Raw genomic sequence first — 288358 nt, 5'->3', positions numbered from 1 at the left:
AAGAAGGTAGCTTTTGGAGGTTCATACCTTGGATTTGTTAGAGCGGGGTTTTGTAGAGCAGGTGCCTATTATAATGGAACTAGATTCATAGGTACTTTGATAGGGTATGTTGGTATTGTTGTGATGGGTTGGGCTAGAAGCATCAATCCTCCTCTATTAGGATTGGCTTGCTTAGTAAAAGTTATTGTTTCTGTGAAGACCTTTTCCAATGTATTGATATTTGTTGTAGTAAGCCTCCTTAGAAAGATAGCACTAAGAGGGTCCATAGCATTTAGGTAAATCTGAATAGCCACTTCAACTGGTATAGTATATGGTGTTTCCAATTTGTGATACGCCATATGAAAGAGATGATTGAAGTGCAAAACTATCTTAGCTGGATCCCTTTTGATTGATATGAATTGTTGATGTATCACTGTTGGGTTGATAAAAGTTTTAAATTGTTCTAAGAATTTTTTTCAAAGGTATCCCAATCTCCAATACATCTAGGTGGCAAATTGATGTACCAATTTTAGGCAACTCCCCCCAAAGAGTAGGGGAATAAATGAAGGACCACATCCTCGTTGGCAATCTATTTTTGGTTACAAATTTCTTTGAATACTTTAATGTGATCTTCAATAGTTCAAATTTCTCTGTAAATAAACCTTGGGTAAAACTTCTTGGGATTTTTAGGGAGGTCATGGAGTGCACCTCTCAAATTGATTGGTGAGTCTACAACGTTTGCAAAAAAGGCCATTGGAGGGTTTGGAAAACCTAAGGGTGGTGGTTGCAAAGGTGGAACTATTAGAATATTTGGTGGTCCACCAGGTGGTTGGAGAAGAGGAAAAGTTGAATAAGATGACAATATGTTGAATGGAAGTGGTTGAATTTGAGATTTTCCTTTATCACTACGTGGTTTGTGAAAGTGGATAAGCTCAAGAAACTTGTGTGCATTTGGTGAAGGTCTTAATGCTTGCTAAAATGGGGATTCTAGATTAAAACCCTCCAGTTTGCATCAACTTTGGAAAAAATGCACCTCTACAAAAGTACACTTTCTCACAAAATGAGGCACACCATAGAATTTAGTGTAGCAGTGCACCAACTCACCAACACACCTGTGTAGTAGCACACCTACGTAGTAGGGCACTTGAATTTTTAAAAAACTCAACAAAAAAAAAATTGAACTTGCAAAAAGCATAGAATTTTGAAACTTTAGTAGATTTTTCTTCTATTCTGAAAATCAAAATATGGCCCTCCTTCTAATGCCACTTCTATTGAGCTGTCATTATGCATGATGATAAACGGCAGGAATTCTTTCAAACTCCTCTCTTGAAAAGTTGATCTTGTGAATCAACTCCAAGGTTTTGGGTGATCTTATGACCTATTGGAATCATTTTAGTTAAAGATAAAAAAAAAATTTCATGAGGAGGCCTTTGCTAATTCAAATGATTTTAGATTAGATGTATAATTTGTTCGTTGCTTCGAAATAAAATACACAAAAAAAAAAAAAAACTATGTTTTTAAATTTTTTTATCTTTTCCAATGAGTGTAATCTAATGATGCAACTAATATGAATTCCTAATTTAACAAGGGGTTAATAAAGAAAACAACAAGAACTTTTTAAAAAAATAACATGTAAGTAAAATCCTAATGGACATAAGCTAAAGAAAACAATGCATTTGCAAGTTAAACTTTGAAGAAATCGATAGGTAATCAATGAAAATAGGAGCAGTGCTTCGTTGATTCCACTGAGGCAATCGTCGATGGGAAACTTTAATAATCGTATGGTCTTTCACTCTTCATCAAATTGCAAGGCCACGAAAAGTGCGCTCATGTGAGATAAAGAGTTATGCAGGTACAATTTTGTGATTTCTTCTCGAGCTAGATACATTATTGAAATTCATAAAATCATAGTAAACATTAGAATTAAAAGATCACACAACCAAGAATAAAGTAATAAAATTTTGACTCAATCACAATTCCATGAACATAAATTCACAAAAATATGACACATTTAGGCAAGAATCACTACACTCCAAATGCGAACACCAAAAGCATAATTTTATTGCAAAATAATGGTGGCCCCCGATTACATATTAAAATGGAGTATTTATAAGAAATCATCTACTCGATTTGTGTGTAGAGTGAGAGATATCTTCATGCAATAATATGCTTTTAAATTAATAAAAAAAAACCAATTATGTACAAACTAACAATCTAACTAGTGCTTAGTAGGACTACATCCATTTTTAATATTTATTAATTGGATGCATGAGCCTTTACATGTCATAAAACAAAGAAATTGAGAGAAGATAAGAAGAAGAGAGCTTTTAGTTGAAGTAGAAGTGTTTGGAAGCATAAAAAATAGAAGTTGATGGACTTCACTAGGCATTTGTCGAAGTTAAACTGCTATCAGAATGTGTTTCTGATGCATGGAAAGCTCCATTTTTGGAACTAGCAATTAACTATCAGTGCACATTTGGAAAAATGCACCTGCTCACCTCAAAAGGTCCAAAATCACAAAATTTCACTAAGTGTCAAAACTGAAATTTCAACTTCTAGGTTTTATTGCCTTTCATACTAGAGCTATGTCTAGATGTTTGCCCTTGAATTTCTCAATAATCTCAGTAATATTAGTTGCATATGGTAGATCTAAAGCATCATACTTATCTTTGACCTTTTTTCTATAGTTGTCTACTTCAATATAGGTATCAAAAAAATCCTCAAGTTTTGTATCCAACTCTAGCAAGGCTTCTTCTATTCTGAAGGCCTGTCAGATGTCATCATCACTAGAAGCTTCTTCAAAAATATTCTTGAACTTCTCTACCACTACCTCTATGGGAATTAATTTCTCCCGCTCATCATCCTCAAAAATATCCAAACACACATCACTATAATGTTTCTTTGCCTCCAAAATTTTCTCTTGGACTTGGTCCTTGAGCTGATGGATCTCCACATATAATGTTTCCATTACTTTATTACTATCTACTATTTTCTCAATCCAATCATCAATTAAATCTAACTCCTTTGCTATATACACATCTCCAAAAATCCTATACCTCTGCCCTTTTATAGCTTGTAATACCTGTAAATCTTTACTCCAAGCATGTACTTCATCCATAATACTAAAATCTTGCTTCACAATTGCTACCATCTTGTCTACATTTTCCTGCATAGCATGTAGTAGCTTAATATTTCCTTAGATGATTAGGATGCCTTTTTCCCCAAAACTTTCCCACCACTAATGACAGGCATTCAAAAATGGATCCAACTGTACTCTTCCCCCATCTCTTTTATTAAGTGTAGCATTTAGAGTCTCCTCAAGGTGTTCTGGATCCAAGGGCCCAACAACTTTGGCTAAATATCCTTTTAGGACTTCATTTTTCCTGCGAAGTGTTCTAAGTTCTGCCCCTTCTTGCTCTAAGGTTTTGAAGACCTATTTTATCCCTATTGTGACCATCAAACTGGTGGTATCCAATGTGGGCTTCCTAAACATAACCTCTCTGATCTGATAGTCTTGTGGGCCTAGATCTTCTGCATTTGCATCAAGAGGAGGGATAGCCACTTGTGCGAATAAATCTTGATTTTAGTCACTATTGATAAAAGCCAATGTTGTTGCTTCTCTTTAAGGGGACTTAGGTTTGGTAAGAACTTCCACCAAATCAATCATGTCCTCTTCATTGGTGGTGAACTGTGGCTTTTTACTTCTTATCATTTCCTTTCATAACCACCTTGGGACTCATTCCACTGATAGCCCACCTCTTGAGGATGAAGGAGTTTTTTCTGCCACCACTTTCCCCTTATCACTCCTCTCTAAGGTTCTTTCCCTCTATGAAGGATCTCCTTCTGCGGTTTCCATCTTAGTGGAGCCCATAGTTTGTACCTTAGTGTCTTGAGAGGTATGTTGAGGATATTCACCCATACGTCTCTCTTGACCCCATGCTGAGGATATCCACTTTGCCTACTATCTTTCCTAGAGGAGTCCTCTCTATGAGGTGAGAAGATTGGATGATTTCAGTAGCCTCTTTTAGGTGTTCTCTTTACCATCTCTTTGCTGCCTCATAGGTTAGCCTAATGAATTGATAAGCCCTCTGAAGATGGAATACCCTCTCAATTTTGTTGGGTTGTAGATCAAGAATGATCTCTCCAATCACACTCTTAACCACCCTTTCCTCTAGAACAAAGTGTTATGTAAGTGTCTTTATGAGCTTTGAGGCTTGCACTACGATCAGGTGTGAAGCTACGTTTACCAACCCTAATTGGATTAATGTAAAAATCATTGCAGACCTCTTAGTGGGTTTGTTTCATATCTTTAAGAACTCCCCCAAATCTATGTGTCCCAAATCTATGTCCTTAATCTCTACATAATCATCTTGGAACCTCAATTTTGATGGAACCAATGGGTTTTGGTGCCATTTTCTTGCCTGATGAAGATGTAATTATATCTACACATGAAGGATAGCCATTAGTTTGTAATTAGAGAAAAATGAATTCATTAACTCCTAAAACTAATACAAAGAAAATCCAAAAATAATTGACGCTCTAAAATACCCTAAAAACCCCCTAGTTTGAATTAAATTCTTTAAGATATGGTGCACACCTGCGTACCTTATGGGGTGTGCTGGTGCGCACCTCTCTTTTTAAATTATCTTATTTAAATGTATTGGTGTGCACTTTCACACCATGTTAGGTGTGCAAATGCACACAAAACTTTGGGCATTTTCTCTTTTTGTATTTTATGTTTTTTGAGATATGGGTGTGCACTAGCACACCAAGGTAGGTGCGCCAGTGTGCACCCATGCCTTGTTTTACATTCTTGGGGGGCTTCAAGTTTTAGATCTAATATTTTACATTCTTGGAGGTGTGGAGTAGTGCACCAAATTAGTTGCACTACTATGCACCCCCCCCCCCCCCTTTGGGGTTTGTGTTTTGTTAGCACAGGTCTAAGTAAATGGAGTCACACCTAGATAGGTGTGTAGCTGCGATCAGAATCTTAAAGTAGAGCTCATGTTTTTAGTAGCTATGGCATGAGAGCTAGAAAATGTGGAGGAGGAAAGAAGATAAGGTGAGAAAGGAGGAGGGGGTGTGGGCTTATATAGCTAAACCCCACCTTTGGTGGTGCGCTGGTGCGCACCTGCATTGCTCCACATTAGCACATCACCAAAGGGTGGTGTGTCTTCTTATTCATGGTGCACTTAGTGCACTAGATTAGGTGCAACCCTTTTTAGATTTTTCACTTCTAATCTAATTTCCTCTGATAATTTGATTTTTGTTGATAAGGTTTCTTCACAAGGATTTGGGATGTGAGCTTATGGGTAGGTAAGACCTCAAAATGACTCAAACCCTAGACTAGAGCCCCAAATAAGAAAACAAAAACAAAGTAAGGGGGTCATCATTTCCACGAGGAAATGGGGCGTGCATTGTGGAACCACAACCCTAAATAGTTTTAATTTTCATAAACCCTAGTTTGACACAATGGCATCAAGTTCAAAAAATGTTGAAGGGAAGGAAGTTTAAATGTTCAATTAGTTAATAATAAAGTTAAGTAGCTCATGTTTAAGCCATTCATGACATCGAATATAAATAAGACCCTTCTAACACATTGTCAATGATCTCGCCAAATGTGATAATGGTATAAGATGTGAGGAAATGTTACAATTGCATGATAGGCAACATTGGTGACTTGGAAATAAGAGGTTCATACAATATGTTGTGTGAAAATGGTGTTTTGAAAGAATAATTCAAGATTATTGAGAAAAAAGGTTTAACATAAGCCCTAGATTTTCCAAATCTATTTAAGACAGAGTGGATACAAATAGTATTGAGCCAAATTCATGATGGTTCCTTATGGATGGAGGGTGCACCTATTAACATAACCAAGAGAATAATTCATAGGTTTACTCACTATACAATCCTAGATCATCCTAAGACATGAAGAAGTGACCCAAAGAAATGATTGAGAAGAACACTATAGCAGTCTAGAATAAAAGAGGTATGACTATAGATACAATCATAGATCCTCTTATTAACTTATTTGTAAGGGTAATAGCACATATATTCTATCAATCTAGTAGATTAAATAGTGTACCCTATATAGCTATGGATGTTGGTTACAAGATTGTCAAGAAAGATCATACATATGATCTAGCAAAACTACAATTGCAACAACTGATGGAGAACCTTACAAAAACTAGGAAGACCAAGAGTGCACAATGCAAATTTGGTTCTATATTGATATGCATATTCTTCTATGCACAAAAAATATTCCCCTCATTTGGTACTGTAGGATGGAAGAATAATAGATCAATTTTAGTGCAAATTGGTGAGTACATTGAGCAACTAGGAGAAAATTTTGAATCCTTAATGACTAGTTACTTTGAAGATTTCAAGAAGTCAATGAAGGAGAGACTAAGAATACCAATTTCTTTAGTTGAAAAGGATTATAATGATGTATTTTTTCTTGTTGATGCCAACTACACATCTGTACAAGCTGCCACACCAAGGGTAAGATGGTTGAGACCCTTAGGATATGAGCTAAATGTAGATGAAGCCTCAATCGCTATAACAACTCTACTAGTAGAGGAAGTAGAAAAAATTGTGAAATTTTTTGGAAACTATGAGATGGTAAAGTCGAAGATTACCATGGAATTAAAAACTACATCAGCTATTAAGAAGAAGGACAAGCTGGTAAAGATGTTAAAAGAAAAATTTGGAGAGGATGCCAAGGAGGAAGAAGAAGATGAGGATGAAGAGAAAGAAGAAACTCAAGCTCAAGAACCTCTAGCATTGACACAGGGCATGGGGGAAGATAAATAATAGGATGAGACTAAAGGTGTTGAGGGAGAAGAAGCTGAGGAAGCACCTTCTTCTGTAGAGCAAAAGAAAAGGAAGTCAAGGACTATTGGAAAGGACAAAGAAACTTGTCAAATGAAGTCAACCAAAACCCACTGCATCTACAACTAGAGCCAACACACATGCTACAAAACAAAAGGTTAAGGAAAAGAAAAAGCAAATAGAATAAGGAGGTTAGGAGCAAAAAAGATAGAGAAGGAACTATTTGGCACAACCAAATTTTGATGAAGAGAAGAAAAAACCAAATGACAACAATCGATTCATGGTAAGTCACAATCTTCTCTTAGATCTTGAGAACTTATGTGAAAATGTAAAGAACAATGCAGATTTATCAGATTTTAGTGATGTTGATTTTGATAAATTGGGTAAAGTATAGAAAAACCAAGTGGAAGAGGCATTATATGCCATGATGTCAAAGTTTAAGACAACACCACTAGTATTTACCAACTTAGTACCTAAAAGTCTATCTGACATAGTTGAGCAAAAATGGCATTATTGTTTGCATTTGGAAAGTCAAATTAGGGAGACAACACTAGCCCAAGTAATGCCTAAATTGACTAAGGGACAAATTTCTAAGGCTATAAAGAAATATGTAGTTAGGTTCACACCTAAATATAGAGCCTTTAGCATTATCCAAAATAATATTGAGGATGTTGTTAAGAAATCCAAAAAAATATGGAAACTCATTTATGAGTTAACCACAGTGAAGAAAGGAGAAAATGACCCTTCAAAGCTTAAAGATGATGATAAGGAAGATGATGAAAAATACAACACAATTGGAGGAGAGACAAAAGTGAAAGAAGATGACAAGGTAATGGTTGAACCTGAGTAGCGAGAAGAACAGAGTGTGCATGACACACAATTGTTGAGTGTTAGTCCTCCTGATGATACAACCAAGACTACTAAAACAATAACTATCAAGGATGTCTCTGATCCATTAGCTCAAAAAATCAATGCTCTTACTATAGAAGATTTGAAGAAAATACTAGATCAATCTACATTGCAAGCCAAACTTAGTGGCAATCCTATTTTGGTTAGTGTAGAAAAACTACAGGGGGCAGTAATTGATATTTCAAGGGAAAAGGTGAATCCACAAGAACCACCTTCTATCATCCCTTCAATTACTCATGTACAAACTTTGGTCCAAATACCAGAAACTACATCTACCAAGGTTGATACAATTGTTAAAGTTGATACAATTGAGAAGAAAATAACAAAAGAGAAAGACACCATTGTTGAACAAAAGGAAATAGGTCAACTAGACTCATTTGCACCTGCAACACAAGGACAAGGTGCAAGCCAAGTCATAGTAGTAGACTGGGGCAAGCCTGAAGAGAGTGAGCTAACACTAAAGGTGAAAGAACAAGTTGTTATCCAAGCACTGGTAGCTTTACCAACATCTGGCACTCCTTCTACACAAACTCTTCAGAAGCTAAGCACAGATGCCACTCTATTGTAGATCTCAGTACCAAGGCCAAGCTCATCAAAAGTTGAAAAGGTAATTTACTATAGAGATATCACTCTTGATAAAGAAATTATTATTCCAAAATAGGATTATGATACTATGACACTAGAACAAATAGGCATACTGCAACAAGCCTTAGAAAGGAACAAGCATCAAGAAATGCTTAGGAGAGAACATAGGTAGAAGCAAGCACTTCAAGATATTAAGGACCCTAGATGCATCTAGTCTACCAAATCTTGAAGAGACCAAGACACTAATAGAACAACTAACAGACATAGTGGATAAGGTCAGTAATGAAGACCTTGATACAAATGCTAAAATTTTAGAGGTCAGAAAAGAAATTCTAGAATAAATTGAATAAGGAAATATTTGGGGACATAGCACTTACAGAAGTTGCATTGACAACTAAGGTTGAGGATGTGAAGAAGGTAGTTTAGAATATACTCTCATTGTACACAAAACTTTTCAATCCAACACTCTTCACCCAAGAGACCAAAAGTCACATTCTGAGTTTGGAGAGCCAAATATCTACATCAAGTGCAAGATTACCTACAAATCCAACTCAAAGTGAGAAGCATTTTAGGACATTGCTTCAATCATAGAGTTAGTTAGCTATTTTAACAATAGATGAGGCTAACATAAGAGCCAAATTAACAAGCATATAAGAAACCCTCACCCCACACATGGAGACATTGCACAAGGAGCTAGGCTATGTTAAAACTCTACTGAAGAAAGACCCCAATCTTTCTACTCTAGATGGTCTAGTACACCTTGCTGCCAAGCTTTCAATCCAAATTAAGTCATTAGATGTTGCATGTGATAACTGGGATGCAACCCTAAAGATAATAATGGATGTCCATAAATCTTTTCTGGACAAACATACAATAAGTGTATATCCCATTTGACATAAATGTCAAAAAGGGGAAGAATAAGAAATGGGGGAGAATACAATAAGAAGGAGAAAAATAATATAGGGGAGTATAAGAAAAGAGGAAAAATAAGAAAGAGGGAGCATGAGCATAGTAGTAGAGATATATCAAAGGGATAGATATCAACTAAGGTAGAGCATGAAAGAAAACAACACATTGAAGTCAAAGTGTATTAGTAAAGACACATTTACTTAGAAAGGAGCATAGAATTTTGGATACCAAATAGACATGTTAACTGAAGGGGAGTTATGAAATTTTGAGGTATATAAGTTATTACAAATTTTGAAATTTTGAAGTTTTTTATATAAGCCGAGTCATGGATATGTTATGCTCGAGAGATTAAGGATAATACTATATATTCAAGTATTTTTGACACTCATGTCAAAGGGGGAGATTTTTTATCTTAGATTGGTTTTGACGAGTGTCAACACACTTAAGCCATTTACTTAGTTCATGCCAAACTAGTAATATATGCCAAGCACAACATGTAAATATTAGACCATGTCAAGTTACAATGATTGCCAAGTCAGTCATGTACCGAGTAGATAGACCATGCCGAGTGATTCAGGAACTAAGTAAACAGTGGATGCTAAGCAATACAGGTGTTAAGTCACAGTATAAAGAATAATACATGTCGAGCATCAGAGACTTCATATGCTGAGTGACACAATTTTGACATATTTGTTTGTAATGGCACAAAAAACTATGTAAACCATTTTTGAGCTGACTTAAGATTGTATATTGATATTTTGGAGATAAGGACAAATCTCTATTTAGATTTCATATGCAATTACATGAAGCCAATCAGAAAATGGGAAGAATTAAGTGGCAAAATGGATGAATCTCAGCTATAGATTCATACCTAACCCTAAGCTATCAAAGTCTTCTTAAGGAGGATGAAGCCCTAAACTCTTTATGGTGAAGGGATGAATGAATGAATGTGTAAGGAATTGAAGGAGTGAAGAAGATAGTTCACATGCAAAGCATTCATGGCGACTTATAAGTGAAAGTGAATTACAGAATCAGTTAGAGAAGAATATAGGATAGAGTAAAGGATACAACATTGATACATCTAATCGAGAAGGATCAAGAAGACATTTTTTAGAGGTGATCTATTATCAAGCAAGCAAGTGGCAACTATAGGATCTATGTTGAGACATTTTAATAGGTGATTTCAGTCAAATCTCTTAACATAGTAGTCCTAACAGACTGTATAAAATCCTTTTATAGGGTGCTTAGTTGTAATTTTAAGTCCTCTAACAAGGCACACTTCTAATAGGGTGTTGAAATCCTCTAGAAAGGTGAGACCTAATAGTCTTTGTAAGCCTTTAACAGGGCAAACCTTTCACAGGGTAAATCATGTTTCATGGTCAAAACATTGTAACCTTCATTGGATACACTTTATTGCTACAGTAGTGGAGATTTGTGGGTGTCATTCACACTCAAGTTTTACCTTCTCTCTTGGATGGTTTATGGGTAATAATATCTAGTGTCATGTGTTTGAATGCTTACATGTTTACTTGATTTAGATGTATATGCTTTACATGTTATTTTAGTTTACTCATTGAATGCATGAGATGGATGTGTGGTGAAAGTTTTATGGGTCCAAGGTTAAACTACTGATTTACACCCCCCCCCCCCCCCCCCACAAGAAGTTTATCTTTCGTATTTTAATTCCAAAAAGGTAAACCAAAATTCAATGGAAAGTATTACAACTATAATAAGCATGGACATAGAGAAAATGAATGCACAAAGAAACCTAAGTTTGAAGGAAGGTGTCACAATTGCAACAAACAAGGACACAAATATTCATATTGCAAGACCAAAAAATGGAACCCAACATAAAAAATTGTCAAAGCCATATTTGGTTGGGATTACAACACATGGTGTAGATGTCACTATTTTGGTGAGTTTAGGCACATTGGAGAAAACTACATAAAACATCACACGAGGATGAAAGACACTACAAAGAGATGTTTTATATGTACATAACTTGGACATTTAGCCAAGAATTGCATGAATCAAGGTAACGTTGAAGATGAAAAGAAGGCAAAGGCTAATAATATTAGAAGTCATATGAAACAATAGTGGGTAAGGAAATCTATTGAGGATTCAAATCAAAGTAATGAAAGTGTTGACACCCAAGTCAATGAGTTGGGTGACTCAATCATTTCAAACTAGTTCTTTATGGAGATTACTAGAACTATGATTCAGAAGGAGACATTTCAAAATAGTTCTAGTTAGCAATAATAAGATCCATATCAGCATTCGAGATGTACAAGGATCATTGAGTTGAGATGATAGTTGAAGATCTTACTAAGAAAGGTTGGGTCATAAGACCTTATCGAGAAAGGTGGGTTTGCATAACATTACCAAGTTTTGAATAATTCTAAGTTGGTGACTCTACCAAGTGAAGAGTTCTTACTGAGTTGAAGGTGTCTCCCAAGAAATCTAGACTTAGCCAAGTGGAGGACAACCTATCACCAAGTGAACATTAGTATGATGCATTAATGGCAACTTGAAGAATAAATTTTGTTAAAAGAGGGAAATTGAAGGTTATTTCTCATCGCGAATTTCCAGAGTTAAGAGCTAAGAGTATTCCAGAGCCCTTGAGCAATTCAAAGCTATTGGTGTTGAAGTTTTCCTTCATGTTTGAAGCATTACCAAGAAAGAATGGAATCTTCAAGAAGCAAAATAAATAAAGGTTTGGAAATGTTGATTAAAGGAGTTGATTGCAAGGCACCAGATTTCAAGTTGAGTCCAGCCATTATAGAAGAACTTGATCTTGTTGGAGTGTAATCACAAATTCCTCCAAAATTATTATTAATCCATGAAATTCTATTATTTTATCACTATTATATTCAAGAGCTAGGAACCCTAGAAATGAACCACACATTTAATGAATTATGTGTGGATGAGAGCTTAAAACTCAAGCACAAGCATTTGGAGACCAAAGGGTTAACACATATCCTACATATGCTAAGGGATTTTCAAGGAAAATGGATTAGGTTCATCCTAAGCCAAGTCCACAAAATGTATTTGTGGTTAGATCACCCTATTCATATTACAAAGAATATGATATACAAGATAACATCATTTCCAATGTTGAATAAGGCAAAGACTACAAAAACCCTAGGTCAGGTTAAATTGATGAAGAAAACTCTTGCCAAATGGGATGGAAAAGGTAGGAAACTAAATGGAGTTACAAACATGGAGATAAAGTTCAATATCTATGTGATTACTCATAAGATATACAACTCAACTAGATTGAACAATATTCCTTATGAAGTTGTTCTAGCATATAAGGTGGTGAGGAAAAGCTTATCCTTCGACCTTGTTGAGCTATAATTGAACCAATTCAATAAGAACATGGAGAGAATATGAGTCTCAAAGAACAATCCATGTAAGTTTTGTTTCTTGTTGGCTTGTCCATTATTTTATATTCAAAAGTTATTTCCTTCAAAAGGAACTGTGATGTAGAAGAAAGATACACCAATGTTATATTAGATTAATGAATTTATACCAAAAATGGGTGATAACTTTGAGAGTATAATGGATGCCTATTTTGATTCATTTAAAGAGAAAATGCAAAGTAGATTTAAAATCCCTAAGAAATTAGTGGAAGACTATGAGCAAGATATTTTTTTTTTGGTTGACTGTGATAAAGTCCATATCCAAACAATCAGATCAAGAGTGACATGGATTAAGCCCCTGGGATATGAAGTAAACATAGATGATAAAAGAGACATAATTGAAGCTCTCTTGAATGATCCTATTGACACAAATGCACCTTATTTTGGAACTTATGAGGAAGCCAAAGCTAGAATTTCTCTTGAAATTAAGCTTCCTCAAGCAGTTAAAGATGAAGAAAGAAGGTGGAAAAGATACTTAAGTTAACTAAAGGAAAAGGAGATGACCTTGATGAAGAAGGAGAGGAAGAGAAATGTAGATGAAGAAGAATCTAAAGAAGAGGAACCTCCCAAGAAGAAAAGGAAGGTCATAATAACCACACCTACAAAATCCTCCCCTATTGTATTCACTAGAAGAACCAAGTCAAGAAAGAAACTAAAACTTGGAGATGATGAAGACAAAGCAAAACATATTATATTTAAGAGGTATTCCCCTGCCTTCAAAGACTACAAAGTGGAATAGGTATGGGAGATCTTAAATTACTTAAGTATGAAACAATAAGAAAAGAAGAGTATTAAAAAATTGAGGAAGCCCTAGTGGCTAAATGGAAAAATGGAAAAACTCCCCAGAGGAACTATCAAAGCAAGTTCTTGATATTCTATTTAAGTCAACATCACATCATTGGGAGAATGCATTAAATGTTTCCAAGGACATCAAAGAGAAAACCTTCAAATAGCTTATGTCAAGGATCATTGATAAGGAAGTAAAGAAATCATTAAAGGAGAATGAAACAAAGCTAACCCCTAGATTCAATGAATTTATGATCCTATCTAAGGATATTAAGTTAGTTGTGAAGTCAAACACCATAGCATGGAAGAATATATATGGGTTGCATAAGCCTAGTGATCAAGTTGTGCAAATTGATGATAATGATGATGAAGAAGATAATGAAGATATAGATAATGAGGAAGTAGAAAATAATGAAGAATATGATGTTGAAGATGAAGAGGATCAAGAAACTACAAGAGGTGATCTTCCTAAGATACAAAGTATTGAAGACTTATATCTAGAGAAGATAGCAATAGAGGTAATCACCTCTCTTCCTAACTCTCTAAGAAAAGTCTTAGTGTGATCTAGCTCAAAGAAGGTTGCTACCAAGTTAGTTAAGGTAAAAACTACTTCACCAAGCACTCAACTAACCATTGGAGCAATATTATAGAGTTCATTTATGAGTGAAGTTTCCATCACTTCATCTACCAAGCAACAAGCTCATATTTCTCCAACATCAAGCCTAACTGAGTCACAACAAGGTATTGCAATCATTCCTTCTATTAGTGTTATTTCTTGCATATTTATTAATATTCCTACCATTTCTACTACTATTTCTACTATTGTTACTACCATGGAAAGTGTAATGATAGTTGAGGTTAAGCCTCAACCGAGCATTGATGTATTGAGTAAAGGAAAGGAAATTGCTCCTTCCATTTAGAAAGCAAAGGGTAAAGAGGCAGAAGCCTCAAATGAAGAGATTGATTTGGAGGAAGACATTGTGATACCAGATTCAAATCTTTCTAATCTAACTCTTGATCAGATGGATACCCTTGGTGAGCTTTGGAAAAAGAGAGCCAAACAACATAAGCTCAGAGAAGAGAAGAAGAAGAAAAACTAGGTACTTGAAGACAACAAAATCATATTTGTTGATACTCTAAATATTGAGGTTGATGAGAAACAACCTATTTTGGATCAATTAGTTGAAGTTATTCACAAGTATAATGAGAACATCAATGGGAAAGATAAAATTCTACAAAGGGTAGAAAGAAAATTTGAGAATAAAGTTTTGGAGAAGGTAGCACAAAAGATAACCATTGACCAAGTAGAATTGTCTATTGTTCTTGCTACATTTGAAGTATTTGTAAATAATTTTGTTGCTTTGTTTGTAAAGTTAGGTATCATATCTAATTTTACAAAGGAAATAAAGGATAAGCTAGCCAAGATAGATACTGATATGAAGGCAAGTGCACATCAATTGTCACTTGACCCTAGCTGCAGTTCTGCACATTTTATAAAGATCAAATATCTGACAAACCTTTAGGCTGAATTGTTAAGGGAAGAAGCCAAGATAAGAGCCAAACTAGAAGAGATACAAGGCATGATCTTTCCCAACATGGATGCAATACAAAAACACATAGCACTTGCAAAAACATTGATCCATGATAATAATTTCTCCATAGTTGATAATGCGATGGAACTTTTAGCAGAAGTGAAGATAGCCTTACATGCCTCAAAAGTTTTGGAAGAGAATTGGGAAAATAAAATGTCCATAATTTTGAAGGTACATAGTGATTTCTTGTCACATTTTGGTATTACATTATAGTTATGCATTTTTTTTGGCATTTGTGTCAAAAAGGGGGGAATATAGAATGTATATCATATGTAAGGGAGAATTGTATATACAAAGGGAAAATAGATGTATAGTATGAAAGATGTATATATAAAGTAGAAAATATGTTTACAAAAACAATTTAAAAAAATAAAAAATAGAATCAGAGGTTACTGAGCAGCAATAATAGTAGATTATAGTCAAAACTAAGTTGAAGACCCATATTGTTGATAGAGGGAGTTTTGACTTGTATTTTGAGTATTCAATTTTTTTGGCATTATGTGTTTTTGTCACTAATACAAAAGGGCAAGATTTTTGACCTTATGGTCAAATAATTTGTCTATTAGTGACTGAACACTTAGTTAGTTGGTGACACTACTACCGAGCTCTAGAGTTGCAACCAAGCTTATCATACTGTTAGTAGTGTAATCCAAGTGTTTCAATTGCTCCTAATTCAATCAAACATATTATAGTTCATGCCAAGCTTCATAGTGTCTATTGAGTATTTGAGATAGATTTCAATGTTTTCTAAGCATTACAATGTCTACCAAGCTACAATGGCAAAGTGTAGTGTTACTCAAGCATAGAAAAGTCTATCGAGCCTTTCAACATAAGTGATGAAGAATGTAGTATTGACTGAGCTTTGTAGTGTCAATTGAGTCTATTGATTTCTTTAGTGTTCATTGAGTCATCTAGTGTTGATTGAGTTCTTGTTACCCCAAGTGATCATTATGGATCGACCATCTACATCAACTGAGTGCCAGAGTTTGCCAAGTGTTGATAATGTTGCCGAGTGTTAGAACATAACATAGTGGTCTTCAGAACCCAAGTTACAACAAGTGAGCCAATTTTGTGAAGATTTTTTAAATTAGGTATTGTAGCCAAATCTATAAGGTAATTAAGTGGAATGGTATATATGTAATGTATTGTACCATATCCAAATGTAATAAATAAGAACAAGTAGAACAAGCACATGAGTGCAAATTAAAGAAGGCTACAATCAATATAAGGAAAAGAAGAGACTTATCTATCAAAAACAAGGTGATCATTTTTATTCAAATAAATCTCATTCAAAAAACTCAATTACAGATCAGAGATCAACCACTAATTCATCCTAAAAGGTGCATCAGTCAAATGCTTTAACAAGGTGGACTTAACAATCTCATTTCAATTCTCCTAAAAGAGTGCATACTTCATTGTATGTTGTAAATCCTTTCAAAAAGTGGACCTAATCATCCTTATTTCTCGTAATAAGGTAGATCATCAGAAGTGATCAATTGTGAGCTTTAACAGGCTAACTTTATACTATAGTAATAAAGCTTGTGGGTATCATCCCTACCCTAGTTTTACTTTTTATTTGGAAGGCTTTTGGGTTACCAAATATTGTGTCAAGTCTTTTGAATATTTTATTGCTTTCAATCTTTCATGCACACAATTAGATCAGATTACATGGTGAATGTTTAATTGGTGAATTAAAGTATAAGTTTTATTGGTTCTCAATTCACCCCACCCTCTTAGTCACCTAGTCTATATTACATTTTCAACACTTTGATTAGTGTAAAATAATGTTGGAGATTGATTGCCCAAACTAGTACATTTGTGTTATTAATGGTTTATTTTGAGGAAGAGAAAAGAATCATATAGAATTCTCAGACCACCATGTTCATCACAACAAAACAAAAAAAGTCAATGGAATAAATTTTGACAAAATATCAAAATGTGTTTGAGTTACCAGTAGGAGTACCATCACACTGCCAAGTTAGACATTATATTGATTTGATTCTAGGGACACCACTACCTAATGAGCCATTGTATAGGAGATTTGTGTTAGAAAATGATGAGATCAAAAGGAAAATACAAGAACTGATTCAAAAGGGGCATATTTTCCCAAGTGCATCTCCTTGCAGTAGCCCAATTATACTTGGAAAGAAAAAGGATGGAACATGTAGACTTTGTATTAACTATAGAAAATTGAAAAATATCATTGTAAAAAATGAATATCCAATCCCCTAGATAGATAATTTGTTGGACCAAATTAGAGGGGAAAATTTCTTCACTAAAATTGATTTAAAACCTGGGTACCATCAAGTATTAATTGATCCAACAGATGTATGGAAGACTACTTTTAAATCTAAGGAGGGATTATTTCAATGGTTGGTAATTCCTTTTGGCCCCACAAATTTTCTAGCAAGATTTATGAGGATGATGAATGATGTACTAAGCCCATTCACTAGTTCTTTTGTAGCGTTGTATCTAGATGACATTCTTATTTTTAGTAAAACTTGGGAAGAACATCTTCAACATTTGGAACAAGTATTTTCTGCCTTCCAAGACCATGGACTCTATGCTAAAAACAAAAAAATGCTCTTTTAGTACATAAAGTATTAAATATTTGGGCTATGTTGTTGATAGTGAGGGTGTTCATGTCAATTCTAAAAAGATGCAATTGGTCAAGGACTGGCCTTCTCCAAGGAATCTCACTAAGTTGTGTAGCTTCTTGGGGTTGGCTAACTTTTATCACAGAGTTGTGCTTGGGTTTTCATATTTGTCTTGGCCTCTAAATTAGTTACTACAAGGAGGAATGCAAGATCAAATGGATAGGTTCTCATCAACAAGTATTTGAGGAGTTAAAATAAAGGTTATTTTCTACACTAGTTTTATCTCTTCTTGATTTACAATAGTCATTTGAAATATAAACTAATGCATTAGAATATGCACTAGGAGTAGTCCTCAAGAAACATGGACATCCAATTGCCTACCATAGTGAATTCTTTGATATAGTACAGAGGTATCCCACCTACAATAAGGAATTATATGCCATTGCTTAGGCTTACAAACAATGGAAGCATTACATTCTAGGAAAGGAAACTATTATCCATACAGATCACAAACCCCTTTAATTTTTTCAAACATAAGGAAAATTGTAGAATGATAGACATCAAAGGTGGTTAGCCTATCTTCAATAATTTTATCTCAACATTCACCATAAGAAGGGAAGCACCAATAAGGTAGTAGATTTCTTGAGCATGCCCCCAATTATAGGAGTAAGTATGCTAGTAGAATCATGTGGACATGAAATAGAAAATTGGACTCACTTGTATGAAAATGATGATGAATTTTATGATGTATATACTCAACTTGTAGAAAGTAAACATGTGAATGATTTTTATTTGCAAGATGGAATGTTTTGCCACATTGGTCAAATTTTTATATCTGGGGCAAAACACAAGAAATTAATATGGGAAGCTCACTACAACAAAGTTGCAGGACATTTTGGAATAGGTAAAACTACTGTTATACTTCAAAGATATTTTTATTGGCCAAAAATGAAAATTGATGTGATTGCATACATTCAAGCATGTACAAAATGCATCGTTGCAAATCCTGCAAATCATAAGTATGGTTTATATCTACCACTTCCCATTCCAGAGAAGCCTTGGCATTTAATTTCTATGGATTTCATGTTTGGCCTTCCTACCACTAGACACAGGCATGATTGTATATATATTGTTGTAGATAGATTTTCAAAAATGACAATCTTGGTAGCTTGTAGAAAGGCAATATCTACAGAAGACATTGCAAAGCTTTTCTTTAAGCATGTTTGGATTTATTTTGGGCTACCAAGTAGTATTATTTTAGACATGGATAGTCATTTTGTACGTATATTTTGGTCTTCATTATGTGAAATGATGGACAGATAACTAATAAAGTTCACTACATTCCATCCTCAAACAAATGGTCAAGTGAGATTGTCAATCACATAATCATTTAAATATTATGTATCTATCACTCAAAACATCCTCGTACATGGGGTGAAAGTATTCCCTATATACAAAATAGCTACAATAGGGCATTTCATAGCTCAATTGGTCATAGCACCTTTGAAGTTTGTCTTAGATATCAGCCATTGGCACCAATAAATGTTTCTATTCCAGCTATGTAGCCTAATTTGACCCCATGATTGGATAAAGAGAAGGAAAAAGCAATGAAGTTTATTGATAGAATTGACCATTTACAAAAACAAGTTCATGAGATTTTGGAGCATACCACTAAGAAGTACAAACAAAGGCATGACCAGCATTGAACTCCTCATAATTTTTAGATTGGGGATAAGGTATGGTTGCATTTTTAGAATAAGAGATTGCAAGGACCTCACAGAAAGCTTTGTACCTTCATTATGGTCCATACAAGATTATCAAACAAGCTTGTGTAAATGCATTTGAACTTAATTTGCCACCATTCTTGGGTATTCACCCAGTTTTCAATTGTTGAACTGATGAAGCTTTATTTTCCTATATTACTAGACATTGCGAGTGTTGCTAAGGAGATCAACCATACAAAATTAAACCCAAAAGTGGCTAATCCACTCCAAATTGATCAAGTTGTGGAGAAGAATATAAAGAACTTGAAGAACTATACTATTTACTTGTATCATATGGTGAAAGTAGGACAGTTTGCTCATCAGGGGAAGTGGCCTACACATGAACAAATTTAGATTCATTTTCCACACCTACTATAGAGCATGGATGCAAAGGGGTCCATTGCCTCTCAAGGGGGGAGGAATGATTATAACATGGTCCACGATGATATAGAGGAGGCCGAAAAAAGAGGAAATGGAAAAATAACAAAATATATTTTTCTAGTATTTTCTATACTTTATTATTTTGCATTTTTGAGGCCTTCAAAGCATTTCTAAGCCCTGAAAGCTTCCAAGAGTTATGTCTATTGAAATTTGGAGATAGAAAATTTGATTACCTTTCAAACAATGTAAGCAACATACATTTTTTAGCTATCTACTAAAAGTTATGACTTCTACGAGTAGACATAAAACTTGGAATAGTTTTTAAATAATTTTCATATTTTTAATATTTTATTATGTAATAAACAGTATGTGAATTATTCTTTTCTTTTCGAAGGGATGTTGGTGGCCCTTCAGATTCATCAAACATTGTATAAACTTGAGTTTTGAATGAAATGAACTACTTTTGGCTTGCATAATCTAGTGTACTAAAATTGTTCTATTTGCATTAGAATTAACAATATCGCATGTATTACACCAAGTATTGTAATCTAGAATCATAACTCAGATCAACTTATCCAAAATTACACACAAACTATCAACTTCTAGTCTTCATAAATTATCACTTAATGATCTTCATATTATTCCTTCTAGACCAAAGCATCTCTAACATGTTTTTAACCTCTATCTTGATCCATTTAAGCCAATTCCATCCCTATGAGGAGATAGAATCAAAACACCAGTATGTACTTTCCAAAAATGTTGTCTAAAAGTTTCCTTCACTAAGATCTTCATGACTCTATCTAATATTCATATTTCCATTTGTACTCTTATTTTAGAATCTACACATATTATAGAACATAACCTCAAGTGTGCATAAGTTGATCTTCAATCCATGAATTGTGCCAAAAGCTTCTTCCTCGGTAACTCTACCAATCTTCACATAATAATTAGTATGTTGACATCAATAAAAGAAAATATTCATTAATGCAACATACAACCACTAATCCATGTCTCTAGAAATGCTAATATACTCTCCCATATGAATATCATCAAAATTCATGCTAATGAAAACATAATGTATATACTTGTACATATAGATACATGCCTATTGTATATATAGATACATGCCTAGAGCCAATTGGAGAATTTTCTTCTTTGAACTTCTTGTTTCAAATTCACTCTATTTCATGTAATTTTGTTTAGTTTTGATAAATATATGGTAAAAACAATGTGAATTCCTTGTAAGAATATTTCTCTAAAAGTTACACTACAAAAACATGTATGGTATGCATACGTACAATCTATAATGGCCTTACACATGATTGACAAAGTTGACATGTTATTTTAGCTTTTAGATGAAATTAGTTTTATGATATTTTATTAGTTTTTGTGCATGTTATGGAACTTTTTGTATTTTATATCCTCAACCCCAACTAGGGTTTTAAATAAGAAAAATAATTATGTAGGTCTACAAATTTTCCACTCATGGAAATTGATGAAATTTGGTGGAAATATCTATGTTGATTCTACCCTTTATTTTTCAAAATGGGAATTTTTTTGTTTGTACAAGTTATACTCAGTTGAGTGCTTCAATTTTCAAGGTGAAAATAATAAATTCTTGGTGAATGGAGGGTTTGATGAAAGTATTCAAGTATTGTGAGTTGTAGGATGTTAATACTAGTTGAAATTTTTATAAATAAAGAGGGAGATGGTTTGGAAAACCACTATGAACATGAGATTGGTAAAGTTATAATGAATGCACATCTATTAGGTTAAAAGGGAAATACACCTAGATTTTGAGACTAGGTGAAACTGTATACCAAAATTAGGGCACACTTGTCTAAGACATTCTATCCAATGGATCCAATCGATTAAGAACCCTAAGTGACTACTTAGAGATTCCTATCTATGACATGCAAGAGCTATGAGATGGTGGGTCTCAAATGAATGTAGGTTAAGGAAACCCTTGCAAGGTGCACCATAAAACATAATATTCAAAGAGTAGAGGCAAGAATGCTAATATCCAAGAAACAATGAAGTACAATGAAATTTCAAGCTATCCTAAATGAAATGCAAGAGCTAACAAAGAGAGTTACAAGATCCTCCAAGTTATGTGAGCTAAGCTATACATAAAGGAAAACTAAGCTAAATGCAAGAAAAAGAATGAAGATGCAAGATGAGAAAAAAATGAGTGCTCCAAGTTCTCCAAAATCACCAAGACAATGTACAACATAACAATGGCATGAGAGTTTAAGCTTATGAGAGAGTGATGAGAGAGCCTCCTTTTAAAGAGAAATGGATGGTAGAGATCAAGTAGCAAAATCAAGCGTGGAGAATGAGCCTTGAGTGATCCATGTACACAAGAATCTTACCTAAGCAAGAATAATGGATATTTTTAAGAGGGAAAATATGTTTGGAGGAGAATAAATATTCTACCTACCTTGGCAAGTGTGCACCTCGTATGGGACAACAATGTTTTTTTCTTTTATTTTAAAAATAAGAATAATGCTTTTCATGTGAACACTTAGGATACGTGGGATTTTTGGAATTTTATTTAATTAAAAGTGGGCAACTAATTTCAATTAAATTAGGATAAGGTGGCAAAACCATAGGTTATAATCAAATAAGTAGCAAAGTGATGATTTGATGAAGAATAAGCGATGGATAATTTAAGAAAAAATGCTAGAAAGGGGCCTCATAATCTAGATGACCATTTTTGAGTTGTTATAGAAAATACTTCAATTTTATTTTGACCCTTATGTGTTTGGTTAAAAATTAGTCCTTCCCCTACAAAATTTTGGTATTAGAGCATGTGGATGATGTTGCATGGTTGTGGTCAAAGTGGTTAATTTTTAGTGCACATGATTCAATGAAGAATTTAAAGAATATAGAGAACATGTAAAAGAGAATAAGAAAACATTATTAAAGGAGAAGGTTGGAGTATAGTGGGCATGATCATATGAGAAGAAAGAAGAGAAGTATGAATAGTTAGCGAGGGAGGAGAATGATAATCTTGATTAAGTGGTAAAAGAGGTAGAAGAAGACACTATCCCTACCTACATTAGTGATGAATCTTTTTGTAGGTGGTTTTCCACATGAATGATATTTCTACTAAATGACTCCATTTTTTGACTCCAGAGACAAAATAATTCCTATATAAAGAGTTTGATAGATGGGCATCCTGGGAAAATTGGAAATTGACATCAACCAAAAATAGTTTCCTTTATGTAGGCATCAATAGTGATTTATTTTATTAAGGGTTACTTTGTGTTAATGAATTCAAGGACTAAATATTTTTCATTCTCATATTACCAAAGAGAATGATACAATTGTTAGACATCAAATTTATTAGAACAAATAAACCCCTGATAAAATAAATCAATAATGATGCCAACATAAAGGAAAAATGTCTTTGTTGATGTTTATTTCTAGTTCACCCAAGATTCTCTTGCATTAGACTCTTTAGATAGGAAACATTAAATGGCTATGAGTCATGAAATGGAGCCATGTAGTAGAGATACCTTTCTATGTGAAAACCACCTATGAAAAAATCATCACTAATATATATGGGGATTTTCTTCTACATATTCTAGCATTTAGTCACAATTTTCATCATCTTCCTTCATAGTGTCTTTATGCTTCTCTTCTTTATCCTTGCATAATACTTCCTAGTGTAGCCCAAACTTCTCCTAAAAGGGATTTTTGTTCTTGTTATCTACATGATCTCTACATTAGTTCCCTTCTTAATAAAATTGTTAGCCATTTTAGCCCCCGTCCCTTTGTTTGTTCCAATGTTGCCAATCTCATGAAACACCCAGGGTGATATTAATGTCTTACGTTATAATGCATTAGTCATAATTTCCATACCAGCATAAAAGGGAAATGTAAGACTTTGATTATGTGTTCTTTTCTTTTATATCCCTAAGTCTTTAATATTTTCAAAATTGTACACCAATTTCTTATGAGATTTTAAGTTGCAAAGGTGCGAAAGATTACAGTCACACCATTGCACATGGTTGAGGTTAACCCAGGGGTAAGGTGGTGAAGCAACAAGAGCTTGTTGCCATAGCTTCATAGGGTTAAGATATGAGTTAAATATTTAGGTTGTGAGATTGTGATGGCATCAAACAACTAACCTTAAAGGGTTATCATAACATCACAAGTAAAAATGCATAAAGATATAAAAGGTTGCAAGGCTACGATAGATGAGAAAGCAATCAAGTTGATGGTCATATTAACATTGCACAGCTAAGCCAAGATCAATGATTTTGAGTTGTAAAATAGTGAAACCATCTAGAAGTTAAAGGAAATGACCATTGAACCATTGCAAGGGTTTGAAGCTATAACGACATCTTAAGATGTGAATGGTGATCATGATAGTTAAGGTTTATGCAATCACAACTTCATTAGGGTTAAGGATAACCTAGGATTATGGTTGTGAAATTGTAAAATGTTTTATTTGAATCTTTATAGGTTTAATGTTCTGGTTAAATTTCATTGGTGCAAGACTGTGAACAAACAAAAGTGTTAAGATTAAAGCAGCCAGTACATCTTTGCAAGGTTTCATCCGCGGTTAAGTTCTTAAGTTGTGAAACTATAAATCAATGATGGAAGTCATGGAGAGAAACATCGCAACATCACAAGTAAAATATATGTTAAATCCCCAATAGTTGCAAAGATCCAGAGCAATCAGTTAAATGGTCATCACAAGGTTGCAACAATGGTGGACTGAAGTAATAGACAATTGTGAAGCAGTGATAAAACATAAAAGGAAGAGGTCATGGTTTTGCAATGCCATGTAGTTAATGAAGAAATAGATTTGTGAAGCTATGAACAAGAGCAGGCACAAGATTGATAGGTCAATGGGAAAAAGGCAAGTGATCTAGTGGAACATTTCAAGGATATAGGGTTGCATGGCAGAATTAACTATTAAATGATGACACGGTTGACCTGGAATGGTTGCAAACATGAGATCAAGAAGCTCTTTGATGATGTGCATGACCTTTTGATTTTTTGCAACCACCTATTGGTGTTTTCCATGCCTATTAAATGTAGTTCTCATCCTTCCTCCACTATGGCTATCCATCTACTAGCCATATAAGTTATGGCTGCCATTTCTATCTCTTCAAAGTTAGATTTGTACACAAAGATCAAATTTTCTAGTGTTGGGATGTGTGCATTTGATTAGATTTCCCTTTTGATTCTTAATTATTGCTCTCCTCTGTAATTAAACTACACCTAGTTGGGGTTTGAACTCAATGTAGCATCAGAGTTATGCCTGAACTCTATAAAAGGTGGTTGTAAATATTTGTAAAGGGCTCTTCTTTGTTTGTATTTTGTAGTAGCATTATGCTTTGTATTTTCTTTCCTTATATTAATGAAATAGCTTGTTTCTTACCTCTTCTTTCTATTCATGAGTATGTGCATGTATATTGCCTCTCTTTCAATGTCTCTTTTTTTCTTCCTTAGATTTATATGTTGTGTTTTATCTAATGATAAGGGTTGTATTGTGAAGATTTATTCCTTTTAATTTTCTTATTAGTTTATGACCTTTATGTGATCCTCTGGGAATAGAATATAGTTAGGACTTGTATATTTGGGCTTTTCATTAATGTATTGTGCATATAAGGGCAGAGTTGTAACCATTTCAATTAGGTGCATCACCCCCTTTTCCCTTTTAGCGATTTACTTTCATGCATTCTCCTCTCCCTTTTCTTTGAAAAGAGTAGTTAGGTGAATCATGATTGTAAGGAAGCTAACCTTCTCTGGAGACTTAGTCTCACAGTTCAAGTCCCATAGCTTGGAGATTCTTTCCATGTTTCACAAGGTTTCCTTTAGGTCAAACTTCAGGTGAGGGTGCAATATTTTGTGACAAATTTTTTTGGCATGCCCGATGGGATTAATAATAGAACATTCAAATTAGCTTTTATAGCTTCCACTAGTCATAGCATAATTTTTGGCATGTCCAATGGGATAGCTTTAGATTCATAAGTCTATTGGTTAGCCAGCTTGAAGACCCATTAACTGAGAAATTGGTCAGTGTCATTAGCCTTTGGAGGCATTCATCTAACATTATGGCGACTCTATGCATCTACCAGTTTCAACATACCAAGTATAGGTATTTTTCTAATTTTTTATGTTTCTTCAAGATTTCTATGAAGATGATTGCTTAAATGCTTTATCATGGACCCCCTTCATAGAGATGCCTCCCACTTTCCCCCATTTCATGAAAAGGCTATTCCTCATCTCTCCCATCCCCTACAATAACCATAGTCTAGTTGTGATCAGCCTGTCTAGTCTCCCATAAAATCTTATAATGATCGCAAAGTCAAGTTTAAGGTGCTTTACAATCGTATACTTAGTTTGTGCCTTGAAATTTCTAAATTGGGAAGGATTTTTGATAAATTTCATAATCCTTATGAGCTTACAAGCTATGGGGATTTTTCTTATGTTATGATCCTCATTATTTCTTGGCTAGAGGTGATGTGTACCAACATAGAGATGTGAGAAAATGATCCTCATGTTTGTAGCATGGTACAAGAGACCTATGATATTTTTAATGAGGCTCGAGAGGCTTTTCTCTAGTTGTGGCAGGAGAAAGGACTAAAATAGAAGAAGTTTGAGGAGGGGGTAAGGCCCAAACTTTCTCAAATGTAAGCAATTGAAGTGAAAGAACCTCCAATGAAGAAGTTTACTAGCCTTAGACAAAGTAGCCCTCCCCAAATTTCTATTTCATGTTGTCTTAAACCTCAAACCTTAGTTCAAACACCTCCACATGTCAATGATGGTGAGCCCCAAAATTATAATTGTCCCTTCTTTGTTGTCCATGAATAAGTGGATATATATTTGCTCACATCAAAGACATCAAATTAGAAACCACTAATTGAGGAGCATGTATCTTAATAGGAGAAGAGGGTCGAATCAAATCTCAACTCAAATCCCTTTAAGCTTCAATATCATTCAAATAGTTTGGGGTCCAAGTTTGTGAAGTTTTCTAAGTTTTTAACTATGTGGAAAATTCATACCTAGATACAAATTGTGTGAAATTTTCCTATGTTGATATCCTTATGACTTCTTGGCTTATGGAGTGGCATGATGACAAGGAGATGTAGGAGATTGACCCTTGTGTTTGCACCATGGTCTCTAGGGCATTTGATATTCTCAATGAGGCCAAATAGGTCCTCTTTAAGTTGTAGCAAGAGAATGAATTAAGATGGGGGCAATCTAAGGAGAAATTTGCATGAAGATTGGCTATTGTAGAAGAAGAGACAAGGCTCAAGTTTGCTCAAGTGCAAGCAACTAAAGTACAAGAGCCTCCAAGGAGAAAATTTTCTTGCTTTAGACATAACAATCCTCCTATTATACAAAAAAACACACAAGAGCCAAGCACCTACTCACAAGAAATATTTCCAAATCCATATGAAGAAGAGCCACCCAAACACAAGTTTGCTAGCTTTAGAAGGAGTGGGTCTCCCCACATTTCTATTCCTTGCTACAATGATCAAGAGCCTATAGCTCTTTAGCTTGATGTTGATTTTCTACCAAGGGTGGAGAAGAAAGAGACAAATGAGGATGGATTCGTTCTTATTCTTAAAGAGAAAAAATTAGCTTTTGAGCCTAGGGTGGAACTTGAGGGCCTGTTGTAAAAGGAAGAAAAGCTAGACTACATGTTGCCATAGGAGGTCTCCCATGATATAATAGAAGAAGAGGCCTTTACTTTGTCACCCCAAGTTCAAGAGGTATCAATTTTTGCTCATGAACCATCACACACTCTAGAGGGAGAAACCTTGTTGCAGAAGCTAGAAGAACCATGAAGGTAGTTAGAGGTCCAAAAACAAGAGCATGAAGCAATTCTTGCAAGGGAGTTGGCTGCATAAAAGGAATGATATGAGAAGGAAATATGAGAAAGGATATTAAACATGATGAGTGCTACATCAGAGGCAAAGAAGACATAACCATCCCTTCCTCCCACATCACAATAGCATGTATAGGTGTAGGAAGGGTGCTCCCTTGTTTGCAAGGATTCACATGTGCTAGTGGAGAACATACTACCAGTCATACTGTCAGAGCTAACCCTTACTAGCCAAGAGGACGCATAGCACAACCAAGAGGTCAAGGATGATTCCTTTAACCTTATACCATTAAGAGGATGCCCTATTAGGCACCTAGCTTTATAAAAAATCAACAAGTTGCCCTCAGTCATGTTTACCTCAAAGCATGAGGAAGATTTTCACTAGAAGGAGTAAGTTGATCTTGCTAGAGACCATGGTGTCCTAGTGTTGGAAGCTTCATTTTTTTTAGCATTGGGATGGTGCTTCAAGTTGCACCAGAATGCTTATCATGTTTTGTGCTATTTTTAGTTGTCCACATGCATGAAAGAAGAAATTAGCTAGTGAGGAAGGGCAACTACTTCAACAAGCCAGTCAATGGGTTTGTTTGACCTTCCATCTTTATTAAATTTTATAACTAGTAGATTAGGTCTTTTCTTCTTTTCAAGAAGTGCACAAGATAGGCTATTTCTCTGTGAAATAGTAGGTTCTAAATTTTGATAGTTGTAGAGGTTGCAATTTTCTTCTAGTTGCAATTTTTTCCCCATTTTTGAATAGGGCTCATTTTTTGTGACTCTATAGCCCAATAGATTGTTTAAGACTACTAATCCTATGCTTAGCAGGTAAGCATCCCCTCTGAGTCACCATAGATTTTAGCCATTTTAGCGAACCCCCCGCCCCCCACCCCCCCCCCCCCCCCCACCCCCACCCCATTTTTTCTAATGTTCTTAGTCTCTAATATTAAAGCATCCCTAAGTATTTAATATTTTCATATTGTACACTAATTTCTTATGATATTTCAAGTTGTGAAGGTGTGAAAGCTTGCAGTCACACCATCGCACATGGTTGAGGTTAACCCAAGGTTAAGGTGGTGAAGTAGAAAAAGCTTGTTGTCATAGCTTCATAGGTTTAAGATATGAGTTAAAGATCTAGGTTGTGAGGTTGCGATGGAATGAACTAACTAACCTTAGATAGTTATCACAACATCACAGGTAAAAAGGCATGAAAGATATAAAAGGTTGCAAGGTTGCGATAGATGAGAAAGAAGTCAAGTTGACAGTCATCATAATATCACACAGTAAAGCTAGGAGCAATAATTTTGAGTTGCAAAACTATAAAATAATCTAGAAGCTAAAGGAAATTACCATCACGCCATTGTAAGGGTTTGAAGCTACTACAACATCTTAAGTTGTGAAGGTGCAAATGGTGATCATGGAAGTTGAGGTTTATGCAATCATAACTTTGCTTCGGTTAAGGCTAACCTGGGACCAAGGTCGTGGAGTTGAAATATGATTTTTTTGCATCTTTGTAGGGTTAATTTTGTGGTTAAATTGTATGGCTATGGGACTATGAACAAAGGGAAGTGTTAAGGTTAAAGTGGCTAGTGTAGCTTTGCAAGATTTTATGCACGGTTAAGTTTTGAATTTATGAAGCTATGAAACAATGATGAGATTCATGGAGAGTAGCATTACAAGTAAAATAAATTTCAAATCCAAAACAATTGGGAAAATATGAAGCAGTCAATTTAATGGTCATCATAAGGTCACAGCGGTTAGTAGACTGAAGTAATAGATAATTGCAAAGTAGTGATAAAGCATATAAGGAAGGTCACAATTTTGTAAGGCCATGCAGTTAATAAAGAAATAGAGTTGTGAAGATATGAACAAGAGTAGGTGTAGGCTTGATAGGTCAATGAGAAAATGGAAAGTGATCTAGCGAAACATTTCAAGGATATAGGGCCATGTGGTAGGATTATTTGTTAAATAATAACACAGCTGACCTGACACGGTCACAAACACAAAATAAAGTAGATCTTTGATGGTGTGTAGGCCATTTGATTTCCTACAACCACCTTTTGGTGTTCTCCATGCCTGATAAATGTAGTTCTCATCCTTCCACCACCATGGTTATCCATCTACCAACAAGAGCAATTATGGTCGCCATTTTTGTCTCTTCATAGCTAGATTTGCATGCAAAGATCAAATTTTCTAGCACTGGAATGTGCATCTAATCAAATTTCCCTTCTGATTCTTACTTATTGCTCTCCTCTACAATCCAACTCCACTCTAATGGGGTTTGAACTCAATGTAGTGTCAAAGTTATGCTTGAACTCTATAAAAGGTAGTTGTAAATATTTGTAAAGGGTTCTTCTTTGTTTATATTTTGTAGTAGTATTATGCTCTACACTTTCTTGCCTTTTATTAATGAAATAGCTTATTTCTTACCTCTTCTTCTCATTGATGAGTCTGTGCATGTATCTTACCTCTCTTTGAATGTCTCTTTCTTGCTTCCTTAGATTTATATGTTGTGTTTAATCTGCTGATAGGGGATGTATTGTGAAGATTTCTTCCTTTCAATGTTATTATTAGTTTTTGACCTTCATGTGAATCTTTGGAAGTAGGATAGAGTTAGGATCTATGTATTTGGGATTTTAATTGATGTATTGTGCATATAAGGGCAGATTTGTAACCATTTCAATTAGGTGCATCACCCCCTTTTCCCTTTCAACGATTTACTTTCACGTATTATCTTCTCCCTTTTCCTTCAAAAGAGTAGTTAGGTAGAGTAGTTAAGTGCATCTTGATTGTAACAGAGTTAGCATTCTCTAGAGACTCAATCTCATAGTTTAAGTCCCACAACTTGGAGATAGTTTCCATGTTTCACAAGGTTTCCTTTAGGTCAAACTTTATGCAAGGGTGCAAACTTTTGTGACAACAAGAATATTTTACACTACAAACCAACCAATTACACCAACATCCTACAAAATCCTCCATATTATCTAATACCAAAAATGATGTAGGGGAAGGACTATGTTGAACCAGACACACAAGGATCTAAATCAAATTAAATTAGCTTCACCCAATCTAACAATCTAGGTGCATTTTCCTTTTAGCCTAATAGATGCATATTTATTCCAGTTTGACGAATCTAATTTGCATGTTGGTTTTCAAAAGCATCTCCCACTTCATTTATTAAATTTTCAACCATTCATAATATCCTAAAACTAAAAAAACTATAATATTTTCATCAAACCCTCCATTAACCAAGGGTTTATGCTTGTCACACTACAAATCGAAGCACTCAACCAGGTATAAAGTTTCTAAATAAATAAACCAAAAATTATTATTTAGAGGAAGTATGGCCATAATAAAAATAAAAATTTCCACCAACTTTCAACAGTTTTCATGAGTGAATTTTTTATAGGCCTACATAATTATTTTTCTTACGAGAAACCCTACACAGGGTTCAACATAGAATATACAAACATGTTATGACAAGCATAAAAATAAATAAAATATCATGAAAATAGTTACATTTGAAAGATAAAATACCATATCAACTTTATCAATCATGTTTAGGACCACAACAAACCTTACTTATCTATATCACACATGTTTTCAGAATGTAACTTTTAGAAAACAAAAACTTACAAGGAAGCCAATGGTATTTTGAACATCTCTTCCTTAAAACTAAACAAAATCATATGAAACCAATTCCATTTGAAACTAGAAAAATAGAAGAAATTTTTCCAATTGGTTCAAGGTTGGTACCTATTTTTACAAGTCAATAAATTAGGTTTATTTCATTTCTAATAGGAAAAACTCAAAAAAAAATCCTTTCATGATGCAAGAAATATTTTCTAGCATCCTAAACTACTTTATCTTTCCTTATAATAAATAAAAAACCTTCTTCATAAATTTTCAAAATTTCTATTTCATCTAACTAATTACAACTAATTGTATCCAAAAGATGAACTTTTTAGATGATAAGTTTTACAACTTTTGAAAGACAATTTTTAAGTTTTTTGTAATTTTAACAACTTGTTAAACTTAAGGTACAACGTAAGGACCAAATAGGAAAAAATGTTCCAAAAATAATTTATTTACCAAAAAATTTGAAACCAAGGTTATAAAAAAATTCCAACTCTTCACAACACAAAATTTGACTAGAAATTCAAATTGGGTTTCGGTGAGAAATTTTAAATTTTGAACTCCTACACTTTATAACCTATCTAAATTTATTAAAATAGACCTTAGATATAATACAAGCATACCTACATACATATATGTCTTTATTCATGTGTATGTGTCTGTATCTATGTGTGTATTTATTCATGTGTAAGCTTAGTGTTTTACTCAACTTCTCTTCTACACATCAATTCATCTTTCTTCTTCACTTTATACAATGATCAAACCATTCATTATCTTGCCAAATACTAACCGATCAAGTGCCCATTTTAATTCTATCATACTTAGTCCTCTTTTCTCAACAACTTTACTAGTTCATCCTGTTATCTCTTCTTTTGAAATCCTCTTCATCACTCAACTGATATGACACTCTACACTATTAGTAGATGTTTTACCAGTAAGGTTTGACATCAATGACAATATAACAATTGTTCCAATTTTAGTTTCCAAAAATCTCCCTCTTTGGCATGATGGTAACACTTTTAGCCATATAATGGCAAAACTGGTCTTTGGATTTTGACTATCAACTCCCTCTGTGTTCTATATCAAATCTTCATTAATATCATTATTTTCATTCTGATTCTTATCCATGTAATCTTAGATGTGCTCTCTCTTTTCTTCTTTAAACTTCTTCCTCTATGATACCAATTGTGATTCTTCATTGTAATACCAATTGTAATGACTCCCCCTTTAAAATACATCTTCACCTTTTTTAATTTTTTATTGGATGGTAAGTTGACCCTGTTGGCCTGGTTTTCATGTGTTAAATTTTTTTGAATATTTTAGTGAAAATCTAGTTTTCCTTCAAAATTACAGTTGTGCTCTTTTGAATCTTTCTTTTCCTTATATTAATCCCTAATTTTGTATTGTTGTTCCATTATTTGGTTTTTTCCTAAAGTCCTTAAGCTAGGTTTACATGGTATGCCTTTTAAAGAAATGCATGAATTTTTTTTGAAAATCATTTAAAACCCCCTTTTTTATTTTCCTAAGTGCCTTTTAAATTTGTCTCAATGCCTTACTTTACCCTAGGTCCTTTTTGAAATCATAACCTGAGTTTTCATTATAAACATTTTCCCTTACTAAGCTTACATTTGATGTGTGAAGATTAACCAAGTCATGATAGCCCTTGAACTTCCAATAGGTCAAGGGTTGTCACTTTGTTGCCTTAAAAAGTTGTAGGGTTTTTATCCTTGGTGACATAGTGACAAGGTGAAATCTATCCATGAGACCTAGTAAATGGCAAGGTTTTCAAAACAAGATCATTGCCATAGAGCATATTCAAGATCAACAAACTTCGCTTTGTCGCCAAAGAAAGTTGCTTGTTTTTTATCCTTGGCGATATAGCGACATGAAGACACTTGGAATATGGTGGAATTAGCCCTTGCAGGAAGTTGCCATAGGTTCTAGTCATCAAAGGGTTTCTAGTTGTTAGATTTTTATTCTCCATGGAGATATACTTTATGAAGACAAGGTGTTTTGTCAGAACCATCAGATCTTTTCAAGATCGATGGATGTAACTTTGTTGCCAAGGAAAGTTGCATACTATTTATTCCTGGCAACATAGCAACAACCAAACATGTGTCTAATGGGCCCATCTCAATTGTAATATGTATATTTTATTCAGGACCATTAGATTAAAGGTTAATCAATAGATGTCACTTTATCACCAACAAGAGTTCAAGGTCTTTACCATTGACGACATAGCAAGAGATTGACATGTAGCATGGTGGCCCATTTTCAAAGTATTTTTGAAGTATTATCCTTGACCATCAAATACTAAATAGATCAAGGGCTATCATTATGTCGCTATGGGAAACTACTCGACCTTTATCTATAGTGACATAGTGATAGCTCAACATGTGTGTGGTTACATGCATGAATAATACGCAAGTTGCCAGTGAGGTGGAGAAAGGTACATATGTCAGGTTTTAATTGGGCTGACTATTAGGTCAGAAGTTTGAAGTTGAGTTAGATTGCATTTTATTTCCTAATCATCAGATTTTATAAATTGGTGGCCCATTTCAAACTCAAAAGGGAATGCCACTTTGTTTCTTCTCCACAATTATTTGTGGGAATTGAAAGCTTCTTGTGTGAACTAATATAGGAAGTGTAGTGAAGAAGGTTGAGAATTTTATTTTTCAAATAAAATTTTCTAAAATCCTAGAGCCTTGTATCTATCAAAAGCCTATTATTTCACCTTGTTGAGTTGAGAACTTTTCTGTGTCAATAATCCATTGCAACATTCAAAGAAGAAGTGAAAAGGTCAAGTAAGTACCTCCCTCTGCATATAAATAAGAATTATAGTATTTTATTCATTTTTGTTCATTAATCCTCCAAAGATGTGTTTTTGTGGGAAGGTTGAGTATGCCAGTAGAAATATTCATGATGATTTTTTAGAACAATCAAATGAATCTACCAATGAGGCTACCTAGATAAAGAAATTAGTTCTTGTAAGCCCTAGGCTATGAGTTGCAACAATTGGAATTTGATTTAGGATGTTGTGACTTCTAAAATTATTATTATAATTATTCAAAAAATAGTTTTTAGAGATATTTATTTCCCCCCCATGGAAATATTTAGAATTTTGACCTAGGTAAGTTAGTAGTTCTCGGAGTCTTCATGGATTCAAACCTCCTCACTGTTGTATCCTAAAATTATGATCCAATAGCTAGGATGGAGAGGGGGATAAATAGGGAATGCTTGGTGAAAATTACTACTGAAGAAATTCAAGGAGTCTTTGGAATGGATCCTACAACAAATTATCATGAGGTTATTGATTTTTAGGGATTGGAAAAAGAATATTTGTCCTGCAAGGATCAAATTAGGAAGGGAGCACTAGCAGAACATTTGGCTACAATTGGAAACCTAATCTTTCTCACAACTTCAACCAAAGAGCCTTTTAAGAATTTTTTTTCCAATTCTAGAGCTATATATATATATGAGACTTTGTGTAAGATTTTTGGTGAAGATGAACAAGAATTTATGCCAATAAAGTTCATGTATATGATGGTGCAAATTTCTTCCTTTGGAGTTGATATTATTTTTTATTTTGCATCTTTTCTAGTCAAAGAAATTTATGTATGTTTGATTGGAAATGTAAAAGGGAAAATTGAGAAGACCTTTGGTTTTTACTCTTTGTTAATGCACATTTTTTTGTATAAGGGGGTCATATTTTTTGAGAAAGAAATGGTGTTAACAAGAGAGCATGATGGAGAATCTTTTCTAGTCCAATTGTGGAGTGAAAATATGACTTGGGATGTAGAGAAGGCCAATTTTGTAAGATTTGATAGATATTTTGCATCTAGACTGATGAGCATGTTATTGAAAGATAATGCTAGGATACCCAAGGCATTGTTAGATTTCATTGGGCCTCTGGACAACCCCAATAATTTGAAAGTTTCCCACAATTGGGTAGATATTATACCATATCCAGTGTCAACAATATTTAGAGTATATAGATTCCAAGGAACTCCACATGTGCATCCCTACCAAGTACCTCTTGAGGTAGGAATAACTGAGATATTGTGGCAACTAGGTGGTTTGGAAGAAACAAAACTAACTGGTAGGTCAAGAGGCTCTATTTTCCCATCATGCACAATAGCTCATCAATTTATAATCACAAAGGGTGGTTGACTATTTTTGTACAATATTTTAGACCCATACAAAATGGTAGTCTCCCATGCTAGATATAATTATAGTGAAGGATTTTTTGAAATATTCAGACAAAGGGCCAGGACTAGTGCTTGCAAGTGCCAATTCTATTTCCTTAAGGATGTAATGAGGACTAAATTTCCTCTCCAAGAACAAGAAATCAAGAAAGAAAAGTGGAGAGTCTATTCTAGGGTTTTAGAATTCATTAATTATTTTGAGAAGGATTATAGTCCATTAAAAGATGCAAAGACATCAATAGACATAGTGAACAAATTGATGATCACCTTCTTAGAGATCATGGATGTAATGAATGAAAGGAAGGCTCTTCTTATTAATACTTATCCTAAAAAAGAAAGGTAGGTAATGAAGAAGTTTTCTTTTACTCCTGTAGTAGGATCAAAACAATTGGTCATCCAAAGGAGGTCTAGTTATAGCATAATCAAGAGTAAAGAGCATGCAACTGATAAAGGAAATCAATTCATTGGATCAACTAGTGTTGCTTTGATAAAGGAATTGGGAGAAAGGCTTGAAGAGCCAAGGCCTAAAAAGTAGAAGATAAAGAGAATTAGATATCACAACAAAAAGATTGCACACCTTCTTTTTTAGAAATAGGGATTACTAAGGGCGGGGTGAATCAGTAATCTACAAACTTTAGTTGCCAACTAGATATTATTTCTTACTTTAAACCATGCATAAAAAAGTAATAAAGTAGTGTTGAATAGTAATAGTAACAATGTACAAAGATAACTCATAACACCATATTTTGTTAACTAGGGAAACCCTGGCCAAGGGAAAAATCTGGTGGGGACGATACCCAATAGATAATATATTGATATATAAGTTCTTTGATAGATGATGGATCCTGTTAGGAGTCAATGAGAAAATTTAGTATAAGGAGACCCTATTAGGAGACTTTGAATCCCTATTAGGAGATTCCAACCTTGTTAGGAGTTGTGCCAAACTTGTTAGGAGTTGTGCTACAGAGAATGCAAGATGAGCCCACTACCCAAATATGCAATTCTAATTATAAGAAGAGCTCACTGCCCAAACAAGTAATTAGACTTTTGGAATACAAGTACTATATCTTCTTCCTCAATTGATCTTTAATATTTAGCTCAATCTTAGATCACAAAATAGACTATACAAAACTTTTCATATATCACTTTCACAGTAAGTTTGCATATCACAATATTCGCACAACTTACCTCCTTCATTGCAAAATGTCATTTGCATAAATACCATGCTTTTACACAAATTGCTACCGGGTTAGCTAAGACCACAATCCACTTTTCCAACTTAGAGTAAACATCTAGGATGTTGGCCCTAATTGGATAAGAAATTATTTTTAAAACAAAATAATCCTTTCCTTCAATTCTGTTGTCCTATTTTCCTTTAAACATGAGTATCTTTGTTTTGTATATTCCATACTAAGTTTTGAGGTTATAAACATCATCATCAACATGTACACTATCTCTATCTAACTTTGCTAGTCATAATATGATGTCATCAACAAGTTATAAACAAAACAATATACTGTTGTATACCAATTCTATACTTAGACAATTTTCTAATTACCAAAAGCTAAGTCTTTTTATTTTTGAGGTTTCCTATAAGCATGTACAACTTGTGTTTCCATAAATGACAATAATTACATATCTCCATTAGCCAATTATCAATGATCTCCCCCTTTGGCATTGATGGAAACAAAATAGGGAAAATTGGCTAAGTAACAAAAACTACATAAACAATATAATAGCATTGCATCTATTACATTTGTCCATCTCTACATATGCTCCCCCTTACAATATACTTTACAATATTTATCTTCCTTAGATGTACTTATTCCCTTAACAATTTTCATGTGTACTTTATCTCCCTTTGACATCAATGACAAAGGTCAAAATGTCAAAGACTATAAAAAACTATCAAAAGTGTTGTCCTTCCTTAAGCTGATACGATCTTTATGGAACCATCAAAGTTTGCCTTAATATTATCTATACCCTTGGTTCATGTCTCCTTGGTGGATTCAATTAAGGTGAGAATTGCACATAAATCATATGATGCAATCTCAACTACATTAAGATCTGAATACAAAAAGTTAGAATATGTGTCCTTGGCCTTGACACATTCCTCCAACTATTTCTCAACAAAAGATACTTTCTAAGCAATAGATTTTTTGAAATCTGATATCCTCCTCAAAATCTATTCCTTCTAAAGTTCCAATTTCCTAATGTCATTGTGAATACTAGCCACTTGTCCTTTAAAAATCATTAATCTTACAAGATGAATGTTGGATATGGCTAGATAAAGCCTCTAGCTCACTCATCTTTCCTTCTATGTGACTGTCAATGTTCTTAGTTAGTTTGTATGATAAAGTACACTTAATGTACAATATTTTCCCATCTTGTTGACACTTTCAAAGTTCCTTGATACAAGTATCAAGACTTATCAAATAATTCTTAATGTTTTGGCAAATGATGCTAAACAAGTTAGCATCATGTGAGATCTATGCCTTTGCTTTTGCAACATTCAACAAGTTAGTAAATTATTCATCAAATGATTTCAGCAGTATTTGTGCCCTCTATTTAGGATTTGATTCTATTTTTTGTACTACCAAAGTACTATGTAATTTGTCACTAACCTCCATCAAGGTTTTCTATAGGCTCTTTACTATTATATTCTTCTAAATAAGCTTTGATAGGGATGAGATCAAATCCATTTGATCATCATCATCATTTGCTAAGCTAGAAAGTGAAAGTAGAGTAGATGAACTAAAAGGTTTAGTGTTATCCTCCCTTTTCTTTTTGGCTACTTCTTTTATTCTTCTATCTTCTTCTTCTGTCTCTTCCAATCTCTTCTTCTTGTCTTCCTCTATTTTCTTTCTTCTTTCTTCTTCTTCTTCCTTTCTTTTCTTTTCATCCTCAAGCAATTTCTGCTTGGCCTCTTCTAATTTCTTCTTCTCTTCTTCAAGTAACCTCTTTTCTTCTTCAATTTGTGTTAGTTTGTCTTCAATATCCTCAGTATTAGGTTCATTCATTTCAGAACCTTCAAATGGATTAGTATCATCAATTTTAATGGTAGCATTGGTTTGATTTATCTGCATAGTATCACCACTTACTGACACTTTCGAGGTTCTAGGTGTTGGAGGAGATATTGCCTTAGATTCTGTCAACATCTAACTTATTGCTGCTATAGTCTCACTTCTTAATTTATGTTTCTCACCTACCATAAATAGAAATGGTCTTACTTTATTTCTCAAGTAAGGTGTAAGATTAACCAATAATCTTTTAATATCTTCTTCATCATCAGTCTTGAAAATAGTTCTTAGCATAGACTTCTGAAGTTCTGGATCTTCTTCTCTTGTTGGTACCTTCTTCTGAAAATTCCCTTAATATCTTTCAATTTTAGATTATTTTCTATTATGTATCTCACAATGGAGATATCAGTCTAATTTTTCTCAAAACTATTATACAAATCATAAATTTTGTTCATCTTAAAAAAGTTACCTTCAATAGCAATAACTGAGTTAATATTTTCTATCTTCGACTTCTAGAGTTTCTAAGCTTTCCCTGCTAATTGCTTTGATGTCACCTTCTCTGCTTGCTTAACCTCTTAGTTGTCTTCCTCTTCATCGCTAGTCTCAACAATTGTCAACAATGTCTTTTGCCTTTTGCCTGGTCTAATGACTTGTTCCTTTACCCTTTTTGTCTTAGTGGTTATAGCTTCCATCAATCTCTCAGATTTTCTCTTCGGCTCACTTGGCTATACATCTGACACTGTTGCGTATGGAATGCTTTGCTCCAAAGATATCTCTACAACAGATATTGAAAAAGGTTGTATATTTAGTATGCCTTATTTCATAGTTTTCCTGACTGCCTCAAACTCATTCTCAAAAATATCGGCCTTTGACAAGGTTTTCTTCATAATAGACTCTATCTTCTTATGTGATGACTTCTCCAAGGTTGGTTCATGAGCTAACTAGGTAATCTCATCATAAGTTCCAAATCTGTATTCTACTTTATATTTCTCTAATTTTAACAATAAATCAATATAACTAACTATTGTATCATCATCCAACTCATGACCCAAGGGATCAAGAAATTTTTCTTCAAGTTCTACTACCTATAAATAAGTATAATCTATATCAACCATAATGCAAATTTCTTCTTTAAATCTATCTATAGTTGCAGGTGCAATTCTAAATCTCCATCTCATTTCATTCTAAAATGTTTTCAATATCAAGTTTCCACTATCCAATATCTTATTTGTAGGATGCCTTCTACATACTTATATGATCTTCTCCATTGTACATCTATTACTGCTCATTATCTTGGTGACTAATAAATATGGAAATCTTTTAAGCACATGAAAGAATATGTAATTGATCAATGATTGAAATATAAACACACCATTCTTAGTCCTTTTGATCTTTTCTAGGTTCTTTAAGAGTTGCATTCTCATAATTTCACTAAGATTCACTAGTTTCTTCTCTACACATATTTTATATGTTGCATAGATGAATTCAGATGATAGTTGATCAATCTTTGAGCTCGCACATATAGAATAGGTAATGATTCTACTCAGGAATCTTACATCATCTTGGTTAATGGTGTTGATCACCATGACCTTTCCATTATACACTACTTTAGTATAACTCTCAACCTTCTTTTTGACCATTTTCTCACCTATAGGTACATTTCCTTGTTTACTAAGACCAGTTATCTCATGAATTAGGTTAACAAAAATATTAATTACATTATCTTGTATCCATAGTTTCCCATCATGTATCCTACTTAATATGATCTATGTCCACTCATCTGTGTCCAATTCATAGTAGAAATGATATTTGAACAAGTCTAGTTCCTTTAAATATTAAAATCAAAACTTCATAGTCATGTCATGATTAAAACCTAATTCTGTATCCTTGTTCATGTATTCACTACCAATAGACTCAAATTTACTATTAAGATAACTTCCTACATCTTCAAGATATACTATGTTGTTCAAAGTGATGGATAACACTCAGTTAGGGTTTTCTTTAGTAGGTTTTATGGAAACAACCTTCAACTTAGGTTTATCCTCATTCTCAACATGGTGCACTACTGACATATCCATGATTCTATCAAATATGAACTTTTACCAAATAAATTTGTGGAAAAATGATAAAATACCTCTTTCTAAAAATAGGGTTTTCTTTGAAATTGCCTTGACAAGTTGCTTCAGAGTGCTCTTCACTTTGGATGTATATGCAATGAAGTGAAAATTAATTATGTACTCCATTTATTCCATCAACATGAACTTGCATTAATTATGTACTTTGCAAACATGAAAAAGCTATCAATTACATTCTGTAATCAAATTACTACTCAAGATCATTTATTCAATCTCCAGATGCCACCTAAGGTTTGCCATAGCTATTTTCCATCATGACAAAAATCTACTAAACTTCTCTATACAAAATCCTTTGCAAAAACATACTTTTCATCTTCTGCTATAAAATTAACCTTTTTGGTAATACTAGTATCTCTAAATTCTTTCATAACTTGTTTAGATAAGCTCCAAATTACAAGTAAGCTTAGGTACCATCTAAACTTAACTAGATACACCTTTTCCCAACTTCTCTACTTCTAATTCAATTTTTGGATAAAGTTCTCAAATTTTGATGCTGTGAACAATCTTAATTCAACTTAGTTGAATCAAACTCAATAACTTACTTTAATCTTCCTGTCTCATCATCATCTAGCTTATCTTTTGAGATATCTAATCCTTTTATAAATGCCTCATTAAGCTCTTCTCAAAGTTCACTAACAATGTTTCTTTGTTCCTCATTGTCTCTATTAGTTCTCGAGTTCCTTTCATGGTTCCTTCTATCATTTCTAACTTTCTTTCCATCATTCCTTTTGTTCCCAAAGTTTCTTCCATTGTTCCTTCTATCTCCAAAATTTATATCCATTCTACAATACATTTGTTGTATGTCTAAATTTGTTGCACAACTAACATATTGGTGCTCTACTTCTAAGATTATGTTGATCATCAGGTGCATGACAATTCTAAGCAATACATGTTCTAAGTTGTTACACTTATAACACATGATCTATCTTTTGTCTTCATAAGATCTTCCTTCTCTCAATGTCCTTTCAATAGATCTGCTTCTATCTATAAGGTTAGTATTTCTAGACATTCTACTATTCCTTCTATCATTATCATACTTAGGTTTTCTACAATCAATTTCTTTATGACCCATACCATGACAATTATGACAATAAAAATCCTTAACATGATTAAATGACTTATTAGTAAAATCTCTTTTCATATGTCCTATTTCATTACATAAAAAACACTAACCTCTAAATTCATAACTAGTTTCCTTAGGAGATTCCACTTTCTTTGGTTCATCTAAAATTTCAACTTTCTTATCTTGTCCAACTTCTTTAAGTTTATTAGAAGATTGACTAAATTCAATCTTATCATTAGACTTACCTCTTTCTTTCAGATTTGATCTAATCTCAGGTTTCTTTGTAGACATGTTAATTAGATAACCAAGATCAATCTTATCATAAGTAGGTCTTTGTATTGACATTGAATCATCAAGTTTTTCTCTACTAGAATAAAGTTTCTCAAGCTACTGCTTGCACTAAGTTAATTCACCTTTCACAATAGTATTGTATTTATGAAGTTCTTCATGATCTTCTTTTAATGTTTCAAACTCAGACGTCTTCTTTTCCAGACTTGCTCTTAGATTTGCATTCTCAAACTTCAAATCAGTTTCAACTTTTCTAGTATCATTCCTCAAAGTCAACTTCAAATTCATAATCTTCAATTAATGCTTCAAGATCTTGTACTCTATTTTTAGCTTTGAATAATCATCATCACTAATTCCAAATTTAGTAGACTCAGGCTTGGATTTGAGATGTTCAATCTTTTCCTTCAATTGTCCAATGTATTCTTTGGAGTCTTCATATATGTCCTTCAGCTTATCTCTTTCTTTAGTAAGGAGATCAATTTGTTCAAGAGCCTCTTCAAGGTTCTTCATCAACCATTTCATATCCATAGGGATCATGCTCAAGCTGTTAAGCCTTTTTAAAGTAACTGCACTCTGATACCAATTGTTAGAAATAGGGATTACTTGGGGGGGTGAATCAGTAACCTACAAACTTTAGTTTCCAACTAGATATTATTTCTTACTTTAAACCATGCATAACAAAATAATAAAGTAATTCTAAATAGTAATAGTAACAATGCACAAAGATAACTCATCACACTATATTTTGTTAACTAGGGAAACCCTAGCCAAGGAAAAACTCTGGTGGGGATGATACTCACTAGGTAATATACTGATATATAAGTTCCTTGTTAGAGGATGGACCCTATTAGTCTATTCAATGAGAAAATTTAGTATAAGGAGTCCCTGTTAGGAGATTCCAACCCTGTTAGGAGTTGTAGTATAGAGAATGCAAGATGAGCCCACTACCCAAACATGCACTTCTAATTACAAGAACAACTCACTTCCCAAACAAGCAATTAGACTTTTTGAATATAAATACTATATCTTCTTCCTTGATTGATCTTCGATCTTCAACTCAATATTGGATCACAAAATAGCTTATACAAAACTTCACATTATCACTTTCATAGTAAGTTTACATATCACAATATTCACACAACTTACCTCCTTCATTGCAAAATATCCTTTGCATAAATACCATGCCTTTACATAATTTTTTGCTAGGACAACTAAGACCATAATCCACTTTTCCAACTTAGAGTAAACATCTAGGATGTCGGCCCTAATTGGATAAGAAATTATTTTGTAAACAAAATAATATTTTCCTTCAATTATGTTGTCATGTTTTGCTTCAAACATGAGTATCTCTATTTTGTAGAGTTCATACTAACTTCCAAGGTTATACACACCATCAAAAACATGTATACTATCTCCATCTAACTTCACTATTCATAATATGTTGTCATCAACAAGTTATAAAAAAAACTATATACTACTATATATCAAATTCTATACTTAGACAATTTTTTTATTACCAAAAGCTAAATCTTTTTATTTTCAAGGTTTCCTATTAGCATGCATAATGTGTATTTCCATAAATGACAACAATTACATATCTCTATTAGCCAATTTTCAACATTCTCAATCTCCCTTGCATATAGGAGAGGAACAACTTACTAGAGAGAAAATTGAACAATTAGGATCCCAAGGGGGAGTGTTTATTACTACTACAAAATTAGAGGAGGAAATGCCTAGGAACTTCCCATGCCTAGCCTTGAACTAACTGTTGTTGATTATAAATGGAAGGAATTAGATCCTATAGTAGAACAAGCTATTCGTGAATTTATATTAGATGATAATTTTATCAAATCAAGAGCTTTCTACCAATTTGCTTGGAGAACTAATATTGACAATTTTGAAGAAAGATGTAACAAGATGAAGGCTGAGCATCCAAAAAAGGAGGATACAGTTATACAAGATGAAATAAAGGATGAAATGATGCAATAATTTAAAAGTTTGACTCTAGAAGAAGGAAGAATATTGATTACATCATTTGGAGTTCTACTTTTTCCAAATTGGGATATTGCAAATGCCATGGTTTTTAACACTATCACCAAGAAGCTAAATACTAAGGAAAAAGTGAAAAGGGGACTTAGAGGTGATAATTTTAGTGAAGATCATGCTTCTTTAGTAATTTGGTCTCTAAAAAGAGGACCCAAAGCCAATTTTTCTCAATCTGATGATACTAGATTAGTTGGAAATTTGATTGTTAAGAGGGTAGAAGATACTCCAAATGATGAGGCCACATAATTTAATGTTGAAATAACTACCCTCACATTAGCCACTGCTAGGAAAGAGAAAAGACAAAACTTAGAATTAAAAGAAAAATATGAACAAGTTCTAAATGCTTACAACAAGGAAGTACAAAAGAGGATTGAGCTTGAAAATAAGATGATGAGGTATAAAGGAAAATCTAGCAAACCCATGATTACTTATCCTCCTCGTCCTCCAATTGCACCCTTCAACATAGTTCCTCTAATAGAAATGCCAAGCACCCCATAGGGATTCAAAGCATATAGAACTAAAGAACTTGAATAAGAAATGAATAAAACATGGTCATTACATGTGGAGCTGGGTGTTCAGTATGAAAATACATTAAGAGACTCCATTATGTATTTAGTAAACAGGATAGGTTGGATTGCTTTATATGATAAGTTGTAAAAACTAATGGATATATGGAACTCTTTAAAAAGTAATGAGGACACCTTGAAGCCAATTGTGAAAAAGTGGAATAGCAGGGATAGTGATATTACAATTTTATGTTGTTCAGTTATCAGTCTCTCTTGTGAACAAGTAGAGAAAACTTTTGATGTGACATGGCTTATCTAATTTTGATAATGATATAATTATGTTGTAGAGGAGGATTATTAATTGTTTTTGAAAATATCTTAGTGAAATCTTTTATCTTTTCCCTCATGCACTTAAGGTTATAGATAAATTGAAAGATAAATAAGAATGAGCCAAGGAGCTCTATGAGTTTTTGTGCATTAGGTTGAATAAAGTCATAAACAAAAAAGGCCACATATGGTTTGCCAAAAAAACTAAAGAAGTTGTTCAAGTTTAGATATTATTTGATTCTTTCAAAAAGGAGTTTGATGAAATTAGGAAATTGGGAGAGGATGTTTTGAAGAAGCAATGAGAGATATTAAATTTTAATTGGCCAGATGACTCACTTTTCAACAAATGGATGGTAGATCTTGCCCAATCAAATCAATTAACAACTAAAGAAACTAATGAAAGTGGTGTAGACCTAGATGAGTTACAAATAGTAGATGCACTAGAAGAAAGAAAAGAAGATCAATCGATTGAAGAAATAGAGGCAGTTAGTCAAACTGATATTTTGGTAGTAGAAAAACCAACTATAATTTTTGGTATGCCATTTCATGATGATTTGGAGGGAGATCAAAAATTTGTATTTAAACTTCTAGATATTAGAACTGGACACCTCATATGCAAACCAACTAGCCCCATAGTTAGAAGAACAACAAATGCATTCAGGCCAATCATCGCATGAAGCCTCTCAGTAACAAATGGTCCCACAACAAGAAGATTCATGATGTAGATATTCTATTGCAATAAAGTAAGAGAGCACATTTTTGTCTTATTATGACAACAACCTTTATTTATAAAATATATTGTCTTAAGGACAACAATCCTTCTTCTCTAGGCCCAAGGCTTGTTGCATCTCATACTATATAAATTAGATCCCAAGGCTGGAGAAGAGGTCCAAAATTTGTGTAATTTTTAGTCTATGCTAGTCTTGCATTCAATTGGATAATTTTTAGTGTAAACTTTGTGATGTATTTTTCTTTGCAAATCTAAGAATACATTGACATTGAAAGATCATGTTGTCTTGTCTTGAGTTATAATGAGTTTACATCAGTATTGTGTGGCTTCCAAAGGAAATTAATACAAAGGGAAAGTTATGCCATATCTGTTTACTCTAAATTCTATCTCCATTGTTGTGTACTAGTTATCTTGAGATTGTATAAGCAAGGTTTATGCAATTTAATACAACTAGGATAGGTTGTGTATCAATTTATTTTTTCTTTTAATTCAAGGAATTAAGTAAATGCTCCATTAAATTGATAGGATTTCTAGCTACATAGGAAGGATATTCATAAGAATGGGGTTTAGGGTTAAATGCTATTATAATTAATTAAGTCAAAATTACTGGGTAGACTCTAAATGCCAATGGATAGGGCACTGGTCATTTATTTAGTTGCATGTTGAAGAAGTCATGAAGTTATATGAAGCATAAATATAAATCAAATCAATCTTTACTTTATTGTATGAAGACTTAAATTGATGGTCAACACTTATTTGCTATAATCCCTTGTATGTCATTGTTAGCTATTACTATCAAGGATTATTTTTGAAGTATAGAATAATTGTGACTATTTTCTACTAAAAGGGGATAGAAGTAGAATAGAAAACAATGTTAATGGTCATATGTTTAAATCAAGAACCATAAATGAATTATATGTCCATATATCCCTTAGGTACACCCACCTTGGTTTTGCAAAAACTAAAGAGTAGAGAATCCCTGTGATTTTGTTGAAGTTGGGTCTAGATCTAAAGTTTTATTTGTTGAATATAGGAGGTTGCTAACTTGTAGATCAATTTTTATCTTTAGAATCCTGTATCAAGTGTTTTGTTGCTTGGTAGTTTTGAAACACCAACAGAACCATTTCTACCTCTTTGACAAAAAGACATCACCCACTATACACATCATGTACACATCTCTCTCTTTGTCACTTTAGGTACTAAATGTTATTTTTGAATTATCACTCCCTCTTTCATCTTAGTAATTTGTATCAACACATAGAAACTTGTAGTTCTATCAACTCATACTATTGTCCTTCTTTTCTCATCTTTAGGAAGCTCCTAAAGTGTGACCTCCTACATCAATCTATAATATAATTTAATCATAAAAATTGATGCAATGTGGCATCTCTTCTTAATTTTATTCAGATAGGGGAGTGACCCCTAATTTACCTCTTAGATACATAAATGCATCCCTAGATAACACCTTAGTGGATATATCAGCTATCTTCTCCTTTATGTTCATGTATTCTAGTTCACTTCTTTGTCTTGCACTAATTTTCTTAAGTAATGATACTTAATTGAAATATTATTGGTTTTTGTGTGCATCACATGATTCTTGGATATGTTTATAGCACTTTTTTTATCACAATATATCACCATAGGTTCAATAATGTCTTCCTCCATTCCTTCATATAATTTCTTGATCCACAAAATAATTGAACAATTAACTATTGCTACAACATATTCACCTTCTGGTATGGATTGTGAGATATAGTTTTTCTTCTTGCTTGTCTATGAAATAAATCTCTTGCATAGGAAGAAAGTGCCTCCACTTGTACTCTTTCTCTCATCAATGTTTCCAACCCAGTTAACATCAATGTAAACTTTCAAATCAAACTTATCATTCTTCTTATATCATAATCCATAGTCTTATGTACCTTTTAGATACTTCAATATCCTTTTCACAACCATCACGTGATTCTCCTTAGGATTAGAAGAAAATATTGCAACAACTCCAAGAACTAATGCAGTGTCAGGTCTGCTATGAACAACATATTGTAATTTGCAAACCATTGACCTATACAATGTTTGATTTACTTCAGTAGAATCATCATTATTTATAATTATATGTCCAGTAGACATAGGTGTTCCAACTAGTCTTGAATCTTCTATTCTAAAGTTCTTACATATCTCCTTGATATACCTTGATTGTGTAATGCATATACCTCCTTTCATTTGATAAACTTGCAAACCAACAAAGAATTTTATCTCTAGATTGTGCAAGAACCCTGATGATTGAAAAGAATGTTGCTCTCAAATACTAGAAGGAAGCTATCAGCACTACAATACATACCTTAAACAATGTATAGTTGAAGAAAGATTCAAACAAAACACCTTATCAACTATGGTATGGCTACAAACCTAATGCAATTTATTGTAAAGTATTTGGCAGCAAATGTTATATATTGATAGAATCTAGAAAAGGAAATTTTGATGTAAAAGGTGATGAAGGCATATTTCTAGGATACTCCTATAGAAGTAAAGCATATAGATGTTTGAATTTGTCTACTCACAAATCATAGAAAGTGCACATGTCAAAATTGATGAATTTGCAGACAAGAGTGAAGAAGAAAGTAACAAGGAGCCTGAAGATTATAGAAGATTTGTTTACTACAAACTTGATACCCTAAAAAATTTATCTAAAAGAAAAGAAGCTTCATCTCCCAAGTCCCCAGAAACACCAATAGATATCGAGTTGTAGATAGTGCAACCTGAGCCACAAGGACCCAAGTGACAATTAGAGGCTATTGAGCTAGTTCAAACTGAGCCTGATAGACCTAAGTCATAGAAAGAAGGACTCAAGCTTGAAACTAAAATTCAAAAAGAAGATGGTGGAAATCATTCAAAGACCAAAGAGCCTGTGTTAGCAAGATATGTTAGAATACATCATGCACTTGAGCATACCATTGGAGACAAATTAGATGGAGCAATGACAAGAGGAAAATTAAAAGATAAATATTTACTTGCTGAATTTGAACCTAAAAGTGTTAAGGATGCTCTAGAAAATGAAAGCTAGATTGAAGCAATGAATGAAGAAATAGAACAGATAGAAAAGAACAAAACTTGGACTCTTGTTCCTAGACCCAAAGATAAAAATGTAATTGGTACAAAGTGGGTATTTAGAAATAAGCTGAATGAAAATGGAAAAGTTTCAAGAAATAAAGAAAGATTATTGTGCAAAGGTTATTCTCAAGAAGAAGGTATTGAATATGGTGAGACTTTTGCTCTTGTGGCAAGACTAGAAGGTGTTAGAACCTTACTAGCATATGCCACACATAGAGAATTTAAATTATATCAAATGGATGTAAAATCTGCATTGTTGAATGGAATTCTTGATGAAGAAGTCTACATTAAACAACTAGAAGGTTTTGAAGATCCTAGTAAAAGAGATATGGTTTTCAAATTACACAAAGCATTATATGGTTTTAAGCAAGCTCCCAGAGCTTGGTATGAAAGACTTCATAATTACTTGATACAGATTCATTTTCAAAGGACTAATGATAACAGTAGTATGCATATCAAGGAGGGACCAGACAAGAAGATTTTGTTGGCAAAAATATTTGTTGATGATACTCTATTCATAGGAAATGATGACTTGTGAAAAGCATTTTTAGAAGACATAAGTAAAGAATTTGAGATGTCCATGTTTGGTGAGATAAAATTCTTTGTTGGATTGTAGATACAGCAAAATAAAAATGGTATCTACATCACCCAATTTAAGTATATCAAGGAAATACAAAAGAAATTTGGAATGGAAGATTCAAGACCGGTTGGAACCCCTATGTCTACTAGACATAAGCTCTCCAAAAATAATGATTCCAAAGAAGTAGATAAGACTGCTTATAGATCAATGATTGGAAAATTGTGGTATGTAGTGCACACAAGGCCTAATATTGCTCTAACAGTTGGAATAGTGGTAAGATTCTCAACAAATCCCAAGGAAAATCACATGATGGAAATCAAAAGAATAATTAGATATCTAAAAGGTACTAAAGACTATGGTTTATGGTATAAACTTGGAGGCAATTTGGACTTGAAAATATTTACTAATATTGATTGGGCACGAAGTCTTGATGACATAAAAAGCACTAGTGGTGGAGCCTTCTTTCTTGGTAAAAGACTAGTATCTTGGACAAGCAAGAAGCAAAATTGTACATCTCAATCTACAGTAGAGGCATAATATGTAGCAGCAACAGTCAATTGTTGTAACATTATTTGGTTCAAACAACAGTTGGAAGGAATGAAGGTAGAGGTCAAAGATCTAGTTGTCATATATTGTGATAACACCAATGCAATCAATATATCAAAGAATCTAGTAATGCATTCTAAAACAAAACATATTACTATAAAATATCACTTCTTAAGAGAGTTAGTGCAAGATAAAGAAGTCATATTAGAATATATGAATACAAAGGAATAGATTGCAAACATATTCACCAAGTCATTACCTAAGGATGCATTTCTATATCTAAGAGGTAAGTTAGGGGTCATTCCCCTATCTAAAATTCACTAAATGAAGTTTAGTCAATATATCAACCATAACCTGTTGAAGATCAATCAGTTGGTGCAAAATTAGAAAGGGCATATTGTAGATGAATCAGTACTTAAGGTACATCGATATTTATAGAATAATTGTCTTTGGCATGTGTTGTCAAAGAGGGAGAAGTTTACTGTCATATCTTTGAGAAATTTTTGGCACTAGAATAAAGTAAGGAACCAGAGAGGGAGAAGTTTTCAAAAGAAGAAGTTTTTTGAAAGAGGGAGAATGTTCTGAATGAACTTGGTAGCAGTTGTTGTAGATAGAATCTAGTGAAAGGATGAGATCATACTGACAGAGAGAGTTCTCAAGTCTAAATCTAGAATTTCATTGTGCTATAACATATTGTGTTGCTATCAATGCCAAATAGAGAGATTGTTGGATACAATTGATTAATTGTGTGTTGTCCTTGATGTTACACAAATGTCATATCATTATTAGTCAATATATGCCAAGCTCACTTGGGTAGTAAAAATAGTTCTCAATGTCTACTGAGAATTTCTATGTTTTCCTAGTTCAGAAGGTAGTATCTACTAAGTTCACTTGGGCATCAAAGGAAAAGTTGCAGAAAGCGAGTGTTAACTAAGCTCACTCAGTTAATGAAGGAAAGTTTGAGGGAACTAGTGCTAACCGAGCTCACTCAATTGCCAAAGGATTTTTGAAAGTTTGTAGTGTTAATAAAACATCTATTGGTTAACAAAGGAAATCATTTTTGAGTTAGTTTCTACTGAGCTAGGTTGACCAACGAAGAATTTTCTTATTTTGTTGTATTAAGCTTAATTTTTTTATCTATTGATTCCAACTGACTAAGGTGATGAATATTGATTATTCTAAGTTGTATTTGAGCTGACTTGAAAAAGTGGAAGAAATAAGTATAAGGTCAAGTTGTGATTTCAAAGTGTGTAATTCATGATGATGTGATTGAAGAGCTAGTGATGAGAAGAGGTAGCATTTGAAGGGTAAGCATAATATCCTTGTGGAGCAGCAAAGATATATTTGATTAGGAAGGATGAAATACAAGCTAGAATAGAGATATGTGATCAGCAAATTAGTTGCATTCAAATTAGGTCATCTCATTGTTACTCTCTAACCATTGTAGCAATGATCTAAATCTCTTAACAGATTCGGCTTAATAGCTATTTGCAAATCCTCTAACAAGGTGGCAGTTCTATTGAATTGTCTGAAGACCTCCAACAAGGCCACTCGATTAAATCCTTTAATAGGTTCACACCTAATAGTATGTTTTTAAACCTTTAATAGGGTTGGCTTCTAACAAGGCTCACTTCAGAAGAGTAAAAAACAATAACTAGTTACAATTGGTGGCTTTTCCCAAATTGAGTTTCCACATTAAATTATGATGTCATATGTGTTCATGCTATTTTCTGTTATGTGTTTGCAACTTAGTTAAAGTAATGTTAATCATAGACAACATCTAAAGATTTATATGTTAGGCATTTACCGAGCCAATTCAGTTATTACTAAGTTATAACATTTTGTGTATGTTTACCAAGCTTCAACAGTATTCAGTTTTCTAGTTTGCATTTTTGTATTGAAATCTAAGGGATCTGAGATTTATTTTAGTAGTAACTAATTCACCCCTCCCATCTTAGGTACTCCTCTTATATTTCCAAAATTCTTAGTCCTTTTGATGCCTTAACTTGGTTGTTTTTTAGGGATTTCTCATTACTTTATTGCTAAAACAAACAAAAAAGAATGTTTGTCAAAGAAAAAAAGGGCTACTAACATGTTTGCAGGGCTGCCCATGCAAAAACAAACAAATAAGATTTTATGTATTTGATTTCATTTTTGAGTGCGACATGATACTACTTGTTTCATTTCATTAGGAACATAAAAAGTTTCTATTGGGGTTCATTGGTTGTAGGAGAGTATGATCTTCACCTTATAGGTGAATCAGAAATCCTAACCCTTCATTAGATCTTGAAAGTGAGTGGGATACTCCACTTTTTAGTGGTTTTAATTGATCTTTTTGGCATGTCTGGGGGAAGCACTAAGGAATAGGAGAGTATGCTCTTCACATTCTAAGGTGAATAAGAAATCTTGACCTATTTGGTGTGTATCCATTTTGTTTCAATCTCTTAGTGAGATATCACCTTTAGAGGGCCTACTATTGGTGGAAAGATACCTATAGGACCTAAAGTGGGAATGAGAAAATACCCAACTAACTTGACCCACTATAATTATAAAAAGGCCAAAGCCTTGGGGGGAATAACACTTGTCTTCATCTAGGAAGAGTACTTGTGGGATTGGGACCATTAGAAAATCACTAGGTGAAAGTGTTTAAGGTATTCTCAAGGCTGCAAGGTCCATTACTTATCACAAGACAAGGTGTCTTGATATTAAGTGCATGAGGGATATTGTGAACGAGACCCTTTCCAAACACTTTCGGATTTAGAAGCTACCTTTATTATCCACTCAACATCTTGGTGCAAGAATCGATCCTAGTGGACTACATGAATCACCCTAAGATTTTTGCAGTCATCATTTGTGTATGTTTGGTTGTGTTAATAACACTTCCATGACAAAGCCAACATCTATTGTGGGAAACCACTTTGTGTGAGGTAGGGGGCATCACGTGTGGGCGAAGTTGTTGAGTAATTAACTGTAACCTCTAGGTAGATCTTGCTTAATGTGTTCTATAATGTGCTAGACCCGTGGGAATTATTTGAACATACACATGATGGTCGCATTCATAGGGTTGTTATTTCACTAGTACAAAAATAACAATATGTGACTAAAAAAACTACAACAACTTGTATATATGTGACTAAACTTAGTCACATGATTAATAGTAGTTAATATCCAATCATTTATAACACTACTAAATTTACTACTAAGAAATTTTAGTCATTTATTTTATCACTAATTTCAATCATTGATTTAGCGGTATATTTGGTAATATATTTACTAGTATATATAGTAGTATATTTAGTAATTGATTTAGTATATCTTTAATAATGTGGCTAGTCACATATTTAGTATTTTATTTAATCACATATTTAGTTGTATATTTGATAGTTGATTTATTGACATATTTAGTATATTTAGTCACATGTTTAGTGGTATATTTAGTAGCATATGTAGTTGTATATTTGATCAAATATTTAGTAGCATATTTAATAGTGTATTTGGTTATAATAGGGCACAATGGAATATAACCACCATCCATCTGCTTGTAAAGCATGTGCTCTTCCATTGAGCTAGCACCCTTTAAAGAATGATCATACGATGTGTAAGTTTCTACATTGTCTTGGTTCTTATCTTTTGAGTTAATCCCAACTATTTATTTAGTGATTTATACCTAGTCTAAAGTTGATCTAGTTCCTTAGATGTATAAAGAAGGGAAACACCCACCTGAAGAAATGCTTGAAATAAGTAATCATCACTTTATTAAAAAGATGTTATATGTCCTAAGTGGCCATGTTTGTATACCTTAATTGGGAAAATGTTCACCTAGAAAAGTACCCTCTTCTACTACTTCCTTTGTGGCTTTTAAAGCATTTGTAACTCTGGCCTTATTCTCCCAAACTTCTATCTCATTGGCTCCACAAATATACAACAAAAAAACCCAGGTATGATAAGTAACATTAATTTCTTGTTATTCTTGTATTAAAAAATGTGGTTGAACATAAAATTTTAAAAAAATGAATTGACTAAAAACCTCTTAAGGGCTAGAAATTTTGAAAAGTCAAGGTTAAAACCTTAAGAAAAAATAAATTATTTTAAAAAAAAGTTAATTCAAAACCTTAAGAACAACAACCCTCCTAATAATTTTTCAAACCTCTCATGATATATTTCTTTGTCATAATGTGATGTGCTTGTTGTACTACTAGTCTAAATCTGCTTGTCATGATGATTAATAGGTTAATAAAAGAAATGGATGAATTGACCATGGATGAAGCATCTAAAACCTAAGGAAAGCCATACATCTCCAAGACACAACCTAGAAATACTCTCTGGTCATTCAAGACAACAAAGGAACCTCTTGTCCCTATCCATAGAGCACAAAATTGATAGGACATTCCAAAATAGATATTTGGAAGAAAGGGATGTGATATTTTGTGTTTACAGGTTGAAAGTTCTTGGAACATTCTACACTATGGCTAAATACTAGAATGAATTAGCATTTTTAGTCAACTGCACTGCACTTTCATTTATTTTTAATAAATACAAGGACTAAAAATATCTTTGACTCAAAAATAATTGTTAGATATGACATCAAAAAATATAAATTAAAAGATATTATTTATGAAATAAATAAATAAAATCGATAAACACAAATTTACCATATCCTAGAACATCATTTGTTGTACTTGCAACTTGCTTCACAAGACTTGCACCAACATTTTTAAAATTTGTAACTGAACTCAATACATTTTTATAGTATTGTCATCATTTGTAATCTTTAGAGCTCTATAGCTTTGTTCAATAACCACAGTCTAGACCTTCATAAGTCAACAAAATACATAAGAAATACAACACAATACTTCCAATATAACCCTGCTAAACAAAAACACTAGCATTAAATCGCTATAAATTTCAATCATAGATTACCTTAGGTCCTATTATCACTTGCATGGAATCTAAAATTTGTTCCACTTGTTGCAACATTGTAGATTGAGATTCAACCTCGTGTACTTTGGAAGAGACATGTGCAATGCAACAATGTTCACTATAATTGTATTTAAAAAGTTAGCACACAATTTTTGCATAATCTCCCTAAAAGTTAAAAATATAAAAAGGAAAAGAAAATCAAATTTAATATTAAAAATACTTTTCCAATGATGCAAGACTAGAAATTGATTAAGTGCAATCATCAACAATGTAAGTTAATAGAATAAAGATACCATACTTAAGGAAAAAAATTTGTGTGCGAGATACTTATGAAGTATGGTTTAAGAATTCAAACCTTAAATGCACCAACTTCTTCTATCAAAGAATTCATATGAAATGAAAGATTAAACTCTTGAGTCATACAATAGTTCATAATTGGAAATTATCCATCTGGGGACACCTATATATTAAGTGGTATAATAAGAAACACATTGTGAAATAAATATTTGAGATGGAACTAAGCTTTGCAGCTGATTTTTCTAGCACTAGTATTACCATCAAAATAATGACAAAACCTGGCATTACTCTCTCACTAGTGTTAATGTTCTATCCAAATCAAAGTTGTCTAGCCAAATTGATTCATGGAAATTATAGTCATCTAACACTACCATTCCTGCCCCAGTTGAGCTGCCATAATTTGATATACATCCTTAATTTAGTAAACTAATTGTTCTTAAACAAGAATAAATAATGCATACATCATACAACTGCAACTAGAACTTTAGCACCCTTACACAATAAAGTATAAATTAATTTCCTCTAAATATTTTTAGATAGGCATGCCTACAAAAGGTTAAAATGAGATTTAAGCTACTATATTATTGGACTTCAATATCAATTCAAATAAGAAGTTATGTCAAGTTTATCCATTAAACTAAAAATCCAAAATGTTTAAAAAAGAAAGAAACACTATTGAATATCAATTCAAATAAGAAGCTATGATAAGTTTAGCCATTAAATTAAAAATCCAAAAATTTTGAAAAATAAAGAAACACTTATAACCTAAATTTCCAGTTTGGGCATGGGCACAAGTGTAGGTACAAGAACTAGATACATGGGTATGGGCAAATTTTTTCCTCATGGGTACATGGGTTTCAAGGTGTTGTCTATTATTTGACAAAATATATAGTATTTTAAATCTAAATACATTTATAGTATCATGATGGATATTAGATGTTTAAAATTGTACATTTGAAAAATATATAAGATAATTAAACAAAATAGGTTTACTATGAAAGAAAAATATAGATAAAAGAAAATTACCCTATGAGAGGATGGGGTGATAAATGATGATGATTGGGTATGGCTTTGAGGGTGGTTTGGAAAACTTACTAGATGCATTAATAATGATTCATAGTAATCAAGAACTCAAAAACTTCAAACGATGAAAAAGGGAGATTTAATCTAATAAGACAGAAACCTACTTTCTCAGTACCCAACATCAAGTGCAATCCTTTCTCTTTGAATGTCACCAAGAAAAAATATATAAACGAATTCATTGAAAATCTTGCTTTTCCTACTTGTATATCAATAGGTGACAATAGTGACCCAAATGTAGCATATTACATACCTTGTTATAAAACTCTATAGTTTGCCAACTCTCTTAAACATGAGTAGTAGGAAGGCTGAATCCTAAAAATAACAACACACAAGCATCAAAATATTGTTGGATTCCACAACTCGAAGTTCATTCAAAGATCCATGTTTTGATATAGCTTTGATCAATACAATACAAGTTAGAAACTTGAAGGTATAGATTTTATCACATATGCCTAGATGAAATTAATAATTTTATTATTAGTCAATAGAATGTATAGCAATCACATACTCAAAAAATAGCTTTATTATTGTTTGAATAGCTCCAAACTGTACTAATTCCACTTGCTCTACTTCACTACTAGTCCTTAGTAGGGTTATGTGCCTGTTACAACTAATGCAAATATGTTGAAAAAGAATAAATCTTTAAATGATGTTTTCCCAAAGGAGGCTAGAATTGGCCATATGTCATGGGAAGAACAGTTTCACTAGAAGATATATCCAAAAGCTTCAACAAATCACCTACAACATTGGACAAAAATAAAAAAATTGTCAATAAAGAGATTTTACGAAGTATAAAGAGAAAGTCACCATTTATTATTCATAAGGTGTAGTGCCTACCCTTGTTCACATCTTTTCTGGACATTGTTGTTGTTATTATCAAACTATGTTGGACTAGTTTTATGTTGATGGATTAATAGTATTGTTTTGAGACTATCAGACATTATGTTATGGATTTAGTGGTTATATGATGAGATCATTTAGACTTTACATTTCATGTATGCATGATGATCATTACATTGCTTTCAGTTATTGTTGATGATTAGTTAGATGGTTTATTATCTCATGTGCTTTATTATGGATACTTACCCCATACTTGCATGTGTATAGTGTGTGTGTTTGTTCATATTGTATGGCATTTCTGATATGGTTAAGGAAGGGAGTCGTAGTCACCTGCTTAGTCAAGATCTACACGATGCACCACTTCTTGCCATTTCCTGTTTAGCTTAGCATTATATATATTGTATGTACATGCATGGTTTTTCTGTAGGTTGCAGGTACCAGGTATCAACTTTCCTGAATTGCCAAGATGAGCGTACCCTATTATACTATCTCAATGATAAGAGAAGGGAGATATATTCTCAAGTCCAAATCCCAAACCCTTAAACCATTTGTCCTAGTGAGGTAGGACAAGCATTTGGATACTTTACCCACCGAATGTGTCGGATGACATATTTCGTGATTTTTAGCCCTTTAGACTGATTTTGTGTGAATTGCTCTATGATGGGTTTTTATATTTTATCTTGGAGGTCTATAGTGAATTTTCTATTAATTAAGTCTTAATAAATGGATTTAATTAATAAATTAATTATTTGAGAAGATTAATATAAAATATCATGGTCTTTGATATTTTGATTATAAATAATTAAATGTGAATTAATTGAGGAAAAAGGATTAAATAAAAAAAAAATTAGAAATTAAAATTAATAATAATTATAAATAATAAGAAAAGTAATAAATAGCCAATAGTGGCATGTTGTGATGGTTAAGTTGTTGCGTTGTTATCCTTGCCATCAAGGTTCAAATCTCATGGGGATAAGGTCCCCCGTTTGTGGCCTCACTGGTTCATAGCTCCAGGTCAAAGCATTTACCCCTCTGAAAAAAAAAAAAAAAAGAAAAAAAAAAGTAATAAATAAATAATAATAATAAAAGTTATAAAAATTAAAATAAAAGTTATAAAAATTTTAATAGAAATTATATAAAAAGTAAAATTGGAGTTATAAGCTTGCCTAGGAGTTAACGCACCTTTCTATTTCTCTTATGTCAACAACACGGAGGTTAGTGCATCAATTAAGCACATGGTGTCTACAACCTTATGATTCATCTAGAAGGTTGGAAAAGACACATGCTTAGTTGGTGACACCTTCTAGCTATTTCTAGAAGCATTCTAGGTGTTTCCTGAGAACTCTTGAATATATTCAAGCATTCCTAGAAGCTTAGACATAGCATGGAGAGCATTTGGAGCATTGGAGGACTAGGGAACTCTGAAGAAGGGAGGAGCTTTCCCTGTGGATTTTCTGAGGAAGAGTGAATTAGCATCAAAATCCGGGTAGATTCTTGTGATTTTACTTATGCTATTTCCACATTTTGTATTCCTTGTCTTCTTCGTGTCTTCCATATGTCTTTTGAGGATTTTCCTATTTAAATTGTATGCATTCTCAATATGGGTAGTTAAAATTTATTTGAGAATCTTTTATGCATAAATCAGAAAAGAACACGGGGCTAGGGTTTAAATTCATAGCCAAATCCATTAGATTAATATTTGGATAAATTTTGAGATTTAAGTTTATAGGAAAAATCTGAAAATTAGAATTTTTAAATAAACTGTTTATCTTTTCGAATTTGCATACACACACACACACACACACATATATATATGTATACATGTTTATGTGATGTGATATTGATTAACTCTGCATGTATATATATATATATATATATATATATATATATATATATATATATATATATATATATATATATATATATATATATTTATTTATTTATTTATTTATTTAATTGGAAAAATCGAATATGGAATCGCAGTCGATAATGTTTATTAAAGATCTGAATTTCGTTTGCATCTGTGAAATACGATTTTGAATATGTGAAAAAAATAATAAAAATTTACATATTGGGTGGGGCGAAATTGCACCCCCTTGTACCCATGCCTTTGAAATGGTTGTTGGGTACCTACTACATAGTGTACCCACGACAGTGCCATCAAGGCAACAGTCGCAGGGTACTTGGGTAAGCAGGGTACCCGTGGCGGATGTCACATTTTTGACAGTCGTTGATACAACGGCGGGTGCTTTTATGATTTGACTTTGTTTTTTAAAAAGAAAGAACGTAAGCTATGAAATTCGATTTATATTTCATTTTTTATATAAAATGTTATATTAGTATATATTTATATATGTATGTATGTATGTATGTATATATATATATATATATATATATATATATATATATATATATATATACATATATGTAAGTATGTAAGTATGTTATTAATGAATTTAAATTATTATATATTTGATAAATGATTTATAATAAAGGTTCATCTTTTATAAGGGTGAATTATTTTATAATATTGTAAGTTAACTATTAAGATTTAATCAATTGATTTAATAATATATATAATGAAATATAATTGGTTGTTGGTGGGGGTCATTTTCAAACAAATATTATAATTGGGAGATGGATTTTGGATTTATAAAGGAAAACTTTTATCCATCCAAAACAACACATGTGCTAGGAAAACGTACAAAATGTTCCTCCATTCATTCCCCAAACTTGGAAACATAAACTGAGACCTCTACATTTAAATTCAAGTATGTAAATTTAGCAAAACCAAAACATGTGTTTGCATTGTGTATTCTTTATGCTATTGTTTTGGGTTTTGGGTTGACTAGTGTTGACAAGTTATAGGACGTCTACCAGAGGCTTGGGGGTGATGTGATTGCGATGTCATGATGATGTTTTAATCTCGATCTTTATAAACCCAACCATGGTTATGTGATGGAATGCTCTATGTAATGTTTGCAAATTACTGATTGTTATAGTTGAGATTCTTATGTATGAGACACTTGACTTAACCATTTTTGGTTATCAATTAGTTATCCTTGGTTATTTTCTAGTCGCCATGATGGGACTGAAATGTGGATTTATTCTTGATGATGTCATGTTGTGACATGTTTTGACTCAACCATTTTGGAATCTTCGATCAGTATGATTGAGATATATTTTGGTTATTGAGAACCAATGGATACTTTTGATTATCAGTGATACTTCAGTTGCCAATAGAGAGTTGTTGTGATTATGATTTTCTATGGATGCTTGCTCATGGAGATTTGATGCTTTTATGCATATTTGATGATTTTATGGATTATCTTTTGTGATTTTGAGATTTATGATTCCATGAGCTTAGGGTAGGATATCTACATGTAGTGTCGGGAAGTGGCTTGCAATGGGGGTCGGGGCCCTAAGAGGCTACGAGGGTAACTCATTATAAGTTGGATTAATAAGTGAAAACATTCACACCTAATACTAACTGAATGAATCTAAAAAGATAAGTGTTTTGGTTCTCGCCCATGCCTTGAGTGCTTGTATAGACTAGGATGGGAGTAGAGAGAACGCATGGTTGTGACCTTGCACTCCATAGTATGCCTCATCAGTATGAGAGGATACTAGTAGCCGCATGAGATCAGTATGGACCCATGGAGTTTAGCTAACTGCCAGGGTAATTTGTACGTGATAAATGTGATGACACTTTTCCGCTTGCATAGTAGGTTCCTACATGTCTTTGTGTGCCTCTGGGATTAGATGTCAGTTTTGTGATTGGAACCTTTGAGTTAGTGTAATTTTAAGATTCCTGGACTTATAGAGTTTTATGCTATGTGATTTTGGATAGCCTGTTTGGGACTTGAGATTATCTCCTCAGCACGGTGGGAGTGGACCACTTAGGTACTACGCGGTCGAGTGGTAGTGTTTTTCCTCTCTTATCATTTGAGATTCATTGAGACATCGTGGTTGTTGCGTCCTTCATGATGGTGGATATGTATCCTTTCATTGATGATTAGAATATGTTAGATGATGTTATCTTATGCTTTTATTTGCATGTTAGATTACTTTCTGCATATGATATAGTATATGTTAGGAGTGACATTCCTACTATGTTAATACCAATGATCTCTTCGATGATTTTGGAATGTTACGCACAGAGGGATGGCTAGGGCCCATGATGGTCTAATGATGCTATTAACGGTTGGGAGGAACCGTGCACTTAGTTTATTATGTTTGATTTTTATGATGGATGTATATGTCTTCTATGATGATGTATCATGTGTATCATGTGATTATCTTTACTTTGATGTATCATGGATTAGAATAGGATGATGTATCTTATTTCACATATGTATATTCTTTTAGGCTTTTCATACCCTGTGACATGTACAGTGGATGATTGAGCATTTTGAAATGTAATGTATGAACATTGGACTTATCAATATTATTTCATGTGGTTGTTATATTTGATGGAATTCAATAATGTTAGTTGATTTAGATGTAATTCAACGTTAAGGGATCTTTAAAGAATGTAACCAGTTGTGTATGTTATGATTACTTTTAGATGGACATTGCTATTGCTTCCGTTATGGTGCATAAGTTATATGTGGTATTTTTTTTCATATTTAAAAAAAAAAAAAAATGCTACCAAACTTAGTGAAATTCTAGGTTAATTCTTTAGATCCCTTGGTGGGGCATTACATAAGGGAATTCCTATATTTATTTATAAATAATACTATCCACATTTACAAATGAACTAAGCCTACCCCTATAGATAGAAGGTGATGATTGAAGGATCTCAGCACATCAACCATGTATTTTTCAAATCAGTCAACATATCAATTGGCTTTCCAAAAAACACACCCCTACATGATTTGTTCAATAGGGTGGGTTAGATCTCTTACACCCTTGAGAATAAATTTGAGCCTTTTATCATAACATTTACCCTTGATTGTACCATGCAAGTTAAATAATGATTTGTTTATTTCCTTCCACTGTAAGATGTGTAAGGATGAAAGAGGCCCACAACTTAATGTCTTTAATCTAGATTCTAACTCAACTAGTTCTTCCAAATTGTTTGTGTCAATTTCCTCATGATGCACCAACACTATTTAACTAAGTTGTCCATTGAACAAAGGCTGACCAATGAATAATTTTTTAGTTTTTACTTAGTTTTTTGGATTATACATCAATAAAACTCACCCATCAATAAGAAATATTGTAACAGGTATTGTTATTGATAAGACCTGACATTTTTCACTACTATTTGATTTCCTTTGGTGGGTAATTAGGGTTTTTTCTTTTATTACATGCATGAATTCTATTTGCATTGCATATTTCTAGTGTGAATATTAGTTTGTAATAGTGTATAACTTAAGAATGCGTGGGCCTCTCAAATAGTTTAGCTATGGTAAAGACTTAAGCTTTTGATTCTTAATGCTAGTTGGCCTAAAGGGGCCTTAGGCCAAATAAATTTTGATTTTATGATCTTTATAGATTCCTTACATTGCTGAGGAAATGCTCTCTATTATGGTATCCTAATTCATTTTGGTTCTCTTAGGACTTGATTGTTGAAAAAAGATTGATACAAGTATGATAAATGTGTTTCAATCATTTTTTTGTCACTAGTGTCGAACTTTCTATTTGCTAGTAAGATAACTACTTATATGATTTAAGTAATATCACTTATTTGAATGATTAAGATGATTTGATCAAATGATGTAACAATAGCACCTAGAGGAAATGTTGAGTTATGATATGAAAAGTAGTACAAGAATCAGCTAAGACAGTGATATCATAGTGCATTGATACTCTACTTAAGGTTGCAAAGGTTGGTTACATTAAGCAAGTTTAGAAGAACGAGTTAAAAAAAGTTTGTTTGCCAAGCTTGACTGAGTGGAACATAGGTGCCAAGCATAGTTAGTACAAGCCAAGCAAAAAATCAGTTGGATCTAAGTAAAAGTCTATTCTAGTGTATGCCAAGTAAAATAGTTGATGCCGAGTAAAGTTTAGTTGATTCCAGCCACCAGTAAACTTTAGTTCATGTCAAGTAATTTTATAGAGGATGTTGAGCAATGTAGTATGTGATGAGTATCATAAGCAAACTAATGCTGAGTGTCAACATTATTAGAAAGATCATGAATTCAATGGATCTGAGCCAACAAGTTTGTTTTCTTGGATTATATGAACCATGTGGAAGATAAGTTTGATGAGCTAGTGGCACATAATTCATGGTAAACCATTTTGAGGTAAATTCAAAGAGGATTGAAGGATAAGTTTCTAGAAATGAAATAAGGGGTAGATTCATTGAATCCTACCTAATCTGTCCTAACCCTAAATTGGATGATGAAGAATGAATGATAAAATATCTTAATTATCTATTTATAGGGATGACTAGTCAAAAGCAAAGGTTGTCATGTGTGAGAGAACCTAAGGAAGACAAGGAGTCTATGGTATTGCTTCATTCAGTGACCTAAGTGAAGAGTATGCATTGAAAAGTTAACCAAGAAGGCTTAAGGGTATGGATGCTTCAAGGGGGAACAAGCTATCAAAGCTAAAGTGTGTAAAAGCCAAGAAGAATAGAGGATTGAAACAAAGATTTATAATTTGCAAATGGAATTGTCAGTTGTTATCAGATCAAGCCTTACTGTTACTCTCTACTAATTGTATTGGTCTATGATAAATCCTTTGGATTAAGGTTCACCTGACAATCATTTGTAAATCCTTTAACTGGGTAACATTCCAAGTGAATGGTCTAAAGTCCTTTAGCAAGGCTCACTCCTAATAGGGTAATTAAAATCCGTTAATTGGGTCACATTTAACAGTGTGTATTATAACCTTTAATAGGGTTCGCCTTTCATTGGGCATCACTTCAGAAGAGTGAGAAAGAGTAGCATGTTACTAGTGGCTTTTCCCAAATTGGGTTTCCATGTAAATCATTGTGTCAAGTGTGTTATTGAATCTGTTATGTTTCATGTTTACATTTTTGCAAATTGATTTGACAATAACCTACGAGTTTTAAGTGATTGCATAATCTTATGGATGCATGCATGATGATAAATGTTTTATGAGTTCACTAAGTTGTGAAAAGTTTTATTTGTACATTTGGACCTTGTGTAACTACTTCACCCCCCCTCTTAGTTATTCTAAAGAATTCCAGCATGTTGGAATTCCTTTAGATTAACTAAGAGAAGGGGGCAGGGGGGGTGGTGGTGAGGTGAATTAGTTAATCAAGGTCTAGATGTCCAAAATAAAACTTTAATAATTCAATGAACCCATAAAAATTTCTTAACCATGCATGCATTCATTGTGTGTTAAACTGAAATGATATGTTACTATAACATTAACATGCAAAAATGTAAAACATAAAACATAACACATCCATCAGCACATTTGACACAATGATTTAACGTGGAAACCCAATTTGGGAAAAACCACCAGTAACATGCTACTCCTTTCTCACTCTTCTAAAGTGATACCTTGTTAAAGGCCAATCCTATTAAAGGTTACAACACACACTGTTAAATGTGACCTGGTTAAGGGATTTCAATCACCTTGTTAAAAGTGAGCTTTGTTAAAGTACTTTGGGTCGTTCACTTGGAATGCTACCTTGAAAATCACTTAGAATCTACTAACTTGATCGGCACCTATTAGTTTGCTTGACATCCACTAGAAATTATTTTCACTTAGCTCTAATTGACTTTTTGCTCAGCTTGCACTAACTTTACTCAGCACCTTCTATCAACTTGGTCAAGCTTAGCAAATGAACTTTATCCAACCTTTTTCTTCCGAACTTTCTAAGTGTATCCAAACATTTTCTAACCCCAAGTAGATCATCAATACATTATGTTATCACTATCCTAACTAATTCTTTCACTTCAATACATAATCATAACTCAACCTTTCCTCTAGGTACTTTTGTTACATCTTGTTGATCAAATCCTCTTCATCAATCAACTAAATGATAGTGCTTGAAACATATAAGCAATTATCTTAAAAATATATAGTAGGCTTGACATCAGTGACAAAATAATGATTGAAAACACTTCTTCAACAATAAAACTCTATCTACTGAAATGATCTTTTCAATCATATATCAACAATCTCCCTCTTTGGCATTGATGGCAAACCAAATTGATCAACCAATCAAATAAATGATGAACTAACAAGGTTAAAATAGTAAGGCAATACCAAAAAAAAAGCTTTCAAATAAAACTTCTCCCTCTATCAAAAACTCCCTCTTAGGTTACAAAATCTCACTTATCTAATTGTCTTTTATCATCGATCAGCAGAATATCAGAATATCTCCCTCTTTTATTTTTTTGCTTTCTCCCTCTTTCTTGCTTCTAGTCTTCTAATCTTCTGGTGATGTATCTTTACTTCATTATTCTTCTTTTACACTACACTTTCTCCCAAATGTACTTTCTTCCTTTGACTTGATTTTCTACTTTGATCATCTTCATCTTCATCAAAAAACACTTGATTAGTTTCTTGTACTTTCTCCCTCTTTGACAACAATGCCAAAGATGTGTATACAACACTTGGCATCTTTGACATATGTAGATATGATTTTTTTAAGGCTCTTCAATTTTCTCCCTCTGTCACCTTGCTTATGACTAATTTGATATTCTAGCTCTGTAATTACTTTAGGCAGTTTCCTAAAGTAAGATCCACTGCATCAATGTGTATCAAATGAGTATCAGCTTGTTTAATTCAGGATACTCCCTCTATCTTTTGCATTGCCTTTGATAGGGGTATCACCCCTAATTTACCTCTTAGATACTCATAAGCATCCTTAGGTAATGCTTTGGTGAAGATATCGGCAATTTGCTCCTTTGTGTTGATATATTCTATCTTTACCTCTTTGTCTTGAACCAACTCCCTTACATAATGATACTTTATTGCAATGTGCTTTTTCTTTGTATGCATAATAGGATTCTTTGATATATTTATAACACTTTTATTATCACAATAAAGTGTCTCTGGTTCATTGATTTCTTCCTTCATTCCTTTTAGCAATTGTTTGATCCATACGATGTTTGTGCAATTGATAGCAACAGCAACATACTCTACTTCAGCAATAGATTGAGAAGTACAACTCTGCTTCTTGCTTGTCCATGTAACAAGTCTTCTACCTAAGAAAAATGCTCCTCCACTAGTGCTCTTCTTGTCATCAATATTTCTAGCCCAATCAACATTACTTTAGGCTTTCAACTCAAACTTTTCCATTCTTCTTATAGTATAAACCATACTCTTTATTCCTTTCAATTATCTCATTATCCTTTTCACTCCCATTAGGTGATTCTCTCTAGGGTTAGCAGAGAATCTAATAACTATCCCCATAGCTAATGCAATATTAGGTCTATTATGTACTACATATTGCAACTTTCCAATCATGGGTCTATATAATGTTTGATTGACCTTAGTTGATTCATCATTCTTTGATAGTTTGAGTGTTATTGCCATAGGTGTACTTACTAGTTTTAAGCCCTCAAGTCTAAAATTCTTCAATATCTCCTTGATATATTTTGATTGAGTGATATATACACCATACTTCATTTGATGTATTTGTAGTCTCACAAAGAATTTGATCTCACCAAACATTGACATCTCAAACTCTTAATTCATTTGATTTGCAAAATCTTTACATAAAGCATCTTGTCCTCTAAATATAATGTCATCAACAAATATTTCAGACAATAGTATACCTTTTTCTTTGCCTATTTTCATGTACAATTTGTTGTTATCATCTGTTCTTTCAAATCAAATCTTAAAAAGATAAGTACGAAGTCTCTCATACCATGCTCTTGGTGCTTGTTTCAATCCATACAGGGATTTGTGCAATTTGCATACCATGTTCTTGTTGTTTTTGTCCACAAAACCTTCTAGCTATTCTATGTAGACCTCTTCTTCTAATATTCCATTCAGGAATGCAAATTTGACATCCATCTGATAAACTTTAAAACCTTTGTATATGGCATAAGCAAGCAAAATTCTTACTCCTTCCATTCTTGCAACAGGGGAAAATGTTTCACCATAGTCGATCCCTTCTTCTTGTGCATATCCTTTACAAACTAGTCTTGCTTTGTTTCTTGTCACTTCACCATTTTCATCTAACTTGTTCCTTCACCATTTTCATCTAACTTGTTCCTGAATACCCATTTTGTGCTAATCACATTCTTGTCCTCTGGTCTAGGAACTAGGCTCCAAGTCTTGTTCTTTTCTACCTATTGGATTTCTTCTTCCATAGCCTTGTATCAATCATCATCTTCCAATGCATCTTCTACTATTTTAGGTTCCTTCATACTTAGCAAACATGATTCACCTCTCAACCTATTTCTTGTCATTAGCCTTACATCCTTGTCTTCAATGATTTGATCTACAAGATGGTGTCTTTTGATATATTTGGATAGTCTAGGCTCAATTCTTGTGGCTACATTTTGTCTCTCAACTTTAGTATCACTATGTGCATCTCTATCAGGTATCTCATCATCTCTTTCATGTGTGCTAATCTCAGAGTCAAATTGTGCATTCTCCTCATTTTGCAACTTGGCATCTAACTGCAACTTGACATTCACAAGATATGACTCGATAGTTGTTGAAACTTGTTGTTAACTTGTTGCATGATTTGTGACATCTTATTCAATAGGTATTCCTTCATAATAGTATACAAATGTCTTATAATCCGTTGGTTCTTTTGTAAGTTCAACTTCATATGCTTCTATAAACTCATCAAAATTCACATTTTCATTTTCCACAATTTTGTTAGTGTTAGTAATTAAACACTTATAAGCTTTACTTCTTGTGGAGTAACCAAGGAATATACCTTCTTCACTCTTTGCATCGAACTTTCCACTCCTAACATCTTTGAGAATATAGCATTTGCTTCCAAATACCTTAAAATATTTCACATTAGGTGGATGACCATACCATGGTTTAAAAGGTGTTGAGTGAGTACCTTTCTTTACTTGCACATAGTTCAAAGTATATATTGTAGTACTTATATCTTCTCTCTAGTATTTTAGGGCAATATTTTTCTCCATCATTAGTGCTCTTGCACAATCCATTATTGGCTTGTTTCTTTTTTCAGCAATTCCATTTTGTGGAGGGGTCCTTGGTGTTGATGTCTATCTCTTGATTCCTTTGTCATTGCAGAACATCTCAAATTCATGTGAAGTGAATTCTCCTCCTTTGTGTGATCTCAAACACTTCAAGCTCTTACCTGTTCCCTTCTCAACTCTTGCCAAGTACCATTTAAACATTTGAAAAGTATTTGATTTTTGTTTTAGAAACATGAGTGTCATCACTCTAGAGTAATCATCAACAAGTAGCATTATATACCCATCTCCTTTGTAGCTTTGTACTTCAATAGGTCCACACAAATTAGTATGAACAATTTCAAGCATTTTCTTAGAGGTGTAAGCTTTACTTTTAAAGCTTGACTTTGTCATCTTGCCTAGCTAACATTGTTTGCACATTATATTTTCTTGTTTCTTCAATTTAGGTAAACCTCTAACTCTTTTCATGTTATTTATACTAATCATATTATCAAAGTTAACATGACATAATCTCTTGTGCCAAATCCATACATCATCAAATTTTGCAATAAGACAAGTAGCATCTTCTATATCCAAATAGAACAAATTACTCCTAGTTTGATCACCTTCTCCCATTAGATTTCCATTTGTATCATATATCTTAGCTGACTTATTTTCAAACTCAACTTTGCACCCCAAATTGTTTAATTGTGACACACTTAACAAGTTATAATTCAATCCTTCAACATAATAAGCATTGTCACATGAAATCTTGTCAGTAAGCTTGATAGACCCTTTTCCTTTTATTAAACATGGTGCATCATTACCCAATCTTACACTATTTCCATCATAATAAGTTAAGGTAATGAACTTACTATTGTCTCCAATCATGTGATGTGAGCATCCACTGTCAATGATCCATTTGTCATTTTTGTTCACACAAGTCATAAGTGTAGTAGCTTCATCCTCATCTGATTCATCCTTCATTGCAACATATAGCACTTCATCATCATTTTCATCAGAGTTGTTTTCATCAGCAATGTAGCATGACTTCTTGCCTTTATCTCTGTAGTCTCTTCCATCGTCTTCTCTTCTATTTTTGTGCTTGTTCCCTTCTCTAAAGTTCTTCTTCTACGTACATCTTGCTGCAATATGACCAACTTCATTGCAATTAAAACAAATGATAGGTAGCTTACCTTTGAATTTACCTTTTCCTCTATGAAATCTTCTTGTCAGCAATGCCTCCAATTGTTCAATGTCTACCTCATATGTACTATTGTCACTAGGTGCATACTTTATCTTTCTTTTCTTCTTCTTTGGCTTTACCTCCTCAAAATCTTTTAGTAACAATTTTTCTTTGAAAGTTGATTCAATACTCTTTGGATGGTAGTTGTCAAAATTGGATAACTCAAATGAAGTGAGTCTTCCCGCTAGACCTTCAAAGGTTAGATCATTTCTTGTTATACATCTTAACTCTTGAATTATAGACACTCTAATGGCATACACAGGAAACAATGTTCTCAAAACTTTACTTAGCACAGTATCATCATCTATTTTACCAGTTGCATGTTTTATTGCACTAACAACTTCTTTTATTCTAGCAACATATTGAGAAATGTTTTCACCTTCTTCCATTCTCATGTCATCAAACTTACCTCTGAGGCTTTCTAACTTGGTTCTTTGAACATTTTTTCTCCTTCATAGATGGTGTTTAGGGCATCCCACATCTACTTTTCATTTTTAAGGCCTTTGATATCATCAAACTCAGCATAGCTCAGAGCAGAGGCAATCTTCAACATCACCTGATTGTGCTCTTTCTTTTTCTTCAAATCTTCAATAGGTAGGGCTCTTGCTAGATCAACATGTTCTGCTATAATGCAAGTTTGTGCATAATCTCCAAGTCCTCTAAGGTGTAGCTTCATCAAACTTTTCCATGTAGAAAAGTTATCTATGTTTAGCTTGGGTACGTCTCTCTTTGACATCTTGATCTTTATGCTTATAGTATCTTAAAACTAATCCTCTTAAGCAACTGTGCTTTGATACCATTTGTTGGAATTCTTTTAGATTAACTGAGATGGGGGGGGTGAATCAATTAATCAAGGTGTAAATGTCCAAAATAAAACTTTTACAATTTAGTGAACCCATAAATCTTTCATAACCATACATGCATTCATTGTGTGTTAAACTAAACTGACATGTCACTGGAACATTAACATACAAAAATGTAAAACATAAAACATAAAACATCCATTAGCACATTTGACACAATGATTTAACATGGAAACCCAATTTGAGAAAAACCACCAGTAACATGCTACTCCTTTCTCACTCTTCTGAAGTGATGCCATGTTAAAGGTTACGACACACACTATTAAATGTAACTTGATTAAGGGATTTCAATCACCCTGTTAAAATTAAGCCTTGTTAAAGGACTTTATGTCATTCACTTGGAATGCCACCCTGTTAAAGGATTTTCCAATGACTGTTAAGTGAACCTTTCTCCAAAGGATTTACCCTAATTTGATACAATTGTTAGAGAGTAATAGTAGAGTTTGATCTGATACAACTTACAACCTTACTTGCATATTACATATCACTATTCAATCCTCCACTCTACTTGGCTTCCAATCACTATAGTTCTGATAGCTTGTTCACCCTTTAAGGATTCATCCTTCTCTAGCCTTCTTGCTTAGCTCATCGTTGCAGACTTCTCTTCTTGGGTCACTTGATTAAGCAAACCCTTCTTCCTTCTCCTTGTCAAATTTTCACATCCAAAATCTTTCTGACCTCTAACTCTATTTTCTTCATGATTAGACATCCCTAGATATAGGGAATTAGAACTCTTTTTCCTACTCATTATCCATCTCAAAATTTAGGGGTTTTGATGGATTAGGTAGGATACAATGTATCCACCTTATATCTTGTCTTCTCTAGAAATTTCTCTTTGAATCCATTTAAATTTTCCTTCAAAATGGTTTACATAAGATTTTGTGCCTCTAGATCATCAATCTTATCTTCCTCCTGATTCAAAAGTTCTAATAAAACAATCTTGTCAGCTTTTATTTGGTGAATCTTCAATCTTTTTCATAAAGTAGCAGCTCGGTATTATCAATTTACTAATTCTTGGCACATACTATGTTACTCAGCATTTACTATAAAATCACTCAGCATCAATAGGATTTTATTGGTGCTCGGCACATAATAAAAATCACTCAGCATCTACTAACTTGCTCAACACCTACTAGTTTTCTCGGCATCCACTAGAAATTGCTTTCACTTGGCTCCAATTGACTTTTTTCTTGGCTTGCACTAACTTTACTTGACACCTTCTATCAACTTGGTCAAGCTTAGGAAATTAACTTTGTCCAACCCTTTTCTTATAAACTCTCTAAGTGTAGCCAAACATTTTGTAACCCCAAGTAGATCATCGATACATTATGTTATCACTAGCTTAATTGATTCTTTCACTTCAATACATAATCATAACTCAACCTTTCCTCTAGGTACTATTGTTACATTTTTTTGGGTCAAATCCTCTTCATCAATCAACTAAGTGACAGTGCTTGAAACATATAAGAAATTATCTTACCAACATAGAGTAGGTTTGACATCAGTGATAAAATAATGATTGAGAACACTTCTTTAATAATAAAACTCTTTCTACCCAAATGATCTTTTCAATCATATATCAACACAACAATTGGTATCATAGTCATCTGCTTAAGAGGACTAGTTTGAAGGTACTAGAAGCACAAAGATCAAGACATCAAAAAGAGAGGTACTAAATCCTAGTAGAGATAAATTTTATGCAAGAAAAAGTCTGATGAAGCTACACCTTGGAGGACTTGGAGATCATGCACAATCTACCATTACTATTGAGCATGTTGATCCTGTTGGAGCCCTAACTGCTGAAGATCTGAAAAAGAAGAAAGAACACAATCAGTCAATGTTGGAGATTGCCTCTACCCTAAGCTATGTTGAGTTCAATGATATCAAAAGTCTTGACAGTGCAAAGAAAATGTGGGATACTTTATACACTATCTATGAAGGTGACAAGAATGTTCTAAGAGCCAAATATGAGAGTCTTAGAGGTAAGTTTGATGATATGAGAATGCAAGAAGGTGAAAACATTGCTCAAGCATAAAATATGTTTTTAATGCAATAATAGGAGCTACTGGTACAATAAATGATGATACAATACTAAGAAAAGTTTTAAGAACACTGCTACCTATATATGCTATTAGAGTTTCTAAAATACAAGAATTAATATGTATACCAGGGAATACTCTAAGTCTTGAAGGTCTGGAAGGTAGACTCATTTCTTTTGAGCTATCTAAATTTGATAATTACAAACCTAAAAATATTGAATTTTCTTTCAAAGCTAAGTTGTGATTGAAAGAACCTGATGTGAAGAAGAAAAAGATAAAATATGTGTCCAATCATAGTGAGACAGATGAGAAGGATGTAGATCAACTTAAAGCACTGTTGGCAAGGAGATTTCATAGAGGCAAAGGAAAGTTTAAAGGTAACCTACCTATCATTTGTTTCAATTGTAATGAGGTTGGTCATATTGTTGGTAGATGTACAAAGAAGAAGAACTATAGAGGTGGTCACAAGTACAAAAGTAGAAGAGATGAAGACAACAAAGATTACAAAGAAAAAGGAAAGAAGTCTTGCTACATTGCTAAAGAGGAAATAAGAAATGAATATGATGAACATGATGATGAAGTGGTGTATGTTGCAATGAAGGAAGAATCTGATGAAGATGAGGCAACTACACTTGTGTCTTGTGTGAACAAGAATGACAGATGGATCATTAATAGTGGATGTTCACATCACATGAATGGAGTGTTAGAAATGCTTTAGAATAACTGAGAGGGGGGGTGAATCAGTTATTCAAGGTCTAAATTTCCAATTCAAACTTTTTCATCAAGTAAAGTGTGCCCATCAAACTATTTATTCATCCAAGCTTAGAATTTTCTAATTTAGTTTGTTATTGTAAATCAACATGTAAGCATAACACATGAAAGATCAACACATAACACAATGATTTACGCGGAAACCCAATTTGAAAAAAACCACTAGTAACATGCTACTCAATTCTCACTCTTCTGAAGTGATGTCTTGTGAAAGGCCTGCCCTATTAAAGGCTACAACACATTGTTAAATGTGACCTGGTTAAAGGATTTAACCACCCTATTAGAAGTGGGCTTGGTTAAAGGACTTTAGAACCTTCACTTGGAATGTCACCTTGTTAAAGGATTTACAAATGGTTGTTAAACCAACCTAAGTCCATAGGATTTTTACCCTAACTAATACAATTGCTAGAGAGTAACAATAAGGGGTTTTGACCTAATTACAGCATACAACTTATCTTGCAAATTTCAGATCACTCTTCAACTCATAACATTGTCTTGATTTTAGTCTCTGCAGTTCTGATAGCTTTTCCTCCTTTCAAGCTTTGTCTCCTTGAGTCTCCATGCTCAATGTACTAATGCAATCCTCTCTTTTGAACCACTAATCGAAGTAGAGTCTATACGATGTTCTTCCTTCTCTTAGATACCTTCTCATTGACACCCTTCAATCACTTCACAATTTAGCACATCAGCAACTCTTACTTCTTGGCCTGTGACTCCTTAAATAGAAGTCTACATTTTCTTTTCCCACTCGATTCTTCTCTCCTTTAATTTTAGTTTGAATGGATTAGGTAAGATTCATTGAATCCAACCCATATTTTGCTTCTTCTAGAAATATCATGAAGAATCCTCTTAAATTCACTCAAAAATGGTTTACATAGAATTCTGTGTCACTAGCTCATCATCCTTGTCCTCCAACTCATTCACAAAATTCAAGATAACAACCTTGTCAGCTCAAATTTGGTGAATCTTTGATTTTTCAATAATGCAGTAGCTCGGCACTATTGAAATCCTGATGCTCGGCACATACTGTGTTACTCGACACCAACTACATTTTACTGATGCTCGGCACCTACTGTGAATTTAATCAGCATCCACTAAGATTTTTTAATGCTTGACACTTGTTACTTTACTCGGCACCTGAACACACTCGAATCTTTTTGTATCACTCATCACATACTAGATTTTGCATTTGCTCAGCACTAACTCAAAATTTGCTTGACTTGAAATAGCTTGCTTGGCATTCACTATTGAACTTAGTTAAGCTTTGCAATCAACCTGATTCCAACTTATTCCTCCAAGGTTTCTAAGTGTGACCAACCTTTGTATTTTCAAGTATGTTATCAATACATCATTTAACCATTGTCTTAGTTGATCCTTGCACTTCATTAAAAAATCATAACTCAACCTCTCCCTTAGGTGCTCCCATTACATATTGTTGATTAAATCCTCTTCATCAATCAACTAAGTGACAGTACTTGGATCTTATAAGAAATTTTCATTCCAGCAAATAGCAGGTTTGACATCAATGACAAAACAATGATTAAAAACATTCTTTATCAACAATCTCTCTCTTTTAATCAATCTTCTTTTCACAATGATCTTTTCAATTATATTTCCAACATGGAGATAAAAGTAAGTTCATTACCTTGAATTGTTATGATGGAAATAGTGTAAGATTTGGTAATGATGCACCATGTTTGATAGAAGGAAAAGGTTCCATAAAATTCACAAAAAAGATTTTATGTGACAATGCTTACTATGTGGAAGGACTTAACTATAATTTTTTGATTGTGTCAAAACTGAATAATTCAGGATGTAAGGTTGAGTTTGAAAACAAGATTTCTAAGATATATGATATTGATGGAAAATTAATTGAAAAGGGTGATCGAACTAGGAGTAATCTATTCTATCTTGATATAGAGGATGCTACTTGTTTAGTTGTAGAATTTGATGATGTGCGGCTATGGCACAAGAGGTTATGTCATGTTAATTTTGATAAATTGGTTAATATCAATAACATGTTAATTAATAACTCATACCTCTAAAGAAATACTAGAGATCATTCATACTGACTTGTACGGACCAATCAAAGTGCAAAGCTACAAAGGAGATAAGTGCATTATGCTGCTTATTGATGATTATTCTAGAATGATGACAGTTATGTTTCTGAAATAGAAATCTAATGCTTCCCAAATGTTTAAGTGGTACTTAGAAAGAGTTGAGAAGGAAACAAGTAAAAGTCTAAAATGTTTGAGATCTGACAGAGGAGGAGAATTTACATCAAATGAGTTTGAGATGTTCTGCAATGATAAAGGAATCAAAAGACAAACATCTGCTCCTAGAACCCCTCCAGAAAATGGAATTGATGAAAGGAGGAATATGTCTATAATGGACTATGCTAGGACACTCATGATGGAGAAAAATGTTGCGTTGAAATACTAGAGAGAATCTATAAGTACAACTATCTATACCTTGAACCGTGTACAAGTCAAGAAAGGTACTCATTCGACACCTTTTAATTTATGTTATGAATACTCACCCAATGTAAAATATTTTAAGGTATTTGGAAGAAAATGCGATATTCTCAAAGATTTAAGGAATGGAAAACTATATGCAAAAAGTGAAGAAGGTATATTCCTAGGTTATTCCACAAGAAGTAAAACTTATAAGTGTTTAAATACTAACACTAACAAAGTTGTGAAAAGTGAAAATGTGAAATTTGATGAATATATAGAAGTATATGAGGATGAACCTATGAAGGAACCATAAGAATACAAATCATTTGTATACTTTTATGAAGGTATGCCTATTGAAGAAGATATTGCAAATCAAGTTGCAAACCAATAGCAAGTTTCATTGACTGCCAAGTCACATACTATGAATGTCAAGTTGCATTCAAGAATCGAGCTACATTTAGGTGCCAAGTTATAGAATGAAGTTGAAGCACATTCTGATTATGAGATTAATGTACATGCAAGAGATGTTGAACTACTTGATAGAGATGTACATAGTGACACAAAAGTTGAAAGACCAAATGAAGAAACTAGAGCTAAACCAAGATTGTCTAAATATGTCAAGAGACATCATTCTACTACACAAATCATTGGAGATAAAGATGCTAGACCAATGACTAGCAAGAAAGTGAGAAATCATACATGTTTGCTAAGCATGAAAGAACCCAAAACAATGAAAGATGCCTTAGAAGATGTGGACTAGAGTAAAGCCATGGAAGAAGAGATTGAAAAAATTGAGAAAAACATGACATGGACTTTAGTTCCTAGACCAAAAGATAAAAATGTGAGTGGTACCAAGTGGGTATTCAGAAACAAGCTAGATGAAAATGGTGAATTCACAAGGAACAAGGAAAGATTAATCTACAAAGAATATGCACAAGAAGAAGGAATTGACTATGAAGAAACATTTGCCCCTATTGCTAGATTGAAAGGAGTAAGAACTCAGCTTGCTTATTCTGCATACAAAGGTTTCAAAGTTTATCAAATGAATGTTAAATCTGCATTTCTGAATGGTATATTAGAGGAAGAAGTTTATATAGAACATCAAGAAGGATTTGTTGATGTTAACAATAAAAACATGGTATATAGATTACATGAAGCTTTATATGGTTTGAAGCAAGCATGAAAAACATGGTATAAGAGACTTTATAACTATCTTGTGAAGATTGGATTTGAAAGGACTGATGATCAAACAATTTATACTTGAAGAAAAAGAAAGGAAAAAGTATTTTGTTATCTGAAATTTTTGTTGATGATATCATATTTGGAGGTCAAGATACTTTATATAAATCTTTTGCAAATGAAATGAAGCAAGAATTTGAGATGTCTATGTTTGGAGAGATCAAGTTCTTTGTGGGTTTGAAAGTACACCAAATGAAATATGGTATATACATCACTTAGTCAAATTATGTCAAGGAGATACTAAAAACTTTTGGATTGGAGGATTCTAAGCCAATAAGTACACCTATGGTGATAGGACATAAATTGTCAAAGAATGATGATTCAGCTGAGGTGGATCAAATATTATACAGGTCTATGATTGACAAATTATAATATGTAGTGAGTAGAAGTAAGGAGTTGGGTCGCAATTCCATGGAAGTCCATGGATTGAGATTGTACTCTTTTAAAAACAGGTACCTGTTTTTAAAAAATGGGTACCTATTTTAGGCTCAGGCACTCGATCCAAAATTTTAAAAATGGGCACCCATTTTTTATTTTCAAAAAATAGGTACCCATTTTTGAAAATATAAAAAAATTATATTTTTTAGAAATGGGTACCCATTTTTTACTTTTAAAAAATGAGCACGCATTTTTAAAAATTTGAAATTTTGTTTTTTGGGGGGATTTTGTATGCCAATTTGACTTTTTCAAATCAGGTACACATTTTTTGAATTTAAATAATGGGTACTCATTTCTTACAACATTGGGCAAGATTTTTTTCTCTTACCTCAGATTTTGGTTCAGGATAGGCTTGGTGCAACCAAGCCTATGCCTTGACCTCTCAAGATTTGGCTAAGGCATTGAACTGAAAAATTCATGCCTAGCCATAATTTTTAGAGGGTCTTCCTAATCAAATTTTTTTATGAAACAAAAATCCATTAGAGCTTTCACTATCCTAATTTCAGACATTTAAATTTTATAGTGCTATGATTTTATTTATTATTTTTGCATTATTTTTTAATGAAAGGTGGTACCTAAATGTAAAATAGTGAAGTTCACTAAAATTTTAATAACTTTCTTATTTTATCATTTTTCTTAAATTAATTTATATGTCATCAATCTATATACAATTATTTTGAAGTTAAAAAAAGAAATTTTAAAAAAAGTGAAATTTTGATCAAATTATGGTGTTCGTACATGAGAGGTTTTGAAATTTACCTTTATAGCCAATTAATAATTAATAATAAAAATATTATTCTATAAAAACTTAAGAAAAAATATTGTCATCAATCTTAGGTGTATTAGGTAACTCCCTTTAAAAGGATTTATGAAAATTCATTTATTTGTGTCAAATTATGGTGTCCGTACACGAGTGTGGTATGGTCCTGAAACAGGCATTTTAAAAAGGTGATTTTTAAAGATCCATACCAAAAAAAAAATCTATCATATGGGTATACAAATAAATTACATATTTAAAAACTAGATTCTAAACACAAAAAAAAAAAAAAAAAATTGAATTTTTTTCATATTCAATCTCTAAATGCTTCAAATTTTGACATCAATTGACAAGAAATTTCAAAAATACGAAAAACACTTCCACTTTTTGCCCAAAAGTGAGACCCAACTTCCTACACTTACCCTAGTACACAACAAACCTGATATCACATTATCTGTAAGGATAGTTGCAAGATTCTCTACTAATCCCAGGGAGAATCATTTGATGGTTGTAAAAGAGAATAATGAGATATTAGAAAGGAACAGAGAAATATGGTATATACTACAAGATAAATGAGAAATTTGAATTAAGAACCTATACTGATACTGATTGGGTTGGAAATATTGATGACAGAAAGAGCACCAGTGGAGGAGCATTTTTCTTAGGCAAGAGGTTGGTTACATGGACTAGAAAGAAATGAAATTGCATTTCACAATCTACTGTCGAAGTTGAATATGTTGTTGCTGCTATAAATTATACAAACATTTTATGGATTAAACAACTACTAAAAGGTATGAAGGAAGAGATCACTGAACCAGTGATACTTTATTGTGATAATACAAGTGCTATAAATATATTAAAGAATCTCGTGATGCACACAAAGACTAAGCACATTGCAATCAAGTATCATTGCTTGAGAGAATTAGTTTAAGATAAAGAGGTGAAGATGGAATATGTTAACACAAAAGAGAAAATTGATGATACCTTTATAAAAGCATTACCCAAGGATGCTCATGAGTATCTAAGAGGTAAACTAGGGGTGATACGCCTATCAAAGGCTATCTAAGAAACAAGAAGAGTACCCTACATCAAACAAGTTGATTGACATATGTTACACATTGATGCAGTGGATCTTACTTTAGCAGCTAGCTAAAGTAATCAAAGTGCTAAAACTACAAATCAGTCATAAGCAAAGTGATAAAGGGAGAAACTAAAGAAGTTCATATCTACATACTAAGATGACAAGTCTTTATCATTGTTGTCAAAGAGGGAGATAGTAATTGATCAAGTGATATATACATGATAAGGGAGATAATAACTTATGAAAAGAGATATTGAAGATAGACATTGAGCAAAGAGGGAGAAATTCTGACTGTTGAGTGAGAAAGTGTATCTTCTGATTACATCTAGCTAGTAAGAGGAAGATAATGTAGAGGGGGATATAAGAAGTAATTTAGAGGGAGTCATAAGGATGATTTGATTGTCTATTGATTTGAACATAAAATAATTTTGTAACCTATTCAAAAGATAAAAGTTGCTAATAGAGGGAGAGATTTCAATACAAGAAATTATTTTCTATTTGGTATTTTGTTGGTCTTACTATTTAAACCTAGTCAGTTTGGTTTTCCATTAATGTTAAAGAGGGAGATTGTTGAAAATAGATTGATACAAGTATGATAAATGTGTTTTAATCATTGTTTTGTCATTGATTTCAAACCTACTATTTGCTAGTAAGACAACTGCTTATATGATTTAAGTACTATCACTTATTTGATTGATGAAGAGGATTTGATTAAATGATATAACAATAGCACCTAGAGGAAAGGTTGAGTTATGATATGAAAAAGATTACAAGAATCATCTAAGACAATGATATCATAGTGCATTGATAATCTACTTAAGGTTGCAAAGGTTGGTTACACTATGCAAGTTCATTAGAACAAGTTAAACAAAGTTTGTTTTCCAAGCTTGACCAAGTGGATAGTAGGTGCCAATCAAAGTCAGTGCAAGCTGAGCAAAAAATTAGTTGGAGTCAAGTAAAAGTCTATTCTAGTGTATGCCAAGTAAAATAGTGATGCCAAGTAAAGTTTAGTTGATTATGAGCACCAGTAAACATTAGTTCATGCTGAGTGATTTTATAGAGGATGCCAAGCAATGTAGTATGTGTCAAGTATCAGAAGCAAGCTAATTCTAAGTGTTAGCATTATTAGAAAGATTGTGAATTCAATGGATCTAAGCTGACAAGTTTATTTTCTTGGATTGTGTGAACCATGTGGAACATAAGTTTGATGAGCTGGTGGCACAGAATTCATGGTAAACCATTTTGAGGTGAATTCAAAAAGGATTGAAGGATAAGATTCTAGAAATGAAATGGAATAAGGGGTAGATTCATTAAATCCTACATAATCTATTCTAACCCTAAATTGGATGATGGAGAATGAACGAAAAATATCTTTATTCTATATTTATAGGGATGGTTGGTTAGAAGCAAATGCTATCATGTGTGAGAACCTAAGGAAGACAAGGAGTCTAGGGTATTACTTCATTCAGTGACCTAAGTGAAGAGTTTACATTGGCAACTCAAGCAAGAAGGCTTACGAGTATGGATGATTGAAGGGTAAACAAGCTATTAGAGTTGAAGTGTGTGAAAGCCAAGCAGAATGGAGGACTGAAATAGAGATTTATAATCTGTAAATGGAGTTGTAAGTTGTTATTAGATCAAGCCTTATTGTTACTCTTTAATAATTGAACTAGTGTAGGGTAAATCCTTTGGATTAAGGTTGACCTAATAGTCATTTGTAAATCCTTTAATTGGGTGACATTCCAAATGAATGGTCTATAGTCCTCTAACAAGGCTCGCTCCTAACAAGGTGATTTAAATCATTTAACTGGGTCAGATTTAGCAATGTGCATTATAACCTTTAATAGGGTTAGCCTTTCACAGGGCATCACTTTGGAAGAGTGAGAAAGAGTAGCATGTTACTAGTGATTTTTCCCAAATTGGGTTTCCACATATATCATTGTGTCAAGTGTGTTATTGAATCTGTTATGTTTCATGTTTACGTTTCTACAAATTAATTTAATAGTAACCTAAAAATTTTAAGTGATTGCATAATCTTATGGATGCATGCATGATGAAAGACAGAAGTGTAACTGATAAAATATGATAGTTGATTGGTCAGTGGTTCTCTAGAGCTCACAATTTACATGGCAATGGTTTATTTCTATTAAAACTGAATATATTTCATGAAGAAAGAAAAAAAGACTCTAGAAGTTCTTTTTTAAGTCATAAAGGAGGTTTATTACTCTCTTCAGAGAAAATAATATTCTTTAAATAACATTTCTAGAGTAAAGACAAAAAAATGGAAGATAATTTAGCTCCCATTGTGCAGTTATTCTCCAGTTCTTGATCTGATGGATTCTTCTCTATAAATATCAAGTATAGTATTGAATCTCCTAATGTATAACAAGATATATCAAATTTGGGATTGATTTTCTAATTATTTTTTATAAAATCACTTTTTAAATCTAAGAATTTTGTGGATGGTTGCCTTTGTAAGATGCCATTTTTTTCTAGGTAGCACATGAGAAGAAGTCATCACTTGTTTTTTTGATAGACTGAAAACCTTGGGGAATCACCACCATTATCTATATATGATGTTCCTTTTAAAGTTGTAGAGATTTCCATTTCTTATGTGCCAACCATGTATTTGGAGCCATCTTGGAGGCTTTTTTTTGTAGAAAGGCCTAGTACAATACAACATTGTCTATTTTACCTCTCAGTCGAGATGATTTTTTGTTCATTTGAGGCAACCTTGAAGGTTTTATGTTCTATAGTTGAGAATAATTTCCTTTTTATCCAATTCAAATGAAATTGATGTAAAAAACTATAATGTGTAAATTTTTATTTGAAGTCACACATTTTAGTCTTATAATTGTTTGCACTTCTACTTTCATGCTTGTCCCATCAAACTAGAAAAGCCTTCCAAATGATTTAAACATATGAATAAATTTGGGGAGTAACTCCCGCCATCAACCATTTTTATCAACTCAAGGGATAACCAAAGGAGTCACTCTCACTTTTACTCTTCGGGTATCCCTCTATAATATTTGTTCTTCTAGAAATATTGGCTTATGTTGAGTGCAATAAGGTTTTCTCACAAAGGTTTCAGTGATTATGAGGTCCATCTTAGACTGGGATTAAAGGTGACCTAGTTCTGATTCTTTCAATTTGTTTATCTTTTATTGATGATATAGTTTTTCTGTTGACCTCATTGTGTAAATATTTTATCTTTTCACATGCTCTTACACTGTTTGTTAAATGTAGGAGGTATTCACTATTAAAATTCATAAAGTTTACTAATTCCATAATTAAAAGTGTCAACAACTTATATGTGTAATAAATTGATGTAGGGAGGGGATGAAGAACTAGGGCTAATGGCACACCCAGCTAATCAAACCACCATGCGAGAGTCAACACAGCAAAACCATAGCACAAATAACAACAACCAAAGGAGGAAGAAGAGAAAACACTTATTGATTCATCAAATAAATAGCATACATGCCCAATTGTAAGGCCTTCTGGGTTACGGCCAAATACAAATACATTCAAATCCACGATCCAATTTCAAATTCAGATTTCCAGACACATATGCTTCCAACTTTTACATCTTCTAAATTCTACCCTAAAACTGAATCCTAGACCTCCTTAAATACTTGTGTGGCCACAAGTTGGCCTATCACAAAATTAAACCTTACATTCAATACATGCATAGCCATAAGTAAGCTCACGTCAAATATTAACTACCAATATCAAAATTAAATACGTGCAAGGTCAGCCCAAACTAGAACCAAACATAGACAACTCAGTCAAAGGAAGACCAAGACAAATACTGGTACTCGACACCAACAATAACACTCAACACCAATAGATTCACTTGGCACATGAAGGAACACTTGGTCAACACTAGATTGCTGCAGTAACTTGGTATCCACTAGAGCTATAGTAACTCAGCATCCACTAGAGCTATAGTAACTCTGCATCCATTAGAGCTACAATAACTCAACATCCACTAGAGCTATAGTAACTCAACATCCATTAGAGCTATAGTAAGTCGACATCTACTAGAGCTACAGTAACTTGACATCCACTAGAGCTATAGTAACTCAACATCCATTAGAGCTATAATAACTCGACATCCACTAAACATCACGCTAGCAATAGAAGATTAGAAACCACTGACACTCAGCTCCAACATGCAGAATGAACAAAGATGAGGAGGATAACAAGGCAACCCAAGATGCTCCTACATTAGACAAACTAGGTTAAAAGAAATGATTCTCCTGAACCATTGGGATGTCACAATCTAATTTGAATCTAATTTAGATTGAGAAATCCATAAAGTATCTTCAATAGGTCTGTTCTTCCACTTCACCAAATATTTATAGTAATCTTTTCCTCTTGTTCTCTTGCCAACTCTCTAATCCAATATCTATTCAACTTCTTCAATCTACTTCTTAGGATAATCTTTTGATACAACAACTTCATCATTTGACTCATGATACTTATAGAAATCAACAATATTGAATATAGGAGATATATCCATGTCATCAGGTAACTCAACTTCATAAGCATTACCACTATCAAATTTCTTCAAGATTTGACAAGGTCCAAACTTCTTCATCTTCATCTTACTATATATTCCAACAGTAAATCATCCTTTCTTTAAATGAACCATCACCTCATCACCAACTTCAAAATCATGATGCCTTCTAGACTTATCAACATTCTCCTTATACTTTTGATTACTTTATTCCAACCTCAACTTCACTTCCTTATGCAAAGATTCCATAAAATCAGCAAATTCTTTCCCTGCAACACTTCTTTTTTCTTCACTAGCAACATCTATCAAATTTGACATACCTCTAGATTGCATTTCAATAACAATCTCAAAAGGTGTTTTCCCTGAACTCCTATTCATAGATATGCAAACTCAACTTGTGCCAACACTACTTCCCAATTACTTAGCTTATCTCCAACTAAACATCTCAACAAATTACCCAAGCTTCTATTCACAACCTCTACCTATCCATCTATTTGTGGATGGAATGTGGAACTAAACTTCAACTTAGTACCCATCTTCTTCCACAAAGTCCTCCAAAAATAACCAACAAACTTATTGTCTCTATCAAAAATAATACTTCTTGGTAATCCATGCAATCTTACAATCTCTTTAAAGAAAAGTTCAACAACATACTCAACATTTGATGTCTTCTTACATGGTATGAAATGAGCCATCTTAGAAAATCTATCAACCACAACAAATATAAAATCACACCCCTTTATTGTCTTAGGTAATCCAAGAACAAAATCCACACTAATGTCACTCCAAGGTTTCTCAAGAACAATAATAGGTGTATACAAACTAGTATTTTGACTTAGTCCTTTTGCAACTTGACAAACTCCACAACTCTTCACAAATTTCTAAATATCCTTATACATTTGTGGCCAATAATACTTATCCTTCAAAAAACTCAATGTCTTATCAATTTCAAAATGTCCATCCAATCCACCACTATGCTTTTCTTTAGTCAAATTCAACCTCATAGAACTTCTAGGAATACATAACTGAAGACCTTTGAACAACATACTTTCTTGAATAAAATACTCAATGTACTTACTTATGTGATCTATTAGATTTGGTGCTCTACACTCTCTCCACGCCTTATAAAAATAAAGATCAATATCATATAGCTCTTTCATTTCATCAAAACCAAAAACTTTAACCTTCATCTCAGTCAACAAAGAACATCTTCTATTCAATGCATCAACAACTCTGTTAATGACTCCACTTTTATGCTTAATCACAAATATAAAACTTTTCAAATACTCAACCCAATTCATATGTCTCTGATTCAATTTATGTTGACTTCCCAAGTATTGTAAAGTTTTATTATTAGTATGCAATGCAAACTCCTTAGGAATCAAATAATGTCTCCACTTCTTCAATGCTTGAACAATAGCATAAAACTCTTGATCATGCATAAAATAATTCCTTTTAGAATCAACTAATTTTTCACTAAAGAAAGCAATAGGTTTATCTTCTTGACTTATTACAACTTCTATTGCACTACCACTTGCATCACTTTCAACTTGGAACACCTTATTGAAATTAGGAAAAGCCAATATAGGTAACTCAACAACCTTTTGTTTCAATGTCTCAAAATTATTATCAGCTCCATGTATCCACTTGAAATCCTTTTTATCTCTTCTCATTGTCTCAATCATAGCATTACAAACAACACTGAAATTCTTTATAAACTTCCTGTAAAAACTAGCTAAATCATGAAATAATCTTACCTCACCCACATTCTCAGGTATAGGCCATTCCAAAATTGATTTACCTTCTTAGGATCCATTTTCAAATCATTAAGTAAAATAAAAAATCCCAAATACACAATCTCCTCTTGCATAAAAGAACACTTCTTCAAATTAATCATCAACTTCTCCTCTTTCATTCTCTACAATACTTGATTAACATGCTCAAGATAGTCCTACTGAATATTAGAATGTCATCTAAATAAACAATCACAAACTTATCCAAAAATCTTTTTAGAACTTCATTCATTAACCTCATGAAAGTACTAGGTTCATTAGTCAAACAGAAAAGCATAACCAACCATTCATACAAACCACTTTTTGTCTTGAAAATAATCTTCCATTCATCACCTTCTCTAATTCTAAAATGATGATAACCAATCTTCAAATTAATCTTTGTAAAAATACTTTACTCCACTCAAAAAATCCATTATGTCATCCATCCTTGGCATAGGAAACTTATATTTGACTATGATCTTGTTAATAGCTCTTGAATTAGTACACATTCTCCACTCTCCATTCTTTTTAGCTACTAATACAATAGGTACAAAACATGGACTCAAGCTTTCTCTAATCAAACTTTTCTGCAATAACTCATGTACTTGTCTACTAAGTTCTTCATTATCTATAGGTGTCAATCTATATGGTGCATTGTTCAGAAAACTAGCTCCAGGAATCAAATCCATACAATGACTTATACTTCTCATTGGAGGTAAACCATCAAGTATATCTTCTGTAACAATATCCTTGTATTCATTTAGAAAATTTTCAATTTCAATTGGTACTCAACTTCTATCAATTTTTTTTGCTCAATCGCCACTATTTTCTGTCACTCGGCTACTACTGGTACAACTCTGTCTCCCTAGAATTATAGAAAAACAAACTTGATTCTTTTTCATTTCTTTTTCAAATTGTTTCCCATTAACCATGCAAATTTTTATAGCAGTACAATTAACCTCACGTGAACTTTCAATCAAAGGTAGCAATATTTGTTTCTTCCCATTCACCCAAAGAGTATATTGATTCAATCTTTCATCATATATAACATATCTATCATATTGCCAAGGTCTACCCAATAGAATATGACACCAATCCATAGGTATAATATCACACAAAACTTCATCAAAGTAATGTCCAATCTTAAACTTCACAAGCATTGCTTACTTACCAATATATTATGCTCATCTTTGATCCATGAAACATGATAGGGTTTAAGATGCTTCAACCTCTACAATTGCAACTTTGTAACCAGCTCTTCTAATGCCAAATTTGTAGAACTTCTACTATCAATGATTATTTCACAATATTTTCCATCCATCTTACATCTTTTCTTGAAAATACTTCTCCTTAAAATAGGTTTTTCATCACTTCCCTTATTACACAAGGTTCTTCTCACCATCAGATTTTCTCCAGCCTCAGGTCCACTTGGTGAACCCTTATTATCTAAGGATCTACATTCAAAAGATCTATGTCCCTCTTTACCACAATTGAAAGAATTACTATGAAACCCACCTCTAGAATAAGAATTACCTCTTCCTCAATAAGAATTAGTACCTCCTCAATAAGAATTACCACCTTTCCATTCAATCTTGCCTTTGTCATCATTCTTCCATTCAAATTTTCCCTTATCTTGTATAGAATTATTAGATCTGCCACCTTCATAAGATCTACCTCTGCCTCTCTGGAATCTACCACCTCTACCTCTTTGTCTTTGTTCATGCCTCTTTATCAAGATCTCCTCAGCCTTACCAAAGAGATCTTGGTATGCTTCTTCCACACTTTCCAATTTCACAAAACTTATTTCATCTTGAATTCCAGATCTCAATCCATTTATGTACATTGCAATTTTTTCAACATCATCATCCACATGTTCAGATCCGATGTCCAACCTGTAGAATTTCTTAGTATACTCCTTCAAACTTATGTCTCTCTGCCTCAAATTTTGCATCTTTCTCAGCAAGCTAACTTGGTGATCAATAGGAAGGAATTTGTTCTTCACTTTGTTTACCATCTTTGGCCAAGTCTTGATCTTTTCCTTTCCTATCCTTTTTATCCTTTTCACTGCCATCAAGTGATTTTCTCTTGGGTTAGCAGAGAATCTAGCAACTATTCCCATAGCTAATGCAACATCAGGTATGTTGTGTACTACATATTGCAATTTTTCAATCATGGATCTGTACAATGTTTGATTGACCTCAGCTGGTTCATCATTCTTTGATAGCTTGAGTGTTGTTACCATAGGTGTACTTATTGGTTTTGAGTCCTCAAGTCCAAATGTCTTCAAAATATCCTTGACATATTTTAATTGAGTAATATATAAACCATACTTCATTTGATATACTTGTAGTCCCACAAAGAATTTGATCTCACCAAACATTGACATCTCAAACTCTTGCTTCATTTGATTTGCAAAATCTTTACGCAAAGCATCTTGTCCTCCAAATATAATGTCATCAACAAAAATTTTAGATAATAGTATACCTTTTTCTTCAGTTGTCTTCATGTACATATTGCTATTATAATTTGTTCTTTCAAATCCAATTTTAACAAAATAAGTATGAAGTCTCTCATATCATGCTCATGGTGCTTATTTCAATCCATACAGGGCTTTATGTAGTTTGCATACCATGTTTTTATTGTTTTTATCCACAAATCCTTCTGGTTGTTCTATGTAGACCTCTTCTTCTAATATTCCATTCTAAAATGTAGATTTGACATCCATCTGATAAACTTTGAAACCTTTGTAAGCATCACAAGCTAGCAAAATTCTTACTCCTTCCATTCTTGCAATAGGGGAAAATGTTTCACCATAGTCAATTCCTTCTTCTTGTGTATACCCTTTGCAAACTAGTCTTGCTTTGTTTCTTGTTACTTCACCATCTCATCTAGCTTGTTCCTGAATACCCATTTTGTACCAATCACATTCTTGTCCTCTGGTCTAGGAACTAGGCTCCAAGTCTTGTTCTTTTCTATCTATTGAATTTCTTCTTCCATAGCCTTGTACCAATCATCATCTTCCAATGCATCTTTTACTATCTTAGGTTCCTTCATGATCAACAAAGATGATTCACCTCTCAATCTATTTCTTGTCATTGGCCTTGCATCTTTGTCTCTAATGATTTGATTTATAGGATGGTGTCTTTTAACATATTTGGATAGTCTAGGCTCAGTTCTTGTGGCTGCATTCTGTCTCTCAGATTCAATATCACTATGTGCATCTTTGTCAGGTATTTTAGCATCTCTTTCATGTGTGCTAATCTCAGAGTTAGATTGTGCATTCTCCTCATTCTACAGCTTAGCATCTGAATGCAACTTGGCATTCATAGGGTGTGACTCGGTAGTTGTTGAAACTTGTTGTTGATTTGCTGCATGATTTGTGACATCTTCTTCAATAGGCATTCCTTCATATTAGTATGCAAATGTCTTGTAATCTTCTTGTTCTTTTGTAGGTTCAGCTTCATGTGCTTCTATAAACTCATCAAAATTCACATTTGCACTTTCTACAATTTTGTTAGTGTTAGTAATTAAACACTTGTAAGCTTTACTTCTTATGGAGTAACCAAGGAATATACCTTCTTTGCTCTTTGCATCAAACTTTCCACTCCTAACATCTTTGAGAATATAGCATTTGCTTTCAAATATCTTAAAATATTTCACATTAAGAGAATGACCATACCATAGTTCAAAAGGTGTTGAGTGAGTGCCTTTCTTTACTTGCACATAGTTTAGAGTGTATACTGTAGTACTTATAGCTTCTCTCCAGTATTTTTGGGCAACATTTTTCTCCATCATTAGTGTTCTGGCATAGTCCATTATAGATCTATTTCTTCTTTTAACAATTCCATTTTGTGGGGGAGTCCTTGGTCCTGATGTCTATCTTTTAATTCCTCTATCATTGCAGAACACTTCAAATTCATGTGAAGTGAATTCACCTCCTCTATCTGATCTCAAGCATTTCATGCTCTTACCTGTTTCTTTCTCAACTCTTTCCAAGTACCATTTAAACATTTGAAAAGCATCTGATTTCTATTTTAAAAACATGACAGTCATCATTCTAGAGTAATCATCAGCAAGCAACATTATATACCTATCTCCTTTGTAGCTTTGCACTTTAATAGGTCCACACAAGTCAGTATGAACAATTTCAAGTGTTTCCTTAGAGGTATAAGCTTTACTTTTAAAGCTTGACTCTGTCATCTTGCCTAGCTGACATTGTTTGCAAATTATGTTTTTTTGGTTTCTTCAACTTAGGCAAACCTCTAACTCTTTTTATGTTACTTATACTAATTAGATTATCAAAGTTAACATATGACATAATCTCTTGCGCCAAAGCCATACATCATCAACTTGCTCGACACCTCTTAGTTTTATCGGCATCCACTAGAAAATGCTTTCACTCAGCTACAACTAACTTTTTGCTCGACTTGCACTAACTTTACTTGACATCTTCTATCAACTTGGTCAAGCTTAGCAAATGAATTTTGTTCAACCTTTTTCATTTGAACTTTCTAAGTGTAGCCAAACATTTTGTAACCCCAAGTAGATCATCAATACATTATGTTATCATTGTCTTAACTGATTCTTGCACTTCAATACATAATCATAACTCAACCTTTCCTCTAGGTACTTTTGTTACATCTTGTTGATCAAATCCTCTTCATCAATCAACTAATTAATAGTGCTTGAAACATATAAGCAATTGTCTTACCAACATATAGCAAGTTTGACCTCAATGACAAAACAATGATTGCAAACACTTCTTACAACAATGTTCTAACTCAAATGATCTTTTCAATCATATATCAACAACCCTTGAGGACACAAATATTCCCTACAATGATGAAATCTTGGAAACCATTTTAAACACTATACCAGGGGACTTACAAACCCTTCACATGGAAACTGACCAAGTGAAAGGTTTAAAGCACTAGATTGATAGTGAAGGCTAGGCTGCAAACTCCATTTAAAATAGCTATGAGGTACAAAATAGAATAGTAGGACAAATTTCATTGTCGACGTGATTAGAAGTTTCATGGACATGCCTGCACTTTTTCAATTCTTCATACTCAAGATGACAATATTTATGAAGAAAGCAATCATCCTCTACATTCAAATACTTAGAATAAGCCCCACAGAGCTTCATTATCACTTACAAATCTACATAGATAGATGATGTATTTTCTTCATAGGGAACAATATTTGAATATAATTAACTAAAATCTACTAGAATCTTAATTTCATCACAAAATCTTAATAGAAAAAGAGACCATAAGGACTAGACAATAAAATGATTTTAAAATTTTGATTAGAAGAAGCACGACATTAAATCGTAGCTTTAGCTTATACAATGAACTAACATTAAAAATTTGATGCCAAAAATTGTTTTGGTTGGATGCTAGGTGATGCCTAGGCATAAAACAAAAAGGAAAAATTGTTTAGTCTAATACATTGACAAAGTGATAATGAAGCCTTCAAGTGAAAAGTTTGATGACCCACCCATTTAGGATAGTATAAGATAAAGCTTTGGTTTAAAGAAAACTCCCACAAGATTTCTCCAATGATTGGTTCTCTTGGTATGGTGTTGTTTCTATTAAAATATGTGTACATTCATTTATATATGTTGTAAATAAATAGTTGAGTTAGGATAGGTTCTAATTAATATTATAGTTTAATTAAGCTTAAGATATTAATATTATTAAAAAAATAGACTAGTGTTAGTGTTCAACTAGGGTTAAACTTGTTTTTAATGTTAGGTTTGACATTTGGAAATGATTAAGGTAAGGGTTATGGTTTGGATTTACTATAGTGTTATATTAGGAGTTAATGATGTGGTGATTCAAGTAATTAGGGTTGTTGGTTGGTTAGAATTTCTAGCAATACTAAGTGACAACTATTTACATGTTAAGAAATATATTACTATTTATATGTTAAAAAAAATGGATGCTTAATAATATTTTTCAAAATGATAAAAATCATTAATAATAGATTGCAGACAACTTTTATTTAAAAATATACTATGTTGGAAACAATACATGCAAAAGATGGAAAACTCTATTGGAATATTATGATTTTCATGTATCAACTATACTTGTGTACCTATTCTTGGTGCAAGAGATAATTGATAAATTATCATCCTACCCCTAGAAGATCCATTAGGTTTACTGGCATTGGTTTTTTACTTTTTTATGGCTTCACTTTGAACCTCAACCGCATCTTTAGCTATCTTCAAGCCCTTCATCAAATCCTCAAAGTTTTTGGTACATGCCCCATCTTTTCCCTATAAGGATCTACCCATAGAAATACCTCCACACATGTTGCTAACCTACATCTTAGCCTATCCATAACACTCGTTGGGTCCTCTAAGCTTCATCCTATTCAAAACTTTCCAGCCAAACACCCTAGCACTATCACAATTAAACAAGCCTACATTTTTTGTCTATACAAGAAGCTTCACCCTAGCACCTTCCATTACCTATATGCCACTGACCTCCTTCCTAGAAAACACATCATCCTCCAAAACACTTTTCGTTGCCTTTGACATCCTTGCAACAACATGAATAGATCCCTTAATTGTCTGTAAGCCTCCATTGTCTATATCGTCTTTATTTTTTATTATCTTATAAATTTATCATAATATTAATATTTTTTTACTCTATAGTGGTATAAGGTTGATTAAGGACATCACCAAAAAATGTTACACTATAAAAATAAGAATGATTAATGACATGATCAATGAAAGAAACAATCTAAGAGATTAGACTATTCTTTATATACTAGCAAGTAATATTAATTTCTTGGACTATAGGTAAGACATCAACTATTTGATACAGGCCATCACAAAGATGCAACATCAAATGAATAAAATAAGTATAGGTAACAGTAAGATTAGTATCTAACCTTTGTAGAGCTATACATAAGTATAATAAGATGGATGTAAAATTGGAAGAATGTATTGTTGGAAATATTCTTAACAATGCCAAGTTACTGAGAGGGGAGGGGTGAATCAATAACTTCTAAAGCTTCTAAAACTTTAATTCAATTAACACTTAATCCAATATGAATATTTTGATCTAACTACATGCATGAGAAACTGAAACATGAAAGCATTCATAACACTTTGACACAAAGATTTGGTGACCCAGAGACCTTCCAAATAGAAAGTAAAACTAGGGTGGGGATGATACCCACAAGCTCTAGTACTGGAGTATAAAGTTGGCCTGTTAAGGCTTACATTGATCACTTCTGATGATCTGCCCTATTAGGAGCAATAGGATTGATAGATCCACCTTGTGAAAGGATTTACAAACATACAATGAAGTATGCACTCAGTAAAGAGATTTGCAAAAGACTATTAGGTCTACCTTGTTAAAGAATTTGATTGATCCACCTATTAGGATGCAGCAATAGTTAATCTTTGATCTGCAACTTGGTTTGCTGAATGAGATTCCTTTAAGTGTAACAATCGCCTTTTTTTGATCAATGAATCTTTGTTGCTCCTTATACTGTTGTAGCCTTTGTAATTCGCACTTTCTGCTCTTCTCTGATGATCACATTGATTTCATGCATATATTCACACATACATTCACATTCTGCTCATTCACACACTCACTGGATGTGATACAATACATTACATATATACCAATCTAATTATACAAATTACAAAGTCAGCCACAATACAAGTTTACACAAATATTACAAAGTTGGCTCAAATGTAGACACTCAGGTTCTAAAGACTAACTTGGTGAGGTTTTGATACTTGGCATCCATTGTCATTACTCGGCATCATCATGCACTCAATAGACATAGAAGCTTGGTCCATACTGATCACTTCCAAGTAGTCTTGAACTCGGTCTACACTGGTGACTTGGTAGATACTGTGAAACTCATCATATAAATTGAATCACTTGTTTACCTCTATATAGCTCAGTAAACACTATTACCCAAAGCTCAGCATAAACTGATTCATTTAGTTAACACGGAGTGGCTCGGTTAACACTGGACTCACATCACATTAATTGTGAACTCGATAACCATTGCACAACTTGGATTACATTGGTAAACTCGGCATACACTGAGATGCTTGGTTTACATTGCTAATCTTCACATTCACTGTAACTACTCAGTAAACATTGGAATTTGTCCAAAGGACTCAGTAGCAACTGTAGAACTTGAAAACAACTAAAATGCTTGGTAAACACTATTAACTGTACAATAAGTTGGGTAGATACTTACAAAATGAATAAGTGTATGTCACTAATAACAAACTTGACTGATACGTCAACATGTATGACCCGTTTAGAAGCATTAAACAAAAATTCATAAAGTACATTAACTATGACAGGAAATAAGTTAAGCTAATTAATCTTAAAACTGAGGACCTCTAACTCATAATATTTCCAAAAATACAAAGTTAATTCATGAAGAAAAAATCACCAAACATAAAAAAAATGTTTGGTCATCAAGGTTTAAGGATTATAATACTAAAATAATTACAATATGGCAACACTCTAGCATTCTTAATAGACTTTATTCAAGACTAGTTATCGATCTGTCGATTGGCTAAATGAGTCAACTATCTCAAAATTTCTTGAGCATGGATATGGAATACAACTCAAGTCCTCTAAATACCATGTAAATTTATCCATGCACTTTGCATTGAAGGATTAGTTAATCATTTTTTGTTTTAATCAACATTTCATGAAGCAAGTTAAGTAGGTCATGGGAAAGAAAAAACAAAGATATTCAATACTCAGTAACATCATTTTAGTCCATGGGATAATTATATAGATGTTGATGTTACATCCAATACAAATGTATGAAGTGAAAGGTTGCAATCTATTTTTAATATATTAACTAAATTGAAATTAGGAATATAAAGTAAGTAGGTGAATTAATAACTAAGATATTGATTAGATTCTAACAAAGCCAATGCAATTTCAAGCTACATTCTTTTATTTGACTTAAACTTTCTTTTCAATAATGTCAAGCAATTGCTTATTTGTCTCTTGATCTTTGGCAATTTGAAACATAAAGATGCCAAATAGTTTATTCTCCATCTTCTATCTCTTTATTATCTTGATTTAAATAATTAGTTTCTTTAAAATCCCTTGAGGTCCCTTTACTGATATAATGGAACCGAGGAGACCCTTAGTGTTTAGAGAAAGGTTAATGTATTGATTGGCTTCCTTGTCACTTCACTTTCTACCAAATTCTTAGAGAATAGGCTCATTTCATCTTCCTTGTTAGAAGGTATTCATTTGGTCTCCTTTATCAGTATTTATAAGACCCAATCCATAGAAAATTGTAAAGCTCTTACAACGAATATAAGGGTCGCATGCTCTCAAGTAGCCTTTGATGAATCCATATTGGGTCACCATCTCAATACTATCTTACTCAATACACACTTTTTGATTGTGAGAGTTGTATACAAGATCCTAGGTAAAGAAATTGCCATTAACTTTGATTGGTACAAAGTTCATAGTGATATCTCTTCCATTTTTGTAGCTATGTGTTGCTTGATTTCTCACCTTGTGCAAAAGGTTTTTCAAAATAGAGTATATGGGGAACCTAGAGAAGGTTTTTAAAAATATTTTCAATGACATGTATATTTGTCAGCCCTACCATTATGATATTCCCCTTCATAATAGGAAGCTTGTTCCTATATATCCTTTAGTATCCTCTTTTGATTCTAATAGACTTATTGATTGGTTCCTAGTCACAAAAAGGAGTTTAAATTATTTGATGTATTACATTCATATTCACTCTACCAATAACAACAATTGGATGGATCAGTACTTAGTAGAAGACAAGGTGGAAGCTTGGGAAAGAAACTTGGTGTTATATGCAAACTTGCTAGACCTACTCAACTTTTTCTTGATGGAAGCTCCTAAAGAGAATAAACTACAATCTCCTCTTATTATACATGATGAATAAAAGATATGGTCTTTTATATGGATCTTTCTTCATGTATTCGTAATATATTTTTATATAGATTTGGACTTAAGAATAGCTTTTGATCCCACCCTTTTAAAACATTTGACCAGATTTTGCCTTAGAGGTTATGTGACATTAGCATAAACATAATTTACTAATCAATTGTAATCCACTAAGGAAGGATGTCTAAAGAGATCATGTGGCTTTCATCATGTGGTTTTCCTTAGGACTTGTAGAAAATCTTGCAACTATCCCAACTACTAATGCAATATCAAGTCTACTATGAACAACATATTGCAATTTTCCAATCAGTGATCTGTATAATGTCTGGTTCACATCAGTAGAATCATCATTCTTAGATAATTTGTGTACAGTGACCACAAGTGTACTAATTGGTCTTGAATCTTCTATTCCAAAAAAAATTAGTATCTCCTTGATATATTTGGATTGAGTAATGAAGATACCTTACTTCATTTGATATACTTGTAAGCCAACAAAGGTTTTTATCTCACTAAACATTGACATTTCAAATTCCTTCTTCATTTCATGAGAAAATGATTTTCATAATGCTTCCTTGCCTCCAAATATGATATCATCAACAAAAAAATTAAATAACAATATCTCATTGTTTTTGTGATTCTTCAAGTACATGTTGTTGTTATCATTAGTTCTTGCAAATCCAGTATTTACCAAATAGTTATGTAGTCTTTCATACCATGCTCTAGGGGCTTGTTTCAAACCATATGAAGCCTTGTGAAACTTGTGCACCATATTCTTCTTACTAAGATCCACAAATCCTTCAGGTTTCTCTATGTATACTTCTTCTTCAAGTATCCCATTCAGAAATGCAGATTTCAAATCCATTTGATATACCTTAAATCCTTTATAAGAAAAATATGCAAGCAATATTATAACTCCTTCTAGTCTTTCTACAAGGGAAAATGTTTCCCTGTAATCAACACCTTCTTCTTGTGCATATCCTTTGCATACCAATCTAGCCTTGTTCCTTGTGACCTCACTATTTTCATTCAACTTGTTCCTGAATACCCACTTTGTTCTAATAACTTTTTTGTCTTTAGGTCTAGGTACTAGTGTCCATGTTTTATTCTTTTTTATCATCTCAATATCTTCATTCATTGCTTGTATCCATTCCTCATTATCCAAAGTATCTTTCACAAATTTGGGCTCAAACTAAAAAAGTAAGCATGTATGAGTTATGAGTTTTTTTCTTTTCATAACACCAAATTCTTTATCTCCAATGATTTTCTCAAGTGCATGATTTGTTCTCACATATTTTTCTAGTACAGGCTCTTTTCTTCTTTGTTCTTCAATTGTTTCATCCTTAAAAATGATTTCGAGCTCATTATCTCTCTCTAGTTCAAGTTCTGGTTCATGTTTGAAATGCTTGGCATTGTCTTCCTAATGTTCAACTTCCTCTGTTTATGACTCGACATCATTTTTTTATTGCTCGACACCCACAGTTTGCTACTTAGAAATTGGTTGTTGCAACTTGGTATTCTGAATTTGTTGTAGATTTGCTTGTTCAATAGTTCAAGTGGGGTACTAGGATCACTATCAATCACATATATGAATGAACTACAATCTTTAGGTTCTATCTTGCATTCAACTTCATTCATTTATATATACTCATCAATTTTTACATTTGCACTTTCTACAACTTTGCTAGTGTTAGGGTTCAAACACTTATAGGCTTTGCTCTTAGTGGAATAACCTAGGAATACACCTTCATCACTTTTATTATCAGATTTTTCATTTATATTATCTTTAAGTATGTAAAATTTGCTTCCAAAAAAATTAAAATATTTTACATTAGGAGCATATTCATACCATAATTCAAAAGGTGTAACATTTGTACCTTTCTTGACTTGCACTCTACTTAGGGTATAAACAATTGTACTTACAACTTCTCTCCAGTATTTATGTGTCACATTTTTCTCCGTCATCAATGTTCTGCCACAATCCATGATTGATATTGTAACACCCCACTAGGGAACCTAAAAGAAATTAACCTAAAGTTTCACTAAGTTTTCCAAACAGTTTTTTTAATAGATAACAACAACAAGAGATAAAATGGTGGAATGATGTAGTGCAAGGTACGAGAATTCCCAAAGGAGATGTCCTAACCCCCAACAAATAACCATATAGTGGAAACACAACACAAGATACACAATATCATACCAAATTTAACTCTTTATTTATAAAATAATTGTTTATATGTATATGCCTGGCTGTAAGGCCTTTCAAGTTACAACCAAATACAACAACAAATATAAAAACTATTATGCAAGATCCCTCAAGATCCAACTCAATCCTAGCTAGCCCAGATTTGTAACATAACAAAAATCTAGTAGAAACCTCCAAGATTTGCAACTCCGCCACAATCCTGTTGTAAATTGCCCCACATTAGGCACTCTATTCATAGACTCAAGAAAACTCACCCTTTAGCTACTCTCCAGAGTCACTCTTATGAATGAATGAGTCACTCCATGAATGATTGCCTAAAGACTCCACAAGACCCCTTACTCATACCCAACTAAGCCACAAGTCATCCTAACAATTACAAAATTAAATAAACCCCTTGCATTAATTACATATTTAAGCCACAAGTCAACTCAAAACAAACATTAAATTTAAAACATTAACCCTTGCATTAACCTTCAGTTAACACACAATAACCACATGAGATTACTTTGGACAAGCCCCAAGTTTACAACACTAATTAAATGCACATAGGATAGATAACCAAGACCACAAATAGGTCCACACAAACTCCCAGATCAGTCTATTTCATGATCACACACTACATACATTAAATGTACCAAGAACTCCAGTTAGCACCAACATACTATCGAGTCTCAACAAACTCCCAAGAATTTTTGAGCACCTAGTACATGTCAAGCAACCAACACATGTTGAGCAACAATATCTGTCGAGCTCCTTTAGCAACTGAGTCCCCTTCAATGACTGAGCTACTTGGCCAACACTATAGTTATTGAGCACCACTCCAAAGCAACTACCAAGCCTCCTCCCAAGAACTTCAAAGTAGTCACCTAGCAAACCCAAGATGCTCTTGCATCAAACTTCCTAGGTAAATAGAAAATTATGTCTCACACTCTGATGCCCAAAGAAAAAACAACAACCATCTTCATGTTCACCAAAGGCTTCCACTCCAACAAAGACAAGAAAACCAATCTACACATCATCCACATATGCATCATTCTATCAAACACTATAATCTCAACCATCCAATCGACATGCTCACTTCTAGGAACAAACTGAATATAATGCTTCATCAGTAAATTAGCAACTAGTGAATCCACACCAGCGATAACAAACTCCACATCAGTAGCCATATGTAACCCCTCAACAATATATGCAAAACTCTTAACACCAACAATCTTATTTTTCACAATAAGATGCTCTACATCGTACAACTCACCAACAACAACAACTGGATCATCCACAACCAAGCGCTCTACAATTTTCATGTTAGACTCAACCAATTGATCATGAAATCCAATCTCCATGCCAATATCAACAAGGTTAGGAATATCCTCAACAACAACATCTAGTTTCTCTGCAGCATTTGTATCAAACTCCACAATCTGATCAACAAAATTGACCTCTTCCACCTTGACCTTGTTATGTTATCTTTTCTCTCGAACAAGTCTTCTAACTGGCCAGAAAACTCTCTTCCAAATTGGTAGACTCTAATTCCATAAACATCTATAGAGTTCCCTCCTCACCCCATTGTTAACTCAATTAGCCAAGCCAGCTTCAAACTAAGTAGACAGCTCCTTAGCTCGATCAACCAAACTAGCTTCAAACCAAGCAGACATCTTAGAAAACCTCCTCTCTACCACAATACAAATATTTGCAGCCATCCTAAGGTCCAATCCTCTCTGAGCCATCTCCTAAGATCTTTGTAAACCCTCTACAAAAAATCCTTCCCATGCTCCTTGTGATACACCCAAATTTTTTGTAATTCAAATCACAACCAACCACCTCATACAAATAATTAGGAACCAAATCACAAGTCCAGGAACACAAATTTGCAATACACAAACTCTCGATGATCATGCCTCAACAAGATCAATATTCCATCTCTACATTCATCGATCCATCTACAAGCCCTCTATAATTGCAAGTCAGAATCATGATCTGCCACCTCACAATCAAGAGATCTAGGACTCTAGAAAGAACAATCCACCACCAGATCAAGATATTAGATCAACTTCTCTTAACCCAAGTCCTAATGCAAACTGCCTCAACTTTGGGGATTGGTTCACATAGTTAAGAACAACCTTCGCTCTGATAAGATCAACCATATCAAACCTTCACTTTAATAATCTCTACTCAGATCAAGCCTCCACTCTGATAATCTTCAAAAAACTAGATCAATCCTTGCTTTGATACTACCTGACATAGTGCAGGGAAGGAGAATCCCCAAAGGAGATGTCCTAGCCCCCATCAAATAACCACACAGTGGAAACACAGCACAAGATAGACAATCTGATACCAAATCCAACTCTTTATTTATAAAACAACTATTTACATGTAATATGCCCAGATGTAAGGCCTTTTGAGTTACAACCAAATACAACAAAAATTACAAAAACAATTCTACAAGATCCCTCAAGATCCAACTCAATCCTAGCTAGCCCAGATCTATAACATAAAAAACATCTAGTAGAAACCTCGAAGATCTCAACTTGTGCTAGCAAGCCACCAAGAAACCTCCTTGTTTCTAAATCGTAGTCACTAGCTCTTCACCAAATTTGTAAATCTACCAAAATCTTGTTGTAAACTACCTCACATTCAGTGCTCTATCCATAGACTCAAGAAAAGTCACCCTTCAACTACTCTCCAGACTCACTCCTTTGAATGAATGAATCACTCCACGAATTACTGCCTAAAGACTCCACAAGACCCCTTACTTATACCCAACTAAGACACAAGTCAGCCTAGCAATTACAAAATTAAATAAACCCCTTGCATTAAATGCATATTTAAGCCATGAGTTGGCTCAGAACAAACATTAAATATGAAACATTAACCCTCAGTTAACATGTGATAACCACACAAAATTACTTTGGACAAGCCCCAAGTTTACAACACTGATTAAATGCACATATGAGAGATAACCAAGACCACAAATAGGTCCACAAAAACTCCTAGATCAATCCATTTCATGATCACATGCTACATACATTAAATGTACTAAGAACTCTAGTTGGCACCAACATACTGCTAAGTGTTAGCAAACTCCCAAGCATTGTCGAGCACCTAGTACATGTCAAGCAACCAACACATGTCAAGCAACAGTATCTGCCAAGCTCCTTTAGTGATTGAGTCCCCTTCAATGACTGAGCTACTTGGCCAACACTAAACTCAATAGCGACCAAGCACCACTTCAAAGCAACTACCAAGCCTCTTCCTAAGAACTCCAAAGTAGTCACCAAGCAAACCCAAACCCAAGATGCTCTTGCATCATGGAAGCAATAGCTCACATAAATACAACCATCATAAATAAATTATATCTCTTAAGGGTCTCATGACGTTGAATCACATATATAAGTTATATTAAATACTAAATCCAATATATAACAAATCCACTATCAAAGAATAACTACAAGTGCAAATCCACTTAAATAATATACAATTATATAAGATGCCACTTGGAAATAACCATACAAGTCACAAGGTATAAAAAGATCAAAGAATATATACATCATGAATATAATACATCATCTCATAAGATCTCTGATAATCAAGTACAATGTAATAAAGTATAACCATCCAATAGAAATATAAGATCAGATAGAAAGGATCAACTACATAAGCACCTCCAGTAACGATATCCAGTAGTTAGATCTCAATAGTATAAGAAAAATGAACTACCACTCGACCTCGTGGAACCTAAATAGTCCACTCCCACCGTGTCAAGGAGATAACCTCAAGTCCCATACGAAAAATCAATCTACAAGTCATAACCAACATCTAGGTCAAGGAAACACCTGCAAGCAAACTATCTCAAAGGGTACCAAGACACAAGTATCAACTAATCCCAGAGGCAAAAAAGACATGTAGGAAATCTACTATGCAAGTGGGCAAGTATCATCACATGAGCCAACTCTAAGGTTACCCTGGTAGCCACTCTAGTGTCTGCCCCCCTAGTGTCTCTATGCGGCACCAATATCCTTTTGTATAGATAAGACATACTAACGAACCAAGGTTGCAACCAAGCATCTTCTCTACTTCCATCCTAGCTTATACTAGCACTCAAGGCATGGGAAAGGAAAAACAATGATCTTATTAGTTTATTTGTACTCTCATTTAATGCAATGTTATCACTTATTAAAACAACTTACAATGGGTTACCCAGGCAACCACTCTGGGATCCATCCTCCATTGCAAACCACTTCCCAATGTACACATAGATTACCTAGCCTAGGCTCATAAAAGTGCAAAAACATAGAATCATAGTTTCAACCTCAACCCTTTAGAAGTCATTGAAAAGCACCCATAGATAAAATGCAGTATTCACCTTAGTCCTTTACAAGCAACTAGAAAGCACCTAAAGGCCAATCTTGATATCACCTTAGTCCTATACAAGCATCTGGAAAGCACCAAAAGGTAAAACACAATAATCACCTCAGTCCTATACAAGTAATTGGAAAGCACTAGAAGATAACTGATCGAAAGGTCAAAGTTACAAAACTGGAAAACATTAACAACATCCAAACAAACTCATCATAGAAAATATGTGACACATCACCATGGTCGGGTATAAAGGATCATATACATAATATCATCATAGAACAAACCCCAAGCCTCTGGTAAACATCCTGATTTGGTCAAAGTAGTAAGTCAACCCAAACCCAACCTCAGTAGACCACACATCACATAAAGTACAAAAAAATTTAACTTTCATAACTCATCAGGGTTTGAAAACACAAAAGTTCCATTTTCACTTATAGGTTTTCAAGTTTTCATTTTCATTTTCAAGACACAAGGTTTGATATACAATCAGAGTTTTAGTTTTCATTCTTCCAAAGTATCAATTTTACTAAGGTTTTTGAATTATCAAAAGATGTAATAAAAATCCCCTAGTATTAAAAGTCATATTCATTTTAATTGACTTGTCTAAGCATAATCCAAGCTTTATTAAAAAACATCAATTTTCCAATTGAATTATAATGATCAATATGACACTCTCTCTCTCTCTCTCTCTCTCTCTCTCTCTCTCTCTCTCTCTCTCTCTCACACACACACACACACACACACACACACACACACACACACAAATGATAAAACTAATTCCATTTATGCAAATCTTCAATTAAACATTAATTAAAATCTAATACTAATTATTAAATTAATAATTATTATTATTATCAATTAGTAATAAATAATATTCAGTTATTTATTAATAATAACAATTATTGTCTCTTCGGAGACATCCGATAAAATTGGAACGATACAGAGAAGATTAGCATGGCCCTTGCGCAAGGATGACACGCATAAATCGAGAAATGGTCCAAATTTTTGCCAATAGTGGCATATTGTGATGGTTAAGTTGTTGTGTTGTTATCCTTGTCATCAAGGTTCAAATCTCATGGGGATGAGGTCCCCCGTTTGTGGCCTCACTGGTTCATAGCTCCAGGTCAAAGCATTTACCCCTCTAAAAAATAATAATAATAATAACAATTATTAAATAATTTAATAAATGATAATTAGTATTAAATATTATAAAAAACCTATTTAAAATTCAATATTTTTAAAAATACTAAATACAAAAAACTAAATTAACAAAACTTACCATATTTTTTAGAGCCCGTGGGCTGTTCTGCTCCCTCACCCCCTAATAATTTTTTATTTTATTTTTATAAATATTTTTCAAAAACATAAAACATTGCCCCCTCCCCCCTCCAATCGTACGCACTTTCACATTTTTTTTTCAATGAGTAATATGCAATAAAAATTATCATAGTAAATGTTTTACTGTGGTAATTTTTATTACCATATTTTTTATATAAAATTTCTTATACATATATAATAGGAAAAGCATGATTAACCAATCAAATTTCACATCTCAAAATTTGACTTCTTTCCAAACCCTACCTGCAACAAAACACCAATCTCTAAGTTTACAAAATGAGGTTTTCTAATTTCTATTAATTTACAAAGGTTTTAAAAAATGAAGAACAATCACATTCATACACAAGGGTTTCAACCTGAATATAATCTAAAATAATTTCAATCAGACATAGAGAAGACATACATTATTTAAGAACGAATCTACTCTGTAAAACCCACAAGATCCTACCTAGATCTAATGCTAAAACAAGGAACACACAGAGCTTGCAAGAGATTCTCTTTTTCCTTCGAAACCCTCTTCTTGGAAAATGGCTCCTCCAAATCTCAATATGGGGAAATGAACTCTAATTTTCTAATAAAGAGTTTTTCCCCAAATTAGGGTTTTGATTGTGCAATCACGTAAAACCCCTTTTCCTTTATTACTTTATTATATTTTTATTTTCATATGCAACCTTTTGCAATTTAATTAAAATATCTTTAATAAATCAATTTCTTTCACTCTTTTGTTAATTCACGAGACATTTTTAATAATATATTTATTAATTCAACTAATAATATTATTTAGAGTTTATTATTAAAATGAAACTCCTAAATAAATTATTATTAAATAAAATAAATATAAATATGCCAAAATTAGAACCTTAATTAAATCTTTAAATTTAATCCTTTTATTTAATTAATTTCTCAATTAATTAAATATAATTAAATGTTGATTATTCTTTATAATTTTTTTATTAAATTAAATCATTAAATTATCTTTAATTTGATTTAATTATAACTAAAAATCATAACAAACCCATAAGACTAAATACGATAACTCAACTAAAGAAAAAGAACATAATCAAACTCCAGCACCAAAATCATGAATTCGCGTCACTTGATGAATTTAGACGGGTAAACAACTTAGATACTTGTCCTACTTTCTAGGAAAATTAACTTAGGTTATGATTTGGACTCAAGAATTATCTCCCCACTTTTACCATTGAGATATTGTGATAGGGCATGCTCATCCTGGCAATTCAGGAAAGTCAATGCTTGGTACTTGCAATCTACATAAAATGCATGCATGAACATACACATATAATCTAAACTAAACAATTAATGGTGAGAAGTGATGCATCATGTAGATCTTGACTAGCAGGTATTTACGACTCCCTCCCTCAATTACATCAGGAACATTAATCATAAAGTAAAACAAACAAGTACACCATACACATGCAAGTATGGGGTAAGTAACTATAGAGTTGCATATAAATCACACATCTAACTATCATCATGAGATAACTGAAATCACTATATGAACACACACATATCATCATAGAAATAATCCTGACCACATGAAATAACTAAGTAACTCATCACATAAATTAACTGAGTATGAAATACATCTAATCAAATCTAGTAACCAAGTACCGCTAATCATAAATTATAATCATAAATTTGGCCTAAAAAAATCCGATAATACAACAAAAAAGTCAACTAGGAGTAAACATTATAGATGTGTTTCTCCTTTCAGCTATTCCATTTTGAGGAGGGGTCCTAGGTGCTAACATCTATCTTTTGATTCCTTTGTCATTAAAGAATATGTTAAATTCATTGGAAATGAATTCACCACCTTTGTCATATCTCAAGCACTTTAGACTCTTTCTTCTCTCCTTTTCAACTCTGGTTGAATACCACTTAAATAACTGAAAAGTGTCAATTTTTTCTTTAAGAAACATCATAGTCATCATTCTAGAGTAGTCATCAATAAATAGAATAAAATATTTGTCTCCACAATAGCTTTGAATACCAATAGGTCCACATAAGTCGGTATGAACCAATTCCAAAATATCATTTGATGAATATGCATTGCTCTTGAAACTAGACTTTGTCATTTTTCCCAATTGACATTATTCAATTGCTTGCCACCTTGTCCATCCATTGTCCTTTATCTTTTGCATCTTCACATTCTTCCAAATGATACCGAACTCTTCTATCTTTCTCCTAATTGTGATCTTTAATTCTTCAACCCTGTCTTGGTTTGAAGTAATGATCAACATTGTACCAATATATGGTGGCTTCTTTATCTAAGGTACCTTGGCTCCATATGAACCAAACATTTTCATCTTCACCCAAGGTTTTCCTTGCCTTGGTAACACAAATACAATTCTCTGACTATACACCATACCATTTGCCAAAAATAATGCCTTCATCAACAACCTTACTGTTTTCACAACATCCTTCCACTAATCACCTCTTGCTTGAGTCTAATCTTGCTTACCAATAACCATAAAATTTTTAGCCTCTCCAAGGGCTATGTCCTTATTTTCTTCATAAATTAAGGTCTTCTCTACCTCTTTCACTGATTGAGTCATCAAATGCTCTTCCTCTTTAATATTTTCATCAGCATTTTTAGTCATATTGCTCATTGCTTGCCCCATTTTCCCTTAATGTTATAGGGAATTTACTGCCCCATTATGTTCCAACTCTACTTGTGTTCCTTCTTCACTCTTGATGTCCTCTATTTCAGACATTAGTTCTCCCCTTGGCTTTATGATTTGGTCTAATCTATTGACCATTTCTTTTCCATCTACCTAATCCTCTATCTTCATAGGTTCCTCCACAATATGCTTAACCTCTTCATTGTCAAATATTTGCTTCTCTTCTTCCTTTGCTTGATATTTTAGCAAAACCTCTAGTCTTCTTTCTCTTTCTTCATTCCTTGCTAGTGCCTCCTTCAAACTTCTAATTTCCTCTAACATTCTTTCCTCCTCTTCTCTCTGTTTTCTCTTTCTCTTTTCATCTCCCCTTTATTATTAATGTTTACAAACTATCTTTTCTCTTGCTCTAATCAAAATCTTGTCCGCAACAACTTCAACAACCAACACAACAATGCTCTCCAATATGGTGTAATCCTTCAATGATACCAAATATGATGTAAGGATGGTGTTGATGACTATGCCTTCACTTACTAATTCTGATTACTAAGCTTCTTCCCAAGCCTACCAAGTATATCATATGCTATCCCTTGGGATTCTCCAAGGTTAGAGACCAGGTGATTGGCCTATTTCTTGTGTCACTCTCACCTATTCAAAATGTCTCTACCTAACCCTTCACAATACTAAACAACTTACTCTCACAGTACCTAACATCTCCACCACCTTACACCCTCCAAGATCTTTATCAACACCATATACCTATAAACTTCCAAAATACTTAACTCATTGCCAACAAAGTGGCTTCAATATTCATAAGGTTTTAGACACCTTGGTGGGCTTCAAAACACCAATATAAACTCTCACAATGAGACTCTCCCTTGTAGCCTACCTTGGAATGTAGGATAATAAATCAAAATCTTTAAAACATCTAATAATACTAAAGGCAGAATCAGATATTCATTATTGAACTCTCTCAAACTCCAAAATTTAAGGTGTTAACTTGCTCATTAAAGCATATAACTCGAAGGCCCTAGTTTATGCTATTAGGCTTAACACACTTACTCAAGCTATGAACCCACTCAAATTTCAAATAATAATAAAAAAAAGAACTTTTTTATAGTTTTACCTTATCAAAAATTGTCCAACTGCTGATTTTCAAGCTCCTAGTCTTTGAGGAGATCATTAAAATTTCAAACCCGTGCTTGGTGAGGGTTTCATTGTTGAATAGCATGACTAGCTTCCAAACTCCAATCCACCACCTTTTCTTCGCTTCCAAATGGTTCTACAAAATCCTTAGAGTATATACTAACTTTCCAATACATATGCAACACTAATCACATCTGCCGCTATCACAATTTTTCCAAGAGTGTTGATTCACTGTGATTAATTACATGCAACAACACAAATTATTGATTCCCAGTCTTCTCCAAAATAAAGGGATGGTGTTAATTTATAATATGGTGAATTTAAATACCAATGGAACCTTTAAATCCTCCTCAACTTATTATATTGATTACTTGTAGCCACTGTAACCATTTAACCCAAAAATACATACTTGTTGCTCTAACTGTGAATACAGGGAACTATACCCATAACCAGCGGTGTTAGATATTAGTGTGTGTGTGTCTGTGTGTGCGCGTGTGCACGTGTTGCATTAATATTGATCCTCACTATCATTACCATTCAAAGGAAGTTTAATAGTCATCATAACCATGAGATATCAGAGACGAACATAAGGGTGTAATCAAATACCCGAATATGTAGATTTTATTGTCGAAGCAACAAATAGTGAATTCTTGTCACTAACACAATGATACCAAACAAATGTTCAGTCATCAACAAAAGTACTATGCTCATCACCATAAATAGGAAGCTTTAAATCATCACAACCATAAATTCAAGGAGAAGATAGAAGGACTATAATTTAAATGCCAATATAACAACAATATTAAACCAAAATATTGATTTCTATTTCACAACCATATACAAAACACTTCATTCCTCTTCTCCACACATTCTCCTCTATCTTCTACATGAAGATGTAATGTATAATAACCAAAAATAGGACCTTTCACCTCCTTTAAGAGGTTGTTCAGGGTGGATGACTGTTCACCTTCTAAAACTTGTCATTTTTGCATAAATTATTGATTGTAACTTTTGACAAATTTACACTTGTTTTTGCATATTTTGGATTTTATGCTCTAATAAATTTCCTAGGCACCCTAAATAGGTCCAACATCCTATCGTGACATTTTAACACTACATTTCCATTTATGGCATTTTCTCACTTTTAACTCAAATTTACCCATATTGCCTAAAACATAAAATTGGTCAACATGACTTTAATTGCATACTTTATAATATGAAATGAAATGTCTATTACCCTAATCTAACATGACTCAACAATATACTAACTAGGACTCAAAATTTCATGGGAGATGATCAGGGTGCCCTGCACCATTACCTTTCAAACTTTTCTCTACAAGCATCAATGCTCTGATATCAATTGCAAGAATATTTAGAATAATTGTGGGCGGGGAAGGGAGTGGGAAGGCGGGTTATGGTGGGGTTGGGATGGATCAGTTATCCAAGGTTTGGATGTACTAATTGAACACATAATTGCTTAAATAATTTTAGATCTTATCATTCCATAGCTTAGTCTCTATAGTTAACTTTCAGTAACATCAATTAGTTATCCACTATCTTAAATATAATAGACTTGCAGAATGTAAACATTAATCAATAAAACACCATAAATAACATCCACACAAGTTTGAAACTAGAATTTAATGTGGAAACCTAGTTTGGAAAAAACTATCTTTAATATGTCACGAATTTCTCACTCTTATGAAGTGAGCTCTGTTAGGAGCCAACCCTATTAAAGGTTACAAAACACATTGTTAAATGTGACCTTGTTAAAGGATTTAGTCATCCTGTTAGGAGTGGCCTTGTTAGAGGACTTTAGAACATTCCATTAAAATGTCACCCTATTAAAGGATTTACACATGACTATTAGGTAAACCTTGATTAAAGGATTTCAAATAATGTTTAAAATGATTAAAAAGTAACAACAGGTTTTGATCTATCAAGTACAACTCACTTTGCATATATAGATCTTAGTTTGGCTCACATGCAATGATTCATTGACTGGCCCTCATTGTCATCTCAGTCTTTGATTCACTTGGCAACCCTAAACAAGAAATCACTCTCCTTCTCTTCTCAACTCTTCTAAGCCTTTTGCTCAAGTTTGCTAGTCAATAACATCAACAACTTCTCCAACCTTTGACCTTGATTCCACACACATAGAGAGTAAGTTGGGCCCTTGTACCTCCTTAAATAGGTAATTCTAATTTTTTGCCACTTAAACATCACCATAGATCTTAGGGTTTATGATTAGATCCACCACATACAATGAATCTGATCACCATCTTGTTTATCCTCTTCTTTTTTAGAAACTTATCTTGGAATCCATTCCTTAGGTCATTTACCTAATCCTCTCTTGAAATTAAATGATCCAACTCATTGATCCTTATCTTCAACATGCTTTCCATATCCCAAGAAACCAACTTAGTTAGCTGGAAGTTACAATTTCTCATAAACTGTTAAAAAGTTGTTCCTCAACCAACACTAGGTTATGATACTTGGTCATTACTGGGTTACTCAATCATTACAAAATTTTGTGCTTGACACATAAACTGTCACTTGCTCATTACTGATGCTCGATCAACACTAATTCTACTAAGCTTTTTCTCATGCTCAGTTGACACTAACATCACTCGACATAGACTTCAAGTTCGTTAATCTTTTGCTTTGTTGCTCGGTCAAGCCTTTTCCTTTGATCTGTCTTTGATCACATCCTAAAGGATTTAGCATTATTATCTTCTCTACTTGCAATGTGATTTAAACAATCACTTTATCTTGTCAAAGTCAAACTAATCAAGTGTCTATTTATAATGTCCTCTTCATAACTCAACCTTTCCTCTAAATACTTTTGTTATGAACAACTTCTCAAATCCTCTTCATCAATAAAATAGATATGACACTCAGATCAGATAGCAAATTGTTTCACCAATAGATTTGACATCAATGACAACATAACAATTGTCCCAATAGTATATGTGTGTGTGTGTGTGTGTGTGTGTATGTATATATCTGTATATATGTATATATGTATTTATAAATACATATATATATATATATATATATATATATATATATATATATATATGTATATATATATATATAAATACATATATATATATATAAATACATATATATATATATATATATATATAAATACATATATATATATATATACATATATATATATATATACATATATATATATATATACACACAAATATATACATATATAAATACATATATACATATATATATATATATATACATATATACATATTTATATATAAATACATATATATATATACACACATATGTATATACACATACATATATACATATACATATACATATACATATACATACACATATACATAACATATGTATATGTATATGTATATGTGTGTGTGTGTGTGTGTGTATATAACTGTAATAAAATATTAGATTTATATATTGTAAATATTATATCAAGTAAAAAATATTATATATGTTTGTAAGGATTGACACAATCCAAAAAACTAGAATGCATTGATAGAATAATTAATTAAATATTTTGGTATAGAAACACAAGCTTAAAACATATCGAAAGAAAATATAGAAATTGTAAGTAGTGCTTAGCTAGTCTCACATCACTATGACTTAAAAATATAATATAACTCCCAAGACATTTGTATGTTTCTTGATTAAACAGAAAGTGAGAAACTCTAAATATGATCATGCTTTCAACCCAATATAACAAAATGCCATTTGGCTGGACAACCCACACATGAAAAGTAGTGCAACTATATGGTCTTTTTCTTTCATAACGTATGTATAGGTTCTGCGGGGAGTGATTTTCCTAGATTTACCATTATTTTGTCAGAATAAGACAAGGTCCATTGAGGGGCCTTGGGCTCTATTTTTGTGGAGTGGGGCTTCCCATGATAATTTTTTTTGAGGGGCTAAAGGTTTATTCAAAATCTTTTCCTACAAAGGAGCTCTAAAATTTTAAGAGCTAAATTTCTTAAGCTAAAACAAATTTAAAATTTAATCTAGGTCCCATGGAGGGGGGCTTCCTAAAAATATAGAGCAGTCACCGCTGAGATTTTGTAGGAATGTTCAAAGTTGAATGGTCTCATGAATCATAAAATGTACTACCACTTAAAATTTTGAATTCCGAAACTTAAAGAAGTTTGGAGAATTTAAAATTTAAAATATCAAATAAAAAAATTAAAAACTTTCATTTCTTTTCAAATTTTCTTTTATTTGTTGACATGTGGCACAAAGTTTTCTTAAGCTGGTGGGGCTATTTCCAACCCCACCCCATTTTCACTCACTAAAGTTAAGAGGACTAAAAATAAAAAACTTTAAATTTTAGAAATCAGTTTTTTTAACTATAAAAACTAACGAGTGTCACGTGGTGGCTTAATACTTGCCTTTAGTAATATTAGTTTTAAATTGGTATATAAATTTAGTTGTAATTTTATTTTATATTTATCATAAAATATATTAATGTTTACTTTTATAACTATTAATAACTATATTTAATATTTAAGTGTAATTCATTTTTTTCAATGATGTACTTGTGGACAAATGATTCAAATTAAGAAGCATTAATTGGTGTAAGCAACACATTATTTCACATAAGATTCACACATTATAATACATATGAAAAAAGTGGAATAATAATTTTATAGTTGTTAGGATTAAACCAAGGACAGAAACAACAATTACATGCAAATATAAACAATATTAGAAAATAATAGATCACACAGAAAAGAATACAAGACACCAATATTTAACGTGGTTCACCCAATCCTTGGGCTATGTCCACCAAACAATAAGTCCAATATTATTATGATCTAGTGATTACAACTTGATTACAATCCGTAATCCCTTATAGCTCAATACCGCTACAAGAACCAATTTTTGCATCACAACAACAAAACAATCCCTAACCCTAAGCCCTTTTATACAAGTATTTTTATGATGCTTTAGGGTTACAACATGTTAGCCATATGTTGGCCATACGTTGGCCACAACCCCAAAGAATTTATGAAGTATGTATAGTACTTCCCTAATCAGTCAACACAAACTAACAATCTCCCACTTGGAGACTGATCAGACTCCACACTAGACAACAATCTCCCACTTGGAGACTGATCCTATAGCAATACTGCTACCACATGGGGCTCCCATTGAATCAAACCACCCTAGACTCTGATGATCTTTTATTCATCTTCAATCTAGAAGACCAACTGAAGCTGAAGATGAATTCAACTTCTCCCTTGTCACTACCTTTGTAAACATATCTGTTGGATTGTTATCTGTATGGATCTTATCCAGCTTTAATTGTCCATCATCAAAAATTGACCAAATGAAATGGTACCACAACTAAATGTGTTTTGTTTTTGAATGCAGAGTATAATTCTTGGCAAGATGAATAACACTCTAGCTATCTATAAACAAATAATTATCGCTACGAGGGTGTCCCAATTCTTCCAAGAAGAATTAAAGCCATATCATCTCCTTGGCTACCTCTGTAGCAATAATACACTCTACTTCTATAGTGGATAAAACATTAACCTTTTGTAACTTAGAAACCCAACTCATGGCTATCCCACCAACAGTAAATACATAACCTGTAGTACTCCGCCTATTATCAATATCCCCTACCAAATCTGAGTCAACATAGCCTTGTAAATTAGTAGTAGAGCCCCCAAAGTGTAAACACTTATTGGATGTTCCTCTCAAATATCTGAGAATCTATTTGACTGCATTTCAATCCTCAATTCTTGGATGACTTATATACCTGCTAATGACTCCCATTGCATGTGCAATATCTGGCCTTGTACATACCATAGCATACATCAAGCTTCCTACAACTAAAGCATAGGGTACCATGGACATCTTATCCTCCTTTTCTTGTGTCTTAGGACACATCTCCTTAGTCAATTTCAAATGACCAGGTAAAGGTGTGCCTCCATAGAGAAACGTTGCAACACCTTCTCAACATAATCAACCTGAGATAATGTCAATTTTCTATTCTTCCTATCTCTACAAATCTTCATACCAAGCTGAAATTAAATTCCTACTCAGCCTTGAAACATGTTTTACCTCATGTAGTAGCCAATGATTCCCATTCTGCAACTTAATCTTAACTTTTCCCTTTCCAACAATCTAACTGGGTTCATTGTCCCCCAAATAAACAAGCCCAAAATCCCCTTGGACATAATCAACGAAATAACCTATATGAGGTGTAGCATGAAATGAAGCACCATAATCTAAAAGGTTCATGAATCATCAACACTTTCTAAAGACAGAAGCAAAGCATCCTCTTCAGATTTGTTACTTATTGCATTTGCCTCCTTGTCTCCATCTGGTTTATCTCCTTCATTTTTCTTTCAAGTCCAACAATCTTTCTTTTTATGCCCTGGTTTCCCATAGTACCAACAGTCGTTCAGTTCTCTCGATTGAAACCTCCTCCCTTTTGAATTTCCTCTTGATTTCACATGATTTCCAAAATTATTTCCTCTTTCAGTCATTCTACCTTTGGTTTGTGCATTCAAAGCACTTCTTGATGTAGATCCACTTGAGGATTTCCTATGAGTTTGCTCACTCAAAATAACACCGATCATATCATCATATTTTAGGGTACTAGATCCAAGAACATAATTACTTACAACCATTACCAAACGATTCCAGCTTTCAGGCAAAGAACACAAAATCAAGAGAGCCCTAATTTCTTCATCAAAATTGATACCCATAGAAGATAACTGACTAGTAATAGTATTAAATTCATTTAAATGATCTGCAATAGATCCACCTTCTACCATTTTCATATTAAAGAAATGCTTCTTGAGAAATACCTTGTTTAAAGTGAAGGGCTTTCATACAGTTTCGCTAGGGTTTGCATCAATTCTTCTGTCATCTTCACTTTTGTAATATTAAATGCCACTGATGGTACTAGGCATAATTGAATGCTTCCAAGTGCCTTTTTGTCTAAAAGATCCCAGTCATCATTTGACATAGATCCCTGATTCTTGGTTTTGCCTTCCAATGACTTCCATAAATCACTCTGATAAAGATAGTCTTCCATTTGCATCTTCCATAACTAAAAGTTCTGCCCATTAAACCTGTCAATCCTCAGCTTACCCTCGTCTACCATCACTCTCACTCAATCATGAGACTTTCCTGTAAAGGATAACTGAAAAACAACCTCGCTCTAATACCACCTGTTAGGATTAAACCAAGGACAAAAATAACAATTACATGCAAATATAAACAATATCAGAAAATAAAAGATCACACAGAAAAGAACACAAGACACCAATATTTAACATGGTTCACCTAATCCCTGGGCTACATCCACCAAACAACAAGTCCAATATTATTACGATCCAATGATTACAACCTAATTACAATATGTAATGCCTTGTAGCTCAATACCGTTGCAAGAATCAATTTTCGCATCACAATAATGAAACAATCCTTAACCCTAAGCCCTTTTATACAAGTATTTTTATGCCATTTTAGGGTTACAACATGTCGGCCATATGTTGGCTATATGTCGGCCACAACCCCAAATTATTTATGAAGTATGTATAATACTTCCTTGATCAGTCACCACAAACTAACAATAGTTTTACAATATTATATTTTTCAATTGTCGTTGTTGTACATGGACTTCTAATAATACTAGTTGTGTTATAATATTTAATTTAAATTTTTTTATAATAGAATATTAATATTTAAATAATGAAAATTGGAATAACTATTTAATAATAATTTTGATAAGAAATAACTATAATATATTTATCAATTAAAACTTTTAACACATATATAGTATTACAATTTTAAATTTAAAAAATTAATTAAGAAAATTTTAATTACTAATTAATAAAAATTGAAGGAAATAACATCTTATCTAAGGTTTGTAATAAATAATTGCAGTAAATAATATATAGTTTTAAAAATGTATTTCTTTATAATTCAAAAAAACAATTACAATAATTCTAGAAAAATAAGAAACATCAAATTATTTATTAAACTATTAAAATATATAATTTTCTATCCTTATAATATATATTTTTCTATGCTAGAATGTTAGAATAGAAATTTAACACACTTTTAATAAATAGATAAAAAATGCAAATTAGGAATAAGATAAATTAAAAATCACATCTCACAATCAACAAATCCTCATACAAGTACTAATAACATAGAACAATTGAAAATATTAATTTCATGTCTATAAAATACTTAATATAAATATAATTAAAAAATAAGAAAAAATATAATTAAAAATTAATATGTATATAACTAATCTATTTTAATTTTTCAGTGAGTCTGGATTTCATTTTTTTCCTTCGATCCAAAAGTACCAATTTCATTTGGTTGTCATAAAAAAATATTTTGTGATAAATTGTACAGATAATTTGCCTGAAATGGCATGTTCTTTCAAACGGCGTCCTCAAATTGCTTTTACAACTGAAAATTCATCATTTTCATTTATATAAAATTTTGTTCGGGGTTTTTTTCCGTAAATAAACAATTTTCTTGATGATTACAGTCATTCTCAAAGTCAATGTGGACTAAGTTTTAGAATATCTGGCCATGGCCATCGCATCTTTCACTCCTGTGTTACCTGCTCATACTCCCCGCTTCGTATTCTTAAGTTCAATATCGCAATTTCATATGCATTTGGCTACACCAACTATAAAAAGAAGTAAGTTATGCTCAAATTTATTTTCATTTGAAATTGGAGTTTCTTATTCTTTTAAATTTTTTTTTATATAGATGAATTTCATGTTCCAAGCGGTTTGAAAGTAAATGCGTATCTATTAGTGCCATTTACATGCATTGAATTAACATTTCGCGTTTCGGTCTGGTTGTTCTGTGGGGAATGAATATGATTCGGAGGTTTAAAACCGTGACCAACAATTGTTGTTTCCTGGTAACATCCTCTCTCTGTCGAACACATTCTTGGGTATTGCTTTCTGTATCCATTTGTTAGCATGACCTTTTTTGTTGTTGTTTAATTTTCTTATAATTTCTCAGTTGACGTGTGTCATACATTAAGGTAATTGCTGAAGTATATAAAAAAATTGTTAACTGATAGACAAATATTATAATGCAGAGGTTCGAGTTCTAATAAACGAATCCAAAAGAGTGAGGTGTATTTCTGTGATTGGACATCTGTCATTTCGTGCTCTGGCAAAGCCACAGCAGGTGAAGGGCCGGTTGCCTCAGTCACCTGAAGATGTGGGGCATAGATATGGCGACAAAATTGGCATTTCAAATCAGGCTATAAAAAAAATGAACCTGGGTGTAGCTTTATTACCCTTTAACATGACCACCTGAAATGCTGGGATGGAGAGACTTAATATCCTTATAGTGATGCTTCCTCGGGATGATTATACAGACTGAGAATCTTGCTTAATGATACAATATCCAATAATGTGTCAATCGAAGGCCCTAGATTAGAATCTTTGCTGGTCCATGCGTCCCAACAAGTCAGTAGCAACGGAAAAAAAATAGATTTAATTTTCTATATTACATAAGTTGTGAAAAATGTACAAAGGTATTGCGACCCAGCAGCACCCATAGAATAATCACCTGCAAATCAGTCCTAAAGTATTGCATGTATGACTAAGAGTTTCATGCTTAGCACAAGCAGTAAAAATGAATTTTTGGAAGCAAAACAATTGCTCATTGATCATCAACCTCTCCTGTATTTGCAAGCTCAAACCAAATTGCAGCATGGGTACTACAAGTCAATAATGTTCATGTAACAATTCCAGTTGATTATCAAGTACAAACAGGGCGTGGCCACTAATATGGTGAATATGTTGTCTGCCACATCTCTTCTTTCAGTGGTTAGCACACTTTCTGAGTTGGAACCCTTCATCAGAAAGGAGTTCGTGGAGGATTATGGGAAAAATAAAGATTTTGGAGAGATTTACAAGAAGGCCTTGAGGGGTAAGGTTGCTGATTTTGAGCCAAAACTGGATTATGTTTTCCAAGATGGATTGCTTTACAAAATGAACATGTTATGTGTTTTAAAAGAATGAAGGTTGTTCTTACATAAGGTTCATACTTCAAGAGATGCAGGTCATTTTATCATTGCAAAGACATTGGGCAACCTTCGAAGATGTGTTGGCCATTTATGCAAGCACACATCTCAAAGCTCATTGGTATGCATATTATGTACCATAAGCTGAACAATTGGAAGTTGAATTTGTACCAGTCATTATTGTGTTGTGGAGTCTGATCAGTCTCCAAGTGGGAGATTGTTGTGATGTGGAGCCTAATCAGACTCGGAGGTTAATTTTTCCCCACTTTATTTGGTGTGGTTTCCCACCAGATACTAAGGGGGTTTGGGGGCAGCGCCCCTTGTGGGGTCCTGGGGTAGAGCGACCAACTCTATTATTGTAAAAGGCGTCAGCTGCTAATTTTCTATTGGACAATTTATTCTAGCTCTAATTTTGTAACTGGCAAAAATCTTGTATAAAATGGCTTAGGGTTAGGGATTTTACGATGTATGCTAAGATTGTAGCTTCTTACGGCGGTATTGAGCTGTAAGGGATTACAGATTGTAATTAGGTTGTAATCATTGGATAAAAAGAATATTGGACTCTCTGCTTGGTGGATGTAGCCTAGGGATTGGGTGAACCACGTTAAACCTTTGTGTCTTGTGTTCTTTTTTGTGCGATTTATTATTTTTTGATATTGGTTATATTTGCATGTAATTGTTATTACTGTCTTACCAATCCTAACATATTGGTACCTTCTTAGCCTTTGGAGAATGTCTGTATGGATTTTGTGGAAGGTCTCCTAATCACCCGAAGAAGGCACGGTTATATTTTTATAGCAATAAATCTTTTTAACCAAATATGTGTGCACATTCCTTGCAAGAAAATGCTTTAGGGCAAAGTTGCAAGCTGAATTATCACGTGTGGGGTCATTTAATGTTCTTTATTTGGAAGGGTGGTTACCTTATTGAAGTATTTGATTGCTTTTCATCCCTAAACCTATGGGAAAGCCAAGGTAGTGAATCAAACTCTTTCATAGCTCATGTGGGGTTATAATCAAAAGCATGTTATGTCATGAGATAATAATTTGACATTAATACGACTTTTAAATTATAGGGGATTCCACATCATAGCTACAAGATGTGCAGGGACTCATAGACTCCACAAGTCTTGAGGTGAGCAAGGGAATGGACTGACTTGGGTACTTGGCAAGTTTTTCTAGGCTTGTTGGACTTGACAAATCCTATTGGGAAGACTTAGCCAAGTCAAATGTGAAAATTGGATAAAAAGAATAAAAAACGAAAATACTCAAATATAAAAGCATGAAAGCGATTTTTTAAATATCAGATCTGAGGCTGGTAAAAAAACAAAATTATGAAAATTGCATGCATCGTGAAGATTTGTGTAGTTCAAAGGTGTTGCCCATCAACTATAGTAGGGGAGCACTACCCCTCGAACCCCGCAAGGGATGCTTTCTCTACATCCTTGAGAGGGGCTTATATCTTAAATCCACTAGAGGTTGCCACCCTCAAATTGTTACTCCAGAAAAAACAAAAAATACAAAAATAATTTATATTTTAAAATTTTGGCTTACTGAGTCAACCCCTATTCTAAGTAATGCTTCTATGACACATTTCAGATTTTGGAGTAAATCAGCATGAGTGCATTTCATCTTGATTTGCCTTCATTAATGGGAATGTACTCAATAGTGAATACTGAGAATCTCATTTAAACCTTAAATGCTTGATGAAGAATTTTTGTTGTTTCTTCTTATGGATGATCTTTCTTTGCACATCCAAGATAAGCTGGAAAAAAATATTGTATTTGAGAAAGAGAGAAGCATGCAGAGAGGAGTGTGAGACTTGGTTGATTGGTTTCAATAGGAAGCTACTGAGTAAGGCTAAGTGGCATTTGACAGAGGATTTAGGAAAGAAATTTCTTCATTCGATGAGTTCCTGGGATTTTGCTTTCTTAGGAAGTGTGATCCATAAATCAGATGTTGTAACTTTAAGTCAAGAAGATGTTGAAGACTTGATGTTGCTTTCTTATGCCAGCTTGATACTCAACCAAGTATTCTGTACTGATATAGACAGTCTTGGGGTGAATTGCAGTATATTAAGGAAGTCAGATTGTAAAAGAAATTTGGAGAAATAAGAGTATTTTGTAGTTGGTAAGGAAACTGCTGGTTTGTGCAATGAGAGCTCTAATGTCCACAAAACCCCAGGTCACAATTTTTTATTGAAAATTTGAAACAAAGTAGGCTGGAGATACCTTTCACTTTGATTGAGACTCACAGTCAATATATAATTCACAGTTGTAAGTATTATTGCTTCCTTTTGCATGGAATAATAACACCTGATATAATTTATGGTATCCAGTCAAGAAAGGAAGGTCTGTTATGGCTTATAGAGATAGATCTCTATACTTGAAGTCTGCTAAATTACTAGTGATCTGATGTATTCCTCTCAACCATCCCATGAATGCATAGATACAGTCTTCTCGGCAAGATATGACTGAATCTTTGTTATTAATCTGTGGATGTATGCTTGTTACTGAATGAGTTGTTAATACGGATCTGTCATATAAAGGAATTGATAATTCTTTGGTTATAGCGATTGTATGATCACCCTTCCTGAATGCTGTCCTTGTAATCATGCTGTCTGCGATAATCTCATGCTGTTCCTGATCATGCTACTGTGTATTCATGCACTCATAGCCACATTAGAGTGGTGAATATGTTATCCAAACATGCAAGATTGAAGGCTCTTATGAGCTCTTACGATTTGATTTGAATGTTCAAAAGTATAAATCTTCTACCTCCTGAATGAATCCTTACATCCTTCTGTTGAAATTCATAGGATGGTTATCTTCAATAATTATTCATATGGACTGTGTCCTCCTAGAATTCATGTCTATTCTCCTTAATGGAATCCTACTTAGTGATGAATTACTTAACTAAATAGAATTCTATTAATTCATTTATTTCCTCCATTCATTAACATTATATTAATCATTAAATCCTTGGTTGATTGAATTGCTCTTTTCCTTGGTCGATAGCTGCCTTGGAATAAGTTATTCCTTATGCTCCCTATGTTAATCTGTGGGGGGGGGGACGGTGTGGGGGCAGTGTATTTCATTCTACAATTTAGTGGCCTAGTTGTTTTGCAGGACATGACATATGTATGGGTGTTTAATAAGTTTGCTGCTTATTTTGGGTCATCTTAATCACTCCTTAGGTTCGATATTTGCAGAATTTTGTGAAGTCTTATGAGTAAGACAGTTTTCTGATGCTTGTCTAGGTGTTTCATGTTGGGGGCATTACAGTCCTGAAGAAATAATTGAATGATCATGGGGACCTATTTGTAATCTACCTTCCGCTATGCTACTCTGATATTATTGAATTTGTAAATGTTTTCTCCCTTATTTCAATTGTGAATCATGATCGGTAGCTGGACTTCACAAGGTTCAACTCAAGGAAAACTCCACATCTTCCAGAAAAAGATCAAGGCCATCTCATAATGGCGCCAATCTCCAAAACCAATGTTTGCATGTAGCATGACCTACATTCGAGACCTCAAATGTAATATATTCATATCTTTTGGTTTAATCTTATTCTCATGTTCTAGATCAATACAAAATATAAAACCAGACACAGCATACACTCGAAAACACAAAGTATACACAAGGGTGCAGGAAGACATGGGGCATACATGAAGTAGACACATGAAATTATCTAGACACAAAGCATACACATAAATATGTGTACGCACATCTCACTTGACCTAGAAAAGGCAAGAACGTCCAATCAAGACTAGATCCATCTCTTAGAGTATCTCATTCATCTCTTAGCTCACTAGAGGCAAGAACATCCAACTGAGAGTAGAAGATTTCTTGGAGTAACCAATTAATCACTTGGCCCACAAGATATAGGAACATCCAACTAGAACTAGATTCATCTCTTGGAGTAATCAATTCATCACTTAGCTCACAAGAGGTAGGAATGCCCAACTAGGACTAGATCCATCTCTTGGAGTAATCAATACATCACTTGGCCCACAAGATGCAGGAATGTCCAACCAAGACCAGATCCATTCCTGAGGGTAATCAATTCATCACTTGGTCTAGAGGTGGGAATGTCCAACCAAGACCAGATCTATCCCTTGGGGTTATAATTCGTCATTTGGCCCGCAAGAGGCAGGAATATCCAACCAAGACTAGATCCATCCCTTGGGGTAATCAATTCATCATTTGGTCCATAAGAGGCATGGACTTCCAACTAGGACCGGATTTATCTCTTGGGTTAAGAAGAGCTAAGATAGGGTACCCTAGAGACCACCTACCCTAGGCCCGAGTGTGGATATATCATCCCTTTTGGTCTTATGTGGCCCGTGTCATCCATATGAGGCAGAGTATGTAGTGAGTCATCCTATAACTGTTCCTCTCAATCTTTTCACTTATTTCCTACTTCCCATAAGTGAACATTCTTAATGAATTCACTTACCACAATAGAGAGCATGAGGAGCATTCACAATAGGGTACATTGGAGGTCCATCCTTTCTAAGCCCAAATGCAGTACCCTTTGTACCCCTTTGGCCCCATGGGACTCCCTGCTCCTTACCCTAAGGTGGCATACCTAGAAGATGTCCCCATCACTGTTACCCTACTTGTAATTCTGCATGTCCTCTACCATGGTAGACCCTAAGAATCAATCAGTACGCGTAAAGAATTTAATATTAATCTCTTCCATAAATCTGTTGTACATCACCTTAGATCTCATATAATATTATCTCTTAATCTGGTGTATATTTATATACTTGATTGCTTGATACAACTTGTAACAACACGCCTCCATTTTTCCCTTTGAAATACTTTTTGCAATAAGATTCAACAACAACATTGAAATATCCTGAACTAAGGATATTGTTTGAAACCTGATTTGGGTTTTCAATTTTTGCCATGTTTTAGATATCTTGAAAAGATTTTGGTATGCTAGATCCTAAATCTATGGTTACTCCTATGGAAACAAATCTGAAAAAATTACATGAGGATGGAACTGTTTTAGATTTGGTTGTTCTTACTATGTATAGGCATCTAGTTGGTTCCTTAATGTATTTAGTTAACATAAGACCTAATATATGTTATGCAGAAAATACATTGAGACAATTTATGTGTGAACCAAGGCAGATTCATCTTGTGGCAGCCAAACATATTTTGAGGTATGTTTGTGGTACAGTAGGATATGGCTTAAAATATTCTTCAGATGTTGAGCTGAATTTACAAGGGTTCTCTAATTCAAATTGGGCATGGTGTGTGCCTTATAGGAAGAGTACTTCAGGATATTGTTTCAGCTTGGGTTCAATGATGAATCCATGATGCAGCATGAAAAGATCTTGTGTTACCTAGAGTTTTGCTGAAGTAGAATATGTTGCAGCTTGTGCGACTGCAAGAGAAGCTATGTTGCTTCAAAAATTACTTGTTTGTTTATTTGGACAACTTTCTAAACCTACTATGATTATGTGTGATAATCAAAGCTGAGTGAAACTTCCAGTTAATCCAATTCTTCATCATAGGACAAGACATATGGAAATTAAATATCATTATTTGAGGGGTATGGTTCAAATAAAAGCCATTGAGCTTAAGTACATTTCTCAGAGGGCAGATTGCGGAAATTCTCAGCAGATTGCAGAAATTCTCACCAATCCACTTATGAGAGTGAAGTTTTATTACTTTTGGGATAAGCTTGGTATTGTGGAGAATGATGCTCTTGCTGAGAGAGTCTCATCTCCAATGATTCATTTCTTGTTAATGAGTTCTCTGCGAGAGAAGTTTGAGTTGAAATCCCTTGTTAATGAGTTCTTTTCTACAAGAGAAGTTTGAGGGGAAATCCCTTGTTCCAGCCTCTATGAGTAGGTATGGTGGATCCACCCTTTGCTAGTAGGCATGGTGCAAATGCATTCTTCCCTAGGAGAAGTCTGAGGTGTAAGCCCTCATTCCACCCTCGATGAGTAGGCATGGTGGAGGTCATGTGTGTGATTTCATGACCTGTCTTTATTATTCTGATCGACCCTCTAGGAATAGCTATGGTGAATATTGTTATGATGAGATAACAATTGTTTATTGATATGATGAGATATTGTTGACAATACTTTTTGTTGCAGCTGCTTGTTTTTTCCATGAGCTGGTTCACCGAAGATCTCTTTTTTGCAAAGAAGTGTTGAAGTTGTAGCTTCAAAATAGGTCTTCGATCCTGATAGTGTTCTTCTGTGTATTTCTAGTCTTCATATTTCTATGGTCGTGGATACTCCAAGATACTCCATCTCTTCTAAAATGTTATTGGTTTAATTAGCGCTGTTCTTCTATCTATCGTTGCTCTTCTTCACTTTGTATTCGAGCCATGTTCTCATATGCATTGATAGTTTTGTCTTTATGTTCCACGTGTGTTGCTGACTGGAAGTCATACTACACATCACCTATCCTAGTACTTACCATTGCTTATCGAAATATATTGGGTGAACGAAGCATCGTTGGTTCCTGACGATATGGAAAACAACACTTGTATCATTTCACCTCCCTCTCAATGGCTCCTGGAATTCTGGCACGGGATTATCCTTTGTGATTGTGTGCTCCTCCTTTTATGGGTATTATTCAAGAGTTATTGTGGAAAATTAAGTGTGTGGTGTGTGCAGAATATTTCTGGTTTATACACAACATTCTTCAGATATATGTGTTGTTAAGACTTTTCTACAGCAAGCCTTGTGAATCTACAACAGTTCATCATTATTATCAATGCGTTCAGAGAGATCGAGTGTGTTCAGATTTACTAGTGTTTAGTAAAAGTGTTCGTTGATGTTTATTCAGAGTATATCGTCTGTGCTTATTTAGCCTAAGATTTGCATTTTCAGTATACTATTGTTGTGTGCATCGTAACTCTCTGTCACAACCATAATTTACATTCTATGTGATGGAATTATTGTCATTGATGTCAAAGGTGCGAAGAACTGTCATTGATGGTTATACAGATATTGAAGATACTATGATGATGATACAACAGTTACTTCACTGTGCATTTGTAACATGAAATGAAACATCAGATATATCATATATGAAAAGATGCATGAAAAGAAATGGAGGAGATTAATATTTCTTATAGTGTGTAAACAAGAAATATATAGTGAAGTGATTATAACATTAGTACAAAGAACATCGAGATAATAAAGAGACATACATTAATCTGAATATATATAAACACATAAATATAGTGTGGTTGTTAAAGAATGAAGAGAGACATATACTAGCTGTGATTGCAACACCTACAGGTCTAGAAGTTAAACACGTACAGGTTGGAGAAGATATCAAATATTTTAGTATCCACTGTAAGTCATAGGAATTGTGCAGTGGAATATTATGCACAATAAACATTGAGATTTCTGCAGTGATACTAGAGCAACATAATGGCAAACAGTTGATATCAAATAAATTTGATGCAGATAATCTATGGATTACAATAAAAGAAAATATACAATAACCTATGTATCGTATTCAAATATTGAATCAAATAGGAAAAAGATGACGAGCCAACGATGAATATTTGATAAGAGTTCAAACAGAAAAATCAAATATTAGAAGATGTTTGGCAACACAAAGATTATGCATACGACAGCCCAGGTTTTTATAATCATTTTCTAGAAATGCCATCGGTAGCCTTCATATATCACAAGCAAATCAACGACATGGTAATCCTTTAAAATCAGGGATATATGGAACAACACATGGTCAAGAGATTCATTGCTGTATCACCCATAGAGGCATCATCAGTTTTGAAAGATGAACCAAACTTAGCGATATAATTTTCAAGCAGAGGAGCCACGCTAGAATTTACTTTGTTAAAGAAATGAAGGGCATGATAGTGTTTGTGTCTAACAAAGAGACCTGCTTTAAGTTTCTACACGTCGAGACCAACCACGATGACCAAGCAGCCGAAAAAATCAGAATATGCTGTGGCATAAATGTTTGAATGACAAAGTCAACGTACCGTGAAACATGCAATCTGTATTAAAGACAATGTCAAAATCCTCCATGTCATCCAAGAGACAAATGAGAAATCGTCCAAGATAAGAGAGAAAGAAATATGGGAGCAATGATTTATCAATAAAGTGTAGCACAAACATGGTTGCAGCCGTAAACTGAAAGCATATTGGCAACGAAAGTAGACAGATAGTTCACCAAGGAGATATGAGATGCAAAAACAATAGTCTCCAGCAATAATGATTATTAAAATGCAGAAGTAAGAGTCACTACATAAGTTGATGCCAAGAAACTACAAGGCCGATAATATTAAAATGTTAATAAAGGAGCTGGCAACATTTATGAAGAGTGCAATTAAAATAACAATATGAAATGATAATTAGAAGATTATCTACGAAGAGTCATCGGATATAAAAGAAGGGACATGACCATTAGATGAAAATACTTGTGAATCCTATATAAAAGATTAAAAGAAATTGATAAAAAATGTAAGCAAGTAGTGACAGGGCAGATAAGTGAAACACTAGAGTAAATGTGCGGAGGAGAAGAAGAATTTAGAGAATTGTATAGTGAACAATATGAAAGAAAAACGAATAAGAAGTCAGCACTTGAGAGAAGGAAATTGTAATATCCCTTTCCGGATGTTTTACTGAAAACCCTTGATATAAATGTGCAGATTTAAAACCGAACAGAAACCAACATTTGACATAAATTCCATAACTTAAATTGATTTGTAACCAGCAGATTTGCATACAATAAAACTCAAAAAAGTTTGTTTATTTCCTCCAATATTCAGAAGTACATATATAAACCAGGAGTTAACAAAAATAATCGCCAAATACATTACTGAATTATATAACAGCAATACAATAACATGCAACAATCCAAATAATCCAATCTTATAAACAGAAATAATAATCAGATTGGTAAATGCAGATTAAACATGTAAGAAGGCTAGGTTTGCATCCAACCTCCAAAAGCTTCTTCAAGGGTTTGCGTCCTCGAAGAGATAACCAGTCACTATTTCCAGCTCCTAGAATAATATTTGTTTTAAATATTATAGTCTTCATAACTCCCTATGTGGAGCCTATTGTACTTTTATCACTTTTCCCAATGTGATGCACACCTTTTTAGGCAATGTGGGATAAAACATCTTTTTTGTCCTTTAGTCACTTAAGTGAACATAATACCCTTTTAAAAAATAGAGTGACAAGTTAAATGAACTTTTTAAAGTCACTTAGTCAGTAAACCATATTATCATCAGGCATCAAAATAACTGACCAAATGAACTCGGATAAGCACGTGCAATAGCTCTTTGGAAAGCTCTCTACACTTCCAAACCAACATTGAGATACTAAGAATTTTGAGCTTTGTTTACTTACTAAAAATGGTAAGCATTCGGACAACCTACCAAAATTGCTCTGATGGGTTTGAAACTAGAAATGTCTAGGCCAAATCTCAAATTGAACCCCGTAAAGAACTTTTTCGCCCTTGAAACCTAGGTGAAGTGAGCCAACAACAAAGAATTATAATGTCCCAGAAAAAGGGGACATTACAAAGCCTCCCTTCTCAAAGATTGCTTGCCCTCAAGCAGTCCGCTCATACTTGCAGATGCCAGAAACCAATGCCAGGATTTCATACTCGCCTCGAGAAAGAGGTTCTACTCTTTAGCTGATGTACCCTGGCATGCATCTTTTCAAACTTGGAATAATGAAATAGTACAATAGGGATCAATGTGCCAAATAACTAAATGCCACAATTCCAAGTCTCACCAAAAAGGGACACCAACTGCCATGTGCCGCTGCCCTGTGTGCCAGTTCCCTCAGTCAGAATGAATGCCTCACTCCATGAGTAACCCTAAGAGCCTCTACTGTCCAGTGAAGATGGGAGCTCAACAATATACCAATATCCACCCCAAGATGATAGCAACCAAACTCTCCACGTAGCTCCTCGATAAAAGGCAATACATAGGGATGCTCCACCTGGATCTCAAGTGAGAACTCATGCGTTGTCTGAGATACCACTGACCAGCTCCTGTAATATTTGTACCATTGTACCATTGTACCACTCCTGTGATATTTGTACCGATGACAATGACAGATCCGACCAATCTGACACCACCATATCATCCTAGTGAAAATGGAGTAATCCTAATCTCTGGAACTTTGATGTGTCAGAAAGCTAAAACACACCGATCATAATCCTGTGACTGTGTAACAACACAACATAATCCACTAGATGTAAGATACTATTAACACGTGGATCCCTGATCACCCAATCAACATGATCCTGGGTAAAAGAAAGAGTGGGCTGAAACACACCGATCATAATCCTGTGACAGTGTAACAACACAACATAATCCACTAGATGTAAGATACTATTAACACCTGGATCCCTGATCACCCAATCAACATGATCCTGGGTAAAAGAAAGAGTGGTTGGTGAATTACCAACATCATGAATGCTAACACTGTTTTCAATATACTGCTGAACAAAAAATGTAGACATCTCATATGGAACGTAGAGTAATGTATGTTCTCCCCACTCATCAGCAAATGATTCGTTGATCCCTGAAGGCCAAATAGGATCAGCAAATATACTACTAAAATACACAAGCAAATCATTGATAGTTGGAATATACCAATAAGAAAAATCACCAATCAACAAGTAGGCCGTGGTCATCTCATAAGAATTGGGTGATAAATCTCTGGCTAAGCTGAAAAATCCCTCAGAGCATGCTAAGGATAAATCTAAACTTCCTACTTCACCATAAGTACCTTCGCTTATGTCAAAGTCTTCATAAAAGGAAGGTTCACTATTAATTGGAATCTCTGAATTATCCTCACTTGTTGTATCACTAACCATATGCTCATGTGAAAATGTATAGCTGCTGTCATAAAAATCTGAATTTTCAGACTCATCAACTTGCTGATCCATAGAATTTTTCTCATCATAGAAAGTCTCAGATGGGGAACACGTGATTGAATTACATTATTTGCCTTCACATCTACCCACTTTATGAATTCCTTCAATGATTTGCGTGATTTCTTGAGCCCTTGAACCACGGTTATCTTCTTCATACGTGGCTGCCCCACTCATTTGATTTTTAGCGTTGTGGATGGAGTAATGTGTTAAGCTCAATTGAAGGCATAGCTCATCTATCTCCCTCTCCTTGTCCTTTCCAAATTTTATTACTAGATCCCTATCCATTAATAGTTGCAAGTAATCATATTTTATCATTTTCAAAGTTTCAAAAATAGTATGTAAAAGAGGACTTGTGACACCACATTCATTCCCATGTCTCTTTTCTATCACAATCTTTTGCATGAGATCCTCAATCAATTTGGAAGAATCATCCATCCTCGTCAACACTTGGACAAGCTTGTCCTCTTTGATCAAAAACATATCCAATAAGTCAAGGAGTGATAATGGTTTTTGGCCATCTCCTTCGAACACAAGCGGGCTGTTCTCCATAGAATCTTCTGATTTTCATCACCTAGGGAGACAACATTTTCAGATATGTCCTCTAACTCAATGTGTGCTAGATCATCTATCCTGCCAACATTGCGGTCCATTTGCTCCTCAAAATCTGACATAATTTCCAGCCTGGTATCACCGTAAAATTTATCCAAATTAATTTCCATGTTACCAAATAAGATGCTGGCGTTTTTCATGTCTAAATAAGATGAGGAGTTGCCAACGTTGGTGGTTTGATCAACTCTTTTATATGAGCCATCAACATGCTCATCAGAAGGATTAGTGTAAACAGCTCCATAAGACACTCCTGTCTCCCAGTTACCTATTAGTATACTTGAGCCATTATTAGTATTTTGCATATTATCATGCGAAGGTTGCTCTTCCTTTTTAGTACTGCTATCAGGTTGATTAATGTCATTCTTATGCAATTTTTTATAACTGTCCTTTTCAAGGAGATCTTAAACCAAATCATAGCATTTGTTTCTTATCATATCCATCTTGTTTTGCAGCTCTAGCTGAAAGTCCACATAAACAATGAAAGAAAATTCTTTTTGAAGCTTTGACGGGAATTTTTTATAATCATCGTATAGTCTCCTTACTTCAGTTTTAATATCAAGTTGGAAGTCCATTTGATTTAGTGCCCCCATTGTTTTGGTTTTTGTTGCCACAGGAATGCCATTTTGATACAACTTCTGCTTTGAAAGGTAATGCATTTGAAAATATTAGGACAACACCCAATTAGCATGCCTCTATCAACAAGTTTTAGACCACCAAGTTGACTCCAACGCCACAACCAATATCATAGACATGAACTCGACTTCTCAAGATGTAGATTCAACATCTTCATCTCTGCAATGGACTTCAAAGCTGTCACTTGAGGATATATACCATCCAAGGTAATCAATCACATGTTGATTGCATAAGCAAGTGATGGCACTTTAACTAGATCTTCTTAACGACATGATAAAATTTACTTTTCAAAAGGAAGCCTTTATTTTTGTGTTCCTCTAAGAGGATCTAAACCAAATTTTGTCACTTCCTCTATTTTCTCATCCAAATAAACAACATCCTGCATAGTTAACTGGTGGTACTCAACTACTTCACGTAAAATCGATTCTCGTGGGCATAATTGGCATTTTCTTGTGCAAGACGTGACTTCTCTGCTAGCGGTGTCTCCAGCTGAAGCCGTACTTGCTGAAATGTTCTCTGCTTGTTTTGATAATAAATATTGACTAAAGCTGACATGAATTTCGTCAAACAGTTGGGAGATAATTAGTATTTAAAAAATTATATACTATTGTCTAGCTCTCTGCTTTTCATGAAACTTAATACCAAGAACATGTCAAATAAGAAAAATGCCAATACATTCAAACTAATTGGTATTGAAAGTTGAACACAGGCTCACCACACAATTTAATCATACCATAAAATTGATGGATTTAACACTACAGTCTGCAGTTGGGATTTAAACATATGCTATCATTAAAAAATCACGACATTCCAGAATGAGGAGAGAATGGCAGACCCAGTTTTGATGAGTGTCCTAAGATATTTTAGAATCCGTAGCAACTAGTGAAAAATCTACCAAACATACCAGTCTCACCCCCAACTATCAAACTGCTGCTGAAAACCCAAATACTAATGAAAAACCTGACTCTACTTTGGTGAGGATGATGCCTTGTCCAAGGAGATAACATTTGTGTGAAACAACCCGTGAATGGGTGTAGGAAATGCGACTTAGTCTACAATGACCCCCCTTGACTCCAACAACCCTTACCTTCCTTGTTGGGTATGTGCAATGAACTAGGTTTTACGGGTGAAGGCCTGCTCGTGTCTTCTACCTTAGCCAGTGCCATTGTCTCCCATATACCGTCCGTCTATGACCAGCAGGTAGCTCTACTCCCTATATGAAAATATTACTGAGAAGATGGTGATGCCCAAAAGATTATGAAACAGTGGCTAACGGCTCAGCACGTGAGGGAAATGCCCAGGTCTGTCATGGTAGGAGATTACTCAAAATGCTGGATAAGATTTCTATATGCTGCCTTCTTAAATTCTTCGATCTGGCACTACCTTGTTTTGCTGAAAGAAATCACTATTCTCAGCATAACCCGTAGTTTGTCTAAGATATTGGTTTAGGTGAAGGCCGCTATAGAAGTTCACGCACAATGAAGTTGGAACAGTCATTCCCGTTTCAACATACCATCATGGCTTGCCAAATAGACCCGACTCCTGCTGCCGCACTCCTTTCTACTTGCTACATGGCATTATTGTTTTTTGCAAACTGCTTTTTGATATTCTTGTGCCTGTAGGAGCTGCCACTTGCAACTACCTTCATTTCAACATGAGCCGCTTAAGCATTGATCTCTGTTTTTAACGTTGCCTTCTTCTAGACACCCGCAGGAACATTAGAAGAGTATGACTTGCAGTCTCCTCTGTATTACGGCTAGGACTTGTATTTTGCTCTATACGGCAGTCCAAACTTCCACTCCTTGTACCTGCTATTCCTTCCTCACGTGTAAATAAAAATATAAGCTTCATTGCCAACTAGAACAATACGGGATTCACTATTCAGATATTCTTTTTCCTTGCAAAGTCGATATCCAGAGCAACTGGGGGCTACGTCCCACTATTCAATGCCTAGGGATTTCGTCCTATGGCAATCCAGTCACAAGGTAACCTTCAGAGTTTTATATTATCATATATTTGTGTGTGTTTTCCTTCTGCAATTTAATTGCTGATATAATTTCATAGGTTGGCAGGATGCATGGCTCTGATACCACTGTAATATCCCTTTTCGGATATTTTACTAAAAACCCTTGATATAAACGTTCAGATTTAAAGCCGAATAGGAACCAATATTTGACATAAATTCTAGAACTTAAATTGATTTGTAACCAGTAAATTTGCATACAATAAAACTCAAAAAAGTTTGTTTATTTCCTCCAATATTTAGAAGTACATATATAAACTAGGAGTTAACAAAAATAACCGCCAAATATGTTACTGTATTATATAACAGTAATACAATAACATGCAACAATCCAAATAATCCAATCTTATAAACAGAAATAATATTCAGATTGGCAAATGCAGATTAAATCTGTAAGAAGGCTAGGTTTGCATCCAACCTCCAAAAGCTTCTTCAAGGGTTTGCGTCCTTGAAGAGATAACCAGTCACTGTTTCTAGCTCCCAGAATAATATTTGTTTTAAATATTATAATCTTCCTAACTCCCCATGCGGAGTTTGTTATACCTTTATCACTTTTCCCAATGTGATGCACACCTTTTTAGGCAATGTGGGATAAAACACCTTTTTTGTCCTTTAGTCACTTAAGTGAATATAATACCTTTTTAAAATAAAGTGACAAATTAAATGAACTTTTTAAAGTCACTTAGTCAGTAAACCATATAATCATTAGGCATCAAAATAACTGACCAAATGAACTCGGATAAGCACGTGCAATAGCTTGTTGGAAAGCTATTGGCGAGACGCTTCCAAACCAACATTGAGATACCAAGAATTCTGAGCTCTGTTTATTTACTAAAAATAGTAAGCATTCAAACAACCTGCCAAAACTGCTCTAATGGGTCCGAAACTAGAAATGTCTAGGCCAAATCTCGAACTAAACTCCGTAAAGAACTTTTTCGCCCCCGAAACCTAGGCAAAGTGAGCCGACAACAAAGAATTATAATGTCCCAGAAAAAGGGGACATTACAAAAATAGAAATGAACAAATATGAGCGGTGAAACATAAGGAAGAATAGAAGTTTAGAAGAAGTATTGTAGAGAGTGAATAATAAGAAGAAAAGAAGTTAGTGATTGAAGAATGAAAAGGAACAATTGAAGAATATTAAAGAAGTAAAAGGAAGTGATTGAAAATATATTCAGATTGTAAATCTGATTATGTATATGGAGAAGAGTGAGTTATGGTGATGTAAGAAGAGGAAACAAAATAAAAAGAAGAAATTTAAAAATATATATTCAGAATATGTAAGGAAGTGATGCAGCAGCATCCAGTGGTGTAAGGGCAATCCTGTATCACCCAAAAATATGCTTAGTGTTAGTTTTTGTTTAATGTGTTTTTTATTTTTGGATACTTATTTGGGTCAAATAGAGATTCCAACTCTCATAGTTCCACTATTGGTTTTTTGGTTAAGTATTTTGAACACCTTGGGATATGTGCCAATGAAAAAATAGGTTATTTTGTAATTGAGCCATAATTATGATGAGTTAGAGGGTGTAAGTTGGAGGGATGATTATACTTGTAATTTAAAGCACTCCAGAAAAAAATTAGGTCAAAAGGCTTTACGGTTTGAAAGTTATTGTAGTTTTAAGTTGCCTGGAGACCCCTTAAGAGTGCTTCAAAGTCAGATTTGAGGCACTAAATGGCCTCGTACAGGCCCAAAAAATGGGGGACAAGCGAAGTTGGTCCATAGCGCTATAGAGCGCTTGGAGAGCTTTCCGAAAGTGTAAACGGTTCGTCAATCAGAGTCCCAGATCAAAAGTTATGCCTCTCAGAAGTTGGACTACCATTTTTGAATTCTTCTAATTTTGCACCAACTTCTGACGTGTTTTCTAGAACCGGTTAAGTATTTTGAACACCTTGGGATATGTGCCAATGAAAAAATAGGTTATTTTGTAATTGAGCCATAATTATGATGAGTTAGAGGGTGTAAGTTGGAGGGATGATTATACTTGTAATTTAAAGCACTCTAGAAAAAATTTAGGTCAAAAGGCTTTACGGTTTGAAAGTTATTGTAGTTTTAAGTTGCCTGGAGACCCCTTAAGAGTGCTTCAAAGTCAGATTTGAGGCACTAAATGGCCTCGTACAGGCCCAAAAAATAGGGGACGAGCGAAGTTGGTCCATAGGGCTATAGAGCGCTTGGAGAGCTTTCCGAAAGTGTAAACGGTTCGTCAATCGGAGTCCCAGATCAAAAGTTATGCCTCTCGGAAGTTGGACTACCATTTTTGAATTCTTCTAATTTTGCACCAACTTCTGACGTGTTTTCTAGAACCTTCTGTTTTGGCGGTGGATGCCAAATGGAATATTCTAAAATGTATTCGCAACCCTAAACTTAATTTGGGTTACTTAAGGTCATTTCTGGCATTGTAAATGTAGTTTTTGGTAGAGTTTGGAAGAAGTACTGTGAGAAGGGTTTTCTCCAGAATCTGATAACATTGTAAGCCCATAAGGCATGTTGTGGAGTCTATTTTTGTTGTATTGAATGTAATAGCCTATCACTTCTGATAGTAATATTCCCCTTTTCCTGTTGTGTTCATTTTGTCTTGGGTTGTGCCCTCATCAAGTGGTATTAAAGCGTCCCTTCATCAAGTGGTATCAGAGCGTCCCTTCATCAAGTGATATCAGAGTTAGGTTTTCTTGAGTGTGTAGATAGAGCGCTGACTATGAGGCAGTTTGCACCAGGATTGTGTGGTTGTGGGTTTTGATATAGCGAGAAGATGCCTCTATGAAGGGAGCATGGTGCAAGGGCCGGAGTTGTTCCTCCTAAGTTTAGAGCCCTCTAGAGACAAGTTCAGGCATTGCAAGAGGAGATCCGTAGGGGGATGAATATTGCCGTAGGCGACGAAAGTGAGGAGGAAAATGAAGAAGGAAATATTGTGCAGGAAGGGGAAGGAGATGGAGAAGTCCTAAACCAGGTGGCGGAGAAGCTTTTTAGGGCCATTGCCAAGTTGGGAAAAAGACCTAAAATTGATGTCGGCATGTTTTTGGGAAATCTAAACCCAGATGAGTTGATTGATTGGATTAATGAGCTAGAGGAATATTTTGAGTATGAGAATATCGGGGATCCTGATAGGGTTAAGTTTGCGAAGGTCAAAATGAAAGGCCATGCCAAAATTTGGTGGCAAGAGGTTTAGTTGGAAAGAAATAGAGGAGGAAAGGAGAAAATCACAAGATGGGATTGCATGGTAGACAAACTAAAGAAGCAATTCATTCCTGTTGATTACAAGCTTGATTTGTTCAAGAAGATGCAAGGGTTAAAGCAAGTGGGAAACTCTGTCCAGGAATACACAAAGGAGTTTTATTGAGTCCTTATTAGGGCAAGGCATGCGGAAGAAAACAAGGAGAAGGTTGTCCGTTACCTTGATGGGTTAAGACCTAGCATTCAGGAGGAGTTAAGTCTGGTTAGAATGACTAGCATTGAAGAGGCATACCAGTTTTCGTTGCGAGTTGAGGAGAAGTTAAATAGAAAGTTTGATGGAAGGCACAGAGGGCACAGTCAAGGAGGAAGGGGCAGTGGTAGGTCTTTTGGAGGCCGAACTGAGAACCAGAAGAAAAATGAAGATGTGGGTACCAATTGAAACCAGAGGAACGAGGGTTTCGACCATTCTCGTGATCAAAACTTTAGAGATCAGAGAGGAAGAGGTAGAGGACGTGGACAAGGTTAAGGAAGAGGAGGCTTCCATGGTACCTGTTTTTATTGCAATGAAGAAGGTCATCATGTCTACGAATGCCCTCAATGCCAAGGAAGGGTAGATAGGAGAGCTAATGGTCAAGCAAGGGTTGCTCATGTGGATGATGATGCACAGTCTGCAAAAAGAGGAGAGGTTCTTGTTAATGAAAGGGTCTTACTGAGCGGTAAGACTGAACTTGGACAAAGGAGGAGTTTGTTTTGTACTAGGTGCAAGTGTGCGGGTAAATGTTTGTGATGTGATTGTTGATGGTGGGAGCACTAACAACTTGGTGTTAGAAGAAATGGTCTCAAAGCTTAAGCTCAAGAGAGAGAAACATCCCCATCCCTATCGGATTGCTTGGGTGCAGGACGATCATAAGGTCTTGGTTAGTGAGCAATGTTTGGTAAAGTTCAAGATTGGGAGTTACCATAATGAGGCTCTTTGTGACATCATGCCAATGGATGTCTGCCATTTATTGTTGGGAAGGCCATGGCAGTTTGATAGGCATTCTATACATGATTGTCATGCAAATACATACTCCCTAACAAAAGATGGAGTTCGCCACAAATTGAAGCCCTTGATAAGGGAGGGTGAAAAGGTATGCAGTAGTGCTAGGGTATGTCTTGTTGATGGAAGAAAATTTATGGATGGCATGAAACATCAGCATATGTGTTATGCTTTAATTCCTAGAAAGGATAAGGAAAGTAGTAGTGAAGTTTTACTTGAAGTTTCAGATCTATTAAGTGAGAATGGAGATGTCATCTCTGATAATGTTCCAGAAGGGTTGCTGCCAATAAGGCAAATCATTCATTAAATAGATTTAGTCCTTGGAGCTAGTTTGCCAAACAAAGCTGCTAATAGGATGACTCCTATTGAGACTGAGGAGCTAAATATACAAATTCAAGAGCTGTTGAAGAAAGGTCTAATTTGAGAGCTTGAGTCCATGTGCAGTACTTGCAGTGCTGGCACCAAAGAAGGATGGAGAGTGGAGAATGTGTACAGACTCTCTGGCTATAAATAAAATAACCATCAAGTATTGGTTTCCTTTGCCAAGGATGGATATCTTATGGATTCCTTGAGTGGAGCTTAGTACTTCACAAAGATAGATCTCAAGAGTGGTTATCACCAGATATGGATACGAGAGGGAGATGAGTGGAAGACTGCATTGAAGACAAGGAGGGTCTATATGAGTGGTTAGTCATGCCCTTTGGATTGACCAACGCGCCAAGCACCTTTATGTGGCTTTTGAATGAGGTACTAAAGAAATTTTTGGGAAAATTTGTTATTGTCTATTTGGATGATATTTTGATTTTCAGTAAGTCTTTGGATGAACATTTATTGCACATTTGTAGTGTCCTTGAAAGGTTGAGGGAAGAGAAATTGTTGATTAATTTGAAGAAATGTAGCTTTGTCAAAAGGGTGTTAGTCTATTTGGGGTTTGTTGTATTAGCCGAAGGTCTCAAAATGGACCCAGAGAAGGTGAAGGTCATCTTGGAATGGCCTACTCCAAGGTCTGCCACTGAGGCGAGGTCATTCCATGGTCTGGCTAGTTTTTACAAAAAGTTCATTAGGAATTTTAGTAGTATATGTGCACCCCTGACTGAAACAATGAGGGGGATAGAAAAGAGTACAAGTGGACTACAGGAGCTGCAAGGAGTTTTGAATTGCTGAAGAAGAAGGTGACAAAGCAACCTGTGTTGGCACTTCTGGATTTTAACAAAGTGTTCGAGGTGGATTACGATGCTAGTGGTAGTGCTATTGGCGCTGTGTTGAGCCAAGAAGGTAAACCTATTGCTTATTTTAGTGAAAAATTGAATGATGCAAAGAAGTATTTTGTTTATGATCAGGATTTCTATGCAATAGTTCAGGCCTTAAAGAAATGGAGGTATTATTTGTCGCCAAAAGAATTTGTCTTGTATACTGATCATCAGGCATTGCAATACCTAAATAGCCAAGGTAAATTGAATCAGAGACATTTGAAATGGGTAGAGTTCATGCAAGGCTATACATTTGTATTGAAACATAGAAGCAGAAGGTCTAATAGCGTTGCAGATGCATCAAGTAGGAGACAATTATTGCTGAAAAAAATGTAGGTTGAAGTGGTTGAGTTTGATGAACTCAAAAATCTGTACCCTGAGGACCCTGATTTTGCAGAGGCTTGGAAGGCTTGTAAAGAACCTGCTACTCTAGGTAGGACCAGGTGGCTAGATTACATGATTCAGGATGTTATGTTGTTCAAGGGCAGTCAATTGTGTATTCCAAGGAGTTCCATGAGGGAGAACTTGATCAAGTAGAAGCACAGTGGAGGGATGGTAGGACACTTTGGTCGAGATAAGACCATTGCCATTATTAGTGAACATTATTTTTGGCCTCAATTGTCACAGGATGTGAAGAAGTTTGTGCAGAGTTGTCGAGTATGTCAAACAACCAAAGGATTTAGTCAAAATACTGGACTCTATTAGCCATTGCTTGTTCCAACGAAGCCTTGGGAGGACATAAGTATGGATTTTGTTCTTGGATTGCTGAGGACACAAAGGGGTAATGACTCAATATTTGTGGTGGTTGATAGGTTCTCTAAGATGGCACATTTCATTCCATGCCACAAGACTCATGATTCAATGCATATTGTAGGTTTGTTTTTCAAAGAGGTGGTGAGGCTACATGGTCTCCCAAAAAGTATTGTTTCTGACAAAGATACTAAATTTGTTGGGTATTTCTAGAGGGCTTTGTGGAAGAAGTTGAAGATAGAATTGAAGTTTAGTTTTGCACATCATCCGTAGACTGATGGACAAACATAAGTAGTGAATATCAGTCTGGGCAATTTGTTGAGGTGCTTTGTAGGAGATAAGCCCAAGGGATGGGATTTGATTCTACCACAAACAAAATTTGCTTACAATAATTCTGTGAATAGTACTGGTAGATCACCATTCCAAATTGTGTATGGGAGTAGTCCAAGGACTACATCAGAGCTGAGGAAAATGGAGCAAGGAGAGAGGACAAGTGCTGAGGTGTAAGACTTTGCTGAATATGTCAAGAACATACACGAGGAGGTACATGCACATATTGCCAAGACGAACCTACAGTATAAGGCTAGAGAAAATCAAAAGAGGAGACATAAGGAGTTCGAAGTTGCGGATCTAGTTATGGTATGCTTGAGGAAGGAATGAATTGCAGTGGGTACCTACAACAAGCTAAGGATGAAGAAATTTGGTCCCTGCAAAATATTGAACAAACATGATTGAGGAAATGCATGAGGTGGAGTTGCCAAATGGGATTCACATTTCTCCTATTTTCAATATTGCAGACTTAATAGAATATCATGATGATGGTGCAGAGGAATTGATGTTGGAGCCATGTCTAATTCCTACTTTTGAGAAGGAAGAGATTGAAGAAATTTTTTATAGTCGTGTGGGCCGTAGTACCAGAAATAGGTAGTATGAAGAATACCTGGTGAAGTGGAAAGGACGATCAGTGGAGGATTCAACTTGGATATCCGCAACGGAGGTTGCCCATTTTGGTTTCCTCTACCAACTATAAAGTGATAGGGTCACTTTTCAATTTACCCTAGGTGTCTGATGCAGGAGCATCTAGTGGTGTAAGGGCAATCCTGTATCACCCAGAAATATGCTTAGTGTTAGTTTTTGTTTAATGTGTTTTTATTTTTGGATACCCATTTGGGTCAAATAGAGATTCCAACTCTCATAGTTCCACTTTTGGTTTTCTAGGTTAGTGTTTTTGAGCACCTTGAGATATGTGCCAATGCAAAAAATAGGTTATTTTGTAATTGAGCCATAATTATGATGAGTTAGAGGGTGTAAGTTGGAGGGATGATTATACTTGTAATTTAAAGCACCCCAGAAAAAGAGTCAGGTCAAAAGGCTTTACGTTTGAAAGTTTATTGCAGTTTTAAGTTGCCTGGAGACCCCCTAAGAGTGCTTCAAAGTCAGATTTGAGACACTAAACGGCCTCATACGGGCCCAAAAAATGGGGGACGAGTGAAGGTTGTCCATAGGGCTATAGAGCGCCTGGAGAGCTTTCCAAATATGTAAACGTTTCGTCAATCGAAGTCTTGGATCAAAAGTTATGCCTTCCGAAATTTGGACTACCATTTTGGATTCTTCTAATTTTGCACCGACTTTTTGACGTGTTTTCTAGAACCTTCTGTTTTGGCGGTGGATGCCAAATGGCATATTTTAAAAATTATTCCTAACTCTAAACCTAATTCGGGTTACTTAAGGTCATTTCTGGCATTGTAAACGTAGTTTTTGGTGGAGTTTGGGAGAAGGTATTGTGAGAAGGGTTTTCTCCAGAATCTGATAACATTGTAAGCCCATAGGGCATATTGTGGAGTCTATTTTTGTTGTACTGAATGTAATAGCATATTACTTCTGATAGTAATATTCCCCTTTTCTTGTTGTGTTCATTTTCTTTTGGGTTGTGCCCTCATCAAGTGGTATTAGAGCGTCCCTTCATTAAGTGGTCTCGAAGCGTCCCTTCATTAGGAAAAGTAATTGACTGATTTAAGGAAGAAGAGAAATAATAGGAGATATAAGGGTGTGGAAATTAAAGAATTTATACAAAGTTAAATATCAAGTTGAAGAGTAGAAATTAAAGTATCCATCATTAGTTGGAGTAAGCAACATTGACAAGGTGGAAGAATAGTTTGTGTGCAATGGGTTGGTGCTCACGAAGACAATTAGTGGGAGTTGGAGCTTCTAGTAGGTCGTAGCCTGTGAAGTGTAGGAGTTGGAGCTTCTAGTGAGTTGGTGCTCATGAACATAGAGGTTGAAGCCTGTAGTAGGTTGGAGCCTCTAGTAGGTTGAAGCCTACAATACATTGTAAAAGAACAAAGTTTATATAAAAGCATTTGTTGACATGGTTTTCTCCCACATTGGGTTTCCACATAAAACATTGTGTTATTGTGTTCATGTGCATAATTGTTCATTTCGGAACTTGAAGTAAATTGTTTGGATTAAAATTTAAATTGGCCAAAGTTGTTAATATACTGATTCACCCCCTCCCCCCGCTCAGTATATTTGTGTGCTCTTCACTATGGTTATATAGGAGAGATTTTATATTGTGTATAATCTGCATGCTTTGAAAGCTGTATGTTTGAGTATATGGTTGAGAGCTGAATGTTAGCATGACATTCTACATCAAGAGATTTTAAGTTATCTAAAGATTGTAATTTCTCATTAAGAGCTAAGTAAAGATAAGTGATTTTTGTGGGCTGGGTTTTTCATCCTCAGGAGGAGGGTTTTCCCAGCATACAGTTTTTTTGTCTTGTGTTAACTTGTTTTTTGCATATCAGATTATTAAATTGTTATATTTCTGGTTCAAATTTAACAACTTTTTGCAAGCCCATTAAACACTATCAAATCTCCTTCAACACCTTTCAACTTATGAGCTTCCAGTTTGGAGCTCCTTTTTTGCAAGCCCATTAATTGCTAACATCAAATTTTCTTGAACATTTAGTCTATGGCAACACACAAAAATTGCTAAATTCAAACTTTTTCCATCTCGTTGTTGTACAATTTAGATCCCAAAAAGAAAGAACCCCCTTTAACAAACTGCCGTGAAGAATCTCTGTTAAATATGATTAAATTTCTTTCAGATTTGATCTATCTATGTCTTTTCTATTTTCAGAATATGATTCTTACAATCACTGTACTTTCTTGCAGATTATAATCAGAATATTGAACTTGATAAATATGAAGGTGATGCCAACTCAATATTGAGAAATACTGATCATAAATTCACATCTGAATTTTTTCCTTAATGGTAATTGATTTACAAGAGCAGGGCAATTATTGATTTCAATATCTCCTTTTGTGGATCAGATCTATATTGAGTATTCATGGAAGAGACACATCCCATGAAAGGACATGTCTGTTCATGAGATGTCTCATGAAAGTGCCTTTTCATATCAAATTAGACACCTGATCTCTAATTGGGATTTATTACTTAACAAACACAAATGTTTATTAAGTTCAATATGATTTGATCTTTCACAAATAAATAAATATCCAATGTGAAAATGATCACTGATAATAATGCTTGATCAGGACCACATAAGAAATGTGAAATAACAATAACCTACAAGTAATAATCTCTAAATGTAGATCGATAAAATACTTGGGACATATGGTGTTTGAATCAATTATATGAATGATAATTGATTTCCATAAATAATGATATAAACAATAAATATGTACATGTATATATATCAGTATACTTCGTAGATACTGATATATATACATGTACATATATGCAACACTAAATCAATCATCATTCTATATCTGACCAAAGCTACCGCTTTCAACACTTCCTCTTAGCTAAGGAAGATAAAACTAACCAAGTGTATAGTGATATCACCTTACTCGTGATATTAGAATATATGGTATGCTTCTTAAGAAGATCAAGTCACATGACATTCTTAATAACACAACTTCATTATGGTATGTGCACTGACATCAAGTCTTATGATGTCTACCATAATAAATCATGGCATATCCATGGATACACTTATCCACCATGATTATCTCATAAGGATTGTAATGATCTTCAACTCATATTAAATCTCATGATATCTATCAGAATGTCCAAGAGATATTAAAGCTAGATTTGATACAAATGATGTCTAATGGAGCTGTTAACTCACCACATTAATTGCGAATATGATCATTATGCCCCTAAAGGTAGTGTTTGGCTTAACTCTTCGCTCTTCACTTGTGTGATGAGGGAAATCTGAGAGCAATGATCAAATTTGAAAACCATAAAGATCAGATTTGTGATGATTTCAGTTCTTCATCTAGTAATGGGGCCATTTCCTCCTAAGTGTGAATTGTTGCTTTCTCTGAGCTTATGTTAATGGTTGTAAGAACTAGTATGCAAGATCGCCTGCCTAGTTTGGAGAGCAAGTTAAAGGATTATAGTGATACATCTTTTAGGTTTTACGATCTTCACGATCTGCATAGGAGGTCGAATTCGCAACCCATACATCCCATCACACACAAGCTTAAGGAGAACGGGTTAGTAGAAGTTGCTGGATTTCCAATGGCCGTCTAGGAACTTGAATTAGTGCAAGAATGCATAACCAGATAGGATCCAAAGACGAAGCAGATGACTTTGCCTTGCTCACATTCGATAGAGGTCTAATGAAGAGTGCTTTTGGAATCCCGGATAGGGATGAATATTGTGACATTGACTTTGGATCGTCCGCCTCGATGTTCAATGAGAAAAAGACCCTGAGACAAGTAGACATTATGAGCACTTGGTTCCAACCACCAAGGAGCAAGAAGAGTAAGGTTCCTAAGACTCTGTATGGAACTAGCCCAAAGAGAGAAATTGTGGATATTCTGGCCCTATTGTTGAGTTTAAAATGATAAGAGGAAGACCTTAATTTTGCTATACACCATTTCTTTTTGGTGCAAGCAGCTTGTGCAGATAGCTAATACATTGATTGGGCCCAAGTTATTTGTGATGAATTCACTAGTTGGATGGGCTCAGGTGCAACATTCAAGCAATTCTACATGTTCTCATATCTTATTTATGCTTTGGAAACACACCACTTGTGGCCAGGCCTGTCAAGCATAGAATATTTCAATGAGACTAGTAAGGTCTGTGATTTCCATCCTTGTCTACAACTTGAGAGGAGCTATGAGGACTTTGTGAAGGTGAACGATGCCTTTACCATGAGATTAAGCAGAGAACTCGAAGGATGTCCAGAGACGAGATTCTCCCCAGAGGCCAATTCTGTGGTCACTCAATTTGGGTTTTGTTTTATTCAATTCCTGACCTCCTACATCATAATTGGCGGATTCGATGGCTTCTTGTGGAGATTGCCAAGGTACCCAAAAGATAAAATTGTGTTAATTGAATTGTGTAGACAAATTTTAGAAGTAAATACATTGTGCACAATTGTTAAGAAAGCGGGAATCCCATTCCCGGTTGTTATAGGATTATACTCATGTGCATCTAGGTCAGATGCAAAGAACTTGACTAAGGTCTTTGAAGGCAAATATAAATTGAAGGACTATGAAGTAATAAGGCCTTAGCTTGTCCAGTGTGCTATGTTAAAGATGATCTACAACTAGGCTCAATTTACAAGCATGTGCCTAACATTGAGGACTAATAGGCTGACTGTTACATTGAAGTTCAGACAAGGGAGAAGTTTTGGTCAAGGCTCATTGTTGAGCAAGTTAAATTATACAAGGTGAATATCAATGTGGAGGATATAGAGGATGATGGATCATATATGAGATCCTCTACATATGAAAAAGAGATTAAAGACACACCTATTATGTCTACTCCACCAGAGGGCCCTACAGTTGATAGAATGGAGATTCTGATAGATAGCATAATCAAAAGGACTGACAAGTGGGTAGAGTGGACGCGAACTAGAAGGAAAAGCACTGGAATTGGTGGTTCTTTTGCAGGCGTATCTTCTGGAGGAGCTTAAGCATCATCTGCGGCCACTTCCATTACTATTGCAACCACGTGTACATCAATGAGTCCATCTCAATTAGTAGGTGGAGAAGGTGACCAGACTCCAAAAGACAAAAATGTACAAGCAACTCCTACTTGTGGAGGAGGCTCTCTGTCGGACACTAGAAATATTGGAAATACAAAGGCAGAGAAGGAGAAAGAAAAAGAGGTGGCAAAAGAGCAATCAGTTGCAAAGGACTTATCTACAATTCAGTTGATCAATTTGGACGAAGATAGCAATCAACTAGAGGAGAACCAGCCAGGCGACGGTCCTGATGGCGATGAACAAGCTCAAGGAACTCCACAACTACAACAAGGAGATGCGGTTCAAGGAAATGCTCCTGCCCATTCGGTTACTAAGACAGTAACTAATTTATTTTCTAGTAGGAAGAATGAGACGCCTTCGATAGCTAGGAAATTGTTTGATCCTTCTGCACTACAATTTGCACTCAATGTCCTCACAACCGAGTCTTGGTTGGAGAATAGTATTGAGAGGAAGAGGAGAACAGTAGTTGACAGTGCACCCCCAAAGAACCTGATAGCCCAGGCTATGCAACAACCAACATTATGCTCGAAAGCAAAGAAGCCAAAGACATCAATAGCTCTCGCTATTGATGTCAATATAGGATATATGGTCATGGAGATTGCTGAGCTGTAGAAGGATGAGCGAATTGAAGATCTAAGCCCAGGCGATTTCCAATTGAAGATACACGGCATGGGCCCTCCAATGCATGACACCATGGTAAATGTGTGGAAATACAACAATGTTAAGATTGAGGATAGGCTAGAGGAGCTGAAATTGGCTAGCGCCACATTGAATGCCTTAAATAAGGAATTAATTGTTTACATCAGAGCAATGCTCAGGCCCCTTGTAGTTATTGTGACAGGCAGTGCCACCCTGAGCTCATTTAATCCCACAACAGAGTAGAAAAAAAATTAAGTTATGAATTTGCAACAGGAAAGACATTTTGGGCAAATAGGTCATGCGTGGATAGAAGAGTTAAAGTTCCAAGGCTCTTGCCTAATTGAGAACCTTGGAAATTTGATATTAGATGCGGCTAAATTGAGAGACGGTGGCTACTCACCAAGTCTCTATGCAGTCATAGCCAGAGAAGCCGACAGAGGAATTTACATTACTCTAGGAGGTGATCGATATGAAGATTGATGTTGCCACCAGTGATGGAATTCTCAAAACTGGCAAAGAATCATTGCTTCTTTGGTAGCAATCAATAGAATTTAAGGAGAGCTTTGACAGTTTTAACAAGAATTGAAGAATGTATATGAGCTTGTGAAGAAGATCATAGAGAAGATCTACGTATACTTGAAGCATCTGCACATAGAATCTGAAGTGGCTCCAAATGGGCAGTTGGTGGACATCCAACACATGAAGACAAAGTTCCTAGCATTCATAGAGGAAGCTACCAGTCCCACCAATTTCCAAGATTGAAAGATCCTGGAGCTGACAACAATCGATGGCACCTTGAAGAAGGTATCAAACAAGCTTCAATCCAAGATCGCCATGGTGGAAGAATTAACAGAGGATCACGACTATTGGGTAGTTAGAGCTGACAATGTTTATATCCCAGGTGTCAAAGAAGTTAGAATGGTGCTCGATGCAATGTAAGGGCACAAGGCCAAGACGAAAATGCCTAAGAAGAAGAATCGACCATATCAAAAGCGTTACATTCTTCTGTTGATGATTCTTCTGCTAGTTTTGACAAGTGTCACTCTCTCTCTCTCTCTCTCTATTGCTCTCTCTGTTGTAGCCATTTTTGGCATTCTCCTCGGATATATTTTATAATAGATGACTATCATTCTGATCCTAATTTGGCTATGCCTCCTCACTTGCTCTTTGATGTAATGATGTATGTAACGGTTAGACTCTAAAGGGGGCCTATAAATGTAATTTTGAAAGATGAATACAGGATCAACAAGTTTTGTATTGAATTCACCCGTGTAGCTGAGACTACTGAGTTTACTTTGAATGTGTGTCATTCATTAGATTAGATTTGCATGGAAATGAAAGACAATTGAATGTGAAGCTATTAATGTCACATTGATTTGAGTGTTAGTGTTGTGTTAGCAATATAATAATCTTAGTGTTCTTCACTTTTTGTTCTGTTTCATTTCCTTTGTTCCATGGCATTTGATAGTTTAGTTTGCATGTTCATCTGTGTGATTGGAAATGGGATGTGTTAAATGGTAAACTGATCGAGTTAGAGTGATCTGAGTGTTGCTGTGGCTTGGCGGGGTAATCTGAGAGTTATCATCCTTGACTATGTCCGTGTTTCTAGTTGCTGATTGTATCCCTTTAGAATAGCCCTACATTTGCGTGCTTTATGACTTGAATATAAGTTAGTTGGAAAATTGCTGTTGGGTGATTTGGTCTGGTCAGAAAGCCACTTGGGCCCATAAATGTTAATTTCTCATTGGCTTCCCTTGCTTTCAGTAGTTGTAAGCTTTGCATGTAGTAGTAGTATAGAGTAGAGGTTAGCATAGTAAGAGCTGAAAGTGGCTTATGGTGTTGGTAAACTTTCTAATTCAGTCAATCAGCTTGGGTTGCTTGTGGCTATGAGCAATCTGGTAATTTCCTCTCTTGCTCTTTGGTTAAGAGCATACCCCTGTTCAGATTAAGATCTACTAAAAACAGTATTCATTGCATATCTTTGCATATAAGGGAGCTGTACCTTTCGATTCAGAGGGCAGTGATATCACCATACACCGACCCCTCTGTTGATTACAGCTTGATCCTCCACCACATTGGGCACTAAAGAATTTAGGTATAAACCAAATCCAAGGAGGGACAAACTGTAAACTAAAAATATACACCATAGTTACACTGCCATGGGTGATGGGGGGATGGCAGAACAAGTTTCCAGGACAGGGGGATGGAGGGTCCTTAATTTAGGGATGGTGGTGGGGGATAGGAGGGTTGTATATACTATAGATATGATACTTAAAATGCTAGTTATGAAAAATGTATTGCAATATAAGATATAAAAATGTAAAAGAGTAAATACTTGAACATTACATTGAATTAGAATATCGAACATTGAACATAAAAAATCAAATCAGCAAATAGTCAATACTAGGACTTCCCCCCATCCTCAACGGAGGTGGCAGATATATATATATATATATATATATATCTATATATATGCTATATATATCTATGTATATATCTATGTATATATCTATATATATCTATATATATATCTATGTATATATATGTATGTATACATATATATGTACATATATATGTACATATATGTACATATATATATATATATATATATATATGTACATATATATATATCTATATAGAAAATTGCAAATTGATATTTCATGTATCATACAATAATAATATTAAATTTCATGTTGACCTACTGTTCTATAAGACAAATTGTTTGAAAGTCTAAACAAATAATAAAGTATATTTAATTGACCGACTGTCCATTCTAATCAACATTCAAAGTCGATGGAAATCATATTATCATTTTGTTTGTTATTTGTTAAGTGGAGGTGATGTGGAGAGTCACGACCCGATGGGATGTGACTCCATGTTGGAATCAGGGTGACTCCTCATCACCTATATGTAGCAGGTCAACCTGCATTTTATTACCATCAGCAAACACCAAAATACAAATGTCTTCTAGAGTGGATAAAGCACAGAAGTAACTGAAATTCTTTGCACTGTTTATTATTATATGCCCTGCATAAAGTTCTTAACAATTTCAGATTGAATTAGATTAAAATAATTACTTCAGTATAAAAGAAGAGCAGAGCATTTATTGATTTCAATATCTCCTTTTGTGGATCGGATCTGCATTAAGTATTCATGGAAGAGACACATCCTATGAAGCGACATTGTTTGTGGAGACAAGTCCATTCATGAGATGTCTCATGAATGTGCCTTTTCATATCAAATTAGACACCCAATCTCTAATTTGGAATTATTACTTAACAAACACAAATGCTTATTAAGTTCGATCTGATTTGATCTTGCACGAATAAATAAATATCCTATCTGAAAATGATCACCGCTAATAATGCTCGATTGAGATTTTATAAGACACGTGAAATAACAATAATCTGCAAGTTATAATCTCTAAACACAGATCACTAATATACTTGGGACATATGGTGTTTCAATTGGTTATATGAATGGTAATTGATTTCCATAAATAATGAATATACACAATAAATATGTAAGTGTATATGTATCAGTATATACAAAGTATACTGATACACACACACAGGTATATTTATGCAACATGAAATCAATCATCATTCTATATCTGACCGAAGTACCACTTTCAATAATCTCCTTGCAGATATTAAGTGCATACTTGTCCCAATTCCTTCAAGAGGTCCCATCAAATTTGAGTTGTAAGAATCCCTCCAGAGGTTTGGTTGGATCACACAACTCTGTGTATGATTACCAATCATCCCATTATTGGGGATTTATTAAATGTGATCTTTATGTTTGTTAGATTTTATTTTTAATTTGTATCCCATATTTTTAAAAATGATTATTCAGATCAAATTATAGTTATATTTACCATATTGACAATCCTGTAGCTTTATTTTGTAAATTTAAAAAAGAAAAGAAAAAGCGCAGATTCTTTTTTTTTCCAAATGATATGATTTTTCTCCTAATCTTCAGTGAACAAAGTTGTTCCAATTTTTTCTTAACAAGTCTGAATATGAACACAAACCTTTAGACTTGCGTACTAGTTTTAAAATTTTCTGAGATTTTGTAGCTCTAAAGTTAAGTAAATCTTGCTTCACTAAACAGAGCGTATTTTCAAGTTTCTGTAGCATTCTTTTTGAGGGACTCCATAGTTCATCACATGACAATTGTTATAGGTAGCAAGAACTTTGTTCTACTAAAAATAGTTGCAGTCTGCAGCCCTGCAGCCCAAAGGTTTGATGCTCATATGTATATTTTAAATTTCAGGACTTGAGTTTTGACTTGCAGATCTCAAAATTTTCAACTTGTTTATTAACAGAATCTTTGAGGTTCCCATTGAGGATTGAAGCAAGAGAACCAACAAAAACAGAAAGCGCTAAAGTTCGCAATAGAAGGCTGCAGAAGAAGGTATAGGATTGACTTCATAATCATTTTTTAAATGATGTTTGAACACTGTTCTTTGAATTTTCCAAGCAAAGATGTGAGGCATTGGTCAAAGTTGTTATGTCAAAATACTGGAATACATTGAAATCATAATCTTTACCTAAAAGACTCACTATTTCAGAATTGTATTTTAAATTATTAAAGTCACATACATGGAAACAATTCCCAATTCCTAGTACAGTTTTTGCTTTTGTAATTCAGAATTTTTTTATGCTGATGTTAAGTTATAATGAAAAAACAGCAGTCTAAGGCTGTAAAACTGTCTTTATCCAACCCATAATATTAAAAAGCCTTAAAAGTGAAATATGAGCCATATTTTCTCCTTTCTCTTGGTTGTATGTACCCAGATACCCATTTTAGGAAAGTTCACTGTTTCTCTAACCTGAATTGACCCTATTTTGAAATTATGATGAAGGATTCAGCGAATAATTGACGAGTTTTTTAAAGCCACAAGTTGCTCGCCAAGTTCCTATCAAGAGAAAATCTTGGAAAGCATATGAAAAAACATGGATGCATCAAAAGAAGGCCCAGATGTGTCAAATACTTATCTAAAACCCCCTGCACCCCCTCTATCATTTGTTTTTCTCACATCTAACAACTTGAGCAACTTACCATTGCTGTCTCTCAAATCAATTGGAATCTCCATTTTCAGACCCCCACCAATTATTGTTATGGTAAATTGATGTTGTATTAGACAAAGGAGATGAAATCTCCTTATATAGATTTACAAAGATATGTTTCTGAAGGAACAATCATGAACTAAAGATGAAAATAGAAAATACCTCATAAACTAAAGACTAACCAAGATGACCATTAAAGAAACATTATAATATTCTGATACCCTCCTTTAATTGTCCCCGTCTAACTACCATGTAGAAGACATTATGTTGTTTGGTTGCAAATTCTTCAAAACATTCTACTGCCACTGAGGCCGTCCTTGGATTTGCAAAATGTTAATGATCAACTAGCCGTCCAATCTGATGTTGGGTAAAAAGTTGTCCCCCCTTGTAGTGAAAGAGACATCAACTACAATGATTTTCAGGAAAAGTCGACAAGCCCTCCAAATGTTTGCAAAAGAGCATGGCATCCTGAAACAAACTTCAAAAAGTCATGACTTGATAGGAAAAATCAAAAAAATCAAACATAATTTTCGAGGTAAAAAATCAATCAAAATCAAACAACAGAATCCAAGACATGGATCGTAGACTACAATGCTACGTTTGTGAGGAAGAACAGTAAAACCCGATAGATATTTTTTTGAGGAAAACAATAAAACCCAACAGATAATTTTTTGAGGAAAAATTTATTAAAACCTAATACATAATTTTTGAGATAAAAAATATTATAACCCAACGGATAATTTTTAAGAAAAAAATTAGTAGAACTCATAATTTTGAAAGAGGAAAAATCTGAAAACCAAATAGAATTTTTTGAAGGGAAAAAATTATGAAAACCCATTAGAGAAACCTTCATGCGGCAAAACATGAGGCTTCACATGGTAAAACAACACATGCAATTAACATGCAAGAACATTAACAAACAGGCAAGTACATGTAATTATTGGAAAACAAAGACTGTTCCTCAAACTAGGAAATCGCATAGTTTAATACCTCCAAAAAAAATTATATTAGAAAATTGAAATAAATAATTCTAGAAGAATTTCCAAATCAGAAAGAGGCTTGCGTTTTTCTTAAAACAAATCACCAAATTTTATGAAATCCCACCGACCCACTTTGATACCATGTTATGGTAAATCAATGTTGTATTAAATAGAGGAGATGTAAGCTTTTTACATAGATTTACACAGACAATGCTTCTAAAAGAAAGAATCGTGAACTAAAGATAAAAATAGAAACTACGTAATAAACTAAAGAGAAACTGAGATGACTATTTTAGAAACGTTATAATTTTCAAATAGTTGTTGGGATCTCTTGTTATATAAGATGTTTGGATACAATGAGGGGGGTCTGAGAGTGGAGGTAAAAACTGAGAACTTAAATGTCTAATTTTACCACTATCATAATATCATTGATCGATAATGAAATATCATATTGTGAGTATGAAAGATTCAAATGTAATTATTAGAAATTTAGATCCCGAAGTTTTCACTAGACTAGGAAAGAGGAAGATGTAAAATGTTATAATATGCAATTAATGAGTTGTGATGAATCTTGGTGAGGTCCAAAGGCAATCATCATAAATTCACAATAGTTGTTAGCTAACTATAATATCAAGTACCTGTTGATGTGAGACTTATGACTATTTCGACATGTAAAATCGAATACTTAGTATTCCAAATGAAACACCAAATCTCTAACTCTCTCTTGAACAAGGAAGCTCATTTGCTAAGCAATATATATGAATTGTGTGGTCAAATGGGACAACCCCAAGTTTCCTTCTAGTTGTGGGCTTTCACTCAGTTATAATGATGTGATATGTTGGTATCACAAAGGGACTTACATTGCTCAATTAATGGAACTTTGCAAATACGAATGATTTAACAATTGGAGCTCTTAAACTACTTCTAACAAACATATTACAAAGGGTTAAAGGGCTTCGAGAATCTAATCTAACTCTAGGAATGCAAGAGATCATTAAAGATGAGGTGAAACCCTAATCAATACTTGCTTCGTCAAATCTACTACACAAAGGAGGGGGCTTGCTTCTTAGGATGTAGGAATGATTTTCATATTGGTGGCACTCATTCAAATACCCAATGATGGTGCACTCCAAATGAACAACTCCAGTTGAAATTAGACGCATGGAATAAGGCTCAGGCTAACCTTACACTAATACTTGCAATCAACTAGTATCAAAAGGTATGGACACTAGTTTCTCCATAAATTTATCATTCAACAATATCTTCCATTTATCTATTTCTCTTTCTACTTAAAATGAAATTCTACTTTACATGAGGAAATGTAGAAACCATGTAGTACTCCAAAATAATACAAATAACCCACCATGAAAACCAACATTTGATCTGCAATTACTTTTGTAGCATTATAACAACAATTTCAACAAGTCTGCTCCTACTCTATTCTAAAACTAATCTAATGAGTTACAAATGAAAAGGCCCGACCTTTTCTAGTTGTTCAAATACAATGAATGACCAAGATTAATTCAAGATCAAGGGCCAAGCTTACGCCAACAAAGCCCTAATCCAACTTGCAACCACAAGCATTAAATTCTTGACCAATTACAATGAAGCACCACCTTGTGGGTCAATGAGAAAATTACATTAATTTTGCAGACCAATCAGAAAATAGGTTAGGTAATGACATTATGTGGACTCTACACATGGTATGATCTGATTGAATGAGCTTGGACACGTGCTTCTGGATCCATCTGATTGGTTGAAGATGAGTAGGCACCATCTCAATATGCTTATCTCATAACTTGCTTACATCCTTGGTGATGAAAAAATATATCTATTGATATGAAATATTATCAAGTCTTGAATTGATTGTGATGGCCCATATTCCCAGATTGTTTCATCTTCACAAACTTTCTTCACCGTCTTGGAAATCTTCTTATTGCCATGATTTTGAACTTGTAAAAGTGATATCGGTACTTCATGTGCTTAGACCTTGAACTCGGGGTTCTGAAAGAAATTCAAGTCTGAAGATAGCTTGCTTCACTTGTAGCTTTGATCATCTTCTTGCATAACCTGTTCTTTGATCTCCATTTTGAACTTACATCTTCACCTTGTCCTTAATCTCGAACAACCTTCTTGTTTGTCCTCTTTGATGTAAGGCTAGGCATTTGTGTATTCCTGTTTGATGTGTTTGAGTTCGATCTTGCTACCATCTGTTGTTCTCCAGGCATCTCCTTCTTTCATAATCAGCCTGCAAAACAAAAGAGATAATTGCATCAAGTCTGTAAAATGATGATCATGGACAATATTAGAGTATTGTCAAGATGATCTCAGCATGATGCACAGATGAAATAAACTTTACTTATAAACCTTCTTAACAGAAATGAAGCATAATTCTCATTTTTTCAGACCTGATTGGATTCTGATTTTTTATCTTTTCTTTGGATTTTCTTTTACCACTTTTAGATCTGATTTTAATGTGATAGAAGCTTCATTACAATCTGCAATAACAATATTTATGAAGGGAAACAACTTGCAGGGCGGATTTGACTAGAGACAAAGGGCGGAAGTTAGGGCTGTTATGGATACAAGTGCCTAAAGGTAGTGCGGATTATGCACTATCCTTGGGCAGCCCTGTCCAAGGGTAGTGTGGATTCTGCACTATCTTTTGACAAGCTTTGAGCATCCTTAGACATTTTCACTTCTTCCCTTCTATCTCTACTTTGGTATACTTTTACCTGCTTCATTTTAATCTTCTCCTTGATAAAAATAAGGTGGCTCCAGTGTTGATTTCACTCTGAATTCTGAGATTTGATCATGCACCTACCCGACCAGAGGTCTGATCTTATGTTCTTAAGGAAACTTTGATCTTTTACCCCCTTTGAATCATACTTACTTTGGGTGGAGAAACCTGGTTGGAACCTTGGAATGCTTATATCTCAATGAGAGCATCCTCATGGGATCAATAACTTTCAAAATTGGGAGTGCAGAATTTTGATGTTCTTTGGACATACCTGTCCATGAGGAGTGTGGATTCTGCACTCTTCTTGGATAGCCCTGTCCAATTGTAGTGTGGATTCCACACTACCTTAGGACAATTTTCCAAAAGGTTGTTAACTTCTCTCTTCCACTTGCTCTTCTAAATTTGTCTTCCAACTTGCTCCATTGATCCCTTTGTTCATCCTTCATGCTTCAAACTTGATTTCTTTCACTTGGAAAATACATATTTAATCTTTTCAGTTCTGTTTTGTAACAAATTCAAATCCAATGCTACTTTGTCGATTGCTCATCTTCATCTCCATGAGACTTCCTCAATTTGCATCAATCAGATTTCTATTCTCTCTCAACAATCAAGTTCTGGGCTTCGAGTGAGACTCTCCACTTCCATATCAGGTTTTGACTAGTACTACAAAACATGGCCAAGTGTGGAAGCCTTGCTAACTTCACTCTTCTATTGTCTTGACTCCTAATTTGGCATGACCTATCCTCACAGTTGCTCAAACTCATCTCACTTAGCACTGAGGCTCCAAGATTGTGACTAAACCAAGACTACCCAAGACAACTACTCTATTGCCAACGCTAAAGAGGGGGTCCCCATTTGCAACAACAGTACCCACACGTGGATGCAATTTTGTGATCAATTTGCATTAAATCAATCAAATATAATAGAAAACATTTTGTAGTCATTTATGAACTCATTGGATACATCTTGTCATTGAATTTTGCAAAAAAATAAAAGAACAGTTTTTCTAATAAAATCTGAGCAATTTTTTAGGTTACTGAGTTTTTGTGAATTTTTAGCAAGTTTTTCTATTATGATATTGAAGGGAAATTATAGATATGAGCTCAATTCCACTAATTTTCTCTCTCACATGGTTCATTTTTGTGATATGCCATTTTTTTTCAATCATGTTCTTCACCCAACTAAGTTTCCCAATATCCTCAAGGCAAATGCCAATGTCATGGGCAACACATGGGTGCTAAGACAAGCCAGGGCATCTTAACTCTAGCACATGAACTAAGACATACAATTGCATTATCTATCAGTACTTGGAAATGCTCTCTACCCCCAACTCCATAATCTAATCTGACAAGTTGCAGAAGGTCTCAAGCCTCTTAACATTTTAAACTTTACTGGGGGCATTGTTTGGCTTCATGAACACTAGCTATCCTCTTGAAACCATAAGTTTATTGAGGTATGGTTTTTCCCATCTGTCCATTTATTGAATAAAATGCTATAGACCTTTCTGCACATTTATTTTTGTTTTTCTACTGGCATATTTGTGTTCTTGATTGTAACTTGTAATAATCAGTAAAGCTTGGGTTCACTGAAATAGAAATGGGGGCTTCTTTCAATTCAACCCGTCTCACGAATAAAAGCTTGCTCATCATTTTACACCAGGGGAGGAGAGCTCATGAAATGAGATAGAACATTGAATCTGCTGGTGAACGATTGCTCAACAACTATCAATGGAAGGGGGTTGATAGTGGTGGATTGGGCACATATGACTTGACTTTTGCCTTTCCACACAGATCAATGCCTGCTTAACTAATAACAGTAAGGTGCCTCAAACTCTTTACTTACCATGGCTAATCTAGGGACTGGTTACTCCCCCAAAAGGACTCCTAACATTAAATGAAATACTGTAATCTGAAAAATCGGCACATGCCATCCTTGCCTTATGCTTCAATGTCTTATTCCATGCAGCACCATTTAGGAGCAAACTTATTGGAACTATGACTGCCCGTGCTGCCTGATCCTTATACCCGTGGTCCAACAGAAGAAATTGAGACCTCTATAACTCCCTTTGATTGTATAGGACTGCCAATAATAGGCTACCAATGCTTCTGTAATTTGTTTCTTTTCTTTTTTCTGATCATAAGGTGCAAGCCAAACTTTTGCCTTAATCTTGACTTCTTGAACTACTTGTGTAAATCACACAAAATCTGCGGAAGTGACTCATGCAAGGTGATATAGGAGGCAATTTATATGCCCTCTTATATACATCCCACAGTAGTTGCAGTTTACCATTTCTTAGCTCTGTACCTTCTATCTCTTGTTTCTAATCAAGGTCCATGGGCTTGTTACCACCTTTCCTACTTGTGGGTGCCATTTTCTTTGCAAAATAATGGAAATCAACCCTAGAAAAATAAAATAAAATAAAACAAGTCTAGCAACCTAGCAGTAGTTTAAACCATTACCTAATCACTAAACCCTGACAGTAAAACAAAAAAAAAAAAAAAAAGCAGCCTAGAAAAAAACATTTAGAATGATGGCACAAAAATGATAAAAAACACTGGAGACATGTTACAACTTACAATAAGATAACTTTGGCTTGCCATCGAATACGAGCTGATTTGTTGTTCCTAAATGTCTGTAAACTTGTTTAACATTACTCCAACACCTCTGCTAAAAAGGAGTTGAAAAGGATGAGTTTTGTTTCAGGTGGAATGCACTTATGGAACCATGGGAAAATTTTTAGTCACATACTCATGTCATCGATTTTTTTTTCTATGTTTTCAAGGAGTATTTAGGGAGTTGTGGGTGAGTTTTAATGAAAACCTCTACATCGAGTGATTAATTGAGTTACTTGCGAGACATTTTGATTTTGCATTACACACAAATAATGTCTTTTTAAAGCTATTTTTTCAGGCATGAGCTTGAGTGGCTTCAATGACAATGTTTCATTTTTTTGGACTATAAGACAGAGATCCCAGAATTGCCGCAAGATTTGGCGAGCCGAATCAAGCTGGGCACTTTTTGCTGACTCAGCTTGGCATCTTGCCAATTTTTGCCCAAAAATCGCCTAACTCAGAGATTCATCATAAATTGCCATAAATTGTCAGGAATCAGGCCCATAAATCGGCTAGGTAACAATTCATACAGACAAAGCATCAAGACCTATTTGTGGGATAATGGGTTGGTTGTTTTCTATTTTGCTAGTTGTTTAGAAATTAATTCTAACAATTTTACCAAAGCTATGGCCACCCATCAATCTCTTTTAGAATCTCAGCAACATCAATTCACTCACACTGTTATGGCTTCTATCTTAATTGATGACTTCAAACAGAAAGCTTCCCACAATTTTCAGCAATGGAAGTTGAATGAATGTAGGAAAGACATCAAACTTTTCCAATTGAATTCACTACAGTTAGCCAATAACATACAGGATGAGAAAGAAATTAAGTTTTGTTATTTCTTGAGCAATCTGCCTCTAGCTAGAATGAAACTAAGAAATACTGGCTGATTAAATAAACTCCCTTTGCTCTGGATTTTTGCTGTTTGGTCAGTTTTTGGCTTTCACCTCTCACCTTTAACGTCAACACTGTTAATCTAAGCTTGTCTATGGGATTTATGCTGCTTCTTTCAGGAGGAATTCTGCACTTTGCTTAGTAAACTGTACTCCTCTGAGGAGGGTCTGGAGAACCTGTCTAGTTTTGCAAATTGCATAAGTCCTTCCTATTTGGTTATCCAGAGTTTCCTGGATATGGTGTCCAACGAGTCTTCTTAAGAATAGTAGACATGTCTAATAAGTTTTTTTCCCTTTACTAAAACATTTTCCTTTCAAATAAACAATGTTAAGCCAGCAAGTGTTTATTTAAAAGATAAGCACAACAATTAATACTCCAAATGACTCCCGCAAAAAGCTCAAGTAACTTAAGGAAAACTTTTAAATAGCAGTGGCATCAAATAATAACATGACGTTCGAAATTTATCATTTCATGCACACATTAATCAACCATCATTGAAGGAAGAAGCAAGTAGGAGGAGAAGCTTTCAGGAATGATGATGTCATCAACAGAAAAATGATTATATTACTACAATGTCACCATTTGTACAAGTCCCCCATTTTCGATAGAGTAACAGTAAGATGCAGAAAGAGCTTTTAAGTTTTCATCTCTGTAAATAATCCATGTCATATGATCCTATGTTTTCTATTCAATTTACATTTTATGTATGTGATGGATATATCATTTATGTTCCTTGGTTATGTATGTTAGTTTCTATTTGATGATGTTATAGTGTGTTTAAGTTATATCCAATAAAGGGTGCATGAAATAAGTTTTAAATCATAAAAATCTCTAAATTTCAAGGGTTTTTTCATTTTGCCGATTCTTAGCCAAGCATAGTCAAGTCAGCCTTGCCGAGTCCGAGCCGATTCCGAGTTTGGAAACTATGCTAGTATAACATATGCTTTTTCCACATTGGAAACTCATCACAACTATGAATGTGCTCTTTTTCCCAACAAGACAATGCTTCCTAACTTGTACTATTAAATCCAATTATTGTTACTTTCTCAAAGGGCACGCAGCCAAGCCCTTGTAACTTTTAGACCAGCAGTTTCCTCAGTTTGTGAATATGTATCCTATACTGTTTCTCTCAATCTTGCTTTAGAAGCCTTCATGGATTCAAGATTATCTTTAGATAGGTGCTGTGAGGTTGTTTAGAGATCAGGGTTTCATGGTTAGCATGAGCAGATGAATACAATCTTGGCCCTTGGGGTTGCATCTGTTACTTTTCTGAAAAGCACTACATAACATGATAAAAATCTAAAAATCTGAAAATTGAACAGAAATCGAATATAACAGAACTCTAATAATGAGAAAGGAAAGCAAAAATCTAAAAAGGGCAAAAAAATTAATTTCTATCATTGCAGGAATACCAGCCACGTGTGTAACAAGTTTTATGGATTTTGAATGCGAGGATAATGTGGGAAATGGTAGTTCTCTTCATGGGAACCACTATTATAAATTATAATAACTATATGAACTATAGTTATTTATTCTACATCATTCAAAACTATATTCAAATGGATAGATAGAAATGAATTAAAAAATAAATAGACAGCTGGGACAGCTGAGAAGGGTACATGAAAGGAATTAAGAATGGAATATATGGGAACAAATATATTTCTTTGTAATAGTTTTAGTTTATGTATAATATTCTCTTTTGCAAATAGACATTCAGAAATAGAATTAATCAGTTAGTAATAGAGCCTAATGATCATCTCCCCACCATAGCTGAAAATTTCTGTTTGTCTTAAAATTTTCAACTACCCATATTTTGACATATACCTTAAGAAGATCTGGTCGGTGACTTCTACTATAACCTTTGATGCATCATACTCACATCAAGAAGTCGTGGCCATTCTGTATTTTCAGCAAGAGATTAAACTCTCTTTTGCATTCCGTTCCGTCCATGGGATCTTGCATTTGATGTTATCTCTGCTTTGACTAGATTGTGTTTTGATGTGTTAACAATTTCATTTGCCCCGTTCAGGATGATATTAAATGGAACAACGTGTAAGGATATACCTTTCTTCAAATTGAAAGGGAATTCTCCTTTGTAACAAAATTGAATCCTAAAATTCTAGAAACCATTTTTTCTCTGATATTCAATACAAAAAAACTGAAAACAAATACCCATCTTTTGTTGTTGGAAATGGTTACAAGGTTGATCAGAACTTCTATGAAAAATGAGAATTTTATGCCCTTTCTTTTAAAGAAAAAACTTTACAAATGCTCGAACTTCTTATACCCATGCATAGACTAAAAATTGTGAGTACAACACAAAGATTGAACTGGATTAAACAGGTACACATAATGACTTCAACAACCTAGTTCATAACCACATAGGATTAAAAGCCACTCCTTTTTATCTGAGACTGTACAAAAGTCATAGGAATTTCCCATAAACCTGTTTGTCCTCTTCATATTTCGATGTTTTGTCCGCTTTTCCTTATGGTGCACACAAAGGGCATTACTAGCACTTCCATTTATTTTTTATTTTTTGATATTTCGAGTACTTGGGCAATCACCTTTATAGTGAACACCAGGCCATTGTATCCAGTTTCTTGACATTTGAACTTTCAGGCTTACCTTGACCTGGGAACACTCTTTCTGATTACTTGTCCATTTACAACCTTTAAAATCACCCTTTGTTCATGCTGGAACAACTGCCAAATGGCTGAAGATAATTTAGAATGAAAGACTATTGAAGTTCCCACAATAAAAGTGCTTGGCAAATCTCCACTCAGTGCATTTGCGAACTGACACTTTTTGCATCTGCTGAATGCCAATCAAAATCATGAGCATTTGGATTGTCGAAGTGCCTTTAGCATTTGATCCTTTTAGCCATATGTGCTAAATGATATCTAGACATGCTCCTCCTCATGGAATCCCACTTCTTGACTTTTGCCCTTATTTAGGAATTGTCCACCTACAGCTGAGTGCACTCTATTTAGCATTTTGGACCCTTCAAAAATCTTTGAAAAGTTTGTCATGGGTTGCACTGAAGTATCAGACAATGCACCTAAACATTTGGCAAATTTGAACTTGCTCTATCTAGGCATACTTCCTACATCGAAGTGGACAGTTTAATGTTTTTTGCCTTTTGGGCAAACCTTACTATGGATTGCCTCTTCAGTCACCTGGCCATGTAAGTTGAAAAATGATTTTGTCCATCTGTACTTATGGATAGCTCTAAAACATAGTGTCCCTTTTCAAAACCTTAGTCCATTTTGACTCTCACATCCAAGCTCTGAAACAAACTCAATAAGGAATTACAAGTTTTTTGGCTCAAAATACGACTCTACACAAAAAAATTCATAGAGTACAACATGATGTTAGTGTTGTTGTTTGGAATAGCCATCTTCTACTACTGCAACTGAGATCTCTATCCTTTTTAAATTCATAAATATTAGGTTTAAAGTCGCCTTGAAGATCTCACCTCTGCTTTAAGCAACCATGTCATTAAAAGTAGTTTTCACAATTTTTCCCTTTGGTATTTTTGGTGTACAGGAGCTCCACCCACCTCTTGTTCAACACCATAAATTTTTGGGACATCACTGAAGTTAAAGTGCTTTGCAAAGTGACGAATTTTGTGGCTCTTAATTGCACAAGATCCTTTCCCTTTTTGTGTTCTTTCATCAGTTAAACACCCAAGGGTGGTTGAAGATGCATTTGGTTATGTTTCTTGTCTCATCAACCACAATCCTCACCCTTCCAAGTTCACTCGTATTTTCAAGTAAAAGATCATGCGATGGGAAGCATAAAAACACGAAAAAATGGCATGCTAATTTTCACCAAGAAGTTTCCTCTTTGTTCCCTATGTTGACATATTGTTGGTTACAACTTGAATCGCATTCACCATATCCACTTTCATGATCACCTTGTCCAACATATTGTATAGAGTCAACATTTTATTCTTTGTGGAAAGTATCAGTCATGACTATCCAATCATTCACTTGACGATCCTAGAAAGTGGATTAAGGCGTCTCTAGAACCTAATATTTATTTGCCCATCAAACAATATGAAGCCCCTATTCATTATAATATCTTTTGTTGTTGCACTATTATCTCAATTTACTTAATTGCTTTGGTGTAGGAGCACCTAGGCTAACTCCTAGTCCTAGATCCTCATTTTGGTTTTTGGTTGTACTGACCTTAGCCAAGTCAGTTGGGTGTGTTTTGACCTTAGAAGGTCATGTGGTGTTTACTCCTAGATGGATTTGACTAGGCTCAATCCATTCTAGTTGTTTTGCTTACCTTGTGTTTAGGTTGCTAGGAAGCAAGATTGGGGTTATGGGTCTTATACCCTAGAAGCTTGAAAAAAGTATTGATTTGAGTTTAAGTTGTCTCCTATGGTGTTTTTATATCTTTTTGCATAGGTTGGAGGTCGTACATTGTCATTTGATACAAAGTTGGGAAAGATGTCAAAAAGATGTAAATTGTTGCAAAAGTTGTCAATTAGGTGAAATTGGTCAAAATCATGTAAGTTGATACTTTGAAGGCTTAATCATGCCTAGACATCATAAAGGGACCATAATAGGCCTATTTGGAAGTTTCCAAAGGTTGGATGCAAAAGTTACTAGGAGTTGCAAAAAGTTGTCAGCAATTTTGAAAAATTGCTTGACAACATTCTGACAAGAAAGTTGCTTATCGTGGAGATGGAGTTGATGGTTAGTATAACTGTCTGAAACCTCTGAGAGAACTTATAAAACCATGAAGGAGACCTATTCCAAGGGTTAGAGGTTATAATAAGTGAATTTTGAAAAGCTAAAGGCACGAACTGGTGTTCAGTTTTGGCAATTTTTCATGTTTTTGATTGCTTGAGTACCATGATGGATTGAAAAACTTCTGTTCTCATTTGATCCTTGTAGTTCATGTCCTTACAATGCTTTTTGTTTCAGATTGCAAGTTGATAGGAGTTCATTTGGTTGTAGTTCAAAAATCTTGTGTAAATAGACAGCCTGCTGTTTTTATTTTGACAATTTTGGGAAAAATGGCTCCCCTATGAATCCTCACCGTGGAATCATCATGGCTTTGAGGGACATGGAAGTGGAGTCTTTGTATAGTGTATATAGCAAAGAAGAGGCCTGGACAAACTGGGTTGCCATTTTTCAAGTGATGCCCTAGGCAAGCTTTCATTGAATGGCTAGGTGATCACAATGCTTGCAAGAGGATTTTGATGGATTGAATGTATTAGACAGTTCAATCTGAGAGTTGTAGAAGGAGGAGGGATGTGTGAGGAAGCTATATGTGGAAGGAGAAGTTTTCAAGATAATTTTTGTTAGGGATTTCATTAGGCCCTAGGAAATGCTGATACAAAATGCTCGAAACCCTTGCTTTTAGGCTTAAAAGTAGCAAAGTGAATTCAGATAGGTTGAGGACTTGAGACCCACAAAATCCTGAAGTATTCCCAAAAGGGTATCCATATCTGAGATTAGTTTGCCACCTTGTTAAGGGAAACTCGGAGTTGTAGCCCAAAAACTAACTTTAGAGGTCTAATTCAACTAGGCCTAATTAGGACAGTTTTGCTAAATTTGAAGGAATTGATAAGGAGAACCATGGATTTTGAAGCTAGAAATTTGGTAGAAGTTTAAAATCCCTCACTTCATGTTGAAGGTAGAATGACTAAGTTTGATGAAATTGAGAGTTTGAAGGACAAGGAAAGATGTCTTTAGGAAGGGAGCAAGTTGTAAAAACATTGGTGTAACTAGACAAGGAAGATAGGAGGATAGGATAGCTATCTTCTTGAGGTTAGGGTGACAAAAGGGAAAGCCTAGTAGGCTAGAAGAGAAGCCTAGGTGAGCCCTTAAAGAAGAAAGGGCTAGAAGCAATCTAGCTTACATTATGCTTCCTCCAACAAGGGCTCATTCAAATCTTATGGACTAGATGTATTGAACCTTTTCTAGAAATGGCTGATGAATTGGTTAGAGACTTCCAATATGGTTTTTTCACAACATGGAATGGTATGTTATAATACAAAAAAAGGTGCTTTCCACCTTGACCTCATGATGCTCCTCTTGGTTTCATGTAGTAACTTTAAGTGAAGGTTGCATTCTAGGAATCTAATGAGGAACAAAGAAACCCTATGACTGTGATTGCACCCAACAAAAACAATTTCTACTCAATGACCTCCATAATTGTGTGTGAAGACAAGAGTCCATTATTGTAGTCTTTGAGTTAGGATGAGAATTTGTTACGACTCCAATTGCCTCGGCAGTCCCCTAATTTTCTAATTATTTCTACTATAAACAAGGACAATCTTCATCTCTCATATAATCTCCACTTCTATTGAATTACATAGCAACACATCTTGCCTAGGGGTTTGTGGGAGATAATATTTGACGCAATGATGCTCCTAATTGTAACAAACGGATTTTCATATCTAAAACAAGGACGGTTTAAACTAAAAACTCCCATCATTCACAAAACAAATAACTGAATCCTTTTCACATGACATTAATTGCTTTTATCAATTAATAGGAAGTACTGTGATCATATTCAATTGAAATAACTAAATCAACGATTAACTATTCACAATTGTATTCATGATCAGCTGATATAAATAGGTTAACGATTAACTAGAATAACTGTATTCATGATCAATTGATTTACGAAACATACAAGTAAATGCTACCAAGAAAAGAAGGAATGGAACATACAAGTATCATTGGAAGATCTTTAGTTGGTTGTGCAAGCCTCGGCTTTGGCGAGAGGAGAAGCATTGACATAGGCTTAACCTCCCAACCTTGGACCATACTTATCCCCACACATTCTATTAATTTAGAAAGGCCCTCCCTATCTTGGGATCGAGCTTGGGATGTTCTTTGGTCTAGCCACCTAAGCAACCTGGTGTTTTGAATGTCCGTTCAGTTATGAAACAGACATGCTTACATAATTGGCACTACTGACATCAAGTGATCATTAGATGGCAAACATGCCTATAAACTACCTGGGCCAAGAATTTTCCGATGGGTTCAACGACCTGATCACCACCACTCGACTTGTCAACAGGATTCAATTCAGGGATGAGCATGAGCTATTAAGTATATTTCATTTAAGTTATTCATGTCTAATTCTCTTTTGTTTTCTTGTGGATTTATTCCACCTCTTCACCATCTTGGCTGCACAGCCGGTGATTACTAGGTGTACTAAAGAATATGAGCTTTCTGCCCTTTTACACCTCTTCACCCTTTTCTTGGCTACAATGCCGGTGGATCCTAGGTGTATAAAAAGATTATGAGCATCCCGCCCTTGATTTATTTCACCAAGATTTGTGACATCAACAATATTCATACAAGTTCTTATTGTATTTAGAAACTCTCTTGGGTATGGATTACTATTCAACTAAATAAAAGAAATTAAGAAGTTCTTTATAATTCTTCAAGGTTCATTCAGCAAGTTAAAGTAACATGAATATAGACACAAGAGAAGGTTCTGATATTAGCTGACTGCTATAGAATTGCATTAAAAATTGGGAAAGATAAACTCAAGACCTGTTAAGTATTTGATATTGTACTGAAGGATTTGAACTTTGTCTGGTCCTCTCTTGTTGCATTGAGATGTTACTTGTAGAACATTTGATCATAGATCTTTAGCCGGAATTATTGGACGACAAGGAGCAAAAGTTCAAACCGATTGATAAGGCTTGATATGGGTGTGTGGTGGTAAAGAAGTTTGAGAACTTGGCATCCGATTGGAAGTCTGCTCTCCTTAAGATATTGCAGACGTATCTATTGTAGAAAACTTAATCCTCAATGTCTGGGTGTATTCGGCAGGACTGCTGCTTATAGTGGACGATAGATCGGTAAAAGAAGGGGATTTTCGGCTCTTGGAAATGGGTGCAAGCGGGTGTTAAAGGTGGCAGAGACAATATAATATGTGGCCGAGTGAGGAATGAATGATTCCCGACCACTCTCACGGCTTTCAAATAAAGAACCAAGCGGTGACTTCTTGGCTTCCACTGTTTTTAAAGATTGTGTCAATTCAAATTTCCAAGTGATAATTCGATTATGAAAAGAGAGGGAAAGAAAAATTAAAATAAAAAGTTGAAAAGAGGAGTTGGAAAGATTATAATTTTCATTTGTTATTATATTATATACTTATATACGTTCATGTAAGTATATCAATGGGGTGACATCATTAAATTATGTTATTATAATTTATTGGTGCCATTTCATTTTTATATTTATATGTACGTAAGTATTTATTATAATAATACAATGAAGATCAATTAAAAATCTCTTGAGGTATGTTTTACATTTTAAATTAGATTATTTTATGTTTTCTTAGATTATTTTCTTAATAGCTCATGTGGTCCCAAAAATGTATCTTGTGATCAAGTCGTTGCATCCTTTTCAAAGAAGTTTAAGGTCATACGTGCTGACCCTGATGACTGAACTAAGCGAACATCCCATTCCGATGATCCTGTTTAGCAATGCTTCCCCCCTCTTCATCTTCTCCTGCAATCACCCATAAAAACACTTATACCATAATAATAATTCATAAAAACATAATAATCATTATTTTAAATCACGCAACTGCTAGTTATCTAATAACAGTTAATGGTTAATGACCATCTTCATTAACATGTAATACAACGTATATAAATAACTACCTATTTCACATGATCATGAAAGAATAATTCGTTAAATCCAACGGTTATGAACAAGTTAAAAATTAGGTCAAAATTTTGGGATGTAACACTAATATAATCTCAAACCATGACAATTTCACATCATCATCTCTGCCTTGGAACCTGGTGTACCATATTTTCAGGCAGGGTCCTCAATGTAGCTCCTAGTATGGTTTCTTTTTATTGCTATCTTTGTCTACAAAGCTGGAAACCATGGCTAAACAAAACAATAAAATTGTAAAGATTAGCTCTACCAGAAAGAAAGGGGGAAAAAAACTGAAAGAAAAAATGTAATATTGAAATTTGAAACCTTAGAGGTGCTTGGACAAAAGAAAAATGAAAAAAACAACAGCTTAAATAGATAAACAAAACAAAGGGTTACCTACGTTACTAATCTGGTCAATAAATCCGTTGAATTGGTTGATGATCACTCCAAATAAGGTTAAATCAACTAAAAAATTAAATCAATGAAGTCAATAGTGCACAAGCACAACAAATGAATGCTAGAAAAGTGTGAAAAAGGAAAATTTGAGTGTTTTTTACCACAGATCAGAACTGTTCACCTGTTGTTTAGTTTCTACAGAGGAATCACAAATTTTTGACTAATATGGGGTGAGTGAACCGGCAAGATCTTTTCCGAACCTCAGCAGTGTTATTTTGTGTCACTTGTCTGATGTATATGCCTTGCTATTGTTGAAGTCCCAAATTTTGAACTATGAATCTTCCCATGGTTAAGATTGTAAACTATTTATTATAGTTTTGGGTGATTTACAGATAAGATTGTACTAGAACTAAATTGTGTGGCATGGAAAAATAAAAAGTTATAGTTACTACAATAGTTCTCCAATGCTTTCCTTGAGAAGTAGCTAGCTTTTTTAGCAATCTTGGGATCTTTTAGTCTGTTTGTGTCTTGCATGCATTTTTCCTTTTGTTAGATTGATTTTTTTAGTTGCAACTGAGGTAATACAAGCCTTAAAAGCCAAAAGGTGCAAGGTATTATTGATATGGACATTAAGGAAATGTAATATAAACAGTACCAACTGGATTGTCATTAAGCACCTGCGGAATCTGTAATTTAACGAAGCCTCTTTATGATGGCTTTTCATCATTATTAAAATTGTTTTGAACATTTTTCCATACACCTTGGAATTCACATTGCCCCTGTTTTTTTCATTTTGAACAGTTGAACTTGATGCAGATATTTATTTCTTGCTGATTGGTCTTCAATCATGTCTAGATCAGATAGTATCTTTTGAAGGCTGGTAGTGTTCTCTACCTGTTAGCTATGTTTTTTGGAGGCAAATGGCAATAGTTTTTTATTTTCCTTGCAATCTTGAAAATTGTCATTTTGTTTGTAGTACAATGGAACATCGGAGAAGCCAAGGCTTTCTATTTTTTGTTCCGGGAAGCATTTGTATGCTGAATTGGTTGATGATAGAAAAAGGAAGATACTTGCTTTTGCATCAACCCTTCAGGAATCTATACGTGGATATCCACCATGCGATTCAATAGTAAGTGTTCTTGCCCATGAGGTAGATTTAAGTATGTAAACTGTTTTCTTTTCCATAACACATTTCTAGAGTGTTCTGTGGATGGATGTCTGTTCATAAACGCACAAAGTTTCAATTTTATAATGTATTGAAGAATTTTAGCGCCTTTAGTTGCATATCAAGAAACTACACTTATGCTATTGAATTCTGAAAAAATTCCATCTTAGCCCCCTTATTGTGTCTCAAGACGCTGAGGTGGCAAAGGGGGAGTGCAATGGAGATGCATACCTTGGGATATGGAACACTTTTTGAGTTGCGTGTGTTGGTGTATAGGCTGTCAGTTGCAGGTCAATGAAAAAGGCACATAAATATCTTTTCTTTTGTGAGAGGCTGCACATAAAAATAGCACAAGGATTGAAGATTTAACTTCCATGAAGAAATGCCAGATAGAGGATATTCACCTATTCTTTGCCAGGACCAAACAACAATTACTTAAATACATAATTATAAACATTTTTCTATACGGTTGGCATGATAAGATAAGATAAGATAAGATAATAATATTAATGTCTAACAAAAAACCACAAGGGTTTATGGGACTGAGCATACAAACAAAAGAGTCGGTCAAAGTAGGAGCACCAAATTGATGAGGGCACAATCCAAGACAAAAAATGAACACAATAGGAAAGGGGGAATATTATTAGCAGAAATGATATGCTATTACATTCAGTATAACAAAAATAGACTCCATGACGTGCCCTATGAGCTTACAATGTTATTAGATTCTGGAGAAAACCCTTCTCACAGTACCCTCTCCCAAACTCCAACAAAAACTGCCTTTACAATGCCAGAAGTGACCTTAAGTAACCCGAATTAGGTTTAGGGTTAGGAATACATTTTAGAATATGCCATTTAGCATCAACCGCTAAAATAGAAGGTTCTAGAAAACACGCTAGAAGTCGGTGTAAAATTAAAAGAATCTAGAAATGGTAGTCCAACTTTCGGGGGCATAACTTTTGATCTGGGACTCCGATTGACGAACTGCTTACATTTCCGGAAAACTCTCCAAGCACTCTATAGCCCTATGGACAACCTTCGCTCGTCCCCCATTTTTCGGGCCCGTACGAGGCTATTTAGTGCCTCAAATCTGACTTTGAAGTGCTCTTAGGGGGTCTCCAAGCAACTTAAAACTGCAATAACTTTCAAACCACAAAGCCTTTTGGCCTGATTCTTTTTTCTAGAGTTCTTTAAATTACAATTATAATTATCCCTCCAACTTACACCCTATAACTTATCATAATTATGATTCAATTACAAAATAACCTATTTTCTGCATTGGCACGTGTCCCAAGGTGCTAAAAAACTCTAACCTAGAAAACCAATTGTGGAACTATTAGAGTTGGAATCTCTATTTGACCCAAATAGGTATCCAAAAATGAAAACACTTTAAACAGAAACTAACACTAAGCATATTTTTGGGTGATACAGGTTTGCCCTTACACTATTGGATGCTCCTGCATTAGACACCCATGGTAGATTGAAAAGTGACCTTGTCACTTTATATCTGGTAGAGGAAAACCTAAATGGGAAACTTCCGTTGCGGATGTTCAAGTTGAGTCTTATATTGGTCATCCTTTCCACTTAACCAGGTACTCTTCATACTGCCTGTTTCTAGTACTCCGGCCCACACGACTATCCAAAATTTCTTCAATCTCTTCTTTTGCAGTAGGAATTGGACATGGCTCCAGCATCAACTCCTCATATGCACCATCATCATGATATTCTGTTAAGTCTGCAATATTGAAAATAGGAGAAATGTGAATCCCATCCGGCAACTCCACCTCATATGCATTCCCTGAATCATGTTTCTTTAAAATTTTGCAGAGGCCATATTTCTTCATCTTCAGCTTGTTGTAGGTACCCACTGGAAATCGTTCCTTCCTCAAGTATACCATAACCTGATCTCCAACTTAGAACTCCTTATGTCTCCTCTTTTGATTTGCCCTAGCCTTATACTTTAGGTACATCTTGGTAATATGTGTTTGCACCTCCTCAGGTAGGTTCTTGACTTGTTTAGCAAAGTCTTCTGCCTCAACACTTGTCCTCTCTCCTTGCTCCATCTTCTTCAACTTTGGTGCAGTCCTTGGACTACTCCCATACACAATTTGGAATGATTATCTACTAGTACTTCTATTTACAAAATTGTTGTAAGAAAACTTTACTTGTGGTAGAATCAAATCCCATCCCTTGGGCTTATCTCCTACTAAACACCTCAGCAAATTGCCCAGACTGCTATTCACTACTTCTGTTTGTCCATCAGTCTGCAGATGATGTGCAGAACTAGACTTCAATTCTGTATTCAACTTCTTCCACAAAGTACTCCAAAAATACCCATAAAATTTAGTATCTCTATCAGAAACAATACTTTTTGGGAGACCATGTAGCCTCATGACCTTTTTGAAAAACAAATCTGCAATATGCACTGCATCATGAGTCTTGTGGTATGGAATGAAATGTGCCATCTTGGAGAACCTATCAACCACCATAAATACTGAGTCATTACCCCTTTGTGTCCTTGGCAATCCAAGAACAAAATCCATACTTATGTCCTCCCAAGGCTTTGTTGGAACAAGCAATGGCTGATAGAGTCCAGCATTCTGACTAAATCCCTTGGCTATTTGACATACTTGACAACTCTGCACAAACTTCTTCACATCCTGTAACAATTGAGGCTAAAAATAATGCTCTCTAATAATGGCAATGGTCTTATCTTGACCAAAGTGTCCTGCCATCCCTCCACTATGCTTCTCCTTGATCAAGTTCTTCCTCATGGAACTCCTTGGAATACACAATTGACTTCCCTTGAACAACATACCATCCTGAATCATGTAATCTAGCTTCTTGGTCCTGTCTAGAGTAATAGGTTCTTTACAAGCCTCTGCAAAGTCAGGATCCTTAGGGTACAAATTCTTGAGTTCATCAAACCCAACCACTTCAACCTGCATTACTGTCAGCAACAACTGTCTCCTATTTAATGCATCTACAACCCTATTAGACCTTCCACTTCTATGTTTCAATACAAATGTATAGTTTTGCATGAACTCTACCCATTTCAAATGTCTTTGATTCAATTTACCTTGGCTATTTAGGTACTGCAATGCTTGGTGACCAATATACAAAACAAATTCTTTTGGCAACAAATAATGCCTATTTCTTTAAGGCCTAAACTATTGCATAGAACTCTTGATCATAAATAGAATACTTCTTTGCATCATTCAACTTTTCAATGAAATAGGTAATAGGTTTACCTTCTTGGCTCAACACAACCCCAATAGCACTGCCACTAGCATCGCAATCCACTTGGAACACTTTGTTGAAGTCAGGAAGTGCCAACACAGGTTGCTTTGTCACCTTCTTCTTCGGCAATTCAAAACTATTGGCAGCTCTTGTAGTCCACTTGAAACTCTTTTCTATCCCCCCTCATTGTTTTAGTTAGGGGTGCACATATACTATTGAAATTCCTGATGAACTTTTTGTAAAAACTAGCTAGACCATGGAATGCCCTCATCTTAGTGGCAGATCTTGGAGTAGGCCATTCCAAGATGACCTTCACCTTCTTTGGGTCCATTTTGAGACCCTTAGCTGATACAACAAACCCTAAATAGACTCACTCCCTTCTGACAAAGCTACACTTCTTCAAATTAATCAACAATTTCTCTTTCCTCAACCTTTCAAGGACACTATGAATGTGCAATAAATGTTCATCCAAAGGTATACTGAAAATCAAAATATCATCCAGATAGACAATAACAAATTTTTCCAAAAATTTCTTTAGTACCTCATTCATAAGCCACATGAAGGTGCTTGGCACGTTGATCGGTCCAAAGGGCATGACTAATCACTCATATAGACCCTCCTTGGTCTTTGAATGCAGTCTTCTACTCATCTCCCTCTCGTATTCGTATTTGGTGATAACCACTCTTGAGATCTATCTTTGTGAAGTACTGAGCTCCACTCAAACAATCCATAAGATCATCCATTCTTGGCAAAGGAAACCAATACTTTATGGTTATTCTATTTATGGCCCGAGAGTCTGTACACATTCTCCGTTCTCCATCCTTCTTTGGTGCCAGCATTGCTGGTACTGCACATGGACTTAGGCTCTCTCGAATCAAACCTATCCTTAACAGCTCCTGAACTTGTCTCTTTAGCTCCTCAATCTCATTAGGAGTCATCCTATGGGCAGCCTTGTTAGGCAAACTAGCTTCAGGGACTAAATCTATTTGATGACTGATTTGTCTTACTGGTGGCAACCTTTCTGAAACATTATCAAGGATGACATCTCCATACTCACTTAATAGACTTGAAACTTCAAGTGGAATTTCATTACTACCTTCCTTTTCTTTTCTAGGAATTAAAACATAACACATATGTTGATGTTTCATGCCATCCAAAAATTTTCTTCTATCAACAAGAAATACCCTAGCAGTACTGCATACCTTTTCACCCTCCTTTATCAAGGGCTTCAATTTGTGGCGAACTCCATCCTTTGTCAGAGAGTATGTATTTGCACGACCATCATGTATAGCATGCCTATCAAATAGCCACAACCTTCCCAACAATAAATGGCAGCCATCCACTGGAATGATGTCACAGAGAGCCTCATCATGGTAACTCCCAATCTTGAACTTTACCAAACATTGCTCACTAATCAGGACCTTATGATCATCCCGCACCCAAGCAATCCGATAGGGTTAAGGTTATTTCTCCCTCTTGAGCTTTAGCTTTGAGACCATCTCCTCTAACACCAAGTTGTCAGTGCTTCCACCATCAACAATCACATCACAAAATTTACCCTCGCACTTGCACCTGGTGCGAAACAAACTCCTCCTTTGTCTAGGTTCAGTCTTACTGCTTAGTAAGACCCTTTCATTAACTAGAACCTCTCCTCTTTTTTCATCCTTTGAATGTGATGACTGTGTATCATCATCTACATGAGCAACCCTTGCTTGACCATTAGCTCTCCTATCTGTCCTTTCTTGGCATTGAGGGCATTTGAAGGCATGATGACCTTCTTTATTGCAATGAAAACAAGTGCCATAGAACCCTCCTCTTCCTAAACCTTGTCCACGTCCTCTACCTCTTCCTCGTTGACATCCAAAGTTTTGATCACGGAAGCGATTGAAACCCTTGTTCCTCTGGTTTTGGCTAGTACCCACATCTTCATTTTTCCTTTGGTTCTCATTTCGGTCCCCAAATGACCTGCCAACGCCCCTTCCTCCTTGACTTCGTCCTCTTTTCCTTCCATCAAACTTTTTATTTAACTTCTCAACTTGTAAGGCAAACTGGTATGCCTCTTCAATGCTAGTCATTCTAACCAGACTTAACTCCTCCTGAATGCTAGGTGTTAACCCACTAAGGTAACGGGCAATTTTTTCTTTGTTTGCTTTTGCATGTCCCACCCTAATAAGGACGGTGTAATTCCTGTGTATTCCTGGACAGATTTTTCCGCTTGCTTTAACCCTTGCATCTTTTTGAACAAATCAAGCTCGTAATCAATAGGAATGAACTGCTTCTTTAGTTTGTCCACCATGCGATCCCATCTTGTGATTTTCTCCTTTCCTCTTCTATTTCTTTTCAACTGAATCTCTTGCCACCAGATTTTGGCATGGCCTTTCATTTTGGCCTTCGCAAACTTAGCCCTATTAGGGTCCCCGATATCCTTATACTCAAAATATTCGTCTAGCTCATTGATCCAGTCGATCAACTCATCCGGGTTTAGGTTTCCCGAAAATATGTCGATGTCTATTTTAGGTCTTTTTCCAAGCTTGGCAATGGCCCTAAAAAGCCTCTCCTCTGCCTGGTTTAGGACTTCTTCATCTACTTCCTGTTCGTGCCGAATATTTCCTTCATTTTTTTCCTCACTTTCATCACCTACAACAACATTCATCCCTCTACGGATCTCCTTCTGTAGTGTCTGGACTTGTCTCTGGAGGGCCCTAACCTCAGGAGTAACAACTCTGGCGCTTCCACCATGCTCCCTTCATGGAGGCATCTTCTTGTATCAAAACCCACAACCACACTGTCCTGGTGCAAACTGCCTCCCAGTCGGCGCTTTGTCTACACACTCAGGAAAACTTGCTCTGATTCCACTTGATGAAGGCACAATCCAAGACAAAAACTGAACACAATAGGAAAGGAGGAATATTATCTTTAGAAATGATATGCTATTACATTTAGTACAACAAAAATAGACTCCATGACATGCCCTATGGGCTTACAGTGTTACCAAATTTTGGAGAAAACCCTTCTCACAGGACCCTCTCCCAAACTCCACCAAAAACTGCCTTTACAATGCCAGAAGTGACCTTAAGTAACCCAAATTAGGTTTAGGGTTAGGAATACATTTTAGAATATGCCATTTGGCATCCATTGCCAAAACAAAAGGTTCTAGAAAACACGTCAGAAGTCGGTGTAAAATTAGAAGAATCTAGAAATGGTAGTCCAACTTCTGCGAGGCGTAACTTTTGATCCGGGACTCCGATTGAAAAACCGTTTACATTTTCGGAAAGCTCTCCAAGCGCTCTATAGCCCTACAGACAACCTTCACTTGTCTCTAATTTTTCGGGCCTGTACGAGGCTGTTTAGTGCCTCAAATCTGACTTTGAAGTGCTTTTAGGGGGTCTCTAGGCAACTTAAAACTGCAATAACTTTCAAACTGCAAAGCCTTTTGGTTTGATCCTTTTTTTGGAGTGCTTTAAATTACAATTATAATCATCCCTCCAACTTACACCCTATAACTCATCATAATTATGGCTCAATTACAAAATAACCTATTTTCTGCATTGGCACGTATCCCAAGGTGCTCAAAACTTTAACCCTGAAAACCAATAGTGGAACTATGAGAGTTGGAATCTCTATTTGATCCAAATGGGTATCTAGAAATAAAAACACTTTAAACTAAAACTAACACTAAGCATATTGTTGAGTGATACGGGATTGCCCTTACACCACTAGATGCTCCTGCATCACAAACGATGACTGAGAAGAAACAAAACAAGAAATGACACAAGGAAAACCAAGGTAAGGACTAAGTATCCTTCCTTGGTACAAAGAAATCAGTCACAGAAGGATATAATCACGGGTGATTCAGAGTCTTAGATTGCCGCCGAGAGCTGCCGGAGGAGTCTTGTTGTTTGGAAAGATTGGTACAGTGTCTGACCGATCTAGAGGGAGTGATACTAGATTGCCTTTTCACACCCCGTGGTAGAGACAAGGGGGAGAAAAAGGCGGTGATACACTAATCAGAAGTATGTCCTTGAGGTGTGACTAATTGCAGGGTATGCTCATGAAGCTTGGAGGTCACATAGATAAAGTGCCAGACACCGCTGGTGAATATAGCTGAAGAACACTGAAAGAGAAGAACAATCTCTAAATAAACAATAAAATCTCCCTTTGATCTCATAGTAGATAGGACAACAAAATATGAAGTGGGTCTTAGTCTCAACGTCAGCTAAAGTACACAGTCTACATATCCGATCATCTCTATCCATATGGTGGTCGGTTCAGGCCCAAAGATAGTGAGAGCCAACTCTGGAGGAGCCAGAGAGAATCGCAGGGCATGACACCAGTGCCGATAAAGAAAAGCAGGACGCACAATAATACCATTCTAAATCTCAAGAAAATGCTCCGCATAAAAGGCCATCTTAAGATGTAATCCACCAGAAGGATTACTCCAAGTAGTGATAATGTACTGTTTATAGATATCCTGTTTGACATACTTGTTCAACACCTGACGAGAGGGGAAGAGGTGAGTAGGAGCATCTAGCGAGAACTGGTATAGAGGAAGACGATCGATCTCAATCCCAATCGAACCCAACAGAGAAGTGGCTTGGGCTTACCAACAACGCGATCTAGTACAAGTGTAAGATCTCATAATCTTAACAGATTAACAAAATGTTAGATGAGAGTATCCGTGGTAGTCAATCTCTGAGTCCATAAAACCTCGAAGCCGATGGAGAAACTAGATCAAGTAAAAAATAGCCGCAAGTTTGAAAGGATGAGCTCCAAACTCGGCCAAGACAATGCTGTGGGGGTGAGCCTATGACATCTAATAATCTGTTGTAAAAACAATATCTGAACATGCTCAATAGAGGCCTAATTAGGAGCAAGAAGAGAAGGCCCCCAAATCACCAAACCATAGAGAACGGTCGGTCTAACCAAGGAGTCCAAGAGGGACAATTTGGACGAAGTGTCCTAAAAATGATGTCTGAAGCACTGTCTCTTGAGCAAGGCCAGAGAACCCATGCTCTTACTAACTCTAGATTGAATAACCAATCTCAAACTAAAACTGGGTCTTGAAAAATTTACCCTGAGATACATGTAAGAAGACGTGATCTCAATCTCATGTCCCTGAAAAGAGAAATGAAGATGAGAGATCTTTAAGCAGTTAAAGATCATAACCTGAGTCTTAGCCAAATTAACCACTAGCTGATGCTGATCACAAAAAAGAAGCTAAATCATCAAGAAGTCTTTGTAAACTGTCCGGAGAAGAGGCCAAGAGAACAACATCATTTGCAAAAAGGAGAATGGAGATCAAAACTTGATGCAAATAGCACCCATCACCAGGTTACGAGGAGTTCACAAGGAAATCCTCGAGCTCATCAATTTACAAGCCAAACAGAGCAGGAGAAAGAGGGCAACCCTGCTTTACCCTAGTGGTACTCTGAATCAGAACAAAAAAGCCCTCTAGGGTCCTGAGTCTACCAGATACCTTCTCATACAATCTCATAATAGTAGTCAACAACATATCTAAGATCCTAATCTCGCTAGGTCTCTGAAATAAGGCCATCCTAGGAACAATATCAAAAGCCTTGCAGAAATCCGCAAAACAACAATAGACTTTCTCAGAATGGTGCCTAACTTCCTCAATAATAGCTCACAGTGTGAAAATATGATCCATAGTCTGACAGTTTGTTCAAAAGCTAGCCTGCCTTTTAGCCCTACAACCTCTCCTATCAAGCTCTCCAGATAGCATGGTGTTCAGAGCAGTGGCATAAAGTTTGGCAAAAGTATGCCCAATCATGATAGTCCTGTAGTTCCCTGGGTCCGAAGCGGGTCCAGACTTATGGATAGGATAGATCACATAACGTGATTGAGACTCAGGAAACCCAATACAAACCACTTTATTAAAGAGAGTAGGAAGGTAGGAACCAAGGACCGAAGCACCAAGTTTGAAAAGCTCTACTTGGAAACCATCCTCGTCTGCAGCTCTACTGCATCTCATGGGTCCAATGGCCTCATAAATATTGGAGGAGGTAAACAGATGGCAGTAAGGAGGTGGAGTGGAATGAAGAGGTGGCTGCCTTAGAATATCATAAAGTGAAATGGTATGGGAGGTCAAAGAGTGGAAGTCAAGGGTGGAGGGTGAAGGGGGGGGGGGGGTGGACACCTAGGAAAAAGGGTACGCTAGAAGATTTGAGGATTTTGAATAAGCATGGAGCAAAGGGATCTGCATTGAGAAGAGGCAAAAGAATGTTTCTTGTGGCGAAGAAAATGGAGATAAGATAGATGCAGGTGGCCGAAGGCAGGAGAGTGAGTCTCAAAAGTAGAGCAAACAGAGTGATGGAAAGCTTTAGAATCAGCATCAAACCATTGATTCATAGGACAAGTATTCCGACACTTAGACCTGAGAGAGGGAGGAGAGTGATGAGGAATAGAAAGAAGAGCAGATACCCAAATGGCAGAAGCAAGTCAAACATGATAGAGGTCGCGTGCGAATCGCTAAAACTAGCTGGTGTCAGAATTCTCCTAAGATGGAAGGAAAAGAGCTCACCATCGCCCTCGAGGTAGTAGAAGTGGGTAGGGGTACAGACAAAGTCTGTCGGAATGGGGGAGGGCTGAAGAGAAGGTGACAAACGGGATGAAGCACGGAAAACAATGCTAAGAAGAGCATGGTCAGCAAAGGGGAGGTGAGAGATAGTGAAGATATCAATGGAGGGAATGAAAGAAGACGAGGTGATGGCATAGTCTACAACACTCGCACCTCCACTGTGAGGCCAATAGGTAAAGTGATCAGACTCAGGAAAGAATGATAGACCATTCAGAATCAACAAGCCAAAGGACTCATAGAGCCAAAGGAGGTGGCGACCAAAACAAGAGAGTGGTCCAGAGGCATCATTTGAAGTACGCCGAAGTCTCATATTGTTCAGATCAATCTTAGAAGTGCAAATCGAGTGAGAGCCACGGTCATGTATAGGAGTCTGAAGATTCCTAGTTTGAGCATTGAAGTCTCCAAGAATAATGATATCACCTAGGGCAACAAACTACAAGACGCTCTCTTGAAAGTCAACAAAATGATAACCATCATCAACATCATGAATGGCATATGGAGAAGGGGTCAGTGGAAAATAACAACTGTAAGAAAGATGTCCCTTTGTTGGCAATTTTGACGACCAATGCGGACCCACATGAATCTAACAAAGGCATCAGAGTGAACCATTGATGTAAACTTGAAGATGTCATCTCTAGTCAAACAAGCAACACCTCCGGACCCACGGACCCCACCAGAAGTGCGGACATCTTCTCTGCAAGCTAACAACCATTGTTATCCAAGATATCTTGGAAGAGGGCACATGGGACTCTTGTGAGTCTCAGTAATGGCCAAAATATTAGCGGACCCCACCGCATTGTAAAAGAGACCAGGTAATGACCATAAAGAGCAATTACCATTCCAGTAGTTGACAAGAAGAGAAGGGGATTTCCTCTTGTTAGACTGCTTTCGAAATCATCATGTGGTTTTGGATGTCGTCCTCGCTACCCATCAAGTAGGAGGAGAATTACGATCAACTGCTCTAAGATTCCTAATAACAGCTCACTTTCAAGCCTGCCTAACATTTGCCACAATATCCTGTGCATGCTTCAATTGTGTAACCTATGCCTTTGTGAGATCTTCATCAAGATAAATCTTAGAGGGGAGAGAGAACAATTTTTCTTCACTCTTAGGGCACTAAGCCTGTCAGAAAACGAGAAAAACCTGATGAAGAGGGTATCTCCCATACCAAACCAACACTTATCCGAAATGATATCAGAGATACCGAGCTGGTCAGAAAGGAAAGTGTCTAGCAAAAAGAGGGTTAGTAGTGGGAGAGAGACCACAAACATGCAAGTTGAGCTCATATTAACTGAGTTAATATATGCTCTTCATCCAAATTCATGATTTGTCCAAGGTTTGACATATGGTTTGACAATTAAAGCAGGAGATTTGTATTGGAATGTCGTAGGTTCACACATACAATAAACTTGCAGCTTACTAGAGTGGTACATGGTAAATAGAAGAGAAGTGTTAAAAGATTATCAAATGCTAGACTTGATGCTTTTAGTTTTAATAGTTTACTAAGTGTCTAGAAAATGGTCTGGGCTTTGTTGTCACTCTCTAGAATTTCTATTATAAGCTGGTATACTCCTGAGTCCCACTGACCTACTTTTGGTGATCTATGGACATAATACAATTTCTTTGTTAATTTATTCCTTGAATGTTTGAAACCATATAATTTGAAAATTTAAGCCATAGGGATGAACAAAATAATTATGATTACTCTTAGACAAGTAGGAGATAATTTCCACAGCAAGTCAAATTGTGATATTGCTATCAAGATTTAATTGTGTGATTTTTGAGTCAAACTCATTGACCCATGTTTCATGAGTAGTGATTCAACATGAATCCATCTCTCATGAGAATAAATGGAACACTTAGCACTCATAGGATCTAGGTGATGCTCACAGAGGTGAACCAGTGGGACTTCCCGGGAGGTCATCCATCCCAGTACTACTCCAGCCTGAGCGCACTTAACTACAGAGTTTCCTCCATGGTTAAACCCAAAGCTTGCAAATGGACTTCTCTGGAGGTCACCCATCCTAGTACTACTCCAGCCTGAGCACGCTTAACTACGGAGTTTGCAAGCTTTGGGTTTAACCATGGAGGAAACTTCGTAGTTAAGCGTGCTCAGGCTGGATTAGTACTAGGATGGGTGACCTCACGGGAAGTCCCGGTGCTTCACCCCTATGAGCATCACCTAGATCCAGTGAGTGCTAAGTGTTCCATTTATTCTCATGAGAGATGGATTCATTTTGAATCACTACTCTTGAAACATGGGTCAATGAGTTTGACTCAAAAATCACATAGTTAAATCTTGATAGCAATATCACAATTACTCTTAGACATCCAAAACCATAGGAAATGAATGTCACTATGGCATGTTCCAAAAGTTTGATTCATCATGATGTTTACGTATTTGGTGTTTTTTTGTAGTACATCATTATGAAATACGATTTTTTCCAGAATCAGCTACGCATAAATGTTGAGTTGATCTTCAAGATGCATTTTTCATGAGTTTTGTCTCACAAGAACCTATTTTTTTGTGACCTTGAATGCTCCTCATGACATTCATTTTATGTAGGTGATGATTATAGGGGTGAAGCATCACGATTTCTTTTATGCCATCCATTCCAATACTGTTGAAGATATGAAACACATGTAAGAGCAAGATCAAACAAAAAACCCAAGAAAACCTTCCTCGAACGAGAGCTGCAAATAAGTTTTCTATTTTTTCAGGTAAAATGATTACAAAATGAATAAAAACATAAGACCTTGCTTTATGTGCAAGGATAGAAAATGCCTTAAAAAACCCTAAGTGAGCTTAAGAAAGTATTAGAAAGTGTAATCAAATAAGTAATTATAGTAACATCTCTCCTTAAGTGAAACTTAGGGTAACACATAATAATGCAAGAAAAAGCAAGGATGGGTTTTGACAACTAGGCTTGATAAGGTACCCATGTAACAAAATAAAAGAATCTTTCATATCTGGAAAAAGAGAAAACCTCATGGGACAACGTTCCTCCCCTAATAAGAGATGCAAACAGAAAAGAAAGTGTTAAGAAGCATGAAGGAGGCCTCATGAAGATCCCTAAAGGACAACTTCTTTTGAACCCCAAGCATTGATTGCAACTAAAGGTAATGAGGCAATGCTAAAGCTTTTGTGGAGATGTTTCCAAATTGCGCCTCTATAGGCATGTACTCCAAGGTGAGAAAGCCATCCTGAATCAACTATCAAATGAGTGAATGGGATCTCTATGTACTTAGTCCTTGAATGCTCCATGAGGTTGCGAGAAATATGAGAGGAACTTTTATTGTCACACCAAAGAATAGTGGAACCATCAAGAGGTAAACCAAACTTAATCAACAATTGATGAAACAATAAAACTTCCTAGTTAGCTGAAATTGATGCTATACTTAGTTTGTTGGAAAAATAAAAGTCTACAATTGGAAGCAATTGACTGCTCTTGAATCGATGATATATTGTTAAATTCACACAAAGTTTGGTGGTCGAACTCATAATAAAAATATCAGAAATGGAGAGTATTACTGTTCGGACTCATACATAGAAATGAAAGGTTCTTCATACAATAAATCTTCAGTTAAGAAATAAAGATTTGAAACTTTATAAAATGTTTTTGAAAAATAACACTACCTATAGAGATAGGTATATGACGGATTTGGAGATTAGTGTGCTATGGTTGTGGCTTGGAGTTGCCATGTTTTTGGTGCAAATTTTCTGAAATATAGATGCGTGAAACCCAAACAACTGTAATGGTTCAAGGGCTTGTTGGAAGAAGACATGGATTTTGGGAACACATACAGATGTTTAGGGCTACCAATAGCATCTTCATCAAGTTTTTAGTTTGGTTTGTTTGTATCGAGCTACCATGCTCTTAGACAAGTCTTGACAAGTTCTCCACATCAACACTTGTTTGATGTCTTCTTCGACTGTTTGATTATTAAATTTAAATGTCACGATGACACAACAAGTCATTGTTTATTGTTATTGATCAGAATTGTCAAAAGTTGTATTTGCATGTAACATTATTTACCATGTTTGGTTTTGCAAATAAAGAGAAACTATCAGGTTAACAAGCATCTTGTTAGCCCCTCTCTGAGTGCCTTTTTTTTCAAAATGATTTTCAGATTTTGAATTTCATCGGTCTTGTTATTTTCTTCCAGGGCAGGATTTTTAGAGTAAACCCTAGGTGTGGTAAAATGGTTTAAACCCTTCTTATTGTATTAATCCTTTGTTAAGATTGCCACTTTACCTAGTTTTTAATTTTCAAAGCATGGGCTTAGTTCCTTTTATCCTTGGTTTTATTTTACTCGCAATTACGTCTTGCTTTGTCTGTGTGTTGTTTAATTATTTTTGGTAAACCAAAGGGACAAGTTGTTTTGTAACCATTTGATTCATCCTAGATCTACGGTTCTCATGTTGTCACTATGCAAATGTGAAGGTTCTTTAAGTTTTGCGATAAAGCGAGCTTGTGTCATTAGCCCTCAAATGCCAAAAGAATCAATGCTTGTCGCTTTTTTTTTATGGGAACTTGTGCTCGTTTTAACCATTGTGACATAGCGAGAGTATGAGACGTGGATGTGGTGGGTCTATAAACTTTTGAAGGAAGTCACATCATCATAGGACAACTGTTACGTTGTGGTTGGTTCGCAACTCAGGCCAAGCAATTTTCAAATGTTTTCCCAATTGTTGATTAAGATCAAGATCCACGGATGTCGCATTATCACTATGGAGAAGTGCTCAGGTTTTAAACAATGCGAGAATGCGAGAAGTTGCCACATGTTCCAGTGGGTCCAAAAGAGACAATGAAGTATGCAAAATTTTCAGCCGTTAATCTGAAAGAAGATCAACAATGGTCGCATTATTGCAATTTCAAGCTGCATGTTGTTTAAATAATGTGAGAAAATGACTGTTTGACACGTGTCTAGTGGGTCCACATGAGTGCAGTGATAACAATGTGAATACCAGCCGTTGGATGTAGACCAAATCTATGGGGATTGCATAGTCGACAAAGGAAGGTGTATGATCTTTAATGAAAGTGACAAAACGACTTGAAGACATGTGGGTAGGGTGGGACCAAAGGGTTCGCAAGCTTCAATAGGATAATGGTGTTAGGATTATGCTGGTGTTCTAGTACCGCCTGAATGGAACATTGCTAATGCCATGATTTTTGATGCAATCAGGAGGGAAAAGAATACTAAGTTTAACACAGAGGAAGAAGTTAAGAAAGCCCATAAAGGGGTGAAATACAATGAAGATCATAAGGTCCTAGTAATGTGGTCAATTCAGAAGAGGGATGAGTCTAGACTCCAAGAAGCCTCAGACTCAAAGCATACAGGGAGTCTTGTAGTATACAGAATCTCTGATACAGACAGTGAAAAATCTGCCCTCTTGAATAAAGAAGCTGGTGATTTCCACCTAGATGTTGTAAGAAAGGATAAGAAAAAATTCATTGAGTTGAACACTAGGCTTGAGAAGGTGCTAGAAGCTTATGATGAAGGGGAAGAAAAATATATGAGATAGAGCAAATTATTGCAAATTTGGTGAAACAACAAGGAAAGAGGAAAATGGTGGAAGAACCTAGTCAACTTATGATTACAGTGTCCCTTGCACCACCTCCTCCTACTGGACCTATCATTAACATTCCAAAAACACCCCAACATTAAGAACTCTACACTACAAAAGAGTTGGGTGAGGAAAAGGCTAAACTTAAGGCAGCCTAGATAGATGTGCAATTGAAATATGAGGATAGAATTAGGGACACAATTTTGTTTTTAGTTGATAGAATAAATTGGCCCTTGTTCCATTAAGAAATGTCAAAGCTAGTAGGCATTTGGAGTGAGCTCGAGCATACTCCAGGTGCCTTGAGATAGATTTTAGATAAATAGATCAGTAGAGAACATGAGATCACTGCCTTATGTGCCACTGTTATTGACAAAGTTGATAATTGGATTGAAAAGACATATGATCAAGCTATTGATCAGTTGGATTTGGATCTTAAGAGGGATATACTGCAAAAAAGATTGAAACCATGCTTTTCCACATATCTCAATAGAAGCTTTGATCTGTTTCCCCATGTGCTAATAGGCCTTGGTAATATTAAAAACCTAGAAGAATGGGGAGATGAATTAAAAGAAATTGTGATTGTAAGGATGAATGATGTCATCAACAAAGAAAATTATATTTGGTTTGCAAGAATTGTGGAAGTAGTAAATGTTCAAATATTCTTCGAGTCTTTCCACCAAGACTTTGAAGAAGTGGATAAGCTTGGAAGAAATGTTGTGAATAGAGAGAAAGAAATTCTTAATTTCAATAGGCCAAATGACACAATTTTCAATAAATGGATGGCAGAATATTCTTCAGCTTCGGGACTCTTACAGATGACATTTGAGAATGAATTAGTAGACAAATCTACAGCCACTTAAGAGAGAGAATTGATTGACAAGGGTATACAGGTAACAATTGAAGAGATAGAAGGGTTGGTCCCACAACTAGCACAAGAAGTTGAAGATAAAACACGAGAAGTGGTTGAGGAAAGGGACATCCAATTACCAACTGGAGAAACCAAAGGATCAGATCAAAGCGAAAAGGAGGAGGAAAAGGTGGCCCCACAACCTGAAGGAGAGACAAGAGATGAAAATGCACAAGAAGTTTTCCAGAACCCGAGAAAGATAAAGTAGAAGAGGCCCTTGCCCCACCTAATAACATCGACAGTTAGCATAATTACCAAAAAAGAAGCAAGTAATAATCATAATAGGATACCTTACCTTTGTGGTTCACCCACTATGGGTATACCTATAAAACACATCATTGGAAATACTTTCAGAATATTCAGATTATGCCACATGCACTCTTTTCAATTGTCTCGTGGGTTTTTTAAAGTGGGTTTTGTCTCTTATGTAACTGTGTTTTGTTCAGGACAGCTGTCCTTTTCCCCCTGTGCCCAAAGCTTATTTCAAGTCATCCTATATAAATGAGTTTCCAAGGCTAAAGGAGGGTCCGAGTTTTCATTAGTAAATGAACACATACTTTTAATTTTCTGTCCATAACTGTGTATCTATTTTTTGTCTTAGAGAAGCCATTAATGGAATATGCAAAGTTACATTGATGTGTCAGTATCGAGTCTTTTCTTATAGAAACTAACACCAAATTGTATATTTTCAAAGGAAATAATACAAGAAGTGTTTGCATTTTAATTACTTAATTTAGATCTTGTCTCTTCTCATGTTGCTCTCAATTTGCTAATTCTTATTGATAATGTCTTCTAAGCTTCAGTTATAATTCTTTTGAGTTATATTCCTTTTCATATTTTGCTGATAATCTAATGGTTATGTAATTGCTTGATATGAATGTGGATAGATTGAAGGTTGTCTAAAGAAGATTGTTATAAGAATAAGATCTAGATTGAGCACTGTTGTCCTTTTCACAAAGTGACAGGATAGAGCTAGCATTTGTGTCAATTTCTTGTCAGAAGTAGCTAAATGGATAAGGCACTGATCATTTTAGAAGCTAAATGGATCCTGGGAAGAAATTTATACAGCAAAAAATTATCAATCAAATCTTTTTACTTTTCAGTACTATGAGTTAAACGTACAAGCCCATACTTGATTCAAAATTTTAGAGGTAATGAGAATTAGCCATCTCTCATTTTCTTTCCTTAAATTCTTGAATTAGAAGAAGATAGGGCCTATTCATCTGCTACATAGGAATTTATATTGTGAAATGTTGAATATAAAGAGCCATAAATTCCTAGCTATACCCACCTAAATTTTGCAGAGTTCAAAGAGAAGAAGATCCAAGCAGTCTTGTTAGTTGGTCCTTTTGACTTGTTTATTGGAAAACCCACCATGGTTTCTTTTGGATAACTCCTAGGTTTTCCATTTACATTTTTGAAAGGGAGTTTAAATCTTCTCAAATCAAAAGCCAACACATCCAAGGATGTCCATATAAAATATAAAATTATTTAAAACACTTGAAGGGCGGTGAGTGTGTTTATATTGATTAACCAATCAGTTGCTATACCCGAAGTGGAAGTTGAAACCGAAGTTTTTCTCGATCTTAAATATAGCTGTGTTCATTCGAAGAACAAAAAATGTGTGGCAGATGTGAAAGATTTATATCACTGATAAAATAGTCTGAGAAAATCAGAAGGTATGAGTTCATAAAATAGAAGTGCTTTGAAGAAGGTCACTGATTAGTTATGGAAAAGGATTGTTGCATGGAGGGCCGACCAAGAAGGGTTGTGTCTTATGGAAAGACAAGACACTTGGTTAATGTATAAAATGGGAACAAGATTGTGGATAGAAGACACACAATATTATCAAAGTCTGCTCCTTGACGATTTAGATCAGAGATAAAATAAAATTTCCAGATTTCATTTTAGACTTCTTGAACAATAACATTCAGCCCAAATTGAAGTAGATCGATTTTCAGCAAGACCAAATAATTATTTCAGTATTGGTTGATCAGAATTTGTAGAAACTTAACATGGTATCAGAGCTTTGGTAGTGGAACCTAGGCTCTGCAAATTGACAATCAATCAGATTTAAAATATCTAGCAACATCCTTCTTGATGGAACCTTAACTTTTTGCAAAAATAAAGCCCCATTTATGATGTTGGAGACTCTAAAAAAGGAGGATAATCATTCATGTCAAAGTCTAAGATATAACAAGAAATGCATACACCATTGAATATATATTGATATAATAATTTTATCATCAATATGAAAATATTTGATATATGTTTAAATGATTTATAAAACTGAAGACAAAGGCCTGAAATAACTTTGATATAAGCTACAGATATAAATATCAGTTAGAGATCTCAAGAAGGCTTCAGATTTGAAGAACTTGAAACAGCAATTAAACTGTGTGAATCAAGGAAGACCTTGAAGCATCACACCAGCATACAGAACAATTTGAGTAACTCAAGTCTCAGGGTAATTAGGATGCACACCTGCAAATAGAAAGTCCTCAGGAACATTTAAAGGCTGAGGCAAACAAACTAAGAGGTCATTGGATGTTAAAATCTGTATACTTAAACAGAGGATATCAGACCTAAGAGATGAAGTCACTGATAAATAAATTGCTTTGAAATTAACTTGCTAGTTCCTCAAATGAATGGGCAGATGTTGCATAAAAACATGACTTGAAGACACATACAACGAAGGATACTAGACAGTGATCAAAGGCAGAAGTAATCATCAAAGATGGTGATATATCCAGACTTCTGTACTGAGCTTTCATCATTTATAGAAGCTACAGATATCGATATACATAATAGAAACTAAAAGCAATTAACAGTCAATATACTGAGAGATATTATAATATGGAAGATGTCCAAATAATAATGGATGAGCTTGATACAATACGCAGTATACAGAAATGGAATCGACAACACATACAAATCAGAATTGGAAGGTGTATATTTCATCAAAAAACTCTGCCGAGCGCACAATATGGAAGCCTGTTGACTCATGTGTTCACAAGCTCCCATTGTGTTTTGAGATGACATGGAAGGACATGGAGGTCACGAAGGCGAATATAGATGCACGATGTTCTGGCTAAGTGACAACAATAACCAAACAACTACGGTTCTACACACAGAAAGTCATCATGCAATTTCAGGCATCGAGTGCTATTGTGTTTGAAGACTCCATTCACGCCGTCGAGAGCTTTCATGAATTCATGAAAAGGGAAAATTATAGATTGAATATATTGATAAGAGTAACCTTAGAAAAGAAGCTAAATAAAGTGATTAAGAAAAGCATTAATTTGCAATTGAAAATTATTGTTTACTGAAGGGATGCGATTAATTAAGGTGGTGTAGTATGACTCTTCATTTGAAAAGTCATATCCTCATACGTAAGAAAGATGTAAATAATGAAAGAATATCAAAATAAGACATATTCGGATATTCACATTTAGATTCTAGAAGAAGCATTTTATATTACTTGTACGGAGGGATAAGGAGCAATAATATGACTTTGTAATATGAATTCAATTATTTTATTATTATTCAATTATTTTATTTTAATAATAAAATAAGAAGTCTTTTGTTTATTATTAAAGGCATGGGGATTTAATTGCAGATGAATCGTCCTTTGTAATTATTTTTGGAATTCTGTATACAATTTAAATGTCGGATAAGTGGATAAGGTCGTTTAGCATTTTAAATTTGATCATCACAGATATTGTGAAATAATAAATTGTTTCCATATCTGTGTCCAGTTTGTCTCCCTACTAGAGGAGTTAAAATTCAATCTGGACTAATTTAAAATTGCATAATATTTGGTTTGTCGCATCTTGATTATTTAATTGTTGGCAGTATAAGTGCATAAGAACTTTATGAAGTTGTACGTGAAAATTCACTGAAGTTGACTCTATTGCTCGGATGAGCAGAGGCACTAGTCTTTTTATTATTGAAGTCAAAAATTCCATAACTTCCTTCCTACAAGCATCAAATTAATTATTATTCAATTATACAAAACATTCAACCATTATCCTGCATCCAGTTTTCATTTTAATTGAGTTTGAAGACCTTGCCAACCGGAGAATTCCAGCAGTTTAAATTCGCTATAGGAAAACCTTGAACTAGATAGTCAAAATTTGAGATGAAGGTTTACACACCTGAGTGTAGCGGAGCCTGAAGTGCAGGGGAATTGAGAAGTATTCCCATTCGTTAGCCAGAATTGATTGAGAAGTCCTATTGGAGAAGTAGCAGGCTCTTGGATTTCCAATTTGTGATTTTGGGAACCAACAGATTGGCGATTCTGCTAGGGAACTATCTATTAGATATTTTGTAAGTTTATCTACTTTGATTTACAAAAGATCTTGAGAACTTTTACTCGCCCCATCCAAGTCCACCAATAGATTGATGACTCCGCTGGGGAGAGTTGCTCGCAATAGGCGTTGTGATGTTACCCAGAGTTTCAGAATTCGTAAGATTAGAATCAGAAGGTAGTTATATTAGTTTGTTTAAAAGCGTACTCTATTGGAATTGAGAACTCGGAAGATCAATACATTCCTCGAAAGAGGTGGCAACTCTATTCAATAAGGTTTCAATTGGTAGCTCTGCCGAGGGAGAAGACTCTAAAAGAAGTGACTTGATCGTGTACTATGGAGAATATGTACTATGATCATGAAGCAAATCTATGTTACACCATGGAGGAAGTAGACATACACCCTTTGGATGTATTTTTCAATTTGGAAAGATATGAATGTGAGACATCTGCACATTTGTTTATAGGGATGTTGAATATTTTTCAGGAGGTACCTTTGGACATCATGCCTCCACGCAAAGAATTGATAAGAAAGTTTCGTGAGTTGGGAATCTCGCCAAAAGATCCTGCTTTGATGCTTCTCTTCATTTAATATTGGATGAAAGTCCAAATTATATATCTCCTTTGGATGCATATGTTTACTGTATGGGGTAAATAGTTTTACCGTATGGCTCTTCGGGATGGTATATGTACAACTTTGGATCATGGTTGTAATAATCATTGTAAGCATTATGTAATCTCTTTAGCATATGCGAATAATAAAAGGAGTACTACTATTACATGCTCTTTTTTATTGTCTGTATGCATTAATTTATTTACCCCATATGGTAAACAACATACTTGAATTTAGAAAAGAAAGAAGATGAATTTGCAACACAATTCTTCTTGAGAATGTTTAATGCTTATCAAGAAATACCTTCAAAATACAGACCTCCATCATCTGATCTTCTCTACAGGATGCGGGAATTAGGCCTCTTATATTATCATCAATTTCTTAACTTTCTCAAGCGTATGGATAATGAACTAGTTACAAAGGAAAATGAATGCGAGACTGAAGTAATATACGAGTCAAGTAAAGTTTCAGATTTAAATGGAGATGAAAATTTTGAACATTTTGAAGGAGAATCAACCCATGTGCCTACAGATGACAATGAATGGGAAAATGGGGAAGAGGATTTTCTCAGTGTGGAAGAAATTTCAGCCTTATTGAACATGGAATATTAGAAGCATGTTGAGGAAAATGGCTCAAAATTTTTCTTGGTTCACTATGGTGAGCAGCTTGATAGAACGGTGCATTCTCAGGAAGTATTGGATGAAAGAGATGATCATTCTGAGGAATCATATAGTGAGGATGAAGTAGAACATGAAATGGTATATGAACAAGAGGAAAGTTCAGAAGATAATGTTGATGAAGACGTTAGTCTTGTTGATGACACACTCGATGATCCAAATGAAAGCTCTCATAATGGTATGCTTCAATTTTCTATATTCTTGAACCCACTGTTTGAAGAAGAAGTGATAGCAGATATATCTGAATTCACTATATTCTCAAATTCATTTTTTGAAGAAGACTTCCAATCTAATCAAATCCATCAGCAAAACAACGAAGATAACAGGCCAAATTTTGAAGTTGATAAAACTTATGTTGTGCATTCAAAAAGTGAGATATCTTTCAGGTCATCCCATGAGCAGCAATTGTTTCAAACATGTGAAGAAGACACAAAATCAGATATGTGTGATAAAGAGAGCATATTGGAGCTAAGTTCTGAAAACTTTCCTAATGTACTATCTAATCAGGTTCTTGATGAGAGAGAGGTAATATTTGTTGAATGCAAGTTATCTTCAAACTCTTTTTGTGAAGATGGGTCAGATTGTGTAGATACAGAGCTCCCATTCAGCAGAAACTGCAGTAAATCAAATGATCTCTCAAAGCCTAAACATAAGACGGATACCAAAGATTGCATTGATCAAACAGATCCATCAAGTGTTGTCCATAAAAATGATGCATCAGATTCAGCAAGGATTCAGATGTTGGGGTTGAATGATTCAGAAATTTATCTATTTTTAAATACTCTTGTTGATGAAGAAAGGGTGAATTATTATCCTAAACAAATGATGAAAGGAAAGCATATCATGATCAGCAGGTTCAAACTGTTACACAAATAGAATCAAGTGTTTGATAGAGGAAAGACACAATGCTCACTTTTTGGGGGGCCTGGGGCCACCCAATTTTTCCTTGCATCAAGTTATGCATGGATGCTCGGTCTGCTTCTTCAGAGATAGTTGGAATCTCATTATGCCCACAAGGAGCATATGTCCCCAACCAGAGCCACTGATGGAGCCTTAATTTTTGCAAAATTAAGCCCCATTTATGATGTTGGAGACTTAAAAAAAGGAGGATAATCATTCATGTCAAAGTCAAAGATATAACAAGAAATTCATCCACCATTGAATACATATTGATATAATAATTTTATCATCAATATTTGATATTTGATATATGTTTAAATGATTTATAAAACTGAAGACAAAGATCTGAAATAACTTTGATATAAGCTACAGATATAAATATCAGTTAGAGATCTTAAGAAGGCTTCAGATTTGAAGAACTTGAAACAGCAATTAAACTGTGTGAATCAAGGAAGACCTTGAAGCATCACACCAGCATACAGAACAATTTGAGTAACTCAAGTCCCAAGGTAATTAGGATGCATGCCTACAAATAGAAAGTCCTCAAGAACATTTAAAGGCTGAGGCAAACAAACTAAAAAGTCATTGGATGTAAATATCTGTATACTTAAACAGAGGATATCAGACCTATGAGATGAAGTCACCGATAAATAAATTGCTTTGAAATTAACTTGCTAGTACTCAAATGAATGGGCAGATGTTGCATAAAAACATGACTTGAAGACACATACAACGAACGATACTGGACAGTGATCAAAGGCAGAAGTAATCATTAAAGATGGTGATATATCTAGACTTCTACACCGAGCTTTCATCATTTATAGAAGGTACAGATATCAATATACATAATAGAAACTAAAAGCAATTAACAGTCAATATATTGAGAGATATTATAATATGGAAGATGTCCAAAGAATAATGGATGAGGTTGATACAATACATAGTATACAGAGATGGAATCAACAGCACATACAAATCAGAATTGGAAGGTGCATATTTCATCAAAAAACTCTACTGAGTGCACAATATGGAAGCCTGTTGACTCATGTGTTCACAAGCTCCCATTGTGTTTTGAGACGGCAAGAGCAATACAGAGAGCAAACAAACCCGAAAAAAGGAAGGACGTGGAGGTCACGAAGGCAAATATGGACGCACTTTGTTCTGGCTGAGTGACAACAATAACCGAACGACTACGGTTCTACACACAGAAAGTCATCATGCAATTTCAAGCATCGAGCGCTATTGTGTTTGAAGACTCCATTCATGCCGTCGAGAGCTTTCATGAATTCATGAATAGGGAAAATTATAGATTGAATATATTGATAAGAGTAACCTTAGAAAAGAAGCTAAATAAAGTGATTAAGAAAAGCATTAATTTGCAATTGAAAATTATTATTTACTGAAGAGATGTGATTAATTAAGGTGGAGTATGACTCTTCTTTTGAAAAGTCATATCCTCATATGTAAGAAAGATATAAATAATGAAAGAATATCAAAATAAGACATATTCGGATATTCACATTCAGACTCTAGAATAAGCATTTTATATTACTTGTACAGAGGGATAAGGAGCAATAATATGACTTTGTAATATGAATTCAATTATTTTATTATTATTCAAATATTGTAGTTTAAAAATAAAATAAGAAGTCTTTTGTTTATTATTAAAGGCATGGAGATTTAAACTACAGATGAATCGTCCTTTGTAATTAGTTTTAGAATTCTGTGTACAATTTAAATGTCGGACAAGTGGATAAGGTCATTTGGCATTTTAAATTTGATCATCATAGATATTGTGAAATATTAAATTGTTTCCGTATCTGTGTCTAGTTTGTCTCCCTACTAGAGGAGTTACAATTCAATCTAAACTAATTTAAGATTGGGTAATATTTGGTTGGTTGCATCTTAATTATTTAATTGTTGGCAGTATAAGTGCATAAGAACTTTATGAAGTTGTACTTGAAAATTCACTGAAGTTGACTTGCCTGGATGAGTAGAGGCACTGGTCTTTTTATTATTGAAGTCAAAAAACCCATAACTTGCTTCTTACAAGCATTAAATTAATTATTATTCAATTATACAAAAACATTCAACCATTATCCAACATCCAGTTTTCATTTTAATTGAGTTTGAAGACCTTTCTAGCCGGAGAACTCCAGAAGTTTAAATTCTCTATAGAAAAGCCTTGAACCAGACAATTAGCATTTGAGGTGAAGGTTTACCTGTCTAGGTGTAGCGGAGCCTGAATTGCAGGGGAATCAAGAAGTATTCTTGTTCGTTGGCCAGAACTGATTGAGAAGTCTTATTGGAGAACTGTCAGGCTCTTGGATTTCCAATTTGTGGTTTTGCGAATCAACACTTCTACCATTAATGGCTAGCGCAATCAGACCCGAAGATTGGTTTGATGGAAAAGAACACTTCGTTGCTTGGAAATTCAGAATTATGATGATTCTTGAAGACAATGATGTGAAACAGTTTGTTGATAAAGAATCCAAGCAACCTAATGTTGATCCTCATAAAACTATCTGGAGTAAAGGAAATAGGAAAGCCATACAAATCATATTAGATGGAGTTAAAAATGAAATAGTACTTATGCTAATGAAACATCAGACAACATTTAATATGACGAGTGCATTATTAAATGCATATGAGGTTAACAATGCAACTAGAACCCTTGCACTAAAAAGGCAACTAAATCATATACAGATAAAGAAGGGAGAATCTATGAATTCATACTGTCTAAGAGTGACTAGTCTAAGAGATGAACTTGCAAGTATAGGGACCATAATTGAAGACAAAGAGCTAACACTTATGGCTATAGATGGGTTACTGGATTCATAGGAAACATTCTGACAAGGAGTAAGTGCTAGAGACAATCTTCCAGCTTTCAATAGACTTAAAGGAGATTGCCTTTAGAAGAATCTAGGAAACTTAAGAAAGGAGGAAAATTGAAAACTGAAGATGAAGAACTTCATGTTCTCAACACAAATTCCTAAAAGGTAAGAAGAAGCAATTCAAGAAGAAGGGTAATCAAAGAAATGAAAAACTTAAGAGAGATTTATCCAAAATAAAATGCTTGAAATGTGAAGAATTTGGACACTAGAGATATAATTGCCCTGAGAATACTAAGTAGCAAGATAATTGTACAAATGTTTCTAGGAAAGAAGAAAACTATGATCTTGAGAAACGTGTATTGTATTCTACATAATCACATGAAGTATCAAGAAAAGTATGGGTAATTGATAGTGGATCATCTCGACACATTACAGGATACAAAGAAGTACTAGACTCAATATCAGAAGAAGTTGATGACGAAGTTAACATAGGTGATAATTCCACTCATTCAATCAAAGGAATTGGAACTGCACCTTGAAACTGAAGTCAGGTATTTCTCTCCATCTCAAAAGAGTACTTTGTGTGCCAAGAATAAAGAGGAATCTAATCTCTGTTACAACACTTGAAGATGATGGACATAAGTTGTATTCATGGACGGTAAAGTAATGACCTAGTCTAAGAACTCTTCATTTAAGAAATCAAAGTTGATTGGTCAAAGAAAGGGATACTTGTATGAATTAAACATAGAACCTATTCAAGCCTTAATTCATGAAGTTGCTAATATAAACAAAATGTGGTATAGAAGGTTAGGACATCTAAACTTCAAAGCCTTATCAACTATGGAGAAGATGGTTACTGGTTTACCTAAGTTGAATAAAGATTATTCAAGCATATGCAAAGGATGTGCTTTGGGTAAGAACACCAAAAGTCCATTTCAAGATAGCACTAGGAAAACTAACAATGTTTTGGAATTAGTCCACTCAGATTTATGTTGATCTATGTCTGTTCCTTCTCTTGGAGGATTCTGGTACTATATACTTTTTATAGATGATTTCTCTAGGAAAACATGGATCTATATCTTAAAATGTAAAGAATTAGAAGAAATCTTTAAGAGATTTAAAGAATTGAAAACATCAACTGAAAATTTATTAGGACACAAAATTAAATCTTTTAAGATTGATAATGAAGGGGAATATACTTCAGATTTGTGTAAAGATTTTTGTAAAGAAGCATGAATTAAGAGGGAGTATACTGTTCCTTATAACCCATAGCAAAACGGGGTAGTAGAAAGGAAGAATAGAACAATGATAGAAGTGGCAAGAGCTATGATATTTGATCAAAATTTAGAATATTATCTTTGGGTAGAGGCCTCATGTACTGTTGTCTATATTCAAAACAAAAGTTCTCACTCCCACCATAGAGATAAAACTCCTGAAGAAGTCTTTTCTAAGGTTAAACCAAACATAAGCCATATTAGGATATTTGGGAGCCTAGTAAACATACATGTTCCAAAAGAAAAGAGAACTAAGTTAGAACCCTCCGGGAGGAAAGATATTTTTGTCGGGTATAGTGAAACATCTAAGGCATATAGAGTTTTCATACCTGGTCAGAAAAACATTGAACTTAGTAGGGATGCAATATTTGAAGAAGATTTAGCATTCAAAAGAGTCTTTAGTTTTGAAGATCCTTCATATATACGTAGTTCTAAAGAAAATCATGAATCCGATTTTCAAAGGGAGAACATTGAAGAAATTGAAGATGAAATTCAACATCTTAATCTTGAGGAAGCTCAAAATCTTAAGAAAAGACCACTTTGGGCTATTAAGACTGTAGAGGAAGCACAAGACTTCGTTGCACCATCTAGAACCTTCAGAGAAAGCAAAAGATCCAAACGATTTTCTAGTTATGCAGCAAACATGAGTGATTTATCTAAATCAGAACCAACCAATGTTTCAGATGTTATTAAACATACAACTTGGAAGGATGCTATGACAGAAGAATGTCAATCCATTATTAAGAATGATGTTTGGAAAATTGTTCCAAGGCTTAAAGGAAAATCTGTTGTTTCTTCTAATTGGATATTTAAAATCAAGCATGCTGCTGATGGTAGCATTGAAAAATATAAAGCCAGATTGTAGCTAGAGGATTCTTTCAGAAGGAGGGAATTCATTATGAAGAAACCTTTGTTCCAGTTGTCAGATACACCTTTGTAAGAGTAGTCCTAGCTATTGCAACATCAAAGAGATGGAAAGTACATCAGATGGATGTGAAAACAACATTTTTGAATGGAAAGATTACATAAGAGGTATATTTGGAACAACTTGAAGGATTTGAAACTCATAACTCTAAAGTCTTTGTTTGTAGGCTCAATAAAGCTTTTTATGGGCTTAAACAAGCTCCAAGGCCATGGTATGAAAGAATTGATAAGTATCTCTCTAGTTTTGGATTCTCCAAGAATGAAGCTGATCCAAATCTCTATTATAAAATGGATAAAGATGATATGATAATTTTGATACTATATGTTGATGATTTACTAATAATAAGTGATGATCATCTTGTAGATCAATGCAAGAAAGATTTAATCAGAGAATTTGAAATGAAAGATTTAGGATTCCTTCATTACTTCCTAGGACTAGAAGTATGGCAGAATTCTAACAACATCATACTTAATCAAGGAAGTATACATTAGACATCTTGAAGAGATTAGGAATGTGGAACTGCAGACCTATGTCTTCTCCTACGGAGACCAATCTACACAAACTTAAGGAAGCAGCAACAAAATCACCCTCCATAGATTCTACTCTTTACCGAAAAATGATTGGGTTTCTTATGTACTTTGTAAATATAAGACATGATATTTGCTATGCTGTTAATGCCTTAAGTCAGTTCATGTGTGAGCCAAAGGAGATTCACCTAGTTGTAGTCAAACACATTATGAGATACTTACAAGGCACTCTTAACCTTGGGCTCAAGTATGAGAAAGTTGACTTGGACTTACATGGGTACACAAACTTAGATTGGGCTGGAAGTGTTACTGATAGGAAAAACACTTTAGGATGTTGTTTTAGTTTAGGCTCAGCAATGATATCATGGATATGCAGAAAGTAGGCATCAATAGCACGAAGTTTCACAAAAGCTGAATACATTGCAGCAGAAATGGCCTTTTGGGAAGTAGTGTGGCTTGGAAAGTTACTTGTGGGATTATTTGGTCAACTCATGAATCCTACTATTATTCACTGTGATAATTAAAGTTCCATCAAACTTTCTGTGAATCCAGTCTTTCATGACAGGTCAAAGCATATTGAAATTCCTTACCATTATGTAAGAGATATGGTAGACAGGAATACTGTAAAGTTAGAATACATTTGCACTGCAGATCAGACATCAGATATTCTTACCGAACCTCTCTCTCTCGAGTGAAGGTAGATCACTTCAGAAAAAGACTTGGTATGGTTGAATTATAATACATTTGTATTCTTTAATTATTTATGAAATAATTTTGAGTTAAAATTTATTATTGCCAGGCTCTTGAATATTATGGGCTTCACCATTTGTATTCATTATCTAAGAGATGACAATCTTTGAGATAATGAACACTCGTATAAAAGACATTTATGAGAGATGATGATCTCTAAGATAATGTACTGAACATTAAAGAACTACTGTTAGATCTGGATGAGTTCTACATCACATTGTGATGTAGACATTTCTATGCATATGAGTCAAAGGAAGAATTTTATCATTCTTTGGATTTTATCTTGTGTACTAGTAGATCTTAACTTAGGATCATATTGTGATATAGGTGTACCAGTACCTATGAGTCACAATTTGGACAAAGGAAGAAATTTATCATTCTCCGGATTTTATCCTATGTATTGTATTACATGTAATACTGTTATCACAAGTGTTAGTGATAATCCATATTACAGGTTTAGTAATATAACAAAGTATCATGTGTACCATGATACTACATGCATGGAAGAATCAGATAGATATAGAGTACAATTCTATGCTTAAACAATGTTGCTAGATATGTTTCTCTCATTTATATTATCAAGTTAAGAGGGAGTGTTCAATTCTAATAACTTGATTATATCAATGTTCTGATATTCCTAATTAGACAAATCTGATATGCATATAAGTTCCCTTATACTGCCTTATGATAAATACTTCTCACTTTAATGATCGACGTTTTACTAGGTATACTTATATGCCTCTTAAATAACTAGTGTAGTTGATTACTAATTAATTATTAGTTATTTGATAAAGGCTGCCGATTTGTTATGGAAAAGGATTGTTTCATGGAGGGCTGACCTAGAAGGGGTGTGTCTTATGGAAAGACAAAACCCTTGGTTAATGTATAAAATAGGAACAAGATTGTGGATAGAAGACACAATATTATCAAAGTATGCTCTTCTAGCAATCTGCTCCTTGATGATTTAGATTAGAGATAAAATATAATTATCAGATTTCATTTCAGACTTCTTGAACAGTAACATTCAGCCCAAATTGAAGTAGATCGATTTTCAGCAAGACCAAATCATTATTTCAGTATTGGTTGATCAGAATTTGTACAAACTTTACACTATATATATATATATATATATATATATATATATATATATATATATATATATATATATATATATATATATATATATATATATATATATAGATATAAACAGTTGTCATTATATAAATTACATAATAATTGATCTCACATAAATCAAAGTTTGATCAACTTTCGCTTTGGTTTATGGTTGACTGTCGGTTTTACGTTTTGGTAGAGATATAATTGTGGAGTCACATCCATGAAGGATTGTGACTCCATGTTGAAGTCACGACCATTGGTGGGCGTGACTCCACTAGTTGTTCAAACCACATGACAGGTGACAAAAGCAAGTTTTCTACTTTCACAAATTGGAATGGTGGTCTAGTAAACTTTGGAGACAAATCTATAGTATCTATTCAGGGTAAAGATTCCTTGAGCATAAATGGTATTTTAGAAGTAAGCAGTGTTTGGTTTGTTGATGATTTAAATTATAATTTGTTGTGTTAGTCAATTGTGTGATAATGACTACTCATTAGACTTTAATGTTCTAGGTTATGAAAAGAAAGTTTGATTCTAGAAAGGTAATTCTAGAAGGTAAATGTACGGAAAGCAATGTTTATGATTTAAGAAAGGTAAAAGACACAAATTGTTTGTTGAGATATGCCTAAGATTGTGAAACCTAAAGGCATTGTGTGCAAGGAATGTCAACAAGGAAAGCAAACTACGATAAGTTTTCAATGAAAACAATAGTCAAGTCTACAACCCCTAGAGTTGATACACAGATCTTTGTGGACCCACCAAAACTAAAGGCTTGAATAATGAAAATAATTGAGGGAATAACTAAGCACTACGAAGGGACAAAGATTAAAGTTAAAGGGGAAACCGATAAATAACAGAAAACAAGGAAAGAAAGGGAAGGAAAAGACAAAACAACAATATATTCGAAGGCTATTAAGCATAGTTACGGGACTCGGACTCGCCTCTAACTCGGAAAGTCAAAATCTGACTCAGATTCAGACTCAGTGACCGGACTCGGCCAGGGCTTGGAAAATTGAAAACCCCATGAAATTCAAAGATCTTTAAGGATTTAAAGATTTTTTCATGCATCATTCAGTCAATTAACATCAAATGCACAATAATTGAGATAAATAGAAGCTACTTAACACTCATACACAATTTTGCATAGGTCACATAAGTATAACAACGAATTTTTGAAGGACAAAAACTGAATAACATAATATAAAGTTAAACATAGTGTCACTGTCAAATGTCTACAATATATGAAATTCATGAAATCAAAAGTTGAAAACATATATCAAAATATCAGCTAGAGTGTAGAAGACTAAGGTTCATAGTAGCCTATGTCCTCCTATGAATACACCTAAGATAAGTCATGGCAGACTCTTATATTCCTATATTGAGAAATATGTTTGTTACAGCTTATGTGCGCATTGTAGACAACAGGGCTCTCAAGTATGTCTATCAATTTGCTTGGTGAAACGCAACCTTTAACGGTAAAAGTCTTGTAATAACAATTATAGTTGGCTTAAAAATTTTTGCCAAGAAAATGATTAAGGACATAGCTAGCAACACATATACATGTAAGTTTGAAAGTTTATAACTTTATGTACAACACTAGAGAGTTCTAACATTCATCAATGGGTAAGTCAATAAAGAAAAAGAAAAATTAATATACATCATTATAAAATTCTAACACAAATATATGTAAATCTGAAAATATTTGTACAACATTACTGAACTCTACAATGCCAAAAGTGTCTTCTTCATAATGAAACCCACATAGTGACCAATATTGGCAGTGAGCCCCACAACATCATTTTCATAATTAATATACATTGAAAAAAAAACACCTTCCAGAAATCTTTATTTAAAATAATTTTTTTAAAAAAAAAATGGTTTAACAAAATAAATTTAAAATAAAATTTTAAAAAAAATTTATAAAAAAAATTTCGGGAGCTTGGGCTCGGGACTCACCGAGTCCACGTGGACTTTGCTAGAACTTGGCCGAGTCTGAGTCTAGAGGCTATTTGCCTCGAAAAGGCTGCCTCTGCCTTGGACTCGCAGTTCCCGAAACACTGCTATTAAGCCACCACGATAAAGAGGGAAATAGTGATAAGTCAATAGGAGTTATCCAATAAGAAGACACAGAAGGAGAAATAGTCGTACAAAGACAAGTGATGGAATTAACAATTCCAAAGGTCATCATAATAGGAGTAGGGGGCAATGATAGAAGTCGGAAATGAAAAGTTTGCAGAACCAATATATATAGGGAAGTGCAAAAAACACAGCGACAAGAGCTATATAGCAGAACTAGAACTCAATATATATTTTAAAGAAAAAGAGAAAACAATATATATATATTTAAGAAGAATGTACTTACAGACTATAGAGTTATGATCCATCTAAATTTTAGATTACTAAAATATTTGATAGTTAATAGAGATGAGAACATTATAGTTCTCATAGAAACCCATCAAAATGGGTAGAGTACATTCAATTTTGAATGTCGAGTTTCTCTAAAAGAACGTTCATTATTGAATGCTAAGATTCTCTAAAAGAGATCTTAAGAGATTAGAGGGCATTCATTATTGAATGTCAAGTTTCTCTAAAAGAGAACTCAAAGATTAGAGGGCATTCAATATGAATGTCGTGATTCCAAATTGGAATCCAAGGAGAGATATATTGAGAATCTCTAGAGACTATATATATTTTAGTGGTTAATCATATGCCTATGTTAGAGTTCAGAGCTTGGTCAAAGGTGGGATCTCTGCCAAGCAATTATTGTTATTGAGTGCACTCATTAATAGAGATCCCAAAGGCCTTAGAAAGACACTCTTAATGTGATGATTGCCTAATCGAGAATTACTCTCATCAGAGGATTAGGTGAATTTGAGAAGAGTACTTTGTAAGGATTTGGTAGGCTAGTATGTGTGAGTAGTGAATAGTTAATGTAATGGTTGTTTATCTTATTATCCATTAATATTTGTTGCAGGTTTTATAAGTGGTTGATTTTATATTCGTACATATATTATCATATACTAACAAATTATTACAGGTTATAACCTTCATTACTCAATCCGGTAGTAGGGATATTACATTATGGTAGCAAAAATAGATGTATAGTGGATGGCCAAGGAATTCTATTTGTTGTAATTTCCGCTGATACACCAGATAAAGTTTTCAATCTGGATAAAACATGTAATATTCCCTTGTGATTACAAAAATTAGAAGAAAAATACTACCAAATGGACACCACTTATGAAGATTGGAAGTTGCCATTGCACAAAGAAAAAGTAAATGACTAGGTCAACCCATTTACAGATAAAGAGGATCCCCCATTTGAAACTAATGTGTTCATACCATATTTGCAATATACATATCTGTCATGTGGCTAAGTAACAAACAAAGAAGTGCCGGATTTAATGGATTTGGGGCTAATGGTGTTGGCGACAAACATACAAATGTTTGACCCCAAGCCATTTGACTATGCAACATATATTGTTGAGAGTTCGCATCAAGGTTTATTATCTATGTAGAGTGATGAATGACCTAGGTTTATGCATTGTTCTTGCTAATGCACCTTGTATTGTTCCACGGTCATTCAAAAGGGTTACGGCCAACACCGTTCAAATTAAGTATCATGGACAAAGATGGAAATCAATAACCAGTTCAGTTGTGGACATTAGTTTGCGACTCCAAGTGTACTAATTCAAATTATATCAAGTTTGAAGAGTGGTTTGTAAAACCTATTTACCAAATGTATAATTACCAATGCGAACCCTCTATCTGTATAAAGATCTAAAAGTTTTTAAGGCCAAGACAATTTGATGATAGAAACATTGTTGATCATAATTGGGGGGATTAGTATGTACATCTTGGTTCCACTTGTTTTAGGGTTTATGGATTTTATGGATTTGAGGAAGCCCTACATATGTTGCCGAAAAGTGTTCTTGATAGAATTGCATATTTAGAAATCACGAGGCAATTAAGCATTGCAAATTTTCAGCACTTTGAAGGAATCTCCAAGTAGACTATTTTGCTAGGGACACTCACATTTGGTGATTTCACTATTGTGTCAAGTAGAACCTATGAAATGATTTAGAAGAAGTTGCTAGAAGAATTCAATTTGTTTGAGGATGTAGCCAGGAAACACTATGATTTTGAGGCTTCTATCCGTTCCTACAAAAGAAACAATGCCTCGGTGATTACATTCATTGTCTTGTAGAAATAGAGAATATATTTAGAAATTGGGAGGAAGACGAGGCACAAGAAATTATTGATCACTACAATGAAAAGCTCAAAGAAAAAAGGCAACAATTGTTGGACATGATTTCTGAGGAGATAGGGGAATGATCCACATGATAAAGAAGTCATTTCCAGGTTGAATTTTGGATAGTTTCAGGAAGAGTCTGACATAAATGAACAATTTGTCACTAAACTAAACATCCATGAAGATAACAAGTTAGTAGAGCACAATTTGTTTGTCTTTGATGAAGTTTTTGTGAGGTCAAAAGAGTTCAAGTCCTTTTTGTTTAGTTTCAAGGTAAGAGCTTGAGGGAAAGTGTCCCAAACATAACCCTTCAGAATGAGGTAGACTTGTTGAGGAAGTTGAAAGAAGACATTAATGTAGAAGTGGAAAACATTACTCCTCAAAGGGGCAAACAACTATTAGTAGAGGTAGGGATGATTATGTTTCTTGGTTGGGATTTGAGTACTGTTTACCGTACAAGGTAAAAGGATACTTAACGCATGTAATATAGCAAGATATAACACAGAATAGATACTTCATTTATATATGCAATATGCACATTACAATTATTCCAATGATGATTACAAGGTCCCTTCCGGACGGTGTACATATACTTTCCCGAAGGGGTGACTCAACCGTAACGCGCCCTTTCGAATACTATTCTACCAGTCGGCTACACTAGAGAATTTATTGACAACATCATCCCCCCCAAAATGTATAGTCATCTTTGGACGACAATTACAAAATTACCGAGATAGATTAACAAAATGGAATACATTAACTGTGACTAACTATAACAGGATAGATCTTTTTCCTTCACATCACATTCCTGTGCCTACACCAAACTGGTCTCCAAAACATGTTGCATCTGTAGCCTCTGTTAATACAATACTATCTCCTTAGCCAAGCTGACTTTGATAGCCACCCGTGCCACATTCTTTGCTTCCAACTCTTGGATACACTGAGCCAAGTGTCGCTCTACTGCCTCCAACTGGATGATCAACTCCTCCCGAGCTCTCCATGCATCCACCAAGACAGCCTCACGTCAAACACCTACTCCGAGTACCTCAAGGTGTAGTACCCCTCTCGAAAGGCTTCTCCAGTGCCCTCTCCACCTTTGGTATACAAACACTTCATGCTTGCAGCAGCTCCAGGTCTCATCAACTGGTCACACTTTCCATGATTGATAACTGAACTAATTGGGGGTCTAGGGGGCAACGCCCCCAGTGGGGTCGAGGGGCAGTGCCCCCATGGGATCCTGGGGCAGAGCCCCAGGCATGCTCCTTGTCGCGATAAAGGGTGGGGTCGAAGGGCAGCGCCCTTGCTACCAAGACCAAATTAGCACTCTCAAACCCACCTAAAAGTCCATGGAACACACCATTTTTGTGATTTTTTTCCGAGCCTATACTCTTCCTGCTAACTGCTTACGTTTTACTACCTGTTTATGTCTTTTCCTTCACTTCGTTATCATATGTTATTCATTGTGAAGTGTTTTAATTTGTTGTCATTTTTTTTTTACGGCTCTTGCTTCTTGAATAGTACGGCTTCCACTTCCTCCTTCAAAAATGCCATATAGTGAATAATCACTTGTAATGCTTTGTGATAGTCATACAACAATTGTCTTTTATACTAGCTTTCTGTATAGTTGGTCTTTTCCTATTGCCATACGGTTAGTTTCTTTCTTTGTGTGTTCGTACAACCCTTTACGAGCATTCAACATGCCTTATGGTCCTTCAAAATGCCATCATTCAAAACGTCATATGGTGCTTCAAAATGCTGTATGTCTCTTTGTTGTTCCACTTTGCCATTTTAGTGCCTTCCTCCTCTCTTCCGTACAGGCCATACATTGTACGGTGCTTCACCTTCCTTCTTTCGTAATGGTTCTTCCCTTGAGCCATATGGTCAAGCCTAAACAAAACTTCTCTCCCCGAGCCGTATAGTGAATTATTCCTTCCCTACTGGCCGTACGGTTCCAATTCTCTGGCTTCTTCTATGCCTTCTTGCTCGTCGTACAAGATGGATTTTCCTTCAGATACTCTTCGTACAATGATTGTTTTAGTAATTTATGTCTTGCTAGGCCGTATGACTCCGCTTTGCTGTAATCCTATCCCCTTTTATTCTCCTCCACATGTGGCCATACAGGGTTTTCTTTCTAGTGCCCTCCTTGTTTATGTCCTTCGTACGGACTATACACTGCTTTTCTGTATCATTAATCTTCCGTACAGTGTCTAGATTTCACCCTTCTCTGACTGCCGTATGGTACCTCTCTTTCGTATGACCGTACAATCTCTGTTTGTATGCACAAATTCCCTTTTCTTTTTCACAAGCTGTACAGTAGGCTTTCCATTCCCCCAATAGCTGTACAGTTCTTTTTTTTTCCTCCCCTTTATGCTACTATAAAGGCTATACGACAATTATTTTGTCTGTCTTTATTATTCCTGTTCTTTCTACTCCTCATTTTATTACTTTCGGGTCCATACTCAAAAATGATGCTCAACTTTATATATTATCTACATTTACTTATCTTACATATATACATTATTATTTATTATTTTTATACTGTCCCCCAATTCATTCACGAAGGTGCATTATTTCTTTCATGATAGGCTTTCAACTTCGACCCATTCATTGCATCGGCTACTTCCTTTCCCTCAAGCCTCCATAATTTTATTGCTCTGTTATTGCCCACTTGGCGGATTTTATATGACCCGACCCACTTTATTTTAAATTTGCCTAGTCTGATCTTGTTGCGCCCATTATACTTCAACACTAGTTGTCTCGATTAAAATCTGTTCAACTTCAAGCGCTTGTTGTGCCATGCCTTATGCCTGTTCTGTATAACCTTCGTGGCCCATTGTGCCTGCAATCGTCGCTCATCAAGTTTATTTAAATTATACCATCCCTCCCTTAGACTTTCCGTATCTCCAAGCTTGTTTTCGATCGCTATCCTTGAACTTGGTACTATGAATTTCGTCAGCTAACACTCCTTGCAGTCAATAATTGTATTCTTGATTTTAGAAGCTGCACTCTATACTGCTGAAGTTTTTATTAAGCCCTTCCTCTTTGTTTCCTGTGCAGACTGTATGATGCGTTTTCCTTGCTGTCGGTACCATTCTACTAAATCCGTGGTGCACCGTAACATTTTCTTTCTGCGCGGTTCGTTCATCATGTACCGTACGGTGGAATCTTTCCTTTTGCTAGGTTCGTACGGTATGTTTTTCCCTTCAACTTCAGCCATAACCTCCTTTCTGTCTTCCGCTTCTCTGTATTCCTTTGGACATTCATTTTCCTCTTCTTTCTCACCTTCGTCGACCCTTAACATATTACAACTCGGAAAAAGCTCGTAATCCTCCATTTGCCAATGGAATAGGCCATTCATTGAGTCTAGGTCGTCATCATTCGATCCTCCTAATCTCAATACTCCATTCGATTCCATTCTCTTCTCTCCTTCATCATCACCTTCACCTTCGAAATCTAACGACACTGCCTCCTCACCTACCATCTGTGTGTGCAAGTCAATTATGAATCTTTTGCCTCCGCTTTCCATGGATAGGGTATTTCATTTACAGTCATGTTTTACTTTTGCTTGCACCAACCAACCCCATCCAAGGATAGCGCCATACCCTTTTCTTTTTAGTGGAATGATCACAAAATCTAATACAAATGGTTGCGTTCCAATAGTTACCGGCTGTGTCATCAAAGTTTCCAACGGTTTGATTCTGTGCTGATCCTCCGTGAGCAACTGGAATGTAGATGGCTACAACGTAGGTTGTCCTAACTTTTTCTTTATATCTTTTGCTAACACATTCACGTCTGACCCTTCGTTCACAATTGTGTTTGTCAGTACCATTCCCAGAATGCTCATCTCGACTACTGCTAGATGCCTGCCTGTTGTAAGTGTGAGTAGCATTGGGTCTGCTGCCGTCGTTCCACTACCATCCTTTCCTATTTCCTCCGTCGCTTTTGGAAGCAATGTCATATTTAGAATGGTCGTCCGTAACTGGGGCATTGTGAGGTCATTTAATTTAATAGGGACTTCCGTTTGCATCACCTACCTTATCATGTTTTGTTCAGTTAAGTTCCTTTTCGAGGTATCGGCAATGTCTTTTACTTGCAATTTTCTTGTTTTCATCTGTCTTTCCAGCTTTGTTCGTGCTTGTTGTAACCTCTCCTTTTCTTCTTCTGTATCAGGGTATTTCGCCTTCTTAGCTTGCTCACGTGTAATGGCTAGTACGTTCTCATCACATGCTTCGATGCTTAACAGATTTACCCCCTACTTTGGGCATTTTGAACCTTCATGGTCTCTCGAACCACACCATTTGCATAATAGTTGCGGCGTCTCCTTCGTGGTACAATCCCTGGTGAAGTGGCCTTAGAGGTTGCACACATGACACTGTATCATTAGTCGTCCACTCGCATCGTACTGTATCTGACTCCGGCCTCCATTGTTATTATTGTTATTGTTATTATTATTACCACCTCTTCCGTGTCGGTTATTGTTGTGATATCCTCCTGAGGTTGCATCGTTGTTCGTGTTTGTTTCGACAGACACTTCTTGCGCTAGTAACACTTGTTGGTGTCCTTTTGACTTCATATTAAATGGGCACTTTTTTATGGAATGTACCACAACCTGGTAGATATCACAGAACTATTTCTTCGGGCATAAGCCCTTTGTGTGGCCATCCTCTTTACAGTTCGTGCATCACAATTCTCCCTTCACCGAGTCTAGATTCTTTTCCAAAATTTCAAATTCTTTCATCATTCGTAGCATATCTTTCTGTAACACTCGAACTTTCTTGTTTGATTCTTCATCACTGCTACTACTTTTTGATGATGAATCATCTGAATCCGACGATTTGTGCTTTCAACTAGCTCTTCAGCCGTCTTGCATAGGCACGAATCGTTTCGTTCTTTCTTTGCTTTATGTTGTATATCTTTGCTACAATTTCATTGTTGTCTCTTAGTAGTTAGAACTTTGCTATGAACTCTTTTCTAACTTTTTCCCATGTAGTTAGCTTTTGAGGATCCGTGTCTGCAAACCAATCAATTGCTACGCCTCATAGGGTTGCTGAAAACTATCGGACCCAATCATCTTCATCTATTACTTTGTTTGCTGTCCATATTGTTTCACATGTTTTGCAGTGTCTGATTGGATTTGCCATCCCATCTCCATTAAACTTCGACAATTTTTCTTTGGGACCTGCCATCACTACTTTCTTTTGATTCTGTGGTACTTGCTACCCACGCTGTTCTAAGCACCCATGTTGTTCTGAGTACTAGTGTTGTTTTGAGCACCCACGTTCTGCACAACTGTGTTGCTTTGGACCACTGTCCTACTTCCAACAACCGCGTTACCTGGTGAGAAAAGATCTTCCTCAAGCGAAGTTGTTCGATTTTCTGCCTGTATCTATTTTTTAGGTGTATTAGGAACGGAGAGTTCACTCCACGCTCATGCTCCTTTGGCACTTCAAGTCGTGCGAGTTACTTCCCTTCCATTTGGATTCTCTACCCTCGGCTTGTACAAGTTAAGGAACTCCTCCCTTGTCTCTTCCACCAAATTTAATCGCTGTCGAGTCTCTTCTAGCAATTCCTCAACACTCCTCGGTCTGCTAGGTGAATGCGCTCCCTCCGTCTGTGCACCTTCACCCCCTTGGTGTCTGTCGGCAATTTGCCGAGGCTTCTGTCTGTGCTCCACCTGCTGTGCTAAAATTAAAACTTCTTGTGCTGTGCATATTTCATCCTTATCTTTTATCTTATTTCTATCCTTGTTAAGAAAATTAGGGATTAATCTTCTTCGTTCTAGATTCGACTGGCAACGACGCCAAATGTTTACCATACAGGGTAAAAGGATACTTAATGCATGTAGTATAGCAAGATATAACACAGAATAGATACTTTATTTATATACGCAATATGCACGTTACAATTATTCCAATGATGATTACAATGATGATTACAAAGTCCCTTCTAGATGGTATACATATACTTTCCCGAAGGGTGACTCAATCGTCATGTGCCCTTTCAAATACTATTCTACCTGTCGGCTACACTATAGAATTTACTGACAACAAGTACTTCCATTATCTTTGGCAGTTTCCTAAATTTAGATAATAAGGAATTCAAATTGGATCTTGAAGGTGTAAATGAAGTTTTCATTGGATCTAGATATGATCTAGGAGAAGAGGCTTTATTACTCTGGGCATTGTATTCACCCACTAAGAGGGCCTAAGATTATAAATGTGGACAAAACCTTCGGACACATGATGAAGTTAGAAGTAGGCGAGATCGACCCAATGATTTCAGTAGATACGATAGTTGATTTCTCAAGGCTTAACAAGGCTTATGTGGTAAAACTTATAAGGGAGAGGGAACTGTACAAGTCTCTTTATGAAGAAGGTTTCAAGAAAAATGGACAGCCAATCCCCATGCTACCATCAACGGATAACAACAAACGGAGAAAGAAATGTGATGAATTACTAAAGGAAAATAAAAAATTAATGAAGCAAATGCAAAGTGTTAGGGTTGATACCACTTCTTTCATGCTAAACAAAAGGTTTGGATATATGTATGGATTCTTTAGGAGTTCTGGGAGGGTTATAGGAAAAATGTGGAGAATTTGATTGTAAGTAATAGGATTAAAATTAGATTAGACATGTTGCTACATGACAAGAGTTTACAACAGGCTGACACTCAAGAAATTGGAGCAATACAGAAGGTCATTGACAAACATGAGAAATTCTTAAAGGCCTTGAGTTCAAAGCTAGATGAATTTGCAATAGTAGAGAAGGATGGTAGGCCTAGTTCGATTGATAAGAAAGGAGGATTGAAAGGCAAAAACCAATGGATGAACAAGTGCGAAGAAATCCTTGCTAAGGCCCTAGATGTTGCAAGTACTGATGGGATAGGACTTGAGGGTAGCCACAACACATATGGAGCTGCTCATCAGATTGGAAATCATCATCAAGGACACCATGTGTGATGCAGATACCTATCAGTCCAAAAGTTATCTTGAGCATGTCCAAAGATGTGGCTTCCTCCTGGGAGATTGATTGAGTGGCACCTGAGTTTTTATAATGTTATGCTCTAAATTACTATTATGTAAATCAGTTGTGTCAAAGTAGTTATTAATTAGGAATAGTTGTCTCTTAGTTATGAAAGGGTATGCCCTTTCATTCTAAAACTGAATCCTCATCTATATATGGAGGATCATTTTTCCTGTAAGATATAGAGTTGCTGCTACATCTTTGGTACACATTTTGAGTTTTGTTTCTAAGAAGACATTATACCAATTGATTACTTAATAATTAATATCAATACAAAGATCAAGTGTTATTACATCTCCGATGGTATTAATCTTTCCAATTGTTTGATTAGTTCTCTGTGATAAATCTATTTTATTCAAATTGCTTCAATGTGCTATCTTATTTTTTTTTTATTTGAGCTAAGTTTCAGTTTGAAGGGTTGGTTGTCAAACTTCAACCTGTCTTGCTGGTCTTTCAAAAGGAAGTTAAATTCAGTAAGACTAACTGTAACAACAAATTTGAATTAATAATACAATATAGATGCCTTTGAGGTAATGGTCTTGTTTTAAGAACAAGGTATTAAAACCGTCTCACAAGGGTATAAATAGGATCAATCAATTGAATTGGTAAAATTAGTAAGAGGTGAAGGCACTGGTCTAGCATTGATTTAAGATAATTTAATCAAGTATTTCCAGAACAATCTCAATCAAGAAATCATTTTTACAATTCACAACTTATCTACATGGAAAACTTATCTTTTATTTAAAGTAATTATCTACAAAGCACTTTTTCATTTAAGCAATTGATTCGCAAAGTTTTATAAGTGTTGTGAGAATTACAATAGATCCAAGTCAAGGATCGCCATCTTGAGAGGTCAATGAAGTATTAAATCTGCTATACAAAAGCCTCCAACCAACAGATTGGGTTTGGGGTAGAGGTTTACCCATCTTGGTTTAACAAAGGCTATAGTGCAGAGGAATTTGATCAAGTGATCATTTCAATTCGTTGGACAAAGCTGATGAGAAATCATTTGGAGAAGTGCAAAACTCTTGGATTTTCAATCTGTGATTTTAGGAACCAACAAGTTGACTTGTCAAGTTTAAGAAATGATTTGAACATAGGGTTGGCTTTTTACCACCTTTGACAATAATCCATCCTATTACTTTGTGTGAGTTGTTTTGTCAAGTTCAAGAAATAATGTGGAGGTAGAGTAGGCTTTTAACCACCTTTGACAATAATCATTGGTTTGTTTTGAGGTTGAGGGGCATCTTGACAAAGATGAACAACAATTTGGGGTTTCACATGGTCATTTGTATGATGAAAAACATGAATTGTATTGACTTGACTTTGATTAGGCCTATAATTCACTGAAGTTTAATCTTTAGAAGAGAGAACATTGGAAACGTTGCTAGTGACATCATTCTCTTGGACCATGTGTACTTAAAAGCAGGACAAATTTTAGGACAATGACAAGCATAATTCATGAATGCTTCATCTCTATATGGGAGGTTATTAAAGTGAATAGATGGTAAGGTGTCACTAGCAATAGCATCAATGATATTATCCTCTTGCACCAAATTATTCTCATGAGGGAGGTACATTTTAGGAGAAGCATTAACATCATTTTCCAATGCTTCATCTTTAAGAGAGAGATCATTGTGAGAAGTCTAAATAATATCTTGCACCAAACTGTCCTCATTAGTGAGAAACTTCGAAAGAGGGGCAACCTTTGACCTCTTCGTTATCTATTAAGGTGGAATCAAAGGTCTAAGATGAAATATCTATCAAAGTATATGTCACAACTTGCAAGACATAGACTAAAGCTTTTAGGTCATATATTACAAATTTCAAAGCATCTTCCAAAGCTTTTTGGAAAAAAGATGTGGAAAATAATATATCTGTCGAAGCTTTTAAGAAAACAAGTGTGAAACATGTGAAAGAAGAGCATGCTAGAAACATATTTGAGATTCCTTTTTATGAAGATTCATGTAATTTGGGTGCACAAATGATATATTTAAGAAGTGAACATTTCTAAATCTGAAAATTAAATTGAAAATAACTCAGAATCAAAAACCTAAATCAGAAGTTACAAAATTGTAAGAAGAGTCAGGTTCACCAAAATGAAATCCATTGAAATGGAGTCCTAGCCTAGAGACCTAAACTATGATCCAAATCATAGCCAACAAGATCCAACATAAGTGCTTAAGGGGAGCTAAATGCTACGTATGATTATTTCCTCTTTTTGATTTGATTTGATTGGATATGAATGTCTAATGATTAGGTAAAATGATAGAAAACTGACAATAGTTAGCATAAGTAGAACGATACAAAACTAGAAGCAAACATAGAAGTATGGATCTGGAAGTGACTTAGATTTATTGGGTCTTGTGGCAAGAACCGGCTCTGATACCAATTGTACAACACGAATACACTACTATACTAATTTACTTTTGCTGATCAACCTATGTTCGTGAGTATCTCATTTAATATAAGTCCAACATCAAAAGTAATTAAAAGACAATGCAGAAGATCTGACGGGGAAACCCAATGCGGGAGAAAACCACCAATATAGAGACTGGTAGGAGCTACTGTCCTAATCCAGTCTCACAAATCCTTCTGTCTAGAGCACCAACTCCTAAAACATTTAGAACTGCAATCCTGTCACATTTCAACTTTCAATATTCTGATACATTAAGATGTTTTACTGAATTCAATACAGGTATTAATAAATTATTGGGACCTGTCTGGGTGTTTGACAGCTCGATACTTTTAACAAATATAAACAGTGTTGTAAACTAATTTTGTTTAATTGCAAACACCACCCAGTTACTAGTAATAAGCTTTAATGAGATTTGAACAAAATCACATTTGTTTTCGTAGTCTCATATCTGCGTTTGCAATTTCTAAACCATTATCGTCTACATCAAACAGATACTCGTCAATCTGACTCACCATCATTTGGTCTTTTATTGGGACCTGTTTTGTTGATTGTTTGTCCGATAACATCAAGGAACAAAATAAATATATTGGCTCTGTACTAACAAAAATCCCTTTCCAGCATACAAAGAGCTTCAGCCACATATAATGATCAATAAAATGCAATTCTGCTCAACCATGAATATGATAACATTAATACTCGTGGTCTCCAACATCATCCTTCATCAACTCTGATATGTGCCTCAATCAAAAACATCAGTGGTCACCTAAATAATGGCACTTTCATAAGTTGAACATTGCACAGCATGCACAAAATCTTCAATACATTCAGACTTAAGCACATTTCTTTATTGTGACACTCATAACCATCATATTCAGTATGCTCAAACAAGAGGATAGGTTTGCTTTGTATGCTTATATATAAACTCTCTGCATGTTTCTGTTTGTACGTTTCTTCTGGTAAGAGGTCTTTTCTTCTCTGAAGTAATTCAATTCCTCGTACTACTATCTTCTGTCAATTTTATGAGCATTGCCACTGATAGTTTATTGACTTCTACACACACACACACACACCACAGTTTCAGAATATCTCAACAAATCATGTATCATTCACATCTCGTTCAGAAAAAACGTGAGAAGTATTTACTGCTGAGCACTCTTCACATACTCTCTGTACAGCAGGAACATAAGACTCTATAGACTCTGTGTAATTTTGATATCAATGACACAGTTGGCCAACAAGATGCAAATAACCTGTTACTGAAATTTGGAGCTGAAAGTGCTTGTCTAGTGAGCTAGGCCTTAGACCTAGAGGTGTCTTCTTCAGTTGAGGCTTTGTATTTTGGTTTAAGATGCTCTGTAGATCCTTCTTTCCAAAATTCAACCTAAAAGTCTTGATCAAATGTGTGCACATAAAATAGGGAAAAATAGTTTTGTATAGGCGCTTGCCTGAGTCAAACCCCATGTTGGTGTTACCATCTCCACTAAAACACTGATGATGAAAAAGAAAGCTTACATATAGTAGGGTAGAGGCTAAATCAGAAGTGAAATTCTGAAATGAAATGGTATCACTTTAGGATTTGATAATAGTGGTGATAATTTGTTCACTAGATAAGTCTTCCAGGTGTTGATGGAGTAACAAGTAACATGACAATTGATAGCAAAATCTCTCATGAAAACATACTCGAAGATAAATTTTTGTAGCTTGATACTACTTAGATTTTCTCTTGATAAAGGAACTCTTGAATTGTGATAATAGCTTCTTGAGTTAGACTTTATGAATGATAAATGATCACATTATATAGGTTTTTGAAGGTATTCTCATATCTAAATTGACTCCCAATGGTAATATGAAAATATTGGGATCAGATCACCAGTGGCGGGGACTGACATTTGCAGACGTTCAAATTTGTGTCCTTATTTGAGGGACTAGGGAGCTAAGTGCCATAGTCCACCTAGGTAGGGACAAAATAAAGAAAGTTATAGAGCATTAAAACTCGCAACATAGGATCAGGTCATCTTATGAGCATATGACAATAATTTGGATGAGATAAGGCTCAATTAGGTTCAAGATGATCTAGAAGGAGGAAAACTCACCAAAGCCAACAACTCGCCAAACCCCTAAAAATTTTATTGGGAAAAAATTGACCAATTTTTAGGGCCGGCTGATTTTTTGAATCCGTGATTTTTTCCATGAGAAACTTGCCCAGCAAATAAACTCGGTGATTTGTATCTAATTGCAGATTAAAATGCGATTTTGCCAACTATGCACTACAATAAAGGGGCAAAAAAGTGTGAAATTGTAAAGGATTTACAATTTATGACACTACAAATTGTAATTGAAATGTTATAGATTAGAGATCCCTATCTTAAGTTCATTTTCTACGATTTTTGAAGCTCTTTCAGAATAATTTGGGTCAATGGTTTCTCCTTTTATTGTTTTGATGGAGGTTCAGCATATTTTGCCTAGTCTCTTTTGTTAAGAACCAAGGACTAAGGGGTATCCATTCCACCAAATTTTCTCAGGGCACGATCCCGACCTCATCTGTTTTAGATGTCGGGGGCCTTGCACTCAACAAGACTTGATCCTTGGTGGGCTCTTTGTGAGCCTTTAAACTTCACCAGTAGACCAAGGGCTCTTTGACTTCTCCTTTTATTGTTTGTCGCTATGATTTTATGAATTCCTCTCAATCTTGAAGTTGGTGGGTCAAATATGCCTCTTTTTTACAACTGACAGTTTGAAATTGTGGGTGATTTTTTCAATTTAAAAAATTAAAATTTTTCTTTTCCTCAAAATCATTTCCAATGGACAACTAACAAATCCTTGCAACTCTATCTTTTGTGTGGCATTTTCATGATGATCCGAACTTCAATTCAAATAGGAGGCAAAATATTATTGTCAATTTTCAATTTGTTATGGCTTTACAAATTCAATTTGTTTGGAAACCCTCCTACCCGTCATGTAATTAGTCATATATATGTTTTCATTTTTATGGTTTATAATGGGATGGCCAAAATAAGCTTTGCACACAGATTTGGGAGATGATTTGTCACACCATCATAGACATTGCATTACATAGTCAAATTCAGCTTTTGAAGGGATGGACATAAAAGGTAATTATAAAAGAATAATTTGTTTTACTCTAACTATTTTATTATTTTTATTTAAAAGTTATTTAATTTATTTATAATTATTTTATTTTCACTTTAGAACCAATTTATAATTATTTCAATTTATGTATATTATTTTTATTTCTATAAGAATTATTTTGACAATTTATTTAAAGAAACATATTTAGGTTGTGTTGTGGTTTCTACGTACATGCTCTCTATCTTGGTACTGCCATGGAAAGTAGAAATGAATGTCATAAAACTATAATTTGTTTTGATAGGTAACAAGTTTTTTGTATTAAGTAAATAAAGATAATGCTTACAAAGATATGCCATAGTATAAAGTGGCCATAAACACACAAGCCCTCCTAACCTTCCTTTCCCACAAACAACCAGACAAAATAGGATCCCAAAAAACCCACCAAATACTCAGGATTCCTTGAATCATTTTGCTGTGTCCTCTTTGGTGAAATTTGGAATTGCTCGGTCATCCTCCATAGAGCACAGTATGCCCTTGCATTTGTGCCTGCATCCGCTTCCAACCAGTTGAAATTGTGCCCGCATTCTCTTCCAACAACACATCAATCCATGCTCCAGCCGCCAAGGTCTCCTCTGAAGCTTCCCTTCCTTCCCTTGCCAACTGATATCTCAACGGGTCCCCTGGCATCCTCACGCTCTTACAAGGCGTCATCTTCATCAAACCCCTCCTCACCTCGTTGAGCCAAATCGTTTCCTCCAAAAAAAGTTACCACCTTCCTCCAACCTTCTGCAGCTTTTGGCAAATGCACCCCTTGTGGAGATGCAGAAGACCATATAACTAGAGGTTGAACTGAAGAAACCCCCCCCCCCCAATTAGCCTCCACGGTTCTTGCCCCATTTCCAAGATAACACCCAGCATGGCTTTGTCAATTACATCATCAATCCCGAATAGCCATTGTGGGTCCATGCAAGCTACCACAACCCTACGGGCTTCTTCCTTTGTCTCGCCAACTAACAGAGCCAGAGCCATAAAGAGAGAAGCAATGTCCAAATTGGGCCTTCTCCAATAAGTGTCCAGATATTCTGGCCCGAAAATCTCATGGATGCCACTCATAAATTCCTTATCATCAAACAGGAAAATATTCTTCAATCTCCTCGCTGTGATCCACCCTTCATACGACTGTGTCAGACTATCTGATTCCAATGCAAAATCGGCCTCCATCTCTGGTTTCCAAGCAAAGTTCCCTGCTGAAAACAATCCTCTCCCTTCTTTAATCTCACCCTCGAATGATTTGGAAACACAATCTTCGAGAGGTGATGTTTAATAATTTCATATCCTCTATCACATGCAAGGGATTAATCCTTCATGACTGCCCATCTTTCCGAGAGCTCAAAATCATGATTGAGAGGTATGCACACAATGGGGAAGTATAAACACACAAAAAAGACACTCCATCACCCATAGTTATTATTCCAAATTGAGATGCCTAAGGTCTTCAAATATATCATTCCGGTTCCCAAATGAAGCATTTGCTCCCAAGTTGGCCAGCTTATCTGCCACCTTATTTGCCTCCTTATAGACGTGGGTTATTCTAAAGTCTTCAAACTTTGTCAACAAACACTTAATCTGACTAATGCGTTTATTGAGGTGCCAGGACTCCATCTTCCCTTTCTTGATTCCATTGATAATAACCTTTGAATCTCCTTCTAGATGCACTCACCAAATACCAAGCTTTAATCCTAAAACTAAAGCCTCCTTGGCTACTTCACATTCTGCCACATTAGTTGTGCCATCCCCTAAGCATTTTGCCACAAATGCTAAGGAATTTCCCTTGTGGTCTCGTGCTATACATCCACATCTAGATTTACCCAGGTTTCATCGAGTAGCCCCATTGAAATTTATTTTGATCCATCCCTCCTCTGGTGGTTGCCAACTACACTTTTCTCTACTTTAGTTAGGATCAGCCCTTGCAAGCCCATTAACAAGTCGATATTTAATTGTCAGGAAACTTGATTGCAGCCTGGAATCTTGCCTTGTAAAAGGAGTTTCTTGAGAGCTTGTAGAAGAGGCTGCAGATGATAAAACTTCTGCAATGGTTCACTCTAGCCTCTGTCCAAAACAGATCCTGTCCTCGTCTTGGAATATTCTCCTATTCATTTCCTTCCACAGCTCCCAAAGTGTTGTCGCCGGTATAACACTCCAAGCTGCTCCAAAGACATGTCCTTTTTTCTTTTTTGGTCAAGCTTCCAGTCAATCTTTTAGAGTTTTTGTCAATGGGCTTGCCCATTCTAACTTTGATCTTACCATCGCCCATGCCTCTCGGGAGAAGCTGCAATGTAATAGAAGGTGGTCGATCGTTTCTTCTGCTTTCCTACACAGAGGACATCTAAAAGGTCCTTGAAAACCCATCCTCTTAAGTCTTTCCCCAGTTAGAATTTTTCCATTGCCTGCTAGCCATGTGAAAGCCCTTGCCTTGGGTAAGCACGTACTGTCCCAGCATAGGTTCTGTTCCTAGGCCACTTTATTATGATTTCCTTCCAACAATTGGTAGCTGATTCTAATTGTATAACAACCACTTTTGGATCCACACAAAATTAGGCGATCCCTTACATTGGAAGAAACTAACACTTGTTCCTTTAGGATTTGCTTCATCTGCTCCTGATCCTCATTATTGAGAGTAAGGGAGGAAACCTCCTTCCATCTCACAGGTAAACCCTTTGATGAATTTTGCACATCAATATAATCTCGTACTTTGGATCCCCATTGCTGTTGTGTAGCTTCAATAAGACTTTGAGACACCCTAGTGCTGTCCAATTTCTTACCTCCACCCAAGAGTCCCTCCAAAAGTCTGCCTTAGTGCCATCCCCAATCTTCCATGTCAAAAAATTAGTGACTACCTCCCTACAGCTCATCATGAAATTCCATATTGCTGAGCCACGTGGAGGGTTTGCAGTAGTCAGAATGCGCTTGTCCTCCATACTATCCAAATACTTTTCTCTCAGTATCTTGACCCAATGGTGGCTTCCAGTAGGATACATCTGCCAAACTAATTTGGTGCTAAGGGCTAAGTTTAACAACAGCTACTCCCAAACACTAGCCCCACCTCCTCTTGGACAACACACTTGTGACCAAGCCATTAGCGGTAATTACCTCCCTCCTGCGATCCATTCCACAAAAATTTTCGCATGCTATGCTGAATCAAAAGGATTTCTTTCTTTGGTATTTTAAAACAAGCCATAGAATAGATTGGCAAGGCTGATATGACTGACTAGAGCATAGTAATCCTTCTTGACAGCTTTAGCCAGTGTCCTTTCCAGCTATCCATCCTCTTCCTACAATCATCCACCAATTTTTTCCATATTGGACCCTTCCCTGCTCCTGCAAACAATGGTGTGCCAAGGAATCTTCTTGGGAGTTTCCCAATTCTCACACCAAAAAATATGGCAATAATCCTTTGCGACCCCGATTCTGTATTGAAGAAATAGATTTCAGATTTATCCCAATTAACTGATTGACCTGACGCCATGCTATATTCATCTAAGACCTGTTTCATAATATTAGCCTCTACCATTGAAGCCGTGCCAAAGAAATAGGTGACATCCACAAACTGGGAGTGAGTGGTAGCTTCTATCCCATTTGCAATCAAGCTTCCCTTCCAGGACCTCGATACTCTCTTCTTCAAGATTAATCATCCCAAAACCTCCACCAAGAGAATAAACAAGAAAGGAGAGATTGGATTCCCCTGCCTAATTCTGCGACTTGTACAAAAAAAAGCCTTGGGGTTACCATTCACTAAAATTGAAGCTTTGAAGTCCAAAATCATGCTCTTGATCCACTTCAACCATCCATCCCCAAATCCAAATTTTCTTAAATCCTCCAAAAGAAAACCCCTATCAACTCTATCATACGCTTTATGGATATCCAATTTAAGCATTATTTTCTAGTCCTTTCTTTTACTGGCTAAATGTATTGTCTCATAAGCAACAATGATGCCATCCACTATGCTTCGATTGGGCACGAAGCCACTCTGTTTCAGAGATATAATGGATGCTAATAGCACTTTCAGCCTATTTTTAGTTATCTTTGTAATACTTTTATACACTGTATTGCAAAGAGAGATAGGCCTAAAATCATCATACCTTGACGGTTGTCCTTTCTTCAGGATGAGTGCTTTCAGTGTGTTGTTGAAATCTTTTAGGATGAAGCCTTCCCTCCTCGATTCCTCCACCACTTGAAGCAAATCCTCCTTAAAGAGCTCCCAAAATTTCTGATAGAAAAAAGCCTGGAAACTGTCAGGCCCTGGTGCCTTGTCTCCTCCCAAGCCAAAAACAAAAGCCTTCAGTCCACTCATCTTAATTTTCTTTGTCAGCATCCTATTGTCCTCAACTGAAACAATGCGGGGAATAACTCCCAGGACCTTATCCTGAGCATCTCTCCTATCAACCTGTTTCCCCCTCCATAACTCTGAGAAAAATTCCCTTGCTTCTCTATTAATGTTGTCCATATTTTCCACTAGTACCCTATTTTTATCCTCAATAGATAGAATGTGGTTAACATTGCGCCTGATTCTCAAAGAGCTATGGAAAAATTGTGTTCCCATTCCCAACCCTCAGCCAATTCTCTCTTGATTTCTATTTGAAGAAAACCTCCTCCCTCTTCAAAGTTTCTACATACTTGCCCATAAAATCTTGTTCAGTTTGATAGTCTACATCATCCATCCCATGCTCCAAAACCTTGTTGTTTAGAGCAGCCAAATCCACCTCTATACCTGCTTTAACAATAAAAATATTCCGAAAATGAAATCTGTTCCACTCCTTAAGTTTTTGCTTAAGATGCCTCAATTGAAAGGCAATATTGTCATCCAGTGTAGGCTCATTGTTCCACCTATCCACCACCTTTTCTTGAAACCCTTCCTCGAACCACATCATTTCAAATTTAGGACACTAATGGGAATACCATCCTGCTAAACCACTAGAGACACCAAGAAGTGATCAGAGCCTGAAAAACCTAGTATTCTTCCTTAAAAAATGACTAGTAGTGATTGCCATTCTCCTACCAAAAAAGTCCTATCCAACTTCTCAACAATATGTGAGAATCCCTTTCTCCTATTCGTCCACGTGAAATGGTCCCCCTTGGTAGGTACTTCCCACAACTGGTTGATCTGTACAAAGTTTTGAAAGTCAGATTGTATTGTAATACAAAGGACTGAGCACCCCCACGTTTATCTGCCAAACAAAGAGTGGCGTTAAAGTCTCCTACTACCAATTTTAATTCATTCCCCAAAGTAGCTAAAAATAGGGCAATCTCCTCCCAAACAACTTTTTTCTCCTCTTATTTTGTGGGTCCATACACATTAGTCAAAACCCCCGAGAAATTTATAGTACATGAAGAGAAACGTAAAGCTTGCCAATTCCTCTATTTGATTAGAGAATCACCTTTAAGAAATCTTGGATTCCACAAAATGGCCAAACCTCCCGAGGCCCCCACAGCCTCCACAAAGAAACTTGACCACCTTTCTCTAACTCCTAAAACCCTAGCTACTTCCTCTACTTCCATCTTTGTTTCTTGAATGCACACAACTTCTACTTTCGCTTGATCAAGAGCTCTCTTGATCAAACGCCTTTTGCCAGGGGCATTGGAGCCCCTAACATTCCACGTTAGGAACTTCATGGCTGCCCAGGAGAGATAATGTCCTTCCCAGATCTTAATCGGATCTATCCCTTCATGTTTCTAGCATCCTCCAGTAGTCTCTGGGTCGATTTCCTACCTCTTGATTTTTGGGGCCCACCCTAAGACTTGACCTCCTTTGTCTTTAATTGTGAGATTGTGCGACGATGTGTAAGTCCAATCCCGTAATGTTCTGCTATTACATCTTCTCCAAGTAGTTCTTCAATTTCTGGAATACCTCCCAAATAAGGTACCAACAGCCTTGAGGGAGAAGCAAAAAGATCTAATCCCCTTTCCTCTCCTTCAAGTTTCTTATGGCACTCTGATTCCATTAGCTCCATATGAATTTCCTTTTCCAAATCCCTCATCTGAGAGTCATCCTCTGCTTCTCTTTCTTCTACTACCCTACCCTCCAATGCCCTTCTGAGATCTTTCGCTGCCATAACTATACTCCTCAAGTTGAAGTCTTGGTGTTTGTCACAAATGGGGTTCTCTTCTGGAGGCGCAGTGTCCTAGGTTCCAAACCTACTGCCATCTTCCTTTCCCTGAGGCTTCTCAATTGCATTTGCCATATTAGGGTCCATGCTGATCCCATCATTTTCTACATCAGCCACGAAGTCCTCCATTGCGAAGGATTTTGATGGGCCCAGATCCTTGGAAACCAATGTTTCTTTTGGCCCTTCAACTACCTTTTCCTTGCCCTTATTCTTTTACTATACAATCTTCCGCCACATGACCCCATTCTTTATAGCTTTAACATCGGCTTATCACTTCCTCAACCTCTATTACTTGCCACTAGTAGCCTTTGGTAGTTCAAAGTTCTATTGCATGTGGGAGCAGCAGATGTGACTTTCACATAATGCAAATCCTTGCATGTTGGCTGAAATCTTTATGTTCTATTGCTTCGTTTGCCTTGACAAACTTGCCAAGCTTGTCTCCTATCATCTAAAAAATTTCCATATTCTAGTATTCATGAGGGAGATTATACAATCTGATCCATATAGGGACGTCTTCCACCTTGGCTTGTTTAGGGTTAAAGTTTGGGACCCAATCTTTAATAAAGAAGCCAACTCCTTCCATCAGAAAGGGTCCATTATACATTACCCTTGTTTTCTCCTGCTTGAGTCCATAATAATCAGGAAGAAACCATTTGTTAAGGTTTTGATGGAAACATCCAGCCCCTAGTTGTCATTTACCCACTTTCTCATTTTGGGTAAAAATGGCTATCCTCCTGCCCACTTCATGAAGAAAGCCCTTTCCCTCAACATATTAACTGTCGATTTCCATTCTTCCGTGTCGATTCAGATATTAACCGCCTTAGACTCCATTGTGGTCGGTGTGTCCTTCGTAAGAGATACATGACTTGGAGGATGATTATCTTGCCTTCTCACCCATTTTTAGTTGTTACCTGTCGAGTTCCCTTGGGAATTCCCCTAGTCGTCCTTAAAAAACTGCAAATCCTCCCCCTGTCTACGGTTCGCTCCTTGCCCATTTCGGTCCAAAAAACCACTCCATTTTCCAGTTTGATTTTGCGGGGGTTTCCATGGCTTCCACAACCCATTTCGAGCTCCCCTCCCAACTTGCCATCACTACCTACTGCCATTCCTGCGAAACCCTGGTTTCCTCCTTCGCTTCGCCGTTTTATAAAACTATGAAATTTATTCAGATAACAATTTTAGTTATAATTGTTTTTTGTCAGTAATGGACCAAAGTCTGGAGTATTTATTATTAATATCATTATTTGTTGAGATTAATTATTATTATGTGTTAAGCTCAAGTAGACTCAAATCCAAGACCTCTCATATAAGAGGCCCACAATTTACGATAGTGTTGTAGGCTTTTGCCTAGGTGTATTAATTATTATTGTGTTGAAATTAATTATTATTAAGTGTTAAGCTTGACTAGGCTCAAACCCAAGATCTCCCACATGAAAGGCTCACAAGTTACCATTGTGTTGTAGGCTTTTGCCTTTAGTTATAAATTATGTTATCTTATATATTTGAGAGTTTTAAAAAAAATTTGTTAGAATTGTTTAAGAACTATTTTATTTTTATTTCACGATTGAAAAGCTTAATAATATAGGATTTTTTAGTTTGGTATGAATTAGATAAGATTACAAATAGGAAACCTCAGACATAAACATATTGATTAATACAAATATCCAAATAGGTGAGTTCAATAGGCTGGCTAGAGCATAAATTCTACAAACATGAGTTTAGGGAGAGAATCAAAGAAAGGTTGTGTTTTGATTTTGTACATATATAATTACCACATGATGTTTCATATGTTGTCACTATAAAATATCCCAGAATAATAATATTTTGAAATGAAGATGTCAGGAAATTTTTAATCATTATTTTATAATTTTATTATAAATCCTTATGAATTTCTATAGATTCTAATCAGTGTTACCTCCAATATATTTTCAGCTGTCTCCATTTTGAAAACGTCTCTGAGACTTGGGGACACCTAGGGGACTTTGTCTTTGAATGCTAGAACAAATTAGACTTTGACTCTCAAAGTAACACAAATTTGGCATATAATTCTGCTGATTTCACGTTCCTATAATGAATTTGTTTAGAGTTTTGAAAACAAATGAAAACTTTCAGTATACTCTCAGGCATTCATCACGTGTTTTTCTTCCAAAAATTGAAGCTTACTAATATGTTGAATAATTCTGAATAAATTTCAGGAAGCTGCAAAGCATGTTGGAGAAGAAATAGTTAAAGCTTGTGTGGAGCAAGATATCACTCAATTATCCATTGATCGCAATGGACATGCTCGTGGGCAAAAAATGGAAGCTTTTGAATTAGCTATCCGCAATCATGGATTTCCACTCTAGCTTTTAACTGAACGTTTTTATGTCATTGTATGGTTGGGAATTTAGGGAGGGCTTGATTGGAATCAAACGTTTATTATTAGTTTTTACGAATGATTTTGGTGTTTTTTTATGGGGGAACTATCATTCTTTATTTTCATCTTCTAGGACTTGATTGCTAATGAGGATTCTTTTTTGGTAACGCTCATTATCATTTTCAATTGGACTTGGAGAGTTCATGCAATCAAAATATATAGATTAGTGTTCATCTCAACATTCTTTATTGACTTCTTTCCTTGAGTAGTTTGCAGACTAGTTATATTCGTGACAACTACATGCTAGTGGATTTGATCTTTTTGTAGCCACATTAAGTAGTTGACAATTCAGTGCACATGCCTGAACATTCATGATATTTCTTGTGATCAGCTTACCTTATCTTCCAAGACAAACCCCTCTATAAAAGCATCCATTCTCTTCTGGAAACATGTGGAACAAAGAACCAGAATTCTAAAGAATCCAACCTTTTATTGGGGAATATGGTTGGATTCGAGAAGAATTGTGAATAATCATTTAGATTCTTCTTCTTGATCTTTAATTGCAGATGGGAATAACTTGTAAACATAGAAGGTCGAGAGATTTCACCTAACTAAAATGTTCTGATGTCTATAAGGCTGTGTATATACTGTTGTGATGGTAAAAATAGTAACAGAAATTGAGATGTTTCAATTTTCAATTAAATTGCATAGATGCTGTTAAAAGTTGTATCAATTATATTTCGAAAATTCTGGGAGTACTCTCCCATTTATTTATGAACTTTTATTAGTTTGTCTATTTATAGACATAAAAAACACGGTTAAAATTTGGAATGCTCATGTGGGTAAAACACAGGTTAAAATGTCTTCTTCATACTCTTTATTATAAAACCATGCTTTTCTCTTTTTGGATGTTAATATAGAAGTTAATACATCTTGTAATTAAGTTTTGCTAAGAAAATATGTAAATAAAGAATTATTTGTTTTCCATACTTTTTAAATTGCCGAGTATTTGCCAAGTTCTTCCAAATCAAAAATTTGTTGTCCGAATTTGTAAACTAATATCAATATTGTTATCCTTCCAGTAATACATACTAAGACTGCGAGCTACAAAACTTTCAAATGTATTGGACTTTGCATGAATATCAAGTTAAAGTGCTTAAGGAGTCCTCCATGTGATAAGGCATTTAATTGAACAAGGAAAATTGTAATATTCTAGTTGCCTGCAAAATTCATGTTCTTTTTTCAATGTTGTAATATGAGTTGTTGGTATCCTAAATAAATATCACACAGGCATAGTAATTAATGTGTTGCGAATTCTGATTTTGTCACTAAGGTTGTATTATGAGTTCTTGGTGTTCTAAAAAGTTGCCACAGAGACGTAGTTATCACAAATTTATTTGAAATAAGAATCTTGGTGAAGTTTTTCTTTATCTTCTATCGACTTCATGCTTGTTTAATTTTTATATGATGGTTATCAAACAACATACGATAAAAAACCATTGTTTGGTTCTATTAGTCTATCTAGATGTGAAGGTATTTATAATCTATTATATTGATAAGTAGAAGATAATTTCCACAGCAAGTCAAATTGTGATATTGCTATCAGGAGTTAACTGTGTGATTTTTGAGTCAAACTCATTGACCCATATTTCATGAGTAGTGATTCAACATGAATCCATCTCTCATGAGAATAAATGGAGCACTTAACACTCATTGGATCTAGGTGATGCTCACAGGGGTGAAGCACTAGGACTTCCCGGGAGGTCACCGATCCCAGTACTACTCCAGCCCGAGCGCGCTTAACTACAGAGTTTCCTCCATGGTTAAACCCAAAGCTTGCAACCCCATTTGCAATATTACAATCTATTATATTGTTAGAATTTTAGAATTTTAAAATCGTAAATAGTTACATTTATGCTCTTGTTAGTGATTGTCATCATAGAGAATGGTAGGTTGGGGAAAAATGAAATCCATGATAACAGTATAGAATGTGTTTAATATTCATTTTTTGTATGAGATTTAATTATTAATGTGTTTGTGAACTAGGTAGTGGGATGATGCATACAATATATTGGAACTTTAATGGTTAAATTGATCTTTTCAAATCATATTAAGTTATTAACTTTGTATAACGGATGTATAAACCAATTGCTATTATATTTATGAGTTAATCATTGTATTTATAATTGATTATTGTTAAGACCATCACTTTGTGAAAATAATATTTTGGATTGATATGAAGACTTGAAACAATGCATGTCTTTGTGTGGTACCAACACATAATTGATATATCTATCATTATATTGCAATTGAACTAAATTGAAAGCATATTAATGAATGGTCATGTTTTTTAGTGGGATTAGAGATATCATACATGAGGATGAGATGGATTTTCTCTATCATTGACGTATGAATTATTGAACCTTCCCAAAGGGAGCGTGTAGATAGGATCACAAATGAACTTGTAAAGTTTAGTTTTAGGACTAAGGGTGACCTCAATATTGGGAGCTTACCACCTTCTAGTGTAAACATGAGTGGTGTTGTGGATTTGTCACCTTGATGATTATTGGAGAAATTGTGAAGTTGAGGATTATTGAAAGCATATTAATGAATGGTTATGTTTTTTAGTGGGATTAGAGGTATCATACATGAGGATGAGATGGACTTTCTCTATCATTGACGTATGAATTATTGAGCCTTCTCAAAGGGAGTGTGTAGATAGGATCACAAATGAACTTGTAAAGTTTAGTTCTAGGACTAGGGGTGACCTCAATATTGGGAGCTTACCACCTTCTAGTGTAAACATATGAGTGGTGTTGTGGATTTGTCACCTTGATGATTATTGGAGAAATTGTGAAGTTGACTCTTATTGGTTAAATGGAAGATATTTAGTTAATTAAGTATGCAGTTGTGATTTGCAAATAAAATAATATTTTGCATTTTGAGAACAACTTCAAGGAGGTGGCTATGGAAAGACCCTTCAAAATAAGTAAAGAAAATGTAAGCCAAGATACATCCCAAGGATTCTAAAGGTAATAAGGGAAGTTGTTTTTTGTTATTATTGAACAAAGAGAGGAGATATAAGTAAAAATTGTGAGGCAAAACATTACTATAGTCTTTATGTTTTTCCTAACCACAATTTTGGCTATACATTGGAAGAAAAGAAAGGGCACTTATAGATTGAGAAGGGAATTTGATGACTTTTAAAAAGATTTGGACAATATTTTATGTGCCTATTTTCAAAAGAATAGGTATAAGCAAGAGATTTGTTAGATCCTACATCTATATGTCTACCTAGTCATGGTACAAACAACTTTATTCAAAAAATAAGAATGGTGTTTTGAATTGTTGCAATTCCATATATAAGAATGTCAAAAGTGATTCAAGCTACTTGGGAACCTTATAATAATGTTGTAGGTTGGTTGATTGATTAAGGAAGATATTGTCAAGTGCAAGAGGATGAGAGAATGAACATGTTGCATGATAATTGATGTTTTGTGTTGGAGATAATTTGACAATCAACAAGTTAACTACAAATGCATTTTTGGTATGACAACATAGAAGTAAGAGAAAAATAAGTATAAGTTAAAAGAGTAAGAACAAGATGAGCACCAAGGGTAAGTTAAAGGAGCATATATCTATTTTTGAGTTCACTTTCTTCTTATTACCAGGTAGACAATATTCCTTTTATTTGCATATGCAATTCATTCTTTGGCATAACCCATTATATTTCTTGGTTGCATTTTGGCATTATTTTTATTCCTTGGAAATGAAAGCAATCTTCCAATGTTTATGGTGGTCACATCTTCTTAGAAAGCAACTTTTTAAGGTCTCAAATGTTCCATTGGCTATGAAGTCATTTTGCCCCACCTTATTCAGTGGTCATTGCTTGCATTTATTAGCACATGTAGGTATTACATAAGAACAACTAGAAGCCAACATAGGATTATGTTACGGAATATTAGAAAAACCTCCATCTTTCAATAATATTTGTATCCTTTGGACGAAGAGTAAGAAAGGAAGTAAGAGGTGTTTGTAAATATCCTTGATAATAGAGTAGTGATATATACATTGTAAAAATTCTATTGTTGATGGTTTTTTGGAAGGTTGCTAATTTATACAACAATTGTAGGTCAAACATTTGTCTATGTAGTTGGAATTTTTATATATTAGATGCATGAAAAATTTCAATCTGTGACATTAAATTGACAACTGTTTGGATTTGACTATGTTCAATATTTTTTTCATCAATGTTTTAGATCATGTTTGATGGTCCATCATCGAGATGAGAACTATAAATGAGAAAGGAAAATAGATAGCAACCTAAAAAGAAGAGGAAGAGAGAATATATACACTATTCTAGGGATCTAAGGATATACAACAAGAAAAAAAGAGTTCTTAAAGAGAGTTTTAAAAATGAATGAAATAAAAAAACTATAATAAATAAAAAGATAAATTTTGTTTATTGTGTTGTAGTAAACAAAAATTATTCTTGTGCCCTAATTCACTTGTAATTACATTCATTTATTTATTTTTGTTATGCTTTTTATACCCTTAAACCCCTCGTATACTTGCTCTTTTTCTCACTCCTCTTTTTAGTTAGTCTAATATACTATATATTTTTTATTTCTCTTTTCTAGTTCTCATCTTGATGATGGATCATGGAGCGTGATCTAAAAGGTTAATGGATATTTATTTTTATAGACAATCAAGTCCAAAAATTATCAATTCAAGAAGTCATAAGAATTGGATGTTCAAGAAGCACCATAATGTACTTTTGCAATTACTTATTGAAGACATTTTTTTTACTTTGAGCTATATTGAGAGCTCTTTTAGGCTTGGCATTATGGAACATGGAGTTCCATCATAGCTAATGTAGAGTGGAGGCTATATCAAGTTGTCTAACATTAATTTAGTATTTGAAGGAAAAGTTGTTGGCTTATATCTTTAGGGTAGTTTAAAGTTGAGGCAAATACAAAACCATTGTTCAATTTTGAATTAGCAACATTAAATGTACATGCTTGTTAAGATTGTTTCTCTTCTTAAACCATTGTAAAACATACTCATAATGCCCAAATGAAGGACAAATGAGAACTAGCACTTGGAGAGGTCTTTGTCAAACAAATGACCTGCCTTTGAATTTTAGAGGAACAACTCCCTCCTATGATAAAACTGAGTTTTTCTAGGGTGTTATTTCAACAAGAAGGAAAGGAATTGGCATTTCAGCATATATATACAATAGATGTGAAGACAGATTTGGGTAACACTTAAAGAAAATAAAATTAACAAAGATCTTTTCATTACATGACATACTAAGAAAGAAAAGGGGAAGTGTTCATTTTGACATAGAATACCGTTTTCAATGTGAAAACATTAGTGACAATTTATAGTAGGACAGCATCATAAAGTACTATCATAAAACAAAGTCTAACTCACAGTAAAGGAAAATATGGCAAATACATGACATTGAACACAAACATTTCAATTTAATAATGCTTCAAGAGAAATCCATGACACAAAGTTTGATTTCTTTCAACATCAAAAAATGACGAAATTCCAGAATTTTATTCTTTATCCTCTATTTATCTTTTTCCAAAAAGATCTTCACTCAAAGAAAAAGGCGGTCCCTTGCTTTGGCCTTTCTAAGGCCTACACATACCAAAAGAACACACAGTATGTTTAATTCAAAAGTAACGCTCTTGAAAGTGTCCAATATCAAGAAATGAGCTTAAAATGGAAATAGTTTCATCAACCCAAAATAATACTAACTAGCCTAAAGGGAAGGATTTATATAATCTTCTAGCTACAAATATATGAAAAGATGGTGAATCTCAATGTGTTCTTCCTCTTCTTCCAATTCAAAACTACCCCACTATATTCATTTTGCTAGTCATATCCTTTTATGCCACATAACACAATTCAAAAATGATCTCAAGTTGGTTTGAATCAAGCCAATTTAAATCAAGTTGCACCACACACATATGTTCTTCCTCCCATTCTTAATTAGTCATGAAGTCTCATTTTGAGAAGGACTCTTTGATTATTGGTGTGGAGAAAAAAATGAACAAAAAAATGCCACCAATTTTCTTTGTAAACAAGCTTCAAAGATAATTTAATTTCAGCAACAGATGATGATAATTCCTATTTGGAAAATTATCTTGCCACCTCAGTAATTTCATTCCATTGCCCTTTTAGCTTTTAAGAAGTGGTACTTCATGAGTTCCAAAGAGACTTTAAATGGGAAAGCAAGCCTTGTAATTTAGTGAGGAGTAAATAAGTCACCGCTCTCAAGAGCATATAGGAGATTCAAGTGATTTTTGAATTTTTGATCATTTCATATTCAACCAATGGAATTAGAAGACTCAATATCTAAATAGGTTTCTTTATTGTCAATGGACCTTTTTAAACTTTTGAAACCGTAAACAAGATGGGATAAAACTGATCCTTTTTGAAATAATGGATGATAGCTAGATGATGTAGCTAAATACAATTATCCTTAGATGAGTACTTCAATACTGAATCTCATAGAAAGGTAGTAAAAAATTCTCTTGAGCATGCACTTATATCCAAATAACTAGTCTTCATTGTAAATCTCTAAAACATGGTTCTCTTCTTTCCTTGTCTCATGCAAGGTCTATATACAATGACCTAACTCAACATTGATTGCAATTTCATTAATTTTATTAGGATGTGAGGAAGGAATATCAAAAACCAATATTTCCTTCATTGGATTGTAGGACAAATCAAGTCTTACAAATGCAATTGTTGGTTGCAACTTCAAAAGATCATATTCCACGACCATGGGATCAAATATGGTAGAAATGATTTCTCTTTACACATAATTAAAATCACCATTCTAAGAATAGGTTTAGTTGAAAGGAATTTTGTCTATGCCTCTATTGGATTCCATTGAATCATTAGGTCCTTCAATTTTATCTTTATTGATTGAACCATCGCCATGGGAATAAAAAATCTAAGACGCCATTTTTTTCATTTGCATAAAATCTCCTTAAGAAAAAAGTTTTTTATTTTTGAAATTAGAAGAGCACATCACGTTTTGTTGTCATTCATTTTCTCCACCATCTAGGTTGAGAAAACTAAAAGATGAATATGTAAGCTACATCATATGAAAATCTAATTGACTGGTTTATTTCATATCCTCTGTGTTTTCAACCCTTTCTTTGATTTTAATAGTTATTCTGTCAATGTCATCAAAGACAAAAACTTCTACTTTTGGACCATAGTCTAAAAATTCCTTTGCAATCTTGTAAAAAGCACTATCTTTTTCTCCATCAATGTCAAAAGTATCTAAGATGAACTTGTCTAACTCAAGGAAAATGAAGGCATGGAGAAAATGTTGTTCATGCCTTCTTTCATATTGCCAAAGACATGGGTGAATACATCGATTCCAACCTTAGTGATGTAACCATTCTCATCTTCAATTCCACACTAAGTTATATTGTTTGCAATCTTTAGACACTAGTTAGGAATACATCTTGTGTTCATCTGGAATCATTTCTTCTACAAGAGAAATGAATAGATGCTCAGTATTTTCCATTTGCATGCATGTTAACACAATTTCATACTTTTGTCTTTCATTTAATTTGTATGGCTTTGATGATTTAAGTATTGTTGATATAACATCTCTTTTAGAAATAATGGCAAGATTATTATATTGATGGCATTATGAGGTAATGCAACACTCTTCATTTCCAAGCTCCTCTTTAAGAAACTTTAACTTCTCTATATTTGACTACAGTTTATGAGTTTCTTTCTTGAGACCTTGAAGCAAATAATATTTGTGGTATATGCTCTGTAACAACAATGTAGATTTGTGGTCTCCAGACAAGGGTAACTTTCTTTTCTCAAATTTAGATAAACCTTTTAGGTTAGGGTTGATTTCTTGGCTTGGTTTGGTCTTGAGCCATTTTGATGAGATCTTTCAATTTAATGGATACACCAACCTCATTTTTGAAAAGGTTGTTGGATACAACTGATGTTGATGAAAGTAAATGACAGATTATTTGAAAAAAGTAAAGATGATAAAGACCAAGGTCATACAAAGTATATGTAAAAGAGATAGATTAGTTGTTATATTGTCATTGATGTCTAGCTATTTGAGTTTACTAATTCAAGTAAGTTGCAATCATCTGAAGGATATGATGTTGGATAAAGAAGTGGAAGACAAAGTATGAAGATTGAGTCGAAGAAGCGATGATAAGTATGTGAACCTAATTGGGTAGATGATGAAATCAGTTGATGACAATATACTATTTGTTTGATTATTTTACATGATTTCATGAAGTGTAAAGATAATGTAGAAGTAAGTTAGTTTGGTCAGTAAAAGAAAAAATAGAGTTGGTAAATGAAAAGATAAGATACATTGAGCTAGAGATAGTGGTCAATAATGAAGAGGTCATAAGGTTAAGTACGTGAGTCATTATTAACCAAGTGAGTGCAAAGATAATCAAGTAAATATAATGTGAACTGAGCACTATTAACCTAGTATGGAGAAGGTCGACAAAGGAAGAACACCATTCAGTAAATAAAGAATAGTTTGTGAAAGATTGATTAAAGGTTGACATAGTATGAAGATCTAGATTGTTCAAGAAGTTTCTAAAGATAAGTGCAAAATATTTTAGCAAGATCGATAACCGAAAAAAATCAAGAAAAGATTTGATGATGGAGATTTGAAGTGTGTTTGGTGATCCAAGGATAAGTTCAAAGTTCAAAGTTCAAAGTTAAAACCTTTTCTTAAGTGACTAGCTTCAATGTATTTGAGTTGGCAAAGGTTAATTGACAATTGTGATTAAGAGACAAAATCTATGGAGCTAAAGCGGCAAAAAACCTGTCTATGTAAGAGATAAGTGAGAAGGAATTCATTGTTGGTCTAGTTGATAGGCAAGTTGATGTGAGGTGCTCAAGGAGATCATACCGAGCACATTAGAGTCGAAGTTGAGCTGAAGTGAAGTATTGATGTGATATGTAATGCTTCTCTAGGGAACCTAGAAGGATAAGCCAAAAGTTACTAAATTTGATGAGTGGATTTTTCTTTGAATAACTTTTTCTTGATAAGTTCACTTAATAATGGATGTAAAATTCCTAACAGGTTCCCTTAAAACAATATTACTTAATCTCCTTCCTAACATTCATCCTTATTACTTAAGTTAATACATTCTTCAATGTTATGCCTATTTATGTTATCCATCCCATTATTCATTTACAAATAAGGAATTAATGCATAATCCTTGAAATCAACTATATCTATTTATCATGCAAAAAATATAAATCAGATAGACTTAAACCATCACTACACATGTGAACCAAATCATAGATTGTTCATTTGATAACATTATGAAGAGTACATAGTTCTATCATTCATCTAAATACAAAGAAATATACTATGTCATAACATCATCATAATTACATTCATCCTTTCAAATAACACAATATGTTCGCATTTCCCTCCTATTTTGCCTAGAGACATCGTTTACCCTTTTACATAGCTTTTGATTACATCAACAAGTTCCCTTTCTAAATCTACATTGTATAATACCTTAGGTACAATATTCTAGATCATCCTTGAGTATATCATAAGCATCCTCATAAAAGAATCTAATGTCAAGCCACGTACAAACCTCAAGTTTTTCCACCCAACCACATGGAACTATAAGGAACCATTCCACGAGCTAAGAGACAAACCATGATCCTAATAGGCTAAAGGATAGGACTAAGGCTCAACCCCAAAACAAGATAAGAAGGGTAAAAGTAAAACCAAAGCAGCCAAAAGATAGAGTGAGGGATACAACCAAATCTAAGTGAACGTCATCATACATTCCCATAGTGTTGGGATAATTCCCCTATGCCAAGGACCACCTTACCACACATAATGTCCTTTCCCCGAGTACTCTAACTAGATATGCATGGGCTAGTAATGTTGGGACCCTACCCCCGAGTTAGGGACCATGATCTACACAAAATGGCCCCTCTCTGAGTACTCCAACAATACTCCATCTTAATCTTGATTAATGTGTGAAATCCATACCCAACCCATTCATTTTATTATATTATCACTTGTTATCCAACTCACTTATAGAGCTAGCCTACACAAGGCATTGGTCTTTGTGTGTAAGATTCTCTAACAACCACTTCTGGGCCCCAACACCTATGGTGAGCCACTCACCTAGGGTTTCCAATCCTATTCCAAAAACCAACATACCATACAAAATTAGCACAAGTTAATGCATCTTAGAAAAGTCATTTATGTTAATGTATAGCAGCAATTGAAGTAATGTTGTATACTGAAATCTATTGATACACACACACACACACACACACACACACACACACACACACACACACACACACACACACACACACACACACACACACACACACACACACACACACCTATATATATGTGTGTTTGTGTGTGTGTATGTATTTAAAATATTCACAAAACAAACTTAGTATGTATCAAGCTTTTGTCCTAAAGATTATCGAGGCTTTGTATTTTCCATTGATCATGATACAACTTGTTATGTGTACTGTCGATATGCATTAGTTAATAATCAATTATGCCTAGTAGTAGTTAAGTCATGCCTACATAGAGGCATGACCCTACGTGACCTTTGGTCACGTAGAGTCATGTCTCTATGGAGATGCAACTCTTTGCACTTATATATATGTGGCAAGTAAATCATTGACACTAACATAAATCTATGACATACAAGTCCCATTGATCTGCTTACCATTCTCTGTAGGTTAAATACATTCAATTTTGGTGATCCTTTGTTGAAGCAATAAACAAAAGATCAATATACATTAACTGCCATTCAAAGACAAAGATCTACATCTTTGTTTCTACAGTTTGGTTAATCAAGTAAGAATATTTATTATTGCTCAATTATGATATAATAGTTTTATTTATCAAATATTCTTAAAATTAACATGGTATCAGAGCCATTCTGATAATAAAATCTATTATTCAAAATTAAATCTAAAATCTTAGAATTTTAAATTTTTTATCCTCGAAATCAAAATGGTTAATCATGTAAGATTAGAGGATAGACTTGAGGGAGCATCAAACTTTTCATCATGGAAAATATGAGTTATGATAATATTAAGAGAAATGGAACTAGAAGAATACATAGAATCAAACAAATCCATGCCTGAAAATGATCCAGATAAAATGACATGGAAAAGACACAACAACAAAGCTATGAAGATCATTATCGACTTCGTGAAAGATCACATTCTTCCTTCTATATCCAGTCTTAAGACTAGATTTGAGATGTTCTCTACTATTAAAGACACATTTGAAATCAACATTACCAGTAGACTATTAACTCTAAAACAAGATTTACTATACATAAAGATGAATAATGGGGAATCAATTACGTCCTATTTTCTAAGAATTTATGAATTAAAAGATTAACCTGCAGCAATTGAAAATTGAGTTGATGACAAAGAACTTAGCATGATAGCATTAAGAGGACTTCCTCTATCTTGGGAAACATTTATTCGAGGTCTAAGCTCCTGACCAGAGCTTCCAAAATTTGAATAATTAAAAAATGAATGCACATAGGAAGAATCAAGATTAGTCTCAAGAGGACTAAGTATAAATCAAGAGGGAGACATTCAAGCTCTTCATGCAAATTTTAAAAAGAAAAGAAAATTCAAACATTATAAGAAGGAATTTGACAAACCATTCAAGAAACGAGATTGGTCTAAAATAAAATGTTTCAAATGTGTCAAAATTGGTCACTCACACAACTTCTGCCCTGAATGAAAGAGAATTTAAGCAACCCTAGTAGAAATGAAAGAAGAGAAAGTAGAGAATGAAGAAAAAAAAAACTGTGCATTTTTTTTTAGCTCTTTCAAGTGAATTAAACTCAAACAAAAGCACTTGGATTATAGCTAGTGGAGCATCTCGACATATAATAAGTTTTAGGGACAAATTTGATATTTTGTCAGAATACTCATAGAAGTCACCATTGGAGATAATTCTACTCATCAGATCAAAGGTATTGGCTCTTGCTCAATTTACCTAAATTTAGGAATTACTCTCCAACTAAAAAATGTATTATATGTACCTACTATAAAAAGGAATTTGGCCTCTATTTCTGGTCTTGTTGATCAAGGATTTAGAATCACCTTTCTAGCGGACAAAGTTCTATCTTGGCCAAAGAACTTTAATATCAAGAAAGCTATTTCTATTGGATTTAGAGACAAAAGTCTATATAAACTTTGTAATAATCAAAATTTAGCTCTAAGTCATGAAACTTCAAATTCTGCCAAAATTTGGCATAGGAGGCTAGGTCATCTTCACTATCGTGCATTATCATCTATAGGAAAAATTGTAAAAGGATTACATAGTCTCAAAACTGATCACTTAAGTATCTACAAAGGATGTGGCCTAGGCAAAAATATTAAGCAATCATTTCCTAAAAGTGTTAAAAAATCAAAATCATTCTTGAACTTATCTACATTAACCTTTGTGGTCCTATGTTTGTACCTTCTTTAAATGGGTGTCTCTTTTATGTAATTTTATTGATGACTATTCTAGAAGAACTTGGATCTACTTCCTAAAATAGAAAGAATTAGTTGCAGTATTATCAAAATTCAAGGAATTCAAAGCTCTAGTTGAAAACTAGACAGGAAAGACAATAAAAATACTAAGGTTAGATAATGGAGGTGAATACATATATGAAATTTTCAAAGAATTTTGCATTATTGTTGGGATTAAGAGGGAGTTTTTTGTAGCATATAATCCTCAATAGAATGGAGTTGTAGATTGTAAAAATAGATCAATTATTGAATCGACCAAAACAATGATACATGATCAAAACCTTCATGCCTCTTTCTGGGCTAAAGCATCTAATACTGCAGTTTACATTCAAAACAGATCTCCACACTCAGTATTAGAGAACACCACTCTTGAAGAAGTATTTATGGATATTAAACTAGGTCTAAGTCATCTAAGAATATTTGGGTGTCCTATTTATATTCACAATCCTAAAGAGAAAAGGACAAAACTAGAACCATCTGGAAAAAAGGGGATACTCATTAGATACAATGAAACAAGCAAAGGCTACAGGGTTTTTGTTTTGGGACCAAGAACAATTGAAATTAGTTGAGATGTGAAATTTGAAGAAGATATCACATTCAATCTTTTTAAAAACAATGATGAATCACCTACAAGACCTATCTCTGAAATAGATGAAAATTGCACAACAAAAATTGAGAGGGAGAGTGATATTGAACCCTCATCTACCACTACATCAAATCTTGAGGATTTTGAAAATGTTAACAATAAAGAGAGACCACTTTGGGCTAGGAAAATGATAAAAGAGAATAATGTTGAACCTAATGAAGTAATTTGAGAAATTAAAAGAATAAGAAATCAATCATGTTATGTTGCATTATTAACTAGACTTATAGAAACATAACCTTCAAATGTTGAAGAAGCCTTATCAAGCCAACCTTGGAAAGAAGCAATGATTGAAGAATATAATTCTATGCTAAAAAAATGATGTTTGGCATGTTATACCCAGACCTAAAAACAAATCAATTGTTTCTTCTAAGTGGTTGTTCAAAATCAAGCATGCATCTGATGATAGCATCAAGAAGTACAAAGCTAGATTTGTAGCATGAGGTTTCTCTCAAAAAGGTGGTATTGAATATGAAGAAACATTTGCTCCAATTTCTAGATACACTTTAGCTAGAACTATCTTGGCTATCGTAACATTGAAAGGATAGAAAGTTCATCAAATGGATGTTAAAACAATATTCCTAAATGGTAAAATTGAAGAGGAAGTTTATATTGAGCATCCAGAAGGGTTTTACACTCATGATAGAAAATCTCAAGTATGTAAGTTAAAGAAAACACTGCATGGTCTCAAACAAGCTCCCAAAGTGTGGTATGAAAGAATAGACAGCTATCTAACAAAGTTAGGATACTCTAAAAATGAAGTTGATCCTAACTTATACTTCAAGATAGATGGTGATGATATGATTATTCTTGTATTATATGTTGATGATTTTTTGATAATAGGTGAAGAACATTTTATAAAGAAATGCAAACAAGAGCTAACAACATAATTTGATATGAAAGGTCTAGGTCTTCTTCACCACTTTCTAGGACTGGAAGTCTAGCAAAAGGGTAATTACATTTTTCTAAATCAGGAAAAATATACTATCGATATTTTGACAAAATTTGGAATGATGGAATGTAAACTAGCTACTACCCCTATGAAAGTCAATTTACACAAGCTGAAGGATGATATGATCAAATCTGAATATATGGGTCCTACTTATGACATGCATATTATTGGATCCTTAATATTTTTAGTGAATATTTGTCTTGACATATGTTATGCTACTAACACCTTAAGCCAGTTTATGTGTGCACCAAAGAAAATACATCCACATGCAGCTAAATATATCTTGAGATATCTAAAAGGCACTATTGGTATGGGAATCATATATGATCAAGTAAACATCAATCTTGATGGATATTCAGATTCTGACTGGGCAAGCAACTCTACTGAATGTAAGAGTACTTTTGGATGTTGCTTCAATCTTCGATTTGGAATGGTCTCTTGGTTTAGTAGAAAACAAGCCTTTGTTGCATTAAGTTCTATTGAAGAAGAATACATTGCCTCTTCTTTGGGAGCTAGAGAAGCTATATGGTTATGAAAGTTGCTAGTTGATTTGTTCAAAAGGCCTTTGAAGTCCACTATGATTCATTGCGACAATCAGAGTTGTATCAAGCTTTTAGCTAATCCAATTTTTCACAATCATTCTAAGCATATTGAAATTCCTTATCACTACATTAGAGATATGGTGGATCAAGGTGTTATCCAACTGGAGTACATCAATACTAATGAACAAACATCAAATATCTTTACTAAGCCTCTTGCTAAAGTGAAGTTGGAATACTTCAAGGAAAAACTTGGTATAATTAAATTGTAATATTGGATATTGAATTTAAATTTTCAATTTATATGTATTAATTCTATGGTTTTTTAGTTGCATTAGATATGTAATGAAAGGTGACGATCTTTCATGGACATATATTCAGAAGGTAATCTTTTGTAAATTGATGATCTTGCAAATAATAAGTCTGTTATCATGATGTTTGTTCTAGTTATACTGGAAGTCATTGATAACCAATGCATTATGATTACTCTAGATATTGTTTCAGACAATTAGAGATCATAATATATGTTATGATAGTGTTCACAACACGGTGATTTAAATTATTTAAATTATTTGACAAGCCACTATTTCAGAGTGTTAAAAATCAGATAATGTGTTATGTACAAATTTTTGTACTCTATTATCTATTAAAGAGTTTTATTGTTTCTTCCTTGCTAAGAGGGAGTGTTGATGTATAGCAGCAGTTGAAGTAATGGTGTTTAGTAAAATATGTTTATATATATATATATATATATATATATATATATATATATATATATATATGACTAGTGGAAAATATACATACATACATACATACATATATACATATGTGTGTGTGTGTGTGTACACACACACACACACACACACACACATCTGTGTGTGTGTGTATTCAAAACATACAAGTCGCAACGATCTGCTCACTATTCTTTGCAGGTTAAATACATTTAGTTTTGGTGATCCTTTGTTGAAGCAATAAATAGAAGATCAATATACATCGAGTGTCATTCAAAGACAAAGATCTGTATCTCTATTTCTATAGTTTGGTTAATCAAGTGAGAATATTTATTATTGTTCAATTTTGATATAATAGTTTTATCTATCAAAGATCCTTAATATTAACAATTTAAGCAGTAGAAAGAACCATATCAATAAAGAAGATTGACCATAATGTATCAAGGAGTTAGAAAACATGACAAGGAATCCATAACTTGTGCATCTATCCCTTATAACTGCACATATATTTCTTATTGATGTGCTTTTATTACTTATGTACATACATCAAGTAGTAAGGCATATTAATACATTCTAACTGCACTTCTATCCTTTCTGTGCATTCAACCCACATAATGACACATTTGTAAAGAAGAGTCACACTTTTTTAGATCAACACATTTGTTTAGCAAGGTTGTGTATACATAAGACAGAGTGGTGCATATGTTTACAATAGATTGATAGTAGGTTGAAAAGTTAAGGTTTGTAGTGTTACACATATAGACCATATAACGACTTGTGCATCTATACGAGAGAACTCAAAAAAAATAAAAATGAATACTATGAATTGAATTCCTAGATCTAATTGGATGGAGAAGAGCTTTCTAGCATCGCCTAGGTTGATATCCTAGACTGGAAACCCTACAAAAAATCCAATTCAAGCGATTTGGTTCCTAGCACCCTCTCCCATACAAATTTACCACACAACCAAGCATGGAGTGCAAACACCTTAAAACACTAGCCAATATATATATGAATACACACACAAATACAAGCAACAATGTCCATGTAAAGAAGATCAATGATTTCATGTTCTTAATTTACACAGTTTTCAATTAAGAGGTAAGATGATAGATACCTACTTGGTTTCTTGTGCTGGATTGAAAATGAGACTCTAAGTGTGTGAGGGATTCAAGCTTCTAGCCTCCAAATTTGTCCTAGTTTTATTATCCTTCTTCTCAAATCCCAAGTGTCTTCTTGTGTAGGTTTCTTTCTATAATGTATATATTTTGACTATAGTTTTTGCCTTCAATCTTCCCCCCCTATTGCCAGGAAAGCTTCCTAATTTATAGGTAGCCAAAGTCGTTGGAAAGGTTGCAACTATTGTAGCGGCTTGCTAAGGTTTGACTAAATAAATCAAACCTTTAATAATGATTTTTATTTATTTATAATTCCTAATTACTACTAGGTTATCTAGTTTGCAATATGGTACTTAGTCAAAGGATTCTCATGACATAATGATTAAGTCTCTATGATCTTCCTTAAGAGGTCAAGGGTTCAATTCTTGCAACTGCTTACTATATCTTGGTTTTTCTAAGATATGGGTTATAATCCACTTTCCATTTTATATTTCATGAATAGCTACATAGGTGATTTCGTTGTGGGTTAAGTGGAAAGTTAGAAGATTCAAAGTTCAAACCTCTTAAACATTATAATCTCTTCTATTCATTTATATATTTATTCTTTCATTGTTTTAGTTATTAAGAGACTACAATATAATTAGGCAAGAAAACATATCCAACCAATAACATACACACATATACATATATCCACACACACACACACACACACACACACAAATATATTTAACCAGGTATATATTTGTACCCATATATACTCGGGTAAACATATATATGGGCTACCAACATAAAACTAAAATCACAATAAAGACATAAGTAAAACATCATTAAACCAAGCGAGAATAAAAATTCCCAAGTTCCCAAATTGGGTATCTAGCTCTGCCAACAGGACTTCTAGGTTCAAGGTGCATGTAAGGACCATGGTTCCATCTCCAAGTCAATCGATAATATAAAGGCTTTAGTACATGTTCTTGCACACACACATGCATGACCAACTAACACAACAAGCATCTCCACAATAATATCATCATTATATCAAGTAGTAATATAAACATAAGATGGGTTGGCGGGGTTAGAAATCTATAGAAATTATAATGCACATATGAAAGCATATAAATTACATCATAGAAGTATACCTCAAAAATCAACATGGAAGTATCACATAAATGGTATCTTCTAATCATAAACATATAAAGTAAATCTAGTGTCTCCAAATAAATGTTAATCATGTTGCTAGGGTGGCATTATATCCTCCTCTCTTAGGACTAGGCTTTCTCATGAAAGCCAATAAATAAAAGTGGATAAGGTATTCTATATCTTCATGCATCCTCTCAAAGAAACATAGGTCTCATTATTAAGGCCCTATTGGACCTTGACTCATTCTATGGTTTGATTCCTCTTCTAGAGCATGTGTATTAATTCCAAAGCTAGTTTCCAGTCCATGACCCGAAGTTTCAATAAATGCTCCCTGGAAGTTTGTTTGGTGTGGGTCCACAACTATAACTATACAATGAGAGCAACCTACATTCCGTATGGTGGGCTTAGAAACTACCTGCTTCTGAGTGAAAGCTTGATAATCCTTTGTGGATAACTTGTTGCATAATGCTCTTATTGACCATAGGAGAAACATCATGTATTCTTTCCATAATTTCAAGTAATGGGTGCATTGGATTTTGGACACTCCATTTTTTGTCATTATGAGAGCCCTGCCAAGAGTTGTATCTTCTATTGAATTTGTTGTTGAAATGTCTTTCTTTTCTACTAATGATATTTTTCCTATTCTCAAAGTCTTGGCACCCTTTAGAAGATTGGTTTGCTTGGGGATATGTGGTTCCTTGGTTATTTCTATTACCACCATGAATCCCTTTGACTCCTTACATGATCGCTCAATCCTATTACCACATTTCTCTCCACTAGAAATGCCTTAACCACAACATCCCGAAGTGTCTTTAGTTCAAAAATTGCAAGCCCACATTATATATAATCATTGAGACCCCAGATGAAAAGTTGTATTAACATAGGCCCATCTTCCTTCTATCTAGAGAAAGGTTTAAGTTCATATAAATTCCTTTCATATTCCTCTACTATTTTATCTTCGTGTTTTAGTTGATAAAATTCTTTGGCCCTACCCTATCTCCATTGATTAGAGAGCTATCTATCCCTAAAGGATTTCTAAAGAAAGTTCCCAAGATATGTTGTCTATACCTATTTACAATCTCTCTTCTTCATAATTCCACCAATTTGATACATTTTCCCTCAAGTGCATTATGGTGCATCTTGACTTTACATTGCTATGAAAGGGTGCATAGTGAAACATCATTCAAAGTCAAAAAGATAAGTTTTGGTGGCTGACCCTCCTTTGTTGCCATAAAACTTATATATTTGTAATCTTAGTAAATATTTCAATTGACTGGCAGTAGGTGTTTGATGGTCTTCTACAACCCTTCTTGTAGAACTTCTTTCTCGTTCTCTATGACCATTAGCATGGGAGTGGTTAGCCCTTTCCTGATTCATCGTGTCTTTCATTTGATCTAGCCTTCGCATCATTTTTTGCATCAATATCCTAAGTTGAGGTGCCTCATTTTCATCCCTATGGCTTCCACTACCTTCACTTTTAGATTTTTCCTCTCACTCTCTGAGAACTTATATGTTCAGATCTCGAGGGTGAGTTGTTTACTCTACCCCTTCATTCCCTTCGTATTTTAGGAGGCATTCTGAGAATGAAAAGTCTATTAGTCAGTTGAGACTTGATTTATTTTCCCTAACATAGTAAGCCTTGGAGCTCCTAGTGCGAAAACCTAGGGCTCTGATATGACAGCCAGTTAGTAAGAAGAGATATTATGCATGATGGAAATCTAATCAAGAAAAGTGACTTGTTATTTTAAACATGCCATTGAACTATTACGTTCTACCACTGTATTAGAAAATATCTTAACCAAGTGGACTTAATAGTCTTAATTTATAAATATATTTGTAGTTCATTTAGAGAGGCCACTTATTGAAAGATGATAAGCTCTAGATGACATTTGGTGAAAATCTCCTAACAGGGTTACACCTAGCAATGCATTTGTAACCTTTGACAGGGTTGGTTGTTAACCAAGCTCACTTCAGAAGAGTGAAAACATTTTGGGTGACTAATCCCTTGGTAATTTTTACCCTAATTGGGTTTCCATGTTAAAAATCACGGTGTCCATGTGTATGGATGTTTTGCATGTTATTTTCTTTTATATGTTGAAACTGTTATCACTTCCATAAGTTGGTAAATGATGTTGATTCTCGATAGGAATTACAAGTAAGTTTATTGGTTTACAGTTTGATGAAGTTAACATAATTACTAAGTTGATTATTGATAAGTATAAGTTGTTATTAGTGTGGAGAATTATTTTAAAGGGTATGAGGATATAACTGATTCATTTCCCCTCTTAGTTATCTAACAATTGGTATTAGAGCTTTGGTGCTTGGAAGTAAAAGTTTGCAAGAATCAAGCTAAAGATTTGAAGATGTATAAGAGACAGGTACTGAAGCTGAACAAGGAGAAATTTCCATATTAGAAAAGTAGAATGAGGTTGTACTAATCTGGCATTAGAGACTTTGCATTGTATTACCTAGACAATCAGTACACATCACAACCTCTTGGTCCTATGATAGTTGTGTAGATGAGAGAAAAACAAGAACACAACTCTCTAATGATAGAGATTGCTTCTTCCTTGAATGATGTTGAATTTAATGATATCAAAGATTGTGCTACTACCAAGGAAATGTGGTAAAAACTAATAATTATACATGGAAAAGATTAGAGTGTGCTAATAGAAAAGGCTGAAAGCTTCAAAGGCAAGTTTGATGACATGCAAATGAATGAAGGTGAGAACATTGTGCAATATAGTAACTGACTCAAGGAAGTTGTTAATGCTATCAGAGGAGTTAGAGGAATCATAAGTGATGAAGTATTGGTAAGAAAATTTCTTAGAACACTTTTACCTATCTATGCTATTAGAAATTTTTCTATTCAGGAGTTGATATCTATACCTAGAAATAATATTACTCTTGATGCTTTGGTTGGTAGACTAACTACTTTTGAGCTAAATAACTTTGATAATTGTGTAGTACCTAAGATTGAATTAGAATTTAAGACATCTCTAACTATTGGAAGTTCAAGGAAAGAGAAGAGCTCATATCATAGTAAGAATCATAGTGATTATGAGTTTGATGGTGATGACCTAGAAGAGCTTGATGCACTACTTAAAAGGTTGTCAAGAGGCAAATGAAAGTATAAGGTAAACTACCTTTGATTTTCTTTAAATGTAAAAAGGTTGATCACATTGCATCTAGATTCCCTAATAGGAAGATAGATGATAGGAATGATAAAAGAGAAAACAAATACTGTATAGAATTTGACTATAGTGAAAAAGGAAAGAAGGCTTGTTACCTAGCTCAAGAGGAAGACATCAAGTATCAAACTGTTGGTCAAGAGGAAGGTGAGGAAGTTGTATATGTTGCAATGAAGGAAGATTTTGAAGGAGAACAAAGGTATGAAGTAGAAAATTTCCTCATTTCTCAAGTAAGTAGAAATGACACCTAGTTATTGATAGTGGTTGTACACATCATGATTGGTGATATTGATAAATTTGAGAATCTTGAACATTATAATGGTGGATTTGTTAAACTTGGAAATGATGAAAGGAAAAGGTTCAATTATGTTGAATGAAAAAATAAAATGTGATAATGTGAATTGGGTACAAGGACTAAAGTATAATTTGTTGAGTGTGGTTCAGTTGAACAACACATCATCAAATAGAGTTTCAGAATAGAAAGATGAAGATAATATGATGATGTTGAAAATCTAATTGGTACTGGTGAAAATTCAAGAGGTAACCTATTATACTTGGATTCCATTGAGAATACTTTTTTTTTGCAAGAACTGAAGATGTTTGGTTATGGTACAAAAGGCCATGTTATGTTAATTTTGACAACAAAATCAAGGCTAGTAGAAAGAAAAGACTAAGAGGTTTGTTAAACTTGTCTAAACTTGATAAAGTGATGTGTAAGCAATGTCAAATGGGAAAATTGAACAAGTCAAGTTTTAAAAGTAAATCTTACTCATCTAATCATGTATTGGAATTGGTTCATGTTGATCTATGTGGTCTTATGAAAGTGCAAAGCTACTATGGAAATAGATACTTTATCTTATTTGTTGATTATTTCTCAAGAATGATGTCTTTTATGTTTTTGAAAGAAAAGTGTGATGCATTTCAAATGTTCAAATGTTATAAGGCAAGAGTTGAGAAAGAGATGAGTAAGCAACTGAAATGTTTGAGATCTAATAGAGGAGAATAATTCATGTTCGATGAGTTTAGTAACTTTTTTTAATGATATTGGAATTTGGAGATAATTATTAGAACCTAGGAAACCACAATAGAGTGGTATAATTGAAAGAAAAAATAGATTCATTGTTGATTGTACTAAACATTATTGATTGAGAAGGAAGTTGCACATATATACTACAATGAAATAATTAGCAATGTTGTTTACACACTGAACTAGGTACAATTTAAGAAAGGCACAAACAAGACACCTTATGAACTATGGTATGGGCATACATTGAATGTGAATTACTTTAAAATAATTGAAAGTACGTGTTTTTTTAAAAGATGCTAAAAATGAGAAATTTGATTCTAAAGGTAATGAAGGTATATTCCTAGGTTTTTCCACTATGAGCAAGGCATATATATGTTTGAAAAAGGCTACTAACACAATGATTGAAAGTGCAAATGTGTGAATTGATGAGTTTGCATAACATAATGATGACAAAAGCGAGACAGAACTTGAAGATTAGAATAGGTTTGTCTATGTACAAGATGGTATTCCAAATACTTTGTTGAGTACATTGCTCAAGAAAAAACTAGAAGTCACTGAGCAACATCAACCTACTATCGAGAAACTAGTTGAGCATACATCGAGTGAAGAAAATGCAGAACAATAGACAACCAAGCCTGTACTAGCAAAATATGTTATAAAGAACCATTCACCATGAAAAATAATTGGAGACAAAAATGTTGGAGTTATGAGAAGAAGTAATTTGAGAGACAATACATGCTTGATTTGTGAATTTGAGCCTAGAACGATTAAGAATGCATTTGAGAATGAAGATTGGATTAATGCTATGAATGAAAATATTTAGAAAATAGAGAAGAACAATACCTAGACATGGGTATCAAGACGCAAGGACAAAAATGTGATTGGTACTAAATAGATTTAAAAAATAAGTTGAATGAAAATGGAGAAGTAACAAGGAACAAGGTTAGATTAGTTTGCAAGGGATATGCACAAGAAGAAGATATTGATAATGGAGAAACAATTTTCCCTATTACTAGACTAGGAGTAAGGATACTACTTGCATATATTGCTTTCAAGGGATTTAATGTTATGTTGCCTCACTTTTCACCATGTAATAATTTTGCAAAGTGGAGATTAGCTTTTTTTGTTTTTAGTTTAGTCGAGTCAGTTGCCCCTTTTCCTTCTTCAAGTAATAAGTATCTCCATTGGGTTTTCATCTTTCCCTTTTCTCACGTTGTATGGCCGGTTGGGTTTTGTTTATTATCATGAGTCTTTGGGGTAGTTTAGGACCTTGCTCGATGGAGATTCTTAAATTATTTTACTTCAGATGAACTTAATCACAAGTCATTTTGTTCCAAACTTATAGAAAGTTGGACTAGCGAAAAATCTAGTTTCATCTTCTCCTTGACGGGTTTCGCACCCCGAAGGTGAAACTCCACCGAGATTCCCAAATGCAATTCTCAAGCTTAAATGAAGAGAAGAAAATCATGTTATGGATAGATCATTCAAGTGTTGCCATGTTTTCGCTACGAGAACCTTTCAAAACTTAGTAAGATGATTAAAAAGGCCATCGGCAAAAAACTTAGAAACAACTTCTCCTTGGTGGGTTTCGAACCAAGAAGTCAGTTTTCTGGAAAGGTGTTTGTAAAAGAATAAAGTGAGCCAGTGGGTCCCACCTTTCACTTGCGAAGTCAGTTTTATATTTTTTGAAGGCTTAAAGTAAAGTGATTAGGGCAGAGAAGGTAAAACAAAAGGCATAAGTGGAAAATTCAGAAACAACTTCTCCTCTGCGGGGTTTCTACCCTTGAAGGCAGTTTTTCGCATCCAGCAGAAGATCACTCTTGCAACCATGGTTATTTGATGAATTGATTACAGGGAGCTTAAAAAAGGTAAGGGAAACATTCTAATCACTTTGAGAGAGGTATTCTTTTCAAATCCTGGCCGAGCAAAATTTTACTCATAGAGTACTCCGTTCCTAATTCTTCGCAACTTGGTGTAAAACAGGAAAGTAAGCCATAATAAAGGAAAATAATCGTTGGGCCAACAAAAATAGTGAAAAGAAAAGAAAGAGCCCGTTGTAACCTCCACATTTGCTAATCTAACAGATTTATCATTTAAGTCATTTGTGTGGCACAGATTTTAAAGATTAACAGGTGGATTGGAGTTTCTATATAGAGATGAACATAACGAATTTTCAAACTACTGCTTGCTCATTTGAACTGTTATGCTATTAAATTAATTATTGAAATCCCCATAGTTACAAAGTTCTACTCTCTATCTTATTTTGAGTTTTAAGATTTCCAATTATCTCTACCTCAATCAAAATGGAAACAAGATTTGTTGGATTTGATGGATTGGGCGAAATCAAGTCCACATGGCAGAATATCACAGACACTTCACTCCATTTCTTTGATATGCAAGATTTCCAAAGAAGGTTGAGGGCAGAACTAGTTCATCCCATAATGGAGAAACTCCGAAGAAGTGGGCTAGTAGAAGTAGCAGGATTTCCCATAGTAGTGCAAGCCCTGAAGCTGATTATTGAATGTATCAATCACTATAACCCAGATAAAAAGGAAATTTTACTACCTGATCAAATGGTGTTAATCTCAATAGATAGGCAAGCAATAGTCAATTGCCTGCAAATTCCAGAAAGAGAGGAGTTCTCTAAATTAACAATTGGAGGAGCCATGTCCGAATTCTCTCTGAAGAAGATGGTGTGGAAAAAGGAGATCATGAGTTCTTGGTTCCAAAAGCCAAAAGTAAAGTTCCTAAAACCCTTTTTGGCACTGATCTCAAGCTCGAGATTGTGGACATTCTAGTTCTTTTGCATCGATTGAAAGGTGAGGTCGAAGCCCTTAACTTTGTAGAATAATACTTCTTTTTAGTGCAAATTATTTGCTCGGATACACAATATATTGTCTGGGCGTATGAGGTAAGTGAGCATCCGTCTAGGGCTCTCAGTGCAGCGAAGTTCTACAATTCATTTTATATGTCTTCCTTCTTGATATATATGTTGGCTTCCCTACAATTATGGCCGGGCCTCCCCATAATAGAGAATTTTCCAGATGATGTAAAGAGTTATGAGTTTTACCCATGCTTGCAGTTACATAATAGTTATGCAGAATATATCAAAGTTAATGATGCATTTACAATGAGGCTTTGCATGGAACTCCAAGGGTGTTCAGAGCGGAGGTTTAGCCCAGAAGCAATGGCGGTCATCAACCAGTTTGGTTGTTATTTTATTCAATTCTCATCTTTCTCTTATTTGCGTCTTGCAGTGTTTGATGGATTTCCCCTAAAGCTGCCTAGATATCCGGATGATATGATCGTGCTCATTGAGATCATTAGGCAAGCAATCCAAGTGAATGTGCTAAGCACCAGTTTGAAAAAGAAGGGGTATGAATTCCCCATAAAAGTTGGAGCTTATAGTTGTGAATCCAGACCTGATGCAAAGAACATACTCAAAGCATTCGAGAACAAATACAAACTAGAGGAGTATGAAGTGATAAGGCTCATGCTTGATCCAAATGGGTATGCTAGAGATGTGCTTCAAATTGGAAGCATCATCAAACATGTAACTACTATAGAAGATTACTGGGCTAATTGTAAAAATGAGTTGGAAAGCCGAGATCGGGCTTTTGCAAGATTGACAATAGAACAAATAAAAACATATGGCATTAACTTAGAGGTGGAAGGGCTAGAGGATGATGGGAAAAATATGTATAGTAATACATATTTGACCAAATTGAGAAATACTCCAATCAGTTCTAAGCCATATGTTGATGTGGAGGAAGATCTTGATTTTATGATGGCCCGAATTGTCAAAAAAATTGAGAAATGGGTCGAGTGGACAAAAAAAGGGCCAGAGTAGGAGCAAGACTACTCAAGCTTCTCCAATTGCTGCTACTCCCACTTCTTCTCAAAGTGCCACACCTAGTGCTACAACTTCAGCTGCTCGAAGACCTGCTCAATCTACAGGAGGAGGTGATCAACCTCCGGAGAAGAACATCTCAATAGCTCCGACTTGCCAAGGTGGTCCTCTACCAATTATTGGAGCCCAAGCCAGCACTGAAGAAAAGAGGACTGAAGAGCTGAAAGATGGTGTTACTACTCCAGTTTCACCTCCTCATGTGGCTGCTACTCCATCTCCTCATCATAGCCCTAGTCCATCTGCAAGCGCTTCCCTTTTCAAGATGACTGGTTCCCCCATTCAAATAGTAGAGATCGGGGATGAACAGAGTAGTAGCAACGAATCCATTGAATCTGATGAAGCCGCAAGGAAAACTCGAGAGCAAGAGAAAGTCTCGAGTTCTTCTAGGATTCAATTTCAGGATCCTAAGAATCCTTTTTTTGCTACTTCAGTGCCAGTGACTCCTGTGAGGAAGAAGATGTTCAGTATTGAATCTCTTGGGGCTGCTTCTAGAGTAATCAACACATAATCCTGGCTAGAAGATACTTTAGAAAGGAAGAGAAAGAGGAAAGAGGAGAGTATCCCTGCAAAGGATACTGTGTCTCAAGCAGTTCGTTCTGGATCTACAGTAGCAAAAGCTAAGAAGCAGAAGACTTTATCAATACTTGGGCAAGATCCAGAAATAAGACACTTAACAATGGAGGTAGCAAAGCCAAATAAAACAGGGAGAATTGAGGAGATGACACCTGATGATTTCACTCTGCATTCGATTGATCTTGGAGAGGCTAGGCATGATACAAAGGTGGGCCTATGGAGATCAAGTAACAAGGTGATAGAAGAACAATTGGAGAGCCTCAAATTATCAAAAATCAGAATGAAGGCCGAGATTGAAGAATTGAAATTTTTTATTAGGCATGTAATGACCCTTACTATAAAGGCCACTGAAACCCTCAAACTGGACTTAGGAATTTTGTCAAACAGTTGGCATGTAACTGAATAAGGCTGCAATATTACTAATTGTTGTACAACGAAACCTCAATATATGATGCCAATAATGTATGAACAACAATTCCAAATTATAACACTACCAATCTAAGAGATAGATGACAATATGAAACTCAAATATGAAGTCTAATGCAATTCTGATTTTATGACAACAAATAGAACTGATTACAATGAGAGACAACTATGCACTTCTAATACATCAAGCTCTTGACAATGCAATGTTATGACATGAACAATAACCCAGTTCAGATTTGGAATGCAAAGGACGAAACTTTTACAACAGTTATTAATGACTGGAAATAACTATTTATGCAATGACAGTGCTGACTGTTCTAATCCATAACATGCAATATTTTGGCAATCAAAACTTCAGTTTGTGCACCTGAAATAGCTCCAATTTTTCTGGATATGAATGCTGAATTAATGCCACATGAAGACCTCACAATCTGCCCCAAATCGACTCACAAAATTGCTGTTGCTGCCCAACTGATAGGGTCGTACAGGTATGACCTGGTACGGCTGCTAGATAAAAATACTGCAGCATTTTTTGTCACTCCAAAAGCAATAAATCTGGGTGCCTAGGGTTGCTGAATAACCCCCTAAAATATGAAATTCATCCGTCAAGCCAATTAGGAGTTATGAGCAAAAACGTGGGTCCAAACCCTGGACTGGCAGTCTGAAAATAATGCACAACTGTGTCTTCAAACCCTGTTAATCAATCCACAAATGCTAGGGCACAATTGAAACCCTTATTCCAACCAAAGTAAACCCTTATAACTGAATCTCAATGAAGTCCAAATGAGATGGCTGAATTACCAACTCCTCAAATGCAACAATTTAGGTGATATTTCACACCCTCAAAATCGCCAATATAAGGGAGTGATTCGTTCCCAAAGATCAAATAATAATTTGCAAACCCAAGAGACTACAAATTTGCTCCACAATGGAAGAAGTAGAAGAAATCTCAAATCCAAGCATGTCCAAAATGAGAGGCCCAACCCTCTATTTATTCACTTTTCTAAGAAGTTGCTAGAACTTCTAGAAACATCCTTTATAAAATCTCATTATAATGCACTTTTTATAATAAAGTAATTTTATAAAATAAAAAGTGCAACTCAACTTAAAATTATAACATGTAGGCCCCAATAACAAATAATAATAAAATATAACCTCTTAACACTTCTTCAAGAGCAAGATATGACCATCTGATCCACAGAATTGACTCTCTCTCCACACCATTTGCCTACGAGAGTCTGGAATAGGCAAAATCCATGATCAATGTCATGTCAAACTAAAGAGGGGACATTACAGTCCGCCCCTCCTGAAATTGCTTGGCCTCAAGAAATCTCAACACCGGGTGCTGCAAAATAGCTTCCCCCTCCCAAGTAGCATCCTCAATAGGTAGATCTTTCCACTTAACGAAGTATTCTCTGATCACTCTTCTGCGAAGCTGCTTTTCTCTGCTCTCCAGGATGGATTCTGGCACTAAAATCAATTTTCCCTCATCGTCTAAAGGAGGTAATATTGCGGAAGGCACCACATTCTGACCCAACACCTTCTTGAAGCGGGACACATGAAACACATTGTGTACCCTGCTGTTTGCCAGAAGCTCCAACTCATAGGCCACCTCACCAATTCGCCTGATAACCCTGAATGGTCCGTAATAGCGTGGCTTGAGTTTCTCTGCACCACTCTTCTTAAGAGTAGATTGCCTGTATGGCTGCAACATGAGGTAAACCATATCATCCACCTCAAAACTATGCTTAGTCCTCTTCTGGTCTGCATACTGCTTCTGCTGGTTCTGAGCTCTCGCAATATTATCTTTGAGAGTAGCAACTATATCCTTACTCTCCTGTAATAATTCTCCTGCACTGGGTACTCGACTGTCGCCCAACAACAAATCCAAGAAACTAGGTGCTTCATAACCATAAAGTGCCATGAAGGGTGTCATCTGTATAGTGATGTGATATGTAGTATTGTAACAATACTCGCAGAGATATATCCATCTGACCCAAGCTCGCTGCTGAGTTGCTGCATAATTCCTTAAATACCCTTCCACCCATTTGTTCACAATCTCCGTCTGACCATCGGTTTGTGGGTGATAGCTAGTGCTGGGTGTAAGCTCCGTGCCACATAACCAGAATACCTCCTGCCAAAAATGACTCATGAAATGGCTATCCCTGTCACTCACAATGTTCCGAGGCAATCCGTGCAATCTGAAAACCTCCTGAAAGAAAACCTCTGCCACCTGAGCTGCTGAGTGGGTAGTGGTGATAGGAAAGAAATGAGCATATTTTGTTAATCTATCTACCACCACATAAATACAATCCCGTCCTTGTACCTTGGGCAAACCTGTGATAAAGTCCATGGAGATGCACTCCCACTTCCTGTCAGGGATCAGAAGTGGCTGTAGGAACCCTGCCGAATAGGTATGTTCTTGTTTGTTTTGCTGGCAAACAAGACACTCTCGAACGTACTGCAAAACATCAGCTTTTAGCCCCTTCCAAGTGAACCGCTCTCGAACTGACCTGTAAGTCTTGAAGTACCTGGGATGGCCTGCTGTCGGTGAGTCGTGAAATGCTCTCAAAATTAGTTGCTTAACCTTCGATCCTGGGACTAGGTAAATCCTGTTCTTGTAAATGATTAAATCATCTACAAGTGTGTATCTGGTATCAATCACTGTTCCCTCCACTATATCGGAGGCCCATGTATCCCTGGCATACTCTGCTATAATCAAGTGTCGCCAATCCTCTAATATCTGAACCATAAGAGTGAGGTGTGGCCTTCGAGAAAGAGCATCTGCAACAACATTTTGAGTTCCCTTGACATATGAGATGTCAAAATCATATGCCTACAACTTACTTACCCACTTTTGCTGGCGATCATTCAGGTCCCGCTGTCCCAAGAAATGCCTCAAACTGTTATGATCAGTTTTAATACAAAACTTGCTACCCACAAGATATTGTTTGAATTTGGCCAAAGCATGCATGATGGACAACATCTCCTTATCGTATATACTGAATAAATGCTCGGGGCCTCTGAGCTTCCTGCTCTCATAAGCTATGGGGTGCTTATTCTGCATAAGTACAACACCTACTCCCTCTCCAGATGCATCACATTGAAGCTCAAATGGCTTCGTGAAATCAGGTAATGCTAGAACTGGGCACGTAGTCATTATCTCCTTAAATCTCATAAAACAGTCCTGTGCCTTCTGAGTCCACACAAATTCCCCTTTTTTTAGTAGATCTGTCATGGGAGCTGCATGTCGTGAGTAGCCACTGACAAACTTGCGATAGAAACCACATAAACCAAGGAACCCCCTCAACTGTGCAAGGTTCTCTGGTGGAGGCCAATCAACAATAGCGCGAATCTTTTCAGGATCCATCCGTACTCCATCTGCACTAATAATGTGTCCCAAATATAACAGCTCGGTCATCCCTAAGTCACATTTGGACTCTTTTGCATACAAGGACTCCTTCTGTAAAGTGCTCAACACTGTCTCCAAATGATCTAGATGCTCCTGCCATGATCGGCTATAGATCAAAATGTCATCAAAAAACACTAGCACGAATTTCCTCAACTGATGGTGGAAAACTCTGTTCATAGTGGACTGGAAAGTGGCAGGTGCATTGGTCAGGCCGAAAGGCATGACTACAAACTCAAAGTGCCCACAATGACATCTGAAAGAAATTTTCTCAATATCCTGTTCACGGACTCTGATCTGGTGATATCCTGATCTCAAATCAATTTTCGTGAAATAACAAGCCCCATGCAATTCATCTATCAACTCATCAATGCGAGGAATGGGATACTTGTTCTTAATGGTTCTCTTATTTAATTCCCTATAATCAACAGACATCCAAAGAGTTCCATCCTTCTTTTTTACCAAAACAACAGAAGATGCAAAAGGTGACTTACTTGGTCAGATATGCCCCATAGCTAGCAACTCCTCGGAAGTCCTTTCGATCTCATCCTTGAGTCGCTTTGGGTGTCGATATGGTGTGATCATGATAGGCTTAGCACCTTCCTCCAACTCAATAACATGCTCAATGCCTATGTCCGGTGGCCTGCCTGGTGGAATCTCACTGAATACATTTTCGTACTTAATCCTCAATTTCTGAATATCAGGATGATATTCTGTCTTATGTTGCTCCTCCCGTGTAGGTGTCAAAGTACAAACTACTGCCCACTCTATATCATTATGCCTAGTTAATCTCTCCAGCCGCCTAAATGAGATAGTCTTGATGTCTCCATTACGGATAGCCTTAAGCACATGAGTCCTACAATTCACTTCGAATTGTATCTCCATATCCTCTAGTCTCAGGGTAACCACCTTCAATGAATGTAGCCACTACATTCCAAGTACTATATCCATGTCACCCATGTTGACCACATGATAGTCTGCCTTAAACTCATAGTTGTTTAGGCGCAAAGGTAGGTCTCGTACCATCCTGTCACAACGAAGAGTGTATCCATCAGCTACCTTGACTCTTAGTCCCATGAACTCCTCAGTAATGAGTCCATGCTTCTCCACGAATCGTGCATCAATGAAATTATGTGTGGCACCTGTGTCCAATAATGTAATAACCTTCTGCCCAGCCAAAACTCCTCGAAGTCTGAAAGATCCCTCTCTCTGGTTACTAGACAATCGTGCTTCCTGTAAATGTAGCTCTGTTCCCTACTGTTGCCCTGCACTGTCTATCTCCTGCTCTCCCTCTGCTTCATCAAGATCCTCATCATGATGTTCTGAACTATCTGAATCTGAGCCTTCGTAATAAGCCCACATTGCTCGGTTGGTCTTCCCTTTTGGCCTCATAGGACAGTCATGGCCATACTCATACGGGCCTTTGCAATAGAAGCATAGCTTCTTCCTACACAAGTCATTAAGTGTCTCCTTGTCCAACCTCTTACTTTCCTCCTTAGGTAGCTGTGCCTCTCTATGAAAGGGTTTCCTGTCCCTATCTTTTCCTGAAGGGAAACTCTTTGCCTGGAATTTGTTTTTAGAGGCTGAAGAGGAATCCACGTCAAGAGCTTTCTTAATGGCTTCTTGCAAAGTGGGAGGGTTGAGAGCTTTAATCCACCCTCTCAACGGATCAACTAGCCCATCCATAAATAAAACCAATAGCCTCCGTTCAGAAACATCTGTTACTAACACTGCAAGTTTCTGAAACTCTGAAATGTATGTTTCCAATGATCCCCATTGTTTAAGCTGAGCTAACTCCTTGAAATGGAGTTCTGGATCATTCTTATCAAAACGTTCAATCAGTCTCTCCGTAAACTCCACATATGAGGTAATGTGTGCATGACCCATAGTGATCATACCATGATGCCACCACTCGTGTGCTAACCCATCCAAGTGAATTGCTGCATACTTAATAGCTTCTTCCTCAGACATAGGGTTCAATTGAAAGTACGTGTCAAGTTTTTGAACCCAAGCTCTTGCTGTAGACTTCCTCGAGCCATCATAATATGGTAACTGAAGTTTCTCTACTTTCTTTCGTAACTCATAGCTCTGAGTCCTGTCATGTCCACGGGGCATATGCTTCATCCACACATCCATATACTCTCTAAAGGTGATTGCAGCTGTAAAATCTGGACCTCCTGCTTCCCAATCTCTCCTCAGCTGATCCTGTATGTCAATGATCTGGGGTTCTGGTACTGGCTGCTCTCGAGCTCTAGGAAGGAACGTGGGAATCATAGGTCTCGAACTGACTGTCCTAGCTTACTGGGGTGCATGACCGAAATTGTTCCCAATTTGTTCACCTCCATTATGTATCCCATCCTGATTATTCCCATTCTGATTGTTACCATTCTGATTATTTCCTCCACCTATGTTAGCGTTCAACCCCATTTGACGAGCCATCATCTGCATCATAAGCTCCATTCTCTGATTCTGTTCCTGTGCTCTTTGTTCGGCTAATCGCTGTCCCTGTGCCAAGGTGTCTAATAACTGTAAAAATCTTTCCTCTCGCTGATCTGGACCGACATTCCCGCCTCTATCCATATTTTAGTCGTAGTCTTGATCAAAGAATACCTCCCTTGTGTTTGTATGACTGGATTCTATGTCCACCTGTACAGATGAGCTAGACTGTTCGCTTTGTAGGTCTGAAATCCTATCTTGTTTTGCTTTGGTATTGCGGAAATTATAAAGCCTCTGTCACATGCTCAAACATAAATGTTCTGATTTTAGTGTTTTGACATTTCGTCAAACACGTTCCCTTCTATTCATCTGTTCCAAATTCCCTATAAGACCTCCACAGGATGGCAGGACTTATAGCTCTGATACCACTGTAATGACCCTTACTATAAAGGCCACTGAAACCCTCAAACTAGACTTAGGAATTTTGTCAAACAGTTGGCATGTAACCGAATAAGGCTGCAATATTACTAATTGTTGTACAATGAAACCTCAATATATGATGCCAATAATGTATGAACAACAATTCCAGATTATAACACTACCAATCTAAGAGATAGATGACAATATGAAACTCAAATATGAAGTCCAATGCAATTCTGATTTTATGACAGCAAATAGAACTGATTACAATGAGAGACAACTATGCACTTCTAATACATCAAGCTCTTGACAATGCAATGTTATGACATGAACAATAACCCAGTTCAGATTTGGAATGCAAAGGACGAAACTTTTACAACAGTTATTAATGACTGGAAATAACTATTTATACAATGACAGTGCTGACTGTTCTAATCCATAACATGCAATATTTTGGCAATCAAAACTTCAGTTTGTGCACTTGAAATAGCTCCAATTTTTCTGGATATGAATGCTGAATTAATGCCACACGAAGACCTCACAATCTGCCCCAAACCAACTCACAAAATTGCTGCTGCTGCCCAACTGACAGGGTCGTACAAGTACGGCCTGGTACGGCTGCTAGATAAAAATACTGCAGCATTTTTTGTCACTCCAAAAGCAATAAATTTGGGCGCCTATGGTTGCTGAATAACCCCCTAAAATATGAAATTCATCCGTCAAGCCAATTAGGAGTTATGAGCAAAAACGTGGATCCAAACCCTGGACTGGCAGTTTGAAAATAATGCACAACTGTGTCTTCAAACCTTGTTAATCAATCCACAAATGCTAGGGCACAATTGAAACCCTTATTCCAACCAAAGTAAACCCTTATAACTGAATCTCAATGAAGTCCAAATGAGATGGTTGAATTACCAACTCCTCAAATGCAATAATTCAGGCGATATTTCACACCCTCAAAGTCGCCAATCTAAGGGAGTGATTCGTTCCCAAAGATCAAATAATAATTTGCAGACCCAAGAGACTACAAATTTGCTCCACAATGGAAGAAGTAGAAGAAATCTCAAATCCAAGCATGTCCAAAATGAGAGGCCCAGCCCTCTATTTATTCACTTTTCTAAGAAGTTGCTAGAACTTCTAGAAACATCCTTTATAAAATCTCATTATAATGCACTTTTTCTAGAACTTCTAGAAACATCCTTTATAATATCTCATTATAATGTACTTTTTATAATAAAGTAATTTTATAAAATAAAAAGTGCAACTCAACTTAAAATTATAACATGTAGGCCCCAATAACACATAATAATAAAATATAACCTCTTAACACTTCTTCAAGAGCAAGATATGACCATCTGATCCACAGAATTGACTCTCTCTCCACACCATTTGCTTACGAGAGTCTGGAATAGGCAAAATCCATGATCAATGTCATGTCGAACTAAAGAGGGGACATTACAAGGCAATTAGTCGTTCCATTGGCAACCATTACTGGTGTTCTGATCAAAAGGATAGGCATTTTGGCCAGATCAAAAAAGAATTGATTGAGAAACTCAATGCATATAGAGTTGTTCTGATTGATCAAATTGGAAATGTTATCCTTCGATTGAAAATTGAGAAGGATAATATCATTTCTAATCACAACACTTTGGCCGCAAAAAAGGAAAGGTGTGACGAATGTATTTCTCTCTTGAATATGGTTATCCAAATGAAGGAAAAAGAGGCAGTTGAAGCAAATATTTTGAGGAAGGGGACTGAGCCTCTATTCGAATGGCTTCAAAACATGCAATTCAAGAAGGAGATGATTCAAGAGGCTGAAGAAGGACTCAAAGAAACAAGGGAAAATGTGAAGAAGATCCAAGAGAGAGCATTTGAACTCATGTGAGGATTACACACTGACCCACAAAATAGTGGGCAGGGAAAAGCTCTCATTGGGGTAGAAGTAATGAAAAATAACTTCTCCACATACTTGAGTAATCTATCTAGAATGACTTCAAGCGGTCAAAACAGAGTGGTAGAGTTGCAGACGCTTGGTGGATACGTACATGTGGCTGCTCGAGAATTGACAAGTCAGCTAAATGCAATAAAGGAGTTGGCTCGAGAGCATTCAAAGTGGCTCTTAAGATTCACTAATGTACATGTGCCTAGTCACGAAGAAATGATCCCAATTATAGTGGCTGCCAAAACATATAGGGCAAAAACTGAGAAGGGAAATAAGTCTAAGTGATTCATTTGACACTCCCTTTTTGTTCTCTGATGTAAATTTTTGCAATTTTTGTAAATTTTGTAATACGACAAACTGACATCTTGCCATTTGTCATCCTTAGAAGATGAACCGATTAAAATTCCTATTGTAACGGTCATCTCTCAACTCTATATGTATGAAGTTGAATGATTAATGGATGGTCGGCAAATTTTTGGTGTGAAGTACTTTTAGTTGCAGATTCAATTAAATGGTATTTTATGTCAATCATTTTATGTTCCAATAGGTATTGTGTTCAGTCTATGTTTCCTTTTCATTTTACAGAGAATTAAGGAGGAACAGAGCTTCTTTCCCCTGTTTTCAAGATCATGAATGAATGTGATAAGTATTGTTATGATTCATTCGGCTAAACATTTTGTTAACATCCTTGATTTATCAATTATAGTTTAGATTTGAATTTCAACTTATTCTAATTTTGTGCGAATAGATTTATGGATTCATAAGAAGTGTGGATATGTGAATCTATTTCAGTATTGAGAAGTCTTTCTTACCTGAATTAAGTTCTAGTTAAGCTTAATTTGGTTTGCCTCTTTTGCTCTCAGGTTAAGAGCATACCCCACAGTAGTTTTAGGAATAAAACATAATTCCTTGAACATCATTTACATAGGGAGTTGTACCTACCAATTTAGAGAGAAGCCAGTAATCAGAGAATGGCTTTTCAACTATTGTAAATAGATATTGTTCATCATTCAGGCATTAAGAGTCATATCTTCACAAGAAACAAGAAAGGAAAAATCTGTTTACCAACATGTTATTAGATGGATGTCAAGTCTACATTTCTAAATGAGATACTAGAAGAAGTCTACATTGAGAAACCAAAAGGTTTTGTTGATCCTAGTAAGATGAACATGATATACAATCTACACAAGGCATTGTATGGATTGAAGCACCCCCCTAAGCATGGTATGAAATGTTACATTCATATATGATAAAAATTGGTTTTTTCAAAACTAGTGAGAGCAGTAGTTTGTATCTGAAAAGTGAATTTGATGATAAGATCCTTATTGCTAAAATATTTGTTGATGACATTACATTTGGAGGATGTGAACTATTGTGCAAGACATTAGTTGATGAAATGAGGAAATAATTTGAGATGTCAATGTTTGGAGAGATTAAGTTCTTTATTGGATTGCAATTTCAACAATTGAAGGATAAGATAAATATTACACAATCCAATTATATCAAGGAGATCTTGAAGACATTTGGCATGGAAGACTCTAGACCAGTTGGTACACCGATGGTCATAGGGTATAAACTATCAAAGAAAGATGTTACTACTGAGGTAAATCAGATACTTTATAGATCTATGATTGGCAAGCTACAATATGTTGTCCACAACAAACCATATATTGGTCATGTTGTAGGAATTGTCGCAAGATTTTCTTCTAATCCTAAGGAGATACATATGGTTGTTGTGAAGAAAATCTTTAGATATTTGAAAGGAACATAAGATTATGGTTTATGGTATAAGAAAGATGAAGACTTTGAGAAAAGAGTTTATATTGGTGATTATTAGGCTAGAAATGTTGATGATAGAAAGAGTACTAGTAGTGGAGCTTTTTTTAGGAGAAAGGCTTGTGACATGGATAAGTAAGAAACAAAGTTATATCTCATAGTCTACTATTAAGGTTGAATATGTAGTCGTTGCTATTAAATTTGGTTCAAGTAGTTGTTGGAAGGCATGCAAGAGGAAGTGACTAAACGTGTAACAATTTACTGTGACAACACAAGTGCTATAATTTTTTCAAAGAATCCTGTGATACATGCAAAGACAAAACATATATGTATTAAGTACTGGTATCTAAGAGAGAAAGTATAGGAGAAAAAAGTAAGGTTGGAATAAGTAAAGTCAAAGGAGAAAATTGCATATATCTTTACTAAGCCACTACCTTAGAATGCTTTTGAATATCTAAAAAGTAAGCTAGGTCCAATGTTCACTAAGTGAAGATGCATGATTGCATTAATTCATGGATTGCAAGTTGATTCAATTTTTCACTCTTTAGGCTATCCTAAAGTTGTGAAGAAAGTGAAACTGATGCATTGAAACATAAGAAATTGATACATGCAAGGTACACAATATAACTACATGGAAAATGTGAGTTTTTTTTTACCTTTGACATTGTTTTCAAAGGAGGAGATAATTAATGAATATGATAATTGTTGTCGAAGTGGGAGAATTACTGTGATAAAGAAAGTTGCTATTCAAGTCAAAAAAGGGAGTTGATGAGTTGAACAATGAATGTGATATACCCTAAGGGGGAGTATATGAGCAAAGGATAATGTGATGAATGGAGATATAAGTTACACAAGAATAGAACAAAACCTGTTGAAGAACACAGATGAAGATAGAAGATCAAGTTGGACAAAACTAGCGTATTGCTAAGTAGATGATAATGTTTGGTATTGGATGGTATGTTTCATAATGCGTTGCCATCAATGCCAAAGGGGGAGATTATTGGACATAGTTGATGTTGATGAAAGTAACAGGAAAATTGTTGGAAAAAAAAGTAAAGCTAATGAAGGCCATAGTCATAACTAAGCTACAAAGTATATATGAAAGAATTAGATTAGTTGTTATATTGTCATTTATGTCAAGTTATTTGACTTTACTAATTCATGTAAGTTGTCATCATATGAAGTATGTGATGTTGGATAAAGAAGTGGAAGACAAAGTATGAAGATTGAGTTGAAGAAGTAATGATAAATATGTGAACCTAATTGGGCAAATAATGAATTAATCTATGATAGCATAATGTTGGTTTTATTATTTTACATGATTTCATGAAGTGTTAAAATAATGTAGAAGCAAGTTAGTTTGGTTGAGGAAACAAGAAATGAAGTTGGCAAGTGAAAAGATAAGGTACACCAAGCTAGAGATAGTGGTCGATAAATGAAGAAGTCATAAGGTTAAGTAAGTGAGTTAGTATTAACCAAGCAAAGCATAGAGATAACCGAGCAAGTCTAATGTTAACCAAGTATAGAGAAGGTTGTCGAAGGAAGAACACCATTGGGTAAATGAAAAATAGTTTGTAAAAGATTGATTACAGGCTAACATAGTGCAAAGAATTGGATTGTTGGAGAAGTTTCTAAAGATAAGGATGAAGTTTGTTAGCAAGATCAACAATTCACATAAATCATGAAAGATTGGATGATGGAGATTTGAAGTGTGTTTGGTGATCCAAGGAGAAGTTCAAAGTTCAAGGTTAAAACATTTTTTTAAGTGACTAGATTCAATGTATCTGAGTTGGAAAAGATTAATCGACAATTGTAAATAAGTGACAAAATCTAAGGAGATGAAGCAACAAAAACTTGTCTATATAAGAGATAAATGAGATAAGATAAGATAAGATAAGATAAGATAATTTATTAATGTCCAATAGGAGACCACAAATGGGTCTAAGGGACTAAGAATACAAATAAGAGCTAAAGGGTAGACATACCACCAAACGGTGTTGGAGTACAACAAAACAAAATGGAAACAAGCAGACCAAGAAGTAAAGAAAGAGGAATAACAACAGAAAGGAGGTTACAAAACCACAAAACTAGTGGTTTTTAACCATGGAAAAGTAGCTCAAAACAAAAGGATAGCTAGCTGTGTATAGAGAAATCTAAGCTCGAGGTAGAGGAGGCATGCTAGTGGTGGTGGTGTAAGTGATCTCTGTGTGGTCTCCTCAATCTAGTGGAGTATCCATGGATGTGCATTGAGGCCACTTGGTTCCCCTAGGCGAGGTAACTGGAGTGAAAAAAGGAAATGATAAGCGAATGAAGAGATGAAAACCTAGTGGTGAATAGTTCCCAAAGGGTGAAATCTCAAAGATAGAAAGCCTCTTGTAGAAAAAGAGTAAGGCACCACTGGTCATCATACCTAAAAAAGGACAACAAAGACTTGCACTCTCTGAATAAGAAATAGAACCTCCCTCTAATCTCATAGTATATGGGATAATAGAATATAAAGTGTATCTCATTCTCAACAGCATCCATGTCACAACACTAACAAATCCTCTAAACATTGTTGGTCTGATGATTTGTTTGAATATGGAGCTAGTGAGAACCCACTCTGAAAGAGCACAACTAGATATGTAGGGCATGTGGCCATTGTCAAGAAGATTAGTAGGGATGAACAATGATACTGTCTTGAATGCCAATAAAAATTCTCCACATAGAAGTCCATACGAGGACAAAGACCCCCTAGTGGGTCGACCAAGGTCACTTCAATATATGTCCTAAAGATGTCCATCCTAGTAATCTTGTTCTACTCCAACCAAGAGGGAAGGAGATGAGCGGGAGTGTCCAATGAATACTAAAAAGGGGGAAGGTCATTAATATCAATACCAACAATGTTGAGGAGCCTAGAAACTTGAGCATACACTCAACAAGCATGACCAGTTGGATCCGAGGTAGCAATCGAAGTTGAGAAACAATAGGCTAGGTAAGAATAACGATATCTTCCATCAATAGAGTCCACAAAACCCTTGAGTCTATGAAGTAAGAAAAATAGATCAAATATTGTGCAAATTATGCAGGGATGGGCACCAAACTCGACCAAAATAATACTGGTAGGGGTAGTCGACTAACAACGGATGAGGTGTCGCAGAAGGAGAGTCTGAACTCTCTCAACCAAGGCCCAATTGGTGGTCAACAAGGAGGGCCCCCATATGGTTAAACCATAAAGGATAGTAGGTCTAACTAGGGAGTCTAAGATAGACATCTTAGACATAGTATCTTGGAAATGGTGTCTAAAGCACTGTAGCTTGAGCAAGGCCAATGAACCCAGCCCCTTGTTTACTTGCGGCATCATGGCTAGTCTCAAACTGAACCATGGTCCTGAAAAAAAAATGCCCAAATAGGTGTAGCTGGAGGTCCTCTCGACCTCAATGCCACTAAAAAAGAATTGGTGATTAGAGATTTTCAAGCTATTCAAAACCATAACTTGGGTCTTACCCAAGTTGACCACCAACTACTAAGAATCACAAAAGGAGGGCAAACCATCCAAAAGACGTTGTAATCCATCAAGAGAGGAGGACAAGATCACCAAGTTGTCTACAAAGAGAAGGGTGGACACCTGAACCCTGTGAAGATAACACCCATCCTCGAGATGCGAAGCACCTCCAAGGAAAATCTCAAGCTCATTAATGTAGTTGCTGAAAAGTGTAGCGGAAAGAGGGCAGCGCTACTTAACACCGATAGAACTTTGAATGAAGTCAGATAAGCCCAATGGAGTCCTAAGACATCCAACAACACTCTTGTAAAGTCTCATGATGGTAATGAGAAGAATCTTGGAAACCCCAATATCTCTAAGTCACTGAAATAAGGCCACCCGGTGAACTGAATCAAAAGCTTTGCGAAAGTCTACAAGGCAATAGTAGACTTTTGTAGAGTGGCGTCAAGCCTCCTCAATAATGGCCCTAAGGGTGAGAATATGGTCAGTAGTCTAAAAATATTCTCCAAAACTAGCCTGACCTCTAGCCTTCCAACCCAAACTGTCCAAATGTCTTGTTAGAGTGATATGCAACACTATGGCATAGAGTTTGGCAAAGGTACGCCCAATCATAGTAATCCTGTAGTTACCCGAATCAAATGTCAGACCAGCCTTATGGATTAGGTGGATAATATGGTGAGACCAAGAAGGCAGAAAACTAGTGCAAACCACTCTGTTGAAAAGAACACAAAGAGATGACCCAAGGACTAGGATCCCCATCTTGAAGAACTTTCCCTGGAATCCTTCCTCATCAATAGCCTTACTACAACTCATTTTTCTAAAGACCTCAAAAATGGTAGAGATGGTAAAGATGTGGCAGTGGAGAGGGGGAGTGACGCAAAGAGTGGGTTGGTTAGGGATGTCATAAAGGGTGATGATCTGAGAAAGGAGGGAGCCAAAGTTAAGGTCTGCAGGAAGAGTGAGGGGGCAAGGAAAGAGCGTGTGCCAAAAGTGTTTTGAGGAGACCCCGAGGGAGGAGTCAAGGGACCTACACTGATCAAGGTAGAAGAGATGCTTCTTCTATAAAAGAATGCTACGGTAAGAGAGCTTGACCAAGGGAAACGAGGGATCTAAAGGAGTGTGCTTGGAATAGAGCAGGCAATGGAGAGACTTGCAATCACCATCAAACCACTAATTCTGAGGACATGAACTAGGGGCGAGAGGGATGAGAAGCAAAAGTGATAGAGGAGTGAGAGAGGGAGAGAGTGGCCAACTTATGAATCACCATGGAGATAAGATCAAAAATGGTAGAGGAACAAGGCATGTCAGTGAGGGAAGCAGTCAGAAGGAGGTTCCAAAGGTGCATGAGGAAGAGGTTAGGATCAACATCAGTGAAGGAGATGGTGGTGCAAGTGGGCGAGGGAAGAACCAAAAGGTAGAAGGGGTGGAGGTGTGGGTGTGTGGTGGGAGAGGAAAGCAAGTTGAGTGAAGGGGCACGAAGGATGAGACAAAGGAGGGAGTGGTCCACCAATAGAAGGTGGGAAATAGAGAAGTGACTAACGAGGGGGATGAAGGAGGTATAGACAAGGATGTAGTAAAAAACACTAGCCCCACCACAATGAGGCTAGTAAGTGAACCGAACAAAGTTAGGGAAGCAAGAGAGCACATTAAGAACCACAAGAGAGGAAGATTCACATAGATGAAGAAGGTGTTGACCATACCATGTCAGTGGACCTTCAATGTCCTCGGATGAACACTGTAGATTAAGATCATCCCTGTCACACTTAGAAGTGCACATAGAGTTTGTCCGCCAATCATGAAAAGGGGCTTGAAGATCCCTAGTGCAAGCATTGAAGTCCCGTAAAATGATTAAGTTCCCTAGGGTAGAAAACCTATCAATCTAATCATGAAAATTGCCATAAGGGTCCTCCTTAAGATCTTGGGCTGTGAGGACTATGTAAGGTTAGGTAGTCGGAGGGAAATAACAAATGAAAATGAAAAGATCTCCAACCAACATGCTCTAATATGGACCCACATGAACCTGGCAAGGTTGTCAAAATCATAATAGTCATTTTGCTGACAAGGTGGTCATGGACAAGGTAGGCTACCCCATCAGATCCCCTAACACCTTTAGAAACCCTAATCTCATTATGATAAGTAGATAGCTAGTAAAATCTAGGAATCCCAAGAAGAGGGCGAGTAGGGCTCTCATGAGTCTCTGTAACAAGAATAATATTCACATTACTAATGACATCCATAAAAAGACCAAGAAGAGACCAAAGAGTACTATTACCATTTCAACAGTGGACAATCAAGGAATCCCTATACTTCTTCCTTTCCTGCACTTTCCATTGTCATTTAGTCTTGGGGGCTGACCCAGAAACCCAACCAGGAGAATGAATTCAATATTGGTCTAGTTGATAGCCAAGTTGATGCAAAGTGTTGAAGGAGATCATATTGAGAATATCAGGGTGTGAAGTTGAGTTGAAATTAAGTGTTGATGTGATGGTCGATCAATGAGCAAAAATATTGAACAAAATGGAGATTCAATCAAGAAAAGTGAGTTTCTAGTTTTAACGAATCATTTGACTGTTACTTTCTAACCATTGTAGAAAAAAATCTCTTAACTGAGTGGATGCAATAGTCTTAATTTGTAAATCCATTGAATGTTTTTAAGTCATTTAGAGAGCCCACTTACTAAAGGGTGATAAGGTTAGATGATATTTGGTGAAAATCCCCTAACAGGGTCACACCTAGCAGTGTGTTTGCAATCTTTGATAGGGTTGGCTCTTAATCAAGCTCACGTCAGAAGAATGAAAATATTTTGAGTGACTAGTCCCTAGTGGCTTTTATCCTAATTAGGTTTCCACATTAAAAACCCTTGTGTTTATATGTATGGATGTTTTGCATGTTATTTTCTTTTACATGTTGAAATTGTTATCATTCATGTAAGTCAGTTAATGATGTTGATTCTCAATATGAATTGCAAGTTAGTTTATCAGTTTACAATTTGATGAAGTTAATGTGATTAACAAGTTGATTATTGATAAGTTGTTATTGGTGTGGTGAATTTTTTGAAAGGTCCTAAGCATAACTGATTCACCCCACCCCCTCTCAGTTATCTAACAAAGGTGTCACTAGATATTCAAAAGAGATGTTACATTGATTTTTTCCCTAGTAGAGTTGCCAAAAAATTATTAGTTTAATCTTTTTCCCTTCTTACTTAAAATTGATTCACTGTGCTAAATCAAAGGATGAATGAGAACTATCAGTTTGAGAGATTGTTAAACAAATGACCTTCCTCTAAATTTTAGAGGTACAACTCTTGCTTATGATAAAATTGGTTTGTTTTGGGGCATCCCTTTAACAAGAAAGTAAGCAAGGTAACTAAAATATGAGCATACTTATAAAATAGATGCAAAGAAAATTTCAAGCAATGCTTAAAAGGAAGTAAATTTGACACCAAGTTATTTTCATTACATAATATACTAAGAAAAAGAACACAGGGATAATTGATTTCAATGCAAAACATAAAGTTTCTGATGTGAAAACTTTAGTAACCATTTTTAATAAGAAAGCATCATAAAGTATTATCATACTACAAATTCTAACTCACAATAAATGAAAATATCGCAAATACACATCTTTGAACACACACATTTTGATATAATCATACTTCAAAATAAATTTGACTCAAAGTTTGATATTTTTTACTATCCATAAATGTCTATGTTCCAAGATTTCATTCTTTATCCCCTAATTTTCTTTTCGACAAAATCTCTTCTCCCCAAAAAAAGGCCTACATATTAACAAAAAAATAGAAATCATTTTCAACACAAAAATAATGGTATTCAAAGTGAACAATATCAAGAAAGGAGTGTAAAATAGAAATAGTTGCATAAACCCAAAAAATTCTAATTACCAATATTTTGTGTATGACAAAACAAGAAAATAAAACAACCCTAAAGGGAAGGATTTATGTCATCTTCCAACTTTAATTTTATGAAAAATTGGTGAATCTAAGCACACTCTTCGTCTTCTTCCAAGATGAAAACCACTCTACACTATTCTACGTAGTTGGTTATCTTATTCCATGTAATGTAACACAATTCAATTATGATGTCAACTTTGTCTAACTCAAGCCAGTTCAAAATTGGTTGCACCATGGGTACAAGATCTTCCTTTCATTCTTCATTAGTCACAATAAATCCTTAGAAGGATTCTTTAATTATTATTGCGAAGAAAAATGAACTAAAAAAATGCCACCAATTTTCTCTATAACAAAGCTTTTAATTTTATTTTATTTTGATAAAGGATGACAACAATTCAATGTTTGGAAAATTGTGTTACCACCTCATTGATATACAACATTTAAGAAGCGATGCTTCAATGTGAAGGTGATCCTTTTGATTTAATCAAGAGTGAATAAATCACCGCTCTTAAGTATATTAGAGAATTAGGTGATTACTAAATTTTTTAGCCTTTTCATATTCGACTAATAGGATTAGAAGACCCAATATCCAAATAGGCTCTTTGTTGTCAATGGATTGCATAAAACTAGAACTTGGCAATTGGGTTGGGGAGCCTCATGGTTCCGAACTTCAAAGAAACTGTGATATCCCAATCATATGGTGAACCTCAATTTCTTTAGTGCTTATCAATGCTGCTAATTGTGTCCAAACCCAATTTGTGAACTAATTTGAGTTTTTCATACTTCTAGAATTGGGTCTAGGACCGATTATGGTTTAGAAACTTATCTCCAAACATTGTATAGCCTTCATTGTTTAAGTGATCTGCAAATAATTTCATCTTCTAATTTTGTATGCTCGAAACATTCAATTAGTATTTTTTCTTTCCTCGCTTGCAATTGAAACCATATCACACATACATAACATACCTGTACCTAACCTATACATGGAAATGAGCTATCTGGTTCAAAGGATTACAAAGGAAAAGAATTGAAAGAATTGATCATCTATATACAAAAATCAATCATCATTAATGATGTTGCGATATGATCCTTTAAAAAAAAATTGGTCATTTTTAAATTTAGGATAACTATCACTTGCACTAATAGGAGGTCCAATGGTTACATCGATAGTCAATATGATGAATAATACATTATAAGACATCTTAAATCTCCTTGGATAATGATTATGGCTAGAGTTAGGATTGAAGATAGAAAATTTCAATCTTAATATAACACATTAAATTTAGCTATAATATTAACACTTATTATAATGTTAATATTACCTTAACCCTTACCCTAAGAAACTCCAAAGTTATATCTAAGTATCTCTAGATGAGTGAAGCCTGTTCTAATCCTAGCCCAGATTCAATTGTAATCCATAAGGTTGCAAACTTTATCTTACAATTATCAATCTATTTTTGGATTTATTGGTCAAATATTCTCAAATCATTTTATGATGGTATTAAATTTTAATATTTTCTTAATTGACCCCTAAATACAACATTTAAATACATACCCAAACTCTAAAATACAATCCTACTGATAATCCTAACCTAACTTATCAAATATATGTTTTGTGTAGTATTTTTGAGAGAGGAGAGAATTTGGAAAAAGATTGGTATACCTTAGTTAATGTTTTTATTGGCTTCTCCTTCTCCTTCTCCTTTGCTTTCTTAATTCCTTGTGCTTCTTTTTCTCCTTTCCTTTGTTTTTCTATGTATCCTCTTCTTTTACTTTTCCCCTTTTTCCTTTTCCTTTTTATTCTTCCCCTTCCATATTAATATAGTAGGGTTGAAAAGATGGGAAAATGTGTATTTTCCTTCTGCTAATCCTTCTATTTGTTCTTCTTTTGTCTCCTTTTTTCTCTTGTAATCCTCCATTATATTCTTCTACACTCCTATTTTGATTAAGTAAAAGTAGGTTTTGAAAGGACCCAAAACCTGGTACAAAGAGACAAGAAAGATATATCAATAAATGATCTTAATACAACTATGGAACACCACCTGACAGACTAGAGGGACATACCATGTTTCCCAATAAGAGGGCTAAAAACCAGCCCAGAAAAAAAAAATGACCATCAAGATTTACATTTTGGTTCAGTCTTTTGAGAATGTAAAGACATATCAAATGAAGGTTTGGAGGATTTGACTTTTTTTTCCCTTTAACTGATGTTCATCCATCCTCCACCTTTTTAATAGCCAAATGCCAATCTAGAGATAAACCTGAAGAACCAATGTAGACTGCAAGAGTCCCTAGAGGGGAAAGGGGTAGCACCACTCATAACCCACAAAACCCTCATAGAAGAAACATGGGCCTTAATGCCCACAACAATGGGAGATAAGACAATTGAATCAACACTAGCAACAATATTCTGGGCAGAGTTAGTAGCAAAAGAAGGGACAACTTTAACATTCTAAACCAAAGCCTCCTTAGAGACAACATCCATATAATCAAAGACAACAACAATATCTTCTACCAAAGAAATATCATTTTGAGATGAGCTATTCCCCCCCATCCCCTTCCTTGGAAACTCTTTGAACTGTATAGTGATGGTCTGAAACCCCCACCCACCAAGAAGGTGATTTCTTCAATCTAACCTTATTAGAGGAACACTATGTAGCAAGATGGTTGATCTTATGACATTTCTTGCACCTGAAAGGCATACTCTCATAGTCAAGATTTTGGTTCCAAGAACCATTTGGAGAAGCCAAAGTAATCTGTTTAGGGATACCCTTGGAAACATCAATCTCCACAAGGATGCGAGCATAGGTCATTTTAAACACATCAAAAGACTTTGAATCAACCATCTAGAAAACCCCAATGGCCTCCCTCACAACCTCCAAGACTAAATCCAACCAAAAGTGAAGGGGAAGATTCAACAACCTTACCCATAAAGGTATCTTATAAAAGGATTTAGTAGCCAGATCAAATCCCTGATACCAAGGTTTGACCATCAATGAGAACCTCTCCTCCTAAGAGAAACAACTACATAGAATGGTTTTCCTATCTACAACATTTGCAAGTTTCACAATACAAAAACTCCTTTCCATAAGGTAAATCTAACTTGTATCAATTATGATTGGTTCCCAATGTTTGGAAATTCAAGCATGTAAATCTAGAGGAGATGGCCAAAAACCCCTAAAACAAAAAATAGAAGCAATAGAAGAGTAATCCTCCACATATTTGAAAATATCATCAATAGTTTATGAATCTAGATTAATCACAATGGGGCTACTTATAGAGATAGACACAACCGATGGACAAAGTCCCCCTCTCCAAGCCGAAGCAAGACCACTGAGGCTTGCCTCAAAAGCAACCACATCCTCATAAGAGATTACAGACCTCCCCACAGCAACCCGAGATCCAGAGCCACCAAGAGAAGTAGAAAAATGGGTAGAGAACCCCTCACAAGTAGCATCAGGGGAACAATGAGCAGTCATAGTAGCAATAGGAGGACGATGGGTAGAAGCATCCTCATTTTGAAAATCATGAATGGGAACAATGTGAGCAGTGTCAACGAGAGCCATCATCATCATTTCTCTACTACTCATGTTACTCCCTATAAAATATATATAATAAATTTTAATATTAAATATAGATTTTAATAAAAAATAAAAATAGAAATTTAAAAATATTATTTCTTTATAATATTAATAAATTAAATATGTTATTAAAATATTCGTTCCTCCTGTTGATAATGAAGAGAATATTATTTTGTCTTGTATTACTTCCCTTATTATCAAGTAGGAAATAAATGATTATCGCATGTGACCAATTTCTTTGGATGAGTTGGAGGAGGTGGTCTTTAGCATGCCTAAGGGAAAAGTTCTTGGTTTTGATGGCTATCCAATTGAATTCTTTCAGGAATTTTGGGACATCATTAATCATGATTTGTTGGAGGTAGTTAAGGAATCATATTCTATCAAGTAGATGCTTTGGGCTTTGAATTCAACTTTCTTGACTCTTATTCCAAAAAGAGAGGGGACTAATCAATTAGAGTTTTTTAGACCTATTGCTTTATGTAATCTGGTGTACGAAGTCATTACTAAGTTGATAGATGAGAGACTTAAGAAGTGGCTCCCCATTATTATCTCAGAGGAACAAAGTGGTTTTGTTGTAGGAAGACAAATTTTGGATGGGGTGGTTATTGCTCCTGAGGCTATTTAGTCTATGGCTAGTTCAAGGGAGTGATCTATGTTTGTTAAGTTGGATATGGCTAAGGCCTACGATAAATTTAAATGGAGTTTCCCAAGGAATATTCTTCTTACCTTTGGTTTTAGCTTTGATTGGGTGAGTTGGACTATGAGTTGTGTTACTTCAGCCTCTTTTTCTGTTCTTCTTAATGGTCAACCTTCCCAGCTATTTGATGCCTCTAGAGGTCTTTTCTAGGGTGATCCTCTCTCCCCCTATCTTTTCATCATTATGGTTGAGGGCTTGGGCAGATTCATTTAGTATTAGGTGTCCCATAACTTTATTTAGGGGTGGTGGAGGGGTTATGGTTTGCCTACTCTTTCTTACCTTCAATTTGCTGATGATTTTTCTCTTGTGAGCCTTGCTCAGATCAAGGAAGTTGAAGCCTTTTGACATACTTTGGATATTTATTTGGTGGCATCAAGACAAAGAGTTAATGAGCACAAATCTTCTATTTATTTTTTTAACACTCTTGAATCTATTCAACAAACGGTTGTTAATATCCTGTGGTTTCAGATTGGGTCACTTCTTTTGACTTATCTCAGCATCCCTATTGTTGTCTCTAGACAACTAGGACTCTTCTAGTAGAATTTGATTAACAAGCTTCAAAAAAAGGTAAATCATTGGACTCATAGATGGCTCTCTACTCTTGCTCGGGTTACCCTTCTTCAATTTTTTATGCAAACTCTTCCTACTTATAAAAGCATGGTTCAGGCTGCTCCTGTTTACTTTCCTAAGGAGTTTGATGCTCTTTCTCAACAATTCCTTTGGAGTGGTAATTTGTGTAACTCTAAATGGAGTTTGATTATTTGGAAGATTGTTTGCAGGCCTAAGAAGGAGGGTGGTCTTGGTCTTTGATCAACTATCTTGAATAGTCAAGTGTTGGCTGCTAAAATTTATTGGGGATGGTTCTTTGGAGCACATCAACTCTGGGCTCATAGTATTACTCATAAATATTTTATAGGTGTTGATCATTGCTACATTTTTGTACTTCCTCTTGAAGGTCGTGGCTCTATGCTCTAGCATACTCTCAAGACTAGTGCTCTTTTAGTTAAGAGGGGTCTTTTCTGGGTATGTAAGGAAGGCTCTGAGGCTTTGTTTTGGTCCGATGCTGGGGATGGATTCCCCTCCATCTTATCCATGTACCCTCATCTTCAGACTTTGTGATTTTTTTCTTGTTCATGGATGGGTTAAAGTGGTTCATTACAAGACTCCTTATCAATTGGGACTTGTTGTCGGTTATAGATGGAAGCACTCTTTAGATTGGCCTCCTAGAGGCATAGAGGTGGACCGTCAAGAGCTTTCTTAGATTTTTTCCTCTACGACATGTTGCTCTCTGCTAGGACCAGATGTTTTGGCTTGGGGAAGCACCTTGTCTAGTAAATATTCTGTCTCTACTAGGTATCAAGAGATAAATAGATAGCTATTAGGGGATGCTAAGGTCCCTTGGTGGGAACAAGTGTGGAATAAATTTTCTTGCTCCAAATGCAATTTTCTCATGTGGCTAGTAGCTCACAATCATTGTCTTACGTGGGATAATATTTGTAAACACAAATTTTAAGGCCCCTCATTTTGTGTTTTGTGTGGTAATGGGGAGGAGTCTATCTCCCATTTGTTCTTCCATTGGTCTTTTTCTACTCAATTATGACACCTTCGGTGGAGTGCTTGGGGTTTCTCTTGTTGGCATGTGTCCTCTTTGCCTATGTTGTGGGCCCACTTGAGGAGTGCTCCCTCCAAGGCTTCTCCTCTCCATGTTGCTTGGATTGTTGGCCCATCGTTCATTCTTTGGCATATCTGGTTGGAGAGGAATCAACGAATCTTTCAAGATGCTCAAATTAGTGTTATGCATCTTTGGTGGAAAATCTCACATTCTCTTCAGGAAACTATTCAAGAAAAGTGTGAGCTAGAAAGGGGTATGGATATGGTTGATCTTGCTACATGCAACTGCCTCAATTTTCATCCTTAGGATGGGATTGCTACTCAATGGTATCAAAGAGTTCCCAAAAAACCTCGACGATAGGGGAAGGGACGGGTGAATCAGGAGGGGCATTAGACTCCTCTTCGTGGAGTTCTTAAACATAACACTAATGGTTCTTCCCAAGGGAATCCAGGACCTGCTGGTATTAGTGGAGTGGCTTGTTGCATCTCTGGTGAAGTCAAATTCTTTGCCTCAGTGCATAAGGGTTACCATACTAACAATCTCATGGATGCTCAGGCCATTTTATATGCTGTGGAATAGTGTTGTTTGGGGGATGGCGCAAGATTACTTATGAGCTTGACTTCCAAGTGGTGGTGAACTTGCTTACTTTGCAGGTGCTTGAGGACATTAGTTGGCAACTAGCTACTGTTGTTAATCATATTCTTCTCTTTTGTACCTCTCTTCAGTTCATTAGGTTTACTTACATTCGTCACAAATGGAATAGAGTTGTTGATTGTTTGGCTAAATGGGCTTCTATTCATGCATCGATCTAAAATATTATGGATAGGGGAAAGCTACCCCTTGATCTACTATGAGAATTTGATGAACTTGTTGACCAAGACAGAGTTCCTTGTTGAGCTTTCCTTGTTGTAATCCTTTGTTTCTTAATAAATTTTTACCCTTTAAAAAAAAAACATTGGTTAGATAACCAGAAACATGATAAATTCTCTAAAAGCAATAATAAGAATAGAAATTATTAAGAAATAAAAAGATAATTAATATTTCATCCATTAGATATGACTCTATAAAGGCAAAATCAAGTAATATGATACTAAAGAAAGTAATTATACTTCGCTAGATATGACTAGAGAATGCATTTGCAGGTTTTGAACACAAACCATTTTCTTTTGACTAAAACCAAATTTCTACATTTTCAATTCATTGTTTTTAAAATGAAAGCCTATAAAATTCTTAAAAATAATAATAATAATAGAGATCAAGAGTAGTGTCATTAATCATGCCAATGATATATTATCAATGCTATTTATGAGTGACCCTACAAATTTATTGGAGTATTTTGCCGATTGGTATCGACAAATAGAATAATAATGATACAAGAATCCATAGCACTCGAAAAAACTATAAAGAGACTAGCAATAGAATTCAGTAGACAATGAGTAATTGTTGGGTGTATATGTGAAGCCTAACAATCTTTCATTTATTATGTACAATTTATTATTGTTTTCCCTCCAATTGTTTGTCTCTTCATTTTCTTTGAGACTCTATATATATGTATTGGAGGTTCATTATTTTATATTGTATTCGAAGAGCTCAAGCTACAACTGTGATGTAAAGTTCAGTCTTTAACATTAATAAGAGATCTTCCCTACAGTGTGGATGTAGCCACAATTTGTCGTGAACAACAATAAAATCACGTGTTTGTGTTTTTCCTCTTTCTTACTATTTGTTCTTTCTCAGTTTGCACTTTCAACAAACTTCACAATTGGTATCAGAGCTTGGCATAGTCGTTGGAATCAATTTTGGTGTTTGAAAATCCAGAGTCATGGAAGATTTACGAGTGAAAAAATTCTCAAGACAAAATTTCAGTTTCTGGAAAGTTTAGATGCGTTTGTTGCTAGTCAAGCAAGACTTGGTGGTAGCAATTAATGGAAAAGAAAAGAAACTGGCTACAATAAAGGGTGAAGACTGGGATAAAACTGATGAGAAAGAAAATGTGACAATCTTTCTTTCTTTATCACGAAATGCTTTATTCAATGTTTACAATGAATCTACAACCAAGGAAGTTTGGGATAAAATTCAAAGTATGCACGAAACAACCTCAGCTAAAAACAAAATATTCATTATGAAGAAGCTCTATAAGCTGAAAATGAAGGATGAGATTGCGATGTCGAATCACATAAATGATTTGAGCACTTTATTATGTCAAGCAACCTTGATTGGCATGACACAAGATGATGAATCTAAAGCTATCATCTTGTTGTGTTCATTACTTGACAGCTGAGATCTTGTTGTTATAGCAATTAATACCTCTAACTCCTCAAAGAGCAAGCTGGTCTATGATGAAGTTATGGTAACTCTATTTAGTGAGGATATGCAGAGAAGCAACAAGGAATCCTCATCTAGTGAAGCCTTGATGGTGGTCAGCATCAAAAATAAAGGAAGAAGCCAAAATACAGGAAGAAACAATCATCATAGAAGATCAAGATCAACTAGGTGCTCGAAGTCAAGGGAAAGGAAAGGAGGAGACTGCTAAGTTTGTGGCAAAAGTGGTCACGTGAAAAAGGATTGTAGAGGTTATAAAAGAGCACAAGAATGAGTACGGGAAAGTCAAGCCAACATTGTCTATGACAAAGATGATAGTGTGTTGATTTTATCTACAACCAAGACTACTTCAACATGGGTTTTGGATTTTGGCACATTATTTCACGCCACTTCATGTACGAAATACTTCTTGAATTATCAAGGTAAGTTCGGTGAAGTATACTTCGGTGATAATAAAGCATGTGAAATAGTTGGAAAAGGAGATATTTTATCATCTTTGAAAGGAGGTGTTAAATGGCTATTAAAAGATTTGCGTCATGTTCCAAAACCAAAGAGAAATTTGATTTCCGTAAGTCAACTATATACACAAAGTTTTGTCACTTCTCTAACTAATTCATGGAAAGTCACAAAAGGTTCCATGTCAGTTGCAAAAGGAGACAAGATTGGGAGTTTATATATTGTAGAAAATATCAATGAAGTGGGGGCTGCCATGATAGTTGAAGATATCAACTCAAAATTGTGGCATCAAAGGCTCGGTCACATGAGAAAAAAGGGCCTTGCTGTTATGCATAAAGAGGAGCAATTACCAGGGATGAAATCAATTGACTTACAATTTTGTGAACAGTGTCTATATGAAAAACAGAAGCAGGCCAGCTTGGCCCACTTCTTAAGGACCAAACATGAAAAGAAAGGTTCTCCTTTGGCACTTGTCTATTCCAATGTGTTCGGACCCATCGAGGAAAGCTCTATTGGAGGAGAAAACTTCTTCCTCACTTTCCTTGATGATTGCACAAGAAATGTATGGATTTACATATTGCATAAGAAATATGATGTTTTCAACAAGTTTAAAATCTCTAAGGCTTTAGTTGAGAATCAACTTGGTCACAAAATAAAGTGCTTGCAAACGGATAATGGCGGAGAGTCTACCTTCACAGCAAAGAAGCAACAGTAATTCAAGTGTGAGAATGGTGCAAACCAATATTAATCACTCTAATTCTAAGAAGAGTTATTTCACATCTTCTAAAGGTAGTGATTATGAATCACTGAGAAAGGCTTCTCATGACATTGAAAAGGAACATGTTGATGATAGTATACAAAATGGGGATAATTTTCAGGGGTTGAGAAAATCTAGAAGACAAAAAAGGCTTCCTACTCGATTCTCTGATTATGAACTCTTGTACACCGGAGAAGCAGAGCTAGAACTTTTTCTTTCAGACCAAGTTGAACCAACAAGCTTCAAAAAAGCTCGCAAAGCATCAGATTCTCACAAATGGGAGGTAGTGATGTAGGAAGAGATGGATTCTTTGCTGCAAAATAAAACTTGGGATTTGGTTCCTTTGCCACCAAATTGGAAAGCACTCAAAAATCAATGGATGTATTGGTTGAAAGATGAAGGAAAAAATCTGAAGCGGTATAAAGCTAGGCTGGTTGTTAAAGGTTTCAATCAGCAAAAGGTCGTAGATTTCAATGAAATCTTCTCACCTGTGGTCAAGATGACTACAATCCAGGCTATTCTTGGTTTAGTTGCTGCTCATGATCTTGAACTTGAACAGTTGGATGTCAAAAAAATATTTCTCCATGGTGATCTGAATGAAGAAATCTACATGATGCAGCTTGAGGGTTTATTAAACGTGGTAAAAATAAAATTATATTGCAGATTAAGGAAGAGCTTGTATGGTCTCAAGAAAGCTCTGAGGCAGTGGTACCTCAAGTTTGATCGATTCGTGACTGAAAATAACTTCTTTTAGTGTCAATCTGATCCATGTGTCTAGTACAAGAAGTTACCTGATGGTTCCTTGATTCTTTTATTGTTTTATGTTGATGACATGCTTGTCACCGGCTCATCTATGAAGTTGATTTCAAAATTGAAAGAAAAGATGTCAGAAAGGTTTTCCATGAAGGACTTAGGGGCAACAAAACAAATACTTGGCATGGACATTATCTGTGAAAGACACAAGCGGGAAATAAAGCTTTCTCAAGAACACTATGTTCTCAAGGTACTAGAAAGATTTGGCATGGCGGATACCAAATTGGTCAGCACTCCTCTTGTTGATCATTTCAGAGTATCTTTAGCCATGTGTCCCAAGACACAAGAAGAACAAAACTACATGAAGAACATACCATATTCTTTAGCAATGGGTGGTCTTATGTATGCAATGGTTTGTACTCGTCCGGATATTGCCCAAGTAGTGGGGGTTGTCAATAGATTTATGAGTAATCCAGGTAAACAACTTTGGAATGTGGTTAAGTGGATCTTAAGATATCTTAAGGGCATTCCTGATTCTGTATTGTGTTTTGGTGGCAAAGACACTTCACTCAGAGGTTATATTGATTCAAATATGGCTGGATATTTAGATAATAGAAGATCTACTACTAGTTATGTATTTACCTTTGTTGGAGCAACAATCAGTTGGGTATCGAAATTGCAACAAGTGGTCTCACTTTCTACTACTGAGGCTGAATACATTGTTCTCACTGAAGGAGCAAAAGAGTTGATTTGGTTGCAATGTCTATTTGGTAATTTTGATTGTCCTCAACAAGGATTAGCCTTGTATTGTGATAGTAAAAGTGCCATTGACTTAGCCAAAAATGTAGTGTTTCATAGCAGGACCAAGCTTATTGAAGCATGGTATCATTTCATTCGAAGTAAACTTGAGGAGGGAAAACTTCAAGTCTTGAAGATTAACACCGAGGAGAACCTAGTTGATGCACTTACAAAGGTTGTTCCATGAGAGAAGTTCGAGTTCTGTCGAGCTTCTCTCAGTGTTGTAAAGAAATAACAACAGGGGAATTCATGGGAGACTCATACATTACAACAGTTGGACTTCAAGTGGGGGTTTGTTGGGTGTATATGTGAAGCCCAACAATCTTTCATTTATTATGTACAATTTATTATTGTTTTCCCTCCAATTGTTTATCTCTTCATTTTCTTTGAGACTCTATATATATGTATTGGAGGTTCATTATTTTATATTGTATTCGAAGAGTTGAAGCTACAACTGTGATGTAAAAGTTCAATCTTTAACATTAATAAGAGATCTTCCTTGCAGTGTGGATGTAGCCACAATTTGTGGTGAACCACGATAAAATCATTTGTTTGTGTTTTAACTCTTTCTTGCTATTTGTTCTTTCTCAGTTTGCACTTTCAGCAAACTTCACAGTAATGGGGAAAAATAGGATTTATGTCGATGAGAAGTGTTCGCTTTTTTTGCAAATTATTTTTTTCCCAGAGGTGGAAATCAAACATCAGTAAAAAATATCGTTGACCAATCTTAGGCCTCCTCATTGGGTGTCAGGCTTTGTCAAGGTCCATTATACCGTAATAAAATTCTCCTGTTTGCCTTTGAAACATCATATGAATGTTGTGTGACTTGGTGAATTTAGAATTGCACAAACATTTTTGTCTTTCAAAAATTGGTGAATGTTTCATGCTCTAGTGAGTTTGAAAGTGAACGAAGGTTTTGACATCTAAATAGTAGAATAATTTTACATGTTGTGGTGAGTTTTTCCTCAAAGATTAAATCGGCTACCTCGAATGTTTTAATGAGATACTACTTAAGGGACATTCAATCTTCCTTTCATTTTATCATCTCTGTAGACAATATGTTAGTATTTCTATCGAACATATATTAGAAGTGTGGTATAGTAGAATATTGGAAAAAAGGGTTTAGATGGTACAATGAAAATTTTGAAATGAAGCTCTTAATTTGTAGATGTTGCTAGCTATATTGAATAAATTTATAGAGAGTTGTAGATTAATGAAACAAGATATTCTCGAATTTGAAATGGAACATGATTTTCTTGTGGTTTGAAAGGGTGATAGGGAATCTGCTTGCAGAGGGGTGGAGGGGAACTAGACTTGCAAAAACTAAACGTACCAAAACCAACTACTACTACAACATTGAAATACTTTATATATATATATATATATATATATATATATATATATATATATATATATATATATATATATATATATATATATATATATATATATATATATATATATATATATATATATATATATATATATATAAAATTGTGACCTCCTTTACCTCAAACAGAGTGTAGGTTTAAAATAATTAACGAGTTGGGAGAAAAATGATCCTTTCTGAAATAGTTGATGATACCCAGATAATGCAGCTAAGAACAAGATGAGTGCTTCAATAAAAATATCAAACAGAGGTAGTAAGAAGATCTCCTGAACATGTACTCGTACCCGGAGGGGAACTGGACTTGCAAAAACTAAACGTGCCAAAACCAACTACTACTACAACACTGAAATACTTTATATATATATATATATATATATATATAATTGTGACCTCCTTGACCTCAAACAGAGTGTAGGTTTAAAATAATTAACGAGTTGGGAGAAAAATGATCCTTTCTGAAATAGTTGATGATACCTAGATAATGTAGCTAAGAACAAGATGAGTGCTTCAATAAAAATATCAAACAGAGGTAGTAAGAAGATCTCCTGAACATGTACTCGTACCCAAATAGTGATCTGAATTATGATTCTCAGTGTGATATCTGCAGTATTGTTATTTTTAATGTGAAAAGAACAAATTTTGAATAACAAATTATGCAAGCCAAAAAGTGGTTCATTTCATTCACGATTCAAGTTTATACAAAGTATGATGAATCTTCAGGGCTACAAACATCCCTTCCAAAAGAAATGAATAGTCCACATTATGTTTATTACAAAATAAAATAACAAAACTACAAAAACTATTTAAAATCTAATGTCTACTTGTAGAAGTCATAACTTTCAGCACATAGCTTGAAAATGTATGCCGCTTACACCACTGGAAAGATAATCAAATTATCTACCTCTAATGTTTAACAACCAAGTCTATTGGAAGCTTTCAGGGCCCATAAATGCCTTAAAGACATCCGAAAATGCCAATTATTGGAACATAAAATATAACAAAAATTTAGATTTTGATATTATCATTTCTGCTTCTACCAAATCAAATAACCACTCTTTATTGTAAATCTCTAAATCATGCCCAACTTATTTCTTGGTCTCATGCATGGCCTCTATATAATGGCCTAACTCAACATTGATTGCAATTTTATTCAACTTATTTGGATATGAGGAAGGAATATTAAAAACCAAGCCTTCCTTCATAGGACTATAGGAGAAATCAATCCCATTACATGCAATTGCTGGTTGCGACTTTTGAAGATCACATTCCATGACCATGGGATCAAATCTAGTAGAGAGGACTTATTCTCTTTTCAATGGAAAGGCAGTATGTTTACGCCTCTATTGGATTCCACCAAATCATTAACACCTTCAGTTTTCCTATGGGAATCAAAAAATTGAAACGTAATTTTTAAAATTTGCATATTATCTCTTGGAAAAAAGAGTTTTTGAAAGTAGAAGAGCAAATCACCTTTTGTGATTAATTTTCTCCACCTTTTGGGTAAAAAAAATTAAAAGATGATTATTCAAGTCGCATCATATGAAAATCTGATTGACTGGTTTCTTTCACACCTACTAGATTTTCAATCCTCTGTCCTATCTCATTAGATATTAGGTTCTTGACATAAAAAAATAAAAGCTTCCATTTCTAGACCGTAATCTAGAGATCCCTTTGCAACCTTGTAAAAAAACACTATATTTTTCTTGATCAGTGTCAAAAATATCAAAGGTGAAAGTTTCTAAGGGAAAAATGAAGGCACGGATATAATATGGTTCGTACCTTCTTTCATATTACCACAGATACAAGTGACCACAACAATTCCAACCTCAGTATCGTGACCTCTCTCATCTTCAATTCCACGCCATAACTCATTATTTGAGGTGCCTCAGTATTAAACCCCATCTTTTCTTGTCTGGCGACACTTCTCCATAAAAAATGAACAAATGCTAAGTCTTTCCTATTTACATGCATGTTAAGATAGGTTCACACTTCTTGCTTTCATGCAATTCCAATGGCTTCAGTGATTCAGCTATTGTTGATACATCATTTGCCCATAATGGTGAAATTATGAGAGTGATAAGTGTATGAGTTAATAAAACACTTCTCATTTCCAAGATACTCTTTAAACAACTTTAGCTTCTCTATCGTTGTCTACAATTTCTGAGTCCTTTACTTCAGGCCTTGAAGAAAATAATATCTGTGGCGTATGCACTTTAACAACAATCTAGATTTGTGGTCTTCAAACAAAGGCAACCTACTTTTCTTAGTTTCAAATATACTTTCTTTAAAGACATCCATTAACAAGAAGTAAGAAAGCATCATAAGATCTATAATGCAAAGTCTAACTCACAGTAAAGGAAAATGCGGCAAATACAAAGTTTTGAACACATACATTTTTATCTAATGATATTTCAAGAAAAACCCATGATACAAAGTTCAATTTATTTCACTATCTCCAAATGACTACATTCTAAGATTTCATTCTTAGCGCGCTCGTCCTCTTCTTCCAAGAGCAAGAACAGATGGGATAAATACCATTTGCTAGCTGCAATTCTAAATTGTGTTTTGTGGCATAGGAGATGACCATCTACACATAATATCATAGGATGGTCTCCATCTTCAAAGAAGAGTTAGAATTTGCTAAGATTCACCAACTGCAATTCTATGAAAAGTTGGTGAATCTCAACGCATTCTCTTCTTCCAAGACGAAGACCACCCTGCATTATATTATGTAATGTAGTTAGTCATCTCTTATGCCACAAAGAACAATTTGGAAATGATGTCAAGCTAGTTTGACTTAGCCAAGTTCAAATCTGATTGCACCACAAACATAGATTCTTCCTCACTTTCTTTATTAGTCACAAAAAGCCCATTCTAAGGAGGACTCTTTGATCATTGTTGCAAAGAAACTAAAAAATTCCTCCAATTTTCTTTGTAAATTAGCTTCTAAATTCACTTAATTTCAAAGGTAGATGATAATAATTCATGTTTAGAAAATCATGGTGCCACCTCAATAATTTCATTCCACTACACTTGCAACATTTAAGAAGTGGTACTTAAAGAGATCCAAAGATATTTGAATGGCAAGGTGTGCCTTGTAATTTGTTCAGGAGCAAATAAATCGTCACTCTTAATCATGTCAAAGAACTGAGAAATAGTTGAACATTTGAACCTTCTAATATTTAGCTAATGGGATCAGAAGACCCAATATCTTGATAGGGCTCTTTGTTATCGATGGATCACATAAAATTGGAACTTTAGAAATAAGTTAGGGAGTCTCATGATTCTAAACTTTAATGAAAGCTCAATATCTCAATCATACAACGGATCTCAATTTCTTTGATGCTTGTCAATACTGCTAATAAGGTCTAAACCCAATTTGTGAATTAACTAGGACATTTTCATACTTGTTGAACTAGGTGGGGGACTAACTATGGTTTAGAAACTTATCTCCAAATGCTATGTTGTATAGCCTTCATTGTCTAAGTGATTTGCAAACCATTTCAACTTTTGATTCTTTATGCTCATAGATTTAGTGAGTAGTTTTTCTTTCTTAGCCCGTACTTGAAATTGTATGCAAACATACATAACATACTTGTACCTAATCTATACAAGCAAATGAGTTATCTAGCTCAGGGGATTATAAATGAAAAAGCATTGCAATAAGTCGATATCTATATGCATAAAATCAATCATCATCATTGAGGTAGTGAAAATACCCTAAAGTTTTAAAATTGGCCATTTTCAAAGTTAGGGTAATAAAGCTCACACTTCCTAGAGTTTTATTCACATTGGAGGATTTTTACATACATATCAAGTTGGAGCTTTGTTTGTGAGCAATCATTTTTCCCACAATTTGGATAAATATTCTTATGATTAATGTAAGGTGTGTGTAATGATTAGTTTATATCATTGAATACCCGATTGCATATAATTGTATTGTTGTTTAGAGTCGTGAATAATTTTATCACATGTTCACTTGTGCACTTAATTTTTCAATGTTGTTTAAATTTAGAAGTGGACTTTTTGAGATTTAAACTGGATGTTCTTTTTATCACCATGTATATTTACTTCAAAAATGTTCTTAATTTTATGGCTAGAAGATAAAGCATGAGTTTTATTTTATTTTATTTTAAAAGGGTTTTAAGTTGTCATGATGGTGATATCTAGAAAGTGTTATTGTCGAGGTCCACTATTTTTGTCTTAAAATGAGAGAGATTAGTATGTCTAGAATTTGCAAATTTTAGTATAATAATGTAAAAAATTGATACAATGTTATTTGAATCTTGGTATAGCTTTCCTAATAGAACTATTTCTTAAACCATAACTTTCATTTAGAAGAAGATTTTTACTATCAAACTAGAACATAATTATCTAGAATGGACTAATTTTGAACAAATTTAATAATATTGACAAAAATAAAATAAAAATATTTTTGTTTACTCAGACAATATTTGACCTAATCAACTATAAAATTTACATGGACAAAAAGTATATTTGATTATGTTTGACCAACTCAAATTATGATACCCTTTTTTCTCCGATTTGATCTAGTTTAACTATTAAGAAACATTAGATTTAAATTCAGTCCCATTAATTATATTTAATCAAATACATTTTATACCATAATTGACTAGACTTGATAGCTTACATGTATCAAGCTACATTCGATTGGACCTATTTAATTGTTCTTAATGACCAATTGATCAATGCTGGACACATTTCCATAAAATTCAATATAACTGCATTGACCAATGCTTTAATTGAAGTTGATTGTTCTCTTATTGGAGGAATTTTAAAAGGGCCGAAATTCTTCATTAAAATTGATACAAATATTTATTGAGCCATTTCTACTAAATATTTGACAAGCTTACTCCATCTATATGGTGCAAGTTAAAACAATTTTTTAGGTTTTCCTTTTGAATGAATGAATGAAAGATTTTTAATAACGTCCATGAGACCATAAGCCTAAGGGACCCACATAAAACTCATAGTCAGTCTGATGTGATTTCTTGAGGCTGTCCCTTTTTTGTCAATCTGCATAAGTAAAATGGTCCCTTGAGGAGTCTTGGTTCTTTGAAAAGGTCTTTTATTCTGTTCACTTTTAAACTAAAATACCATCTGGAATGTGCAAGATAATCTTTTGAATTTTTCTACAAAAGTAAGTAACGACTTAAACTGAAATCAACTGCATTCCTTACAATGAGGTCAGAATATTTGACTACATTCCAAACCAAAATACTTAGAATTGTGTCCCTCCTTAGCAAGGAAACCCACCTAATGTTCATAAATTTTGAACACTTCCAAATAATAAAGCCAATACAGGCCCCTGAGAAAGGAAATGGTGCATATCCTTTCTACGATTCAGATACACTGTCACTAGGGAATGTCACACATTTGAAGACTTTGCACTTCTGGCATATCAAAAACCCAATCTGCATCCATGCACTACATTAAATTGTTAGGTAGCTCCCAATTGCCAAAACTCTCCAAGTGATTAATATCATGCAGTTTGAAAATCAAGAATTATGGTTTTTTGGTTCTCTTTTTTCAAATACATAATATTGCTCATATGCCAAACAATCTCTATGCTAACTCATAGAGGTCTGTAAAACATAAAACATAAAGCTGAGCGCTATAACCTGGAAAGCATAAATTGTGTTTAGATATTCTCCAATATCTCCAGCAATAGACTACATTGAGATAAATCAAAGTGAAGTCAACAATTGACCAAAGTAATTAAATGCAGCAAGATAATGAAGTGACCTACTGCAGGGTTGGAAATTTTGGGGGTCAATAACCATTGACTAGAGGCCACCACTGTAATAAGCGGACTACTATTCTGTTTCTTTTAATAAGTTTTTTTTCCTTGCAGAATAGAAAACAAAAAACAGCTAATGCTAAAAGCATATTTTTAAAAACCTCTTGACTATCAAATGTGTGCTAACAATTAAAGCCCTGTAAAGAGGCTGCCAGAAGATAGATACAGATTTTGTTGAAGATTAATTTTGTGAATTGTATATGCAAGAATGGAACCCGAGGGATGCACTCACATTCCATAAAACTATATGAACACCAGATAAGTATTATCAGGACTGCAAGATTATTTATGTTATTACCAATTTACCAGTACACCAAGATGACTCTTCCCCTAAACCTGGGGATGCTTCTCCAAGTGGAACTTCATTTGACTTGCAAAACTCATGGGAAACTTCACTAACGATACTAGCCGAGAGGTCCCAATACCTGATCATGTTCCAATGACTGTTATAACAGTTGTTAAATTTGATATCCACAGATTTTACACTCGCAGTTTAATGTCCAATTTTTTTGACAACATTGTACCAATAATTGTGACTTTAAAGTTGTTATTGCTGATAATAACCACCCATAATTGAATGAAATATATCCATTATTCTAAAAACCAACCAATCATGTGATGCTGCATCAGCTGCACAAGTATGGGTGAACCTTTTGCATGACTGTTGGTCTCACTTTTTTGAAGTGTTTTTTTGGGCACCTTGATTGAAAAACATGCTGATGTGGCATCATATTTGATGATGTGGTCCGGCTACCTAATGCTTAAACATGTGTTACTTTCTGGAAGTTGCAACCATGAGTTAAGTTGGCTTATAAAGCATGACATCACGAGCAACAACTGTACCATTCAAATAAAATAACAGTACTGCAGTAAGAATTACTTGCAATTCTCACCCTATTTGAACTATTATTAATATATCATAGTTTTTATTCCGTGTTAAGTCAAATTACTATTTGGAGTGAAACGTTAAGATTGAAAACTTAAATGCAGAACTCAATGAATTTATTATTTTAATATTATGAAATGGATTTTTTAATGTTGAATTCATTGTTCACTTGTATTTACTATAGAGTCCAAATAAAATTCTTCTACCCTGTAATGCCCCTGCTTACGGTGTTGATTTTTTCTTAATCCTTGTTGAATAGACCTTCAGAGATGCTCAGTCTCTTCCTTAATTCCTTAGTAGGAACTATTATACCCAATAGAGAGCCCTACCTCTTAGCTCCCATTTGCAACTTTGATGCAAATGAAGATTCCTTTACTGAATGGTTGAACACCCAGTTCTGATCTTACAAGGGCTGCTTACTCTTTAATGTAATGAATTCTACTGTTCTTGGTGATGGGTCTTAAAATAAGCTTTCTGTCTTTACAGATCAGGTGTTGCTGCAGTGTTAATTACTTGCTATATCATTAGTAATTGCTGTTTAAGTGTTTATATTGCTGATTGGTCAAAGAAGGTTGATGGGATATTTGGATTACTTATTTGATAGAAGATGGGATTTGCTATTTTTTAATATGATGATATTCAAACTCCTGAAATGAGTCCTTGAATCTGACTGGATGGAAGTGCTGACTAGATGCCCTAGGTCTGTCTTATTCGATGGCATAAATCATGGAAAGAATATTGGGGCTGTTGGCGTGAGTATTATTCCCTTCTCCTTGTGCAATGGCTGCTTCTAAGGAAAAGCTGACTGAATATCCTTATTGTTGACTATGCAATGAATATCCTGAGGTGGTTCGAGGGATGAGCTGATAGGAAATTATAGTTAGAATTAACTAGAAGTGGTCCGTGAATCTTATGGCAGAAAATAAATGTTGAGGGCCATATATTCTTCTTTCCTTGTTCTTGTTCCTAAAAAGGAAGATGCTAGTCAGCTAGATTTTACACCCATTGCTCTTTGTAGTGTGGTCTACGACATTATTACTAAGCCAATTGTTGACAGGCTTAGACCTTGGTTCTCCACTTTGATCTTGGAAGAGCAAGGGGGCTTTAGGGCAGGAAGATATATTCTAGATGGGGTGGTAGTGCCTATGAAGCCATTCACTCTATGGAGGTTTGCAAGGAGAAATTGATGTTCATCAAATTGAATGAATGAATGAATGATTTTAATAATGTCCGCGAGGCCAAAGCAGCCTATGGGACCCATATGCAAGCCAAAAATAAACATTAGGCCTTTTGGAGTTGCTTCTCTAAGTCTGGCCTTCGATAGTGAATATTAACCAGTAAATTTGTTGTCTTGTCCAATTGCTCCTCCTCAAAAAGAGTATCTAACTTGCCATTTACCAGAATATCCTGATAGCTGCAATGGATGTCATTGTGTGTTGGACATTCCATGAAGAAGTGTCGCTTGGTCTCAACCTCTCCTATGTTACAAAACAAACATATTCTTTCTTCACATTCTTCCTTGGGTATCGTCCATTTGCCCGTTTTGCATCTCAAATGATGGGAGCCTATCCTAAGTTGTATAATGAGCATCTTAGCTCTCCATTTGATATTTGCTCCTATGTATGCTTTCTCCTAATGGGCCCTTGGGTTAAATTCTTCGATATAGTAGTCTTATGATAGAGCCAAGTGAGGCTTTTTGTGGAAAATACTTGTTGCTTTTGACTCTAGTTCAGAGTGGTTTAGTTGGACTATGAGTTGTGTTACTTCATCATTCTTCTCTATTTTTTATTAAGTGAAAAAAAGTTTTGAAGGGACCTGAAAACTTGTTCTATTGTACATAATAGGCATTGGAGGGACCTAAAACCCACAACAAGAGATATTCAATGCAACCCTCTACAAGAGACAAGACAAAACCAATACAAAACCAAGATGAGGGAAAGTCCACCAAGCTCCTACAACCAAGAACAATTGCTGCATCAAAAAGACAAATAGACACATGAAAAGCCCTCATGCAACCTAAAAATGATGAGAGGACTAGAAGGGTATCCATCCAACCCCCATACCTACCCAAAACCTTTAAAGTTTATGTTTAGCTTTCCCTTATGGGATCGGAGGGTCATATCAAATGAGGACGGGGGTTGATTTAGGTTTCTCCCCTTTCACCGTGATTTGACATTCTTCCACCTTAGTAGCCTCAACTTGCTAAGAAATCATGTCAAGCACAAAGTTCCCCACCCCTTGAAAGAGAAGACCGGAAGCCAAGGAGGGGCCAATAAACATATGAGAATTAGGGCCAAACTAGTCAAAGAGGCAGCACCATCCATACGCACAACTTGAGGCTCTCTAGCCAAAGCACTACCCCTAGTAGGAGTCGCCAAAATAGTTGATGAAAAAGAAGAATCAGAGTTACCACCAATGCTCATAGCTAGTGAAGCACTATCGATAACCAAATCCCTATTACAAACCCTCTAATGTGCACTAGCCTTAGCACTACCACCATCTGAATTTTGAGCATCATGTGAAGAAGAAGCGGGACAATCCTGTGCAACCAACTAAGAAAAACTCTTCTGAGACGAAGTCTTCTCAACAGAATAATGTTAAGTAGAGGCACCTTCCACCAAGATGTAGGTTTTTAAATTTTCTCTAAATCACATTGAGTCAGAATATGCCCAATCTTAAAGCATCTTCTGCACCTGAAAGGAATTCCCTCATAGTCCAAAGGTTGGATCCAAAACCACTTTGAGGATTCAATTTCGGTTACTAAAATAACCTTAAAGAGATCCAGATCAACTAGAATATGAGAAAAGATGGAACAGAAAATATCAAGAGTTTACTCATCAAGCATCATGAAATCCCAACGAGCATTATTGTCTCAGGAAATTATCAACCCTACAATGAAGGGGGAGATTAGGTAATTGAACCCAAACAACAACCTTAGTGAAAGTTTCAATAGTAGGGTTGAAATTAGCATACAAAGACTTAGCCATAAGCATGAATATATCCTCCCAGTTGAGGAAATGATCACACATTTTATTTTTGTCCTCAACATCTTCAAATTTAGCAAAAACAAAACCCTTGCCATAGGGTAAATATGCACAACTCTAGCAAGAAGCTGCTCCTAAGAGTGTAACTCTAGGAGGTTGGACTAGAAGCGACAAATCAAAGCAT

The 288358-nt window shown here is 35.0% G+C and overlaps 1 protein-coding gene, 1 long non-coding RNA gene and 1 other non-coding gene across 5 annotated transcripts; all 3 read left to right on the top strand.

Annotated features, from left to right (window-relative positions):
- Positions 1 to 102551: 102551 nt before the first annotated feature.
- LOC149572202 (U6 spliceosomal RNA) lies at positions 102552 to 102654 on the top strand. Its single transcript, XR_016361357.1, has one exon. It is a non-coding gene; the product is annotated as a U6 spliceosomal RNA (small nuclear RNA).
- Positions 102655 to 115102: 12448 nt separating this feature from the next.
- On the top strand, positions 115103 to 222656 carry LOC149572200 (Ribosomal L18p/L5e family protein). 3 transcript variants are annotated; one of them, XM_089813466.1, is made up of 5 exons: positions 115103 to 115471; positions 148196 to 148284; positions 166199 to 166351; positions 213346 to 213426; positions 221763 to 222656. In XM_089813466.1, exons 1-4 carry the CDS (start codon positions 115360 to 115362, stop codon positions 213421 to 213423), a joined length of 432 nt encoding a protein of 143 aa, XP_089669592.1. In that variant the 5' UTR covers positions 115103 to 115359; the 3' UTR covers positions 213424 to 213426; positions 221763 to 222656. The 3 variants fall into 3 exon arrangements, with proteins under 3 accessions (XP_089669592.1, XP_089669591.1, XP_089669590.1); XM_089813465.1 differs by having other exon boundaries at positions 213334 to 213426; XM_089813464.1 differs by lacking the exon at positions 213346 to 213426 and having other exon boundaries at positions 221763 to 222162.
- Positions 115504 to 117384, top strand: LOC149572201 (uncharacterized). The gene is made up of 2 exons (XR_016358972.1): positions 115504 to 115732; positions 115883 to 117384. It is a non-coding gene; the product is annotated as an uncharacterized LOC149572201 (long non-coding RNA).
- Positions 222657 to 288358: the final 65702 nt, after the last annotated feature.

The sequence above is a fragment of the Cupressus sempervirens genome, chromosome 2 (assembly GCF_028749045.1).
Source record: "Cupressus sempervirens isolate cs-2001-9-10 chromosome 2, ASM2874904v1, whole genome shotgun sequence".
Classification (NCBI taxonomy): Eukaryota; Viridiplantae; Streptophyta; class Pinopsida; order Cupressales; family Cupressaceae; genus Cupressus; species Cupressus sempervirens.
The sequence above is the reverse complement of the archived record's forward strand: the minus strand, read 5'-3'. Positions and strand labels throughout refer to the sequence as shown.

Bases quoted from the DNA above. Each gene is read 5' to 3' on its own strand.
- LOC149572200 (XM_089813464.1), top strand. From the start codon at position 115,360: ATGGCCATCGCATCTTTCACTCCTGTGTTACCTGCTCATACTCCCCGC. The intron at 115,472-148,195 runs GTAAGTTATGCT...GTTTATTAACAG, and splicing joins TACACCAACTATAAAAAGAA to AATCTTTGAGGTTCCCATTG. The intron at 148,285-166,198 runs GTATAGGATTGA...TTTTGTTTGTAG, and splicing joins ATAGAAGGCTGCAGAAGAAG to TACAATGGAACATCGGAGAA.